This window comes from Podarcis liolepis, assembly GCF_965112155.1.
Source record: "Podarcis liolepis genome assembly, chromosome: 3".
In the NCBI taxonomy this organism is placed as follows: domain Eukaryota; kingdom Metazoa; phylum Chordata; class Lepidosauria; order Squamata; family Lacertidae; genus Podarcis; species Podarcis liolepis.
Window position 1 is genome coordinate 60,127,561 of NC_139557.1, and position 270,222 is coordinate 60,397,782.

Here is a 270,222-nt window from a genome sequence, read left to right on the forward strand (position 1 = left end):
GGTAATTATACAACATGTGCTATTTAATTCAAGGGACCACTTCACTGCAGACAAATGTGCCCTCCAAGTCACATACTGAAGACTAGGTTCATTGCTCTTTCTGCTTTCTGGGGGATGAGTTTTTACTAATTAAACTGGTGAACTCCACACCATCCTCTTATACTTTCAGTGATATATGGGTAAGACTTAATGCTGTCCTATAACTTTCTATTTGCATTAAGAACAGCTGTAATTTTGGACTTGGGTTCACTTCCACATTTTCTTGTGCATTAAACACACAAACATTATTATATTGCAATGGAAGCAGCTCTGTGGCTAAGACAAGTGGCTTTCTTGATCGTTAATAAAATAATAAATAAAATAAAATAAAATAAAATAATAAAATCAAGTCAATTTTTTATCCCAGTAGAAAATTTAGCATAGAAATTTTACCTTAATTGAACCAAATTTCAGAAATTTCTGACAAATCTTAAATTTCAGCAAGGCAATCCAACAAGGCTATGAGATTCTGGGTAGGAAGGGCCTTGGGGCACAAAGACCCAGAATGGGTTTCTCAAAAACAAGTCATGCCAGATGAATCTCATTTCTTTTTTTGGATAGAGTTACAAGGTTGGTAGATCAGGGGAATGCAGTGGACTTAAGTGCATCTTGATCTCTGTAAGAGTTTTGACCAAGTCCCGTGATATTCTTGCAGAGAAGTTGGTAAAATGTGGGCTGGACATGGTAACTATTAGGTGGATTTGTAGCTGGTTGACTGACCAAACCCAAAGAATGCTCACTAATGGTTCCTCATCACCCAGGAAAAAAGTGACAAGTGGGGTACCACATGGTTCTGTCCCAGGTCTGTTGTTGTTCAATGTCTTTATAAGTGACTTGGATGAAGGAATGCCACAGAAGATAGAGTTGGGATTCAAGATTACCTTAACAGATTGGAGAACTGGGCCCAAACAAAATTAATTTCAATAGGGACAAATGTAAGGTTCTGCACTTAGGCAGGAATATAAGATGGCTTGCCAGTAGTACATGCAAAAAGCATATAGGGGTCTTAATAGACCACAAGCTGAACGTGAGTCCACAGTGTGATACAGCAACAACAAAAAGCTAGTGCTATTCTAGGCTGCATCAACAGAAGTATAGTGTCTAGCTCAAGGTAAGTAATAGTACTGCCCTATTCTGGGCACCACAATTTAAGAAGGACACCGTATTGACAATCTGGAACATGTGCAGATGAGGGTGACCAAGATAATGAAGGGTCTGGTAACCAAGCCTTATGAGGAATGGTTGAGAGAGTTGGGTACATTTGGCCTGAAAAAAAGGAGACTGAGAGGAGATATGATAACCACCTTCAAAAATCCAAAGGGCTGTCACATGGAAGATGAATCAAGCTTGTTTTCTTCTCTTCTGGAGGGCAGCACCCGAACCAATGGATTCAAGTTACAACAAAGGAGAATCTGACTAAACATCAGAAAGAGCTTTTTGGTGATAAGAGCAGTTTTATTGACTAAAAATAGTTATTCCTATACAAAACAAGCAAACACCTGGGTTATGACAGTGTATAGAATTCTGATCTACTTAAAACTGCATGCTAGCGTTGGCCCACACATCCATGTGCATTTTCAAAAAGCAACATAGGCACTGAAAAAATGCATTTCAGAAATTATCTAGAACTGGATAAATAAAGTTGTCTTTGAACAGGTAGTAAGCCAAACTTTGTCCAACACAAACCATCAAAATTAGGCCTGAACCTGTAAATAATACAAGAATATGTTAGATTAGTATTAGGAGCAGCTAGCAAGAATTTTAAAATACCTGTTTTGCCATGGAAAACAGCGATGTTTTGAGAGGCATATATTTGGTTGGGCTGTGTTTCAGGGGTTTTTTGTTTACAGAGCAGACAAGTAAGGAGGGGGATATGATAGAGGGATACAGAATTATGCAGTGTGGATAAAGTGACCAGGGAAAATGTTTTCTCCCTCTTTCTCAATACTAGGACTTAGGGCAATCCAAAGAAGCTGAATGTTGGAAGGAAGTACTTTTTCACATAGTGATGACCACCGGCTTAGATGGCTTTCAAAGAAGATTGGACAAATTCATAAAGAATAAGGCTGTCCGTGGCTACCAGCCACATTAGCAATGTTCTGCCTCCACTGCTAGAGGCAGTATGTCTCTGAATACTGGCTGCTGGCTCTCACAGCTGGGGAGAATGTTCTGATTTTGCTTCAGGGGTTCCCATAAGCATCTGGTTAGTCACTGTGAGGACAGAGTGCTGAGTTAGATGGGCTTTTGGCCTGATCTGACAGGGTCTTTTTTATTTCCTATGCTTTATAAAGGTAAAAGGTAAAGGGACCCCTGACCATTAGGTCCAGTTGTGGCCGACTCTGGGGTTGCGGCACTCATCTCGCTTTACTGGCCGAGTGAGCCGGCACACAGCGTCCGGGTCATGTGGCCAGCATGACTAAGCCGCTTCTGGCAAACCAGAGCAGCACACGGAAACGCCGTTTACCTTCCTGCCGGAGCGGTACCTATTTCTCTACTTGCACTTTGAGGTGCTTTCGAACTGCTAGGTTGGCAGGAGCAGGGACCGAGCAACGGGAGCTCACCCCATCACGGGGATTCAAACCGCCGACCTTCTCATCAGCAAGTCCTAGGTTCTGTTGTTTAACCCACAGTTATAGCTGTGCTATTTTGGATAATTAAATCATAACCATTTAACTCATACCTAAAGCTGCCCACCAGTGCAATGTCAACGGGAATTCAGACATAACTGCAAAACAAAAAGTTACATTTTAGGATTAATGTCAACATGACAAAAATTACAATATTATATCAAACAACACCGTAAAACCAGTCACTCACACTCCAGTGCTAGAAACTGAGATATGAAAGCCAGGAGCTAAATGGCACCTTAAGCCTAGGTTATGGGCACAACAACGGAATGTCTAGGTCGCTTTTTTATAAGAATACAAAGCTGAAAATGAATGAACTGCAGCTAAAATATTATGTTCATTTTTCACATGGGGAAGCTGAAAAGGGTCCTCTTTTCCTTCCACTCTGAAGTTTTAATCTGAAATCTTAGGCACAATACTGCACCCAGAGCTCAGAAACTGCTCATGCTAGTGAAATTCCGTCGCAAAATGCACCTACAACAATGGGAGTTTTGAACACTGCCACACCCCACTAGACATATGTAACATCAGCTGTGCAGCAGGTAAAGGCACAAAGGAACAATCAGAAGGTTACAATGGGCTCCTGGTAGTTCATTTACAAGTGTGGGTCACTGCCCAGCAGTGCAAAATCAGCAGGAATTGGCTTGTTCACACTAGGAAGTTCCCATCAGGAATTTCCAAATGCAACAGAGGGGTCACATCATCAGAGTTGATCCGCTTATCAATGCTGTCAGTGTGAGCCTGTTGGAAGTCAATTTGCAGCGCTGTCTTGAATTCAAACTACATCTGAAAACAGAATTTTCCCTCTGCAGATAGCGCCAGGCTCAGGGTTGTTTGCAGTGAGCATCCCCAGAACAATCCTGCGAAGAAGGCTAAGCAGGGAGAACCTAATGGCTGACCAAGTGAAACTTCGGCAAGAGCTCAAGAGCTCAAGACACAGAAGCAAGGACAAGCTAATAATCCAAGTAGTCCTTGTAAAGCCAAAAGCATCACTTAAAAAAAACTGGGGTAGTTGTTGTTTTAAATCAACAATACTTCTTTTTCTGTGGATTTATTAACTAAACAGCATACGTACCAGCCGCAGTTATGGTGATGTGAATGACTGTAACAGTCACTGCATAATCCCAAACCCATTCTTCTACAACCAAGACAAAGAGCAGTCCAGAGACGAGATAGGTTATTTCCAGTGACACTAGAAGAACTAAACAAACAGAAAATGAGTTACAGTAGTGGATGGGAAGTTGTATCCTATGGCTGCTGCTAGTCCCAAGACTGCTAAATTATCCACTGCTTAGCAGTTGTATTTATCCTCAGCTCCAGGCTCAGTTTGCTAAGCATTCTTTGCAATTAAGGAGGCATACAGAGTTGCTATGGGAGACACGTATCTCTTTCATTCAGGGCCAGCTCTATCATTAGGGAGAAGTAAGCAGACGTTCCAGGCAGTAGACAGCAGAAGGCAGGGAAATGGAGCTGCATTTACCCTGTGGCCCCCTAAGCCAGGCTGCTGTCCTTGGTGGAAGATGCTGTTCCAGAACCAGTATTGAAGTAACATCTGGCTACCTGTCTTGACTTTTGTACATGGTCTAGGGGGAGATGCCATCTTGTCCTTTGCCTCAGGTAGAAAAATAGTCTTGCATTAGCCCTGCTTTAATTTATGTGTATGCTTTGACTGGGGAGTCTGAATTCTAGCCACATGCTAGCACAATGAAATAATTCCCATGTGCTGCCTATATCGATCTGGAAGTGGAAATCCATAGCAACATTTTAAAAGGGATTTTGGATTTCCTTTGGTGATCCTCTTAACACCTTACACACCATGCCACATGTCTGCAAGACTGCCTTTTCAGCCCCACCATCTAAGATAATAGCAAAGTAAATACTACCAGGAGGTCACCTTTACTTTCAATCCAAAAGTTTGGAAGATGATGCTTTTCAAGGAAGGAGGTATGGTACAAAACAAAACAATCCTGAGGCAGCAGGACATCTTGAATTGTCTATGGATGCTGTACCCCTCAAAGGGGAGCAGAAAGATACACTACACACCACATGACTTCTCAATAACTTAGGATGGCTGACAGTTTGCATATGAACAAATTTTTGCAGACAGATTTCATTGTGACATTTTAAACACCATTAATATGTTTTTAAAGTACTTATTGTTCTGAATGTGGCAGATTTTCATAATTGCCGCTGTAATTTCCCCCGCAAAAGTATTTACTGTAGTCTTCTGCCTGCCATGAACAAGATCCCATTATGCACTAAATTAAAGTAGTTTATGGGTACTTATTGTTGCTTAGACCAGCAGTAACCTCATGAAGGAAATGAACTTAAAAATTTACACAGTTAAATGTTGCCTTGAGCAGTTGGTTCTTTATCAAGACCGAAAGACAATCCACCTTATCCTTCAAGAAGCTGATCCTTCATCAGCCAAAATTAATAGTAAACATCCACTGACTTTAACAAAGACAAAGAGGTTTTTGAGTGATTAGAGAAGATCCATAGTCTTTTTATATCCATTCTCTTACTCTCTGCCATAACTGCAATAAGATCTATGAAAAGGTAAGCAATAATACTTTCCTGATATTAATTCAGAAGTGTCCCTCTAATTTATTACTCAGACCTTCAGCAGCTGCTGTGGTCATTACTGTAATTAATCTACTGCTCTCCCGGAGATATCCCTGGACTTAACTGGCTTCCTTTACCCGCACCAGCATTCAGGAAATCCTAGAGACTAGGAGAAGGGAAGGAATCGAGGGCTCAGTGCTTAGTTTCCCAATCCAGTCATTTCACCTCTCTTTCCTCCTCCTCGTTTAGTCTCTAGGATTTGGGGGAAGAAGGAGAAGCAAGGAAACCTGCCATCCCACCATCCCATCCAACTAATTCTACTGAAGCTGGCTCACGTGATTTGCATGAAGGATGAGACAACGCATGATCAGAAGAAAGAGCTCTTCTACAGTGGAACAGACTACCTCAAAAAGTAGTGGGCTGTCTGTCATCAGAGGTTTATAAGCAGAGGTTGAATGGCTGTATGTCAGGGATTTTTTAGCTGTGATTCCTGCATTGCAGAGAGTTGGGACCCTTGGGGTCTCTTCCAACGCTACAATTCTAGGATTAAGACAGGTAAGGCCACCAACTTGCTGAAGCTAAAGCACGTCAGGGTCTGGTCAGCATGTGGATAGGGAGCTTCTAGGGTTCCATTAGGAAACAAAGGAGGGATATAAATGTAAGACAATAAGTAGGAAGTGTCAAAGTCTCAAAAGTGGACTTGTGGTTTTGCTTCTGTGAATGGGAAAAGCCCTAGCTTCCAAGCCAGTAACATTTGCAGGCAATACCAGATGGCCCCACTCGAACTCCCTCCAGCTGAGTCGCTGCTACATGCTAAGATGGAGACAGGGAGGCTGGCGTGGCACAAATCCAATCCAGTGCTCCAGTGGAAACAATCCAGTTCATTCACCTCACTGTCCTCTCGCCCTTCCTCTTCTCTCTGCCGTGGCAAGCTGTAACAACTCAACTGGATAGAGGTCAGATAAGCAGTGCAGCCCCACCATGACATTCACTACTTTCTGCAGCGTACCAGCTCCCCTTTGTGTAATATATGTTGAATCAAGGACAGACTAGGCAGTATGAGGAATTCATGACTGCTGCTAGTAAACAAAGCCCTGACTGCCATCATGCACAAAGTCCCTCACTCGTTAGCTCAATTTCATTGGCTGCCATGTGGTGATGGTGGGGACCAGGACTCTGAGTTCAATGAAGGCACATGTTTACACCAGGTGTTACAAGGGACACACAATGTCATATCTCGACCTTGAGGTAAAAATAAACCCATTTAAATCAAACCATTTCCTCAAAAACCTTAAACTTTTTTTACTTTTTTTTAAAAAAATTAGGATATACTCATAAAAATCTTGAATGGCTTAAAATCATAAAAGGGATTTTTGTAAAAGCACTTTCTATTATATGCTTCTGCTCTGAGACATAGATAAAATTATATTATCTGGTTTTGGCTACACAACTATGAAAGGTAAAAAACAACAACCTGCTCTTCAAAAACAAGTTTATATCAAAGTGGAATTTGTCTATAATAATCACCATTTTCCTGAGTTGCACGTGGTCAACCCTATTTGCATTATGACTAGATTGGCAATGGTCATATTAGTACAGTATGTGAGCAACTAGCACACAGAGGTAAATGAAGAGAATGAAGCTGCACATTTGTGAGTTCTGTATTAACACAGAAGCTGACAAAAGACCTTAGGGCCACTGTTGATGCTGCACTGGTTAATTTTGCCATGAAGCACTAATTGGGGAGCTGACACGCCAATTAAGAGGGCTATGACTACTTTAACATTTATCTCTGTTCTGTGATCTGCCAAGACAGATGACTTGAGTACTAAAGCACAACATATGTAGATGCAAGCTCAGTTACTCCCCCATTAACTGCTGGCTTCATCATCTTCATAATGGGGTCCTGCTCCAATCCCCTGGCATCTTTTCTGTCTAGACACATTTCCCTCAGTGGAACACCCATTTGAAATGAGGCCCTGAGGGGCCAAGTAGGGCACAGTGTTTGCCCCAGTGACTCCATCTGAGGATAACCGCCTCAGAGAGAGGAGAAAGAGGGAGGGTGCTCTGAATTCCAAAGCCTCCTAGTACAGGAAAAAAAAACAATCTAACTGGTTCCAATATGCCTCAGAATATTTAAAAGGTACAGGACCATGACTTTTGGTTGGGAGGTAGAAAACCTAATTTAGGACCACAAAAACCACTTCCCCCACATTTTGAGGTGAGACCCATAAGAAGAGTCGTCTTGGGACTGCTCAATAGCTGTCGATCTGTCAGGTCTAAAAGAGCCAGAAATCTACAGCTCTCTGTTTTGCAGCCCTGTTTGGTGAGTTACAAGGGCTTTAGCAGGGTGGTGAAGTATTTCTACCTGACTGTTGGGACACTCTCCAGGCCAGCTACACACTCTCTTTCTAGGCTAAACCTCTCACGACTTGTGCTTCATATCCTCTTTGGGTGTTTTTGCCTGGCTGGAATGTGTCCTTGTTACAATTATTCTTGTTATCCGACCTCCGAGCTGTCTGAAGGCAGTCCTGTATAGGGAAGTTTTAAAAAAAGTTTCATGTTTTCTTTTGTTTTTATATATGTTGGAAGCTGGCCAGAGTGGCTGGGGCAACCCAATAAGATGTGTGGGGTATAAATATTAAAATTATCATTATGGAATGGGGCATCCCTATTTTCATCAGAGAAATGTTGGGGGGGTATAGTAGCCTACAGATGTTGCAGTCTTCCCTAGACACTACAAGCTGTGGTGCTCTTACGCTCCAGAGTAACTCTGCCAGCCAGGAGGGCCATTGGCACCCCCGACATGCAGGGATTGTAAAGGCTTCAGAATCAGATTGACAAAGTGCTGATTCTATTATCCAGCTACCAGCTTGTGATCTCCTGGCCTTGGACTCCTGGTTTCCAACTTTCCTCCAGTGCTATTTTCAGCTCCTTTTACCCAAGCCTATAAAAAAATGGTCTCAACAAGTGTTTGGAGGCAGGAGGGCCTCAGAAAAAGATGCTTGCCCAAAGCCATCATGCAAATTCATATTTAAATCTCTGTTATTGCTTGGCGGGGGCAGGGAGGACCCAGTGTATGCTAGAACATCATATCAATAAGACTGAGATGAGATTTGTATGCAATAAGTCACTTATTACAATTACACATGGCTTTGCTGCCAGCCCCCACCCCAAGTAACTAAATCACCTCCCTGAATGTTATTTTAATCTAAAAGCAAATCAGTAGCATATCTCCTCACATTTTCTGTTTCCGTAAGTGTTTGAGATGTTTCTCAAAACAATTTACATTTTAAAAGGTTTCATTCATAGCGATTTAGCTTTCGTTTAAGGAAAAAAGACCATAAAATAACTAAAATGTATGTATTTAATGTAAATCGCTCTCTTTTAGCCCAGAAGGGGAGCCATAACAGCTTTATAAAGAATCACAGCCAAGACGATTCACAGCTTATACAGCAACAGGAATCCACAACCAATCCTAGCTATTTGATTAGTATATCTGAATGATACATGTGCTTTCATATACCTGCTTTTCACATTCACGCTTAACATTTCATGCTTAACAAGTTCGGGTGTGAGGAACTTGTGGCCTTCCATATGTTGCTGCACTTCAACTCCCATCATGCCTGGCATTCGGCCATACTGGTTGGGGCTGACAGGACTTGGGAGTCCAGAAACATCTGGAGGACTGCTGGTTCCCCATCCCTGGTGTGCATGAATGAAATCTTGGGTGTATGCCTTCAGAAATGGGAACCTCCAGACCCACAATGTTCAGAACCCTATTTCCTTTATTCATCTTTTTGTGGGCCTGAACCCCTTGCTTTGGGATATGTTCTTTTGTTTTGCATGACAGGAATATTTCCATATGAACTAGGAATGCTGAGTAATTGTGAGATGTGTTAACAATATTATCAGGGCTAGCTCTGGGTGGGCATCTCAAGTAGGGTCTCAAATGTGAATGCCCCCAACTGAAAAGTCATACATACAGACCTCTGGAATCACATTGCTGGAGAAGGCATTGTAGGTCATCAAGAAATCTGCAGCTAAGGAATCCCCAACATGTGGCTTTGCAGCCTCTGCTTGAAGATCTCTCCATTCTCCACCTCAGTAACTGGTTCCACTGTCAAACTGCTATGTACTTTAGTCTTCACTATTTTTTTTTTAATGATTTCAACTGTTTTTAGTTGTTGTTTTGATGTTTTATTGTTGCTGCGTCTGCCACCCAGGGCTCCTTCAGGAGGGTGGGATATAAACTGAATAAATAAATAAATACCATTGACTTGAAATTAGTAATGCCATACAATATGAAATTATGAAACCATGAAGCAGATATGGGGAAACCTCAGGTTCAGGAGTCAAATTTAGGCCTGATGGTCTTACTGCGTGGCCCTCACCATTTCCCCCAGACTACACAATCCCAAGCCAAACCTCTCACGAGCCCTGCTTTACACCTTCCTTGAGTGTTTTTGCCAGGCTGAAATGTGCCCTTGAGCTCTCATAATGTCTCTTCCTTGCGTGTGTGAAGGATAGAGGGCTGTGTGTACAAACTACTCTACTGTACAGAGGTAAAATTCACTTTGTTTCTTTCCTCACTTTTGCCTATGGCCCACAGAAGGATTACCTGAAGGAAATTTGGCCCTCAGTCAGGCTGAAAAGGTTTCCCCAATCCTGCTAACCCTGCTATAAGATGATACGATCTGTATAATACTTAAACTTCATTTAAAAAATTCAAGTGTTTGAAGTATTTCAGTAGAGAAACCATCTAAGAATAAGACCATCTTAAGAATAAGGACTTCAAGGAAGAACATTTACCTAAATAATATGAGTGAATCCATGATGGGCTGGTCTTGAAGTCAAATGGTGCCAGTCCATCCAACATCTGCAGCCTGTGAAGAGTTGGACAATTTTAAAGTTTATCCCAGTACAAGAAGCTTATGATACTAAATCAGGCAAATCATTGTGCATGTGTGCTGATTTCCTAAATTATTTTAATGTCTTGCTAAAGCAATTTTAGCTAATTGTTCTACTTTTCACAGAAGATGTTTTAAAAGCCATTATGTATTTTACAGTGAATTCAAGAATCCACTCTGTATGCTTATATGGACACATTTAGCTACCATACTATCTTTTATTATGTTAAAGAATTCCACCCAAAGTATCTGAGGCCATGTTTGAGCAAAATGTTGTCAGCATTGCACTACATCTGTAGTCACATAGTCATTCATTCATTCATGATTATTGCCAAAGTATTCCTACCTGAACGCTGTGAAACAAAAGCATAGGACCACATAATACACAGAGTAGAATATGATCACACATAGTAGGAGATTGAGCAAAACAATCTGTAAAGGAAAAATGACATGAAGCTCACTTTCAAGTTACCCAGAAAACAATAACTCAGCAGTAAGACACCTTACCCTAAACTATTATTATTATTATTTATTATTATTACTTTAGTACATTTATGTCCCTCTTTTTTTCCTATAATGCAGCTCAAGGCCATCTGCATAGAATTTCTAAGCAACCTCATATCCAAGCACTGACCTAAACCTGCTTAGCTCTCAGATCATTCCCTAGATTCTATGATCTTGCAAGCAACACTATGAGGTAAATCCCCATTAGTGCCATTTTCCGTAAGAGTATTGAGGCTGTGAGAAATTGTGCGATTACAGATGTCAGTTTACTAAATGTCAATTTACTACAATAAACTCTTGATAAGCTTGTCCATTTTGAACATTTGAATATTACCTTCTCCTGCTTGCCTGGATTTCTGATGAAGCAAAAACATGTGCTGGATTTTCATCCCTGTTTGCTAGGGCAACATAAGCTGATGGGAAACCCTGTGCACAGCTTGTTAAGCTACCACTTTGTAGGACCCAATGACTCATTCTTGTGTTCATGGCTGAACAGAGTCTTGAGCCAAGGCCCAAATCCCACAACAACAATTTGTTCTCCATCCACCTCATCTCATGTTTGCAAACTTCATGCAGCAGACCAAATAAAACTCTAGTTGTCACCACACTAGAAACGTTACAGTTACTTGGAGAGAATCCTGTAAATGATAATAAAACGTATGTGAAAGATTCAAAGAATGAACTATCTATAACTGGATGCCAAAAGGCTATTTTAGCTTAAGGTTACCAGTTGTCCCCGGATTTACAAATCAGTCCCCTGACAAAACACATCTATTTAGTAGGAAGTTGAAAAGTGTCCCCGGATTCATTGGGAAAAATATCTGGTAACCTTATTTTAGCTGGTGGCCAAATGCTCTGGTCCTGATCCAAGACATCACTCAATCACAGAGTGACTAGTAAGCCTATATGTCAGGCACAGGCAAACTCAGCCCTCCAGATGTTTTGTGACTACAATTCCCATCATCCCTGACCACTGGTCCTGTTAGCTAGGGATCATGGGAGTTGTAGGCCAAAAACATCCGGAGCGCCGAGTTTGCCTATGCCTGCTATATGTCTTGGTATTCTACCTGCCTCCCATCCCTGCTGCCATATCTGGTGGATTTCAAAAACTTTGTTCTGTTTAGAAATAATAATAAAATAATCCAGCATACTTCAGTGATTTGTTAGTCACAATTTGGCTTGAAACCAATGCTTTTCTTCTGGGGGGTACACATACCCCTAAACATTTTTCAAATCTAAGTTTGACCTCATTGAAGGGCAGTATTTCAATATGAGTAGGAAAATGAGAGTACCCCTAAACCTACCTACCTACCTACCTATCTATCTATCTATCTATTTATCTATCTATCTATCTATCTATATTATAGAGAGAGAGAGAGAGAGAAAGCACTGTTTGAAGCTATTCTATTGAAACATTTAGAACTACACCAGATCATGAGGACTGGTGGCATTTATAACAGTTTCTGTACAAAGCAGCAATTAATTATGTTTCAGGAGCTCCAGACAATGTTAGAAAACACTTTCAAACTTTACATATTTTTTTTAAAATCCTCTTTATGTCCCAGCAGTTGTTATCAATGCTTTAAATTATTTCCCACCTGCATCACTAATTTTTTTAATGTTTTTTTTTCAAGAGTCAAAGAACGACAAAAGTATACAAGACAGCTTATTGGAGTAAAGGCAATGGTTCTTCCAAATACCTGCCATATGTCACATATAGCAAATTCTACGCAATGACCTTGAGTTCAATGCCAACTTGATTTTTGTTACCTTAGTCTCAGCAATTTTTATCTTGAGAGCCATGTACACATGATGAGCAAAAGAGCAGTGATGCAGTTACATTTCTCATACCAATATCAGCTGGAAGAAGCCTCAATTTTTCACTCACAAAGCACTACTGGGTGTGCAGTGTGAGACGGAGCAGAATAGCATTATTGGATTAAAGTGAACTGGGGCAAAAGCCATCTGTGAGCCAACTCTAAGCTGCTGAAGTCCAACCAGACAATCCTTAGCAGCTCATTAAAAGTCCAAACTGCTTTTCGACATGCTCAGCTAAAAAAAAAACCCACCACATCTTGCACACTTTGCTATTATGAAACTGCATGTAGCTAGTATTTTCATTTTTTCCATTTTCTCTCTATTGTGGGTCTTTGATATCAGTTCACAGAGGAGGCACGACTGTCCTGTTTTTGATTTCTTTTGCAAATCATAACATACATTTACTATCACCATTTACAATGAACATGTATGTGTATATATGTATGTGTATACACACACACACACACACACACTCACGAAGCTGCCTTGTGTTGAGGCCATTGATTGATCTCACCTGGTACTGTCTTATGCTGACTGGCAATGTAATTCTGAAAACCTCCTGATCTGATACAGGAGCTTATTTTCAAATGGGAAATAGCAGGGACTGAACACGGGACCATCTGCATATCAAGTATCATATTCTCTGAGCTATGGCCCCTCCCTGAGGCCATAACTGGAAGTAAACAATAATCAGCTGTAATTGAATTCTTTTTTATCTAAAAGCAAATACTTTTTTATCATATTTAGATCAGAAGTACTTAAATGTGTAAATATTGTTTTGCCAAGGTATTTTGACCCACTGTTGTTTTCTTTGGAAAGAATGGTACGTCCAGCCCCCGTCCCCCCGTCAACTGATGAAATATCACTTACCTGTGAAAGCTTATGCTACAATAAATTTGTTTAAAGGTGTTACAAGACACTGCTGATTTAGCTTAACAAAACTAACCTTCTAAATTTGGATTTGGTGTTATTTTTTTATTTACAAAAGAGGCCATAAATAACAACATAAACCAGCCAGCATGACTAAACCGCTTCTGGCGCAACGGAACACCGTGACAGAAACCAGAGTGCACGGAAACGCTGTTTACCTTCCTACCACAGCGGTACCTATTTATCTACTTGCACTTTGACGTGCTTTCGAACTGCTAGGTGGGCAAGAGCTGGGACAGAGTAACGGAAGTTCACCCCGTCGCGGGGATTCGAACCGTCGACCTTTTGATTGGCAAGCCCAAGAGACTCAGTGGTTTAGACTACAGCGTCACTCGCATTCCCAGTAAACATGACCAATGGCTAGGGATGATGGGAGTTGTAGTTCAGCAACATCAATGGGTCCAAAGGTTTCCAACAACTGCTCTATAGCCATTTGTCCTTTGAATTGTGCCAGTTAATTTATGCACAAAAATTTATGCCATTATAAATTGGTTGGTCTTTAAGGAGCCACTAGACTTGTTAATTAATTAATTGTTTCAATCAGTTCATATACCACTTAACAGCATTGTTTCTAAGCAGTGTACAATGAGGATACAAAAGAGATACAGTAGAAATAATATCAGAGGAGGAGGAGGAGGAAAAAGAAGGAAAAGGAGGAGGAGAAGGAGGAGGAGGAGGAGGAGGAGGAGGAGAAGAAGAAGAAGAAGAAGAAGAAGAAGAAGAAGAAGAAGAAGAACAACAACAACAACAACAACAACAACAACAGAAAGGTTTTCTTAACATGTCTGCTGAAGTAAAAACAACAACAACACAAAGCTGTTCACCAAGCACCTGAGTTTCCACGGGAGTGAGATGGGGGCTGTCTGATCTCAGCAGGAAAGAGATCCACAGAATTAGGCCCACAATACTGAACCCATGGCTCCTGGTGGATTTGAACTGTGTGCCTGAGCATTTATCCATACAGACACAGTAGCTTTGATCTTAAATGAGCATAATTTAGTTCACAGAAAGAACATTTACCACTTCTCTTCCCTAAGACCACCCATCGGCATCTCCAAGCCTCTCTGGAGTACTGGAGAGTCCTTCTGAACAGAGGGCTGCTGGAGAAGTCAATAATTTAAAATCAGGTGGGAGTCCACCTGAGTTTGGGCTCCCTTTCTGCACCCCACATGCTGTTTTCTTACTTGTGGGGGTGGGGGCTGATGCTCCCTCCCTGTTTGCATTTCACAAAATGTACCTTCTCCTGCCCACCGGCACTTCAAGCATGTGAAAATAATTCCGTTCCTTTTTGACCTTTGTCAGCTTTTGTTCATAGGTGCTGGGTTGGCTGCTGCCTGCTGTTTGCAATGCTTTCCATATTGATTGAAATCAATTGCCTTTTCAAGTCTTTGCTATTAATGATTACGGTACAAACTCCCGGGAAAGCTTAGACAGGCAGAACAGCTGTTTTAGGCTATAATCCAAAACTTGAGTATTTTGAAGTAACTCTATTGATTTTGGAGGAACAACTTCAAGAGTAAATGACGGAGGATTATGATCTTTCTGTTTCTGAATTTGAATGAAAGAGCCTGAGTGCTTATTGTTGCTGCTTTTTTGATAGCTTTTAAATCACTTTGAAATGCTTTGGGATGCATAGTGAAGTCTGCTGTACAAAAAAAAAACCCCTTGGTTTGTGATATTACAATCATATGAAGAATACCCATAGGCTGTTACTGTTAAGTTGTGGGTGAACATATCAGACGACACAGCAATTCTTCAAACAGCTCTTGTTTATTCGCAGGCCAGAACAGAACTGAACTGAAGGGTTCAGTCAGCCTGCTTATATAGAGCTCCAGTACAACGTAACTGTAACGATTTTCTAAAACTATCCAATCACTGAACGTCACTTTCGATCCCTTATTTGCATAACTATCTACAGTATCCCCTTGCTGGCCCAGGGTGGGAACTTCAGTACATAACAGTTACTAATATTAAAAGCTTAACATAATCTGCAGGTATGATGGGGGGGGGTGTCTGTGCATGGGGCTGTAGCTCAGCAGTAGAGCCTCTGCTTTGCATGCAGAGAGTCTCAGGTTCAATCCTTAGCATTTCCAAGTTGGATTCGAAATAACTTCAGCAAGCCTGAAACCCTGGAGAGCCACTGCCAGTCAGTGTAGACAGTACTGAGCAAGATAGGCCAATGGGTCTGACAAGATGGACCAATAAGACAGCTTCCTTTGTTCCAGCAAGAAGGTGTTCCTTCTCATAATGCTTAGGCTTTCTTTATATCCTGTCATCACTTGAGGGCACAAAGCAACCAATTTATTGTGTAGATATGCTGAGCCAGTGGTGCTTTTGCTTCTCAGAAACTTTCTGGATAATCGAGCAGAAGAAAAAGAGTATGAGCAAACCTTAGAAACATTTGTTTCGTAATTTGGTCTCTATTATTGGCATTAGTCAGCACACTATAGTTTGTAATAAACTATTTCCATTTTGTTATCCCGTAAGATCAATTGCTTTAGAAAACCCTTGACTAGACCAGAACTAACTCACTGCAGATGATATCAAAATAAAAGTCTAGGTTAGGTTGAATAAATGGTTTGAGTGGCATAGTATTAATTGAGATGGTGTTGAGGCATTGCCAGAAGCTGAACTCTAGGTCCATATTATTAAGAGTCTAGGACGGGCTTCCTCAACCTCGGCCCAACCGCCAGATGTTTTGAGACTACAATTCCCATCATCCCTGACCACTGGTCCTGCTAGCTAGGGATCTTGGGAGTTGTAGGCCAAAATATCTGGAGGGCTGAGTTTGAGGAAGCTTGGCCTAGGATTTGGAAGATGGAAGAGGAGACAATTTAAATCCAGGAAGTGTTGAAACTTTTAAGCAGGAAAACCCAGAAGAGTAGCCTACAGGAGTTTCTGAGTGATACCCAGCATCAGCCATACTAAGAGTAAACCCAATGGACTTAAGTGGATTGAAATTAATGGGTTTACTCTAAGTACAAGTAATTTTGGATATCATCAGGGCTGGCCCAATACCTTTTGGCACCTGAGGCGAACCACAAAATGGTGCCTTCCTTCCCGCCAGGGAAGAAGGAATGAGTGAAGATCTACATCAGGAACAAGAGGGAAATAAAGACTTACATTGGGCCCTGATGCCCCTATGGAAGTTGCCTCACAGGTGGGCTGGCCTTTGACCAGCAAGACTTCAGGCACTTATTATACCTAGCCAATCCGGAAGCAGTTTTCTGCTAACGTATTAATGTCAGCAATCCTGGAGGTGCCATACCAACATATTTTCTGTAGAAAATGGTTGCATTGAGTTATAGTCTATTCTCTCTCTCTAAGGTCTGGTGAAGTTATTAGCATAGTCTTTTAATAACAGTATATCGCAAAGGCAAAGCTGGGAGACTACAGAGCAAATATATTTGTAAAAGAACAGCATGATTAAGAAAAAAAGCCCTATAAGAATATAAGTTTATGAAGTGGGAAAGTTGTGTAGACAAATGAAGTTAAACCTAATGGGCAGTATTCAACTAAGTTTAACTCAGGATGGACCCACTGAAATTAATGATCATAAATGAAATCCATTAATATCAGTCTCCTCAGATTAAAACTTAGTAAAATACCACCCTTCTCTATGATGTCATGGAAATGCTAAGAATCAAATGGAAAGGTCTTTTGAATACGGTACGCTATTCCATACCATGATCGCAGCAGACCTGCAAGTCAAAATTGTCTTGCTTGTGTTCAAAAGAGCTACCACTAGAGGGCAAACATAACTGATCAGGTTAAATATCCAAGTGACTTAAGGCAGCAGTACTTCGCACAACTAGGCCACACTAGACATATTGCATCACCATTCCCCTAGGTGTATTTCCACAAAATGATGTCAAGGCCGGAAAGAATTTGTTCATTTAAAACAATCTTTCGCTGTCAGCGTATACATATGAAAAAACTGTTACGTTCATATATATGTTGTTGCTTCTCTCTCTGACCTCTTTATTGGAGTGACTTTGGTTGCATTCACACAAATATTTTAGGCCAGGACTAGGGAATCCATGCCTCTCCAGATGTTGGGCTACAGCTCCCATTATCCCTGACCATTCGCCATGCTGGCTAAGGCTGATGGGAGTTGAAGTCTGACACTATCTGGGGAGCCGCAGGTTCCCCGCGCCTGCTTTAGCCTGATATAGTACTGTTCTAAGTGATCTTATCATTTGTGAGCTAGTGTAATGTTGTAAGCACCTTTAGTCATGCTATTTTTTCTTTTCTCCTCTAAATTTATTCGAAGTGTCTCTGTGCTGAACTTGCAACTGCTCACCTTTCAAAAAGAAAATTTTATTATTGCAGTTTTGGAGAGGCTATATAAAGATTTGCATTGCTGAAGGAGGGAGAGCAATATCCAGAAATATTTTGTCAGTGATTCCTACCCCTAATAGTTTTGTATTTTGGGACTATTGCTCATATCTTCCTGAATATAATAAATTCTTAATGTGAGGTTCCATAGATTGCACGTGCTAGACCTTTAAAGCTCATTTTCCCTCTGAAAGAATTCTAGGCACTATAATTTACCCCTCACAGAGTCACAATTTCCAGCAACCTTTTATAAACTACAGTGCCCAGAATTCTTTGAGGGGGTGGGGGAATGTGCTTTGAATGTACTTTAAAGGCAAAGTGCACACACAGGCTTAAGGTAGCACTCTGAGCCTACTGCAGAGAAAAGCAACATTTCTGTATGGAACATTTAAGGCTAATATTGTGGTGATGGCTTGCCTTTTACAGATTAGTGATCTGGTCCATGAAAGTTTCTGCCACAATTCATTTGTTAGTCTTTAAGGTGCTACAGAATCTTTGCTGTTTGTTCTTATACGAAATGAATCACAAGATTATTGCTTAAAACTGCCAAAAGCTTTTTTGGAATTAGCTAGAACAAGGCAATCTTTGTAGGTTTTGCATGAATAATATGGTTATTTACTGACAACCGAAACAGGAAAAAGTGTTGCTGTTTTCAATAAAACTTACTCCTAGGAAAGTGTGCATAGGAATGCAGCCAGTGCAGTTTTAAATCACAAGATGTTTCGTCTTGCGAAGCAAGCCCATAGGGAAATTCGTCTTGCGGGACGACTCAAAAAACGGAAAACTCTTTTGTCTTGCGCATTTTTCATCTTGCGAGGCATTCGTCTTGCGAGGTACCACTGTAAACGGTGTTTCCGTGCGCTGCTCTGGTTTGCCAGAAGCGGCTTAGTCATGCTGGCCACATGACCCAGAAGCTGTATGCCAGCTCCCTCGGCCAATAAAGCAAGATGAGCACCGTAATCCCAGAGTCGGCCACGACTGGACCTAATGGTCAGGGGTCCCCTTACCTTTATGCTTGTCCTGACATTGTCCTGAATTGGCTTCAGTAGGTCACCAGCAGCCAATGCTGTCCTTTCTGGACTGGTAACATATGGTTCCATTGGGCTTCCTCACTTAACAACCTAGCAGTCGCATTCTGCACTAGTTGTAGCCTCCAAAAAGACACGAATGGTCTACCTCCCGTCTCCCATTACATACTTTCCTCTTCCCAATACCTTGGCAACAGGGACTCCCTGAACCTGTCCCACCTGCTTCCTCTGACCCAAGCGCATGGTGCTGTTGTGATTTAAAAATCACATCCACAAAATATCCAGAGCAAATTTTCTCCATGTCTCCTCCCAAAGTGAACTTCCTAACACATTGGTTGTCTGATGGTTGGTGAAGAACCATGGCAAATACTTCAAACTACAGATAAAGTATGCAAACAGGATCCTTAGAGCCATGGGCACCATCTCTAGGGGGCCCTGGGGGCCTGAGCACCCACAAAACATTTCACCGCAGGGCCCCCGATGCAACTTCTGATGCCTCACAAACCACCGGAAGTCATGAGACCTCAGAGATGCTGTCCAAGGCCACCGGAAGTCAGGTTCTGAGGCCATGGGACATGTGACATCATGACATCACGCTGCAATGTAATGTCATGACATCACATTGTGCATGCTGGGTACCCATAACCTGGGGCCGAAGTCGGCACCCCTGCTTAGAGTCCAGCGATTCTCATACTCTGGGCTTTTTTCAGCTGGAACTTGCTGGAATTCAGTTCTCAGGTGGGCACCATTGCCATTCTAAGAGAATGAGGGAGGTGTTTGTGGTGAGTTCCGGCACCCTTTTTTTAGGGTGGCCTAAACACTGAAGGAACCGCCACAATATTACACGAGTCTACTCACAGAGGGAAGTAAATCAAAGATGTACAGCTTAATTTGGTCCTACATCTTTTACGGAAAAAATAAAAGAAAGATTGTGAGGAAAGAACCATGTTGATAAGCCCTCTGCAATACAGAACAACACGAACTCAATGTGTCAGAGTGATATCAGGATAGGAGATAGGTTGGTCATGCTCTGTACAAGAACTGATGCTGTTTAAAACATTTAGATGGAATTTACTCACGGGGGGGGGGGGAGTTGGAGTAATATCTCAGTGTAGAAGAAAAACCTGAATAGGTTGTTTTTCTGGTATGTGGAGTTTGACTAAAAATTTATCAGAAAACAGAAATCTGCGTCTTTGGAAATGGCAGATGGAGCTAATTTGGCAGATGGAGCTAATTTTGTCACATTGCAAAACTGAGTGACCCTGAGTTGGTCAGCCTGACATACCTTCCAAGGTTGTTGTTATGAGGATAATAGGGGAAATGAGATTATTTATGTTACCTTGAGGAATAAAAAGATTGAATAATCTAACACAGAGCTAAGCTTTCTTGATTAGATGGTGATTTCTTTCTTTTAACCAATCAAAACCAAGGTTATGAAAACAGTTACATTATCACTATCAACTGAAGTCAATTCATGTTAATGATAAATAATTAATATTGAATAAAACAGGCTTCACTGTATGTACATGAAAAGCATGATGTACATACTAATATAATAAACTATCTCAGAAAGTATGGGGAAACTGCAAGATCAGCAGTTAAGTACTTGCAAGGAGTCCACACATTTATGCACACACTAATTAAAGTGCTTTGAGCCTTTCTTACACTATTTGTGTGCATGTGAGTACGAGCTTAATGAAATTTTTTGAATGCTCAGAAATCCTATTGTTAATGTAATGGAGGATGAAGCAAGATGGTAGATTACAAGCCTATTTTAACTTTCATATGCTGCTGTTGTCACTTGTGATGCTTTACCTAAAGCAGGTGACTGGCCCTCCATCAAATTTGAGCTGTATAGATTTAGTTCTAAGCAAGTAATAGAGCATTTCCCCTTTTTTAGCTGGAGGGGTCAAGAGAATCTTTACTACAGGAGAAATCTTTACTTATGGAGGAAGGGAATGTAATGAGCTAGAGCTGATAATTCAAGCAATTTTCAAACTATATGTGAAAAGGCCCTTAGGGTATATCTGCATTACAGACTTAAATTGGTTTTGAATAAGAATGGTTTCCTCTGTGGAATTATAAGAACTATAGGGGCTAAATTCCTATAGATTGGGGTAACCAATGCAGGGCTCTCCAAATGTCGTTGGACAGCTCCCATAATCCCTGACCATTGAGCATTACAGCTAATGGGAGTTGGAGTCCAACAACATTTGGAGGTTACCAGGTTGGCTATGCCTGCTTGACACCCTCACAGTGCAGGGAACAGCTGGTACTGCAGTGACATGGGGGGGGGGCATCTATCAGCTATGCTGCCTATAATCACAAAAGATTGCTCCAGATTATTAACTGTGTAGGGTTACACCAATATATTTGAGGTGGTCAAAAATACTTTAGAACAACACAGAGTAAACCTTAGCAACTGCTCCCCCCATTTCAGTAAAAATGCCACATAACCTTCTCTGTCCAATAATGAGCCAATGCTACTCTGCTTTATTTGTTTATTTGTTCATAGATGGCATTAACTTATAGCCCCATCATACAAAGTTCTCTAGAAGGCTTACAATAAATAAGGTGGCCTCAATATGTCTGGTACTAGTAGATGTTACTGGTGTGGCAAGAGCAACCCTAAGCCAGTATTAACATACAACCATCTTGCATTAGATTGGGACGCGGGTGGCGCTGTGGGTTAAACCACAGAGCCTAGGACTTGCCAATCAGAAGGTTGGCGGTTCAAATCCCCCAACGGGGTGAGCTCCTGTTGCTCGGTCCCTGCTCCTGCCAACCTAGCAGTTTGAAAGCACGTCAAAGTGCAAGTAGATAAATAGGTACCGCTCCGGCGGGAAGGTAAACGGCGTTTCTGTGCACTGCTCTGGTTTGCCAGAAGCGGCTTAGTCATGCTGGCCACATGACCCGGAAGCTGTACGCCGGCTCCCTCGGCCAATAAAGCGAGATGAGCGCCGCAACGCCAGAGTCGGTCACAACTGGACCTAATGGTCAGGGGTCCCTTTACCTTTATCTTGCATTAGGGTATTTCTGCTTCTGCACCAATTTCCTCCTGGAATTGCCACTCTTTGTTAACTCACTCTTATGGAGAATCCACATGTTGTCATTCTTGGCTTCCTGAATGTGTTCTCAAACTTTCTACCTGCAGGGCCCACTTGAGGCTGCTGAAAGTTACTAAGGCCCACCAGTCACAAAATAGTAGTGCAGGGGTAGAACAAGTCACAAAATGGTGACGGATGCAAGAAGACTTTGGTATAACTACAACTGGTAATTAGTGGTATCACCTTCTAACAATATCTAATCCATCTTTGGAAATTGCTAAATTATTAGCCATAGAGGCAGTTCCATAGGCTAGCTTTCCTCTAAGTACAGACATTTATCTGAGGTATTGTGGCTCAATCTATCTGTTTTTGTCAGCATTTGCTTATCCAGAGGCTCTGAGTGGAGAAGGCCTTTTCTTTCATATTTTTCACTTCTCACCCCCACATGCCCTTTACAGTATTGTTTAACTGTTTCCTGTAATTTCTTTACCCATTCTCCTTCTACACTAAACTTGTACCTTCTTGTACCTTCTCCTCCCTCCCCCCCCCCGCAATTTCATTCCTCCACCCTTTTACATCCGCATCTTCCTCCTATATAGCAATAATAACTTTCCTGTCTTGTCCCTTTTCTTCCTATTCCCAGTTTAAGTAATCAACGTCATCATCAGAAGCCACTTTTCCACTGTCCTTCAAGGCCTTCTCTGACTCTTTCCCTCAGGGGAAGGAAACTTCCTTCCTCACCCTCTGCTTGCCACTAAACCTCTAGGTCATGGGTAGGCAAACTAAGGCCCGGGGGCTGGATCCGGCCCAATCGCCTTCTAAATCTGGCCTGTGCATGGTCCAGGAATCAGCGTGTTTTTACATGAGTGTGTCCTTTTATTTAAAATGCATCTCTGGGTTATTTGTGGGGCATAGGAATTTGTTCATTTTTTTCTTAAAAATATAGTCTGGCCCCCCACATGGTCTGAGGTACGGTGGACCGGCCGCCTGCTGAAAAAGTTTGCTGATCCCTGCTCTAGGTCTCCTGGGCATCTTTACTCAGCATGCAAGGAGTTGCTGGTGCTGGTGCTGGCGCTTGTTAAATCCAAAGGCTATGAGATGACTAGAGGGTGGAATCAACAATTGAGGCGGCACAAGGCAGGCTGTGGCACTGAGACCCACTTGAAAGCAAAGCCCACAGGTCTGTCCTGGTCCACTGCTTGAGAAGCACTGCCCCACTGCATTCTAGAGCTTTCCCAGGAACTGTTCCCAGTGTTTCCCAGACATGTTTTGTGGTGATTATTTTAAGAGAAAACTTTATTGCAACGCTGATCTATGCAGTGTGGATAGCTAAAACGCTATTAAGGCTTTCCAGGGCTTCTGTGCCTTTAAATTGAACTCTTCCATTTTGCACGTTCACAACTTGCCTTATTGCTTCCTGTTGATCCAGGCTGAGCTGTTAGTGATGAACAGCTCCTGCTTTTCTCCTTTCTAAAGTGCTCCAAAGCCAGCGGTTATGGGGGTGGCAGCTTCAATTACTTATTGCTGCAGTATATGCTTTGTGCATATATGTTTATATTTTAATGTAACTTTTTTTTTTAAAAAAAAACTTAAGTCTATGCCTCAAACATTTGGGCATTTGGAGACCTTTTCGGCAACGAGCAACTAACAAATTTAGTAAACAAACAAACATTCCTTAAAAAGGGGGTAAAACAGTGCCATAAAAACCACTATTTCTCCATTAGTGAAAAGAATAAAAAGGGGAAAGGAGTAATAAGAGGAAATTAGTAATTAAATCATCTTTCCTGTCCCACCTCCAAAGGAAAACTGGGACTGGGGCAATTTAAAGATGCTATTAAAGGGGCAAAGGAGGCTATTAATCGTTAATTCTACTACCCTCAACAATAGGAAGAAACAAAAAGGGTTGGGGTTGCAAAATGGAAGCCTTTGTTTAAGAAAGACCTTTGCTGAATGGAACTTCCTTGTGACCAGACAGTACAAAACGGCATTGCTGCATAATACAGCAATAGATTTTAATTCCACTTCAAGGTAAAATTACTACTTCAAGGCAATTGAGGAAAAGCAGTGCTGCAGCTGTGCTGAAGTGCTCTAGTGTGGCTGAAGGACCTTAGTTTGTGCTGTTCAATCAGCATCACAGGTAGTCATGTTACACAGGTAACCTATTAAGGACCTAAAAAGATGGGCCACTGGTCTGCTTGACTAGGCCATTGACTCATCTAGTCCAGCATCTGAAACTCACAGTGGCCAACTAAATACCTGAGGGAAGCCTAAAAGCAGGGCTTGAGCTCAACAGCACCCTCCACACTTGTGATTACTAGCAACTGACACTGAGAGAGTGTAGAAGCAGAACATAGCCATTGTAGCTAGTAGACATTGATAACTAGTGACGTGATAGTTATTTCCTTTCCTAATGGCTTATTCTCTGGTGATGCAGCAGATAGGATAGGGATTCCCCCCAACCTTAGCTTTTAAGATGCACTGTTATGTGTTTAAACTGCTCTCCATGGGGACCTCAAACTGATGATGCTCAAGTTAAAACAAATGCTGAAATGTCCACTTACTCATTGCGTGCCTCGTGAGTTTAATTTTTAAGGAAGCAAAACTTACGGAGAAAAGTCATGACTATTCAAAATAGGAGCTGCCTTTCTCAAGACATTTTCCTGCCTGAGGCGCCCCCTCATGCAATTCCCTGTAAATAAGTTACAGAATCTGACTTCAACTGTGGCAATAGAAAAGTATTCTCCATGGAAAGCAAGCTTAGGGGGATGTAGGCCAGGAAGCACATGGCACACACAGCTATGTCCTCCCAACACTTTGGCACCTGCTGCCTGCCCCACAGCATCTGCTGCCTGAGGCAGTTGCCTCATTTTGCCTATATGGTGGGGCCAGCCATGGCTGAATCTAGCCAACTGTCCATTGATCTGTCTGTCAGTAGAATGCCAGATGCCTTTGTCTGGCTACGTTTGAAAACAGAAAGCAAGACCCTTCTGGAAAAGTGCAATTGTCCATAGTCTAATACATCCCTTCACCTGTTTTGCAGGAGCTACCATCAGGTATGCCCTGCCAGCTGCACATCTGTCATGGGATGCCTTTAGTAAATGTAAAGAGAAAGTTCTGCAGGTGCAACTCTAACTTCTCCCTTCATAGGTGCTGCAATGAGGAGATGATAGGCATATGCACATCTCCTGTCACTGCAGCACCATGAAAGGAGAAGTTCAAGGTGCACCTGCAGAACTTTCTCTTTACATTTGCATTCCTATTTATGAAGCTATGAAGAGCATGGACTCTGTTCCAGACTGGATCTGACAACACTGCTCTTTTCATTACCAACATGATGGTGAAGGCTTTATTGCTCCTTTAAATACCAATACTAAATAAAACTAGCAATGTAATTTTTAGTATATATGCATATTATAAATATCCTTTGCATTCTTACAAATAATGTAGAGAGCATGGTAAACTTTTGTCTCACTGTGATTTACTTGTGTCTCTGTTTTCCTGTAATTTTATTAGTGTCTAGTTGGTGGAATGCTTCTTGGAGTAAAAACTGAAAGAAGAAACATGCCTAAAAGAATAAGAATAAATCTGAATAACCTGCGTGCTTTTGCTCCATTCTCCTCATTTTCTATTCACTACAAATTTGTAATGTAAGTTTTTTTTTTAAATGTCACAATACACTTCTAATTACACATTGTCATCTTTGTCTGTTCAGTTTCTGGTTTCAGTTTTTTGCCTGCATTGATGACTCCCACTCTGTCAAATATTAGTCATTCATTATACTGAAAGCAGAATGTGCCTCACTGGTGTAACTAGGATTTTTAAAATGCATTCATGAGAATTACAATATTTAAAAACCCCTCAAATAAAATATAATCTATAATCAGGTAGATCAACTGGATTAGAGCTGGATTAGAGCAGTGGTTCATAAGATTAGTCACAGTGCAGGTTTGTAAAGTGAGGCAGGAGGAAGAATCTTCAAGCCTCCCTGTTAACAGCATCAAGACCAACCATGATCAGGGTTGTGTTTCCTGCTGTCAGTGAAAGCTGATGGCGAGCAGAGTGCTTTGGTTTGCAGAAGTGCCTCTGCCTTATTCTTCCCTTAACTTGCTGTTTTTAATGTTGTGTACCTAGGAAGCCTGGAATTCCTCAGAAGCTTGTCAGAAGTTTCCTGATGAGAGTTTCCCTATTGAGCTTTTCCACCACAGTTCTTTAAACCAAAAAAGCCACTTCCCCTCACCACACTTAAAAGTGTCTTTCCACACCCTGAAGTTTGAATTGCAGGTCACAAACCCACATTTTCCAAAGTAGCGTGAATGCATTATAGTGGCCAACTGTAAGGACAAATTGGGAGAACTGGATAGGGGGATGATTCTCCCCTGTAAATGTTCCCTATGGCGACTTTGTCCAGCAGCCTCAACTGAGTTCTGCTTTGGGGGCCTTGGTGAGTAAGGAGAATGAATACCACTCTGGGGACATTTGCAGGGAGAATGAATGAGCAGGGTAGGATCCAGCTTTTCCCTTTTGATCACTGATTCTTATAAGCAACCAGGGGTGCCAACTTGAATAAAATATTGGGGGGCCCAGGTAAGTCCCACCCCACATAATCACATGACACAGTGCACACACACCATTTGAATGGCAATGCCCACCAACTTTGGAGTGCAGGCCCCCTCAAATATTTTATAGGGGCAAACCCCCTTGGCCTACAGAAGTTGGCTCCTATGCCAACAACTGCCCACACAGCCCCGGCATTAGCACTGCAACATATGGCTATTGGTTATACAGTGGTACCTTTAGTTATGAACTTAATTCGTTCCGGAGGTCCGTTCTTAACCTGAAACTAGAGGTGCACTTTCGCTAATGGGGCCTCTTGCTGCTGCTGCACCGCAGGCACACGATTTCCATTCTCATCCTGGGGCAAAGTTCTCAACTCAAGGTAACTCTTCCAGGTTAGCGGAGTTTGTAACCTGAAGCATTTGTAACTTGAGGTACCACTATATAGGCCATTGCCTTATTCTGAGTTGAATCATTTGGTCTGTCTAGTTCAGTAGTGAGTGGCTCTCTGGAGTTTCATACAGTCTTTCTCAGACCTCTGCTTGAACATGGAACAGAGAAAAGCACAGGATAGAGGGGGGAAACCAGGCAGTAAAATTTTAGGTGTTTGCCAGTGTCCCACCAGGTATCTTTGGACTCCAGCTCCTATCAACACTGTCAACACTGAATGGTCTGAAAGGATGTAAGCTGGAGTCCAGCATCACCTGCAGGGTCACAGGTTCTCTTTTCCTGGCTTGAAAGTACCTTTCCCATCCATAAAACACAAACATTTTAATGTCCTAAAGTGAACAAGTTCTGTAAGTTCTAATATGCTGAGGCAGCTGACTGTTTACCACCAATCTTCTCCTCCCAATCTCCAGAAGAGTTTTGCACAAGTTTTTAAGGTATTCATGTCATTAGAGCTTATAAATCAAACAAAGGATATATATGTATTGTTAAAGATGCATGTATGCCATTAAGCTGCTTTAAAACAGACTGCTTGTCTGAAGCATGTGGTAAGCTGCAATATGAACATCTGATCCAGTGTTTTATTTACATGCATGTGTGTGTGAAATGCAATTTGTGAAGCTGAGTACAACAGCTCTCTCTTGCTCATGATCCCCAACAATTGCTGTTCAGAGATACACTGTCTTTGAAACTGCAGTTACGACTAGCCATTGACAGGCTTGTCCTCCATGAATTTCTCTGGTCCCCTTTTAAAGCCAGCCATTGGAGTCCATCACCACATATTGTTGAGCTACTTCCATAGTTGGCGCAAACCTTCATTTGCTTGTCCTCCAACATTCAGCTTCATGGAATAATATTAGGTTCTTGTATTAAGAGAGAAGAAATCCTTCTCTCTATAGACCTTTTCCACATCGTGCATCATTTTTTACTCTACTAGGCCCCCTGACTTCACAATTTTTGTAACAGCCCCAAACAGTCCCTTTCCACAAAAGGGAGTTGCCCCAGGCCCTTTATCATTTTGGTTGCCCTTTTCATAATGTCTGGGGAGAGAAAACGAAATGAAACAATCACAACAGAAAAGATGTGAATTGGCCCTAAGTGCTAGTACAGCAAAATTAAACTAGGCAAATGAGTCCTTGGAGGGCAAGTATGATTTTGTCTGACAAAATTAAGGGAATCTTTGAGATAGGTTTGAAGCACTTTGCATTTAGGATGTGTGTGTGTTTTTAACAAGTGATATTAAGAATGCTATGCAGCCCTGTCATTTGTGAATATCCATCATTAGAAAAAATGACTGTACTAATCTGGTTTCAGGGTCAATGTGCCTCAATAAAGCCATACAAATACAATACTTGATTAATGTTGTTTGCAAGTAAAACAACTTGTATTTCTTGAGATCTCCCTTTTTCAAATAACACAATATAGCTGCACAAAAGTAATCGGGGTCAATGATATCAACAATATAAGTTACAAAAACGGACACATATAGCATATGGCGTCTAACAGGCCCCAAAGTTTTTAAAAACATTGCCACCAGCAAAATAAATATTTATGTTTCAATTTATGCACATTTCTGTTGTTTTCTTACATTATCCATTTTGTCAGTACTTAACCGAAACATTGTTTTGTCAGTACTTAATGGAAAACCTCAGTAAACAAACAGTAAAATAAAGCATCATAATGTGCCATTAACATTCATATAACTTAATTATAACAGTCACACAAGTATAACAGTGCAATAATTACAAGTTGTGAATTACCACTAACAACAATAAATCTCACAGACCTTGCAGTCATATCACAAAGCACCTACGCAACCTAAATCACCACATTTCACAACTAGATGAGCAGAGCAGACAAAACAGTTACATGAAGCACCTCATTGCTGTGATCTTCTGCAATTGTGTCAACTGCAGAGACCACACCTCCTCCTTGCTGTCAGGAGTGGCAGGCCTGACCAGTTCCAAGGCTGTATTTCTTGAAAGTCCAGGGAAAGCTCAACCCATGGTTTCATAAACTCTAGGTCTACTAAACAAGAACAACTTGTGATGTTCATGCCACCGTGGGTTGTTCAGCTTTCAGACAATACAGTGGTACCTCTGGTTAAGTACTTAATTCGTTCCGGAGGTCTGTTCTTAACCTGAAACTGTTGTTAACCTGAAGTACCACTTTAACTAACGGGGCCTCCTGCTGCCGCTGTGCCGCCGGAGCCCGATTTCTGTTCTTATCCTGAAGCAAAGTTCTTAACCTGAAGCACTATTTCTGGGTTAGCGGAGTCTCTAACCTGAAGCGTATGTAACCCGAGGTACCACTGTACATTAGAAAAAACTCCACTGGCCACTGTTTGATCAGGTGTTTGGAAGTGTAGAATCATAGAATCATAGAGTTGGAAGAGACCACAAGGGCCATCGAGTCCAACCCCCTGCCAAGCAGGAAACACCATCAGAGCACTCCTGACATATGGTTGTCAAGCCTCTGCTTAAAGACCTCCAAAGAAGGAGACTCCATCACACTCCTTGGCAGCAAATTCCACTGTCAAACAGCTCTTACTGTCAGGAAGTTCTTCCTAATGTTTAGGTGGAATCTTCTTTCTTGTAGTTTGGATCCATTGCTCCGTGTCCGCTTCTCTGGAGCAGCAGAAAACAACCTTTCTCCCTCCTCTATGTGACATCCTTTTATATATTTGAACATGGCTATCATATCACCCCTTAACCTCCTCTTCTCCAGGCTAAACATGCCCAGCTCCCTTAGCCGTTCCTCATAAGGCATCGTTTCCAGGGCTTTGACCATTTTGGTTGCCCTCCTCTGGACACGTTCCAGTTTGTCAGTGTCCTTCTTGAACTGTGGTGCCCAGAACAGGACACAGTACTCCAGGTGTATGCATAGAGTGTCTGGCCACTGGTCCAGAGCAGCTCATCTGCCAGCCTGGGCCTTCAAATCTGTAGAAGAATCCTGCCTGTAGGCATCTCAGCATCCATGATTCATTGTGTGACAACACAGAGTGAGGCCTTACAGAGCTGGGCCTTATGGCTTCCTACTTGTGGGACTTCCTCTCATTGGAGATACAGCTGACTCCCATATTACCAGCTTTTCAACACTGTGTAGAGACGTATATTTTCCTTCAGGCCATTGGGACTGGCTGAGCTAATAAATTGTCTTTTTGTTGCAGCTTAGTTGTTTTTATGACAGGTATTGGCTTTATGTTATGTTGATACGCAGCACTATATCTTAATGTAATGTGATATGCTGCCCTGGGATTCTTCAGATTGAAGGGCTGGTTATTAAATTTACTTATTTATTTTGACAATGTATATACCACTTCATTACAGTTGTCTCTAAGTGGTGTACAGTGAACACAACAAATATAATATAGATAAAAAAATCAACAATAAAACAGCAAATTAAGAAATGCTTTGAATGCCTGCCTTTTTTTTTTTTTAGTCTTCAGTAAGTCCTGGTAGTTCAGCAGGGAGGGGACCTGTCTGATCTCAGCTAGAAGAGAGTTCTTCAAAATTGGGTTCACAATACAGAATGCACAACTTCTGCTGGATATGGCTGTGCATCCATTAATAGTGACTCCTCCAAAAACCACCATGATATAAGGGATATAAGGAACCAGGTAGTGCTTAAAGTATCTTGGACCCAACTTTGTAAATTAATATGAAAACCTTGAACCTGTATGTGCAGTGCAATAAATAAATAAAGAACAAATAAGTGGATGGAGACTACCTAGAGAACATAAGCGTTCCGGCAGACTGACACCAAGTTTTATTATTTTTTTCTCCGTGCCATTGACCCCACCTGTTGACAGAGGGTTAACATGGGGTATATAACACAGAAGAAAGCTATTTTTAAAAAATGAGCATACATTGTAGAAAATGCAGTTTTAATTTCACACTAGAGATATGGGAAGTGGAAAAAAAATCCTTCTGGAATCTTTTTGGCATATGTTTTAAAACACAGTTTATATTTATTTGCAGAAAATTCACCTTTAAAAAAATACCACCTTTGGGGCTATGTTTTAGTTCCCCCCTCCCAAACTCCTAATATGGACAGACTGTCCTGCTTTAATTTTCCTTGATGCCAAGCACCATAATTAATAACTGATTCTGCTACCTCTGGAATGAAAAGTAAAAAGAAAGAAAGAAAGAAAGAAAGAAAGAAAGAAAGAAAGAAAGAAAGAAGCCTAAAAATAGGGAGAGACTTCAGCTGCTCCTTCTTCCCCTTCACGTTGTCATTATGATGTGTGAGCGAGGAGATACCGATGCACCTCGGAGATGCTTCTTTTGTGGTTCGGAGGAGAAAGGGGGAGAGATGGGGGCGGCGGCGGCGGCAGACGCGATCCTCGCTGCTACCTTTCCCAGAGGCTGAGGCACAGCAGCGAAGGAAGAGCAGGCACCCCGGCGGTGGCGGCGGCAGCAGCAGCAGCAGCAGCAGCAGTTTCCCCTTTCCCCGGCCCTGACTCTACGGGCGCATGCTCACTTGTGCCCGCAGCCCTGGACCATATTTGTCAGGACTCCTCGAGAGACGGAGAAAAAAAATAGAGAGAGAGAGAGAGAGAGAGAATTTGGGGGGGTAAGGAAGCGCCTGGTTCCGACCTGATTGCTAACCCATTAACTGCAATGCACAACGCCGAGGGGTTGCCTTTCCATTGACTCCCTTTGGCTGAGGATGAAAGTTAAGAGAGAGAGATAAAGGGAAGCAAGCGCACCTCCTCTGCCTCCCTTATGAACCGGGAGGAGGAGCGCGCGCGCGGGGGGGGAGAGAAATAGAAGAGAATTTTCTCCATAAAGGTGCGGGGGGGGGCGGGCGCGCAAAGGGAAGAGTTCCAGCACAGCCTCTCGCCCAGGGGATGGGACCCGAGGTGGTGGGGGAAAGTGGCCCGGCGCCTGCGAAGTGGCCGGGGAGTGTGGGTCGGCCACGGGGGGTTCCTTCCCTAAAAAAGCCCCTAAGTGCGTGAGAGTGAAAGAGGAACAAAAGAGTGGGCGAGGGAGAGCGAGAGAGAGAGGTGCCTTCGGCGTCCGCGCCCCCCACCCCGCTCGCTTCTTCCCCAACATATGACGGGTAAATTGTGGGGAGAAAAGGGAGGAGGTGGAGGCTGGAGCGGCCGTGGAAATGAGGAGGGCATTTCTCAGCCCCGCACGTCTTGGCGGGCGGAGACCGGCGGGGAGGGAGGGGGGCGGCGGCGGCGGTTCTGCGGCGTCCTGCCGCCCCGCCGCTGGGGAGCCGGCCCGGGTTTTTTGACACTTCCCCGGGAGTGTCTAGGGAAGGGGGACGGCGCCGCCGCGACAGGGATTTGGGGGAGAGAGGGGTGCGGGTTGCGGAGGGGCCGCCGCAGCCGCTCGCTCGTTCCGTTTTTGTTTACGGGGTTCCCTCAGCCGAGGGAGGGATGGAGGCTGGAAGCGCGCGGGGAGGAGGAGGGACGGACTTTTCCCACCCAGATTTGGCTGCAGCGGGATATACCGGTTGCATGTGTAACGTGTGTCGTGTCTCCCCTCCTGGAGAAGGGAAGCGGGGGGGGGGAGGCCTGCTCGGATCAGCGCGCACGGGCAGCTTCTGAGGGTGTGTTCCCCCCCTTCTTTTTCGTCAAAGGATTATTTTTATTATTATTATTAATACTGTTTCTCCTCCTTCTTGTCTCCCCTTTTCAGCTTCTGGACTTTGTGGCGGGCGCGAGCGCGCGCGCGGCGGCGGCGTGTGCATGTGTGTGCCGATATATAGAAATATAATACTGAGCTCCCCAATTCCGCCATTTTGGGCAAACTTTGCACACGCACGCACACACCACACGCGCAGCAGAAACGCTCCTCGCAGTTAGGAGTGGGAGGGAGCGTGTGTGGAAGGGGTGGGGGGAACTCTTGCTCCCCGTGCACGTCTTCTCACTAAAGTGTAAACATAGCTAGGGATTGGGGGCAGCAAATAAACCCCCGCGGGAGATGCGGGGATTTTCTCTCTCTTTTGCGCGCGCGTGTGTGAGAGAGGGTGGGAGAGGTGTGTTTGCATCACATGAACGTGGCTCGTGTGAATTACGCCAAGCTAGCAGCACACCCGGGTTCCTAATACTCTGCAACAACGCCGCCCGCTTGCCTATATGTTCCCCGCTTCCCTTTACCCATGATGAGCTGCAAACTGACACACTTGTTCCAAGCTCTTCATGGGGGAGATGGGAAGGCGCTCGGCCCGAGCTCCCCATAACTGAGGGTCCGTAAGTGTGGGGGGGGGGCGGGGGACTCAAGCCTGCTCTGTGGTATGTTGCTGTGGAAGATAGCAGGAGGTGCGTGGGTGGGTGGGGGTGTTCTCCCGGAGCCCCCTCCCCTTTTATTCTCACACGCGCACAGCAGAAGGAGGAAGTGGGTGAGGAGAAAACTTTGAAAGGGCCGAGCCAACTCCAAAGGGGACCTTCTCAGAAGCGCCTGGCTAAGGGTGGGTGAAAGGGGGCCGGGCTGAGAGACCAGAAACAGAGAGAGAAAGGAGACGCCTTCTCCTCAAGGAGGGTGATTTCTCTCTTACGAGCTCGGGAAAGAGAACTAATCCAGAGAGGGAAAGAACCCAGAACCGTTTCTTCTCCCCTCGGAAGAGAGAACAGTCCCGGCCCTTCCTGAAAGTGGGGAGTACGGGAAGAGAAGGGTAAAAAACTAAAAATGACTCGAGTTTGTTTTAGGCAACCTCCCCTTCCCGGTTTCCGTCGCAGGCTCCGCAAGAAAAAAACGGGACCCGATTAACAAACAAGAGCAGTGCCTTTCTCTTATTATGCAACTTCCTCAGCCGGGGCAGCCGGTCTCTCTCTTTTTCTCTTTCTCTCTTTTCCTTCCCACACGCTTATATACCTTTTGCTCGCCGTGCAACGGCCTCGCCGCCCTCCCCTTGGGCATTTCCTTTCAGAGAAAGTGGAGGCGTCGAGGTTATTCCAGGAGCCCCCTCGGAAAGCTGGCTCGCGGTACTTTCTGCTCTTTTACCAAAGGAGGCGAACGGAGAACCTGGGCAGGGGGCTGGGGGGGGGAGCCCTGTTTTGTAGCCTGAAGCGTAGTTTGAATTTGGTAGTTTTTGTTACAGTGGCTTCGTTGCGCCGGGAAGTTGCATGTGAAGGACCTGCGCCTCTCTTCGACCCCTTCCGCCGCTCTTCTTAATTTTAGGAGGGCGGGGGGAGCGAGAGAATATGTAGTATCCTGAGTGATCACAGTGTTCTCCAGAAAAGTTTCAAGTGCAGCAAAATACGCTATTCCAAAACTGGCCAAGGAGGGACCCCTACTGGTGGAACGGAGGTATCCACCCTGGGGATGAAAGTTCAAATTCTGGCCTCCCAAGTTTTGCCGTGGTTGCACTTCAGAGTTCAGGAATTGGTGAGGTATATTCCAAAGGAATGGTTTGAAGATACGGTTTTTTTGCTGCTTTCCCCTTCCATACCATTTCTGTTATTACAGTGTTTTCTGATCTATATGAAATGTAGATATATAATGAAGAATGTTTATTAGGATTATTATGAGACTAAACTCTTTCATTTTGAATACTCAGCACCGAACATAATAAACACATCTGATAGTTGTGAAGATGAGTGTATTCATTTCTCCTCCCTCTTTTCACATCGGTTTCCTAAAAGTGTTAGATCAGTCAGTTTCACTTTCCTGTCTAGTGCATTTCTGTTGCTACAGGACAACTTCAGATCGCCTTTGGCTGTAAATAAAAATGAGTTTTTTTCAATGAATAGTTTTATGATAACTGTAGGATTTTCTTTGCAGGCATCTGCTATACTTCATTCAAGTTTCTTCTGATGGAGGAATTATTGGTTGCTAGAAGCATACCACTTAAGGTGATAGAAGGGCCTGCAGAAATGATAGTCTTAAAATTCATTTAGGAGGCTAGAATATACAGGGGTATGTTTCTTTTTTTTTAAAAAAAAATATTTATTAATTTTCCAACAATTTAAACACAACACTACAAAAAACAACAACAACAATATAATACAAAAACACTACAGAACACTAACACATAAAACTAACAAAACAAAAAACATTTTAAAACACATCAAACAATTTCAATATCTTTCATTCACTTATTTCCTCGACCTCCTCACACCTCCCTTTTTGTATTCCACTTCTGTTAATTGTTTCAGCAATTCCTTTCCATCTTCCTCTTTTCTATCCTATAATTATCTTAACACATTCTAACCTTATTTTTCCCTTTAATACTCTATTAATCTATTTATACTTAATTCCTTATAACATTTCTACTAAAGCCATATAACTTCATTCCAACATTTTTCTAACATTCATTAATTTTACAGTATTTCTGTAAATAGTCTTTGAATTTTTTCCAGTCTTCCACCGATTCTTCTCCCTGGTCTCGGATTCTGCCAGTCATTTACGCCATTTCCATATAGTCCATCAACTTCATCTGCCATTCTTCCTGGGTGGGTAAATCTTGTGTCTTCCAGTACTTCGCCATGAGTATTCTTGCTGCTGTTGTTGCATACATAAAAAAAGTTCTATCCTTCTTTGGCACCATTTGGCCGACCATGCCCAGGAGAAAGGCCTCTGGTTTCTTCAGAAAAGTGTATTTAAATATCTTCTTCATTTTGTTATAGATCATCTCCCAGAATGTCTTAATCCTTGGGCATGTCCACCAAAGGTGAAAGAATGTACCTTCAGTCATTACATTTCCAGCATTTATTGTCGGGCAAATGGTAAATTTTTGCAAGCTTGACTGGTGTCATGTACCACCTATAAATCATTTTCATTAAATTTTCTCTTAAGGCATTACATGCCATGAATTTCATACCTGTGGTCCATAACTGTTCCCAGTCAGCCATCATTATGTTATGTCCAACATCTTGTGCCCATTTAATCATAGATACAGGGGTATGTTTCAGATGTGTGGATATGGAAAGTTGGGAAGCCTCCCTCACACGTTGGATGGCTTGTAGAAAACAAACCACAAGCTTGCACTTGCTCCTAGACTAACCTAAGGCTAAGTTCATAGCTTTAAATAAGATTCACATATTTTTATGGCAAAGAGCCACACATCCAGGTACCCCTAAAGTTTTGGAACTTCCCACCCCAACAATATGTATGAGTGGCAGACAAGGAAAGTCTTTGAACACTTTTCTCATGTACAGCATTCAAAGATGCCCTGCATGCTGGCCAATTTTGATAAAAATACCTGTTTCCTTGACTCACGTCCTAAGTCCATCTTTGTTTTTCTGAGCTAACTATTTTAGTCAAAATTTTGTTTGTGATTGCATAAGGAGTACGATCTCTGCTTCTGTAAATATTTTGAGGGGTTGGGGGAAAGAGAAATGTATATGGAAAGGTGTGCATGCTTCATATGCTGTTAATGTTTGTGTAGCCAAATTCAAGGTGGAGTATCTCGTTTCAGTTTTTTCTGTATTCCTGGATAGTGATTAAAGGGAGTTTGCCACCTGAACTCTGTGGCACTGTTTCTTAAAAAAATAAATACCCCATATAGTAGATATAGTGGAGTTCTCTTTCCCTTGTCTTCTACTGGATACTAGTTCATTTTAGCTTTTGGTGGTGCTGGAAGTATTGGTTTTTCCTGGTAGGGGACTGCATGATTGTATCTTCACTTCCTTTCTGCAGTATACTGTTAAATGAATCAAACAAATTACATTAAGATAGCTTTTCACCTCTTGTGACATATCTCTTGGGAAGTTTAGAGCTGTACTTAGTTGGTGTTTATAGCACAGCTGTCATTTTGAAGTCAGCTTTATTTAATCACTTTTATAACTGTACATTTGACATTCCGATCATTTTTCGGAAAAGGGAATTGTTTGAGTACAGTTTGGTGTTTATTATGCTGTAAGGGTCTGGTACTTAAGCTGTTACTGAGTTTAATTGGGCAGGCTTCTCCTGATGTATGTTGACAAAACAAGTTTTCTGACTGATAGTATGAGTTTATTTCCATTAACACTTCACCTGTTTGAAATTATGAAGACAGGTTGTTAGAATAGAGAGAGTACAAAATATAGTGATTAATGAACAGGGAAAGCATAAGCAATACACTTTCTCATTTAATCCTTCAGGAACAAGGTAATCAGCTGAAGAGGAAGTCTGTGAGCAGTGCAAAAATTCAGGAAATGAGATGTTTCAAAACAAAACAATCTTGTTAAAATTATACAAAAATGTAAGTGCTTTCCATTGGGTAATCCATTGGATTTGGCAGGAAGAAAGAACAGGCTGGAACTGAATGCCGAGTGCAGAAACTAATCGCGATCCAGCGGCAAAGAATTGTTAAAACTTCCATTGACAACCCCCCCCCCCCATATATTGTTTCAGTCTTGATAAAGCTTGGTATAAAGTTAACTATTACAAGGTTGCAGTGACACACTACCTAGCTGAAGTAACTCCTTGAGGGCTTCTAGCCATCGCTTGAGGGACTGTCTGGTTTCCTGTGTTTTCAATGCTGAGTTGAAGTTGTTTGCATGTTAAGTTGGCCTGCACTGAAAAACTTTGCAGCAGCATTACTACAGTAGAAATCTATGTTCAACTTTTTCCTCAGAGTGGAAAACATTTCCTGTCACAACTGTAAGCATTAGAAAAATATGTTTTCTATAAATCTACTTCTGATTTAGTTATTGCATGAGTGAATCTGCCCTTCTTCCCCCCCCCTTTCTTTGCTCCAGGGGTATTTTGGCTTTACCAAAAGGTGGAAATTAAAGGGACCTTGAAGAAAGACTTCCTTGCACATCCTAGGGCAGCATCTTGCTTAGTTAATGTAAGCCTGAGGCATGTGGGCACCATGAAAAAAGAATGACATCCATGGTAGGGATGGGGGTGGGAGTTTCGTAAGTGTTAAGGCCAGAACAGCACCAAAATAAAGTGGGGCAACCTGCATTTTCCTTAGTTGAAACAGCTACCTCTCCTTGTTGGCTATGCATGCTCAAAACAGTTGGATATATGCGCAGCAGGACTCTCTGTATAGGATGCTACCTTGTATTGAGAGAGACCGTTGGTCCATTTAGCTCAGTATTGCCCATACAGATCGGCAGGGGTTTTCCAGTGTTTCAGGATGGGGTAATACCCTAGCTCTACTTAGGGATGCCAGCAATTGAACTTGGACCTTATGCATACAAAGCAACTGCTCTTAAACTGAGCTATGACATTTTCAGACTTACTTGAAAGTAATTTTCTGCTGAGCTTTAATGGATATTGTGGGCTTTCAGCAAATACTGAAAACCTCCCCTCCCCAGTCAGACTTGTGATTGTTGCTGATTTGTGTTCAACCAGCATTTTGAATATGTTTGCAATTTGTCTTCTTATACTTTTATGAGGTTTTATTATTGTATTTCTTTATGGTACAGTGATACCTCGGGTTATAGACGCTTCAGGTTACAGAGTCCGTTAACCCAGAAATAGTACCTCGGGTTAAGAACTTTGCTTCAGGATGAGAACAGAAATCGTGCTCTAGCGCGGCGGCAGCGGGAGGCCCCATTAGCTAAAGTGGTGCTTCAGGTTAAGAACAGTTTCAGGTTAAGAATGGACCTCCAGAATGAATTAAGTTCTTAACCAGAGGTACCACTGTATTGCTAAACATAGAAAACTTTAAAGTGAAAATTTTTGGGAAATTACCGTACTTTTCCGTGTATAAGAAAAGTTTTTTTTTTACTCTAAAATAAGCTTATAAATCAGGGAGGGGGCATGTTATACAAGGATAGTGCATATGTGGGACGGGCGATTGGTTGCAGCTGCGAGCAGGAGCTTGTCAGTGGCAATTGGGTGGTTGAAGGCGGCTGCTGCAAGGGCTGCCTAGGATTGGCTGCTGGTGCAAGAATTTTGTGACTGATTGGTGATTGCTCAACTACTTTGGCAATCCTCCCCCAAAAAGCTCAACATCCCTGGGCCATCTTCCCCCATTTACTTAATTTGGGGTCCCCAAAAGTAGGGGGTATCTTATACAAGGGGGCGTCTTATACACGGGAAAATACAGTATGTTAAGAAAGGCTCTGGCTTTAATGTGGATAATGTCATTACAGTCATACCTCGGGTTAAATAAACTTTGAGTTGAGCGCGTTCGAGTTGCACTCCTCGGCAACCGGAAGTTGCGCATTACTTCCAGGTTTCGCCGCTTGCGCAGACGTGGCGAAAAGTGACGTGCGTGTGCGCAGATGTGCCGTCGCTAGTTACGTTTACCTCTAGATGCGAATGGGGCTCCGGAACGGATCCCGTTTGTATCTAGAGGTACCACTGTATATAGTTTAGTCACTAGGTGGCACGTGGTATAGTGGTGGAATCAGGATCTACCAGTTGCTGTTCTGTTATTGTTTAACAGAGACAATAAAGTTCTTATCTAGCTTCCTAACTGGTATGTCATCTAAGCCTTAATAACAGTTTATTGCAAACTCACTGTGCAGATGCGGTCCTACATGAATACTGGGCCCAGCACACACATCTGAGTCTTAAGATTGCAGCTGCAGCGTACAGTTAAATCTCTAGTTTCTACAGTCTTTTTATAATTTTTATGATATTTGCTATTTATAGACACTTCTTTCATTAGTTAGTCTTACTACCTTTGCAGAAGAATGTTTAGATCTGAATCTCCAAGTTCTTTAATCTTTTCTGTATTCAAGTCCATTTAAAAATGAGGGTGGTTTTTTTTGGTCAAATATAATGGGCTCCAAGAGAAGATACACGTAAAGGCAATTATTTCTGTGACAATGGGTTAATTTTTAAAAAAAGGATCAGCTGTCATGTGCTTTGTCTGCGCCAAGTATCCTTCATTCTACCTCTAGCACATTTAAATAACCATATATTAGAAATGGATGCAGGGAGAAGTAGAGCCCTGTCTGTTACTTTCAGATAAGAATGTATATGGTTCAACTGTTTTCAGGTTACGTGCTGTGAAAAGGGAAAGTTATTACTTCTCCCAAAGTTTGAGGTGGCTTTAAAAAATTAAAAATAAGCAATACAAACTGTTAAAAGATTGCAGTGAAATGAGCACAAACAGTTTTTGATGATGTCTACATTAACCTGCATTAATTAGCAAATGACATTACTTAACATCAAGCCTGAACAAGACTTCTGGGGAGCACAAGAGTTTGCTCGCTATTTTCTGACACTTTTGATGGTTCTTATTGCTTAGCTCTTATTTTTGTTTTAACAAAAAGAGTAGCCATTGGTGTAGAAGAGGCCACCAGATACTGTAAGAAGAGAGTCGTAATTGCTTTTGGGACTCATCCACACAACTATTTGTCTCATGCCTAGAGAGTACGGATCTGAGTGCTTTTCTGCTTGACCTGCAGTTTTCAAGCATGGATTCGAGCGGTTTCCCCCTTGCTCCTCTCCTTTCCCAGGGAAACATTTTGATTTTTAAATTGGATATGCATATTGCGGGCCTTTTGACGTGGAAGTCTAATAATACAGTGGTACCTCAGGTTAAGAACTTAATTTGTTCTGGAGGTCCATTCTTAACCTGAAACTGTTCTTAACCTGAGGCACCACTTTAGCTAATGGGGCCTCCTGCTGCCGCTGTGCCGCCGTCGCTTGATTTCTGTTCTCAACCTGAAGCAAAGTTCTTAACCTGAAGCACTATTTCTGGGTTAGCGGAGTCTGTAACCTGAAGCGTATGTAACCTGAAGCGTATGTAACCCGAGGTACCACTGCATCTGGCTGTGTTTCTAGAATTTGTTATCTTCATTATAAACTCACATATTGAAAGGTAGCATTTGAGCTGATATCAACAGAGGTAGATTCTGTTTTCTATAAGAGAATGCTGTTTAGTTAAAGTTCTTCTTTTCAGAATTTGCCTCCTTCACTATGCAAGCAGGCTTCAATGGTTTCAAAGGTTATTTTGCCTGCTTATAGATACTTAAAGCATTTTATCTGGTTTTGGAAGCCTGGAATTTTCAGTTTATGTTAAAATTATTGTCAATTATATATAATGCATATGGCAGAAAAATATACTGTATTGCACTTTATAACGGCAAATACAGTTGAATAAAAGAGCATAATTGGGGATTGGATGTGTATCCAATATGTATTGAGCTTTGGTACATGCTTAATCAAAGTTAATATTCATTGTGAAAGAGGATGGTTCATTCTTCTGTCTTGTCTGTCAGAAAAACCTAGGCCCAGAATTTGAGAGTTCTAGGGCATATATAAAAAAGCAAAAATAAAGATAGAATAGTTTTTTCCCCCTCAGCAAATAGCTGCTAGATATTTTTCAGATCGACTTACTACACTGATCATGAGTCATAACTATAAGAGCTTGTCCAGGCAATCATTTCAAAGTGTTTTCTATGCCATTTTAGCCATTGTGGGATAGTCTTACAAGTTCTAATCACAGATATTTGGGCTGTGTGGTGGCGATAACTACTTGGGGAGTGTAAAAGCTTTGGTGCAACAGGTTAGCTATGTTGTTGTTTCTCTCCTGCCTTTCTAAAGAAAAGCTGGGTAAGTGGTACTGCGGTGCTGAAGATGGTGATTATTTAGCATAGGAACAAGTAGTCCTGAATAGCCCCTTTCCTTCAGCCATACAAAGTCTAAGAACTAACATAAATGTGAGTGTGTATGTGGAAGGGAGGAGAAAAAGAGAGAGAAGCAAACAAGCTGAGAACAAGAGAAAAGGCCATAAGGGTAACATCATTTCTACTATATTGAATGAAATTTGAAGACCAGTTGCATCTGTTGATAATAGGTATTTCTGCTTTTAACTGTTTTGAGAGACATAATTGCAGATCGTAAAGGGTTTTTCGTTTATTTGTTTTTTTGTCTAGCTCAAATTATTAGTGAGTAAGATCTACCAAAAGCAGTGAAACCATGTTGGCAGCCACCGAGCCTTTTGAGCTTGCTGAACATAAGGTTGGCAGTTTGAATCTGCATGATGGGGTGAGCTCCTGTTGCTTTGTCCCAGCCCCTACCAACATAGCAGTTCGAAAGCATATCAGTGTGAGTAGATAAATAGGTACTGCTGCGGTGGGAAGGTAAATGGTGTTTCCGTGGTCTCTTGCTTCCATTACGGTGTTCCATTGCACCAGAAGTGGTTTATTCATGTTGGCCACATGACCCGGAAAGCTGTCTGCAGACAAACACCACCTCCCTCAGCCTGAAAGCAAGATGAGCGCTGCACCCCATAGTTGAATTTGACTGGACTTAACCGTCCAGGGGTCCCTTACCTTTTTTACCTTTAGGCTTAAATAGGACCTAGTTCTATTGAACTTAGTCCTCTCGACTGTATCATCTGTTTTTGAGGATAAATAGATTATGTATCTTTATATTTTAACTTGGAAACAAGTCGTATTGCATCTACAGTGGTGCCTCGAGTTAAGTACTTAATTTGTTCTGGAGGTCCATTCTTAACCTGAAACTGTTCTTAACCTGAAGCACCACTTTAGCTAATGGGGCCTCCTGCTGCTGCCGCGCCGCCAGAGCACGATTTCTGTTCTCATCCTGAAGCAAAGCTCTTAACCTGAAGCACTATTTCTGGGTTAGCAGAGTCTGTAACTTGAAGCGTATGTAAGCTGAAGCGTATGTAACCCAAGGTACCACTGTACTGGGACTTACTTCCCAGAAAGCATGCATAGGATTTTAGCCTCAGCTTCACCACCGTGAAGCACACAGCATTCCATGATCTAGTATTTTTCCCCTAAAGGGAAAAAGTTCATGTAGTTTCAACTACAAGTGTGGGAAGAGTCCCTTCTGGTCCATTGTTTGGTGGGAGTTTATTTGCGTGGGGAGTTTACAGATCTTGGCTGTTGTAACTTCTGCAATTTAGAAATTGTTGTCACCAGGAGTTTCTGACTTTTACATTATGGTTGTTCAGGTGAAGGAACACTCGAGTATGACCTGGAGAGTTCATGTGAAGGAACAATATAATCTTCATCTACTCTAGGTTGGGTTTGGGATAATTCTTCTCTAATGCCCAACATTTCCCATGTGTTCTACTCTGTTACTGGTGCTTATTTTATAAGTCCACGAGCAACAGCATCTTAAAATTATTATTACAGTGGCAGTTGTTACTCTCTGTTGGAAGCTGCCCAGAGTGGCTGGGGAACAAATAATAAATTCTTATTATTATTATAAGTAGCACCATGGCTTTATCATAGGTGCTTTCTTGCTGCTTGAGGGTTGGGAAACTCTCTGAAACAGCATTAGAGAAAACCAGAAGAGGCTCATTTTTGGATGAACTGCTTTACATAGGACTTTTAACTTCCAGTCAACTATATAACCCAGTAGTTATACATATTTGTTTCCAGCTTTAAGCAAAACACACAGGTGGAGAATGCAGATAACTAGAAATGTGACAGTTTTGATATTAGCAAAGTTAGATATAGATTTTAAGTGTTATGCCAGATGTATTTCACTTAAGGCTAAAATCCAGGCAACTGCCGGATTTTATATTTTCAGAAATTGGAACCATTATTTCTTTCATTTTCCCAGCAGTCCTAGGTGCAACCTGAAACCTACACAGCACCTAGTAGAGCCTAATCCGATTAAATCTGCTATCTCTTCCTATCCTCCATCCTCTTATTTCTGGCTAAATTTAGACTTTGCGGCATCACCATCTAGTCCAGTTTTCTACTGTACCTCTCTCTTCCATCCACTCCCCTGCCCCCCCCCCAAAAAAACTTGCTTAATATCCAGCCTGATTAGGACCTTTGGTGAACTCAGAAACTATTTTGGTATTTTGTTATTTTTGGCTGGTTTTAATAAAAGTGTTGATTAGCTTTGAATTTTGACATTATTTACAATAGGTTATAAATATTGTGGGGCAGGTGAAACGATGATTGAAAATCATGTGATGTATGGTGTGAAAGTGGTTCAAACGTAACATTTTGCGGAAGTGGATCCGATTTTTTTATTAAAATGTTAGAATTTTTTTAAAAAGTATAATAAAGTACAAAGACACAAATAGAAAGACTGTCCCTCAGGATGGGGTTTGTGTGCTGTTTCCCTACCTACCCACCCACCCCATTCACAAAAGAAAAAGAAAAAAGCCACCACAATTTCATATTTCTGTTTATGTAGGCATACAGACAATTAAGGGTATGGTGGATCAGAGATATCATTTTCATATCGCCTGTCTTATTTATTTTACAGTATATGCACCATGAATGAACCAACTTCTAGTGGAAGTGGTCAAGACTTTGATGTATTTAGTGTAATGGACTGGAAGGACGGAATTGGTACCTTGCCTGGAAGTGATCTGAAGGTAACATTTTATAATCCTAAATAGGCTCTGAAAAACGTAATGTAACCATAGATGCAGAGACATACAACTTAGTGCTGTATAAAGGGCAAGTCTTGATGTTACCAGGGAATGGATAAGTGTGTCAAAACTCTCTCTCCAGGATATGCCACAGCTGGCATTCCAACCTTTACTGGTAAAAGGTGTTTCATATCATGAATGCACTTGACATCCAAATTATAGGCTATATTGAACAGCAATCACAAACTGTGGACTTGCTCCTTTAGTGGGAAGGCAACCCTGCCCAGAATAAGTTGAACAGCACCTCATACATTCATCAAACCATCCACCAACAGTTCCTATCTCCTGACTGGACTGAATTTGAGTTTATTTGGCCTCATTCAGTCCAAAATCTTCCTCTTGTGATATGTTTGTGTTAAATAGCAAACAGAGTATTTTTTTTTTTTATAAAATTTTTATTGGTTTTACAACGTTTTAAAAAGACAAACAAACAATGAAAATGACAAACAAACACGCATAGTTTCGTACATATTTTCTTATAAACCTCTTTTCTTGGACTTCCCCATACCCCCCCTCTCTGCATCCCAATGTCCATACTTCAACTAGCAACTCCCAATTATTGCTTTCAAGTCTCTGTCAACTTAGTCCTTTTCTATCTTCTAACCATATATCCCTGTACCCCCTTGTTTCTGAAAACCACGACATTTTTAACATTCATTAAGTTTATAATAGTCCTTCAAATAACTTTTAAATTTTCTCCAGTCTTCTTCTACCGTCTCTTTTCGTTGGTCACGGATTCTGCCTGTCATCTCGGCCAATGTCATATAGCCCATCACTTTCATCTGCCATTCTTCCAGAGTGGGTAAATCTTGTGTCTTCCAATACTTTGCGATGAGTATTCTTGCCGCTGTTGTAGCATACATAAAAAAAGTTCTATCCTTCTTTGTCACCAATTGGCCGACAATGCCCAGAAGAAAGGCCTCTGGCTTTTTGGGAAAGGTACATTTAAGTACCTTTTTCATTTCATTATAGATCATTTCCCAGAAGGCCTTAATCTTCGGGCAAGTCCACCAAAGGTGATAAAAGGTACCTTCAGTCTCTTTACACTTCCAACATTTATTATCAGGCAAATGATAGATTTTTGCCAGCTTGACTGGGGTCATGTACCACCTGTATACCATTTTCATAGCTCTTTTGCTAAAGAAAAATTCCATCCGGTTCAGGTGGGAGTTCCCACAAGGACTGTCATTTGACTACAAGTTAAAGAAGGTAAAAATAAAGACAATTCAAGATAAAGAAAAATTTTTGGCAAGATATCAGGAGGAGCTACAGAAGGGGATTGTGGACGTACTTGGAGAACAGAGGAGAGCACTGGAGATCCTGAATCTCTCGACTGGACAAAAACCACCACCATCAGAAGAAGAGCAACAACTTGGAGCTGTTGGAGGAGCCTTAGAAAAATAACAAGATGGCTCTGCAATTCCTTAGTTGGAATTGTAATGGACTTAATGTGCCTTTGAGGAGAAGACAAGTATTTCACATACTGAATAGAGAACAATTGGACTTGATATGTCTACAAGAAACTCACATAACCAGAGCCCACAGGAGACTACTTATAAATAAAAGGCTAGGACAAGAATTTATCTCATCAGACAAAGTCAAGAAGAGAGGAGTTGTAATATATGTTAAGGAAAAATGGGCTCCAAAAATGATATTTAAGGATGAACAAGGGAGATATCTGGCAGTGGAAATACAAATTCAAGGAGAAAAATTTTTAGTGGTTGGAATTTATGCGCCAAATGAAGGCAAATCTGACTTCTTTAAGAGACTTCATGAAACTCTTTCTGACTATTTGGATTACAATATGATAATCATGGGAGACATGAATGGTGTGGTCTCCACCAACATGGACAAGGCACAAAGACTAACAGTTAGTAAAGAAGGGAGACTCCCTAAGACTTTTTTTGAAATGACAGAAAATATGGACTTGATAGACATATGGAGAACAAGGAACCCTCTGGAGAGAGAGGGAACCTTCTTCTCCCAAGCAATGATGACCTGGACCAGAATTGATCAAATTTGGGTTACTAGTGGAATGGCTCCAAAGATTAAGAAAGTGGAAATCTGCCCAAAAACTTGCTCCGACCATAACGCTGTGAAGATGGAGATGAAACTTACAACAACTGGTCAATTCAGATGGAGAATGAATGACACCCTCTTTCGGGACAAGGAGATTCTTATGAAGGCCCAAAAGACTTTAAAAGATTATTTTGAAATAAATATGAGGACCGACGTGGAGAAAAGAGTGATCTGGGATGCAAGTAAAGCGGTCATGAGAGGATTCTTGATTCAACAAAATTCAATAAAGAGGAAAAAACAAAACGAGAAAAAAGAGAAGCTATTGGAAATGATAAAGGAAGGAGAGAGAAAATTAAGAACAAAACCAAAATCTCAGGACATCTTAAGAGAGATCAAGTTATATCAAACACAATATATGGAATTGATGAACCAAGAGATTGAATGGAAGATAAAGCAAATGAAGCAAAAGACTTTTGAATCAGCAAATAAATGTGGCAAACTCTTGGCATGGCAATTGAAGAAAAGGCAGAAACTAAATACAGTTACAAGCCTGGAGGTGGATGGAAAGAATATATCTAAACCTAATGAAATTAGAAACTGCTTCGTAAGTTATTTCAAAAAGCTTTACACTCAAGGCCCCCAAAATGAAGAAGATATAGACAAATTCCTGGGAAAATATGGATTACAAAACATCTCTCATCAAAGTAAGATGGACTTGAACCAGAGAATCTCAGAACAAGAGATAGAGGCTGCTATTCAGAACATGCAATTGGGCAAATCTCCGGGACCAGATGGATTGACTTCCAGATACTACAAATCGTTGAAGGAATGGCTAACTCAACCACTAAGAGAAGTGTGCAACGAGATCCTTGAGGGAAAAAGGGCCCCTGAATCGTGGCAAGAGGCATATATTTCACTCATACCAAAGTCAGAGACTGAAAAGACCCAACTTAAGAACTACCGCCCAATATCACTCCTCAATGTGGATTACAAAATTTTTGCAGACATTTTGGCAAAAAGATTTAAAAGAGTATTGATGGAGAAGATTCATAAGGACCAAGCAGGTTTTCTCCCCAAAAGACACCTGGCAGACAATGTAAGGAATGTAATAGACATTCTGGAAAAGCTAGAGGTGAATATAAACACTAAAGCAGTACTGATTTTTGTGGATGCGGAGAAGGCCTTTGACAACATTTCTTGGAGTTTTATGAGAAAGAATCTTCATGGGATGGGGGTAGGCCAGGGTTTTGAGAATGGTATGGCTGCAATATATTCTGAACAAAAAGCTAAACTGATTGTAAATAATGTTATGACGGAGGAACTTAAGATAGAAAAAGGAACACGACAGGGGTGCCCGATTTCCCCATTACTTTTTATTTCAGTTCTGGAGGTGTTGCTGAACATGATAAGAAATGACCAGCAGGTTAAAGGTGTGCAGGTCGGAGCTAAACATTACAAGTTAAGAGCGTTCGCAGATGACCTGGTATTGACTTTGCAAGAGCCAAACACTAGTACAAAAAAGGTTTTAGAAATAATACAACAGTTTGGCCAGGTAGCTGGATTTAAGTTGAACAAGCAAAAAACTAAAGTTTTAGGGAAAAACTTAACAGATATGGAAAAGGAGAAATTTCAAGAGGAAACAGGTTTGACTGTGGTAAAGAAGGTGAAATACCTAGGGGTTTATTTAACATCTAAAAATCTGAATTTGTATAAGGACAATTATGAAAAATGTTGGTCAGAAATTAAAAAAGATCTAGAAATATGGTCAAATTTGAAACTGTCAATGCTAGGCCGAATCGCTGTGATTAAAATGAATGTATTGCCTAGAATGCTTTTTCTGTTTCAGACCTTGCAGATTCTCGACAAGATGGAATGTTTCAAGAGGTGGCAGAAAGATATTTCGAAATTTGTCTGGCAGGGCAAAAAGCCCAGAATTAAATTCAAAATATTAACAGATGCCAAAGAAAGAGGGGGTTTTGCCCTGCCGGACTTAAAATTGTACTATGAGGCAGCAGCTTTCTGCTGGCTGAAAGAATGGATGCTCCTCGAGAACACTGATATCTTGGATCTGGAAGGTTTTAACAATGCTTTTGGTTGGCATGCATATCTTTGGTATGATAAAGTAAACAGCGCTTTTAAAAATCACATTGTTAGGAAAGCATTGATTAATGTTTGGATAAGATACAAAGATCTATTGGAAAATAAAACCCCTAGATGGGTGTCACCAGTGGAGGCCAAAGCAGTGAAGAGACTCAATACGGAGGCCGGATGGCCGAAGTATTGGGAAATCTTAGAACAGGATGGAGACAAGTTCAGACTACAAAGTCAGGAGAAATTGAAGCATAAAGTTGGAAACTGGTTTCAATATCGTCAAATAATGGAATTTTTTAAACAGGACAGGAAAATTGGTTTCCAGGTGGAAAAATCAAAATTAGAAACTGAACTGTTAGAACCCAATACTAAGATTTTATCTAGAATGTATAACTTGCTGTTGAAATGGAACACACAGGATGAAACAGTAAAATCTGCTATGATTAAGTGGGCTCAGGATGTTGGACATAACATCATGTCAGCTGACTGGGAATGGTTATGGAACACCGGTATTAAATTTACGGCATGTAATGCCTTAAAGGAAAACATTATGAAAATGGTATACAGGTGGTACATGACCCCAATAGCAAACAGAGTATTGTGGCAGTCCAGTGCTCAATTGCCATGGGACAAAATAACAGCCTCCAGCCTTGCTTTCTGAAACTGTTTGCTGAGGAGGAAGAGAATAATGAACAAAGCACAGGACTCCTAATTCTCAGCGCATATACTGAGTCCGAAAGGACATTGTAGTAGATTATTATTATTGTATTTATATAGATGATATTGTATGGTGTCGATGGCAGATACCCTCAGCAGGATGGACAGGTGCCCCATGGACAGTTTCTCAGTCCTTGCTAGCTCTCCAGTATATCTTTGATCTTTAATGTAATAATCCTGTGAACCTTTGTATGGCGTCTTCTCAGGGCAAGTGGTAGTAGGAAGAAACCCTAGCTTCCAGCCGTATGTACCTTATCATAATGAACCAGTGTCCACAAACAGCAGCAATGGGAGATAGCAACCACGTTCTGGGAAAAGCAAGTCAATTTTCAGTACAGTACTGTTCTATTCTCAAATGCCTCTTTCTGGCTCTCTGAAAGCCCTCTGAAGTCCTCATCTCACCTGAAAGAGATGGAGAGTGCAAACAGAGAATTCACAAATAACTGCTTCTGATGTTCTTGGGTTCTCCTTTCAAAGATTGGAGAGGGCATTGAGGACTGCAGGAAATGCCCATGTTGCCATGTTCTGGAGTCTGCCCTGGAAATATTTAGTAGAATCATAGAAGAGAGAGGCACCTGAAGAAACTCAAGATTTGAATCATAATTTGATTTGAATCATAATTGATCAGCAGTTTGATCTACAGCAGATTGCTTCTGATAACTCAAATAATTGAACTCAGGCACACACAGGGCAACTGAGAAGTCCTTACGGTCACATCACCAACCATTCTAGCCTTGCAGTTAGGTGTAAATATCTTCCTGGCTGCAATTGAAGAGTAATGAAGAGGAAAACCATTTTGCAAGAGAGATTTTCTTATCAGTAGGTAGATCTTTACACTGAATTGCAAGCCCTTTGAATGTTTTCTTCTAAAAAATTCGCACAAGACCAGAAATTTTTTAGTGCCGAGTGTTGTGTTATTTATAGTAAGCAATTTTATACTTTGCCTTGACCCATTTTTCCAGTTTGAAGATTGTTTGCAAGCAAATTGAAGTTTTGTGGGCTTGTTCAGATTTGTGTATAACATTCTACACTGTGATTTCTTTTCAAGTCTATAGTTTTAAATAAATGTACAAATGCGGGGGGGGGGGAGGAAAGGGATCTTCACATGTGAGACAATCATAGTCTAGTGCAGGATTTTGAGGTTTGGAACTTTTCCATTTGGCAGGCTAAGCAGCGTGTTCAAATCAGAAACACTTCAGTGCTTTACAATTGCTGTGTGCCGTGTAGAGGACTAGAAGAGTTGATATCTTCTAAGCTGAAGAGCATATATAAATGTGAAGTACTCTGCTTTTTTGAATCACTCTGATGAGTGCACACAATCACCATCACCTCTGGATTCAAGTGCTTCTATCAAATTGGACAAGCTGCAATAATTTAAAATTGCTTCCTGGTGGAGAGGCAGTATATGGAGTATTTTAGGCTTTTGTGCCTCTCAAGTGCCATATTTTCAAAGTGGAAATTACAAGTGTGCCCAGTATGTTAACATTGCATCCAAACAAGTGAATGGATTAATTTTTAAATCCTCCTGAAAATACATATACCCAGTTTTTTTTTTGCCCGGAAAGAGCAGATGGAGAACCTAATGGCCTTGCAGGTGAAGGAAGAGACAAAGGTCCACTAAAACCTGGTTTTATACCACCTGCAGTTATTCCGCTTCTTTTCTTGGAAAGCCTTATTAATATCAATTACTTATATTGCTGATGGTGATCTATTTAGCACTGCTTGAGTGCTGACCTTGAGAACACATACTGGCTTTCAGGATTAGCTCGAGAAAGGTGGATGAAGGAAATGTGTTAAAAGGAAAGAAATGCCTCCTTAGGGCCTTAATAGTAAATTATGAAATGAAAGCCTTTGGGATCCTTGAACACAACCCCTTTTTTGTTTTTTAAGGGATTGAAGAGTTTTTGTCTGATGAAATTGAGAGAGTTCTGAGGACAGTTGTTTGAAAAAAATCAGAGAAAAAAAGAGAAGTTAAGGCAATGAGAGGGAGGGAGGAGTAAAAACAACCAACCAGGGAAGACTCTGGGGGAGTGATCAACAGCTGCAACCTTCTGTCCTACAGCAAAGGGAGGGAATGAGCAAATATTCCCATTTGATGCTCTTTCCCTCAAACAAGCCTCCATCTGATTAGGAAAAGGAAGTCATTGTTTACCTGAGGTGACTACATTCAGGCAGCCCTTGCACATGCACACATGACAGCACATGCAGAGTTTGATGTGCTGGCACAAATTACATAATGGTCATTGGGTGAAGAGGTCCTCGTACCTCATTGGTGTAAACAGCAATGTGAAAAAGTGATTTGAAACAAAGCAGGTTTATTCTCACAGCACCCACCCCGCTTTTCAGGAAACGGGGATAGTAGTTGAAGTACCACACACTATTTTGAGGCCCTGGCATTTCCCCTTTCGCGCATCTGCTTGAGTGTGGGTCCCAGAGTTCCTTTTCCAACAAGGAGTTGCCGGGAGAGGAAAGAATAACTATAGAAATGATTGAGACACTATTTGAGGCGATAAATATGTAAGAAAAGGTTTTCCATTTTACCATTCATGAGCAAAAAGTGAAAAATAAATCTATGTATATATGTCCACTTTCCCCATTTCTTGCTCCTGTGATCTTAAATTGATGGTGGTAATGATGATGATGTCATCATCAGTGAGCATTGAGCTTTACCTAGTATAAGACAACAGGCTCCTCAGAGGAGCTTGCTGTCTAAAATTGAACATTGGCAAAACAAAAGTGGTAGATGGTTGACAAACTTTCAAAGCTGTCACTGCCTCTCTTCTCTTGTTTGCATGGAAGGAGTTAGGGTCCTCAAAGAAAGTTCATTCTCAGATATATATTTAATGGAATTATGATACATGTTTATAATGGCCACTAGATGGCACTAGTGGGCTGCATCCCCCCCCCCTTTGCACCTATTTTTCTTTTCTCTTTTTCTGTTTTCCTATCTGTATATAGTAGGAACTGGAAACGAAGAGACTGGCTGCTCAGTTGATCTCAAACGCCTCTCCTCTGATCCCCAGTGTATGTTACACTGTATGATGTACCTCAGCTATTTCCTGCTGCTGAGCCTGAGGATCACTTTCAGACTATCACTCTCTTTAGATGAGATAATATCACATACAAATTCAGTTTTCACAGTTTTTTGGCAGCAAACCTTCCTCGAAATACTGAACTTTTTGCTGTAAGGAAAGTGACAGGAAAACACACTGGAAAGTGAGATAACACCTGCTTTGACACATCATCATCTAACCTCCCCATAAACCAATAAAAATAATGCTCATTAAATAGCCAGCAGTGTTCCTAGAAACAAATTGATGAATGCTTAATAAACAGGTTGTGTGGACGGCACACACATAGAGTAAGCAACTGAAAAGGGTTGAGGTTTTGCCAGCAATCCAGCTCATGCAGAAGTGATTCTATAGTCTGAGCAAATACTGATGGCCCACCAGTGATATCTCAGGAAATAGCTTGGTTATAAATTAATTTCCAAAACGTAGAATAGAGCCGTAAGTTCTCCATATTTGATAGTGTTCACTGCTGTTCAATAGTTTTTTCTTTTGAAGGTCTGATTTGTGAAGTACTTCATATTTTAAAAGATTGTGATCAGGCATGTAAATAGCCACTTGCCTGTTTGCATGTGTCAGAGCTTTCCAAACTTTTCATGTTGGTTACACACTTTTTAGGCATGCATCATTTCGTGACACGGTAATTCAGTTTTACATCATTTTGCGACACAGTAATTCAGTTTTACTAGCAAACCGGAGGTTAAACTAACCCCTTTCCAGCCCTTGAAGGAGCGTGGGGAGCGTTTGCATGACACACCTACACACTGCAGCTGACACACTAACCTGTCATGACACACAGTTTGGAAAGCTCTGGCTTGTGTCAAAGACAGGGAGTTAGGCAGTGAATCTCGTGTAAACAAGAGAGAGTTCAATACTTTATTTCTTTTAGACTGTCACTGAGCCTGTAGATGATTAACAAACATGATTTTGTGGCAAACAAGCTAGTAAAAAAGATTTGTGGTGGACTATAACTTTTTAGGATTTGTTTGCTTGGCTGTGATCTGTGATTATGGATTATCCAAACTGTGAAAAATGTTCTCAACCTCCATTCATTGCTTCCCTGTTTCAAGATCATGTAATACTTCAGGATTTCACTTTCCCTAGAAAAGTTTCCCTTAGAAATGCCTCTTGGGAGCCTCATTTGGGCAACAGGCCTGACAAGCAGCGTGCAATTTAGGCTACTGTCTTGGTCCATGGGCACAGATATCATCCTATCCCCAGCTTTTCATGTGTCTGCTAATATACATTAACATGGATGTGAAGGAAGCTCCTGCAGAGGTGAAATGTAGAAATGTCTGTTTACTTTTCTCTCTTTTTTAAACAAGTGGTGTCAATAGGCATTATGGAGGCTGTCAACTATTAGGTGTCAAACCATTATAGATTAAACATCAATAGATCTTTACCTTTCTAGCAACATTCCCCCCCTCTAATTCTTACCTGTTTTTAAAATTAGTTTCGTGTGAATGAGTTTGGTGCCCTAGAAGTAATCACTGATGAAACAGAGATGGAAAGTGTTAAGAAGGCTACAGCTACCACAACCTGGATGGTGCCAACTGCTCAAGAAGGTCAGAATCATGATAAATCATGATAAGACAAATTTCTGTCTTCAGAACAAAATGGTGGTATTCTTAAAGTTTTACTATGACGCTGTTCCTGACATTTTCTTTAATATTAGCTTCTGCTCTGGAATATTGAAAGATAGCTAATATTGTAACAAATTAAATTCTGAAACCTGCAAACCACTTGGTAGAAATGATAGTTGTTACTATACTAGTTAGACTGCTGTTGGGGAAATGTTAGCACAGAGTTGTTTAAAAGCCTGAAGCACTTTTTCAAAGTAGCATGAACAAATGTGCCAATTTCATTCTTGGCAAGTCTTGGGTAAGTCATATCCTTCAGTGGCATCTTTTGCTTCGTGTGGTTTACAAATATGCCTGCTAGTTTTCACCATTTACAGCCTGAAACATTTGCTGTGCTTTCCATTGTATAGCCTTCTCAGAAAATACAGAAGTACCACAAAAACTGAAGGAAGCTAGCAAGGTTGATGGGCCTCATTTCTGTGAACGTTGTTTTCATTCTGGAACCACAGTGGACTTTGTAGCTGGAGAAAGATCTTGCAGCCAAAAATGTGCACATCAGATTAAAAACAAGTAAGAGTTGGCATGTGTGAATAATGTGATAACTAGTGTAAAGAGTGCTGCAGTTTAAAAGAACTTGCCTTATTGCAAATGGCTGCTTATTGTATGCTTGCATTAATTGTGGTGTTTATAAATACTTTTTTTTGCACTTGCAATTCCTCTTTTTTATAAAAAAAAAACTTTAAGAGATAGACAAACTTGGCTTTAGAAAATGTATTCTTCAAAATCACAATTAATATAGCTCCTGTTATTTTGTTTACATTCTAGAGAGCAAAGGGAGGACAACGATGTATCGGAAGTCAATGATGAGGACTGTTCCAAGGGCACTCAAAAAAGAAAAACCAAATCGCCCTCAAAAGGAGAATGTATGGAAGACAATGTCAAGAAGTATGAGGCAATGGTTAGTATGGTCCAGTTGACAAGTTTCTAGGTTAAACTGATCTGTGGTTGTAAATATAGTTTTGGCAATTTACAGTCATTCAAAAACTTTATGCATTTAAATGACTGTGCTTTTAAGGTTGGAGTGTTTGAAATGTTTAGCAAATGTAAATGGAATGCTTTTTTCTATTTAAATAGTCATTTAAATATGTGAGTGTCCTGGTGAGATTATGGCGGCTGTGCCTGATCCAACCTTATATTTTCGTGTCCTAAGGTTGGTCAAGTGTTGCCTGGGAGTTTTGAAAAGAAAGGCAAGTTTCCTTCCATAGACTCTAGGCATTTATTTGAGCTGCTGCACACTCCCAGAGCTTTTAGGAATGCTCAAAAGACTTTTACGGACACTGGTGTCTGACTGTTATCCTGTGGGGGATAACTAACCTTTCTGGTATAGCAGGTTGGTATTCAATATTAGCTCCACCAAGGTCAATAATTATGTTACCTTGTTTTATCATTGTTGTTCTTATGTTTAAAATAACAAAAAATGTATATTGAGTTATCATGCTGTTCCAAGCTTCTTTATTATAGTGATTCCAGGCAGTGGGATGAAAGCATTGCTAGTCACTATATCACCACTATATTATCAATTATTTCTAAGGTTGAGCAGAATGAATACAAATAGACAGGTTCTCTCCACTGGCACTCTGAGACAGAAATTCAACTTAAAAAAAGAAAAGAAAAAGTGGGCCAGTTGTGGATGGTGGAGACAGTTCTTTTTGCTGCACAAAATGGATGTGTCTTTCCTGGGTACGTCAGACAAAGACTGTATTCCATGCATGGGCCTCCCCAGCACACATTTCAGGACCTTATTAAAACCTTATTGTTCCATTTATTTCATAAGCTTCTAATATAACACACGTATTAGGAAGTCAGACCCATTGACCTGAATAGACTTGCTTGCAAATAAATGTTCACAGGATTGCCCTGTAATATCTTGGAGAACACATGACAAAACAGCAGTGAGCAACCTGAAAAAAATATTTCGAAAATCAGTGTCCTTCAAAGCTACTTCAGTGAAGTATACTTTAATTTTGCAATTTAGGAGGAGAAACCTGAAGGGAGGATACTAAGAGTCTCTCAGAGAGCCACACGGAAAAGGAAAAGAGAGATGGCAGTTCTAAAACAGAGTAAGTTGATATGCGAGTCCATATCAGTATAAGGTTTTCATCAGTTTCTGCCATCTAAAGGGCCTCTTCTGTGTTACGTTAGCAAACCCATGTTGGACACTGAGTGTGCACTCATAATGGAACCATAGGCAATTCCTGCTCACTGACAATTTGTCCTTGTATGATATGCATGTTTGTAAACTATGTATTTCAGTGTGCATGTAAACCTCTTAGATGCACACCTAAAAATTTGGGATGATGTGTCACGTGTTGGAAAAGACTGGCCCTTTACTATAACAATAATGCTGGTGTATTTCTAGTTTCTCTGTAAAAAGCTGGGTTGGTCCATTTTCAGTCACTAGTCTAAATCTTAATTCATTTGTGACGTTGTATGCAACAAATACTGTGCATTTTGTAAAGTAAGAGATTGAAGAGTACCATCCTTCCAAGTTACTTCCATTTTATTACTTGGCTGAGTAACTTCCTGCTCTGGCTTTGTTATACTGTTCCATGGGGGAGCTTTAAAGTGGAACTATAAATGAGATTAAGATAATTGAATTGCTTGAATACTGGCAAGGATTTCTGTGTCTCACATATGTGAAATTGTTCAAATAGTTCTTTAGAACACGCATTTTAAAACCAGAAGTGAGGCCCTGCTTGGTGTCTCCTGGGAGTAATTTCATATCTAAACCACATGCTGAAAGTTAAGATAGATTTATAGAAACCAGTAATAAATAAATCCTAGGAGATGCCTAAAGCAGTATAAATCAATTGCCACAGAGTCAGATTGTTAGCAAAGTGGATACATGTATTTGAGGAAAACAACAGGATTAGGAAGTACCGGTTAACTCCATAGCTTTCTACAGTGTGATCTGCAATTTTTGCTTTGGCAATAGCCATCCATCTTTGCTAGCTGCTGATCAGCGGTGTGAAAAATGTAGCTTTGGTCTTCTCCTTAATGGAGTAGCACTGAAATTAACCATAAATCTGAATCATATGGAATTATACTGTAAGAGAACTGTAATTCATACCGTTACAACCATAATGATAGTATAATACAACTGCTTATGCAGATAATTTGGTACAAAGCTGTGACTGTGCTTACATTAAGATTTTTATTTCTAGTTCCAGCTTTGATGTCAAAGGCAAAGAAAACATGGAGTTGGTCTTCGTATTTGGAAGAAGAAAAGGCTATAGCAGCACCACCTAAGATTTTTAAAGAGGTATGCTGAAACCTTAAAACACTGCTTCTTTGAGGCAGATGGGGCCTGTGTGTCGGGTAAAAAATAGGTGTCATGTACAAATATAGAAGAAGTTTGAAATGGCTGGCATGACCATTTTAGCTTGCTTGCTTGCTTATGAAACTTTAAAACAGTTCACATATAATATGACTGCATACTGGCTCCCACACCTTTTAACTTTTATATAAATTATATGGTGCCACAGCTAGCACAGGTGGAATCCCCCGCCCTATCAATTTGTAATAGGAAGATATCTTGCCTGCTGTATGCCAAAGATGTGGTGCTCCTATCACTCTCCCGATTAGGTCTTAACAGTTTGCTTACAGCTTTCAGCAGGTATTACAAGCGGGAAGAGCTTATCGTGAATTACTCCAAGACCAAAATTATGGTCTTTGGGAAGCGTAGTCCCAGATTCAAATGGAAAATGGATCAGCAGAACTTGGAGCAAATACGCTGCTTCAGATATCTGGGTATTCTTTTCACTGAGACACTATCATGGAAGGGGCACATTGAGGCTACGAAACTCAAAGCACAGAAAGCTTTTGGGGCGTTAATGAAATTCTGTTTTACCTCGGGTGGTCAGCTTTTGGAACCTGCGTTGAAAATCTTTGCCAGTAAAGTGGTCTCCCAGATGTTTCATGGAGTAGCAATATGGGGCAAGGACCCAAATGCCAACAAAGCCTTAGAAACAGTGCAGAACAAATTCCTCAGGAAAGTGCTCTTGCTCCCCAACGGGACTCCAGCTGCTCTTCTCTGCGTTGAAGCTGATGTGACAACAATACAGGCTGGAATTGATTACCTGTGCTTAAATTATATGAAAAGACTTCAGTTTCTTTCGGAGGAGATACTCCCCGCTATGTCACACACAGAACAGAAACAGACTAAATGTTGGAAGGACAGTATCCAGCGCCTTTTGTCCCAATATCAATTACAAGATTTTCAGGTGACTATGGAGATGAACAAGAGGCACTTAAGAGGTTGTCTCTTTAGGTCCGATGCAGAAAGGGATTGAACCATGATGGCTTCTACCAAGAGTTCGCCATGGTTCCCACTTATTAAAACAGAGCATACCCGGGCCAGTTACCTGTCAAATATCCCACTTGCCATGCTTAGAATCGCTTTCACAGAATTAGGATTCCAATTGATGCCCTCGGCGGTGTTGGATGGACGCTACGGCAAAGTACATTATGAAGAGAAACTTCGTCTGTGTGGGCAATCCTGTGTGGAGGACCTGTGCCACTATTTATTGCAGTATCCGTTATATATAGACCCAAGAGACAGATTCATAAAACCCCTGTTTCTGAATGGAACTCACTTGAATAGGGTGGAAAGGGTGAAATGGCTGCTGAATGATACTGATGACTTTGTAGCTTATAAAGTAGCACTGCGTTGGCAGCTAAGAAGATCAGGAGGGAAGAACTAGATACAGTGGTACCCCGCAAGACGAACGCCTCGCAAGACGAAAAACTCGCAAAATGAAAGGTTTTTTCGTTTTCGAGTTGCCTCGCAAGACGAATTTCCCTATGGGCTTGCTTCGCAAAACGAAGCTTGCCCCGGGGACAGCGGGTCTTTTCTTTTGAAGCAAGGGGTGGCGGGGAGAAGCGATCTTCTCCCCGCAGCCCCAGGTCCGGGGACAGCGGGAAGTGCTTCACGCTGCCCCCGGACCTCTTTTGAAGCAAGGGGCTGCGGGGAGATCGCGATCTCCCCGCAAACCCTTGCTTCAAAAGAGGTCCGGGGGCAGCGGGAAGCGCAGCGCTTCTTCCCTGCTGCCCCCGGACCTCTTTTGAAGCAAGGGGCTGCGGGGAGATCGTTTCTCCCCACCGCCCCTTGCTTCAAAAGAGGTCCGGAGACAGCGGGAAGCGCTTCGCGCTGCCCCAACCTCTTTTGAAGCAAGGGTTTGCGGGGAGAAGCGATCTCCCCGCAAACCCTTGCTTCAAAAGAGGTCCGGGGGCAGCGGGAAGCGCAGCGCTTCTTCCCCGCTGCCCCCGACCTCTTTTGAAGCAAGGGGCGGTGGGGAGATCTGCCCCAGCACCTGCCCCAGCCGCCCCGCTTCGGAACGCTGCTCCGAAGCGGGGCAGGGGGGCGGGAACACCTGCCCCAGCCGCCCCGCTTCGGAATGCTGCTCCGAAGCGGGGCAGGGGGGCGGGAACACCTGCCCCAGCCGCCTCGCTTCGGAACGCTGCTCCGAAGCGGGGCGGGGGGCGGGAACACCTTCTGAAGGCGGGCGGGGGGGCGAAAGTCTTTGTCCCCCCTGCCTGCCTTCCCAGGGGCTTTTAAATCGCCGCGGACAGCGGAGAAGTCCTCCACTGTCCCGGGGCGATTTTAAAATGCCGCCCGCCAGCATTTTAAGATCGCCCGGACAGCGGAGAAGTCCTCCGCTGTCCCGGGGTTTTTTAAAATGCTGGGGGTGGGAAGAAAAGCCCTTGTCCCCCCCCCCCCCAGCCTTCAGAAGAGGTCCGGGGACAGACTGTCCCCGGACCTGGTCTGAAGGCGGTTTCCCTAGGAACGCATTAATTGATTTTCAATGCATTCCTATGGGAAACCGTGCATCGCAAGACGAAAAACTCGCAAGACGAAGAGACTTGCGGAACGAATTAATTTCGTCTTGCGAGGCACCACTGTAAAATAGCAGTCAACTGCAAAGGGTATTCAGATATTTAATTTGGCACATTTTACTAGAGAATCTTCTATTTTATGCAACAAACAATCTTTGTAGTTGTGACCATGGTTTATATTGTATGTGTGGTGCCTGATGATTTTTATGGTTATTGCTGTTTTTCCTTTTGTTATTTTTCTGAATGATGCCATGGCCTATGGCTAGCACAATAAAAGTTGTTGTTGATGATGATATGATGTTTTATATGGTAAATATTCAATTGGTAATTGCATTAGTGTGTGTTTAATTTGTCTTGTAATGAGCTGAGATTAGGTCTTCTCAAAAAAATTCTCTCATGGATGGTTAAGAACTACTTTGCATGAGAGATATACCGTAACTTTTTCAGTGGTTACACTGAAACTCTGGAATGCCCTTGCAACTGAGGTGCATTTGGCCTTTTATTGTGTTCTTTTAGATATTGCTGAAAACCAATTTATTTCAGTAAGCTTGTAATGGTTGGTTGACTGATTGTATTGCTGACTCGGTTTCTAAACAGCTTTATGGAGTCCTCCACATTTCGAGGGAGTCTGTTCCATTGTCAAGCAGCTCTTACTATCAGAAAGTTCTTCCTGATGTTAAGTTGGAATCTCCTTTCTTATAACTTGAATCCATTGGTTTGGGTCCTGCCCTCCAGTTCAGGAGGAAAACAAGCTTTCTCCTTGGCTATCATATCTTCTCTCACTCACCTCTTATCCAGGCTAAAGATACCCAAATTCCTCAACTGTTCCTCTTAAGGATTGCTTTCTAGACCCTTGATCATCTTTGTTGCCTTCCTCTGCACACGTTCAAGCTTCTCAATATCCTTCTTAAACTGTGGCACCCAGAACTGGACACAGTACTCCCAAGTGTGGTCTGACTAAGGCAGAATAGAGCGGTACTGTTACTTCTCTTGATGTGCACAGTATACTTCTGTTGATGCAGCCTAGAATATTTGTCGCCTTTGTTACTTGTCGGGTACTTTGTTACATCTGTAGGGTACTTTGTTACATCTGTAAAGGGTAAAGGGACCCCTGACCATTAGGTCCAGTCATGACCAACTCTGGGGTTGTGGCGCTCATCTCGCTTTCTTGGTACAGCTTCTGGGTCATGTGGCCAGCATGACTAAGCCGTTTCTGGTGAACCAAAGCAGCGCACGGAAACGCCGTTTACCTTCCTGCCAGAGCGGTACCTGTTTATCTAACTATACTTTGACATGCTTTCAAACTGTTACATCTGTAGGGAAGCTTTAACTACAGTTCCATTTTTATTATTGCAGTGGTTTCTAATTCTGGTTAGTTGATTATCTCTAACAACAGCTAATATTGAGGCTGAGATAGCACTTGGCAGAAATTAAAACTGAAAGAGGAACAGTGGAGGGATTTTGGATTCTAGAGATGGGCAGGAAGACTGGGGGAATTCAGTGCATCATCTAGCGGCCTTCACACAACTTCTTAATGGAGGATAATAATATTTCTGCATCAGCCCAAAGGTTTTGCAGCGTTTCAGTCCATTTTTATTGCAGCAAACAACAATGAGAATGAGGCAGGATGCACATGGAAAAGTTATGTCAGATGTCATTAATTCTTGTACTTTTCCCAGAGATAAGCAGGAACCAGTGGGAATCTAAAATCCTGTTTTTGATATCATCCTTGGAAAAGTTACATAGATAATCTATTCAGCTTCAATTTATTTTGTTTAGTTCATGGGAACATTATCACTGCTTTGCACTTTAGTTATCTGTTTAGAAGTTTAAGGAGTCCAGAGGTAGAAGTTTGGTACAGGTTTCTCACACTGCCACCAGACTTCTTCCATATTTTCATTGGGCACAGCTCACTGTGGAAATAACTTAAATCAATCAACCACTTCTGTCTGACCCAGAGTTCCCTATATCAGTTGTACAGACAGGAAGGGAAACAACAAGATGAGTACAAGAGTGGCTTTTGTGGATGTTGCGTTCCCTTAATATCTGAACCCATGTGATTGCAAAAGGACTCCTATCAGCAACATACACGGCAGTTTTTAATATGGTCTTGGAATGTGAGAGAGAAACTACTACAGGGAACATCCATGGCAGACTGAGACCCATATTTATAATACAGTTTTTTATATTTATCAAAATTATAAAGCATTTTTTAACTTCTATGTAGGTTTGTTTTAAATAAGTAATAGTTTGATCTGTTCATTGGAAGGACTGAGAGCCACATCCCCTTAAAATCATTGGCTATCTTTTATAAATGTTCATGCTAAACTTAGAAAACTTGATATTTTTTTCTTCCAGTATCAATCCTTCCCATACAACAAAAATGGATTCAAAGTTGGAATGAAACTAGAAGGAGTGGACCCTGAGCACCAGTCAATGTACTGTGTGCTTACAGTAGCTGAGGTGAGTACCAGAAGTGACAAGCAGTTATTAATAGCTTTAAAATGGGATTAGAAATAACACCATAAAAGCTGGTGGCCATCACCTCACCTTTTGGTACCAAATTCCATAGTTTTAATTACGTGTTGTGTGAAAAAGTACTTCCTTTTATCTGTGCTGAATCTCCCATCAGTCAACTTCACTGCATTCTAGTATCAAGAGAGGTAGAAAATAGAAGTTAGTGTTTAGAAGGTAGTGTTGAAAAGCAATACCAGCATTCTCATTTATATACCATGTGTATGCCCAATATACCCTGATGCACATGTGGACTAGTGTGCCTATACTACCTTACTATCTGTTTTTCTATTGTGTCTATGTCTTCTGATTGCTTCCCTTTTCAGGATAATAAGTAAAGTTATCTCATAAAAAGCTACAACATTTTGTTTGAACAACACTTTGATTCTGACTGCACGTATACCAATTTTCTAATACTGACTTTTTGGTTTAAATGTAAACACATTTTTCCTTTGCTGTATTCTTTCTTCCTACTATGGATTTAGACTTGCGGTTACAGAATTAGACTTCACTTTGATGAATACCCAGAGTGTTACGATTTTTGGCGGAATGCTGATTCTTCTGATATTCACCCAGTTGGTTGGTGCGAGAAAACAGGACACAAACTTCATCCACCGAAAGGTATTAGATTACCAACAAAAAAAATCTGTATCCTATTAGACAATTGCTGAGATGTGCTTCTCACGCTGAGTACTAAAACTTCTGTGTATGGTGGCTCTCTGTCTATTGAGTGACATTGTATTCAGGATCACTACTGGTTACCCATGGAGTTACGAAGGCAGGTAAGCAGCCCCACCCCACCCTGCTTCTAGGATTGCTACTGTCCAATTGCTGTTCTCTTTGAGGGATAAATCTGGACAAGGAGATCTAATAGTATTTCTTATACTGCCCGTAGGTCTGAATGAGTAGATGTCGTTCAGATGGGTAAATTTATCATTTCCGTTGGATGCCTTTGAGCTGATTTCTGAACTTCATAGCTATCTATTCATGAGAACCTGTTAGGAACAATAAGCTCTGTTTTGTAAAGCAATAGGATTTATGGAGCATTATGCTGCAGTTCAAGCTAAAGTCCAAATGCGCTTGGGACTAAGCTTCATCGAACAGAGTGGGACATAAGAGTAAGCATCTAAAGGAATTTTTAAGACACACAGAAAAAACAGTGGCAAAAATGATGGTGGAAAAACAAAGTGTATCAGGCCACCCAAGTTAGAACCCAAATTCCTACAATCAGGAATTTGCTTCTGAAAGAATAATAATTTGTAAATCAGACTGGGTTTTTTTATATAGAGACTTATTTAAGAGTGTAGTCCTCCAGTTAAGCATATATGCAGTTTTGTTATAGGTCTAACAGAGTTGCTTTATAATGCATCAAAATAGGTGTCCACTCAGTTGATTTAATCCCAGGTTCAATGGGGTTTAACCCCGGCTAAGTGGGTATCAACAGTCTTAGACACAGTGGGTTGACCATATATAATGCTAAAACATGCTTTGGCATTATATTAATGAAACTTGTACGTAATGCGGCCTAACTGCACACTCTTGTTTTAATCTGTTACTTGCACTTTTCAAGGACATCACAGGATACCATTGAAATGAAACTATAAGTAAGGTTCCTCTGGACCAGAACTGCAAACCATACTTAACAAATAACCTAAGGGTTCCAACTTCCTTTTGTTCTTTGAGAAGATGATAAATCCCAGACATGTATCTTGTTCACTTATAAGAGCTGAACAGAATTCATAAGCGTGCATTGTCTGTAAATAGTATCTAGGTACTTCATCTCTTTACTAGAAAACGGATGACTGTGGCTTAGCTTTAATTTTTTTGTCTCAGTAGAGCTTTCAGTAGAAGCTTTTGCATTCCCAACTACAGGAAGAATTTTAAAGTTACATTTTGCCAGATTAGGCTGGAGGCTCATAAGGCCCTCCAGCTAACTGAGGAGAGAGAGCCCTTGGCATCTTCTGAGTCACACTCTAGGGCGGTGGGCACTCTAAAGGCTCTCACCACGTGTTTCGCCACCCCTCCCAGGGTCACTTTTTCACAATAGACCTGTACTACGTGGAAAGCAGAGTGGAACAAATTGGACAAGACTAAATTAGTGATTAAGATTGCAAAGCACATTATACCTTCGCAGGTGGCATGATGCAGCGATTGCATTTTCTGGTTGTAGATCCTCCTGTAAATGATCGCTGTGGCAGAAGGGTGGAAAGGGCCCTTCATAGGAGCTTTGAAGCAGATGCAGTGACATTCAAGTCAGCCACCACAGCTTCCCTTTTTTCCTCTGGATTTATTTATGTATGTGAGTGGAGGAGCTGAATGCCAGGGATGATATCCCCCAGGCAGTTAAGGATGGATTTAAGAAAATATACTACTACTACTCTGCCCTGGCAGCTGGCACCTCCTTTGATGTTTTTCAGTTTAGGGCCTCATATGGCTTCCACCACCATTGTGCATAGAAATGTGGGGTTGCAGCAGTGAGTTGTTAGTTCCAGTTTGCAGGCACATCGTGTCATCCTTGCCTCTCTCAAGGACCAAGGTGTTTGTCAAGGCACTTGAGGCTCATCTTACAGAGTTGTGGGACAAAACCAAGCAGCCCCACATTTTTCATCCTTCGGGGTAGTTTTCCCTCCCCAAGAGGTTACCAGCCCTACAGACTTAAATGGGGGATATTCTTCTGTGTTAGATTTTGCCACTGCTTGGTTCCAGAGGGCAGAAAGAAATCCTCAGTCTAACTACACCCGTTGTCAGGAGCTGTCTCCAGTGGAGGCCTAGCTCCTTCTTTTCCTTACCATTGGAATTACGTCAGCTCAGACAGGTGGGTGATTGAGATGGTGTTGAAGGGCTGTGCCCTGGAGTTTGAGCAATTGTCATGTGAATACTTCATTCGAACCCCTTGTTCTCAGCAGCCATGGAAATATTGCCCCCACCTTGACCCTACTGTTTCTTTTATTGTTTCCTCTTTGAATAGCTCTGGTTCCAGTTTTTTAGTTTTGCTTATTTGGGGATGAGAAGTTGTTTTCTGCTCTGCCAGTTGATCTGGAGGGTGGGATAATTCCTCCCTCTAGAAGGGGAGGATAGAGTCTACCTATCAAGTCCGGTAGGAGGCATCATCCTCAATACAGAATGCCCTCCAACCAGGTCAGCAACTTACAAGAAACAGTCTCTGTTTTCCACTTAATTCTGGGATTGAATGATTTGGCAGAGTGAAACTGAGGTACTGTGCTAACAGGTGTGACTGCAGTTGACACAAGTGCACCATAAGTTTAATAGATATGGCATTTTATCTTCTTCCTTTTCATGGGTTTCTTTAGGATATAAAGAAGATGAATTTAATTGGCCCTCGTATCTGAAGAAATGTAAGGCTCAAGCTGCTCCCAAATCCTTGTTTGAAAACCAAAACGCAGTGAGTTTTCTCTGATTATCCCTGCTTCTTTGCTGATAGTTGCTTTTTATATTATGATTACATTGTTTTTCTGTTAGTATTATGACTCAAACCCTTAGTCTAAAACAAGGGAAAAGGCCCAAGTAGATACAGAGTTGGGTTCACACGCATCAATTCCTGCCTGTTTTCCATGGTGAAATTCAAACTATTTCCTTATGTTGCGGGAGATAGTTCATCTTATATCCAAGACAATCTTATGTGAAGCTGTTGGTGCACAGTAACACAGTCCACAGATTGCACTCAAAACAATTAGATAGGTCCTGGGTGGATACAGATTACTATTTTCCCACAGGTTTGTATCAAATGTGTATGCAATACTTGGTGAGGTGAAATAGACAACTGGCTTACAAAGTGTGCAGAGATCAGGAGCAACTACTGTAAACAGTGGCTTGTATCCATCACCTGTTCAGGCAGCACAAAACCACAAATGGCCAGTAAATCTCTTTTGTTGTCATTCCAAAATGGACAGGGCGTAATAGTTAAGAATTTTTTTAAAAAGATTAATATATGATAAAGCATGATGCTGAAAATTGTTTTATTCTACCACTTTCATGTGAATTACTGGCTCATCCATACTGCTGGGACTCCTTTCTTTTTAGTAGCAAGATTGTGGATTGATGGTGGATAGTCAAGAGACTTTGGGATGCATGGTTTATTATTATTAATCTGCATTTCTTTATTTCTTTTATATAGTGCTTTAGGTACTTAAATAGACCAGTTCTCTGTTCACTGTTAATTTTAAACTTTTCCTTGATTAGACGGTGATTCCATCAGGGTTTCGAGTGGGGATGAAGCTTGAAGCAGTAGACAAAAAGAACCCTGCATTCATATGTGTTGCTACAGTAACTGACATTGTGGACAGTCGTTTTCTGGTTCATTTTGACAACTGGGATGAGAGTTATGACTACTGGTATGCCTTTTTAAATAGCTTGTTTGTTGGAATGATAAGCATCCCCCAAATTCTACCTTGTTAAATTGTTGTTTTCACTCTCTCCCCCCCCCCCCATGGTTGCTATGAACAGTAGTGCCTATATTTCATTAACATGTCCCTAGATTTTTGACAATACAGTGGTACCTCGGTTTACAAACTTAATCCGTTCCGGAAGTCCGTTCTTAAACCAAAGCCATTCTTAAACCGAGGTGTTCTTTCCCTAATGAGGCCTCCTGCTACCGGTGCCCTTCCACCATTCAGCTTCTGTTCGTAGACCAAGGTAAAGTTCGCTAACTGGAGCATTACTTCCGGTTTATCGGCGTCTGTATACCAAATAGTTTGTAAACAGGGCTGTTCTTAAACCAAGGTACCACTGTGGTTGAAAGATGCAAAGTATTATATGGTCTGATTAGTGTGTGCATTCCCCCCCCCCTTATAAAAGTTTGCAAGAGCTGTTAACGTTTGAATTTCTTAGTTCTTTGCTGTGGGTGGGGAACTGGATATGACCGCTGAGCCAGATCTTTATATCTCCTAGCCCCCAGTGGGCCATTAACATCATGCGAAGTGGTGCTTTGAAGCCTCAACAATCAGCTGTTTGTCAGGACTTCAAAATGCTGCACAGAACTCTCTTTGCAAGGGCCCAAATGGAAAAGCCATTCGAGAAGTTCTCTGCCAGGCGAAAGGTCACAGGTTCTCAAACCTTCCCTCCTTCCTAATCTTTCCAGCAACATTGCACTTGCATGTGATGGCACGGCTGCTCATGAGGAGAAGGAAAGATGCTAATATAGACAAGGCCAGCTGTGAAATATTACACAGAGAGCATTCCTTCTAGCATAGTGACAACACCAACAATATGGATGACAGTTGCGCATTAAGTGGCAAAAAGCTGTCTGCCAGAAAAATAGTTTGCTCTCACATACACCACTGATCAGTGAAATTAGCTGAGCTGGTTACTTAGGAAGAGCATCCTCTCAGGAACTAAGGATTTTAGCATAGTGTCAGCCAGAATTTTGGAACAATGTTCCTATTGAATTCAGAGAGACACCCACAATTCTGATGCTGAAAACATTCCACCAAGCATTTTTAGAGTTTTAATTTCATTCAGCGTTGGTCATTTGTCCTTTATTTTATTACCTAATTATCTAATTTTATGATGTTTTAATGATGTTATTGTACACTGTCACAATACTCTTTTTTATTAGTTGGCAGTGTATAAACATTCATATAAATAAATTAAATTTCCTCAAGATCTTATCAAAAGATCATCAAAAGAAATTGGATCTGCAAACCAATAAGCAGGTCAATGGTAGTTCCAATATACTTCGTCTGCAGAACTGTCTTTATGCTTTTATAAAGCTTTGGCTTAAACGTTTAATTAAAGGATACCATGTTGTAATGTAAAAAGCATAGGGAATGCTGTTGGTCCATCAGAAAAATGTCAAAATGCACAGCTGAACAATAACTTTACTAGAGGTAAAGACTCAGAAATCGTGAGCAAGAAATGTATCAAGCAAATAGAAAGAGAACCTACCCAGCTGACGCTGACACAAAACCCCACACATACACTATAGAAAAGAATATAATTCCCCCCCCCACTCTTTTTCCCTGACCTTATACTATACTCAACACAAACATCTCATAACAAATGTAACTGATCTGTAGAAAAGACGTAACAACATGAATGAAGAGACAATGCACGTACTTTTGTAAACCAAGAAAATCTTTAATAAAAATTATTTTTTAAAAAAAGAAATAGCAAACAAGCATTTGAGTTCTCCAGAAATCTTCCTTAGATTGGTTTTCAAATTGAGGCGATATTGTTTCTCTCATTGGCTGTGTTTGCACATGACACTAAGCCAAACCTTGGCTTCATGCAAATGTGCAGACTGCCAGGGAAAGTAATTTCAGCTGCTTTGCTCGTCTCCAAGCCTTTCAGCACAGTCACTAAGCCAAGGAGCAAAGTGGCTGTGAACACTTCTCAGGAGGCAGCACATTTGTACCATTCTAGAAAGCCCGAGGTACCACTGTAGTCTGATGTTTAGGCCATGAAACCTTCCATCTCCTTTTTCTAGTGTGAATGAATGCTGTCCCAATGCTTGGCCACAGAAACGGGTGACCATTGCTTTGCTTTTAACACGTTTTTCGGTACTCTTGAGCTAGTCATTCATGTTTAAGTGTAAGGCAGACTTGCTTAAGGAGGTGGGGTTGGTTGCTAGGAGAGCTTGAGAGCAAAGGCAGAATAAAACTGCAGAATGTCAAAGGGCAAAGAAACTGAAGATAAAGCAGAAAAAAGAAAATATACCCTGGAAGAGAAGAAAAAGAACCTTTTCTGAAGACACAGGGAGGTTGTTTAAAGCTGCTGCTTGATCCCTTCGGCATTAAACGTCGTGGACATGCTGCATTCAAGTTCTGTTGAAAGCGCTGGAATTTGACTTTGACTAGCTTGTCTCATTGATTTTAAATGGGATATGGGCACCTTTTAAACATTACAGCAGCATCACGTTTCCCAGGGGATCATCCCTTGGCAGGACTGCAACTTTTAAAGAGCTTGGAGCAATGCAGGGCCCAGTGGCACAGGCTCCCAAACATGAAGTTGTGATTGACCCAACAGCCACGGTTGCAGACCTTTTCACTCATTCCCCCCCCTAAAGTATTTATATTTAGTCTTTCAGAGCAGAGCCCTCTCAAGGCAGCTGGCAAAACACAATTTAAATGCCATAATACAGTTTTTAAAATACAAAGAGCCATTTCCCAAATTGAAATGTCAGCAGCTTAAAACGATAGGGCATTTTATGCTGTTTTTGTTTTGGGAGTGCTAAAGGCTCGGGGACACCACCAGAAGGCCCTGCGTATAGTGCCTGCCTGTCTGGTAGACTGTAATGGGCAGGCCAGCTAGCAAGGCCCCAAATACTAATCTTAGAGCTACCTCACATGGATGTAGGTAGACCTTCAAATAAATAATGTGGTCCTTTAAAAGGTTACAGCTACACTGGGATGAATCCACAGGAGAGTGGCCCCCACACCTGGAATCTGACAGCAGAACTTCATGTTTCATGGAATAATAGAATAATAGAGTTGGAAGGGGCCAGAAGGGTCCTTAGTCCAACGCCCTGCAAAACAGGAATCTTGCCCAACGTGGGGCTCGAACCCATGACCTTGATATTAAGCTGACTGAGCTACCTCAGCTGCCTTAAGCATGATATGCCTTCCCATCCCCCAAACTTTTGTCAAGAAAAACGAATGTAAACAAACTTTTGTCAGGGAAAAGTGTCTTCAGACTGAATGGAATACGGGTAGGTACGGCTGTTTATTCCTAAAGGTAAAATATATGAATCTTTTACTTATTGGAAATTAAAGCAGGTTGGCTATTGAGTGAGGGAAAGAATTGCAGATTTGTAACATGTAGTTCTTACCTCAACTTTTATGTTGCTCTCCTTTTGCTCACCGTCTATAAATATTTTTAAAATTGTTTGCTATTTTATTAAATGTGAGAGTTGAAAAATGTAAATGAGATGAATGGGTTTTCGTTTTAATTTTGTGGATGCTAGCAGCTTACTTTAGGTTAAAAAAATAAGTTGTTACTCTCAAAAGCCTTCAGGATACTCAGAAATGCTTAGCTGGGCTGTGAGAAGGGAAGAACCAGAGCAGAGCAACATATGATATTTCAGCATTTCCTTAAATTGACTTGACATATGTTCATAGTGAGTTTGACATCTGAACACTAGATGGTGCTATAAGATGACTTGTGTATTATTAGAGCGATTCCTCTAGCAAGACCAGTATTCAGAACAGAGTGTGTGTGTGTATGAATTTCTGTCTCTATACCCTTTCCATTTTGTTATAATTCAGCTATGAATCATTTTTTAAACTGTTGAAATACTATTATTAACTGTCAGGGGTTTAGGAGCAGAGGCAAGGGCAAGGGAGGAAACAGAGAGCGAAGGGGAGGAGGCAGAAGAAAAGATGAGTGATGACGACGACCCGAGATCTCCGAGTCTTTCCAGTGAATCAGAGGATTCACAGAAAGGAGCACCAGTGGCCAGGGCAAGGGGGGAGTCCAGGGGGGCACCCCAGGAAGATAGAGCCAGAGGGGACTCAGAGGAGAGCAGTTGGAAATCGGGACCAGCGTCACCGCCAGAGAGCAGGGAAGAGGAAAGGAGCCAGGGGGCAAGCGCTGGCAGCTCACCACAGGAGGGAGGGCACGAGTCAGGAGTGGCCACACCTCCATCGGGGAGCGAAGAAACGGTTAAGCGGAAAGTGGAAGGTTGGGCGCGCGCGCCAAGTTCAAATGCAGAGGAAGGTGACGCAGTAAGCAGCCCGGAAAGGGAGCCAGGTCCTAAAGCCCGGCGCAAGGAGACAGGAGGGTCCGGGGGGTCAGCGTCAGAAGAATCCCGGAAGGAAGAGACCCCGGGGGGTAGAGGGACCCAGAGGAGGACAGTCAGGCGGAAAAGGTGGAGCCGGGCTAGGATATTAAGTTGGTGCACACGGGGCGGAGACTCAGACGGAGCCTCGCCGATCTAGCTACTAGACGTAGAGTTGCGCGCAGCAGCGTGAGAATGGAAACTGTAACTCAATAAAGACTTTTACTTAATGATCGCTGGCTAGTGTGATCCTCTGTGAGCTAGGATCTTCAAGCAGTTCTGACAGTAGGCTCCGTCTCGTGATTGTGGGCATCTACAGCCTCGAGGAGGGGAGAGAAGCAGGTGCCTACTAGCGAGCTCACGAACGGCAGACGACATGACGGCTGAGCAGCAGATAGAGGAACTCAGAAAAGCAGTGTCACAACTGAATGCCGAGGCTCTCGCATCCAGGAAGAGAGAGGAGGAGGCAGCTGCCGCCTGCAGGGATCTCCAGGTCAGGTTAGACGTGCTGACAAAGCAGACACCCAGGCAGGAGGGAATTGGGTTGGCGAGACGAACAGGCGGTCTGGTCTCTCACTTCGATGGGAACCTGCAACAGTATCCCAACTTTAGAGCAGACGTACTGTGCGCACTGCAACTGCTGAATAAAGTCTTTAGAGATGAGCAAGAGAAAGTGGGATTCATCATGTCCCATTTGCATGGGGATGCCAAAGCATGGCTGCGCAATTTATGGAGAGATAAGGATCCGGCGCTCCAAAATGCGGATGCCTTTATTAAAGCGATGGATGGGTGTTTTTTATCAAGCATTGACGTGGATCTTGCCCGGAAGGAGGTGCATGGACTAAGGCAAGGGAGGGCCAGCGTGAGGCAGTACCATGCCCGCTTTTTCGCTTTGGTCAGTGCCCTGGAATGGGACAGAGATTCGGCCCCTGTAAGAGACCTCTTTTGGGAGGGGCTGCACAGCTCGATTAAAGATGAGATCGCGAGGGGGGAGAGACCCCGGACCACCCAGGAGGTCGTTCAGAGGGCACTGGCAGTGGGGGTGCGGCTGGAAGAACGTCCGTGGAGCAGGGACGAAGGGCGTGGAGGGCGCGAACCAGCCAGGGGCTCCTCCTTCCTTCCCAGAGAAGCAGCGCGTGCGCAATCCACGCCTCCGCCAGGAGGAGGAGTGGAACCTATGGAGGTTGGAGGTGCAAGGGCTCAGTCAGCAACCAGAGCCCTAGCACCGGCAGCAGTGAAAGCGAAGCCTCCTAGAGGGAACAGGAAGTGTTACGTCTGTGAGGAGCCAGGGCATATGGCGAAAGAGTGTCCCCAGAGGCTCCACAAGCTCACTGCAGCCTCAGCAATGGTGACTGCAGCAACGCAGCAAGGAGGACCACAGCAGGGAAACGACGCAGTCTGGCTGGAGGAAGAGGCCCTGGGGCCCAGCCAGACGTGTTAGTGACGCAGTCCCCAGAGATTTTACAGCCCGTGAACCCCCTCCCGCCCAAACCAGTAGTGAGGCTCACCGCATCTCTCCAGCTGCCCAATGGAATCACCATGGACGTGCCAATCACAGTTGACTCGGGCAGCAATGCGGACTTTATAGGGCAGGACTTTGTCGACAAACACGCTATACAGTTGCTACCGGCCACACTGCCCCTGCAGGTTGTCACGGTGGATGGCAGGGAGCTGCTAGGGGGGCAGGTGGTGAAGCAGACGCCACCGATGGCGATGCGACTTGGGAATCACAAAGAAATCATCAGCTTCAATGTCACTCAACTATCGGATACGCCCATTGTATTGGGAATGAGTTGGCTGGACAAGCACAGCCCAACGCTGGCTTGGTACCAGAGGCAGCTGATCTTCGGCTCTTCCTTTTGTGCTGAACACTGCATCGTGCCCCGGCAGGAAGGAGAGGAAGAGGAGTCACAGCTGCTGCTAGGCACGCTGCAAGCGATTCCCCACAAGTACGCAGAATTTTTGGAAGTTTTCTGCGAGAAGGAGGCAGACAGGCTACCCCCTCACAGACCATATGACTGCAAAATTGACCTGCTGCCGGGGGCGGCGCTGCCTAAAGGGAAACTGTATTCCATGTCAGAGGACGAACTGCAGGAACTCAAAGAGTTCATAGATCATAATTTGGAGCGCGGTTTCATCCGAGAGTCCAAGGCAGGGGGGGCAGTCCTGTATTCTTTGTTAAAAAGCGAGACACGCCCCAAAAAAGACTGGTAGTGGACTATCGCATTTTAAACAATGGGACCAAGCCATCGGACTTCCCCATGCCTCGAATCGACGACCTCCTCGCAAAGGTACGCAAGGGAAAAGTGTTCACCAAGTTAGACCTGCGAGGGGCGTACAACCTCATTCGCATGCGGGAGGGAGATGAGTGGAAGACGGCCATGTTCACGCCACTGGGTAACTACGAATATAGAGTTATGCCTTTTGGATTGCAAAATGGCTCCCACGTTTTTCAAGCTTTCATGCATCACGTGTTGGCGGGACTTCTCTACAAGACGTGCGTCTGTTTCTTAGATGACATCCTGATCTTTTCGGAATCGCAGCAGGAGCATGACGGACACGTCAAGGAAGTGCTGAGCAGGCTAAAGCAACATAGGCTCTACGCCAAGCTGGAGAAGTGCCAATTTGACGTGACGGAGGTGGATTTTCTGGGCTACAAGTTGTCTGACAAGGGGCTCGCCATGGACAGCGCCAAGGTTCGAGCGGTATTGGATTGGAAGAGTCCGCGCAACCGGAAGGAGGTCCAACGGTTTGTCGGCTTTGCGAACTTCTATCGCAAGTTTATCAAGGGCTTCGCTATGCAGACAGCGGCCATCACAGACACGCTTAGCTCCAAGAAAAAGAAGTTCGTTTGGACAGAGCAGGCGGAGCAGTCCTTTCAGGCACTCAAGCGTCTCTTCGCGTCGGAGGAGCAGCTGCTTCACGTCAACCCCAGCAGGCCGATGAGGGTGGAGACAGACGCCTCGGACAGAGCCGTGGGGGCGGTCCTGCTGCAAAAGGACCCGCAGGGGGTGTGGCGACCGGGAGCGTTTTACTCCAGGAAGCTCAGCAAGTCCGAGCAGAACTACACCATCTGGGACAGGGAGTTGCTGGCCATTCATGCAGCGTTCAAAGCGTGGAGGCACTTCCTGATCGGCGCCAAGCACACGGTGCAGGTTTGCACGGACCACAAGAATCTGGAGCACTGGCGCACGGCACAGTTCCTAAACCAGAGGCAGATACGTTGGGCTGAGTTCTTTGCGAACTTCGACTTCCGCATAGAGTATGTCCCGGGGGACACCAACATCATGGCGGACGCTCTCTCCCGTAAGCCGCAGTATCTGGAGGACGCAACGCCAGCAGCCGCCATGCACATCTTCGCACCAACAGTGTGGGCGTGCGCCGCGGCAACCGTGGACCTGGAGGCGGTGCGACGAGCATTGCAGGATGACTCCTTCGCGCAAACAAAGATGGCAGAGGTGCAAAGGGGCAAGGCAGCGGCCGACGGTTTCCAGCTACGAGATGGTTTGCTCATCCGTAAAGGGGCCATCTACGTGCCGGGAGACGACCTTCGCGCCAAGGTGCTGCAGCAGATGCCGACGCGCCCACTGCCGGGCACTTCGGCAAGGAGAAGACGGTGGAATTAGTAGCCAGGGATTTCTGGTGGCCTGGAATGAGAGGGGAGGTCACAGACTACGTGGCGAGGTGTGACACCTGCCAGAGGGCCAAGCCAGTGCACAGACCACCGGCCGGACTGTTGGAACCGCTGCAAACTCCGGTCGAACCTTGGGAAAGGGTGGCCCTGGACTTTGTCACGGATCTGCCCAGCTCGAGGGGCAAGACGGCAGTGCTGGTGGTGGTGGACCTGTTTTCCAAGATGGCACATTTCATTCCGTGTGCTAAGGTGGCCACGGCGGAGCAAACCGCCAAACTGTTCATAGACCACGTGTTCAAGGTTCACGGTCTGCCACGGTCTATTCTGTCCGACCGGGGGCGGCAGTTCATCTCGAATTTCTGGCAGAAACTGATGGGCTTCCTGAACGTCAAGATCAACCTGGCGTCGGCGAGACACCCGCAGACCAACGGGCAAGCGGAGCGGGTCAATGCCATCATGCAGCAGTACCTGAGATGTTATGCAAATCAACAGCCTGCGACGTGGGTGGATTACCTGCCGCTTGCCGAGTTCGCCTACAACAACACGAAGCACGTGTCCACGGGGGTCACGCCGTTCTTCGCCAACAACGGGAGGCACCCCAGAACCTTCCCGGGACTGGAAAGAATGGGGGAGGGGGAGCCGCAGACAGCAGATGCGTTCGCGTCGGAGCTGCAGGAAGTCCACGATCAGCTGAGGCGCCACCTGGAGCTGGCCAAGCACGCATACAAGGTACAAGCGGACAAACACAGAAGGGTTGGCGAAGAGCTCCACGTGGGAGACTGGGTCTGGTTAGCAGCCCACGCAGTGCCGGCCAGGTCGTTGGCCAAGAAGAAGCTAGGGCATAAACAACTGGGGCCCTACCAAGTCGAAGAGCAGGTCAACCCGGTAGCTTTCAGACTGGCACTTCCGGAGGGTTCCAGAATGCATCCGGTATTCCACAGATCGGTGCTCACTCCCTACAAGGCACCGCACAGGTTCCAGGAACCCGGAACGGCGCCGAGTCCGGTCAGAGACAGAACAGGGCACGCGGGAGTGGCACAGAAGGAGCGCATCAACGAAGTCACGGAGATTTTGGACTCCAGATGGGGGGAAGAGGGGGTAGAATACTTTCTCGCCAAGGAGGGCACCCCGGCCAGTGCGAACAGCTGGGTGCCGGGCTACGCCTTGGACGAACCTCTGCTCAAAGACGAGTTTCATGCCCTCTTCCCACATAGACCTATGCCAGCAGACTTTTTCGACGACTGGCTTTTCACGCCCACGCTTTCGGCCAGCACGTTCCGGGGGTTCGACTCGGACGAGGACCCGACACGAGACGTCCGTTCCCCGGAGGGGTCACCCTCGGGATCTGCATCAGAACCCTCGTATTGGTGGGACGATAGGCCAGAGGAGCAGTTCCGCAGAAAGTGGCTGGAATGCTCAGGACGAGCAACGCCGCCAGGAGGAAGTGAGGGAGAGACGGACATGGACATTTTCGGGGACGACCCTGGTTTCGAGCACGGCGGCACAGAGATGGAAGCGGAGGTGACCGTCGTCGACGAGAGCAGGGAGGAAGACCCGGGAGACTTCAGATGGAGACCCGCCACGGGAAGCGAACGATATCCGACGTTCGTCCCTTTGCAACAGCAGCACCCAGCTCCAGCACCGGAAGGAGGGGAGGGGGGAATGGGGGGCTTCGAGGGGGGGATGGATGTCAGGGGTTTAGGAGCAGAGGCAAGGGCAAGGGAGGAAACAGAGAGCGAAGGGGAGGAGGCAGAAGAAAAGATGAGTGATGACGACGACCCGAGATCTCCGAGTCTTTCCAGTGAATCAGAGGATTCACAGAAAGGAGCACCAGTGGCCAGGGCAAGGGGGGAGTCTAGGGGGGCACCCCAGGAAGATAGAGCCAGAGGGGACTCAGAGGAGAGCAGTTGGAAATCGGGACCAGCGTCACCGCCAGAGAGCAGGGAAGAGGAAAGGAGCCAGGGGGCAAGCGCTGGCAGCTCACCACAGGAGGGAGGGCACGAGTCAGGAGTGGCCACACCTCCATCGGGGAGCGAAGAAACGGTTAAGCGGAAAGTGGAAGGTTGGGCGCGCGCGCCAAGTTCAAATGCAGAGGAAGGTGACGCAGTAAGCAGCCCGGAAAGGGAGCCAGGTCCTAAAGCCCGGCGCAAGGAGACAGGAGGGTCCGGGGGGTCAGCGTCAGAAGAATCCCGGAAGGAAGAGACCCCGGGGGGTAGAGGGACCCAGAGGAGGACAGTCAGGCGGAAAAGGTGGAGCCGGGCTAGGATATTAAGTTGGTGCACACGGGGCGGAGACTCAGACGGAGCCTCGCCGATCTAGCTACTAGACGTAGAGTTGCGCGCAGCAGCGTGAGAATGGAAACTGTAACTCAATAAAGACTTTCACTTAATGATCGCTGGCTAGCGTGATCCTCTGTGAGCTAGGATCTTCAAGCAGCTCTGACATTAACTGATTACTTACAATTCAGGGGCTCATGGTAATACAAGTGCTTTACAAATGAGAGAGCTCTTTTTCAGAAAAGAAGAAAGGTTCATAAGCATATATACATTATGCCAGAGTCTTCAGACAGCATTCTGTAGAGTTGCCTAACAATCTTACTGAACTAGAGAGCTAATTCTACCACAATAGAACAATTTGCACAGTTTGTATTTTATTGGCTTAAATGTTTGCTTCTCCATATGCTCGCATATGCAACTCACAGCATCTAAAAACATCTTCAGACATACGAATTGGAAGAACAAAAAAGCTACAAAATGTAAGCTTGTAACTAGCCACTCAAATAGTTACCTATGGTGAATAAAATCAGTGCATTGCATTCTCTCCCCCCCCCCCCCATCCTTTTTGGGTTATATATTAGTGTCTTAGGCTTGTGTTCACAGGTAACCATTTTTTCTCTGGGTAATTTCTGAATGGTTTGTAAGGCAGGATCAGTTCTTTAGCTGAATTTTTTAGGCCAGAAATTAATGTGCTCAGACAAAATTCCTTTGAGGGGCTGTTTCTTGGAGCTCCGGAGCTTGTCTAGCATTTTTGTTTACAGGCAGCCCAGATCTCTGTTGACCATAAGCTGCTTTAGACAGACCCTAGGAAGCTGTTTAAGACATTTATAGAAATGAAATCTAACTAAATCAACATTTCTCCCGTAGGTGTGAAGCGGCTAGTCCACATATTCATCCAGTTGGCTGGTGTAAAGAGCACAGAAAGACCCTTGTAACCCCTCGAGGTCTGTATGAAAGAGCACGTCTGTGCACAACTTTATTTCACAAGACTAGAAATTGTAATGTGGGATTACTTAGAGTAAAAATCCTCTCACTTTAAAAGTGAGCTTGCAGGGACAATAATGGGAGAAGGGAGAGAATAAAAATGTATGCCAGAATATTATGTACGCTGGAAAAGGTGAAATCCTGATCATCCTTAAAGTACTTAAGATTTTAGAGGTACATCCAGAAGTGGCTTTGTTATGACAGATAGTGCTTCAACTCACACAAATCAGGACACCTGAGTCTTGCCTTTCTTCCAATAGCAACTTAGGGACATAGTGGGCAGCTTCCTTATATTGAGTAAGCGTATTGGTCCATCTAGCTCAGTACAGTCGTTCCTTGGAAGCCGAACGCCTTGGTACTTGTATGCTTTGGCTCCCGAATGCTGCAAACCCGGAAGTGACTTTTCTGGTTTGCAAATGTTCTTTGGAACCTGAATGTCCGGTACGGCTTCTGAACGTTTTGGAAGTCGAATGGACTTCCGGAACGGATGCCGTTCGACTCCTGAGGTACGACTGTATTGTTTAGACGTGACTGGCTGGAGAAGCTGGAGACTGAGGCCAGGACCTTCTGCATGCAAATCAGATGCTCTACTGCTGAGCTACCATTGACTACAACCCTTAACTGTGCTGAATTTTAACAGAATAGGGAGCTCATGTAAGCCATTATGTGAATAAAGTGAAAAGACTACCATGGAAAAGAGAAAATGTGTTACAGAAAACGGTAATAACTAGCAGATGAGAATCAATAAACTGTGGAAATCATGAATAATACCTTGGAGCTATGAAATTAGAGCATGAAAATCTTCTTAAATGTACTATAAATATTGAACCTGCAAGTGATGTAATTGTAGCTTGCTAGTAGAGAGTTTTGTAAAATAGCCCACACAGAGTGATGGTGTAATTCACTACCATATTATGAGTCACTTGGAAAAGTAATGCTTTGTAAGCTGTTACCTTTTAACAGTATGCATTTTATAAACAGAGAAAACTCAAATTGGCTTTCCCACAGTGACAATATTTTCCCTCATGATAGTAGCCAGTATGAAGCTATATTCTGCATTTACAGTGTTAGTGGAAATTTTGTCTAAAAAGCAGCTTTGCTAAGATATTACTGGTTAGGCAGGGGACTATCTGCATTTAAAGCTGATGTGTAACTCCTAAATGTTCAGATTAGTACTTGACTCAGTAAAACGTTAAGAGCTGGAATGCACAGGCCTTTTAGTTTTCGATGCTTAGATGCTCAGAGTCACAGCAGAATTTTCTCACTTTTGGTTCTTTATGTATTCTAATAATTCCAGTCTATTTTATACCTGAGATTCTAATAAGTGGAGTTCTCTTATTTTTAAATCTATAGTTGTAATGAAGCCACTGTCTTGACTGAACGAACTATTCTGATGTCACTGAAGTCCTTTTCGGGATGTACAATCACATGTAGAAGGAGTGGGGACCTGATGCTGGGCAGCCCTGACATGACAAAAGTTGAAGCCGGTCGACGCAGTGTGTTAGGTTTCAAACCGTTTTTGAAGCCTGTGTTTACAGTAACATGAGTACCGTATTTTTCGCTCTATAGGATGCACTTTTCCCCCTCTAAAAATGAAGGGGAAATGTGTGTGCGTCCTATGGGGCGAATGCAGGCTTTCGCTGAAGCCTGGAGAGCGAGAGGGGTCGGTGTGCACCGACCCCTCTCGCTCTCCAGGCTTCGGGCAGCTATCCGCAAGCCTTCGGAGCGCGGCAGGAGTTCCCACAGGCTCCGAAGGCTTGTGGATAGCAGCCTGCAGCCCGAAGCCTGGGGAGCGCAGTGTCAACTCCCACTGCGCTCCCTGGGCTTCAGGCAGCTGTCCACAAACCTTTGGAGCGCTCCCCCAGCCCACAAGCTCCGGGAGTGGTGGCAGGGTTGCGCAACCTTGCCTCCGCTCCCGGACCTGTTTCCGCTTCCCCCGCCCCAGCCCCGCGGCTAAAAACGAAGCCGCGCACAGCCTCTCCCGGCTGGAGAGGTTGTGCGTGGCTAAAGAGGAAGCCAAGACAGCCAGCGGGATTGATACCGCTGGCTGTCTTGGCTTCTTTGCTCTTTGGGGCTGGGGGGGGGGATAATTTTTTTTCTTTATTTCCCCTCCTAAAAACTAGGTGCGCCCTATGGTCCGGTGTGCCCTATTGAGCGAAAAATATGGTAACTGCCAAACAGCCACTTTAAGGGAGTGGTGACTCAAGAGATTCTTTGGCGTAATTACTTTTGTCCTGTCTCAAGCAATTGGAAGATGGCAACCACTTGGTGGTGTCCTAGTGCCCACTCAAGAAAAAGGGGCTCACCTCTGGAAGAGGAAGTGGCACGAAGCAGCAGAGGGCCGAGGAAAGAAGAAGGGGGTAGGGAAAGAAGAGGCAAGAAGGCAAATGAAGGCTGAAGGAAATAATGCAGAAAAGGAAGGGTATTGAAGGAAGTGAATGTGTAAACACTGGGAATGATGTAGTTGAAAAAGAACAGGGAAAATATGAAGAGATAGTCCCAATGAATATGGTGTGTGGGAGAAGCACACAGACAGGTAAATAGGTGGCCTTATGCATATAGTTGTTAGGAGAACAACCGAGGAACAAGCTAAAAGTAGGATTAGAAAATGTGCAGAGGAGAAAGGTGACTGGGATCGTGTGAGGATTAAATGTTCATTTATTTATTCATAACTGCAGGACTCTGATCTGCTCAGAATCCTTAAAATAATTGTTACTGAGGGCCGCCAGAGGCTTACTTCTACCATAACCTTTTAATCATTTTTAAAGTTCAGGAGCTTCTCTTTGATGATGTTGTGTTTTAACTGTATGACAACACACATTAGAGTAAAACATGCACATCCTCTGAAAACTAGTCAGAAGGAGTGAAATAATATGAAAAATAGATGTGGGTCTTCTCAAGGTGAGATATGAGAGAGGTGGCTTCGGGAGCTTGGGTCTCTGTCCACAGGGAGGCTGACAAGTCCCATTATTCATATTTTGCATTGCAGGATGGCAGAAGGAGTGCAAGCATATTTATTTATTCTTCTGTTGCTTCTTTAAACCTAACAAGTCCTGAAAAACATCCTAACTCTGTGTTGCGTGACATAATTACATCTTGTATCATCATTTATTTTCCAGACTATCCACATGCCAAGCATTTTTCTTGGGAGAAATATTTGGAAGAAACTAGTTCTTTACCAGCACCTGCCAGGGCTTTTAAAGTGGTAAGAAAAATGTGCAGCGTTCTCATATGCCTATCTCATGCTTCATGGCTGTTCCTATGCTTCGTGGCTTCTACTGGTAGAAGCTTCTCCTGGGAGGAGTTCTGCTCATGTGACAGTATAGGAAAGAAGAGAGGGGACTTTCAGTGATACTTCCTTTTCCCCTGCAGCTCCCTTGTGCCCCTTGAAAATCTGCTTTGGAGAACTGGCAGGGCAGGGGCTCCAGGAGAAAGGAGAATCATCAAATAGTAAATAAATAAATGCCTATAAATTAGTGACCACCACTACCTCGGGCCCAAACTCTACAAATGTGTGAGTGTTTTTTCCTCCATAAATTGCCAGAGTGGGGAGGGGAAATCCAGAGTGTGGCACCACTGCGCGGAATCCTAATCCATATTGTGAGCATGCATAGCTGTAGTTTCCGTTCGGGGAAAAGCTCATTTGCCCCAAAGCTTCCTTCCCCCTCTCAAACACAAATTGCAAGCGAGGGTCCCTAGTCCAGCCAGCTCCTGCATGCTGGCAGTTTAAGAAAGAAGAGATTGATTCTATAATTAGCCATAAATTCTGTTAATTCACTGTGCAGTATATGAATAATTCCTTCCTTTTTCTATTCAGATTCTGCTGGCAGTCAGTTTTGTTGGTGACCCTCACTTGTAGTTTTTTGAGAGATGAAGAAAACTTTCCTTCTATCCACACCATTCATTGTTTTATAAAATTATTTAGCTTAGGTGTTATATATAAACATATAACCTTAATGGTTTAAAAGCTACCAATGTTTCAGCTTTGGAGGCAAGTTTCAGTTCAGCAGGTACACAAAAACAACAGCTAAGTAAATCAGAGGGTTGAGAGTAACAGAGAGAGAAATTGGCATGATCATGAAGCCACAAAGTCTACCTTTTGGGACAGTCTTAAGATATTCTGCTGTTGTCTTGGCCAGTAAGTCATAGCAAAATATGAAAAAAATGAAAGAATAGTAAAGCAGGCAGCCACAGTAACAACAAAGCAGACGGCAAACACGTTTAAAACTGAGCTATAAACAAAGTAGCATATAATAGTATATTGGCTTTTCAGCTTGCAATCAACATGCATATCAAAATAATAATATTGCTATTTTGTAGCTGTCAAGGTAAAATACTCTGGCAAACGTTTATTGGGTATGTCTTTTCTTTCTCCACCCTACTGTATAATGAAGAAGCTAAATAATTTCTCCCACTAGAGGTAGATGTGGTAAGTGTAGATTGAAATCCCATCAAAGCATTTCAACAGTATTAAAAGGGCTGGACATAGGAAAAGGGAAATTTGCAACAACCATTTCCTCCCACTTCCCACTCACAGAAGTCTCAGCTGGACCAAAGAGCTTTTCAGCAGTGGAAGGACACAATTGCATACAACACAACGTCATTAACAAAGGTTTTTTTTAAAAGCTGTGAATGCCAGTTTAAGTAAGTGCATATGCTGTTTTAAATTTTTAGTTTAATTGACATCAATTATTCATTGTAAACTATGGGAGCAGCTGTAACAAATCTGATTAATGTTTTTTTTAAAAAAAATTCTTTTATATTTATTTTCTTTTGGTTATTTTTAATAGAAAAGAAGGATATAAATAATAAGCAGCTCAATCTCTTCTTTGTTGTAGAAACCTTCTCATGGATTCCAGAAGAATATGAAACTTGAAGTAGTTGACAAGAGAAATCCTGTACTAATCAGGGTCGCAACCGTGGTAGATACTGATGACCACAGAATTAAAGTAATTCATACTTTTAAATATATTTTATAATTACTGTATTGAACAATCCCTTCTGAGTGGCGGTATCATGTTACACACACTGTCCCACATGGCTTCTCCATTCACTCCCATAGAAGGGGGAACAAACATCCACAGGCGTAGAAATGATTTCCTTCAATTAAAGTGAATGAAGAAGCCTGCAAACCCAGCAGTTCCATAATCACACCTGAGGCTTTAGTTCCGGCTGAGTTGAGCACTAATCTCCAGTCATTTTACTGCAAATTCCACCTGAAATGTATTGCTTAGTACATTGTGTCCAAAAAGTATTGAAATAAAGGTATACGTTCAGTCATATCCTATTTCATCTTGTACGATGCTAGTCCTTCAGACCCCCATTCATTTCCTCTTAGATATGATATAAAAATGAAACTAGCAAGGAAAGAAAACATTTTAAACATTTTTACTACCGTACGTATTTTAAACTCCATGACGTTAACAGCGCTTTTATCTGCTGGTTGTTTTTCGGAACTACTTTCTTGCATATCTACAGTGTTTGGTATCACTTATGGCTTGCAGGATGAGGAATAATTTTAGAAAACCAGAACTAGATGCCTCAAATAATGCAAGCTTAAGTCCTCAAAACTTTCATCCTGTTCTAGATAGTACTTAACCTTTTTATCATCATCATCATCATCATTATTACTTACTGCATAGTAACAGTATAACTGGTGTGTTTGGGGCAGGGGAATTTCAGGGGGATGTGGGTGGGGCAAAAATTGTGGCGGTCCATCAGGGGCTCAGTGCCCTATTTTTATTGTATGCCTGTGACTGCAACAATAGGATCTGTCAAAAGCACTGGAGAAGCTTCACTGTATGGTCAGTGAGCTATGTTTAACTTGATGCATCACAAGTTATTCTGGCCTCACATAGACTCATACTGAGGACCATTCTGTACTAAAGAAATTGTTAAGCTCATGCATTAACACTTTAATAAACTAGTTGTCATTGTGGTCTATTACTTATCTCAGTAAATGCAAAAGCTGCTGTAATTTGTAAGACGAGAGCCTGGTAGATAATTCTGAATTATTTGACGAACTTTTTCTCCCACATACCCTTGTCCAATACATAATGCCTGAAATTTGAACAAATGGATTCTCTTAACCATTATGTTCTCTAATGAAAGCCAAGCACTCTTGGAGATTGCATGGGAATAGAACTTTGCTTAAGTTTGAAATGTAATATTCCTTTGTGTTCTAGGTCCACTTTGATGGCTGGGATAGTATTTATGATTATTGGATCGATGCAGATAGCCCTGATATCCATCCTGCTGGCTGGTGTGGGAAAACTGGACATCCTCTTCAGCCCCCACTTAGTGAGATGTTCTATAAGATATAGTAGAAGTTTAAAGAAAGGATATTGAATACCTGCCCTTTGTTTGATGCCACCTCTGTAATACTGAATAAGTCTAGTATGCATAACAAAGCCAGTATCTTTGAAGCAAATAACCTTGGTACTGGAGACTGGGAAATAGTGATATTCTTAATTTCTGACTTGATATTAAATATGAATTCACGTTACTCCAGATCATGGCAAAATTATAGTTCTTTATAAATTCACATTCTGAACAAAGGAGGAACAGTTTTTGTTTTTGTTTTTAAAAACCTTTGTTATGCCTTCATGTGCTTAATCAATTGATCTAACCCTTTTGTTGATTAAATGTTGCATCCCTATTATTTCACTGTAAAAAATAGAAACCAGTATATGAATGCTTTTAAAACATCCTCTAGATTCTGAAGAAATATTTCTAAAGTATGTGATTGACTTAGAAAAAGTGATGTGGCATATTAGAGCCAAGTCAGTTACTGCTGTAATAGTTTATAGAATCATACAATTGTAGTTAGAAGTGAATACTTGGAGGATCAGTTGAGAATAATGCTTGCTCTTGGAAACAATTGATAAATTAACCTCTTAAGTTGTAGTTTCCTTATTGACAAAAATTTTCTGGGCGGAAGAGGGTGTTCATTTTTTGCAGGAGGAGTTAAATTTTCAAAAACAAAATAGAAGAAATAAATTCTTAATAGCTTGTGAAAGAAATTGCATCTATATCCTGAATGCAGGAATATTTATGTGCAGAATAACATAAATCATTGTTTGATTCAATATTCATACAATCGAGTCATAATTTATTAAAGAACAAAATACTTGTCAGTTTTTGACTAACAAGATAATGAAATGGTTGCAAGAGATTTTAGTAAGGTTTAAATATTCTATCTTGGTAATTTGTACTTGTTGGTCTTCAGCATCTTAAACAGATATTCACTATAGTTTGCCTAAACATGAGACATAACTTCCATTCTTACAAATGCCTTGCATCTTACCTCCCATATTATTTGTATAGGTCCTTTGGAATTGGTAGAAGCTTTAGAACAAGGAGGATGTCCTACAGCGGGCTGCAAAGGAGTTGGACACATAAAAAGAGCCAGACATACGGGCCACCACAGGTATGTGTGAAATAGCTAAACTTGGATGTCCAATTAGAATCTGCACATACTTGATTTCTAACACAAGCTTATACACACATCTCCTCAGAAGAAAGTTCCATGAAGTTCAATAAAACTTACACCCAGGAAATGGGGTATAGAATTGCAGCCTTAATTGCTGTTTGTGAAAAAGAAGATGTGGACTAGAGGAAGAAAACAGGAATTCAGGTTACCTCTTTGGAATGAACATGGAAAGGTTTGGAACTTCATTGGTATGTTCTGGTTTAAAGCTCAGTTGCGTGATGTAATTCTTGCTGGGTTTTCTCTCTCTCTCTTTCTCTCTCTCTCTCTCTCTGTGTGTGTGTGTGTTTATATCTTTATACGCACACAAGCAATGTAGCCTATCTTTACAGAGTAGTTTTCACAGGTTTGTGCAATTGGTGAGCACATCAGTGTTTCGCCTTTGGGTATCTAAGTGCGCCTGATAGCCTCTATTGAAGTAAAAACATGTTGTTTTGTCACTACTGTCAGCTAGATAGACATAGTTAAATGCTAACTTGGTTAATAAACCCATCTGTGGAATGTACCCCTTACTTTGTGCCAATTACTACTCCTTCTGCTTAATCTAGAAATCAACACTCTTGTTCTTCGTTGTCACAGAGACTCACTCCTTGTAGTATGCTACTGGAAGGAATTTTTTTATTTTGTTTAGAAATGCGTGTTTCAGAATTTCTGATCTAAGCACCACTCAAAATAATTGGAAAACAGATAAAATATATTATTAGTTTCTCCCCCTGCCCTTTCTTCAGGCATTTGTCAATGTGTGTTCAATGAGTGAGATGGGAGAAGTGGAGACGGGGGGACTACCCCCTCCCCCTGCCTCTGCCCCATTGCTGTGCCCATTGCCCTCCATGAATTGGAGCAACTATTTGCAGTAGGGGGACTTGTTTGTACATGCGTACATATATACATAATATAGCATTCATACATAGATATCTGGTTGAAGATGAAAAGCATCAATATAAAGCAGGTCAGCACAAATATGTACTATATTTGTTACTACATAATGCTAAGGAGAAAGAAAACTAATTCAGTTATAACTTGTATTTGCTGCTACTGCAGTCTTACAATTCAGTTTAAGTACAAATTCAACTATATTAAAATTACTGGGACATTTAGTTCAATAAGCACTCAGGGAAAAAAATAGCAGGAGCCTACAGGTTTCTGAATCCAAGTCATCCTAGAATCCTCAGATTGTGTCCCACTGTCCACTTGAATTAAAAGGACAATATAAAATGGATATAATTATCTACGTCAGGCTTTATTCCGTGGGTTCTTTCATCTCAGCGCTGAAAATGTACTTTTGAATTTTTTATGACAAGGTGCATTTATGCTGTCAGAGCATGTGTCTGAGAGTAGGCAGATTGGCCATTTTCTGATAAGTGTTTTGCTTGAGCTGGATGAAACCTGCGGTGATTAATTATGGCAGGGTTAAAATGAGCACCTTTTAAAATGTAGATGTTAAAAAGGGCTTTGGGGGTTCTGCTTTGCAGAAAAGTGTTTGGGCTTGCATACAAATGGGAGTGTCTGGTGTGTTTATGTGAGGAATTGTGTATTGAATGTCTTACAAAGTATACCTTATAATACAAAGGTCAGCCAACGTAGAATTGATTTTAAGATTCCTGTATAACTCACCTGGTTGTGGAAGAGTGTGAAAATCTGCATAAACTCAGAAGCCCTAGGAGGGGGGGGGGGCAAGGAGCTGTCCTGCATAACTTCCCGCCACCCCAACACTATAATCCTACTTTCCCTTTCTTCACTCTCTTGTTTGTAAAAAAAACACACCCTCAAATTGTGTGACTATTTAGATTGACTATGTTCTGAGTATTTAAGCCCACATGCAAACACAGTCTCCCATCCACCCACTGGAAAGATTAATCACTATGTGATTCATTCTCTTATTTTTCTAGTGGAAATGTCACTTGTAGTCATTGATTGTGAAGATGTGGACTCCTTCTCTTGTCTATCAACAGAGTTCACAAAAACACTGTTGATTACAGAAATGCAATGTTTCTGTTGCTTTGCTATATCACTGGTTTCATTTCAATACAACGTGGGATTTACTATGCTGTTAGACATACTTCTGATCTGTCTAGTGCTTTTTAAAAATTAAAGCCTTCACAATTCCTCAGTAAAGAGGATGTCAAGTGAATCATATAATTTCTTTTTCTTCCAATTGTTTTTTAAGCTGTGTATTCATTTGAAGGGGATATTGTATACCATTTTGTTCTGGTGTCAACAACCCAATGTAGGGTATAACATGATTAATTTTTGATGATTTATGGTTGGCTTGTTAAATGGAGACCTGGAGGCTGTGCTGCTTGGGAGGATTTACGAATTGATTTAAAACACCAACACAGTGGTTTAGAGGATGGCGAAACATGCTGCAAGCTCATGTAGTCCCTCTTCCTCCTCCTTTCTTGTGTTTCCTCTTCCTCCATCTCCAAGTTACTGTTAGTTTTTAATGACATCTGAACTGAACAACTATGGTTAATGGCAACTTCCAAGCTTCAGTGTTGTAGTGGAAGGGAAACTTGGGCGAATGCAGCCCTTCTGCTCTTTCCAGAGCAGAAGTGATGACATTTGCTGGAGTACCAGGGTAATTGATGGTGTCTCCTGGCTCAGGTGAGTGACTGAAGAGACAAAGAGGCTTTAGCTGGCTGAATATCTTTTGTTGATGCTTAATGTGTTTTGCAAGTTTAACCTTGCAATTAACCTTTAATTCAGAAGTCAGCACCCCTAAGTTTAATGGACCTTACACTCAGGTAATTATATATAGGACTGGAGTCCTTCTTGAAAGACTAGACATTATTCCTTCATTTCTGTAGTAAACATTCCTTGCACAGCTATCTTTTTTGACATCAGTTTGGATTCTCCTTTGAGGGGCTATGGATTTAGGGTTTGGGGGTGTGGCTATGGGGGCTGTCATGATTAACTCCTGCATTCAGAGTTTACCAAGACACCTAGTTTGTGCTAAACCATAGTTTGTCATAGTTGAACATGGTTATGGCAACCCAGAAATGGAGAAGGGAATTTGTTTACAAAGGAAGAGAGAGAACAAGCCTACTTGTATATTTCTCAAACTGAGCTTGTACTGCTCATGTGAAAGTCTCTTTTTACTTTGCTTTATTAAAAAACCAAAATGGAAACCAAGACAAATCAACTTCATTTGGTGCTGAGTTCCAAAATAAGCCATCTGCATAATACAGTGCTAACGTAGTAGTCCTGTTTTAAGAACTGTAAATCTAAAGCATTCACTTATAAACGAAAGTTATTTCCTAAAATTGGATACAGAACCTGTCTTAAAAGACATGAGTTATGCCTCAGTTCCTCCTACAGTGTAATTTGGTTTTATATTTTTAGTTGTCTTTTGTTTGTTTTACAGATTAAAATCTCCATTAACCATGTGTGTTGTATAGGACTGAATCATCTCCATTTTTCTTTCAAATGCAATACTGAACTTCATTTGCATCTCTAAGTTTTTTAATCAGATTTTGACTCCGCGGTCATAGTCAATAAATTGATTATTGAAATTGAGCAATGTACAGATAAATTTACCGCTTCCTGAGAAAAAGCTTCATTTATTTGAATCCCTCCTGGTTTAAAGGCAGGAAGATTAGCTTGCTTGGTGTCTCCTGTGAATAAATTGTGTGCTTTTTAATTCATACATTTTTAGTTAAATGCTTTATTTGTTGTTTGTATAGTTCCTGTACAACTTGCTGGTTGTTTTAAAACATAGTGAGCAAAGAAGGACAAACTTGGGCAAAATGCTTTCATTGTAGTTGTGGATCGAATGACATCACAGCTCCCATTGATTTTTAAGGTGCTAAGGTTTTACTCCAAAATTATCTATTAGTTTCCCTATTTTCTAACATTGCAGTAGCAAGGAGATGGTTTTCCTTTCCTTTTATTTTTTGATTCTTTCATATTTTTTTACAAGTGTATATAATGGCAGAGATCTGAAGAATCTTGTGATTCATCCCATGTGCCAAAGAGCCCTCCATGCTATCTTTTGAAACTAAGTAGAGGATGATGGCCCCAGAGTTCAGTTGTGATCAAGGCGCACAGTTGGAGGCTGCAGTCAGTGGCTAAGGAGTCAGACCAGGTTGAGGACTCTGAACTTTCTTCTGCAGATCAGGAGATTACTGATCCTGAGGCTGACAAACAACCCATAGCACAACCTCCAGGGCCTGTAGAGCCAGAACCTGACTCACAGATGTCTTATTCTCACAGATGCCTTCCGCTGAGCCTGAAAAAACAAATGTCCCCCACAGTACCTCACTGGGCAGGAGGCTGTGTCTTCAGGCCAGAAGGCTGGCCCTTTAAGAATCTTAAGTTCTCACCAAAAGGGGTGGAGCCTGGGAGAGATGCAGGTGGAAGCTTTAAATGGCTTTCAGTCTTTGTCAGAGCAAGTTGTTCACTCGGAACTCTCCATGGTACTGCAATCCTGACCTGCCACACACTGCTTTACCAGGACAGAGTTTCAAAAGTAGTTTGAATCCCTTCTGTTTTTCAAGGAGAAATGTAAAAAAAATATTTCCGTGTATGCCCTAGCTCTCAGATTTGTTGAAAGTAGATATTTGGATCTTGGTTGTGATATTCAACAAAAACAACCCCAGCACCTACTTGAGCCCACCCTAGTCCACAGTTTTTTATAAGAACTAATAGAAGTGAATGAGAAAGAAAGGCAGTTCAGAGTGAAGTGAAAGAACAAGAGAAGAAAGGCTGGCAACCCAAATGGAAGTGCATGATTGAAACAAATAAATGCACTAAGGAAAAATGTCAGCAGTATTTCTTCTATTATAAGACACTCTTCGCATGCTGCGCTCTGGCATTCTTTCTGTCAATAGCAAAAGAGCTGCAAGGCCTACAGTACTGAAGAATTGATCTCTTTTCCATTCTGGAAAGCATCTGTAAGGATTGAATGTTTCCCAGAGCCAAATGCTTAAAGGAAAACAATGAAAGTTGATTAACACAACATATAGCTCCTTTGGTCCAAACCTGAAAAATACCTGGTGTTTTGGACTACCCAACAGAATAAGCTAAAGACTAAAAAGAGACTGGGATTGCTCTTTGTCTTTACATTTGCCATTTCAGAGTGGTTATATAGATTGCTAGGTTGCTGCTCTGAGGAAGATGCTTGTGATATCAAAAGCAATTATGTCACAATGAGGGATAAATGTGAAATGGTAATTGGGAGGATAGCTACTGTCTTGAAAAGAGAAGCCACAGGTAAATTGTGAGCTCATTTCCCCCCCTTATATTGCACAAAGGCAGTCCTTCCTAAAATAACAATAAAATGAAATGAAAAGAAAAGAAAAGAGTAATTCTTTTTCACAGTAGGTGTTCTAGTTTATTGACAAGTAAAGGAGAATCTCTTTCATATACTTTCTGTTGTGTCTGGCAAAGTGTCGAAGCTTCATTTTGTGCATTCAGTTAATAGTTACATATCTGTGTTACTGTCAAAAGTTAAGAGCAATTTTAGGCAATTTGTGTGGCACCTAGGACTTGTGGGGACTATGATGCCAATTTCAGTTCCTAATTAATTTTATTTCATTCTGTAATTTTCACCTTGCTTTAGAAGTGTGATTTCTTTAATTTATCCCCTTCCTTTTTAATGTATGCTATCAAATACTTCAGGAAATGTTTGTCTGCTTCTGGCAAAAAGCTCTGAAGCCAAGTGTCCTGTGAAAGCCAATGCTATATTCATACAGATGAAGCAGCTTACTTAACAAAAATTGCACTTGGACTTTCAATTCAGATTCTGAAGTTTTCCCAATTCCTCTTAGCATTTCATTTTGGGCTTCCAATATCATTGCCTACTATTACGCTTGAACAGAAGTTCTCAAACTATGGCCTGCGAGTCACTGAGGGAGAAAGGCAATGCCATGCTCTTCTGATGGTTATGTTGGCGCAAGCATTGTAGCTTGTGAAACAGAATAATCCCCCTCCTCCTCCTCCTCCTGCATGCTATTCTGGGGATTCTCCCAATTCTCCCTGAGCTAATGGGGGGTGGGGGGGAGAGAAGTCCTTGCATAGGGCTTTCATGGACAAGTCTAGAAGCTTCATCTAGGTGGTTTGAGAATAACATCAGTAATATCTTTACTTGGTCTTGCACTTGGTTAATTTTTTTCTAACAACAGAGATTGAGGCTGTTTTGAGTAGAGCTCAATTTATCAAGCAGGCTAATGGGATTTTGGCCTAGGGCCATTGGTTTTCATAGCCAGTTTTGGCAATTATGACTATGCCAAATGAAAAAAGTTTATAAGTGGTCTGCTGAGACGCCTAGTCATTTTGAAGTCATCCATGAGGGAAGAACTATGCCCATGGCAGTAACTCCTTCCCTCCGTTTCCAGCATAGACCTCCAACTGACATTGGAGCTGAACAGTTACTATCAAGAAAGGTGAGTCAGGCAGAAGGGAGCAGTATTTTGGGATGTCAGTAACATCTAAACACCTGAAAATACTACAAAAAAGGCACAGTTCCTTCCACTACATGACAGAAACAACTTATGATGCTTTGTATGCCAGAGAAGGAGGAAAACAAAGCTGGCTGCTTCTACCTGAACAAACTAAACTGAAGAGAAGAGGTATTGACATCTTGTGGCACAAGAAACCTACAAATGAATTTCTTTTATCAGTACATTTCCCTGATGAGGAACTTCCAAGTGTTGTGTGCTCAAGTTTAGTTGGCACTTTAGTTCTAAAGTAGGAGTCCTGCAAGACATTTTTACTTGTATAGGTTAATGGATTGAGACAGGTTCCACCTAACTTGTAATCTTTAGGGTGTTCAGTTCAGCTGGGAAGTCTTTTCAATGTCTAATCTCTTTTTACTGCTTCAATTTTTCAGTGCTCTCAGCTGCCCATATTCTGAGATAAATCTGAGCAAAGAACATATCCTTTCAGACCGCTTAAGTGGAGAGATGCCTCAGAGTATTCCGCCTCTGCATTGGAACCGGAAGCCAGAAGCAAATGAAAGATCTGCATCTCCTGTAATCAGGTAACTATGACAGAATTTCCCTTTATATGTAGCTTATAGTGCTTGCAGACTTAGATCAAATGCTAACCTTTCGGCACCTGCTAAAATCATTGTTTAGGCAAACCTACCCAGAATGCTTAGAAATGCTGATTTGAATTTTAATATTTTAATTTTCTGTATATTTTAAAGTATTGCAATTTTTCTTGATTTGAATCTTTTATCTTTTTAGAGGGTTTTTTCCTTACAATCAAATTATATATAATTTTTATGAACTAAATAATATACAGATTACTTTTTTCAATTAGAGCAAAATCAGATATCTGGTTAACATTTACATAATTTCAATTTTATTTATAATAACACAGAATAGTAAATAGATTTCAACCCCTATTTGAAATATTTGTATCATCTCCAGGTTCGGATCCTATTTTCTCCCTTTGAATGGAAGCTCCTGCCAATCATAGAAGGAAATGTGCTCATGGAGGGATCCCTTTCCACTTATGGAAAAACCTCTGTGAGCCCAACTGTCCTTCCATGAATGCAGGTTTGATTCTGGAGTTGGGGTGCAAATAAATCCCAAAAAGAGATTTCCATATTTGTGTGTAATTGTATTTTCTAAATAGGAATCCATCTCAAATTGTAAAGATCTGAATAGCAGATAAGGAAATTGTATATGGTATTTTCCTACTGTATGGTGTTCAGCTTGCTATTAATTATTCGGTTTTTTGATTAATTTTGACATGAATGTAGGATTTTGAAAGCTTGTCCATTTATTTTAAATCAGTAATAGAAAATGTCCCAGTCCCATTGTCCTAAAATCTTCAGCTCATCTCCATTCATCAAAGCAGGAAGACACAGAGGTGAAACCTCTTTGCAAAAAGCCTCTAATGTTTGATGTCAAAGAAAAGAACTACAGGTATCCTTTCAAATATGTTAAAAATAAAGAATACTCCAGCTCTGATGCTCATCATCCTAGTGCCAGTAATTGCTTTCCTGAATTAAGTGCTTTGTTCAGGTGTCCTACCTGTTAGATGCACCATGTCATATAAATGATGCACTCTGTTACTGGAAGTTAGGGGATTAGGAATGCTTACTTGTGCTTGGCAAATAAGTGGGTGATTATGATTCAGTGAAGAGAGTGTTCCATGCATCATAGCAGATCGACACTTCAAGATCTCTCCTTTTGGACAAAACAGTGGCAGCTGCCTCACAGTGGGTGGGTCTTTTGTACCAGGGGTCAAACTTGTAGTATCCTGCCCAGATAACACTAATGCTGTGCTGATCAACATGATCAGGCATGCACAAGAGCATTTCTGATGCAAATATTCAGGCTAAGAATAAGTATCTCAAGCATACTGTCTCAAGTGGTTTTTTGAGTGCTTGGTGAGTCAAGGTTGTCCTAGCTGTCAAGAGTTGAGTACTTTTGCTATTGAACAGGGGGAGCGAAAGGTATCTAGTTTAGATATAGGCCACATTGCTTTCTTCTGTGCAGTTTCTATAGAAACTAGAATGCCATAACTGAAACTAGCCCAGCAAAGCATTGCACTAAGAAAATATTAACTTTGGTGTATGTGCGACATACTTTTTGGAAGCATATTTTTAAAAACATTGTATTGGAATTGAGTACATGATTAGAAGTAGTAGGTTCTCATGGTACTAACTGATGTAATGAATTAAAAGTTTTATCCAGCTGTGTTCTTCCACTGTTTGGTTCAGCAGAAATTCAGGTTCAGCTGCAAGTGAAAAATGAGGCAGTTTTTGCTGATTTTTGTATACACACCCAAATGGGGGTGGGGGGGTAGGATTGCTGTACAGGGTTAGGGAACCCTTTGGAACAGTGTGGCAGGTGCCCCAGGGGGCTGCAGGAGAAAGGAAGAAGCTGCAGAAACCACCTCTTCCTCCTTCCTGCTCATGAAAGCCTCTGATTGATCTAATTGCCTTTTGTAAGCAGATCAATACAACCCCAGTTTTTGAAGAAGTCTGTACAAATTATCACTGCACTTATAGAGCACAATTATAACACAAGCACCAGCTGCTGTGCCTTTGCCTAGGGAAGAATTATAGCCATAGTTTGTGTAGTGTTGACACAAATTCTATATTGCCCACATGAATAACTCCCAGAAATATTACTGTCTATTTGCCTATCTATTTTTCTTTCCATTTTGTCCTGTTTACTATGCACCAGGCTATCACATTTTACCATCTTTAAGGCTGATATCTTTCTCTTGTTCCTGGGTTTAGGAAACTGACAGATCTTACAATGCCCACAAAATCAGTTTGCAGAAATATTGTTACTAGTCTTCTGTTTAGACTACTCTGTCATAAGGTTACCAGATTTTTTTCCAATGAATCTGGGGACACTTTTCAACTTCCTACTAAATAGGGGACTGATTTGTAAATCCGGGGACTGTCCCCAGGAAACGGGGACATCTGGTAACCTTAGTCTATCAGACATGTAGAGGCTGCTGTTTTTATTGATAATTGTATTGTGTATCATGTTGTTAAAATAAAAAACATGAAATAATCTCACTATAGCATTAACCAATAATGCCCAGTGCTTCTGACATATATAAAGCAGATAAGAGAAATCTTCCTTTCATGGAGATTGTATTCTCCATATTTAGAGATACACAAGTTTTTAATTTCCTTTTTAAAAGAAATGTTAACTAGTATTTTTTTTATCCGTAGAAATGCATTCACCACCTTTGCAGCAGATATAGATATTTATGGCTTTAATTAAAAACAGAGCTTATATAAAAAAGGAAGAAAACAGTACTGTTATGTTACACCACCAGATGCTTGTGGGGAAAGGATCTTTGCCTAAGGACCATAGTGTGGTGTCTGTTGTCTTGCTACAGTACAATGGGATACCCCAAATATAACACTTAACATATCATTTTCACAACAGCCCTATTATTAAGTGGCTGCTGATAACATGTGAACAGGGAATATGCACTCTGTTCAGAAAAGTTAATTACATGCAGTTGATATTTCACAGTAGTGTTTAGGTTACGGAAGCTTTCTATTTAATTAAGAATCAATTAAATCCCCAGAAACCTAGATCAAATTATTTTTCTGTAATTAGAATAGCCAAACACTTACTTTTCAATATGAACATCTCCATATCAAGAAGAACAAAACAAGCAGAAACAAACACACAGTTTCCCGTGATTATTAATGGAATTCTGTAAATCAGCGAGAGGAGCTGTTGCAGAAAAAAATCTGTTGATATGTTCATTTCCAAACATCATTATGTCATTTCAAGCTTCATTACATCACTCACTGCAGTTTCTTTATCACTTTTACTATTTACTCTCCTACTGTAATATTTTCTCTGGACAAAATGCATGTATTTGTGGCACTCTTCCCCCATCGCAACCAGGCAGTATACGTGTTGGACAGACCAGGCTCCTTCACCTACAGACTATTTTCATCAACATGTCTGTGTGACGTATTTTGTGTCAAATCTGTCTGCTTTTGTGAAATGCCCAGACCAGCAGCGAAACAGGAAAATCTTAGGCACAACCTCCCCCCCACCATAAAAATTTGTTTAATTGTTAAAAAAAGACACAACCCTCAAAGTGGTTTATAACCTTGCACACATTAAAAAGAATCCCATTTTAATCACGGGGTTCTTCAAGGGTTCTACTGCCCTATGGTGAGTTTTTCCATGCTAATGGCGAGTGTGTGTGAACCACTATTCCGTTTTGCATATTCTTTATTGTGGATTAATTCTTTCACCGCATCCTGTAGCACTGAATTAAATTGTAAGGATGGATGGGACAGTGCTTCACTGCTGATAAATGTAGTCGTACGCTATTCATGGCAGTTGTTTGTTGTTTTAATTGAATTGTGTTTTGTCCAGACCTTATTAGTTATTTTCTGTGGCTGCCTGCACTGCATCATGCTCAAGGATGTCCCCCTCCAGTAATGCACTTCTATATACCCCATTTACATTTCTGTGTTAAAATAGCAGGCAGGTGTTATTTGACAGATGACAAAGGAAATACTCATAAAAGTGACTTCCATTTCTGTCAACTTTCTATAAAATGTTAATCGCCTATGATAGCTACTGAAGATAATAGAGAATTGTCGGTTATTTTCTGTGTTTCAGCACAGTAATCCAGCAATTACACTCTGGTTGCTTCCTTCTGTAGTATTTCTTAAATTAAAGCTGAGGCAAAGATCTCCCTCCCTGGTACATTTTATGCTCCCAAGAACCCTGCCAGATGGTTGGTTGGCTTCAGTCTGTCTCAGGAGACAATGGAAACCCCTGTCAGAACATATATGGGTCTCCATTTCTTGTTGTAGAATATTCCATGCAAAGGTGGAATACTCTCAGTACTCTGTACTCTGTAGCATCTTGAAAATTAATTGATTTATTTATTTAATCAATTAATTAGGGGATGCCAGGCAACTAAGGATTTTGCAAAGAAAGATGGCTGCGCAGGCAGGAAGATGGAAAATGAAGAGTCATCTCTAAATGAATCCAAAGGTACTATCTCATGTTATACCTGCCAATGTACAGGATTTTTTGAATGCCACAAATTAATGGTTTAAGCTCACATTTATGGATTATGTCCCCGGTCGCCATGGCCAGTCAGATCTGAACCAAAATAATTCAGCCTGCAGTTTTAAAACTTGCTTGTATTTTTGTGTGTTTTTGTTTCCTTTTATTTACAGATACCAAGGAATCCAATAACAGGAGTTCCCATCCTCAGCCAGTTATTTTGACCTCGAAGTTGACAATCCCAGCCTTTCCATTGCGATGGGAACAGCAGAGTAAGCTCCTTCCTACTGTGGCTGGAATCCCTGCCAGTAAAGTTTCCAAGTGGAGCACAGATGAGGTGTGTTCCCAGTGCAATTCTTGCTAGACGTGAACTGAAGCAGACTTCACTTGATCATGTCGTCTTTGTGGGTTATAGCTCTATTTTGTACAGAACACAATATTGTACAGTCATACCTCGGGTTACAGATGCTTCAGGTTGCGTTTTTTCAGGTTACAGACCGCCAAAACCCGGAAGCTTTGCACATGCGCAGAAGCGTCCACTGTATAGTTTATTGCTTATTTGTTTATTGCTGATTATGTATTTATTTTTAATGTAACATGGTTCCTTTTAAGTTTAGTAAACTATTTGAGGGGGTTTTTTTAAGTAGGATAATAGTAAATAATAGGTGAATCCTTAAAAAAACCCTTTTCTGATGTAGCATATAATAGATCAATTCTAAAAACTATGCTCATGTAGCTCTGTTACATAAAATAAACCTTTCTGTCTTTATCAGAAAGTGGACTGTATCTAAACTCCTTTAAGAGGAATCATACTTTAAAGACAACTTGTTTTGCCTTACGGTAAAGGCAGATGGTTCTTATAACCAATGCAGATGGTGACTTTGTTCTGTCCTCCTGATTTTGTTCTTCTGGCTATACTGAGTTCCAATTTATTGTAGAGCTTCATTTTTCTAAAATACTCGCTTAGGGCAGTGTTAGAACAGATCATAGGGAAAACAGTAAGTGTCGTCTTAGGGCACAGATGGGAAACCTGCAGCCCTCCAGATATTGTTGGATTCTTTAACTTCCCATCATTGCTCAGCACCACCTGATTCTACCCCACCCTCTTCTAAGCTACAGACCTCGATTACATAAACAGAGGCTATACAGGCAAAATTGGAAAGAGTGAAGGCCACCTCCTGTGGTGGGGAGCTTCATTATATTAAAATCAGCTGGAATAAAGACATGCAGTGATGAGATCCAGTTTTTTTGCGAGGAAGCCACTGGGAGGACTCCCCAATCTCTCAGTTATCTATGGCCATTGTAGCATCTTTTTCTCTTCCTCCATACAAATGAGTGAATGTCATGCTAATGGAGCTCTTGTGTGAGGGTGGGGAAAAGGGGGTCAATGTTTCTAAACCCCAGGGCCATTTTTTTTAAAAAAATATCCAAGTTTTTCTAATATTTTTCAGAACTGTGTTAATTTCCAAGCTAATGGGGCTGGGGCCTTCAAAGAATGTGCTTGTTGTTAATTGCTAGACAAGATCACAGTATTTTTTTGCACCCTCCTGTGGATAAACATCCATTGATTTTATGTGTTGTTAAAATTCAGGTGTCAGAATTCATACGGAGTTTGCCAGGCTGTGAGGAACATGGCAAGGTGTTCAAAGACGAAGTGAGTATAACAAATCTGTTGTTTCTCTGATCAAGAATTATTATTTAAATGCATAAAGGAGGCCAAATACTGGTTTAGGGCATATTCCTGAAGACATTATTTGATCCTGGTTTCAACTGAAATCAGATTTGTTTTCTGAGAGCCAGCTAAAGCCATTGTAACACTGGTACCTTGGTTTTCAAACGTAATCTGTTCCGGAAGACCGTTCGAGTTCGGAAATGTTCGAAAACCAAGGTGCAAAGTGTGGTCTGCAAATTTAATAGAGAAAATTGAGAAAAACACAGTGGTACCTCAGTGGAAGCCGTTCGACTTCTGAGGTGCGTTCAAAAACAGAAGCATTTACTTGCGGTTTACGGCGTTCAAAAACCAAGGTACCACTGTATCTTAAATTATTATTAAAATTTAGAGTTCTTCCTAAATGTCTAAAGTTACTAATAATGGAAATTTTCTCCTTTTTTCCCAAGCAAATTGATGGAGAAGCTTTCCTTCTAATGACCCAAACAGATATAGTAAAAATAATGAGCATTAAGCTAGGACCAGCCCTAAAGATCTTCAACTCAATCCTGATGTTCAAGGCTGCCGATAAGAACTCGCACAATGAACTCTGATGGAAAAGTGACTACAGGGCAGCTCTCTCCATTGCAGCTCATGTTTTATTCAAAGCACAAAGACTCCAAAGGATCATCAAGGAGGAACTCTCCAAGGCGAAAAGTCAGAGTGGATGGAGTGTTGATTTTCTCCAAGAGCCTGAGCAAACTAACACTTCTGGGAAGTGCTTAAGCTTTTTAGTAAGATGCTCTTACAAAAGAGTGGGTACTTAATGTTTACTGGCTGATGGCTCTAATTTTCCCACAACTAGCCATCCTTAATTTTATCGGGGATCCATTAACTAAGTTAACATATTAAAATTATGGAAATATTATCCTTTTCCAAGGAGACACAAAATACACACTTCATGAATTTACTTCTTCACCAATGAATTCCTTTGTATCGTTTCATCATTTTCATTAAAAAAAAAATTGTTCGCAGTTTAAAATAAGTGGACTACAGTTAATGAAGACTGTTAACAAGTCGTCTTAGTTTCACACAGCAGCTCAAATTTAATACTTTGCTGTGTACAATGAAGCTGATTGATTTATTCTGTTGTATGAAAACATTGCTGGAGACCAATGCTATGTTTTTTTGTTTTTGTTTTTTTGCATGATTAAAGAAGTTTAATGAATATTTCCACCAGCATATTTAGTATTAAGTTATTAAAACAAGAACTAACCAACAAAAGTAAAATTCGGGATTTATATAATTGTTTTATGCTGCATTATAATATTTAGTCCACAAATCTAAGACGAAAGATAGAAATTAAATTCTACAACTAAAATCTCCAATTCCTTGGGGAATTTAAAAATCTATTTGAGCAGGAATAATGTATTACCCTCAGTAATTTAAAGATAGCAAGAGATAGGACAAGAGATAGGGAAAAGCCCAAGCAGACAGTCAAGTAAAATTTATGTTACAGCTAAAAGGAATTTTTCACTTGTAAAAGTCCAGTTGTCTTGTGACTTGCTCTTGCGGCACAAGAGAAAAGAAACACGAAGCAGGGGTGTTATGAATTAGATTGCATTGTTCCAACAAGCCACAATACGTACTCAAGGTTTGTTGTTGGCTTACTGACTGATTTATTGGAGCATAAGAAACCATTGGATGTAATGCTAAGTCAGGGGTCATGGCTCTCTTCTTTTCTGTGCTAGCACACAGACTAGATACAGACTAGAAAGGCCCCTTCGTGATAAACCAGAGTAATAGTTTACTCTGATGTGCAAATGAGACTACTGAGTGTGCTTTAGAAGTGTAGAATTTGGTACTGGAGCCCGTTAATATCTGTTAACAGAGTGTTAATAGAGAGAGAGTATTTCTAACCTCCACGCTTCAACATGTGAGCAGTGTGGTATTCTCACAAGCTAAGAGAGTGGAAAGAGAAGCTTTGCTATGGTTCAGTCCTCTGGTAACATCTGTAAACAACTAGATGATGGGGTTACTTACATTGCCACATGGCTGGCTAAATTAGTGTGGGAAGTAAGTATGTCATTTTTCACACATGGTATATATTTTCATGTTAGCTAGATAGGCAAGGGATCACCTCACGTTGTACATGCGCTATCGTTGTCTTACTTTTATACTTCCCTTACTTCTATACTATACTTCTAGAAATAAAAGTGGTTCCAATGGCTTGGGCAACATGAACCTCCCATTCTTGCCCCATTATGATTATTTTTAATGGCTCTCCTGAGGAATGTTTCTTTTAAGTCAAGGTAGAACTGCACAATCATCTAGCATGGATGCATTAGATACAGAGTCAACACGTTTAAAATTAAAATGCATTTGTCACAGGACCATAGGTAGTTATTTAAAATCAAGTTGCATTACATTTTTATGAACACTGTTAGGAAATAACAAAGTTATGAAACTAGAGGGACAGGATATTCATGGAAACATTAAAAACAACCCACATCCCATTCGAGTTGGGTGTTAAGAATATGAGTATTTGGCAGAAGATAGTTGCTATAAAAGCAAATGTTCATAAAACATCTACGGTAACTTTTGTACTTTTTTTTTGAAGGAGCAAGATTATACTAAAAAGTGTACTTAAATCAATCAAAATGGCAAATGATAAAACCAGGAATTACTTGCAAGTGGATTCTGCCCCAAAGTCACATTAAGTAATATTCAGTATTGGTTGTTGTTGTTTAGTCGTTTAGTCGTGTCCGACTCTTCGTGACCCCATGGACCAGAGCATGCCAGGCAGTATTGGTATATTCAGTACTGGTATATTCACATTTTTCCCAGTTTACTTGATTTTTGCTGAAAGGAACTGTGGAAACTTGACTTCAAAGATGAGGGACTCCAAAAAGTGAAGTGTATTGTACAGTCTTTTGGGGTATGGAATGCCAAAGACATGGTAGGAAGCCAGCAGAGCAGCGAGGGCCATTGTACAATCATCCAGCTGGGCCAATTTCTCCTTCTCCACGTATAGGGAACACTCACACACGTTTACATCAAATGGGTATTTTACTTCTAGTACTGGTGTTGACACTTTCACCTGGTTTTAAAAAATAGAAGTCTACGCATAAAATTCATGGGATTTCTTGTATTAACTCAAAAGAAAGTAACAGGAGGATCATCCTTCTCTCAAAACTGTCTTTTAAACCAGTAATGAGAGTTCAGGTTGACCGAAAACAGACAATATAAGATCATTAGTAAATAAGAATTGAAGCTGCTGACCCCAGTTTGGTTCTTACTACCTGGGCTACTTTCCTTCCAGGAAAGCACTCCAATGCCTGACAAAATCAAGACATAAAAGAAAAACCGTTTTGCATGTTATCAACCATTATCAATGGTATCTCCAAATATATTGTTGCAATGTTGCATAAAGACAAACGAGTACATGTGGATTTTTTAAAAAAATTGTTGTCCGGCCTCCCACCATATAATTCGTTATCTACATACCTCCTCATTCACAGCAGCAAGCAAAGAGGAATCCTCTCCAAAAACATCTGGCAGAAGTAAACATGTGGCAGTAATCTTCATATCTATCAAAAGTGAAGAACAATTACAGGGCAGTAGGATTAACAGCCAGAAGAAGCAAGTGTTTTAATAGGCAGTTGCGTTCAAAGCAGAATGCTCTATATTTGGATGTTTTTTCCACTCTTGACAATAATTTATTAGGGTTTCTTCACACACACATTAGTTACCTTTCCAAGAAACATTCAGCATCTCAAGCATGAGTAATTAATCTTCCTTTTTCAGTTAATAAGCCATTTATATTCGATGTAGGATCTGTCCCATAGTGCATTGAAAGCAAACAGCCATTTCTCAGTGCACTTAAGGAAAATGTTTGCTTAGCTTCTATTATACAAAGTATCTTGCCCATTAACTGCTTTAAAACCAGACACAACAGGCTATACCAACATGTCCGAATGTCATCTTCCATGTACTGCTTCAGATTCTTCTGCAGAGCAACAATAACTGGGCTATTCTTCACCACATTCGACGTCAGTATGTCCTCTGAATACGCTTCCAAAATCTCAGCTGTTTTCTTGTAAATGTCTTTGTGTGTTAAAAGATGATATTCTTTAAAAAGCTAGAGGGGGAAAGGAAAGCAATTTAGATAATCCAACTGAGAAAATGTGTTAAATTACAGTTTAAAGAGCACACAAGTGGAAGTATGCACTGATGCAGGACCCGATCACGAGCACACTCTCCTTTGCAGCGTTACTGGGGCTTCAGAATCATAGAAGCATGGCTGCTTCCAACTGTGGAGGCAGAGCAATAGCCATCATGACTAGCAGTCATATTTTTCTTGGATCACAAGATACAGGGTGTGATTTGCTGTCAAAACCTCCGAATAAGTTACAGAAGTGCCTTCTTTGCCACGAACATAGAAATGCCTATGCGCACTCGTGTTCTGCCATGAAATATAAGGTTGTTACTAAGAAAACACCCATTACCTGGTAAGGACACTTCAAAAAGGGGAATAGCATGAGAATTTCTTTGAAAGGCTTCCTCTCTCGATTGATCATCTTCCTTCTTATTTCTAAAGTCTTGGTCATCCTGTTGTCCACTTCTACCCAATTTCTCTCAGTTTTCATATATTCTTCCTTAAACCAGCTGATATGTTCATTTATCTCGACATCAAGGTCTTCGTTGTAAATGTTTTTAACCTGTTAAAATTGTCATTAGTTATTTTGTAGAGTGCATTTTTACAAAAGAGAAAAGGAATAGTCTTGGTTAATAATAGTGCAATTTATCAAGAAAAACTAATCCTATACACATATGGGAGTACCTCACATTGAACTCAGTGGGGCTTGCTGCTGAGTAGAGGTGTACAGGCTTGCACTGTTAATGAAGTATTTTATTTACAAGTATGATCTTTCTCAGGGTTCTCATACTTTTTTAAAAAAACAAAACCCTGCATTCTTTACAAAAAAAACCCCAACATAATGTAAGTATCTTATTTCCAGCAGTATTTGATGGCAACAACATTTAGACTTATTTCAGAAGATAAAGGCATTCTTTGTAAGCACAATTCTTATCTATAATTATAACTGAGTTTCCCTTCAAAATTAGAACCCATAAGTACATTCCAGTCAAGTAGACACAGTACTCCTTGTTTATCAGTACCTTCCAGACTAAAAACACATTATTTGTGCCAGTTTTCAAGTGTTTTATTATGTATTTAAATTTAAAAATCTGGGGAAAGAAACCTTTCCCAAGCTTCTTATAGTCACCACAATTAAGTAATTCAAATGCTGAGCTTCTAAAAGAGTTCTTAATTCTAAGATGGTAAAATAATTATTGTGTTACTAAGTATAATCTCACCAGTAATTTATAGGACACTAAAACTGGCAATTACCAGGCATAGCTGATAATCAGAACTAGCATAATGGTTGGGGCAGGGGGAAGAGTGGGGATACTGTTCCCTTCCCTTCCCCAGACCTAAGTGAGTGGAGAAAGTGAAGCAAAAACAGATAAGCAAAAGCATTATAATATTTATTCAGGGTGACATGTTACCCAAAGGTAAATTCACATCTAGCAGTTTCGCTATAGCCATAATGATATAAATCAGTCTTTAGTAATACCAAGCCTAAGTGGGCACATAGCATGAATGCCTTGGCAAAGTCTACACCTCTTTTGTCCCCAAGCACCACGATTTCCAATCCAAACACTTAGGTTCCAGTTCTTCCCCCAGCTTGGCTGCAATATATTCAGCCAACATTTAGGTTGTTTGCATGCACAGAAATGGTGGGCAGGAAATTCTCTGCATACAAAATGGATGTCTTCCATTCTCTGCAAGGTTTGATAAGGTCTAGGAATGTTGACAGAGTTGCAGTCAGAACCTAGTCATATTGCCTTGGATTATATGGGAAAGGAAGTTAGCTTAAGGAAGTGCAGAGAGGAAATGCTACCCATCCTCTCCCTCCTTCAAGCCCCCATCTCACGTTGCAGCAGAAAGGGGCAGACAGGGATTTTTTTTCCAAATTACCTTAAGATCTAAGGTATTATTGACAGGCAAGTCTCACTGAAATCTATGGGACTTTTTAAGCATTGGCGCATTAGACTCCTTAATGGAAATATGGCACTCATATTCTTCAAGAATCAAAATGGTTGGAAAGAAGCCATATAAGGAATGCTCAATTTTTGCACACCTTCCTATTTTCCTCTTTCAGGAGTAGCTGGAAAGAGCAGGCAAAGCTCATATTCATATCCTCTTGCTATTCCATCCACAGAATCTGAATACAGTGGTACCTCGGGTTAAGTACTTAATTCGTTCCGGAGGTCCGTTCTTAACCTGAAACTGTTCTTAACCTGAAGCACCACTTTAGCTAATGGGGCATCCTGCTGCTGCCGTGCCACCGGAGCATGATTTCTGTTTTCATCCTGAAGCAAAATTCTTAACCTGAAGCACTATTTCTGGGTTAGCGGAGTCTGTAACCTGAAGCGTACGTAACCTGAAGCGTATGTAACCTGAGGTACCACTATACTTACTTTTGTTTGCACTCCTTGGACCTTCTCACACCTGGTTTCAGAAGATTTTCTGGTCTGCCCTCGCCTGTGTCCAAACTTGCATTTATTTCTCACTACCTGTTCATCATCATCTATCGGTCTCCGCACATACTTGAAACGGTCTTTAAGGGCTCGTTTCCATAGAAACTGCATATTTAAAAAAGTTGTTAGTGTCTTCCAGGAGCCTTATCTATTCTTTCAGCGCAAGTTATCTACTGTTCCTGAATTGCTAAAAGAAAAAGAACCTTTAGAATATCATTTCCAGCAGATTTTTTGTAAAGAAAATGCAACTACTGTATACTTTGCAGAAGCTAATTGCATCCCAACCCTATTGAGGAAACAGAGTAACTAGCTTTGAAAGGCAGAAGGCAATAGCTTTGCTTAAAAGTAGTTTGACAAATGATAACATTGTAAATGCAAGACAATGGCTGTCTGCTTTTAACAGCGTAGCAAACAGCATAGTTGGTAAGTCAAAACTCAGGGGTGTTGTTTTCACACATCCACGCAATCGCTTGAAGTTTCAGTCACTGAGAAACAAACAGGGTGTGTGAACTTATTGTACATTAAAATTCTGTTTAAGAACACTGTTCTACGTGTTCTGGCTGAGTAACAGAATATTAATTGAAAATCAGAGTGTAAACCAACTTATTGATAACCCACCGTTTCTCATATAGCTCTCAGCATCTTAGTGTCATGGGATAATAATATAAGAATAGCGCCTGCTGTTTCAGGCCACGGGTCCATCTAATTCAACCACCACACAGTGGCCAACCAGACTTGTTTGTTTGTTTGTTTATTATTTCATAACATTTATATACTGCTTGATTGTAAAGAAAGCAAAACAAAACCTGAAAGTGGTTTACAAAAAGATGCCGATGAGAATCCTACAAATGAGATATGTTGGCAACAGTGTTCCCCTCCCTCTTGTGAACTGGTAGTCAGTAGGAAACGGTTTCTGACTGTGATGGCAGCACATAGCCATTGTGGCTTGCAGCCATTGATTGCTTTATCCTTCATAATATATGGAGGATACTATCCAGATTGACATTTCCTAGTTGCTATGAGATTATCACCTTAGCCCAGTCGACCTATGAAGTAATAAGCATCCAAAAACTGAATTCAAAGGCGTGCAGGAGTCATGATATAGTCGGTTTCACCCAATACCGCTCACATCTGTAACCAATAAAGTTGTGGCCTTATTTATCCCATTAACTCAACATCTTTGTGTCTGTGTGTTTATTATCCAAGGGGAACTTTGGGCCCTGGGGCCTTGCAACACAAGGTTTCTTCTGTGGAGACAGGAACCTTGGTAAGCTTATACAAATCACACCTTTGGACCACGACCTGGGGATAGATAGTATTCTCCTAAGGAACACAACACTCATCTATGAAGTCTTTGCTAACATACTGAGGACAACACACGGCAAATCTCCAGAAAGCCCTGCATGGAGTGTAAGATCAACCTCTGTGGAATGAAGTATTGAAGGCTCCACAGGGTCCAGCAGCATCCCCTAAGCACCACTCTCTCAAATAAGACTATAACCACTGGAAAGCCCAGTCCCAATTCAGACAGCTGCTCCAGCAGGATACTAATGGTGGAGGGTATAGAAAGCTGCTGAGAGATCAAGGAGAATCCACAGCATCCCATTACCCTTGTCTGTCTCCAGGCAGAAGTCGTCATACCTGGCAAACAGGGCTGTTTCCCTGACATAAGCAGGCCTAAACCCCAATAGAAATGTATATAATCAAATAAAAGCAATTGCATGTTTAATTCAAGAAAAACAACAGTACAGAATTGCATTTGTTTGGGTACTTACAAAGCCATTCCCATCCTCATCAAGAAAAGGGTATGCCTGGAGCAATTCATTGACAACATCATTATATTGCTGAGTGGTTGGATATCTGCCCACGCAATATAAAATGTATACAAATATTATTATTTAAAGTGCCCTGCTGCTTCAACTGGAAAATCTTCAGCTCCTTTTACATTAATGCCTGCCTCTATCATACAAAAAAAAAGTACACTCTTGGCAATCTCACACACTGGCCCAGTCATTCCTATCACTGCTGCCACCATATCAGGCTGCAAAACCCTGTGCCGAGGGTGCCTAAGATGGAAGGAGATTTGATTTCTTTTTTAGCACCATGGAAGCACTTGTGCAGTGGATATCTGTGGTTGGGCTCCTACATCTGTGTGTGAGATGTTGCACGTCTGCATTGTGGTGGCGGGCACTCACAATCCTGAGGGCGAGATTGCACCCCTGCACGTAAGTGAGACATTCCTGCTTCTTTACCAAGCTACCTGTGGTTTGGTGAAAAGCACTGAGAGATGACAGCTCGGAAGACAGTTCACTGGTCCAAACAAGACCATGGACCACTGTCTGCAGGGTTTATTAAGTGACTAGGTAGCAAGAGAGTAGAAGTAACTGGGCTCTGGCTACCCTCCAGGCCTCCCAACACTCATACAAGTTATGGGCAGCCACAAATATATTCATTCTGCCTTTCTACCTACGCACTCTTCAAATCAAAGTTCACAGCATGCAGAGATCAATTTATCATCCTTATGGAAATTCACCCCATGCCATATTGCTCCCATGAGGCAGAATGCTGAAGACTGCCTTACTTACAGTGATCCTTCAAGATACTTTGTCATGTCAGCTTGCAAGAATTCAATTATCCTTATTCTCACACTGTGGTCAGGGCATTTTCTTTCTGCTAATATGCATTTGACATCATAAGGGAACTCAGGCAGAATATATGAATTTGTCCATTGCAATGCTTTGCATCTTGCTAAAACATGCCTCATGTTTTTCCTGACAAAGGAAGCAAAAATGACCATTCATTAGCAGTTTAAATTCTCACATACTTCATTGTGCTAGCTCCTTCAATTGATTTATTATCAGTGAAAGACAAGCCATCCTCTTGTTATAATATATTTACTATGCTTTACACTCCAGGAACATGGGCTACCCCTAGTGTTATTTCCACATAATCTATTATATTTTTAAATGCATTACAAATTATGATATGATCCAAATTATATTTTTCTTTACATTATTTTTTAGAAAACGTGCTCTAGTTTATTTTGCTTTAGAACCCCCAGTCCATCCTTATCTCTCCCTGTCTCTCCTCCCCTCCCCACAGTAGTTATCTGCATCCAAATAATTTGTTCCTCCGAGAATCATACCATCTTTGTGTAAGACTTAAAAAAACTAATGCAAGCATATGATATTGTAATCCTTTGTTATTGTCAATATATCTTCGTAGTTTAGGAGGTTCTATATGAAGATAGCTATATCTTTGGAATTAGAAGGATAACCAAAAACTCACTTTTGTTTGAGAACTCTTTGATCAATGGATCCATCATCACGGCTTTCATTAGGAGAGAAACAGTTCGCCTGTCCAACAGTTAGCTGAATGCCATGGGTTCTATAAGGAAGGAAACATGTTGCCCAGTTGATTATGACCTACAACAGATAGCAATTCCCTTCTTGATCCAAGTATAAGGGTCTACTTTTTAAATCCCTTAAATCTCCTTTTAACTCTTCTCTTTATATTCCTGCCTGAATGAGGGCTATGTGGAATTTGGAAGGATGGATGGCCAGGCTGCGTTCAGCCAGTCCCCCAAACAATTTTGTCTGGCCCCTGTGACTCTACCATATTTTAATCACAGTCTGGTACAAAGCCTGCCTACTAATTCACTTGCAAGAAAAATAAACAAATGTGATCAAGTTGTGAAAAAGAGAGATCCACAGTGGATTTTATATATTGTTTATTGCTGTGTACACACAATCTTTTTAAATAACCTCCCTCCCCCTCAAATAATTATGGACACTGTAGTTTGCTGAAGGTTGCTGGGAATCGTAACTTTGTGAGGGGCAAACTACAGTGCGCAGAATTATTTGAGGGGGGAAATGTGCTTTAAAGGTGTAGTGTGTATTCAGCCCATGTGTCAGTTGGAAACATATATATCTGGCCCTTGGAGAACCTACAGACATATAAGTTGGTCATCTCAACTTATGTCAACTGCTTCATGGATGCTATTCTGCTTTAGTGGATGTAGTTCAAGAGAATTGGGAGACTTGTCCCTTTCTTCCTTTGAGAACAAAATGGTGAATATCATTTTCCTTACAAGTTAAGCTATTATAGCCTTGTGGTTCTCCACCTTTAGCAAATATATTGTTGTAGCTTTCTGATCTGATTTTGGTGACTAGGGTTATCATTTTGGGTGCTCCTGAGCTCATATCTGATCCTGAATCTCCTTTCAAGCGCCCCCTTTATATTCTCTAAAGCATGGGAGATATTGGAAGGAGCACTGGTAGACCATGAGGTTCTGGGGTCATGCCTCCATAGAAGCTAAAAATACTGGGCAATGGTCAGAAGAGGTGACTCATTTGGATTCTCCCACCATGAGGGGGGAGGGGCAATGGTGTTTGTGTGTTAAAAATAATAATAAAAGTTTTAGCTTGGGCCAGAGTCCAAAAGGCACAGAAATACTGAGATTTTGGACTCCATAAACTAGGACCATTTTAGAGGGGTGGTTATCTCTCTGAAGATCTGGTGTGGGGGCTGTCATTTGGAGTATTTAAGCTGTGCCACCACCTCTGTTTAACTTGTTTATTTGTAAATAAAATGCAACTATGACAAAATGCCAATAATCCTCGGTTTACCTTGTTGGAAAGAAAATAAAGCTTGGTTACACACTGTGCCCCTGGCAGTTCTCACTGCCAAAGAAAAAGGGGAAAGTGTAACATTATTATTCCTGATCTATAGATAAAAGTTGAACTATAGATTAAGGATGAACCTTTACAAGTGGAAAGATTTGCTCGTTCTGCCTCTGGGTGCAATTTTCAAGCAGGCTTGAAAGCCCAAGCATCTTTCTTTTTAGAAACGAGGCACAAAACTAGTTCGAGCTGAATATTACAACAGTGCCTTAGAAAAACAGGACAGACTGTTATTTTTCCATATTCAGGGGTAACAAGCAATAAACATTCGTTGCCATATTCTGCTGAGCTTCCAAATTCACATTACTGTAGTAGCAAAATTCAGTGACTGTAAAAATTAATGAGCATTAGCATTAAAACAGAGAACCACTCTGACTGGAATATAAGTGGGATGCTTTTGTTTCTTCCTTTATTTTTCTTTGCAGAGCCTTACCCACTGGATTCTCCTGGTGACTCAGAGAAGGGCTCTTTGCAGGTAAAAACTGGTCCTTCTGTCTGCTGCTTGCATTTTTTAATCAGATCCATTAACACTGCCTGGTGCCCAATTTTCTTGACCAGCTGCTGGACCATCCTGTCGTTAAGAGCCAACAGAGCAGCGCCACCCACTTCTTCCTCTAAAAGAAGAGCCAAAGAATCATTACACATGGATCGCCTCTGGCTGCAAGCAGGCAGATGTTTCAAAGGCAATTGGTCATACCAAAAGAATGGCAGTCTTTCTTTTTTTGCACATTGGAAGGAAAAGTTCTATATAAACTGTAACAAGCAATCAATCTATATTGCACACTATCCATTTTCAATTGAGTTCGAGTACAGATGTTCTTAGGCACAATATTAGCTTTGTGGGTTTAGCTTTGTGCTGGGTGCTGAATTGCTACAGAGCGCAGGAGTCCGGCTGAAGTCTTCTATCCTAAGGACTTTTCTCCCTACCTTCAGCACCAGCCAATAGGTTGTGGTTGCCTAATGGGGGTTAAAAGGTACTCTCCACATCCACTGTGCTGTTTTGATTGCTTCAAAATGTTCTGAGGATAAGCATGTTTATTTTAGTGCTGAGACCTGGTGCATATTTAGTTCTGTGCTTATCTCACAATCCTGATCTGGAAATTAATGAAAGCTTTTCCCTGGTTAAAAACTTACAAACTGCATTGCTATATTATTATGTAACTAGGAAGCAAACACTATCAAAACAATTAATTTCACATAGAAACATGCTACCAGAATGCACATAAAGCTTTTAAGGATTTAGTATCCAACAATTTATTCTGCATTTCTCCCCCACTCCCTGCAACAAATACTTAGAAACATCAATGAAAACCTCATTTGATTTAATAAATCTCTGTAAATTACACAGATATTTGACACATACAGTGATACACAGAGAACAGTCTTACCACGAAATTTAGGAACCAGGTCTCCTAAGTTTTTCAGTAGCAACCAGTTGCAGACTTGATCAACTGACCAACTTTCCATCTCCATTTGTTGTGATGGGAAATTCCACTACTGTACAGAGTTTGGAAAAACAAGAACAAGAAGATGATTCTATTTTAAATCTTTGAGTCAATGTTCAGTTCTCCCCTACCCCCAAAACCTGCTATTTTGCAAAATAGGTACACATAGTTCCAGGCTGATAATAATTTGTTTCCATATTTTGCACACTATATATTCATGCCTGGTGTAAGGAGGCAGTTTTATGATTCCTGTTACACCTGGTCTTAGAATCCCAGTCTTGCTTTCCTCTGTTCTGAACAAGCAGCTTCATTCTTTATACTGTAATACTGAACACACCCTGAGCCCACACCATTAACACCCAAGTTTCCACACAGATACGATAAAGGTGTGAAATTCACCACCACTATGCTCATCAGGAAATGGCTGACATTTTTTTACAGAAAGCTGGGATGGGGGAGAAAACTACATATTAGCCTCTCGCATACACATTTAGAGCAAACTGAATGCATTAACCCACACTGCTCCATTGAGAAACTAGTCAAGTGAACACGTACACCAATGGGAGCAATATGAACAAAGGTAGAAAATGCACAGAATTGCAAGCCAGTTTTGTGAAGTCACCTTCACTAACACCTTATAATTCAAGCTATTTCTAGGAAATGCAAGAAACTGATGTGTTTGCAGGTAGAATTTCAAAGGGTCTGGTCCGATTGAGCAGTAGAAGAAGAAGAGGGGGAGGAGGAGGAGGAGGAGTTTGTATTTGATATTCCGCTTTATCACTACCCGAAGGAGTCTCAAAGCGGCTAACATTCTCCTTTCCCTTTCTCTCCCACAACAAACACTCTGTGAGGTGAGTGGGGCTGAGAAACTTCAGAGAAGTGTGACTGGCCCAAGGTCACCCAACAGCTGCATGTGGAGGAGCGGAGACGAGAACCCGGTTCCCCAGATTATGAGACTACCGCTCTTAACCACTACACCACACTGGCTCTATCATGACATTCTCTCTTTTTTTTTTTTATAAAATTTTTATTGGTTTTACAGATTTTTTTAAAAAACAAACAAACACTTAAAAAGACAAACATACACGTATAGTTTCAAACATATTTTCATAAACCTCTTTTCTTGGACTTCCCCATACCCCCCCTTTCTGCATCCCAATGTCCATAATCTCGTAGCAACTCCCAATTGTTACTTTCCAACCTCTGTCATCTTAGTCCTCTTTGTGTTCTGACCTTATATCCCTGTACCCCTTTGTTTCTGCAAACCACAACATTTTAACATTCATTAAGTTTATAGTAGTCCTTAAGATAACTTTTAAATTTTCTCCATTCTTCTTCCACCGTCTCTTTTCGTTGGTCACGGATTCTGCCTGTCATCTCGGCCAATGTCATATAGTCCATCACTTTCATCTGCCATTCTTCCAGAGTGGGTAGATCTTGTGTCTTCCAATACTTTGCGATGAGTATTCTTGCTGCTGTTGTAGCGTACATGAAAAAAGTTCTATCCTTCTTTGTCACCAATTGGCCGACAATGCCCAAGAGAAAGGCCTCTGGTTTTTTAGGAAAAGTACATTTAAGTACCTTTTTCATTTCATTATAGATCGTTTCCCAGAAGGCCTTAATCTTCGGGCATGTCCACCAAAGGTGGTAGAAGGTACCTTCAGTCTCTTTACACTTCCAACATTTGTTATCGGGCAAATGATAGATTTTTGCCAGCTTGACTGGGGTCATGTACCACCTATAAACCATTTTCATAATGTTTTCCTTTAAGGCATTACATGCCGTAAATTTAATGCCGGTGTTCCATAACCATTCCCAGTCAGCTGACATAATGTTATGTCCAACATCCTGTGCCCACTTAATCATAACCGATTTAACTGTTTCATCCTGTGTACTCCATTTCAGCAACAAGTTATACATTCTAGATAAATTCTTAGTATTGGGTTCTAACAGTTCGGTTTCTAGTTTTGATTTTTCCACCTGGAAACCAATTTTCCTGTCCTGTTTGTAAAATTCCATTATTTGACGATATTGAAACCAATTTTGTACTTTATGTTTCAATTTCTCATGACTTTGTAGTTTGAACTTATCTCCATCCTGTTCTAAAATTTCCCAATACTTCGGCCATCCGACCTCCATATTGAGTTTCTTCACTGCTTTAGCCTCCACTGGTGACACCCATCTAGGGGTTTTATTTTCCAATAGATCTTTATATCTTATCCAAACATTAAACAATGCTTTTCTGACAATGTGATTTTTAAAGGCACTGTTAACTTTGTCATACCATAGATATGCATGCCAACCAAAAGCATTATTAAAACCTTCCAGATCCAAAATGTCCGTGTTCTCGAGGAGCATCCATTCTTTCAGCCAGCAGAAAGCTGCTGCCTCATAGTACAATTTTAAGTCCGGCAGGGCAAAACCCCCTCTTTCTTTAGCATCTGTCAATATTTTAAATTTAATTCTGGGCTTTTTGCCCTGCCAGACAAATTTCGAAATGTCTTTCTGCCACCTCTTGAAGCATTCCATCTTGTCAAGAATCTGCAAGGTCTGAAACAGAAATAGCATTCTAGGCAGTACATTCATTTTAATCACTGCGATTCGGCCTAACATTGACAATTTCAAATTTGACCATATTTCTAGATCTTTTTTAATTTCTGACCAACATTTTTCATAATTGTCCTTATACAAATTCACATTTTTAGATGTTAAGTAAACCCCTAGGTATTTCACCTTCTTGACCACTGTCAAACCTGTCTCCTCTTGGAATGTCTCCTTTTCCATATCTGTTAAGTTTTTCCCTAAAACTTTGGTTTTTTGTTTATTCAACTTAAATCCAGCTACCTGGCCAAACTGTTGTATTATTTCTAAAACCTTTTTCGTACTAGTGTTTGGCTCTTGCAAAGTCAATACTAGGTCATCTGCAAACGCTCTTAACTTGTAATGTTTAGCTCCGACCTGCACTCCTTTAACCTGCTGGTCATTTCTTATCATGTTCAGCAACACCTCCAGAACTGAAATAAAAAGTAATGGGGAAATTGGGCACCCCTGTCGTGTTCCTTTTTCTATCTTAAGTTCCTCAGTCACTACATTGTTTACAATCAGTTTAGCTTTTTGTTCGGAATATATTGCAGCCATACCATTCTCAAAACCTTGGCCTACCCCCATCCCATGAAGATTCTTCATCATAAAACTCCAAGAAATATTATCAAAGGCTTTCTCCGCGTCCACAAAGATCAGTACTGCTTTAGTGTTTATATTCACCTCTAACTTTTCCAAAATGTCTATTACATTCCTTACATTGTCTGCTAGGTGTCTTTTAGGGAGAAAGCCTGCTTGGTCCTTATGAATCTTCTCCATCAACACTCTTTTAAATCTTTTTGCCAAAATGTCTGCAAAAATTTTGTAATCCACATTAAGCAATGATATTGGGCGGTAGTTCTTAAGTTGGGTCTTTTCAGTCTCTGACTTTGGTATGAGTGAAATATATGCTTCTTTCCACGATTCAGGTGCCCTTTTTCCCTCGAGGATCTCGTTACAAACTTCTCTTAGTGGTTGAGTCAGCCATTCCTTCAGCGATTTGTAATATCTGGAAGTCAGTCCATCTGGTCCTGGAGATTTGCCCAATTGCATATTCTGAATGGCAGCCTCTATCTCTTGTTCTGAAATTCTCTGGTTCAGATCCATCTTACTTTGATGAGAGATGTTTTGTAGTCCATATTTTCCAAGGAATTTGTCTATATCTTCTTCATTTTGCGGGCCTTGAGTGTAAAGTTTTTTGAAGTAACTCAAAAAGCAATTTCTAATTTCATTGGGTTTAGATATATTTTTTCCATCCACCTCTAGGCTTGTAACTGTATTTAATTTCTGCCTTTTCTTCAATTGCCATGCCAAAAGTTTGCCACATTTATTTGCTGATTCAAAGGTCTTTTGCTTCATTTGCTTTATCTTCCATTCAATCTCTTGGTTCATCAATTCCATATATTGTGTTTGATATAGCTTGATCTCTCTTAAAATCTCCTGAGACTTTGGTTTTATTCTTAATTTTCTCTCTCCTTCCTTTATCATTTCCAAAATCTTTTCTTTTTTCTCATTTTGTTTTTTCCTCTTTATTGAATTTTGTTGAATCAAGAATCCTCTCATCACCGCCTTACTTGCGTCCCAGATCACTCTTTTCTCCACGTCGGCCCTCAGATTTATTTCAAAATAGTCTTTTAGAGTCTTTTGGGCCTTCGTGAGGATCTCCTTATCTCGAAAGAGGGTGTCATTCATTCTCCATCTAAATTGACCAGTTATTGTAAGTTTCATCTCCATCCTCACGGCATTATGGTCGGAGCAAGTTTTTGGGCAGATTTCCACTTTCTTAATCTTTGGGGCCATACCACTAGTAATCCAAATTTGATCAATTCTGGTCCAGGTCATCATTGCTTGAGAGAAAAAGGTTCCCTCTCTCTCCAGAGGGTTCCTTGTTCTCCATATGTCTATCAAGTCCATATTTTCCGTCATTTCAAAAAAAGTCTTAGGAAGTCTCCCTTCCTTACTAACTGTTAGTCTTTGTGCCTTGTCCATATTAGTGGAGACCACGCCATTCATGTCTCCCATAATTATCATATTGTAATCCAAATAGTCCGTCAGGGTTTCATGAAGTCTCTTAAAGAAGTCAGATTTGCCTTCATTTGGTGCGTAGATTCCAACCACTAAAAATTTTTCTCCTTGTACTTGTATCTCCACTGCCAGGTATCTCCCTTGTTCGTCTTTGAATATCATTTTTGGGGCCCATTTCTCTTTCACATATATTACAACTCCTCTTTTCTTAACTTTATCTGATGAAATAAATTCTTGTCCTAGCCTTTTATTTATGAGTAGTCTCCTGTGGGCTCTAGTTATGTGAGTTTCTTGTAGGCATATCAAGTCCAATTGTTCTCTGTTCAATATATGAAATACTTGTCTTCTCTTCAAAGGCCCATTGAGCCCATTACAATTCCAACTAAGGAATTGCAGAGCCATCTTATTATTTTTCTAAAACTCCTCCAACAGCTCCAAGTTGTTGCTCTTCTTCTGATGGTGGTGGTTTTTGTCCAATCGAGAGATTCAAAATCTCTAGTGCTCTCCTCTGTTCTGCAAGTACGTCCACAGTCCCCTTCTGCAGGTCCTCCTGATTTCTTGCCAAAAATTTGTCCTTGTCTTGAATTGTCTTTATTTTCACCTTCTTTGCCTTATAGTCAAATGACAGTCCTTGTGGAAATTCCCACCTGAAGCGGATGGAATTTTTCTTTAACAAAAGAGCCAAGTCCTTGTAGAAGTTTCTTAGATCCAAAATATATTTTGGAATGTCTTTAAAAATCTGTATAGCTGAGTTTCCAATTTGCAAGGCCTTTTCAAAGTGTAGTCCTAGTATTTTGTCTCTTTCCTCCTTGGATCTGAATGTAATCAAGCAATCTCTCGGGGTCTTTCTGTCTTGCTTTTTACCCAATCTAAAAGCTGTTGTAATTTTAAACTCGTCTTCCTCGAGGTCCCAACAGTCCACAAACTCCCGTGTCAGGTATTCCGCAAGGTTGTCTCTTTCATTCTCCGGAATCGATCTTAATTTCAAATTTCTCTCTTTTCTCTGTAACTCCCACAAGGCCAAAGTTGCATCGTGCTCATAAACCTTCTTAGCAATCGGCTCTAATTTCTCTTGTGTCTCTCCAGCAGTAGCTTTAGCATCTTCGGCAATTTGACGCGTGGTAGCGTTTTCCTCCACCAATTTATTTATAGATTCTGTATTCTGGTTTAGTCTTACTGATATTTCTGTTAATTTTTGTGTATTTTCTGAAGTCTGTTTTGTCAAAGACTCCAGAGTTTGATTTATCTTAAGCAGAGCATCTGTCACAGCTTCCATAGAGGCAGCTGCTCCTTTTTCTTGTCCTGTTGTTCCTGCTGATCCGGCAGTTACGCCTGAAATTGAGCCTCTTTTCTTTGTCTGTTGCTGCTGCAGCTGTTGTTGTTGTTGTTGCTTGGTCTTGGCTCTTGTGACTATCTCTTCTTGTGAGCCACTCATGTCAAGGTCGTTTCCCACGGGATCTATTCCCCGTTGGAAAATTCCACTGTCCTAGGCCGTGCCGGACTTTACTTTACCCTCTAGGGGGAGCAAATCAAAATGGCCATAAAGTAAAATATCCAAATACGAAGACAAAGGAGAGTGTCCAAAGATATAAAAAAGAGATTAACACAGTCAAAGTCAATGTTGCTAGAAGCTTGTAACTACAAATTGCCACAGTTTCCCAGTTTATACTGTTTCTTCTTGTAATGTACTGTAGCCAGGCACTGTATAAACTTTGTATCACAGTATCACTTTTGCAGGAAAAAGTCAGTTCAGTGTCCTATTGTTCTAAAAAGGCAGACCGTTTCATGCTTTCAATAGATGAGACAGCGGAGGATTTTTACTTCAGGTAGATCATGCAGTTATTAAAATCTCATTCACCTCCCCTCTGCCCTGCTAGCTAGAGGGGAGATCTAAAGTCTAAATGTCCGGTTTAACTGATTAAAGAGCGGGTTTCAACGGATGCAAGTTTAAAGTTCCGTTGCTTTCACTTTCATGCAGTCGGGGGAAGGCAGACTTCCTTGATTTAAATCTCCCCGTTTTTAGCCCAATTTTCAGAATTTAAAGGGTCCCGATTGTTTTCCAGCTCTTACTCACGGGAATTCAGTCCAAATTTTCTTTTCAGGAAGGAATCGGCGCTCTCCGCTTATGGCGACGCGGCTTCACTTCGCAGGCTGGGTAGCGACTCTCAGCACCGCGCTCACTCCCGATGTCGATCCGTAGCCTTTAAAAAGGCTCTTTCACGGTACCGGGGGGCGCAAAGGTGCCCACCGAGTCTCCTTGTTCTCAGGCTTCAGCGCCTGGGATTTTAGGGGTCCCCCGCTCGCCGTAGCGGGTAAGACCCGAACTTGCGAAGCAGTCCTTCTCCGGAGCTCGGAGGTAGGACCGCCATTAAGCGCTGGCACCGACCGGAAGTCCTCCTATCATGACATTCTCTGTCCTTGAGGCATAGGAGCCAATGTCCCTTTGCCCCCCAATAAAATACTTGAGGAGGCTGCCCCCCCCAATATTGATGGGCCTTGCCATTCAAATGGGGTGTGTGTGTGTGTGCGTGCGCTGTGTCTTGTGATTGATGATGCGGAGCAGGGCTTACCTGCCCCCCTAAATATTTTATTCAAGTTGGCACCCCTGCCTTGAGGTCGCACAGGGATCCACATTTCAGTGCTTTTGTAGAGAGGGTGAACTAACCTGGCCCTAAGGGGTTATCTTCCTTCTTCCCTTCCAGTTTCCTGAGGTCTCTCTGAATGGAAATGCCCACTTCCTTTCACGAGACAGGTTTTTGAAAGTTCTGTGTTTAGCACAGATTTAAAATCCTTGAATCAAGCAGCAGCAATTCCATGATTCAGACTTATCTGTCAAATACAATTAACCCAGAACCATGGATTCAGAAGAGGATTGTGGAATTCATCTAAGCCAATCCCTGTTCCATCTTTTCTGTGGCAGCCCATTAGATATTTGGAGGCAGCATTCGTGTCTCCCATTGATTTTCTCTTGCTGGGCTAGCCATATGCTTTCAGCCATTTCGTATGATTTTCAAACCCATCACCATAAGAAAGGGGCCATGGCTCAGTGGTATAGCAGAAGGTCCCAGGTTCAATCCCTGGTTAGGAAAGACTCCTGTGTGAAAGATGGAGAGCCACTGCCAGCTGGAGAACATCAGGCACAGGGTCAAAAGCCCCTCCAGGCTTATCTCTCTGGCTCTCAGGACTATCCCAGGCTATGTAAAACACCTGGATTTTGCATGGCTAGAAGGTAGACCACAGTACAAAGGTAAGAGTCACATCCATTGCCACACCCATGTTTGCCTCTAGTGCTGGAAGTTTGTTTATGAGGAATTGCAGCTCTTGGGCTAAAAAAGATCCCCTATTCCTGGAGTAGACAATACTGAGCTCTAACTTAGTATAATATGGTACTAAGGAGCTTTCTAAGTTCCTGGTTGTTCTCCTCTAAGCACTCCAGCAAGGCAACAAAATGGAGAAGAAAAATGGAGAGGCGGTGATGGAGAGGAAAAGCATTCTTGGGTTTCCCCGCTGCTTTTCCTCTCCTCCCTCCACCACTGTTTTCCTTCTCCATTTCAACCCCCTTGCTTTTACCACAGCATTTTGCCTTCCCATTCCCTGACCTCTGCCTGTCCCTTCCTTTTTGCACCTCTATCAAACCACAACCCCACAGAGCCCTGTTCAAGTACCAGGCTGCATACGCAGCTGCCTCCTAATGGGCAGAATCCCGGCTTTGCAAGAGAGTAGCTTCAGTCTCCAGCTAAGTAGGCCTTGGTGCAGAGGTGAGAGAGGTCGATCTAATATGGAATGGAAAGAGGGGGCATTTGGGATGGGGGGGCAGGACAGGGAGGTGAGATTAGTATTCTTCCACCACGACTATCTGTCCTCTCCATCCAAAGACACATTACAGTCAGTCAAAAACACACAAGGATGGTGCAAAGCAGAACTGGAGATGGGGTGGCCTGAGCCCTGAAGAACTGCATTTTATCCCTGAGCTTGATATTCCCTTTCCATGCTCTAACCCAGCACCTTTAACAAACTACAATTCCCAAGTTTCTCAAGGGGCACACCATTTTCTGGTTCAAAGTGTCTTAAGCTGGCCCTGAATCCACCTTTACAATCATCATGGGTTTAATTTTAACTAATATCTATTCATAGCAATATGCTGTTATAATAATACTACAGTGGTACCTCTGGTTACGTACTTAATTCATTCCAGAGGTCTGTTCTTAACCTGAAACTGTTCTTAACTTGAAGCACCACTTTAGCTAATGGGGCCTCCTGCTGCTGCCACTGCACGATTTCTGTTCTCACCCTGAAGCAAAGTTCTTAACCCGAGGTACTATTTCTGGGTTAGTGGAGTCTGTAACCTGAAGCGTATGTAACCTGAGAAGAATAAATAATGCAACACAAAGTTGCAAAAACATTTTGCATTCTGAATAGAAAGCATAACTGAGCTGGTTCCTATCCCCAAATTCTTATCTATTATAAAGCTTATTTTCTCTGCATTTTGCCCTCTGGCATTTTTTCTAGTTCTCCCATAGCATAATACATTTAAAATTATTTCAAGAATTATAGCAGTTGGCTTCATTTAGTAGCCATGGAGCTCCCCCCCCTCTAAGGAGCAATAACAGGGTGTGAAAAATCATTATTTGCTGAGAACTCTGGTGTAAATTAAAAAGATCACACCTTCCTGTCACACTTCTTGTTTCCTTGAGAAGGCTATGATAAGATGAGCAAAATCCTCAACGATGAAATGGAATTCAGCACAGAATACATTTTACTGGACAGATAATTCATATTCCAAGTTAAAAAGAATTCCAAGTTAAAAGCTAGACAGAAAGAGAACAGTGCTGTAAGTTTGCCATTGTAAAAGGAGAGCTTTAGTCACCAGGTTATATCAAGAGAAGTGGATGAAGCATACTAAATACAACTGCAGAAATAAGTCTATGTACTATTTGAATGATGTCTACTACACCACCACTAGAATGGGGTGGCATCTTGACCATGCCATGCTACCTGCCCACTCAGAAGCATAAATGCACGACCATTCGCCCCATATGCAGCTAGGGGATTGGGCCACAGAGGAATAAACTAAGGCCCAGCACTATGTGTGTCCCACACTGCCAGAAGGAAATGCTAGCCTAGCTATGGTTCACATTTATTGGGAGGAGGTCTGTCTTCTTTTCACTAGGCTAGATGGTATTTCGTATAACACTGTCCCAATGGACGTTTTCCATCCAAGTAACAAAATAACAGCTGGGAAGTGGGGGTGATTTTCACTGGGAGCAGCAGCAGCAATACCTGTGCCAAATTCTTTGTGCTCTGGGTACAAGCTACCCCCTCAAATGAAAAACTTTTACATTGATTTCAATGTAATGGTTAATATATTTGTATATTTTATTGCTGCACCCCGCCCTGGGACCCTCCCCCCTCAGATCTGTAGGGGTGGGGGCACTGGTAGGACCCCAAGAGCAGCACATGGGGAAGGACAGGAGACGTTGTTCCGTTGGGCAAGAGGAAATGCTTCTATTGGCAGAACGTTTGTTTAACTGTGATGTTGAATTCCTTCCCTAACAAATAACTAAATGAACAATGGGTAGCATTCAACTCAGTTTTACTCAAATTAGATTCATTAATGAATAGGTAAAAGGTAAAGTTAAAGGACCCCTGGACAGTTAAGTCCAGTCAAAGACGACTATGGAGTGCGATGCTCACCTCGCTTCAGGCCAAGGGCATTTGTCCACAGACAGCTTTCCGGGTCATGTGGCCAGCATGACTAAACTGCTTCTGCCGCAATGGGACACTATGACAGAAGCCAGAGGGCACAGAAATACTGCTTACCTTCCTGCCACAGCAGTACCTATTAATCCTCTTGCACTGATATGCTTTCAAACTGCTAGGTTGGCAGAAGCTGGAACAGAGCGATGGGAGCTCACCACCGTCGAGTAGATTCGAACTCCCAACCTTCTGATCGGCAAGCCCCAGAGGCTCAGTAGTTTAGACGACAGCAGCTAAATTAACCCAATTAATTTCATTGGGTCTACTCTGAGTAAAGTTTAGTTGAATAACACCCAGTGACTTTTATTATTTCCATGGAGTAATTGTTCAAAAGGCTTAGTTTTGGCTTGACAGATCATACCTCCAGTCTTTACTGGGATTTATAAGTTCTTGGCTTCTTTTTTCAATATTACATTCACACTTTCCTTTCCTTTTAGTTATCAAATAAATAATTTCTTTTCCTTTTTATTTATTAAATTTAGATGTACACCATACCCTAGTATATGCACCCGCCCTGTGGAATGCCCTCCCATCAATGAAACACCCTCCCATGTCAAGGAAATAAACAACTACTGTATCTGACTTTTAGAAGGCAGCCCTGTTTAGGGAAGATTTTAATGTATGATGTTTTGTCACATTATTATTATTATTATTATTATTATTATTATTATTATTATTATTATTTTCCTGTTGGGAAACCCAGTCAGATGGGCAGGGTATAAATAATAAATTATTATTTTTACTGTCTCGTTCAGTTTCTGTTGTCTCATTCTGTTGGTAGACGCAGATCCAGTCATAATCTGCATCATTGAATAGAGCAATTTAACAATTGTTAAAATTGAGGCTTTAATCTCAAGTGGCTTTTATTCAAATTTATTTAAGAAAGGGATAAAGGTTGGAATCTATATATGAAAAATTCAACTTGGAACCTAGGTTGGGCATTTAGTATATTATTCTGCCAGAGCATTAATCTGCAACCACTAATGAAGTACTACACATTGAATGTGAATAATAGAACCTGGATTACTTCAAATAAGTGTTTCTGCTCTGGGTGTAAATTTATTTAAATTTATTTAAAGTTGTGATTTTTCACATTAGCAGCTCCTTTTAAAAGAGTTCAAGGGAAGTTAACACTCGGTGCTGATTTCCTTCAGTGTGTTTTTGCTGTACAAATAAGATGATGTAGAAAGATAAGACAGCATAAAAGCCAGGCCAAAAAATAAAAACGTGAAGAGATTTCTTTTCTTCTTATGGATCAGCTGAATGATTCAAAGGTGTCTGTGATTTCAGGGAGACGTTATTAGGAGCCAGAATCATTTTTCTAGCAGGGAGAGCAGTCCAGACCAAAACCTGTCATCCTCCTATCCAGAGTTAATAAAGGTAAAGGTACCCCTGCCCGTACGGGCCAGTCGCGTCCGACTCTAGGGTTGCGCGCTTGTCTCGCTCAAGAGGCCGGGAGCTGGCGCCGTCCGAAGACACTTCCGGGTCACGTGGCCAGCGTGACGAAGCTGCAGCTGGCGAGCCTGCACCAGCGCCGCACACAGAAACGTCGTTTACCTTCCCGCTATAACGCAGTACCTATTTATCTACTTGCACTTAGGGGTGCTTTCGAACTGCTAGGTGGGCAGGAGCTGGGACCGAATGATGGGAGCTCACCCCGCCGCGGGGATTCAAACCGCCGACCTTACGATCAGCAAGTCCTAGGCACTGAGGTTTTACCCACAGCGACACCCGCGTCCCTACAGAGCTAATACTTAACATAATTTCATACTCATAATGGGCTTTCTATTCTGTTGTGCCCTGAGTGTTGGTAACACATTTATTTTTCATGAGCTATAAGGGTTTATTTCCTTATACAGTACTCAGCTAAAGAGGCAAAACCTTTCCAGAAATATAATTACACGTTTCTTTAAAGCAGCCTCTTCCAAATTGTTCAAACGCAGTAAAGCTAGAAAACCCAACATTCTGGAAACATTAGCAGGATTGCAATAACACTTGTAATATAGCAAGTACTATGGAGACAATGATGTTACTGTATATAAAATATAGATTATTGGAAAAGTTGCAGTAGAAAAGGTTTATAATAGGGCCCGTGGAGGGGAGCTGGGAAGTCCAGAGATTCGGAGGAATCTGTAAATGTGAATGGTTGTATTGTTATATACTTGTAAAATGAAATAAAAAATATTTCAAAAAGAAGAAGAAAGAATACCCAACGTTCTAGGGTTCGGTAACAAGTTCAACAGTCTTGCACTCTTTTAAAACTGGGTCTCCAGGTCTCCTTGTGCAAGCAGCTATCTTTTTACTATGCCAGATCTTCCCAACTCAACTCAAGAGTAGCTGTGCCATGCTAATCCTAGCTCCCAAATCAGGAGAGGATGGGTGTGATGCCAGCAGCCCCTTATATAAGATTATAAGTTTGCTAAAGAAGCCTTGGATTTCCTGTATGTGGCGAGGCCACTGGGCTTGCTGGAAAGTGAGAGGCCTTGCTTAGGGTCTCTCTCCAGGAGCACAAATCTCCGTGACATTGTAGCTGAAAGTGGTCCCTTAAGATGCCGTAACTTGAGATAAGATCAACATTTATGAGGTAGGGTTGGAAACTCAGGCCAAGCGATCCCACTCTGTTATCACCAATTGCTTTAATTATACCATTAATCTTGGTCAGTTGCAGGACAGAGAAAGGAAACCGATTATAGTAAGCTATTGAGGGCTTTGAATAAAGGCTCTTGGGTATTTTATAGACCAGAATAAATTACCAGCCTTCAGTCAATAAAATAATAGGTCAGCATTATCAACTGTGGCCTTTTAACGCAATGATGATCTCCTGAAAAGCTAGGCTGATTCTTTTCATTATGACATGAAAACACCCAGATTCTTTCCCTAGTAGTCAATATCTCCCCCATGGTGGACCTGTAACCACTACTTTTAGCTATGCACCACCACCCAGCTCTGATTAAAGTCAAGCCTAATGCTGACATTTCTTTCTCTTCTGTTTTACAGAAAAGCACAGTGTTAGTTTGTTTAATTCTCACTAAGAAATGATTAATGATTTTAACAGTAAAAATAATAAGGAATCAATATTATATAATAACTATAAAATTAAATTATTAAATTAAATAATGCTTCCCAGTGCTATTTTGCTAGAAAAAGAGGTGCTGGAACTCACCATGAATGCTTCCCTTGATCTCTTATACAGTGGTACCTCAGGTTAAGTACTTAATTCGTTCCGGAGGTCCGTACTTAACCTGAAGCTGTTCTTAACCTGAAGCACCACTAGCTAAAGGGACCTCCTGCTGCTGCTGCGCTGCCGGAGCACAATTTCTGTTCTCATCCTGAAGCAAAGTTCTTAACCCGAGGTAATATTTCTGGGTTAGCGGAGTCTGTAACCTGAAGCGTATGTAACCTGAAGCATATGTAACCTGAAGGGTATGTAACCCGAGGTACCACTGTAATGACAATAGCATCCACCTGAGAGGTGCCTGAACTGAGTTCCAGCAAGTTCTGGCTGAAAAAGAAGCCCTGATGCTTACTCTCTCTCTCTCTCTCTCTCTCTCTCTCTCTATATATATATATATATATATATATATTCAATATAGATATTCAAATTAAAAAGGTAAAAAATGGCACTGAAAGCATGACTTAATCAAAAATATAGATTAAAGCAGAGCAGCAGAGAAAATTCAATGCTAGGAAGCCCAAGTCCTACTTCCTTCCTGGACAGTCAAGATTTTAGATAAAGATGGTGGCCAATTGTGTGTGTAAGAGAGAGCACACACACATTTGTTGGTTTTATTGTATTAGTTTGTGTAATTCACCTGGGAATTTCTAAATGACAGGCAATATGCAAATATGTAAATAAAATAAATGAATAATAAGTGAGGCTTAGCTGTATCAAAGAAGGAGAAGCTCCTTGAAAACAAGCCTTTGTATGTCCTAATTTTGACTTTCCCCCCTCAGGTTGTAGACAGTGGTAATTTATGGTTTGCTTTGTAGCATTTACCCTAAGTAAGGTACAACTATGATGTGATATACACTTTTAATAAGATACTTGCTTGTTGTTAATTTATTAATTCCCTTCTAAACTACTGTTTCCAAGCGATTTACACATAAATATATTAAAGGTTGATGGTGCTAAAGCTACAAGAATCTTTTTTAGGAAAAGAGTGAAGTATGCCTTATTTATTAGTTGTAGAAGACAGCACACTTGCTTGCCTGACATTTTTTGTGTGTGTGCTATTTATTGTTTAGTAGTCAGGGAAAAGGTTCTCTTTTTTGGTTTGATTTATCCTAAGTAAACAAAGCTAAACCCAAAAGAATCGAAATGGATGAACAGCAGTCCAAATGATATCAGAAATATCATTTGGACCTCTCGTCCAGCATTCAGAGATATGTCTCTGTGTGAGAGAGAATGAAAGAGAGAGAGAGAGAGAGAGAGAGATTGCCAAATCTGGACGTGATATAAAGCTGACAGGAAAATGGGTTGCGAAAATTAGGGATTCCATTAAACATTAGCTCTCAACTCCTCAGTTTTTGCCACACTGCTTCACTTTTAAGCTTCTTTCCCACTTAACCCCCCCTGCCCCTGCAGGCTCCATCATTCTTGGAAGTCCTGCATCACCTCAGTTGTCAAATGTGTGCTAAAAGTAGCTGCTTTCTCTTTTGCCCTCACCCTGTCAGCACCCGGGTTTTGCCATACACACTGCTTATTTTCTGCAGTCACAGTACTGCCACTTCGCAACAGGCAGTGTAAGATAAATGAGGTAACTTGTTAATTTTTAATTGATTTTTCACACTGGGGAAATTTGGGTGTGAAAATCTAGAAGCAGAGCTTGATTGTTCGAAAAGATGTGGAAGAATTCTCCATTCAAAAATCCTAAACATTTGCCTTTTAAAAAGCTAACCCTCCCCCCTCCCCCCCAGGAAACAGGTTCTTTTCAAGACTCTGAGAGGCCCAGAGGTGGGATGTGTGTCATTGCCCCTAAGCAAGCATATAATTCTTTCAAAAACCATCTATATTTGACATTATCAGTGTGTTACGTTCCTGTACCTTTAAAACGGGGTAAATTAAAAATACTGTTTTGGATTCACTTCCAGTGTACAGTATAGCTCTCATTCAGTCCTTCGTCTTGTGAGATTCTCTTTTCATGTTTCATCAAAGCATTTCATAGACTAGGGGAGGCATGATCACCACAGAAGCACATCTAGTCTCTACTGTCACATCCTCTGAGCTTAAATTCAAGCAAGTCACTGCCAACAGGAACAAATAGCAGCTGCTGTGTGGTGGGGTTTCCTCCCCACCCCAGCAGACAAATTAGCTAGGTGGGAAAGGGTTAAACCTTCCTCACCGCATGCTGCAGTTCCAGTGTGGCCTTGCACAGTCACTTCTTTTCTCAAAAAATAAAGTAGCCCATGCTGAATGGTTGTTTGGAAATCATGTTTCACATAACTTGTTGTGTGACCCTGATGCCCCCAATGGACATAAATGGCAATCTGTTCTAACCAGAGCAAGCTGACCCTGTTCAATGTTCACCATCTGAGTAAGCTGCGGGAGGTAGCTTGCTTCTGATTTTAGTGGGACTGTCTTATCTTTGTAAAGAAGCGCACATAGGAATGCATGCTGACCCCTTTTGTAATCTGTGTGCCCTATTCATGTGTTTTGTGGAAGGCGTTAAGAGCTTAAACTGGGAAGGGGAGGGGGACACTCACAAGGCCTTCCCCTGTATTTTCTCTGTGCACGTTGACTCCATTTCTGGCATGCAAGGGTTTGAAGCAAGATCCTAAGCACAACCCACTGAACATACTTGGAATCTCCTGTCAGACTTCCACATGTTGAGTGCAAAGATCTGACTCTCCCATTTGTAAAAGGATGGGAACATCAGGGGTGGGGGTAATGTGCATGGCTCTGCTTCCCTTGAATTAGTTAATTTTGAATGCCTGAAGGGTTTTTATTTTATTATATTTTATTTTTAGTGTTGTGTGCTGATGGTTGGTGGGAAGGGGAGAAGACTCGCAGTTTTTTGGAAAGCTGGCAAGAAAAAATGTGTTGCCATTTAAGCTGACTGCCAATTAGAATGCAATTCCTGAAAACAAAACAATTGCTGCTTATTTAAACTTTGTGATAGACTAATTCTGTCCAAAAATTGCACACTCTAAATGTGTTTGTTCTGTTCTCTGTCAGCTGTAACATTTATTTATTTCTGCAAATAATTAAACCAACAGCCTCAGTCAACACAATGTGTTACTATTACTTCTTGTTTTTAGCTTAAACGCTCATTTTCTTTTAGGGTTCTCATTTGTTCTGGGTTTTATGAAGTTTGACAAGTTTTAATTGGTCTTTTAGCCCACCAAGATACATTTTTAACCACCCTCACCCACATAAATCCTTGGTAACAAATAAGGATTGGCTTTGTCCCTTTTGCCCACACGCAGAGTTTCTCTAATAGTTTCTCTAATAGATTCCACATTATGCTGGAGACAAGCTTTCCTTCCACTGACAGCCAAATTTTCCAGCTCCTGCTCCCAGTCTGGGAACATGCCATGGGCACACAGTCCAATATGTGCGGTTGGAATATGTGTGGTTGGAGGAAGGTGTGGTGAGACTGCTTGGGTCACTCTTTCCACCTGTCAAAATACAGATTCGGTTGTGCTTTATTTTTATATCTTATTTGGGGTGCACCATTAGGTACTGACCATTCAAGAGAACCCACAAAAACCTCTCCTGCTCTGAAAACACATGAGATGGTGTTGAAGACTTGCCCTGGGCAGGCCTGTTATAGCGATGGTATGTGTGCCACTCACTGATGACAGGCATAGCCAGCCATGGTCAGCCTTGTGGCCACGACACATTGCTGTGGGCATAAGGACACTTTGCAGCTGCCAAGAACTTGTGGCCAGTGGGGTGTGTAGTCATCTCCTTTGGAAGAGCACATTGGCACCAACAACACAGGCAGATGTAACTGTGCAGTTGTGGAAGAGAAATTTAGGTTCCTAGGCAGGAGGTTGAAAGCCAGAAACTTCAAAGTAGCTTTCTCCTCCACATGCAGGATCAGTTTGAATAGCACAGTTGCATAATTTCAACTTGTGGATGAGACATCTATGTTAGTAGGTGAGGTTGGCTTTGTTAGGCACTGAAGAATGTTTGGTCACAAGCCAGGCCTGTACAAAAGGAACGGGGATCCACTCAGTGGCGTAGCGTGGGGGGTGCAGGGGGGGCCGGCCGCAGCGGGCGCAACATCTGGGGTTAGGGTTAGGGGGTGCAAATCCATGGGTTAGGGGGCGCAAATCCACGGGTTAGGGGGCGCAAATTACTTGCCTTGCCCCGGGTGCTGACAACCCATGCTACGCCACTGGATCCACTTGAATCAGAGCGGAACCAGACTGTTGGTGCTTAAAATTTTTAAAAAACCTGGCAGATGGGGGGGGGAGAGAGAGACAACAGGAGCTGTGAAGCAAGTGGTTCAAAACAAATCATATTCCAAGTATGAGGGTGCTAATGTCCGTGATTGTTTAATGAGGGAAGGGTAAAACTAGGTACTAAGAGTGCTGGTGTCAGAGCCTAGGCAGAGGAAGAATGGTGGAGACCACCTCCCCAGCCTGACCCTTCCAGAGAGGAGGAAGGCAGTATAGATTTACAACAGTGGTTTGCGGGAGGTCATAGCTCAGAGGTAGATGAAGGGGAAAGTTGGGAAATAATGAGAGAGGAGGAGGAGGCAGAGCCAGAGCAGCTGGCTGGCACGTTATCGCTAGAAAGCATTCCAGACCCACCATCTCCCAGAACCCAGCAAGCCTTCAAAGTAGGAGAGCAAAGGGCTCGGAGACAGATGGCCCTAAGCAGCAACTGTAAGGTGGGTGGTGCTGTTGACGATTGAGGAAGTAGGAGAAAAGGGGGGTGGAGCCTCTCTCTGTGAATATTGAATAAACAGTGTTGGTAAGAACTTTCCTTGTCTTATCCATTCCTGGCAAACTACCATGGGGGTTGGATCCTCTGACGCCTGACAGCTGGGGTACATGAGCAATTCAGAGAGATGAAAATATTATAGGGCGAAACACATGTGCCAAAGACGTCTGGAGACAGGCATCATGTGCCAACAAAGGTAGGCTGGAATGCATGGTTATGGAGACAAGCCTAGATGGAGAGGGCATAACAGAAACCTGGCAGAATGGAAATAACTAGTGGGACACCAGGGGTGCCATCTTCTTAACAGGATTGAGGGAGCCTATGCTCTGTGAGGGAGCCATGCGATTTCGCGATGTCACATGTGTGATGCCATGTGACACCCTGATGCCACACAATGCCACAGGGTACCAGGGATGGACCAGAATGCCTCCTGAGTACTGAGGGGGCTCGGCTCAGCCCCCTCAAAAAATACATTGGGGGTGGCGAAACAGCCTCGGCCCCTAGGAGTTGGTGCACCTGTGGGACACAGTTTTCTGGGGATACAAGCTCTCTGAAAAGGACAGGGAAGTGTGCACTCTGGGTTACACATCTTTGAAATAGTTTTTCAAACATCCTTCAGGTTTTTCTCTTGGTCCACCACCAATATATTTGCTAGAAATATAAACAGACTAATAGAATAATAGAATTGCTGGGGGGAAAGGTTTGCAGTAAATATCAACATTTACAAATTTTAAAAAACAAGTACCAAAAATGCTGTCATAGAAAATATACAGGCCTAGTGTACTGAAGACTGAACTGTATGGAAATGAGCTACTGACATAAGCAAAAAATCTCTGGCAAATTATTTTTTGGATTTGTATGCTGGAATCAAGCTTTTCATCATTCCCCAGAAGCAGGGTGTCAATAAATTGAAATACTGAGAATCACTTCAGTATTTCTACAGTATCTCAAGTTCAGACTAGCACATGTTCCTATAACATATGCAACATTTGGCTTACTGTTTCTTCTGCTGCATTCAAATGTGCATTGCTCTATCCACTACTGGCCTGCAGCCAAAGATCCTTTTGTGAGGTACATCAGATCTGCTGCGGTACCGTGATAACCTTTTCAAAGTACAGTGGTACCTCGGGTTAAGTACTTAATTCGTTCTGGAGGTCCATTCTTAACCTGAAACTGTTCTTAACCTGAAGCACCACTTTAGCTAATGGGGCCTCCTGCTGCCTCCACGCCGCCAGAGCACAATTTCTGTTCTCATCCTGAAGCAAAGTTCTTAACCCGAGGTACTATTTCTGGGTTAGCGGAGTCTGTAACCTGAAGCGTATGTAACCTGAAGCGTATGTAACCCAAGGTACCACTGTATTCCATCAGCACTGGCAGCACCGGCTGTGTCAAATGCTCCTTAAAATTAAACTTTCTTAAGTCTCTCAAAGAAAATGATGCTGATGCAAGTAACAAACAACTAAAAAACCCTGCAATAGAGGCATAATTCCACGTGGTGGCACCGTAGATAGCAATTGCATTTCAAACACAATGGTAAAGGATACATTCGGGGTGGGTCTTTCCCAGTGATTTTAAAAAGTTGGACAACTCCCCCTCCCCCAAGTATTTTAGTGAGATAGATAGATAGATAGATAGATAGATAGATCAATAGATAGATAGATGATAGATAGATAGATAGATAGATAGATAGATAGATAGATAGATTGCACTACTAGTGTCAGGAGTGAAATTCTAGAGGAAAGCTTGCTGCTAGTGGAATAGTCTTGCTGCATGAGATGACCACATCCTTGTCCATTGTTAAAAATACCCCAATGTATGGGGTGAGAGAGGGGAAATAAAAGGCATCTGTGTGCTTCTGCAGTGGAAAGGCAGGGCTCACAACCTTTAAAGGACTGGCAGACTCTCAGTGTAATCCTATCCCCATAATATGTGACTTTAGCACTAAATCCCTTTAAAAAAAAGAGTAGTAAAAAAATCACAGATTCCATGCCATCACTGTGACTATTTTTGCCACTTCTGAAAATGAATGAGCATGCCATTGCCAGGCATGTGAGCGCTAAAGAATGTTTGTAAAGTAATGAATGTGAAATAAAGCTTGATGGGGCAGGCATTGATGAAGTTTTGTGGCTCTCACTTTGCCATGTTCAATATAACACCTTTGCAATGGATGTCCTCGGTGTGGAGGGAAGAACAGGGTCCAGCGGTTCTCAACCTGTGGGTCCACAAATGTTGTTGGACTACAACTCCGATCATCCCTGAGCTCTGGCCTTGCCAGCTAGGGATGATGGGAGTTGTAGTTCAACAACATCTGGGGACCCAAGGTTGAGAAAGGCTGGATAGACTGTATTGCCCAAGTATATATATAGTAGCACCATTTCAGTGACGGGGAAAACACCGTATCCCTGCAAGAGAAGTGCCAACATACAAAAAAAGGAAAGAAAAGATCTTTGGATTCTAGACCTCAGTGAACTAATAACTGTTCAGTTATTCTGCTTAAAAGCCAGAATCAGGAGGCATATGTGTATTATAAAGCCAACTGGAGAGAAACCCTGAATGGAAGTCTAGAAAAAATGAATCTGAGACAAATCCCTTTGGCCATAGCTGTTGAATGAAAGTAAATCATATCAAAGGGCATAAGCAAGAAATCACATCCCTGAGTGAAAGATTCAGAATAATGTTTTACACCCTGAAGATGAAATATTATGAGTCAAATGTGGGAGAAAGGTAGAGACAATGAAATGGCGAGAGATTAATGTGCACACACATACTCCTGTCTGAGATGGAACAGCAGCCAACCATGGCCTGTTCAAAACTCAGAAAGCTTATAGACAGATTGCATGTTAAGTAATCCTTGACCCCGATATTCAAGAAGCAGCTTCAAGGAGAGTTTATGGTTCATAAAAAATCCTCACTCTGCATCTTTTGAGCTGTGTTATAAATCTGACTTCATATGGAATGCAAAAAAAGGAAGCAGGAGAACAGTGCTCCTTTTTATTCCAAAATCAGTCTAGTAGAGTCAAGATTATTGTCCTGCCATGGTTTGGAATTTGCCCCCATCAATTGCAAAAAGACATCTACATCAGCCACCATGACATTCATTCACAGAGAGAAACTCTCCTCTGTTCAGAATGGAAGAGAGGTTTGGTGTTCAACCATAGCATGCAGTGAAATGTGGGGTTGTCTGCAGGAGCAGGTTCAGAGAGGCTGAGCCAATGCAAACTGGGATTGAGCAGGAAGAGCAAACAGTCTCACATGAATCGTGGGTTTTTGAGGGGATATTTACTAAGGCCTTTTGTGGGAATCAGAGGAGGCATGACCGACTCACCTATAAGGCGGACTGAATCAGATGCCTTGGGTGGTGGAATATCGTGGGGCAGCAGCCCCGTGGGTTCCCTGCTCACCACTACCAACGCTAGCAGGTTGGTGTAAAATCCAGTAAAGCAGATCTTAAGAGTTAAAGTCCTGATCCAAATTACAAGAAATTGTATAATTCATCAACACTCTAACATTATGTTGTGGCCAGACAGGTGCAATTAGTTGCTATTCGTGCGCTATTGATCACAGTGCTGTAATTTAGCATGGCAAATACATATCCAGTGACAGACATTATGGAGAACTGTTAACTAAAACATATAAGCAAATCCAACTCTGGCTTCACCAAACTCTCTGCCATGGCAAACTTCACTCAGATAACATCTGGACTGACCCTTATCCATCTGTAACCAGATGTTCTGACCATGCCTATATTCTTACCATATGAACACACATGGAGTCTGTGTGCAGACTTAGCTTCCCTGTAAATTGCAGTTTACGGGAATGCTCTACTCACATGTATAAAACAAATCCATAAAAACATATTGCACAGAATTGTATTGAGCTGGTTGTATGGAGTATATGTATATGTATGTATATGTATATCCCAGAAACAGTAAACTGGAGCTTTTGTCATTAACCTTCCTGAATCTTAAATTATTAAGAGCTTCTTACAATTCTACTTGCTTTAAAATAATATCTTTAAAACCCAATGACACAATTGGAACACCCTTCCTTCAGATGTCAAGGAAATAAACAACTATCTGACTTTTAGAAGACATCTGAAGGCAACCCTGTTTAGGGAAGTTTTTAAGGATTGATGTTTTTATATATGTTGTAAGCCACCTGTCTCCAGAAGTGGACAAACGCCACCTCCCTCGGCCTTTAAAGCGAGATGAGCGCCGCAACCCCAGAGTTGTCCGTGACTGGACTTAATGGTCAGGGGTCCCTTTACCTTTACCTTTAAGCCACCGAGAGTGGCTTACACCCGAAATGGGTGGGATAATAATAATAATAATAATAATAATAATAATAATAATAATATGATGATGATGATGATGATGATGATGATGATGATGATTTATTACCCAGCCAATAAACTCTGCTTACTCTTTCTGCATATTCTGCCATGCTTTTACTGGGCAAATGGTTATGTTTTTTATTGATCAGCCCTTTCAGTTATCCCATCCATAAGAAGCTCTCAGCACTAAAAACCAAGAATGGTCAAGATTTTCTTATTTCCATGGAAGCCAGTGGTGCTTCTTGCCTCTAATTTCACTTACAGCATGCACAAGTCCTCAATGCACTCTGTTGGCATTTATTGCCTTCCTCACTTGCTCTTCCTTCCATTATTAAAGAAACATTTTTTGTGTGTGGCTTGAACATCGTTCCCAAGTGTATTCTAGTCCTGATATTTAATCACAGGGATTGGCTGCCAGTCACAGACTGCTTGAGCTCTGCTCTTGCTGAATGTGATTTCAGCCGCATCCCCTGATTAAATTATACCATTGCTTAATCAAGGATGATGTATTCCTTTTATATTGCAGGCAAGCAGGGGTACTGGATAACAGAAAGGGTCTGTAATAGTGCTTTGTAAATGGTTCTGCTCATAATCTCAAGGGATAAGATTGTTATTTGTTTATATAATATGTTAATTTTGATTCTGCATGTAGGACAGAAGACTATGCATTTGAGGGGCATGTCCAGAATCCATTTACCAATAAATGGACAAAAAGGTACTTATGCACCTACTGCTTTCAATTGATATGCTGCCAGATGTGCCTTATTTTCATTTAATAACCTTTGGATGACCGACTTCTTCCAGAAATGGTTTTGTAGTGATTCAAAAACATAATAGTAATCCTGAGGTCATGGGCAGAATGTACATTGCAAACTGAAGCTAGGTCCTGCTTCTTTTCCACCTCAGCTCATCTGAGTTGATTTTCTTGTAATAGGAATGAATCACTTCATGAGTTTGCTATCTAGGGGATTCAGGTTAAGCCCAGGGATAGTGTTTCTCTCTGCACAGGTATGAAAGGGGATGCACTGTAGCAACAGCTTGACCCACTCATCTGCTTCCTCCACCTCCTGGGGGCCAATATAATAGCTCTGTTTGTTGAGAAAGCTATGACTATATCTTCTTTAATAACTACTGGTAGATAACAGGTAGATTTCTGGTTTTCAAACTTTCTGGTTTTCTGGATTTCTGGTTATCAAACTTGCAAGTCTAGTAGTATTCTTGACAAAGGCTGGACAAGGAAGCAGCAAAGAAAGGTATAATTAGTAATTTCATTTAAATACTAGGTATAAACCAGTCCCACCATAGCTACAACATGCAATGCGCTCTATGTGGGGCTACCTTTGAAGGTGACCCGGAAACTACAACTAATCCAGAATGTGGCAGCCAGGCTGGTGACTGGGAGTGGCTGCAGAGACCATATAACAGTGGTCTTAAAGACCTACATTGGCTCCCAGTTCATTTCCAACCAAGCACAATTCAAAGTGTTGGTGCTGACCTTTAAAGCCCTAAACAGCCTTGGCCCAGTATAACTGAAGGAGTGTCTCCACCACCATCATTTAGCCCAGACACTGAGATCCAGCGCCGAGGGCCTTCTAGCTGTTCCCTCACTGCGAGAAGTGAGATTACAGGGAACTAGGCAGAGGGCCTTCTCGGTAGTGGCGCCTGCCCTGTGGAACGGCCTCCCATCGGATGTCAAGGAAATAAACAACTATCTGACTTTTAGAAAACACCTGAAGGCAGCCCTGTTTAGGGAAGTTTTTAATGTTTGAAGTTTCATTCTGTTTTTAGTCCTCTGTTGGGTGCCGCCCAGAGTGGCTGAGGAAACCCAGCCAGATGGGCGGGGTATTATTATTATTATTATTATTATTATTATTATTATTAACCTAATATAACCTGTTTCCTGGCAGGCTTCAGCTCTTACTTTGTGAATACTGTAATGCCAAAAGTCTAGAAATAACTGTTGGTTTGGAAAGATCTAAGTGGCATTCCACCACTGCATTATACATAATCTACATAAAACTGCTTTTTTTTTTTAAAAAAAAGACATAGATATCTCTGTCTGACAATAATCAAATAAAAATTTAAAAAATACACATGTTTGATGGGTGTAAAGATTGTGGAAAATTACTGAACTCATTCTTGCCCAACCCGCAGCAACATAGGTTAAAAAAAATAAAAGCTGCAGTGAAGTGTTTGGGTTACTTTGCTCCTTCAAAGCCACAAGCCTGCAAAACCTTAATCTGAGGTCTTCTCTACTTGCCGGCTCATTTGCCAGATACCCTTCATATATATTGGCATAGCCCACCTACTTCAAAGAGGTCTGGAGATGGCTTGGGCTGCCTTGGTTTCTAGTTTTTCCTCCTTCCTGATAGCTCCAGTAGGGTTTAAACTGAGGCTGCATACATGCTACATATTTAAGGCACATTTTCACTCCCAAAACAAACCTTGGGAGCTACAATTCCCAGTGTGCATAACAAAATACAGTTCCCACAACCTTAGTCCCAGCCAGGTACAGAGGTTACCTTGCACTTGTCTGAAAAGATTATGGGGACCTATATCTCAGGCAAAGTACATTTCTGTACAAAATTATGGTTACGTATTGCTATAGAATTTCATGATTCTGCTTTCATTTTAATGTTAGTCTATACATGCTATTCAAAACTCAATTTTAAAGAAGACAGAAGACGGAAGTCAGACATATTAGGCAGAAAAGCTTCTAGAACATAATTTGGCATCCTGAATACATTATGTTTTATTAATTTCCAAAAATATGTTTTCACTAGCCCTCATAGTTTTCCCAAGCCACCTCCCGAGTTTCTATATATTGCTTGCTGTATGTTATCTTGTATTCTTGCAAATCAGAACATTAAAAATAAAATAAATGAAAAAGTATGATTACAGATTGTATATTTCCTTAATTATTAAATAATAATTATAACAGTAATTTAGCACAGGTTTAAGGGTATCTCAGAGAACGCCATTATCATTGGTTTTTCCAACAATGGTATGACTAAGAAAGTTGAATACCACCCAATGTAGAATTTACATTTCTTCAGAGTATATCCACTGAAATTAATGAACATACTCTTGTAATATTCATTGTTCTTTATTCTATGCTGTGTAAAGCTTAGCTGAAAACCACCCATTGCCACTAAAACAGATGTAGTCTATCAGGCCCAAGATTCGTAGCATGTTATCCAGGGAAGGCATTAGATAATAGGCCTCTGCTTGAAATATTTACGGGAAAGGGTTTAGTGATGAAAATATCAGAATTTGGTACTCTAGTTTTATCATAATAAAGGGGCAATACATTTGTCTAGGCTTCCTACACAACCTGCGGAATGCAAATTGATATCTATTTAAAACCACAGAGTTTTTTATGCAATATTGTAGGGTGATGAGCAAAAGTGATGGGGCTAACAAATTGAAACGGATGACGTAATCTTGGTGAGCAAGATGTCATTAGTCAAAGGAGAATTTAACTAGCAATCCAGGGCCAACATCACTATGGCATGGCAAGGTGAGAGTGAAATGCCAGGTAAAAAAAAGTCACTTGTCATTCTATCTACAGGAATAATTTTTCTCCAATAGTTAACAGTTGAAATTGAATGCCTTTTGGAGCCTGCCCTTGCCATCTTTTTGCGTGTGTTAAATTGACATGAATGTCAGCTGGAATGGCAATTCTGGCTGACAGATGAATTGGTCGGGGTGTCCATTTGAGAAGTTTATGTGAGCTAAAATAATGAAATGCTGACCCTTAGCAGCAATATATACGTTCATTAAAAGATATTGTTATGTGCCATCCCCAATCTCCGCTGAGCTATAGCAAGATTCCAGGGAGTTCCAGGCACTTAAATCAGGGTTGTGTTTCCATTGGAAAATCAAGGCACAACAGAGGCTGCAGTGTCTTTGTGAAATATGGTTCATTTACACATATTTATACTTGAGCCTTGATGGAGTGAAGAACACGTTACACCTCAATAGCATTTCTTCTTGCTTCTCCCATGCTCCTAGGTCTTTGTGCACAGCCACTCCCAGCCAGCACCGCGTGGAGTTCTGTCCCCACTTCCTTCTTGCCCTTTCCAGAAAATTCCTGCAAAAGGATGCTTTTTTTCCTGTGGTGACATCACAACCCCTGTAACCCTGGCAACCTGCCCCTCCCAATTCTTCTGTCTGTGTCCATTACTCAGAGCCAGGGAAAGGACAGCCTTTGTGCTGTCATTTGGTCTTAATGGCCCAGTACTCTTCTCTCTTGGCTTCTTAATGACACCTCTATCTACCTTTTTCACACTTCTCCACAGATAATAGAAGCGTAGAGTTGGAAGGGACCATAAAGGTCATGTTGCCCAACCCCTGCAATGTAGGAATCTTTAGCTCAATATGGGCCTTGAACCCACAACCCGGAGCTATCCCAGACTTCCCATGAAAACATCATAGAAGTCTCCTGTACCCTAGATTGTGCCGTGCTTTGTTCCACTCCACAGTCTTAATTCACATTTCTTTTTGGCCAATTTGTGTCCCTCTTTTCTTCAATCAATGTGAATGAGCCCTTTGGACACAAAGCCCTAAGTGTTCCTTGCTTAATTTAAGGGATGTTTGATCTTGCAAGGTGATACACCGCGGCTGATGAGCCAACCCTGTATCAAGTGTGGGTGTGGGGAAGCCTGATATGTTACACCTCTCTTTCTTGTATCACAAAGAGAGAAAGTCATAACATATGGAATGGGCTTAGTCTTTAAATACCAGTCAAAATTAAATGTAGATTTTGGTTCAGGATTCAACATATCTGTCTGTCTTGGGAGACAAGTAGCACTGTTCAGGAGCACAAAATATGCAATACATCTAGATTGTGTATGAACTATGCAGTGTGTGTGTGTGTGTGTGTGTGTGTGTGTGTGTTGTGCACACACACACACCCCCCGAGTTCTCAGCTTCCATTAATTCTAGAAAAAAAATGTCATGCTAATCTTTCTTATAGCAAGTGCTAGCTACCTGATGTAGTCTGCTAGACTGTCACACTTGGACAGCTTTCTTGATAAATTACACTCCCATTTTAATGACCGTGTCTGACATGCAGGCAATGAAATGACAAGGCATTCATATGTTGTTAATATAACTCAAGACTATGGCTGACCTTTCAAAAATTTTATTCATAAGAGTTTTGCATTTCATTTTGTTTGGTTAATTAAACTAATTGCATTGCTCTAGCTAGAGACCTGAGCAAAGACTTTACAAGAGGGACCTTTAAAACAACTCAGCATAAGTAAGCTCTTATGGTGTGCTGCTTCCTGCTACTTGTATGGTGTCACTGCAGAAGGACTTCCGTATAATTTCTTTGGCAGCTTTCTGAAGTAAAACTTCTTATATTTAGGGCTGTCAATCAATAAAACACTTAAAAATACCTAACCTAAGTAGTGTGATTTCAGGGTAGATGCTCATGATAAATAAACCTCTTAGATTATTTCTTTTGAATGAAGGCTTATTAACTAACTTTCACCAGTTCTAGCAAAACATATCATGCAAGCCAGCGCCTTTGTGCCACAGGAATTTATTTGGGTGAGGAAGGAGTGCTTGGCCCTGACACTCTTGCTGCCTGAACGAAACAAAGTTTATGAATCCTGGAATGATCATCCGAAAATGTCTAGTGAACAGGACTGTGCAATCTGAAAGATTAGAAATATTGCATAAGCAAGCAGCTGGTTCAAAGAAAGATATTATCCTACCTAATTTTGCAAGGTAAGGTGATGGTCACATGAGTCAGTGTTATGAGTTGTGGTCATGAATGGATTAGAGGTCAAACACCAGGTTGAATAGATAAGGTAGAGGAGGAAGGGGAGGGCAGGGTGCCAACTTGAATAAAATATTGGGGGGGGGGCAAGTAAGCACTGCCTGCATAACTGATCACATGATGTAGTGCAATGACACCATTTGAATGGCAATGCCCATCAATTTTTTTTTGGGGGGGGGGTTCCAGCCCCCTGAAATATTTTATTGGGAGGTCTGAAGACCCCTTGCCCCCTAGGAGTTGATTAAACAGTGTTGTATTGTCAACCAGGGTGACAGGTTTCTCAAACAGCTGGACTAGCTTCGAAGGATGTCACCGCCACCATTTAAAAAAAGAAAAGAAAAAACACCAACCAGTTTAAGGTCAGGTGTGAAGCATGGAATGCCTGTGACCAACAAAGCTGTCGCACATTATGCTGCTCCTCAGTTACCTTACAGCACATCTGAACCTTACTGTATCACTAGAGGAATCCTCCTGTGAGTTGACCTAATTTTGTCAATTTTCGGCACTTTTTAACTTGCTGTATCTGTGCCAATTTTTACCAGATAAGTTTATACTTTCATATATCCCACCAGGTAGATTCTGTATGCTAAGTTTACTCTCGTGCACCTATAATTTGAATGACAACTTGAACAGTAGCATTTTGTTGTGGCGATATCCCTGCATGCATTTACTTCTGCCGCTGCACATTTTGAAACCAGCATATTTTTTCTCACTCTTTTTAAAACCAATGAAAAAATCCAGTTTCCCCAGTTTATGTAAATGACGCAGGTAATTTGATGTTCTGTACCCAGAGTGAGTTAATATGAAATAATTTCACAAGATGGCATGATTCAGGCGTAGAAAGCAGAAGATAATGGTAATTTATCTGCTTCTTGAATTCAGGACACCCTACTTATTCCCAGCGAGAATTACGCTTTGCTTCTTCCTTGTTTTGTTAGTTCATCTAGAGGTCCCTGGTGGAATTTTTAAGAGAGACGGTATTAGTAATGCTCATGGCATCATCCACCTGTAAGGAGTCTGTTGTTATGGAATCAGATAGTAAAATCGCACAATACATTTCTTTTCCTTCCAGGAAGCAGAAGGTGACAATTTCTTGTGCCATTCATTTCACTGACACTGTCAGCTCCTTCAAATATTTTGATGACACACATCAGCTTAAGGCACTTGCTGAAATTTCCTATGTTAAAGGAATAGCAAAATGCACACTGAAGGCACATCCTAATATATCGTATGTGTGGGCAATTCCCATAGTTCAGAGCTTTCCAAACTGTGTGTTGCAACATGTTAGTGTGTCGGCTGCAGTGTGTAGGTGTGTCATGCTCCCCACTCTCCTCCTGGAACTAGAAAGTGGTTAGGTTAACCTCTGGTTTGCTAGTAAAACTGAATTACTGTGTCACGAAATGATGCATGTCTAAAAAATGTGCCGCCAACATGAAATGTTCAGAAAGCTCTGCCACAGTTCATTGCCTCAGCAATGTCCACATAGCTGACAGGAAGAACTGTGGCACCAGCAGGTGGTGTACATTGTATATAGCTAGCTCCTCACCCTGGGACAAGTGGAACAACTCCCCTACTTTAGGCTGTGTGCCTCAGCCACCCCATCAGGTAAACAATAAGTCATCATCTTGTCAACAGCTCCTTGCTGTTGTACACACTGCATATTTCTTAACGGTTAAAATTATTCAGAGAGAATTTCATCACACCCACTCAACATTATACAGCTAGGTTGAAACTGAAAAACTGAAAACAGCACCCAAGCATTCACTCAGAAACATGTTGTAATGATGATGGCCCACAGCTTGACAGCCATGGAAGATACCCTACAGGCAGGAACACAACCAGTGTCTCATCAATGTCTCACCATGGCCTCAACCTCAACCCCAGAAGGCTGACTTGTAAAATACAATGGTTGCTGGCCCCCAAAGCCACTGAGAGAGCAAGGAGACCTAACAGAGTCACCCACCCATATCTCCACGACCTTCTTTCTCAGCTCTGGCAGGGAGGTTGTTGCATGGTGGGGTGGGTGGGACTTCAACAGGATCTCAATGACCCAACACTATGTGCAGATCCTTAACCCAATCCTACTGGCTTCCTGATGAAAGATGAAATCGTGGAAACAGCAGAGGTTCTGTCAGTGTCTTGGTTCATTCACCAAAGGGGAGATCTCTGAGAGGCCCTAGTCTGCTGTTCTCACCACAGAAGAGAAACAGGCTAAATAGCCGCTTTGCCCATTCCACATGCATAGGTGGAAGAAGCTGTGGTGCCTATTAAGGTGAGAGATTTTGGAATCTGGATGTGCTAGGTCAAACAGAAAGCTTCTATGAGCCAGGCTGACCCTTGTGGAGGCTCCCTGCCCAGTTCAGGACCCTGAAAGACCATACAGAAGACCTGTATGGTACAGGAAGTACTTAAGTACAGGAAACTCCACACTTCAAATGTTTGCCTTCCAAATGATGGAAGGTGATGGGAACAGGGACAGCAGAGTTAGCATGCTCATCCCCACTGTCTCTTGCATGTTAAATAAACACAGAAGTAGAATGTCTGCTCCTTCTACCCTCTTCATTGTCCTTTTCATATTTATGAGAGAATGGTGTTCATCAGTGCAAAATAGTTGTTCAGTAACAGGTAAAAGTAAAGGACCCCTGACAGTTAAGTCCAGTCGCGAACGACTCTGGGGTTGCAGCACTCATCTTGCTTTACTGGCCGAGGGAGCAGATGTTTGTCCGCAGACAGTTTTTCTGGGTCATGTGGCCAGCATGACTAAGCTGCTTCTGGAGAAACCAGAGCAGCACACGGAAACGCCGTTTACCTTCCTGGCGGAGCGGTTCCTATTTATCTACTTGCACTTTGACGTGCTTTCGAACTGCTAGGTTGGCAGGAGCTGGGACCGAGCAACGGGGGCTCACCCCGTCGCAGGGATTTGAACCACCGACCTGATCGGCAAGCCCTAGGCTCTGTGGTTTAGACCACAGCACCACCTACGTCCCCTAAATTGTTCAGTAGAAATCAATAAATAGCAACATGGATGGAAAAGAACAGAAGGCGGAAATGATGGTTAATCACATGGGTAAACACACAGAGGCTGTAATCTGTGCTCTCTGCCCCCATGGTAAACCTAGTATTACCACGAGACTGGCTTCTCTAGGTTGCCAAAGTATTTGTGGAAGGGGCGTAACAAAGGTCCCAAGGTGTTGCAGGAAGCTCCAGGTGGCAGTCCGCTTGTCCATGCAATTACAACCACCACATGGGACATTTTTAAACAAATGACTGTGTTGCAACCAATATCCCGTGTTGTCAGCAATAACTTGTATCCACCTTGATTTTATAGCACCAGTGTATTATCAGTGTAAATATCTCCACTTTTGTTGCTGGGGGGGGGGGGAGATTGGTATACCCTCTAGTTACAGGTATCCATTTCTCCTTTTGAGATATGAACATGGTCATTTGTTTCCTGCGTCAATGGAATGATTTGCTTCCTGAGTCAACAAGTGATATGTTCTGGGCTTTTATTACCACAGTAGGGAAGGATTATGTACCCAGAGCAGCTGTTGGGCAGCAACATGATCACTACGGATTGTTTGTTTGCTTACTAAAGAAAGATGCAGTAGCAGAGGCCACTCATCTTCTCTCTCTTGTCCGCAAGTTTCTAGGGATAATTATGCTTTTAGAAGAGTGTAAAATGTAGAACACAAGTGCATAAAACAGTTGGAGCATGTGTGCTTGAAATTCATTCTGATCTGAAGTAAAACTTAATCAACTACAATTGCCTTTTTAAAAAGAACTTCAAGAATGTGTGTGAGAGACAGGAAGACAGAGGCTACAGAGTTAAATTCCCCATGTTAAAAAGTTACAATTTCTGGCCATGTTCCTGACCGTACATAAATCTGTTTGTTGGAAATAAGCATTCCTCCAAAGTCTCAACAACAATAAATCTGGCTGATGTGTTTTAAAGGATGTGTCACTTTATTAGTTAGATGGCTTGCTAATTTCTCCAAACTGCTCCGAACACTTTACGCCATCAGCACCAGGCCTCTTACAGTTCCTTGAGCAATTTTCAGGAATGGGGTGAAGAAGCCATCAAAGGCTTTCTGCATAAAACCAAATGCAAAAGAAAAACTCTGCTCATCTTCAAGCACATTCCTCTCTTTTATTATAATTCACAGACTCTAATGAAAACAAATCCCAATATTAAGCACAGGCTGAAATCACACCCTAGCAAAGTTGTCCTAAATTCGGAAATGTTTTGCTCTGGACACCTCACACTTACAAGAAACTTAAACTTTATCCACCCAGCCCAGAAGGTTGTGTCTGGGAAACTGCCTCTCCTGAGCTGGGAAACGGTTCAGATGTCATTCCAGCTGGAAGCGCCGCCGCAAACTTTCCCGCTGTCTTGCTAATTCCAAAGTTGCTGCCGGCAGTTCTCTCCACACTGACCCCTTCCTGAGCTTCTTTGATCTTCTGCGAGTTCTCGCTCAAAGCAGCAGCGCACCGAGAGGGGGAGCAAAGGAAAGAGAAACGAGTGAAGTCCCGTTAGGAACTGCTCCAGATTTATTATATTTTGGGGGTGGGCAGACAGCAGAGTCTTGTGTCAAGTTAAAGGCGGCTGCAGCTTCATCATGGCATAAGCTTTCGTGGACCATCATCAGATCAGTTGCAAGAAGTGGTACCCCCCCCCCATGTTGGCAGTAATACGGTAAGTTGTGGGTGGTAGTAAGTTGCGATCTTCGAGGGCAATGCAAAAGGGACGTCTCCCCTCCCCCCCCCCCCCCCCGCCAAGCACAACATGTCGAAACCTAAGTTCTCCAGGCACTTTTTCTGCCGCGGTTTCCTACGCCTACCGCCAAGAGTAGTTGGCCGATGATCCGCGCGATTTGAAAAGGCAAAAAGAAATCCGATTTTCTTCCTGGCCCCTTTCAGCTGCGATTCCCAGTCACGCAAATGCCCCCGTGTTATCGCCCTCTCCCGATCATAAACACAGGATCTTGGATTATATAATTAGGATGGAAATTAAGAGTTCCGACTGGCGTTCGTTTATTATCTCTCGCCCCGCGGCTCTCACCATCGCCACGCAAATGAGTGCGGCATCAAAGCGGGTCTTCCCACCACTCCGCCCTTCCAGGCACGCTTGGGAACAGGCGGGTGAGAAGTCTGCGCCTCCCCGCGGGTGTTGCTGGGACTCCACCTCCCATCAACCGCAGCCAGCATGGGATGATGGAAGTTGGAGTACCAGCAACAGCTGAAGAGCCGCAGCGATTGATCGCAGAGCCAGCAGCTGCCCCGGATTAATTCGCAGAAAGATGTTCATCTTTCCAAAAATCCCCGCTGAGCTTTCTTTGCGCGTCGCTGCTAGTGGGGAAGACGCGCTTGGATATTGGCAGCGCCCCCCCGCGCGGCTGCCTGGACTCATTTGGGACAAAGAGCGGGATATAAATTTAAGAAATAATTAGCACACGCACCCCTCTGTGAGAGAGAGAGAGAGCGAGAGAGAGGGGGGGGGAAGAAGAAGAACCTATTTATATGTCCCAAATATAGAGGCTGGTTGGAGTGGGCGCTCTTCTCCTTTCAGCCCTAAGCGCGGGAACGGGTGGAATTGAAAGGAGCAGCGGGAGACGTTTCACGCCTTTCTTCAGCGTCACCCCTGGAAGCAAGGCGCCGATGGTTTGTGCCCTCGGCGACTCGCCTTACGACTCCGGCTCGGGAGAGTTCATATCTAGGGAGGAGGGGTGTGTGTGAAGAGGGAACCAGGTCACGCGACCTCTTGAATCAACGGAGAGCTGCAAACTTTTCGAGCTTGCCTGTCTCCTCCTCTCTTCCCTCAGAGAGAGAGAAAGAGACACGCCTCCCATTGGCCGCCGCCGAGGAGGGGCCCTGTGTCCCCGCCCCCCAGAAGAGAAACTCCCACCAAGGGCACCTCTGCTTTTCCCACGGATGAGCCGGGGGGCTGCAACATCTGGCTGGCTGCGCAGCAGTGGAGGTGAGAGGGAACGGCTAGCTCGAGTCCGCGCGCCACGGCGGGACTTTGGCTGGAGCCCGAAATAAATGCCCCCCCTCCGCTGCAGCCCACCCCCCTCCCCGGCCCCTTCTGCCCCCGCCTCCCACTCCCGCGCCCCCTTCATGGCTTTGTCTGCCTGAGCCCCTGTGAGGAGGAGGCTGCGGGGAGCATGGAGAGACGCGCTCGCGGTCTGGCTCGCGCGGAGCCTCCCCTGGTGTGAAGGCACCCGAGAGGCGGAGAAGCCCGCCGGGAAGAGCACGGCAGCCGCCGGACCCTCGGAGACCCCGCGCACTTGCTGCAGGTAATTCGCGGCAGCGGCGGAGCGGGAGGGACCTGAAACCCTTTCGGCGTCTTTCTTTCCGTAAAGGAGATGCCCGACCGTCTTCGTAGGAGGGCGAACGGGATTCGCAGCGATCCTTAGGATTCCCAGCTGACGGAAGGAGCAACTCTTTGTTCTTCGCGTTGTTCCTCGCCCGCCTCCCATATGTATATTTTAACATGCACTTGTCGGAGCTGGGGGGGGGGGTCTGTTGCAATAGATTTCAATTGGATAGGGGGCAGAGTGATAAAATGGGGGAGGCAGCGTTGCCTTAAATGGGGCACCCTTGCCCAAAAAAGGGCCACGGCACGTGAAGAGTCTCCCCGCTGCTCTGTGCAGCTGCTACACCCTCTTTTGTTTGGCTCTGAAATTCTTCAGCAACAATTCCTTACCAGCTTCAAGACGCAAGAAATGGACGGGGAAAACGCTGGCATTCGTCCAAGGGTAGTTTCTTGTCTATTTTTAAAGGAACTTGGCATTTTCTATTTAAATTTTTGTGCTGGTTTACACACACAACACACAATCACACTTGCTTTGCCGAATATTTACAGGGATGAGAGGGACAGATGGAAACTATCAAGGGGAGTGTACTTTTCCCATGACAGAAATGAAAAGAAACACATGCTGTTCTTCCCTTAAATCAGGTTAGGGTTTCAGTCTGGATTGTTAATTGACCAGACAGATGGTTGTAAGAAGCATGTCATGCTCAGATGACCTGTTAATGAAGAATTTAAATAGCCCATGTTTAAAATTAACAAGGTCTTGGTCACATTACATAGAATTCAGGCCATCTGCTCCTTTACGGTAGTACATAAAAAGTGTAGAGATTTTCTTAGTTTAAAATTTTCAGGAATGGAAGAACTGTTAGTTTGTGTCCATTTAAACAGCAGTAGAGAAACTACGCTTGAAAAGTGGGATCCCAAGTAAAACCGAAAATGAAAGCTCAGATAACAAATTCTGGATAAATTGAAGTTCTCAGAAGTTGTGCATGAGAGGGTTGTGCATTTGGTACATATTCTTCAACGGACATTTTTCTGTAGTATCAGCTTTACTTTTGACTCCCACTACCAAATATAGCATTCAGTAAGTGTGCTTTTATCATATAAGTTGCAATCTTGCACACAGTGTGTCTGCTTAAAGCTCATTGACGTCACAGTTAATTGACCGCAAATTGTGTTCAGGATTGCAACCAGGTATTTAGATATGGAATTATCCTGCTCAGTAAAACTACACCTCAAAAAAAATTCCATATTTTGGGACTTGGTTCTGTAACTTGGTGTTGTCTGATATCATGCAAATAAAGCACACACCAAATTTCTATTTGCATATAATGGACCTCATGAGAGAAACATTTCTCCCTTTTGAGTTTTTGAAAAGGGTCTACTAAGAAGAAGCTATATTCTTAGTAGATTGAAGTATGAATAGTTGAATGATTTGGCAATAGTGCTTCATCTTGTTTCTAAACGGGAACATTTTAGTGTCTACATCATGTTGCCAGTAACATTTCTTTTCTAGCAAAACACTTGTTAGAGTATAATTAAGAGGCAATTTCAGTAATTTAGTGCATGGATAACAATTAGTCTTTTGTCCTGAGCAGAAAGCAGTGTTCATGCAGAGAAAAGCTCAAGTGCAGATATATAGCAATTTGGAGAAGAAATCATATGTAATTTGTATTGTGTTGGCATAGGAACATATTTTACTTGTTGCTCTTTCATTGACATCAGTGTGATTCAGATGGAAGTGCACTGCAAGGAGAGCGAAAAAACAAAACCGACCTGAAGTCACAGTCCATGTTCACCCTTCACAATAGAGGTGCTGGCTTATCATGGTTTATTGCAGGGGTCAGCAAACTTTTTCTGCAGGGGGCTGGTCCACTGTCCCTGAGATCTTGGGGGGGCGGACTATATTTTTGGGGGGGAAATCCCCTCCACTGAAACACCCCTCCCTTCTCCACAGCACTGGATGAGCCCCAGTGGCTGCTTACCTGTGCCTTGCGAGCGGCAGGGGCTGATGGCGGCAGTGGCGGAGGGACGATGAGCAGCGTGAAAGGGCTGGCTCCGGAGAGGGGCTGCTTAAAATGGCACTCAGCCAACTGTGGCTCAACAAAGCCCAGCCCCCTTTGTCCTCTAGGCAGGGCGGGGTGAAGCCAGGAGGAGAGAGGGAGGAGGTGCCGCAGTGGTGTGTGTGAGGTGGGGGGGGGGAATGGCGCAGCCCAAACAATCAAAATCCTCACGCCAATCCACACGGCAATTTCCGGATCATCGGCGGGCCGGATCCATAAGGCAATTGGGCCAGATTTGGCCCCCGGGCCTTAGTTTGCCAACCCATGTTTTATTGGGTATGTGCAGCCTGATGGTGCACACTGCCCAATCACTTCCGCCTCTCCCTGGCATGAGTGAGAGAAACAAACTACGGTAAACTTGACATCCAAACCCTGGTTCCTAGTTTGTTTTCTCCTAACAAGCCAGGATCACTAGCCAGCCTTAAAACATGGTTTGTAGTTGGCTTACAAACAGTGGGTTGTTAGGGAGCAGCAAACCAAGACACTTAATTACCGTTGCTTGATTTGTTTCTTCCCACTTGTGCCAGGAAAGAAGTGGAGTAGGGGCCACCAGGTAGTCTGCCTCAGTATGCTGCTCATTCACAACAGACTATGGCAAGCCAGCAACCCTGCCATATGGTGACATGCAAATGTGGCCACTCCTTCCTTCACATGTGGAAAGTTTGGGTCAAATTAAGACTGCCTGTCCTCGTATGCAGATCTTGGACTTATTGAGTGGCCCTGAAATGAGCATGCAGCTTCAGGTCTTGAGGGAACATGCATATGCATAATGCTTCACACAAATAAAGCTTTTCATACCTGCAGGTCTTCTGTGAGACTTCATATACACCAGGGATGGGAAGTCTGTGACTCTTCAGATGCTGTTGGACTCCAGATCCTGTCAGCCCAGCTAATGGTCAGGGATGGTGGGAAGGCTACAGTTTCCCCATCCCTGATGTACACACTGACACCTTCCTCCTCAATACTTGCACATTTCCTCACACACTGCTGCTTAAATGCACTTTACCTTTGCCTCTTGTCTCTTTCTCTCTTATCCAAGCTCTCCTCATCGCTACTAATGGAGAAGAGAGATCTGAAAGAAAGCCTTCATCAAGGACATACAAGGCTTCACAAATGTTTTCAGATGTATCTGGATAACCTTGCACCCTGTATTGTGTGAATAGTGTCTCTGTGTGCATTAATGGGGGGAAAGTGTGTCATTATGAATACACCCCCCTTTTTATGGATGGAGGATTTTATGGATGCAGGATGGAGATTGAATTCCATGTCAGGGAAACATAGGAAGGAAGATTCCTTATACTGAATCATACCACTGATTAATCTAGTTTTGTATTGCATGCACTGACTGGCAGGAGGTCTAGGATTTCAGACACAAGTCTTTTGTAGTTCCACCTGCAGTTGCTGGGAACTGAACATGGAAAACTTCTCTTTGCAGTACCAGTGGCGTAGCGTGGGTTGTCAGCACCCGGGGCAAGGCAAGTAATTTGCGCCCCCTAACCCATGGATTTGTGCCCCCTAACCCGTGGATTTGCGCCCCCTAACCCGTGGATTTGCGCCCCCTAACCCATGGATTTGCGCCCCCTAACCCTAACCCCCAGATGTTGCGCCCGGTGCGGCCGGCCCCCCCTGCACCCCCCACGCTACGCCACTGTGCAGTACATACATTCTACCAGCTAGCTATGCTCCTCATGATGACAGTGTGGGAAGCAGTACTATATCCTGGCTGGTTTTTCCTAGTGGCTGAAAAATATGCCTAATTTGGCCGTGGCGCCTCCTTCTACTTTCTTACCGAATATTCTTAGCACAGACATACACAAGCCTAGTGCAGGGACCTTTGTTGTGATAACCTGAAAAGTCTGGCTGCATTCAGGTAGCAACCTTCTTATAGCACTGATTATGACTGCATTCACACGGCCTTTATTCTGTTTTTCTGACATTTCCCTAACTGTTGATTTCTGCATTGTATTTGAGCCGTAACATGACATAAAAGCCACTTCCACAAATATAGGGGATTATAGTGCAAGCTATTTCCATGTTACTTGCTTCTAGAAAAAAAACCATCTGCAAATAACACAGAAATGAGCACTAAACTTGTGCTATATACCACTAAATTTGTGGAAGTGGCCTTTAAATAATAATAATAATAATAATAATAATAATAATAATAATAATAATAATAATAATTTATTTATACCCCGCCCATCTGGCTGGGTTTCCCCAGCCACTCTGGGCGGCTTCCACAGAAACCAAAAAACACTAAAATATCATACATTAAAAGCTTCCCTGAATAGGGCCGCCTTAAGATAATGCAGAAATTGTAAGGAAAATGTTGGGGAAACTGGCATAAACTGCCATGTGAATGCTGACTATGTGACTTAGTGAATGGCATCCTATTTGGGTGGGAAAATTTAGGGAACTGATCAGGACATCCTTTGTTTAGACCAGTTGGAACAAACTGGCCTCCAGGTGTTAGACTGCATCTCCCATCATGATCCTTTGAAGGAGGGGGGAATTTAGCACTCAGATAAAGAAAGATGTTTTGACTAAGTTTATAGAACTAATATTAAGTGGGCATTCCTCTGATGTTGGCACCATTGTCATGGTTTGTAGCATTGGCACAACATTATGGTTTATAATGTGTCTTTGGTGACGATGCATCTTTGGATGTCCTTTGTCCTTAATGCAAGAGGGAAAATCATATAATCCAGATGATGATGATGATGCCATCAGTTGTGGAAGAGTCATTAACAACCCCTCACTATGTGCATGAACTTGAAACATACATTAGATATATGCAAAGGAATAGGGCAGGTGAAACATTAATACAGTGGTACCTCGGGTTACATACGTTTCAGGTTACATACGCTTCAGGTTACACACTCTGCTAACCTAGAAATAGTGCTTCAGGTTAAGAACTTTGCTTCAGGATAAGAACAGAAATCAGGCTCCGGTGGCGCAGCACAGCAGGAGGCCCCATTAGCTAAAGCGGTGCTTTAGGTTAAGAACAGTTTCAGGTTAAAAACGGACCTCCAGAACGAATTAAGTACTTAACCCGAGGTACCACTGTAGCACCCTTTAATTATGCTTGGTTTTATAACAGAATTAATTTAGCAAAGATAACATTACATGATATGAAGTGTGATAATTTTTCAATATGGTCCAGAACCTTCCCAATTAAGGTTTGCGGCATCTTTAAAGAAATTACTGTAATTGAAAATGATATGTGTAGGAAAATAACAAGCACCCCATAGATAAATTAAATCTGGCATAGATTGATGAGTTTGTAGAGAGGACTGCTGACCCTTGATGCTTGGTGAAGAATCTCAGTGTAAAAAAGTTGTACTTGAGTATATTCAATTTAAAGCCACTGTCTTGGCTGATGACAGCAGGGTTGAATGTGAGATGAAACCCTTTGTACAGTGGCATGGGATTAATTTCTCACTGTTACCAATGCCAAACGTATGTGTCACTGGACCCTATCACAAGCAGCAGCCCTTTCCTAACACATTCATACTGGCACGAAACCCCTTCGTTGTTAGCATAATCTGTACTTACCAACTTTTTTACTGGCTGTGCTCCTTTGTCTTTGTCAACTTGTTGACTGGCGAAAATGAAAAGCTAAGTCTGCTTCATTTCTGCTTGTTGAATGGCTTCTAAAAGCACAAAGCAGTTTAAGCAGAAAAGGTAGCAATTCTACTCTTAATTTATGTCCTTGAGGATATCAGGTTGGTTGGATGGCTATGCATAAATATGTGCTTTGTGGCATTAACTCCAATCCTAAGCATTTATATGAAAGGACAAGAAGTCTAGGAGCAAGTCAATAAGAATAATTTGACTAGGGATTAAGGGTGGCACATTTGATGTTGCCAGGCCCAGCCCTATAGGCAGAGTGAGTGGGCACTTTAAATGGCAGGTGAGTGCAGAGCAGCAATGAGCAGGTGGAAAACAGAGTTGTATGTCTGTCTACACTTCCTAAGATAGCCTGCTGCTTTCAGGCATCATAGATGGCGCTGTCCTGTTACCTGTACATAGAATAATAGAAGCATAGAATTGTAACGTTGGAAGCGACCCCAAGGGCCATCTAGTCCAACCTCCTGCAATGCATTGAAGTAAGAATCAACAGTCAGTCCGGTTGATCTCTATACATGGAAAGGGTGAATTTTGTCCTTTGGCTCAGACAGCAAAATGTATTGGGTCATCTCTGAATGTAGCTGCCACACAGCATCCACTTCCAGCCTGATTCAAACCAATTATGCCCATTCGTGTGTCCACATCAGCGTGCTTTATGTAATTTAAATTGCTTCCTGTTGTGGCTGTCTCTACAAAGGCTGTCCTGTGTGTCCTGTGTGTGTACTGATTTGCCAAAGATCAGATGATTTCTTTGTGCAGGATCTTCCACGTGGGGTAAAGCAAATATTCGTTATTTTCTCATTTACTGGCGTGCAGCCATTTTATGTTGCAGCCATGCTTATGGTGAGCTAAGCTAAAGAAGGATTTCCCTTTCTCACTCACTCAGCACTTCACTTTATAAAAGCAGCAATTATTGGCAACTATGTGAATGCAATGAATGTCACTCTTTAGGGGGCGGTTTAACTTTTCTTGTGTTTGATCTGATTGGAAAGAAATGTAGGAAGCGCACAGAACTTTGTACGTTTTGATGAGTAACAAGCTGGGGAATGGAGTTTGTTGGTTTTCTGCAGCCAGGGATCCTGCAAGGAAAACACACTTACGGATTTCTTCAGAGAAGTAAATATTTCAGACCCCAGAGCAACTGGTATAGCCAGAATGTTCCTTGGCCACATGATGAGCAACTGAAAAGCAATCTCAGCCACTCATGCACAAGTGAAACAAAACTATATAACATAGTATCCCTTTTCTTTCCTCCTAACATCTCCAAAATCCTACACACTGATCTTCTTCAGGGCTTCACTAAAAGAACCGTTCAAGATTTCAGCGAGACTCATGATTGTACAAAGGCTTTGGGAACCAGATGACTCATCCAGTACTCTCTAAATCAGTTATATTTTGTTGGTGGAGATTTAAAATGTGATCTCCCAGTTCACAGTCAAGCTATCCTCAATACCTACCATGCTGGTCCTTGTATTAACACTCTCTGCCCCTGTACTGTTTATTCAATTTCTATCGGAAGTAAAAACAATAACAAACATATGTATCTGTCAATCCCAGGATGTGGTCTGAGGGCACCTTGCTTTAGCTATGGGGGTTTCCATTGCTACCACTTTCTTGGCCCTGTTGCTATCTTGATGGCAGGGCATCAAGCTGACATGACCTCCTCAATCAATTGGTTTAGTTTTCCAGTTACACTCACATTTTTGAGGTACAGTGCTTTAACTGCCTCCTCCTTGGTTCAAAGCAGATTCCTTCCTTCCCTAATTTGAACAGGGGTGTATGTCAAGCATGTGGCACACCACAATACATGGTTAGTGGGATGTGCTTGACTTTATGGGTCACAAGTTCCAGACCTACACTGCAGTACTTGGAAAGATCAGTTTAAAAAGGAACTTGTTCATCCTGTCCAAAAATAAACTAGTATTGGTCAAAGATCTTACTTTAAGAAAATGAGCTCTGGTTCCAGTGGCGGAGCATATGCCCACGCTGCCCAGGGTGGGCACTCTCTCGAGGGGGGTGGGACATGGAGGGTGCCCTCCCTTGTGCCACATTTCAGGGTAGGAGAGGAGCAGGGAAGCTGCTGCTCACTCTCCTGCTCTCTGCAGCTAGGTCAGACATGACCTGGCAACAGAGCTGTTGCGGCCAGGTGTGCCTCGCCACAGCTGAGGAGGGCTGCTGTCTGCCGCCAAGTCAGAAGAGCTGCCACCGCGCATGAGGTATGCCATCCACTCGCCTGCCATTTTGTCACCCACCTCTCATGACACCCGGGGCGGTCTGCACTCACCGCACCCCCCTTCCTATGCCTCTGTCTGGTTCATCGCTTCAGGTTACAGACTCCGCTAACCCAGAAGTAGTACCTCGGGTTAAGAAATTTGCTTCAGGATGAGAACAGAAATTGTGCGGCGGCGGCATGGGGCAGCGGGAGGCCCCACTACCTAAAGTGGTACCTTAGGTTAAGAACAGTTTCAGGTTAAAAAAGGACCTCCAGAATGAATTAAGTTCTTAACCCGAGGTATCACTGTAAACTCCTGCCAATTGCATGCCTTGGAGTATATATCCAACAATCCAGTCCAGAGATCATCAGTTCAGTTTATTAGAGGTGTGTCCTCAGTGTGGCACATTTTTGGCTTGATCTACTTGACTGGATCTTCACAGATCTCGGGGATCACAGTATTAGGAGGTTTTAATAACAGCAGCAGCAGCAGTAGTACTGTGCATTTAAGAGTGGTGTTAGTGGCATAAATTCAAATGCTGAGTCTGTCTTCAGCAATGTATCACCAGGGGCGGACTTTGGTAATATGGTGCCCTGGGTATCTCACCTCAGAATCCCAACAGTGTGTGAGTTCACTACTCTCCCTGTCCATTTCTGACAACAAATCCCAAGCTCCCAAGTGAAAAATTATCAATAAATAATAAGCAACAGGTATATAAGTAGAAAGTCAGCATGGTTGTGGGGGTATCCAGTGTATTTTTGCGTATATCACATATATAGCTATCTGCCTGCCGAACAGAAGTCTTGGGTGTGTGCTTGGTGCAATTAATTCCTGAACCTCAGGAAGCAAGTTTGTTCCAACCAATGTATCCAACCTGGACAAGTTGGTGGTCAGAGAGGTGGGTGGGTGGATGATACCTTCAGGAACATTTTAGAGGCAACAAACATCAGGGTGCTTCTGCTGTCACAGAGAATGAGTCCTGGGAGAGGAGGTCACCACTCTAAGGAAGAGAGAAATTACATTTTAGAAGGGACCCATCCCTCAAAGGATAAACAGATACCCTCTTGTGCCAAAGATTCTCTTCTAGGGGACAGAGGTCCTAACAGCGATCATTTATCATTAGGGAAAAATACATCTGCATTTGTAGTAGGTGTGAAGTATTCAGTGATTTGTTTGCATGGTGTGAAGTTTGTAGATATTACCTGTTATCATGTGACAGATAATGCTGAGGAGAAGTCAGTGGTCATGATGCATTGGCAGCAATGATGTGGGCAAATGTGATTGTGTGACCTAGAAGCAAATTTAGGTTTCTTGGCAGGAGATTGAAAGCCAGGCGCTTTGCGGTAGCTTTCTCTGAAATGCTACCCATTCGACCACCAGAGTTAGCTTTGCAGGTAGGTCTGAAGAGTTTCAATGCATGGATGAGAAGGTGGTGCCAGGATTTGGATTTGTTAGGCACCTTTTGTGACAAGCTAGACCTGTACAAAAGAGACAGGCTCTACTCGTAATAGAACCAGACTTTTTGCACTTAAAATGAACAAGGTAGCAGAACAGCTTTTTAACTGAGCACTGGGGGATAGCCAACAGAAGATGAAGAACATTGGGTTTAGGGTGAATCAACCCTAAGGGATGAGAATGTGTTGAACTAGGCAATGAAAGTGCAGGAGTAAATCATTTATTTTGCTTTTGCTTTATTATGTATTTTGAGTTTTAAAGGAGAGCACAGATGCAATAGGCATATCTGAAACATGATGGAGAGAACCAGTGGGTCAGTTATTTCTGAACACAAACTCTTTGGAGAGGACAGGGAAGGGCATTCTAAGGGTGTTGTTCTGTACATCAAATAGGACATAGAATCCAACAAGCTAGAAAGCCCAGACAGTTCAGACTCCTCAACAATATCAACATTGGTGGTGGTGCTATTGCCTAAGAGCAATTTAGTACTGGGGATATACTCTTAACTCCCTGACTAGGCCTGGGGTGATGTATAGATACATTGCCCAGGACTGGTTTGAGCGCCAGAGCATGATGGCACCTTCACCTAGCAGTATATCGTGGGTGAACCTGCCGCCGCTCCTGCTGAGTGTGATAGAACACAAGATGTACAGATCTGAGATAATAGTCTAATCTGTAGCACTGTCAAGCAAAAACTCTGCGTGAGTATTCTTCATATACTTTCCTAAACAATGTTCCATTATATTGGCCTTGATTAGTATTATTGGGACGCAGGTGGCGCTGTGGGTTAAACCACAGAGCCTAGGACTTGCTGATCAGAAGGTCCGCGGTTCGAATCCCCGCGATGGAGTGAGCTCCCGTTGCTCGGTCCCTGCTCCTGCCAACCTAGCAGTTTGAAAGCACGTCAAAGTGCAAGTAGATAAATAGGAACCGCTCCGGCGGGAAGGTAAATGGCGTTTCCGTGCACTGCTCTGGTTCACCAGAAGTGGCTTAGTCATGCTGGCCACATGACCCGGAAGCTGTCTGCAAACAAATGCCGGCTCCCTCAGCCCATAGAGCGAGATGAGTGCCGCAACCCCAGAGTCGGTCACGACTGGACCTAATGGTCAGGGGTACCTTTACCTTTACCTTAGTACTATTAAGTATTATTGAAATGGCATACTTTGCATTTTAGTCTGGAAAGCCACCCTTACCTATTAGGTCATAACTTGGAATTATTGTGTGGTGCAAACTTTTATTGATATCATTTCAAGCACAAGTTGCTCTGACCTTAATTCCATATCAATAGGAAATCAGATGATGTTACTGTTGTTTTGATCCATCAGACTTATCATAACATTTGACATGGAGGCTCAGAACAAGTTGTTGTTTATGAGACAACATCAAGACTGTTACATTCTTTCTCCGGACAGTTTGTACTATTCAGCTAATTGGTGCATGTTGTTGTCTCTAATGGGCTATAGAGAGAAAGCATATTACAGTGTTGATGTATTCTGAATTTAAATAAATCTTAAGACCAATCTTTTAAGCCCAATGTGGGGCTTAAAATCCCAAGGGGTACTCTTAAGATTCATTCTGGGCTTAAAGCAGGGATGCGAAACCTATAGCCCTTCAGATGTTGTTGGACTCCAGTTCCCAGCAGCCCCAGCAGGCAGTGTCAAGAGTCAGAAATGATGGAAATGTAACTTTCTTTTGGTGTCAGGTGAGGAGTAATGGTTAGCTTGGTGTATAGTAGTCCATAAAATAATCTACATTTGAACATTTGCCATCACAGAGTTCTCTTTTGCAGATTACTCAAACCCCACTGATTGTGTAACCCCAGGATCTTCTTCAGACAATAACGGTATTGTTTTAGGCAAGCTGCATTTATTATATTATTGCATGCACACCAGTCTTGAAGTGGCAAGAGACTCCAGGGATTCCAATGCTTACCCAGGGTTCAGTTTTCTTGGAAAGAAGTTCACTGGAGACTGTCATGTCTTTAGGATATATGTTTTTATTCACACATATAAACAACCTGAGCATTGGGTGCAAGGGCTCACAACATTAACACTCCCAACACACCTTGCTTCCCCCATAGGTTTCCAGGATCCATAGCTTTGGATCCAGCACAGAACAAGACAAACCTCTGTCTTCAGCCTCTTGCCCAGACAAAAAACTCACCCCCAGACTAGCCCCTAGATCAGGGGTCAGCAAACTTTTTCAGCAGGGGGCTGGTCCACTTTCCCTCAAACCTTGTGAGGGGCTGGACTATTTTTTTTTTGGGGGGGGGGAGGAAGTAACGAATTCCTATGCCCCACAAATAACCCAGAGATGCATTTTAAATAAAAGGACACATTATACTCATGCTGATTCCTGGAGTGTCCACGTGCCAGATTTAAAAGGGCCTTAGTTTGCCTACCCATGCCCTAGATCTCCTGTCACCCAGGCAGCTGAGGTGGGAAGAGGCCCACTCCTCCTTCTCCTCCTGTAGAAAACCAACACTTAGTTGTCCTTATGGCAATATAAAGGTAAAGGGTAAAGGGACCCCTGACGATTAGGTCCAGTCGTGACCGACTCTGGGGTTGCGGCGCTCATCTCGCTTTATTGGCTGAGGGAGCCGGCGTACAGCTTCCGGGTCATGTGGCCAGCATGACTAAGGCACTTCTGGCGAACCAGAGCAGCGCACGGAAACGCTGTTTACCTTCCCATCGGAGCGGTACCTATTTATCTACTTGCACTTTGACGTGCTTTCGAACTGCTAGGTTGGCAAGAGCTGGGACAGAGCAACGGGAGCTCACCCCGTTGCGGGGATTCGAACCGCCAACCTTCTGATCGGCAAGTCCTAGGCTCTGTGGTTTAACCCACAGCGCCACCCACATCCGCTTAAAATGCTGATGAGAGTACTTAAATGGCCGGCAACTTGACAAAGAAACTGGTTTGATCAGTTAAGCAGTTCCTTCTATTACCAGCCCCCTCCCCACAATCCCATAACAATGCATTGCAATATTTTGTTTGTGGTGAAATGCAGAGTGGGTAGATCATGTTCTTTACATTAGCTGGCATCGGGTTCAGTTGTTTTCCCCTCTTCCATAGCTGCAGAATTGGTGCTTGTCTATTCTACTTGCACAATGAATGCAGCTTTCCTTTCTTCTCTCAGATTATTGTGCAGATTGTATATATATATAAATTTTCTGCAAAGTTGATTACCCCCTTTCACATATTGACAGTGTGCTTCAAAACCATTAACTTGTATAGGATGCTTTTCAAACAAACACCAGGGGGAAATAACAGTGAGTAATTCTTACAGAAGAAGGCACTAACTGATCAGATCACCAAAGTGGGTATTTAATTAAATTTTAATCAGAGCTCTAAAAATGAGTGTCAGTGCTGATGAAGCTGTTTTAAATAACATTGTGTATTTCCCAGTGAAGCATTCCAGTTTCCCAACCAATAAATATTCTGCATGTGTCAAGATAAACTGTTGTCTTCGTTGAATAATCCTGTACTAATATTTATTATATAGATTTATTTATTTATTGCAGACTAATTTTGCATATTCCAACTAAGCAACTTGGTTCAGTGCGATTAATTCCAAGTAGCAGTGTATAGGATTTGACCCAACTTTTTCTGAACCTGTACTACTTATTCTCCAATACTAAGACAACGTAGATGGTGTGTGCCTGTCATATCATAGAATCATATGTTTGCAGCGTTGGAAGGGATCACAAGAGTCATCTAGTCCAACTCCTAACTATGCAGGACACTTTTGCCCAATGTGGGGCTCGAGCCCCATTGCCACCATGAAGACTCACAGTTGCCGCCACTGCTGTCACTTCCTGCCACCACTGCAAGGCCTTGCAGGCCACTGCTACTGCTGCCACATCCTATCACTGCTGTGAGTCCTTGCAGGCCACTGCTGCTAGTGTCATAACTAGAACCACCGTAAGTTCTTGCAGGTTGTCACCGCTATGGCCGACATGTACCGCGGTCATGGCAAGCTGTTTCTGCCACTGTTGCTTCTGCCTGACAGTCAGGCAGCCCCAGGTGATTTGTATTCACTATGACTCATCACCATACTTTGGATGTCCTGAATAACACCATTTGGTAACCAAGCCCAAAACCAAAAGTCCTGCTGGGATGCATTTTGGCTTGCCTGCTGCTGAGGTGGTTGATAACACCATCATTTAACAGTTTTAGACCCTTAAGTAGTAGCAGTTGCTAGGACATTGTCCTGCTTGCCTCTGTGTAGTTCCTTCCTTATTTCAGGTATCACGATACGTTGATATACTGCGATGTTTAACCGGTGATATATCGTGATATTGAAAGTGGGTTTTTGCCCAGCTCTACTTGCCGGATGTGAGAGACAGAAAGTAAAATGGAAGCAAGACCATGAATTAAGAATGGGAAATATCTCAGGAAAAAATATTTTAAAAGTCTCAGTAGGAAGCATTTAAACTTGGGAAGAGAATGACATATTATGATAACCATTGCCTTCATTATGCCATACATGAAAGTGCAAGGTGCATGCTGCCTGACTTTCTTTTAGGAACTGCTGGGGATTTCATTTCTTTTCACTCTGTCATGTTCAAACTGTGCAGAAGGTCCCTAAGTGGAGCACATCTCTCTTTCTGGCAGAATGTTAACAATGGTAATATTATCTTTAAATGCTTAAGGCAGAATAGCTGCAGTTTTTATGAGGCAGGATACTAGGTAGTCCTGTTCTTACCTTTTCCAGAAGTTTCAACAAGTTTTTTTTTAAAAAAAATACGTTATTTTAGAGCTCTGTTTTTAAGTTGCTTTTTTAATAGTGTTATTTGACTTGTCTATACTTTAGAGTTGTGTACAGGGGTACCTGGGAACCCAGCATTTCAGCGCGGAAGTGTATAGCCTAAGGCTGGAGGCCCAAATGTTCCCCACTCAGTTACCTAGGGAATCGAAGGGAATGGGCAATTCTAGACACAATCATCTTAGATAAGTCTATGGGTAGCCAACACAATGCTGTCCGGAGATGTTGAACTACAACTCCCATCATCCCTGGCTATTGGCCATGCTGTCTGGGGATGAGGGGAGGTGTTGTCTACATCATCTGATATGCACCATGCTGGCCACCTCTAAAGAGTAATAGAATCAGCCAAAGACAGGTGGTGACCTTGGACTTAAGCCTAACGTGGAGGTGTTGTTTAACTGCTTGGAGATTTAATAGTAAGGATGTTGCACAGAAAGTCCAGTGTGGTCAAATGAACTTTCTTTCTTTCTTTTTTAAAAAAGTCTATATGATGAGAAGTGACATTGGTTAAAATACCTAGGCTTTTCAGAACAAGCTGAATATGCTCACTAGTTCCTTTGTAAAATAAAGACACACCTTTTAGAGGAGAGCAGACACCAACGAAACATTCCACCCGTTTCGTCTAGCGCATCTTTTCTGGCCAAGTTACAAGGTGATTGTCCTAGGAGCCCTGGTTGTCTACTCTTTAAGTTTTGTTAAAGTGATGGCTGTGTACGAGCTGAAGCTGTAATAATTAAGATTAATGTGCCCTCCATGTAGAGATGTGGTGTGGGTAGGTATGGAATGTTCTGTGGGTACATGTATTGTAGGCTCTATATCCATTTAGGTAAAGGTGATGCATAGGTAAAGGTAAAGGGACCCCTGACCATTAGGTCCAGTCATGACCGACTCTGGGGTTGCAGCACTCATCTCGCTTTACTGGCCGAGGGAGCCGGCGTACAGCTTCCGGGTCATGTGGCCAGCATGACTAAGCCGCTTCTGGCGAACCACAGCAGTGCACGGAAACGCCGTTCATCTTCCTGCTGGAGCGGTACCTATTTATCTACTTGCACTCTGATGTGCTTTCGAACTGCTAGGTTGGCAGGAGCAGGGACTGAGCAACGGGAGCTCACCCCATCGCGGGGATTCGAACCACTGACCTTCTGATTGGCAAGTTCTAGGCTCTGTGGTTTAACCCACAGCGCCACCCGCATCCCCTAAAAGGTGATGCTTAGCATGTGACTATTGCTGTTTCTCATATACATTTCTCTCCTGGTCACAGCCACTTATTTTGCCTTCCCTTTGGAGCTATGCTAAGTTAGTGAGAGCAAGTACTGCTTGTACCTGTGCATGTGTATATCCGTGTGCTCCCATATCTCATTCCAGTAAGAGTTCATGATCTATTCCTGCAATATAGAAGGTCAATATAGCAGAAGCAAACGAAATGAATGTTAAAAAAATAGCATGTATTTAAGAATAAAACCACCTGAGCTTTCCCACCATACCATCTTGCAGCAAACAAACTGATAGTTTTCACAGTGGAGGGAAGTAAGCAGCACTAGAGGTTGAAACACTTGTGTCGGAGACTTGTGGAATTCACTGTCGCAAGATAGGGTAATAATTCCTGGTGGAGATAACGTTGAAAGAGGATTTGACAAGCCCTTTGAGCCATGATTGCGAAGTGGAATCTCCAGCTTCAGCAGACGCAACTATACTTCATGCTCTACTTGGGGGCGTTTATGAAGCATCACACTGGCTATTTTTGGAAACAGGATTTCAGAATTCAGGCCTGGGAGCTAAACATGGCCTCCCAGTCTGACCCTCAGGAGTCTTCCCCAGGCTACAAACCCAGTCCTCTTTCCATAGGCCAAACTGCTCACTAGCCCTGCTTTGCAGCTTCCTTGGGTATGTTTTGCCTGGATCAACTACAGCATCGAATTCTGGTTATGCTTTATAATCCACATTTTCTCCTCTTTCCACTTTTGCCTTTGGCCCCATCCACCACTGGTTTGTGATCCCTGGAAGGAAATGTGGTCCTCATGCTAAATGGTTTCCAGTCTGTTGAATTAAATGGATAATCCATCTGATTCAGTAGGACTTTTATTACGATCTAAACACTGGACTTTGGAAGCAGAATGTAGCCTCTGAACTGGCCATTCATACACTGACTAAACATCATGTCTAGTTTAGCCAGTTTTGCGGAGGGGAGGTCACATGCATGTTGAATTAGAGAGAAATTTTGTGTGTTACGTCTTCGGCATATGCAAGATTGCTACAGGCTGATTCTCTGTTCTTTGGAAGCACTTGCCCATTAAACCCAGGCTAGTTGTTTGTTCAGCTCTGGCAGAGGCTCTGGAAAAACACTGCTGTTAATTTTGGCTATTTTTCCAGGGTGACTAAAAGTTCTCTTTGTGTTTCTATTCAATGCAAACCAGAGTGTGCCACAAGCAGAGAGCAGGTTCTTTTCTGAAGGTGTCTGCAAAGCATCGGAGCAGAGATGTCAATTTCTCAGGCTTGCTGCTGTGTTTTCTAGTTTTGCAAAGAATAAATCCATTACATTGTAGCATTTTAACAAGCACGTTTGGGGTAAATAAATTTTGAATTCCAAAATATATCAAATACACAGCCAAAGTAAAACAATAAGAAACATCCATAAGTAGAGAAATGGTTTGGAAGCTTTTTAAAAAAACGAATCAAACATTCTCAGTGGTGGCACCCTGTCTGTTGAACTCTTCAAAGGGAACATATTTAAATGAAGGCTAAATACCTTGGAGGGTGGTTGGTTCTGCAGATGTTAAACACTTCTCTTCTATTGCAACACTATGTTTGAAATGTTGCTTTATTTGTTTGTATGAGTTTGACCAAACTGTGGGAGGCAGTGGAAGACAGGAGTGCCTGGCGTGCTCTGGTCCATGGAGTCACGAAGAGTTGGACACGACTAAACAATTAAACAACAACAACTGAAATGGTGGTTTTAGAGTTTTATTACATTAAGCCAACATTAAGTAAGGTTAATGAGAGAAAAGAGTTGTGGCATCTGGTGCCTGCCAAAAATGGAAGTAGTACAGTTCCCAGACACCTTGTCAAACCACTCCCATCTGGCCTCCCCTTGGCTCCACCAGGTAAGGGTGTTCCTAGTTGCTCCACCCCAACCTTACCTATGGAAGTCACACCTGCCAGGCATGAAGACTCATTAGAAATAGAACTTTAGGTTGCATAGCAGATGCTGGGGATTCCTGACCTGTGTTAGGCCATGTTTTCAATAGCATGCTGTTCTTCTCCCCATCCCTAGGGGTTTTGGTATTATTTATTTATTAAATTTATATATTGCCCTTCATCTGAAGATCACAGGGCAATTTAATTAGTCATGATTGATATACCATGTAGATATGCATGTACACCATGTAGAACAATATTTCAAATTGCTTCACAAAAGTCTATAGCCAATAGATTTGTTTATTTAGTATGCTGCCTTTGGTAGGAGGTGGCTGTTTAATCTTTCAGACTGTCAAGGGTGCTTCCCAGCCCAGCGTCTAGGCAGCTATTCCCATGTCTCTGCTCTATGGAGCAGTTGCAGCAACTGGGGAGCACCCCCTCCTCCACCAGTTTATGTACCTTCCCCTGATGGGCTGCACACATGTAGCCGGAGACTGCGCCTGCATGGAAGCTGCCTCTGCTCTTCCCACTTCAGTTCTCTCCTCTCTGGGAGACAGTGGTGCAGGAGAGGGTTGTGAAGCATCTTGCCCTTCACTTGCCTGACCTGCCTCCAGCTCTGAAGCTTCCCCGCCTCTGATTCTTGCCTCCTGTCTGGTACAGGTCCCCACCAACCACTGCCCCCCTCTTACAAGTCAGGTTCCAGCCACCCCTTCCCCTGGTGCACCTTGTCATCGTCCTGCCAGTACCTTGCATAGACCTTAGAAAACACTTTAAGAAGTACAGTGGACACTCAGGTTGCAAACGTGATCCGTGCGGGAGGCATGTTCACAACCTGCAGCGCTGTGTCTGTGCACGCGCGGGTCGCGATTCGGTGTTTCGGTGCATGCGTGACCGCCGAAACCCGGAAGTAACCTGTTCTGGTACTTCCAGGTTCGGCGGTGTGCAACCCGAAAACATGCAACCTGAAGCGTCTGTAACCCAAGGTATGACTGTACAGCTGTTTTTGTGTTACAGAATTTAAAGAAGAAAAGCAGGATGAAACACATTCAGAATAATAAAATACTTGGATGGAGTTTCAATGGAGTACAAAAAAAAAAGAAAAACATAGGAAAGGAAAATATGGCCACAGTTGCATAAAAGCCTTTAATTGCTGGTTCAGTTTCACAGACTCAGCTGACTAATGACATAACAAAAAATCTGGTTGCCGAAACTGGCCCGTTATTTATAACAAAACTACTGGGCTTCAGCAGCTGTATCTCCTTTCTCATCCCCTCCCCCTTTAATTTGACCCAGAGTTTGTTAGAGCTCAGTCTGAGGCCACAAGCATGTTGAGTCATAATGGTCTGTGAGTATTATGTTAAGTGCCTTTTTATTCAAGAAATAACCACATGTTGCCTTTCATAGCCCTCTGTTAAACTCAATACACAAGCAGTTTCCAGGCTATTTTCTCTTAAGGCAGGTGCAGTAAAGCAAACAGCTAATTAGTGTTCACTTCACTCTAATTACTTTCTCCAGATAGCCTCAAGGCAAGGATAAGGTAACCTGAAAGATATAGTCAGCCCTCCCAAATAAATCCCACATAAAAAACACAGACAAACTGCTTACTTTAGCCATTATCTTAATTTCCTGGGTCTTGATCCATTAAGCAGAAGAAAATGACAACTAGCAGAGCTCTTTGCAGAACAGATGATTGACAAGAGTTCAAAAGGCACTGAACTTAATCATCATCATCATCATCATCATCATCATCATCATGTTTTAAAAAGATGGAGAACCTGGTAGCTTGAGGGCAAGTTCTACTCACCAGTGATAGTCAGGTAATCTAGTTGGTTAGAGCATGATGCTGTCAAGGTTGCAGGTTCAGTCCCCATATAGGACACCTACATATTCCTGCACTGCAAAGGGTTAAACTAGATGATCCTCAGGGTCCCTTCCAACTTTGCAGTTCTATGAGTCTAAAGATAACTCTGTGCTAAGGACAAACAAGAACAAGAACACACCTTCAAGCCCTACCTGTGGCATTCCAAAAGCATCTGCCTGTTAAGATGCAAAATGAACTTTTGGTTTGAGTAGAATGAATCTTCTTGTGTTCCTTGCAGGAACACAAGACAGTCATCTGTTGGGATGTCCTAGCTCTGGATTTCCTGTTACCATGCAGAAATTGGACTAAATAAAATTATAGTGTGCAGGCTGGTGTTGGATGTTTCACAGTTCTGCTGCCTCCCAGCAGGAGATCCAAGAAGTTACATATTTAAAAAATGGATGTCTATTGTCCAGTCAGCAGCTATCCATCAGTATGAGCTAGCCTACCTCCATTAATCCATTCCCTGCTCTACAATCTACGCCACACTGTTGGTGGTGCAGTGCTGAGGAATCACAGGTAGATGTAGGCACAGAGTGAATTTGTTATTGTACCCCAGTAACCTCAACTGAGGCTTTGGCACCTAAAACCTTTGAGGCTAGGCACCTAGAAATTAAAATGTGCTCCATGCACGTGCAGTTTGAATCTGATTTAATTCAATGCTGGTTTTAAAATTTGTATTGTTGCTGTTCAACAAACTGCAGTCTGAAAGAAGGTGCCACTGCCCGCCAGTAAGAAATTCTGGTTTGCTGCATTGTAAAAGACCAGTGTTAGTGGTTGTTCACCAGCTTATTTATGAGGAAGCAATTAATGGGCATGGACAACAGCCGTGCTCTGATGGACAGTGTATGTTCTGGGTGGGATGGAAAGCCCACTGAACAAATTAATGACTAGATTTGGTGGCTTGTCGTTCTGCACATCTTCCCAAGCAAAAATTGCCTGTCCGTGTCCATAAGATTGCCTACAGCAAAATAGATGCTGTCCGATTTAATAAAGGGTTGTGCAAGACTGACATTTCAGAGAAGCAAAAGACAGAGGCCCTGATCCCTAAAAACAGTGGGTGACAGAGAAAGTATATTTTCTTTTCCTGTCTGCTTTCACATGAATGTAAAGCACACCATTTCCTTAAAAGGTTAAGGAGCTGATTTGATGTTTCTTGCTCATTCCTGATATTTCTATAGGGCACTAGAGTTAATGGAATTATTCACATTCAAAGGAGCTTTTGAAATGCCAAAATATATTGGGGGGGGCATCATGTGCCATAGGATAGTATTTGTTTTACAGAGTATAGCATGTAGTGCAGGGCAATAGTAACAGAACTTTAATCACTGCATAACTATGATGCACTTTATATGGGGCTACCCACAATGACACCTGGGTCATTTCTGTTGATACAGAGTACTGTGCCGCGCCTTCTGATGGAGTGGATTGCCAGAGTGTATTTCAACAGCAACAATCTATACTGGTTCCCTCTTGGTTTCAAAGCATGCTAGCGAGGACCTATAAAGTCCCATACCAGGGTGGCCCAACTTTTCTTACCAAGTGGGAAGCAAGAGTACTTTGACATGGAACCATCACACTGTTTTCCCAAGGCCAGGTAAGTGAGGCACTGGGCTTTAGGAAGGGGGTTCAAGGCTCTGGCAGGGTCCTAGAATCCTTACACCTCCTTCACAAAGTGACAACTAGGCCTTGGAAGGGAGGTTGAAGGACTTTAGGACCTTGTCAGAGCCCTCATGCCTCCTTCCCAAAGCCCAGCGCCTTGCTTACCCAGCTTTGGGAAGGCAGCGCAAGGGCTGGTGGGATGGGGAGAGGGGCTGCCAAAAGTTGCTGAGGGCCACCAAAAAATGGCCTCATGTTGGACCACTGTGTCCTATACAGTATTTCCCAGTCTGTTCGACTCCCAGAACTGTTCAAAAACCAAGGCGCGGCTTCCAATTGGCTGCAGGAGCTTCCTGCACTCAATCGGAAACTGCAGTGGAAGTTTGGCTTCCAAAAAGCGTTCGCAAACTGGAACACTCACGTTCAGAAGCCAAAACATCCAAGTACCAAGGCCTTCAACAACCAAGGTACGATTGTACACAAATTACAGGTGGCAACTATTTTAGGTATGTCCAATTGACCCGTGATCACCAACACATGGGTCCTTTTGGACCTGGAAGATGGCAGAATGGTGGTGGAACGAGGGCAGGGAGTAATGGGGCAGGCATGCTTATATGTGTTCTACCGACGCGTGTGGGGTCTCGGAATGGAACCCCTGCCCAAAATGGTTGCTGACTGTATGCACCAAGTTAGGACCACAAAGGTACCAAAGACACATTCTTATTATACTTTCTCCCTCAGCTTATCTTTTGGAAATCCATGGCTTTGCATCTTCCAGAAGTGGTTTACTATGATGCCTTTACTCAAACCAGTTTCAGTGGGCAGGGATAGGGAATAATAGAATGAACTTAGCATATTTTGCTCACCCTTTGGATGGCAGGAGGCCACAGCCCCAACCACATGAAAGAATGAACAAGAATAGTTTTGGGCTGAACACAAGTTTGAGGAGCTAGGCAATAAAGAGCTTAGGGCCTCTGATTCTAAACAGCCATTGAAATGTGTCTCCCCTGCCTTCATGAAGGGAAAGGGCAGACTTAATTCTTGGTACAGGCGGATGTTAAAACATTTCCTGCAAACACGATGACAATTGTTCTTTGACAATTGTTGCAAAAAAACCCCTTTGCAGCTGCACATATTATTAATGTCTTATCTTTTATTAAAAATCTTGATTATGCCAAATGCTTTACAAGAGAGTGTTTGGTTCCTTATTTGGTGTCTATTCTTTCCTCCATTAGAACAGATGTTCAAACAGAATGGTTATGGCCTGTAACGAAGCAGCATATATCTTGTCAAATGTTTTGCAGATGTATTCAATTTGAATCCATTCTTGAATGCTACCACTTTGATGATGATAAATAACATTCAGAGGTTTGGGAAGTGGGGGTTAACCTTCTATGTTAATGCTGTTTCCCCCCTCCCCCCAGCAGTCGATGTTTTGCTGAAAACCTGCCTTGACTTTTTAGAACTTATTGAAACTAATAAATGAGTTATGATGTCGTAATCACCAACACAAATAGAGCTGATTTATACATGGCAAGCATTAACCTTTGCCCAATGGAAAAACTCTATCAATCAGTTGACAGTTCGAAAGCATAAAATGTTCCATAACGGCTGAATAAGGGCCTGTAATTGCAATGACTATTAAAAGATTTATGTCATGTTAGTCTAGTTGTTTATCTGTTAAGAGTGTAGGACAAAGCTAGACTCTGTCTTGCTGTTATATACCAGTAATATATACCAGTATAATTTGAGCTTTTAAGGAGTCACTTTAAAGTTTTTCCTTGCACAGTAGATCTGTTCACTCTTTTCAGAGCTCTGTGCTGCACTCCTGTTGAAAGGGATGTTTACATGTACAGTCCCTGCCCCATATTAACTTCACTATGGACCACAGACACAATATACCATTAGTAGAAAGCAATGCGCTGTGGCAGGTGCCTAAAGAAGCACTAGGGGTGACCCAAGCAAAGAAACAAGCCAACCCAACCCCAAAGGCTTCAGAGAAAGCCTAAACACAATCACCAGCTAAAATTGGCCAGAGTCGGGTAACCCTTCAGTGACAATACACAACACCACTGGGTGCTTCAAGATTCATTAACAATACTCTTAATACATTTTCAAGAATAACCATCAAAGTGCAAAAGACAGAAAATGTCCTGATATGCTTTTTTTCATCCAAACTGCCTTGCATTGACTAAGAGTGTTTTAGGCAAGACTTTCAGATTTAAATCACTGTGGGCCTCAAGTGACTTCTGGAGTTCATGAATTTCACTGTAGGTGAGTTTCGTGGTGCCCATTTCAGACATTACTACAGAAACAGAGAAAGAAGATGCACAAGTTGTCCATGCTACTACTTTTCTGGATTTTGAATTGTGAACTGGCTTGACTCAGATCAATCCAATGACTTTAAGAGTAGAGAAGTAACACAGAGATCTGTGCTGTATCTTTAAATTCCTTGATGCAAGTACAAGACAAAACAGCCACAGCTGCTGATTCTCTTGGTCCTTCCACCTACCCGCCATTATCCCACCTGCCATAATGGGCAGATGACAGAGAAATGATGCAGAAGAGAGAAATCACCTATAGCGACTGCAGCTGAATCTTATTCTCAACAATGACCACTTACCTGTCATCTGCCCCAGCCCACCTTTCCCAGTGTGATGGTTGGCTTGTTTATGCTGAAACTGCGAAGACAGTAAAATCCCAAAGACCACTGGGAGAAAAATGATGACTAATGTGACAGTAGGCATCAGCACAGAGGAGTTAAAGTATAATAAATGAGTGCAGGCTCTACATATAACCAAGCCCTCACAGTATCCCTCCCAATGTGTCTACGTTTGGGTTTGGGGATCACAAGAGATGAGTTTGGGTTGGTTCAGACATAAGCTGGCTCTTCCCAAATTTTGATGAAGTTTATTTCTGAGTCAACTTTACATGAGAGCGGAGATTGCCTGCTACTAAAGGTGGTTTATAGGCATGTGTAACAGCCCTATTTAAATAGAAAAGCTACATCTGGGCAGCAGGGGCACTAGGGGTCAAAAAGGCAAGAGTGTGTGCATGTGTGCTTAACTCTTTCCCCACTTTCCTTTTCCAAACGTTTCAAAACAGAAGGTTCTTTGGGGAAGGCACAGTTTGGAAAAGGAAGACAGTGGCAGGGAAAGGGTTAAGCAAAGCACCCCATGCTGCTGCTTGTCCAGTCTCCAATCCTCCCTCCAGAAGCAGACATTACTGTTTAAAAGGGGCCATCAGGGTACTACTAGCATGCATCTGCTGTGCATAATGTCTAATTTGGCCCATAGCATTTATTCTGAGCAGATCTTGGCAATATCTCTTCACAACTGTGAAATCAGCCAAACTAACAATTGTAAACATGACATTTATGTTAATGAAAATATTGCCTCAGAAAAGTGCCTTGAAAAGGGGGAAGTGACAGATTTGTGTTTTATAGTGTCTACTCGGAATTAAGCCCTGCTGAGTTCAGTGGGGCTTACTCCCAAGTAAGGAAGCCTAGGGCTGTATGCTTAGCCAGACACAAGACTTCTCTGGGCAGAAATCCTTTTCTTGTTGCATCTTTTACTTTTTGACGTTTTAAGCTTAACCTCTGAGCTGATGGTTTGCAGGGCAAGAGATGTTTACTGTTGAAAAATGTTGTCTTAATCTCCCTTCCCAGAACAGGAACAAACTTAACTTGATTCATTATCTGTTTTATGACAGGATGCTGTCATAGAGCCAGCGGAAACTGTTACATGATGTGAGCAACTTAAAACAAAATGAGTTTTTCAGCCCTGCACTCTGTGTGTTTTCTCCCACTGAGCTGAATGGGCCCTACTCCCAAGTCAGTGTGCAGAGCACTGCATCCCTAGTCCTTAATACAGTACTGTCGTACCTCAGAAGTCTAACAGAATCTGTTCCGGAAGTCCGTTCGACTTCCAAAGCATGGCTTCTGATTGGCTGTAGGAAGCTCCTGCAGCCAATCAGAAGCTGTGGAAGCCCCGTTGGATGTTCAGCTTCCAAAAGAACATTTGAAAACCGGAACACTCACTTCCGGTTTTTGATCGTTCTGGAGCCAGAACGTTCGACTCCTAAGTATGGGAGCCGAGCTATGACTGTACTGTGTGTCTCCATTTTCTTTCTTTCTTTCTTTCTTTTTTTTTTTTTAAAAAATGATATTTATTAAAGGTTTAATGGTTACAGAAAAAAAAAAGAAACAATAAAAAGTTAAACAGAACAAAACAATACCTTACAATACATCAAAAATAATAAGAAAAACAAAAAACAAAACAACAAAACAACAAGAAAAACAAAAACATTTAAAAACACATCCAATATTTCCGTATCTTTACCTTTCATTTACTTGTTTCATCAACCTCCTTACACCTCCCTTTTTTGTATTCTAGTTCAGTTATCTATTTCAGCAAATCCTTTCCAGCTTTCTCAATTTTTGTTCTATAATTTATCTTAACACAATCTAACCTTAAATTTTCCACTTTGGCCCATTAACAATCTATTTTTGCTTAATTCTTTATAACATTTCTGCTAAAGCCATATAACTTCATTCCAGCATCCTTCTAACATTCATTAATTTTACAATATTTCTGTAAATATACTTTGAATTTTTTCCAATCTTCTTCCACCGACTCTTCTCCCTGGTCTCGGATTCTGCCAGTCATTTCCGCCAATTCCATGTAGTCCATCAGCTTCATCTACCATTCTTCCCGGGTGGGTAGATCTTGTGTCTTGTGTGTCTCCATTTTCAAGGCTGATCTACAAGTCAGGGTTCCAACTCTGGCTGCCTTTGCTGAAGTGTAGCAAAGAGAGAAACCGCAGGTCAATGGTGGAGGAAGGAGCAGGAAGCAAAGGGGCAAAGGGAAAAAAAGTCCAAGTCATCAGGGAGTTTGAAATACAGAAGTTCAATCTTTTGCTAGACTATCTCTTTCTTTCCTTCTACAGCAGAGGAAAGAGGAGATAGTATAACAAAAGATTGAACTTCTCTATTTCAAACTCCCTGATGAAGGGTATTAGAGGTCTGCAACATATTGAATATCATCCCCCCTCCTTTTGCTTCCTATTCTCCACCCTGCTTGTGTTGAGAAGGCATTGGCTAAATCCCATTTTAGTCATGGCCTTGCTGAGTGCCCTTGGGTAGGTTGCTGTCTGTCAGCCTTGGGCCTCTAGCTGCAAAATATGAATAACAGAGACCTTTCTCAAAAGGATTCTTCAAAGGAACATTCAGACTACAGTGGTACCTTGGGTTACATACGCTTCAGGTTACACACTCCGCTAACCCAGAAATAGTGCTTCAGGTTAAGAACTTTGCTTCAGGATAAGAACAGAAATCGGGCTCCGGCAGCGCAGCAGCAGCGGGAGGCCCCGTTAGCTAAAGTGGTGCTTCAGGTTAAGAACAGTTTCAGGTTAAGAACGCACCTCCGGAACGAATTAAGTACTTAACCCAAGGTACCACTGTATAGGAAGTGAAGAAATATACCGTATTTTTCGCCCTATAGGACGCACTTTTTCCCCTCCAAAAATGAAGGGGAAATGTGTGTGCATCCTATGGGGTGAAAGCAGGCTATCGCTGAAGCCTGAGAGCGAGAGGGGTTGGTGCGCACCGACCCCTCTTGCTCTCCAGGCTTCAGGAAGCTCTGCGCAGCCCTCTGGATCCTGGCGCGAAGTCGGGCTCCGGACTTCGCTCCCGACGGCTGGGCTCCCGACGGCTGCGCGGAGCTGCCTGCATTCCGAAGCCTGGGACGTGAAGAGCACGCCTGGGCTTCACACACCTCTCCACAAGCCTAGGGAGACCGGCGTGACTTCGTGCCGGGCTCCCCAGGCTTGCGGATAGCGGGCTGTTCTGGGGGCTGGGGTCGGGGGAAGCTCGGGCCTGGTGGGGAAATAATTTTTTTTTCTTTATTTCCCCCCCCCCAAAAAAAACCCAGGGGGCATCCTATGGGGCAGTGCACCCTATGGGGCGAAAAATACAGTAACTCACCTTGAACCCTGGGAAGAAGTAGGTCTATATAGCTTTTAAAAATGAATAATTTGCAGTAATATTAGATAGGATATTATCACCAAACATAATACAAAAGATTTCATCATTTTATTTATGGTAGAATCCTGTCCTTGGGTTACTGTGGCCAGACAGCATGTCCTCCCATCATTCATAACCATTGGCCATGTTAGATGAGGTTGATGGCAGCTGGAGCCCAGCAGCTTAATGTAACTTATGGATCGGTGGAACCACTAATAAAGTTATGGGGACTAGATATTGGTGCACAGATTCTTCCCAAGGACTGGAATATACTTTGGGAATCCCGACCCTTAAAATCTGTTTCCAGTTTTCTTATGGAAAACTGCTTAACATTATTACACAGATGATATTGAACTCCTTCGCAAAGGTAAAAAAATGTTTTCTTCTTCATCACCTAATTGTTGGAGGGGTTGCAATAAAGTTGGTACATATTATCATTTATGGTGGGAATGTCAGTTTGTGCAAGATTTTTGTAATTTAATTTTGACATAAATGATAAAACTAAATATAGTTTCTTGTCCTAAATTAATCTTACTGAATATTTTTAATTATACCCATGTAATACATTGTCAAAAGAATTGGTCTTTGGCAGCACAAATATTAATTTCAACTCAATGGAAAACAGCCCCAAATCTTGCAATGGACGCTTCGTACCACTCACTCTAGAATAAAGCTATAATGGAGAAAATCATGCATAATTTGAGATTTCGACAAGGACTGGAACCTTCAGACACCTTTTATATGATTTGGCATTCCTTTGTGGCATTTACATCTGAACTGTCATTTTCAAGATGAGCCTGTTAAATCTGGAACTATTGATGATCTGATAAAGTTGATAGCCTTTACTTGGACTTTGTTATTTTAACTCAGGTGCACCTACTCATTCTGCAAGCCTATTTTATAGTTTGTGTTTTTCATCTTTTAATTTTTTTGTCTGTTGTTATAATTGTTCTCTTTGTTTTATATACATTATAAAATGAAATAACAAAAAGGACTTTACAAAAATAAAATAACTGGAGGGCATCATGTGGCTTATACTCTTGGCCTCCATGGTGCACTTATAGGTCTTTTAAGTAATCATGCAGAAATGGAACTCATACTGTATAAGGAGCCTAACTGCTGGGCCCATGGCCAGCTCTAACCCTAAGCCAGCCACTCTGCCACCAGCAGGTTTCAAGGCACTGAACCTGAGGCTAGCAGTCAGTTGATTCTGAACTGAACTGAACTTTCTCACAAGGCCGATTTACCTGAGGAGTCAAGTACCTCTGATTCCAACAGCGTAGGGGCACATCATGCAGGAGACCAGAGAAAGGAGGAAAATCCAGTTTGCATAATTTGGCCTTAAAATGTAAAACAGATGTCAGTTGGCATGTAATCTAGTTAATGTACAACTGTGTTCCATTTTCCCAGAGTTTTCTTCTACTCAGCTGTAGAGACAGGATATTGGTGTAGCTGGTCAGATAGCTCAGTGCAATTTTCATGTAAAGAATTAAAGAAGCTCAGACTCAAGACTCAAGATTACTTAACCAGATTTCAGCTACATCTATCATCATCCCTTATCACTGGGTTTATCAGCTGGGCCTGATGGGAATTGTAGTCCAGGGTCTGGAGTGTCTTCTAGTAGCGGCAACTCCTTTCCTTTCTTTGTATTTTCTCTGGCCTGGACCAGACTTGGTTGAACTTGGGTCCAATTGAAGCCAGTAGGGCCAATTAATTAGGCTGCCACACTGAAAACAATGGGACATAAATGTAGTTGATTAACTTACAACAAAATCCTATAATGTATTCTCATAAAAGGCTGATTAAATTCAGCGGGGCTTAGTAAGTGTGTATAAAGTTGCAACCTTGGTGTGGATCTAACCCTCGGTTTTACTTTATCTGGAGTTTGTGTGCAGTTGTCTCCATTAAGGTAGAACGTTTAGCAAGTATCATAGAGTCATAGAATTGTAGAGTTGGAAGGGACCACGAGGGTCATCTAGTCCAACCACCTGCAATGCAGGAATCTTTTGCCCAATGTGGACCTTGAACCCACAACCCTGAGATTAGGAGTCTCATGCTCTACCATTTTTCCTTTAGGCTTTTTTTCCCTTGTCAAACATCTTGGACTTGCAGAGCTTTAAAAATCAATTCAGAAACAGGTGAGAAAATATTTAAGGAAAACAAACACAATACAGGAAATGGAAAGGGGGGGCATTGGAGGAGTGTGAGCACTCTTGATTGTTCTATGCAGTGGAACTGTGGCGCATTATGCAAAAAAGAGCCATTTGTTTTTTTCAAACATATCTGCAAAGGAAATTATCCAAGATGTAACTAAGCTGCAACTTAGGTTTTTTTAAAGAAAGATTTGTTTAGGTTTCTTTTTTAAAAAACCAAAAACTTCCTGACATTTAAACTCTGTGCATTAAAATCCTGTTTAAAAAAGAATGGATTAGAATTAGTGATTTCTCAAGACGGCACCTGTCATTCAACGAATCTTTTACAGAATGTTGTTTTTCATAAAAATTTACCTGCTGATCTTATAGCTCACAGATAATGCTCTCAGCATTTAAAAACACTTGAGGAATGCATTGCTATATCATAGGCAGGCAAGTTGAAAGAAGGTAATAAGAGAGATTCTTTGCTGTCTGTGAAAGACCCTTCTGGGCTTGAGGTTTTACAGTGATTTGAGTGATATGATATATAGCAGAAACATCTGAGGCTCAACATAGAAGTGTGTTGGGGTATGTAATCAAAGGTTAGAGGGATTTTGCTTGATTCTTACTCTAATACTGCACAGTTCTCAATTTGGGGACTGAACCCTGGAATATTACTAATATTTGCCATTGGCTATATTTTTATTCCACCTTTCCTCCAAGGAAATCAGGGCAGTATATCATTGGACCCCTTCTCCATGCACAGAATGTGCCTTCTTTTTGCCCCACCAAATACTAAATAGCAAGCACCCACATATTTTAAATTAAGAGGCAAGTTTACAGAGCACAGCTTCCTACCAGAACTTCTGGCACTTCTCTTTTTAGAAATTAATCCCTGGGCACAACAATTCTCTATGTGGAAGAGTGCTGGGAGGATGAGGGAAATCTCAGATACCCTGGACACCATCTTGGAAAGGGCTGAGACATTTCTTCAAAAGCTATTGGAATATGTAAACCTTCTTACGAGGTGTGGTCTCAGGCACAGGTATATATCCTATCTATGGAATGCTTTCAGGTGACAATCAAGGAGAAAAGGAATTGGCAATAATGGCTTGTGTCAAGGACATGGAAAGAATCTTCTCTTTCATCTTTCCTTGTAAACTAATAATAGCTTTTCTGCCAGGGAAGTGTGAACTGACAGGTTTTTATGCAACTTGCTTACATGTCCAAAATGAAGGTTCCCCTGGGCAACAGATAAGAGAATCCAAGTTAGGCAGATGCAGAAAGCTGCTGGAGGGAGTCCATTCTTCAGTTCTATTTCCCTTATCTTGGGCAGCAGGCTTCTGCAGAGAAATCTAGCTGTCAATTTGAATTTCAGTAGGTCCAGATGTGCATCAAGTCATCAAATGCTCTCAAATCCTCCCTTTAGGAAGCTGTGCATTTCATTTGTAGCCACAACACCACCTGCCAATTTTGAATTTTGAGGCTGTGCAAGAGGTCCCCTCACATATGTGGCATGCTGATAACAACAAAAAATTGCGTGGCACTAGAAGGTGACATTATTGGGGCAATGAAGATCATTTGAGGAATAAAGTTTTAAAAATCAACAAAGCTGCAAGTTATTTTGCACATATGTAATACCCTTTATGTAAGCATGACAAGTAAATGGATCTGTCAAAAGTACTATGGGTTTTTGGAAGGCCAACAATAATTTTCGGATCAGAATTTCAGGTTTCATTTTCAGAGTTGAATTGCAAAATAGTGCATAGCAATCCTTGCATAAGGTGCACTGATGTGTAGTTTTACTTTCTCTCAGTACTTGCAGTTGATTCCCTTGCTGTATAATAATATAATAATAATAATTTATTATTTATACCCCGCCCATCTGGCTGGGTTTCCCCAGCCACTCTGGGCGGCTTCCAACTGAATATTAAAAACAATACAGCTTCAAACATTAAAAACTTCCCTAAAGAGGGCTGCCTTCAGATGACTTTTAAAAGTAAAATAGTTGTTTATTGCTTTGACATCTGCTGGGAGGGCGTTCCACAGGGCAGGCGCCACTACCGAGAAGGCCCTCTGCCTGGTTCTCTGTAACCTCACTTCTCGCAATGAAGGAACCGCCAGAAGGCCCTCGGTGCTGGATCTCAGTGTCCGGGCTGAATGATGGGGATGGAGACGCTCCTTCAGGTATACTGGACCGAGGCCATTTAGGGCTTTAAAGGTCAGCACCAACACTTTGAATTGTGCTCGGAAACGTACTGGGAGCCAATGCAGATCTCTCAGAACCGTATCTTAAAGTCTGCTTATTCATAACTGTATAAAGTTGTGATTGCTTTCTAGATTCATGACTACCTTGCCTTTGCAGTTTAGGTATGTGGAATATATGTGCCATTTTTTAAAAGCCAGTCTGGTGTAGTGTTTAAGGTTGCCACCCTAAGCTCACTTTCCTGTAAGTCACATTGCATTCAACAGGACGTATAGTTGAGTAATCATAGTTAGGATTGCATTGTAAGAGCATCAGTCTAGGACTGGGGAGGCCCCAATTCAAATCTTCACTCAGCTGTGAAACCCACTAGGTAACCTCGAGCCAATCACCATCTCTCAATCTTTCCTATTTCATCTTCGTCATGGTTGAGGATGAAATTGGAGGTGAGGAACTATGTATGATATATTGAGTTTATAGACAAGGTGGGGTTTAAATCCAATAGACAATGCCAACTCTCTTCTTTCTACCTTCATGTTTCCCCTATGTATTTTGATTTTGGTGCCTTTGCAAACCTGAATATCATGCAAATGCTAATATTGGCTATGGCTCCCCCTGTCAAATGTAAACTCAGTGGCAATGTATTTCCTATTGTACAATTAAGTGGTAGAAGCATTTGCTACAACGGTGGTGCAAAAAATCAAGTTAATAGAAAGAGGTTCTGAAAATAAAAAAGGAATAAAGGACTGGTCAGTGAACATGACAATGTACAGCTTTTAAATCCAGATCTTTGATCCAGGTATACAAATTTTTATGAGGAAACCACCACCACAGTAATGAGTTAATTAGCGGCAGATCATGGAATATGATGCAGGCTGCTGCACCTTCTTGCACAACCCTCAGTAGCAGACCATGTGAAAGTACTCTACCAGATTATATCACCTGGATTTTTTGCTCCATCCTTACTTTTGCTCCTCTTCCTCCTGTGGAAGGGCTGCGATTCAGTGGCAGAACATCTGCTTTGCATTCAGAGGTTTCCTGGCTTAGTCCCTGACATATCCAGGCAGGACTGGGAGAAACCCCTTCCTGAAACTCTGGAGGCCATGTCTTAACTGCAGCCATTAGTTAAAAAAGGTAAAGGGCCCCTGGACGGTTAATTCCAGTCAAAGGTGACTATGGGGTTGCTGCGTGCATCTTGCTTTAGGCCAAGGGAGCTGGCATTTGTCCACAGACAGCTTTCTGGGTCACGTGGCCAGCATGACTAAACCGGTTCTGGCGCAACAGAACACTGTGATGAAAGCCAGAGTGCACGGAAATGCCGTTTACCTTCCACAGTGGTACCTATTAATCCGCTTCCACTGGTGTGCTTTCAAACTGCTAGGTTGGCAACCATTAAAACCTTCTTGTCTAGCCACCGAAACCCTGCACCTGTCTCTTAGGCCTTGTTGAATGTAGATTAGAATTCAGGCAACCACATAAACATCTCCAACTGTTTGTATATTTCTGTAACTCTGTAATTCCTGTAGTAGATAGGTAGCCGTGTTGGTCTGCCATAGTCAAAATAAAAAAAATCCTTCACGTGTGTATCTGAAGAAGTGTGCATGCACACGAAAGCTCATACCAAGAACTAACTTAGTTGGTCTTTAAGGTGCTACTGGAAGGATTTTTTTTATTCTGTAATTCCTGGTGGAATTGCTGCTTTCCTTACCTTTACAAATGTGCTGTTGAAATGAAATGGCAAGAGGCAAATCCAGGGGCGGCATCAAATAGCAGACAAATGGAGAGATGCTGGACGGTTCCTGTCAGGGAACTGCCATCGGAACCAGAGGGAGAGGGAGGGCTCCAGAGGGGTTCCGGAGAGCGTCCCGGGAGGGAGAGAAGCAGCACATCTTCTGGGGAAGGAAATCAGCATAGCACCAGTGGAGAAGGGGGGCAGATGGGGGAATTGGCGAGGTGGCTCCATGGCTCCTCACCGGGGACCAGCGGGGAGAGCACGGGTCCTCTGCTGCCCACACCCTCCCTGCGCAGAGGGCTTCCGCGCAGGGAGAGTAGGCGGGGACTAGGCGTCAAAGAGCTTCTTTGCTGGAAGAAGTTTAAGAAACGCCCACTGACGGATTCTGCCAGCGATTGAGACAGCCACGGGCGAGTGGCTGTCCAGACAGAAAGGGTTCACTCAGGCAACCCAGCCAGGTGTGGCGCCGATTTATGCACGAGCAACCTGTAGAACCATTACAGTTCCCAAAGGATGTTCTTTAGTCAACCACCCAGTTCTGTTTGTTCTGTCACAGTAATATTGCTATCTGCATTACTACTGTGTTAGTAAGAAAGATAATGATGCACAAAAAATTGTCTTCTGGAACTGCCACCTGCTTAGAAAGAGCTATTATTATTGCCCTTTATGTCATTGTATTGTGCTGTCATTTTCTTTGCCTCTCTGCTCCTCCTCTGCTCATTTGCTGTGAGTATAGTTTTGAGATTTGAAGTGCATTCCCATTTTTAGAGTAAGATTAAAGGATTTCTCTAATAGTAATTGCACTCTTGGCAAAAAAAGGCAAATGCATCTCCAGTTAACAGTTTTTCCTAACCTTTCTTTTTCAAACACTCCTTACATAAGTAGGAGAAATGTCCCCCCACCCTTATTAATCTAATTATCCTATAAATATATTGTGGATAAAAGAAGATTTTTAGATTAATTTCTAAACAATTTTTGTTGGGGGTTTTGGAAGGCAAAAACATACCCAAAGCAGATTGGGATGTGAAAATCAGGGTTGAAAACCCAAAGATTATTTCCCAAAATAGAAGTGTCACAGTTTAAAGAGCTTAGGACAGTCCACAGCAGAGCTTGTGCCTCTTATGAAATGGATTTCCTATTTGTTTTTGTTCTGTTCCATTTACATAAACGGCTAGATAGTAAAAAGTGGCATTCTACAGACTACGAGATATAATTGCAGCTACAGATGGGGCTGAAGACAAATGTTACTTGAGAGGACAGTCTTTTAATAGTTGCTGTGTGGGGGCAGGTGAGGGAAGAAAGTGTTACAAGGTAGAAGGGGAATGACAACATTTTTTAAAAGGCTTTTAAAGAGAGAACATGCTACATAAATTTGCTCAAGTCCTAGGGTCCTGAAGAATTGTCCCTTGCATGTGAATCTTCCTGAGTTTTAACATACACATCAGAGACCTCTCTCTGTGTTGCCATCAGGTGGAAGGTAATCAGGGAAATTGTCTTTTCAGTGGTGGCACCCTGGTTATAGAATGCCCTCTTGATGATCACTCAGTTAGTCTGATTAGGTTTTATACAAGGCCAATATTTATTTGCTTGACTTTCAGTTGCAAAGAGACAAATAATTATTCCCTCCCCAGCAAGTACAGTGGACCATCTGGATACGTAACGTTCGGGTTACGAACGTGGCAAACCCGGAACTGTACACTTCCGGGTTTCACCGTGAGTACACAGAAGCAGTGCCTCTTCCTACGGACTTTTTGGGTTGTGGACGGACCCCCGGAACGAATTTAATTTATATCCAGAGGGTCCACTGTACTTGCAAAAGTTCTTCAGTTTTCAAAAGCACTCAGTGAGGGTGGGGGGATAGGAATATGTCATTCCTGAGCTGAAGATGAGAATGTTCATGCATCACTATGTTTCCCGGTCGTCTTGCAGAGATCATAGTCCCAAGAGCGCAGTCAGAATACTTACATCCTATTACAAAAGCCATCTAGACACCTTTCAAAAAGTTGTGGCATCTCCAAAACGTCTAGTTTTACGGGCAACTCCAGATGCACTTAACAGGTGTCAGCTTCTCCAAATTTCTCTAAACTGTAACTGTATCATAACGTACAACAGGAGTAGAGAACTTCTTGCATTAAGGCAAAATTGGCCCAGCATGGGTACCAGTTTGGCTCGGGAGGCCATTCCCCATGAACCACTTCCTCAAAAGATGACACTTTGACATCAGGTGAGGGGCAGGTGGAGGCGTGGCTTCCAATGCACAGTCCGGGGCCTTAAAGTGCTATCCTGGTTGTGCTTTAGCAAAAGAGGCTTGGTGTCACTGCCAGTCCCATGATTCAACACTAAAAACCATCCACTCACAACAAAGGGGGTCGTAAATTGTTTCCATGTATGCTTAACATCACTTTCTCTCCCCACCCCACCAACTATCCCTTTCATCTTCTTTGCAATTGGGATGGTTGAAAAGATAAGGAAGGGAAAAGGAACAATAAAACTGTAAAAAAAGAAGTTTAAAATATCAGTATTGATTTTTAAAGTTGCCATTCCTCCCCACCCACCATGGGGAGGAATGTGCAACACTTTGCAGTCCTCTGGTGGACAAGCACCCTAAAAATATTAATTCAAATAAATACAAAGACAGGGAGGAATACTTAATTCGTAAGTATATGAAGAAGCATTAGACAGCCCAGCTTGTGATCCTAGAGGTTGCTTAGCATCCAGTTCTCTTTGTGGCAGAAGAAAGAAGTAAAATAATATTGAAAGGGAAATTGGTACTAAAGAATCCTTTCTAGGTCATGATTCTTTTTACCCTGCATGAAAATAAAAAATGCAGGTTTGGATCCTGAGCTCCATGAAGAAACAGAAATGCTTAAGAGGGGCAAAAAGGAGGCGGAGGCAGGAAAGTCCCTTTCTGTCACTGCCTTTCATTCCTAGAACTCAGGTTCCAGGCCACTGTTTCCTTTCCACCTGCACTTGTCCTTGTCTGCTTTTCTCCTGGTTGATTGTGAAGAACCACTTGAGGGAAAGTGGTTTGTGAAGTACCTTTAAAGTGTTTACAATTGCTATCTAAAGGGCCTGATCCTGATCCTTAGAATTTCTGTAATAAATTATCTAGCAGTGTAGGCTGGTTCACTTCACAGAAGCACCTTGGGGTGGTGATGCCAAGCTTCACTTAGGGTGGCTGAGTGCCCTACTTTACAAAGGACAGTCCTCCATTTGAAGAGCTGCCCGGTTCAAGTCCAGTTTTAAGACAAAGAACCATCAGAAGGAGGAAAAGTGGCCTATCAGCAATACCTGAACAGCAATAGTGAGATAATTATGCTTTGTTTAAATTATAATAATAATTCTTTCTAAATGTTTACCTACAGATATGCAGATCTTATGTAAACCCCTTGCTCTCTCTCTCTATTTGGTGATACGTGTAAGTGGCCACTCTATCTCCACTCATTCAGGGACACTGTTTGTGAAAGCCAGCAACTCTGTGTGGGAACTTCACATTTAATGAGATTTTATAAAATTGCAGAGGGCTGAAAAGAGGCTGATGGAATCTTGCAAATCGTTGGGGCTGCAAATACATCCTCCTCATGGAGGTTACCCACTGGTGGTCGCAGTATGCTCCCCAAATGCTTGCATGGCCATTACTCCTTCCACAAGTGTCAGCAGGGCCCATGGCATCATACCAGAGCTGGTGGCAATTCTCCTCCAGAGTCTTAAAAGTAGTATGGTCACTTTAGGAGCTGTAATTCTGGGGAAAAGCTTACCTCCATAGTTTGATGCTGTATATCACATCGTAGGCCTTAGCAAAACCGAATATGCTATGTATAGTTTTCTCTGCTGCATCTAAAGCAGCTTGATCAAATACCATGGCAGATTGGACGCATGATGTGTTTAATTGAAGCATGCTTCAAGGACCAGACTATGTATGAAGATCCCCACAAACCAAGTAGATTAAGAACTGACTCGCCATATATGTGACACCGAGTATTTGCCACAGTACATGCATAAGCTACAAAGGGGATATTTCCAAACACACTGCATTATTTGCACAGCACCAGCAGTACACATGGCATTTTAGAATAATAAAAACAAAGGGTAGGTTCCTACCTCAAGGAACTTACAAACGAATTTTAGCTGAGAAAGGGGTTGCAGAAGATGACAACAGTGGAAGGGGAGGAGAGAATAAGAGATGAATTTCAGCAAATGCAGTTACATGTATTAGGGGCTTTGTTTCAGATAGGCATGAGGATTAATGCTGGACTTAGACAATACAAGAGATGGGGACCTCCAGCAGAACAATACCTTATCCTCTTCTGTTTGGTAGCATGGTTAAGTGTTACCCCCAAAAGTGTGGCATGACAAAATTGTGTTCTTAGTGCTCTTGCCCCTGCTCTACTTCATTGGTGGCTGCTTGTGTGAGGAATGGAAAACTCAGCTTGGTGATAGTTCATTATAAGATTTGTGTTACTAAACCTTACAGTGGGAGAGAAGAGGCAACAGACTTCTGTTTTCAGTGGGCAGCTGTATATCGCCTGCAGCATCTCATTCTGACCTAAGGATTTAAGTCAAAGTACGAGGAAGTTGCATCCCTGCTGTGGTTCATGTCCACTACATACTCCTGAAAGTTGATAGACACTTGGCATTGTACTTTGTTATTGTAGCCAACACTAGTTAAAGCACTGATGTGCCATGGAGTCACAGGAAGTGTGAATGGGTCCTAACAAATGTAGTGCTAGGTGCGTTTTTGCTCTATTTTAAGCCCCTCAGTAAATATGCAACAGATACACCAAGTTTTAATTCTGTGCCCCTGCTGTGAAGCTGGCCAGCAGCAGTGCGCTTGTTCTTGTGCTACTGCTGTCATGGCAACATGCTCTATCACCACTCCTACTGAGAGGTCTGTAGGCTCAGCATTGGTGCTTTCCTGTTGCTAAGCATCTGCAATGCTTGCTCCAGGCAGGATTCACTGTTCCTTAAGAGTAAGTACAGAGCAGCAACATGTTATTTACCTCATGGAAACCAGTCCCTGTTACAAACACAAACACACTGCTGCTCTGTACATACATACATACATACATACGTACATGTATGAAAGAGAGAAAGAAAGCACAATATGTTCCGTACTGTTGTTTGGCAGTAGGTACCTATAAGTTATACAAAAGTTGTTTCCACAAAGAATATTCCTTTGCTTGAGAATCTAAAACAAGCAGAGTAGAGATCCTCTCCCCTGACACTCACTTTTCTTCCCCTCTTCCTACTTTGCAAACTGGGTTGCTTCCATTTTAATTTTTCAGTGATTTCAGTATGAATAATGGGAGCATAATTTCCTTGAATCTATTATGTCAACCCCACCTCATCTGTCATAAGGTTTTATATCTAAATCTCTGCTGTTCTGGGTGCTGAATTTGGTTATAGTGCAGGACAAAAGGCTAGTTTCCATGCTAAACAGGTTTTCCAACATAAAGATAGGAACCCCGAGTGACCAAGTTCCCAGCTCTGTGTTGGAGCACCTATGTATGAGTAAGGCAGCACTCTTCAGACTAACTAATATAAATTATCTGTTTATTATTAATTAAAATTGTATACAACCCTTCATCTGAAGATCCCAGGGCACAGTTCGTGACAGAATAATACAAAATGAGAAAACAAAATCCATTAAAAAGCAAAAAAACAACAACAAACCAATAACACCCCTTCCTGCAAACACATTTTAAAAGCCACAGGATGTTAATCAGTGGAATGGCTGTTTGAAGAGAATTTTTTTTGCCTGGCACCTGAAGATATGTAATGAAGGCTCTCCCTGGGGAGAGCATTCAACTAATGGGGAGCCACTGCAGAAAAGGCTTGTTCTCATGTTGCTACCCTCCAGAACTCTTGTGGAGGAGGCATGCCTTCACTGCCACTAGGAAGTCTAAATGATGAGCCTCACCAGTGTTCGACTGCATTCAACCAGAGACGCCCCCCCCCCTGCCACTCACATTCAAGCCGTCTGCTAGCTTGTTTGCTTGCCCTAAGCTCTGTAGTACAGTAGGGAGCCAAGCGGGCTACATGAAGTGTAGTGTAATACAATATACGTTTTTAAGCTAAATAACTAATAACTGACTACTACCACCCTGCACAGACACCTTTTCCAGCTAAAGTAAGTTTATTGTGATCCAGCAAAGTTCATTTTCATGCTCAATATACATTATGGGATGGAACAACGTTAGGAGAAGCAGTGGCCTACATCAAGCATTTGGTGTGAGTTCCTGGTGAGCGGATTATTCTGTTGGCCCTGACTGCATTGGTCATATGTTTGGGGATGCAATTAATGTTTTGTTTTTTTAAAAAAAAATATTGAAATTCAAGAATAACATAAATAATACACACACTTAATTCGACAAAAAAGAAAGTGTCCATGTACAAATATTCTTCTATGAATTTACAAAAAATAAGCTTAGGTTAAATTTGTACAGTCTCCCTTTTCCTGTCTTTTTACTAACGTAAAGTAGACTTCCTATCATTACCCGATGTAAAGTTCCTTTCTAGTGTTGAATGTACTTCATTGTTACCTTATTCTTTCTGTATTTTCTAATACATTCTTACAACAGTTTGTACCCTTTACCTTATTTCTACACTGTCACTTTAAAAAGGGTCATTTGAATGCTGCCATAGTTATTATACTACTATTATATTTCTGTAAGTAACTCTTATACAGTGATTACTGAATCTAGGTGTCCGTCCCCCCCACACGTTTGTTGAGCTGACAGTTCCAACCATCTGTTACGCACAAGAGATCCTTATAGAGAGCAGTGGGTGAGGAATGTACGTCTGCATATGAGGATCTCTAGAGCAGGGTGTGTGGTTGCTGCAACCTGGTAAACAATTGGTAGCAGTTCTGTAGAAATTGGTGTCAAGATACAAATTTGTTTCAGTTGCTGTTTTCTCTTAACCAGATATCTTACTTCTGACGAAGTATTTCTATAGTCTGTATAACTCCTGTTGCCTGTTTTACTATATTGCAACACCATTTATTGTTTTACAACTGGGATTTCCAGTTCAAAGGAAATTTCATGATGGCATTATGTGATTAAGAAATTACAATGTTATGAAGAACATTGAATGGTAATTTTTGGACTTTAATTCTTGTGGTTTGTAGATCTTGGTGGGCTAAGAGACAGGTTGCAAATATACAGACTTTTTTAAAAAAAGAAATGCTTCCTATTTTATTAATGAAGTACATTTGTTGTTGTTTCTTGTATTCACATCTAGATCAAAATAAAAAATTATGATAGCAACAGGAGGCGTCATAACAGGACTGGCTGCCTTAAAGCGGCAAGACTCTGCCAGATCCCAGCATCATCTAAATCTTGCGACATCAGCAGCTACCGAAGAACAAAAGCCAGTAAAACGCCGACCCAGAGCAGATGTAGTCGTGGTCCGAGGCAAGATTCGACTTTACTCCCCATCAGGATTCTTCCTTGTTCTGGGAGTGCTTATCTCATTTCTGGGGATTGCTATGGCAATCCTTGGCTATTGGCCTGAAAAGGAGCCTTTTCCGGAGTCCGAATACAGCTTGCCCCTAAATGATACCCAAGTCATAGAAAAAGAAGATGGAATTATAATTCGTTTCTTTGAACAGCACTTGCATTCTGATAAGATGAAAATGTTGGGGCCTTTCACTATGGGGATTGGAATCTTTATATTTATTTGTGCAAATGCTATGCTCCACGAAAACCGTGACAAGGAGACAAAAATCATACACATGAGAGACATCTATTCCACTGTCATTGACATACATACTCTGAGGATCAGTGAACAGAAGCAGCTAACTGCGGCCTACACAGGCTTAGCGGGGGAGAATGAAGTCAAGCACAACGGAAGCTCTTACGCATCACGGCTGGCTGCAAATACAATTGCACCCTTCTCAGGCTACGCAAGCAACTTTCGAATAGACAGCAGTGCTGAGGAGGATGAAATTGCGGCGAGTGATGGCAAAAACGCTACTCATCTTCTGCCACCTTTGCTTACTGAGCGCTCTGGTTCAGTCTTCGGCCTTTACCCTCACTCTGGAAAGTCAAAGGAGGATAGGAGTAGCAGCTCTTTAAAGTGTGAAACGAAGTCAATTGTGTCATCCTCCATCAACGCTTTCACTTTACCTGTAATTAAACTAAATAACTGTGTTATTGATGAGCCCAGTATAGACAACATTACTGAGGATTCTGTTAGCACTAGAGGCAGGCCTAGAAATTTATCCATGGACTCTCTACCCATACCATCAACTCATACCAACGACATGTACAAACATTCCAGCACATTGATACCAAGAAACAGTTTATATGGAGACTCCTCATCCAAATCTTCTATGAATCTTGGGCCCAGTACAGGAAAGCTTCTGTCACCTGGTGCAGCCAGAAAACAGTTTGGGTCTAACACCTCTTTGCATCTTTTGTCTGTGCACTCAAAATCCCTAGACTTAGATAGGGGCCCTTCTACTCTGACTGTCCAAGTTGAACAAAGAAAACACCCAAGTTGGCCAAGACTGGACCGGAGCAACAGTAAAGGTTATATGAAACTTGAAAACAAAGAAGATCCAATGGACAGGCTGCTTGTGCCATCAGCAACAGTCAAGAAGGACTTTACTAACAAAGAAAAACTTCAAATGATTTCCAGATCGCATAATAATTTGAGTTTTGAACATGATGAGTTTTTGAGTAACAATCTAAAACGTGGAACTTCTGAGACAACGTTTTGACAGGGGACTAAAATTAATGTGTCAGTATTTTTTAGCAAAACAAAACATTTTGACACGTGATTCTTTTTTGGTTTAGTTTTCCAGTGAAACTGCCACAAGCCTGTTTTTACCAAATGTTTCTACCCGATTAAAATGGCCTTGTGTTGGCAAAGGTGTTATTTTTCACCTCTGCAGTGCCAAGTGTTTAATGTCAAGCAGCTTGTTCATCAAAACACTGCACTGGCATAGTGATGATTGGATGGTGTTCGTGCTTGGATGGTAATTGGATGGTGGTTTGAGAATTGATATCTTCTTAATTTACAATTGCAATACTGTATATTATCACTGCTCAACATATCTCAGATCCTTTTCCTCCCAGTCATTACTCTTTTTGTTTCTATGTAAGCATGCTATCTTTCATTACTGTGAGTCAACAATACGAGCTGACTGAATAAGCTTCAATGTTCAGAGCCATCAATGATGGCAACATCTTAACAATGGTGCTTTTAACTGGAGATGGATGGAAGGTTTGCTGTGGTGGAGCCAAATTTAGCCCATCAGTATATCCAGTGGAAAAATTGACTGTTTTCCTTTTAAAAGAAAGAATTCTATATCAGCAGGATTCTATTCAAAGGAATAATAGGATTCTATTTTATATAGATTCTATTCTGTATCAAAACCTGTGTTCAAAGCTTTCAAAAGAGGTGTGCCATGTGGGTATTAGTGTTTTGAGCAACATGAATGAGTCCAACTTTCCCTTGGGCATGTGAAACTAGTTCATGGTTTTTCTTGGAATCCAAAGTGTAAAGTAGATAATGAGTATGATCTGCAAGGATATTTCTGCTGTGCAATAAACACATAGCATATTATCTGTGTAGTAACAGCTCATCCCCGCTCCAAGCAGGGAATGCACAAAGAAATTCTCTGTAGGTTGCACACCAAGCAGGGAGTGCGCAAAGAAATTCTCTTACATATGCTAGTAATAATGCATTGTCTAATATTTGTAAAAACTGCTACCATATTGATTTGCGAGAAAGACTATGCTGATTGAAAACAATTTTTGTGAACTTGCTATAATCAACTGAATACCAGTGTTGTCTGTAGTTCTGTTATGATGACAAGGGGATGGATTAAGCTAGAAAGATGAGATGGTTTCTGATCTAGGATGCTAAGACAGCTGGTTGTTCTAAATGTGGGACTTTGGGGCTAGGGGTTGAATAAGGCTCAGTGCTAGGGGGATGCGGGTAGCACTGTGGTCTAAACCACTGAGCCTCTTGGGCTTGCCGATCAGAAGGTTAGCAGTTCGAATCCCCACAACAGAGTGCTCTGTCCCAGCTCCTGTTAATCTAGCAGTTTGAAAGCACGCCAGTGCAAGTAAATAAATAGGTACCACTGCGGCGGGAAGGTAAATGGGGTTTCCATGCGCTCTGGCTTCTGTCACAGTGTTCCATTGCACCAGAAGTGGTTTAGTCATGCTGGCCACATGACCTAGAAAGCATTTTTAGGTGTTTCTTTAGAAGTATGAGGTATGGTATAGCTATATCTGGCACTTCAGAGATATAAATTTCAATATGTATGTACCCTACCTGTCAAAGAGTGGGATGACAGTGAATTCAAGTAGTTATGGCATTTAAATAAATGATGTGTGGAGAATGGTTGTTATGTTGTACAACAAAGCTTTTTTCTGGTTATAGCGTGAACTCAAATAACAAATATAGTGGTACCTCTGGTTACGTACTTAATTCGTTCCGGAGGTCCGTTCTTAACCTGAAACACCACTTTAGCTAATGGGGCCTCCCGCTGCTGCCACACCGCCGCTGCACAATTTCTGTTCTCATCCTGAAACAAAGTTCTTAACCCGAGGTAATATTTCTGGGTTAGCGGAGTTTGTAACCTGAAGCGTATGTAACCTGAAGCATATGTAACCCGAGGTACCACTGTACTGCAATTCATTAATGATGCTGAGATTAAATATGAACCTGCTGTTGACCACAGTTTTCAAGAACTAAAACATTACTTGTTGCAGGGATGCACTGCATTGTGAACTGCCGCAAAGATGATGATACTGATAGCAGACATTTTTTTCTCCTCCAGTTGGGTCACTGTTGAAGTTGAAAGTTATTGCTAAAGAAATTAGCAGTGTGAATAGGTCTACCAGAAAACTTCCTTACATTGCCTTAAGGCAGTTAGACCCTAATCTTGCTAACTAGTCTATTCTAACCCATTCCACCCCTTGTGGTTTGGCCAATAGGATCACTGTTAATTGGTCATTTTAGCAGATGTTTCATATTTTCACTTAACCTAAATAACTCAGGAATTATTTGAATAGCTTCTCCCTAAACAATCAGAAATGTAAAAATGTTGTACACCAGTTGACTGTGAAAGACAAATGACAGATTCCCACCCCCCCTTAGTGTCCAGCTCCATATTCTAACAATGTGGTGTTTCTTTGTCAAAAGCATTACTTGCCCAGTGAATTGAGGCATAGTGTTAACCTGTTAGAATCTCAAGCCTATATATTGTAACAGAGTTGGCTACATATTTTGCTATGAAGCTTTTAATAACTTTCTGGTCAGTGTTCTTAATATATTTGCTATTTTTTTAAAATAAAAACCAAATGTTAAACTACACGAGTATCATAAATGTGTCTTTGGCGTTCATTAGTTCTGCTGTTAAAATGAAAAGGGAAGGACAAACTAATCATTCTTTGGTGTGAGTCCTTTTCCTCCCCTACATAACAATTAGCAGTGTCGGTGCTTCTTACTGTTTTACAAAGGAGCAAAATCTTTTCCTAAAGATATTTCTCATTAACAAGAACGACAGAACTATACATTCAAAACAACAGAGGGCCCAAAATTAATTACTGAGTGCATCCCAACTTCAGTCAAATAGAATTAATTACTTGTGTGGGCCTTGAGCACTTAACCAAGATTTTTGACAATACTGCATTTAGATTGCATCCCTGGATAGCAACATCCCACATTGACTATGGCACTACACAGGGTTTCTGCATCATTCATGCATGTCTTGGGGAGCTGTTCATTCAGTTGTTTAATGTATACCCAACACTAGCAAAATCTGTCTAGCTCTGAAGAAGAAGAAGAAGAAGAAGAAGAAGAAGAAGAAGAAGAAGAAGAAGAAGAAGAAGAAGAAGAGGAGGAGGAGGAGAAGTAGTAGTAGTAGTAGTTTGGATTTGATATCCCACTTTATCACTACCCGAAGGAGTCTCAAAGCGGCTAACATTCTCCTTCCCCTTCCTTCCCCACAACAAACACTCTGTGAGGTGAGTGGGGCTGAGAGACTTCAAAGAAGTCTGACTAGCCCAAGGTCACCCAGCAGCTGCATGTGGAGGAGCGGAGACGCGAACCCGGTTCCCCAGATTACGAGTCCACCGCTCTTAACCACTTCACCACACTGGATCTGGAAGTCTCCTTTGTGTTTCTTTATGTGTAAAGGTTTATTTATGTGTAAAGTATTTCTATACTGCCATATAATAAAGAAGGCCTAATACAGGTAGCATCTAGAAGAGGAACCCTGAGCCATGGGATTTTGTTTCGCTGGTGACACGCCATCAAAACTTAGTACTACATAACACTGATGAATATGACCAAAGTGGGTTTTTGTCTTTTTTACCCAGATTACTTTGAGCTCCAGTCTTGCTGAGTTTTTGAAATACAACTAGTAAGACTATCACAGACAAAAAAGTAGTTATCCACAGGGAAAATGCCAGCATTACTAAAATCAGAATAATAAGCAGCATTTCCTTAAAAGAAACCCTTTGAAAAGATCCACAGCATTCCCCAAGATTCCCATTAAAAAGCCTTCCTCTTTCCCAGATGCACAACTAAATGGATGCAAGCCAAGGTTTACATTTAGTATCAGTCAAAGACGCATAAAGAAGTATTTGCATCTAGAAAAGGACTTCCTTGAACGATCCATATCTTTGCCAAGAGCACTCCAGGAACTGGAGCTAAATACCATGAAAGATATGTAGCTCCAGCTCTTCTAATGTAAGAATTTGTCTGTTTTGCATTATTCACCCTCTACTGAGTAAGAGTTATGTTGGGTCTGATAGTACTGGATATGGAATGCAGCCAAATGTTGCATTTTATTTGCGGGAACAATTTCCTGCATTTTGCTAACAACAATTTTGTTACCCTAAGGGCAGTCAGCGCTGGTTCCCGTGGCATCGACACTGGTAGGGCAGAATGATAGGAGCCCAAAGAGTAGGCGGAGCCCAAGCCAATGATGGGCAGATCTAATTCTAGTTTCCCCCCCATCTTCCTCTCTGCCGAGTTCTACAAGGTCAACACTGAGGCTAAGTAACAGTCATACGAGAAATATGTAAAATAACCAAGCAAGTATTAGAAATCACCCCAGAAATGGCCCTACTAAACATCTTCCAAGACAACAAAGCCCACTTACACCACAAAGAACTCATACCCCACCTACTCTCAGCAGCCAGAAACATCATAACCAGACACTGGAGAGACCTGGCAGGAGTAAGCATGGACCAATGGTACCAAATAGTAATGGGAAACGGCCTTACTAGAAAAATTAACCAATAAACTGAAACTGACACGGGGACAAATAGAAGAAGACACCTTCACCCCAGTATGGCTCCCCTTTATCACATACACAGCCCAACAAGACAAGGACAAAAATCCACCAACAGCATACAAATCAATATGGCTAACCTGATCCAAAACACCCACCCACTCACACACGAAAACAAAGATCACCACAGCCAACCACAAATGAACAGCCACACCCTAGGCCAACCCCAACCTCTCTCACCACCAAAGGAACACAAGTGAACAGCAGAGAACCCGTACAAGCAAAAACAAAAAACCCACTGAGGCTAAGCAAGAGGAAGCTAACTGGAAGTGCCACGGCACCCTAGACTGGTTGTAAGAAAGAGGCAGGAGGGTGGAGACTGGGGGAGGGCAGACTGAGGGTGCCCCACTTGTCCTAAAGGACCAGACCCCACTACCTAAGGGGGAGCAAAGCCTGATCCCTCTGGCAAAGCCAATCACAACTGAATTACTATGGCTCCTGCCTTTCCTTTCTGATTTTTTGTTGAAAGAATATTAAACCTTTTCAGGATAACACTGTGTGGTGTGTAGCATCACTTTTAACAACAGCGGGACAGGGAGCAGGAAAGGCAAACCACTCCAACATCCCACAAGGCTTACCCCCCCCCCAATGTATTAGTTCATAGAATTAAATTGACAGTCTTATGAAAAGAATCCAGTTGCATCTGTAAGGCTAATGAAGAAGATTTTAAAGACCATAAGCTTTTCTGGGGAATTATTTACCTATGTTATTGATGGCAAGAACAGAACTGGAGCATGCAAGTCAAAGTTGTTGCTTGTTTGGTGAACATCTTTGGGTGGTTCACCACACAGTTATCTCTGCTAACTATACTGTGAACTCACCTACACAAGCCCATTCTTAAAGGTGTAGTTTGATTCCATTAATCAGAAAAAGAATAATGACACTGCTGCCCTTCTGTTACTTTGATCAGTATTTCACCTTTTCTTTCATTTGCCTTTGCCTGAAGAAAGGTACAAGTTCACACTTCCAACATTTTGAAAATTAGCTCGTGTCTTACCCACTAGGCATATTTTATGTCCTCTGGAACCTATATACTTACAAAGATTTTGGCCTTGGGCAAGCTTATTTCCACTATCTTTAACAGAATGCAGTTTCAGGTATTAAATTGACATATTTCTAACCATTCAACATGAGAATGGTACATATCTCTGTCTTGGATTTTCAGTTGCCCTTCTGCAAAAGGAAGAGCTCCTTGCATTTGTGGAAAGGTCTCTGATCCAGCAGTGGTTCCCACTGGCAGAAATTGTGGGAGGGGGAGAGATTTTTGCCAAATCCCCCTTTCCAAGTCTCCAGAACAAGGACTTCAGTGTGGAGAAGGAATCAGCAAGTTTGACTTACAGATGCAACTGGATTCTGAATAAGAATTTTAATTTAATGAGTTGAACAAATAATATGAACCAGTACTTTGGGATCTTGCTTCTGCCAACGGGTGCATCCTGTGAGTGGAATTTCATTCAAGGGATCTCAGGACATTTATTTTAGAAGCCATTTATTTTAGAAGCCATTGTCCTTTTCTGAAACTAAAGCTGATCCATTTAGCTCTGCACTTTGCTACTGATCCAAACCATAATTATGTCCACCAGCCACAAAGGCTGCTGTCTATTTTTCCTTTAGTTAATCAACTTAAGATAAGAATTCTTGCATCCCAAACAGTCTAACACTTTATAATTAATACTGTGCTTTAATCAATTGTGTCTTTGCCTAAAGTTCTACAGGTTACCTGTTAAATGTGTGCCCTTTAATCAGTTTTAAATGAGTTGCTTTTTAAATTTCATTGCACAGTCTATTAATTCTTCTAATACAAGAAATCATGATAGAGGCAACTGATTTACATAACATTAATTATGCTGCGTCTTTGACAGAACCTTCCTCATTAATTCCCCCCTTAAAAGTTATAATCTTTAGAGTCTCTCTCCAATAGATAGCCTTTCTAAATTTCTATTCCTTTTCTTACATGCAGCAAAGTAAAGCATGGATATATAGGCTGTAAAATCTTAAAATGTGCCTTTTAGAATGAATTCACTGATGTCCACCTCAAAGTCACTGAACACATGGAGGAAAAGTGGGATGCTCCCTCTGAGTCTACTTGATGGTTCCACCCACTGACCTGTTTGAATTCAGTAGAAGGCTGTATATTGTCTCACTGCTTATTTAACTTATATGCAAAATATGGTCTGAAGCTCAACATCAAAAAAACGAAGATCATGGCCACTGGTCCCATCACCTCCTGGGAAATAGAAGGGGAAGAAATGGAGGCAGTGAGAGATTTTACTTTCTTGGGCTCCATGATCACTGCAGATGGTGACAGCAATCATGAAATTAAAAGACGCCTGCTTCGTGGGAGAAAAGCAATGACAAACCTAGACAGCATCATAAAAAGCAGAGACATCACCTTGCCGACAAAGGTCCATATAGTTAAAGCTACGGTTTTCCCAGTAGTGATGTATGGAAGTGAGAGCTGGACCATAAAGAAGGCTGATCGCCAAAGAATTGATGCTTTTGAATTATGGTACTGGAGGAGACTCTTGAGAGTCCCATGGACTGCAAGAAGATCAAACGCATCCATTCTTAAGGAGATCAGCCCTGAGTGCTCACTGGAAGGACAGATCGTTAAGCTGAGGCTCCAATACTTTGGCCACCTCATGAGAAGAGAAGACTCCCTGGAAATGACCCTGATGTTGGGAATTATGGAGGGCACAAGGAGAAGGGGACGACAGAGGACAAGATAGTTGGACAGTGTTCTCAAAGCTACCAGCATGAGTTTGCCCAAACTGCGGGAGGCAGTGGAAGATAGGAGTGCCTGGCATGCTCTGGTTATGGGTTCACGAAGAGTCGGACACGACTAAACAACAACAACACCACCACACATGTGCACCTGTAAATGCATAGGCTCCTCCTCCTCCACATGACAACATGGAGGAGCATGCGTGCATTCAGCTATAGATGTGTAGGCTCAGACTTTGTACTGGGCATGTGGTGAGTACAACAGTGTGGTCTGTAAGGGCAATGGGCACAGCCCCACTTCCCCTACCCATGCATCCAGTGAATGTCTGGAGGCTGGAGGGCACCTGTGAACTGGCTCTCTAACAGAATAAGGCTAATTCCCTTGATTCTTACACTTCATTCTCCTTTCCTCCCCCCCCTTTTTTTGGCTGTTGCCCTTCTCTGCCAATACAATAATATTTTGCATTGTTTTTAGCCATCTTCTGCACGGTGAGCAGATGGTACGTTTGCACAGTATCTGAAAACATGGATATCACTTTTCTGAATTACAGTTGGGTCAAAAATCTGTTACTCAAAGGCAAGGAATTTCAAGCATGCTTCAGAAATAATAGATGTTCATAATGTATTTGGGGGCTTCTTCTGGTAGATTATATTGCCCATGTCACAAGCTTTTTAAAGGATTTCAATCACCAGTGTGGAGTGCTTTTTGGATATAGGTTGACCCTGCTAGTGGGATATAATGAAACAATACCTGTTCCTGCTGAGTCTTCATTATCATTTTAATAGAGAGATCATACTGATATGCTATGAGAGAATTATATCCTTACCAGTCATGTAGCTTCTCCATCAGAATATGAAAGGGTCTTAGATACGGAGCTCCAGTAATGAATGCGTAGATGCTGCTATGAAATTTGGGGGGGGGGGGTAAGGTAAAGAAGCATATTGTTCCAAGGGAGATTATCATGGATCAAAGGGTACAAATGAAACTGCTCACATTCAGCCTCTGTTAAAAGGAAGGGGCTTTGTCTGGAAGCAGAGCCTGGTGAATAGCTGAAGAGGGACACATTTCCTAGTTTCAGAAAATAAAGATCTGCAAGTTGAGTGCTAATTTGAAAGAGTCAATGGACAGTAATTTAGATTCAAATTAGTATAACTAAAGAACAGACTATAAATTGGGATGGGGAATGTGTGGCCCTCCTTGTGATGTTGGACTATAACTTTCATCACCCCTGACCTTTGGCCACGCTGGTTGAGGCTGGTGGAGTCCAACATCACATTCCCCATTCCAGCTATATGCGGACATTACTACATTGTAAATGCACATTGGTTGGAGAAAAGAAAATGCATTTAAGTTATAGGTTAGGGTATGTAACCCAGTCGGGAAAATGAAACCCAGTATAATGAAATAGACTGATCACAACCCAAATCTGAGTTAGAGCATCTAAGCCTGTTGATTTATTTACTTTTGTTTGAAACCATCCTACTTTTTAAATGAGCTCCCTCATTTGACCTCTCTAGCCCTTTGTAGGAATTTGCAAGCATGTTTAATTGACACACAAAGGGGTGAGCACACTAGCTCTGAAAAATTAGGGTTCTAAAATGCACAGGGAGTTCTTCCTAAGTACAGAAGGCTCCTCACTTTAAGAGGTTGTCTTCCACAGGTTGGAAGGTAACCCAACCAACAATAGGGTGTGGTCTGGTCCCTGCAGCCCCACCCTGGCATGTTAAGTAAATGTATTTTCATGTTCCTGTGTAAGTCTTCTACACTAGGTCTTCTACACCTTTAGCCTCTCAGATGTTGCTAAACTGTAAGTCCCATCACCCTTGACCATTGGTCATGCTTGCTTGGGCTGATAGGGCTTGGCAACATCTGGAGGCCTGCACATTGCCCACGCCTGTTCTACACCATATTTCCACCTTCCTGTCTTAATTATTGTCCATGTGCCAAATGCCAGCATAACAGCTACCCTCTTTTGTTCTGGAAATTCCACATGAGTTCCCCAAGGGCACTGCAAAACTTGCTAAAAATAACAGGCTGCTGAGCCACAATGAATTTGTTTCTTGTTACACATTTTCAATGAACGGTTTGTGTTTATATGTAAAAAGAGGTGGGCAATCTACATCAGGAGTGGGGAACTTGTGGTTCTCAAGATGTTGTTGAGCTCCAAATCCTTTCAACCCTGACTGTTGACCATGCTGCTGGGAGTTGAAGTCCAACAACATCGGAGGGAGGGGCACAGGTTCTCCACCCTTGGTCTACAAGATCCAGTAAAACCCAAGAAAACATTGTAAGCAGAGGAAGAAAAGATGCCCACTCACTGGGGCTCCTTCATACCACTCATTACTTCCACAGTGGTACCTCGGGTTACAGACACTTCAGGTTACATACGCTTAAGGTTACAGACTCCGCTAACCCAGAAATAGTACCTCAGGTTAAGAACTTTGCTTCAGGATGAGAACAGAAATCGCACTGCTGCAGTGCAGCAGCAACGGGAGGCCCCATTAGCTAAAGTGGTACCTCAGGTTAAGAACAGTTTCAGGTTAAGAATGGACCTCTGGAATGAATTAAGTTCTTAAACCGAGGTACCACTGTATTTTTACCAGTGTCTTGGACTACAACTGAGCTCTTGTACAATGTACAGCATCCAAGGCTTTTTTATCCTTCCCTTCATCCTGTGCTAAGATTCTGTTAATGAGATACAGAATTATTCAGCCTTAGCATTTCCAATCCTAACAACTCAGGACACACACCAGAAAATCAGCTGGGTAATTCAAATAAATGAATAATTATTCCCTCACTGAATGCATAAAAAGCAGAAAACCTTTTACTCCAGATCCAGGTTTATTGGCATCCTTTTGCTTTATTTTTCCCTGTGTGCAAAACCCATCTGTTGCTGAATAACCTTTTCTCCCTTCACCAAGATAAAAATCAAGTTCCTTCCTTGAGAACAAAATTTTCACAAGGTTTATTCATTTTATTGCAAGTCCCTTATTAATCAGCAAACCAGAAGATACTTTGTGTGATCATCATCACACTGTTGATGCTTGAAATTGTGTCAATATGCTAAGTACTAAGCTAAATTCGAAGGCAATACGTGGGATTGTCATCCTGTTTTTCCAATATGGGGGCTTGGGTCTCTAGAACTGAACCTGTGATATTTAAAAGCAGAAAATACAAAGCAAAACATTGATCAGATAGTGAGTGGAAGACCCCTTGACTTCCCCCAACCCACAAGCATACTGCACATCACAGAAATAGGTCTGTACACTTCTGAACTGGTCTAGAAGTCCAGGAGAAATAAAATGTTATGGAGACTTGCCCATATCCTTGTTGTATCATCACTGCATGAGTTTTTAATTCTTCCATCTATCAGAGAAGCCTTGTCTGCTGCAATAAATCAGGTACTGCTCCAGGAGATTCAGTTGCCTCCACCACCAGCCTGTGAGGAAGAACACAACACTTTGACCTCAAGACACAGTTAAGTTGCCCTAGATTTTATGAAAGGCAAAGGGAATTGAGAGGTTGGTTTATTCAGCTGTGCCATCATGTTTAATGCAATATGTAGTTCCAGCCAATAAAATTCTTACCCTTAAACAAGCCATAACAATTTCCCAGTGGATACCAGTGTATAAAATATAATGAAGCACTTTGAACAGATCAGTTTAGTTCACTTTAAAACTATCCATGCTGTTGGTGACTGGGCAGGGCGAAGCTGGTATAGGTTGTTGAAGTTTTTCATTAATTCACTTTTGGCTTTTCATGCATTGCAGTGTTTGCAAACGCTACAGTTATTCTAAATTCTCCATTTAATATTTTGCATTCTTTTAACTTTGAACAATGGAATAAACATCTTCTGTTGCATTCTACCACCACTGCTTTTGTGACACCACTGGGACTATAGTCTGTGCGACCTCAAGTACACTCAAAAGGTGATCATTTTGCATTTTTTTGCCCGTACACGTCTTAAAGCATTCCACGTAAAATGCCCAAACCTAGTGCTGTGCTTATGCCAGGAGCAAAATGAACAGCAGATTTTGTGCCAGAGAATAATGCACAATAAGCTGTGCACAAGAGTTTGCAAGATGGATATACAAAACTGGAGCTGTGAAAATGCCTTGGTAAAATAATGCTGAAGGACCTCTCCCTGAATTGTGGCCAGAACTGATTATACATGTAACTACGGCACTCATAATCCATAAAACAATATTAACAACATTAACTAACTAGGTTGCCCATCACTGGTGTGAATGATTGAGGGAATAAGAAATTAAAATATTGGAGATCAGTATGGGCGACATACGACACAGTATATACCAGATCGTCCTATCCACATGGTTGACAATGAGGTAAGATGCTGCTCTAATGACCTTTACATAAATGAGTGGATGTTTCACCGAATTGCTGACTGGTAGAAAGAATAGCTTCCATTAAGCAGCAGGGATTATTTCTTGCTGTTTTAGGCTGAAAAGAGTTTGTGTAATTAGAACTGTAATTAAATGTGCCAACCCTAATTACCTGCAACCTTTCTTCTGTTTTGAGGGCACCGGGGGAGGGCGATCACTTGTGACACTTTTATCTACCCCTTTAATTACAATTAAAAAGGTTCAGACAGAATATCAGGCCTAGGTTTTAAAAACAGTCTCAAACTACAAACCATTGCGTAAGTATTTTGGTGCTGGGAGGATACATCTAGGTCAGCTGACTTGGTAAAATGTTATCTTTGTCCTACAGTTGGAATCACCAGTGTGGCACAAGCACATACCACACTGCCTTCAGATTCCCTGCTTGATGCCTTGCAAGGCACCCTGCCCCTACCATGGATTGTGAAGAGGTTGCAAGTTCTTTTTATCCTCACATGAAAGGCAGTACAGAAAACAAACAAAGGCTAAATATCTTTAATTTACTCTGTGAGCCAGAGTCAGAGAACCGTAAGATTAGCTGGTGCCAAAAACCTAGCTATTTGAACTATTATTCCAACCCTTTTTCCCATCTAAAAATTGGTTATAATAATGATATCCAGAATTCAATACTTTTAGGAAAGTATGTTTACAATCAGACTTCTTTGTATTCCTTAAAAATATGTACCTGAAAAGAAAAAATCTTAGCAATTTTCTTATATCTTCTTTTTCTCTCTTCCTCCTCTGAAAAGTGTGGGGGAAAGAAAGAAATGTAATTTCATGGTATTCCTCAGGCTAGATAACTTTCTAATATGTTCTAGCTTAAAATATTATTGATTCATCTATAGCTGTGCTGTGTGAACTGAACTAGCGACTTCCTTGACTCTCTATTATGACACAGTAACTGCCTATCCAGGGTATACTGTACCATTAAAGTTTAAGTCCTCATTAGAATATCCTAGTGTAGACATTTCACAAAGCTGTTAAAACCAATGCACACTAAAGATGAGTGCACTAAAGTCTGACTTTTTCTATCCACAGACTTAGAGGAAACACACCCAACCATTGCCTTCAGTTGCCCAAAAGCCCCTGATCTTCCCTGCTCTTTAAATAACCCCTTCCATTCTCTCTTACTTGGATGTCCCCCCTCAAAACATCTACATGGGATCACTTCCCTCTTCAAGTATTCAACTTCACACAACAAAGGGAAGACCACCCTCTTGGCTGCGGCTTCAGTGCCTTCCACATGTAGGGACGAGAACCTCTGCAGTGGGAAACTTTCCTTACTTGTGTGCGCTCCCAACATGATTCAGAAGCTTAGAAGATCGGGGTTCTAAATTGCACAGGGAGCCTACATGAGCTTTTGTTTTTAAATGTAAGTCACTTGGAGATCTTCTTAGCAAGGGACTAATCAAATAAATAAAGAATGACAACAAGAAGATACTATAAGAGTACAGCAAGGGTCCCCATTGCACTAGATGCCTTCCCAACATATGGAAGACAATGAAATTTGTGTATGGAGGAGACAGGGACAATGAGTTCATCAGTTCAACAGTAGAACAGATTCCTTTGGTGGACTCTTCTTCATTGAGGGCTTTTAAGCAGAGCTTGGATGGTTATCTGCCATGGATGCTTTAGCTGAGATTCCTGCATCGCAGGGGATTGGACTAGATGACTCTTGGGGTCCCTTCCAACTCAACAATTTTATGATTCTATGATCCCTTCTCTTCTCCCCTCCCTTACACAATGGTCATTGATGCGGGGAAGGAAGGAAAGGTTGGGTGTAATCAGATGGTGGCTTAGTCCACCCTCCCCCCTTTTTTGTATTTTCCAGGTGTTTGTTTGTTTGTTTTTGCTAGTTTTCTGGTTTGGGGTCTCACAGAGAAAATCTATTTGGATTTTTCACCATGCCAATTCAGAACTTATTTTCTGGATAAATCTCACTGCATCTCCTTCTCTTACCACCTTACCTGTAATTCTTGCAGTGGGTGTGATCTGCTGGCACTTCCACACTACCCAGACTTCCACACCGCTGGACTTCCATACTACCCAGATTCCTCCTCAGCTTCTATTCTGAGATTGCCCTCCCCCTTTCATAAAAACTTGTGTTACCTTGGAGATTGGGGAGAAGGGAGGGGTGGGGGAAAGTGATCCAAAAGTGAGAGAGAGGCATGCGGGTGAAATATATCTGCCAGGCACACATTGGAAAGAAAATATTGGGTTATTCCAAGGCCACTGAGACATGCAAAGCCATGTCTGCTTAAAGGCCATGCAAGCAACCTTCCTTCTCACTCAAGGCTGTGATCCTAACATCACTTGCCTGAGAGTAAGTTCCACTGAATTCCACAAATCTTTCTAACTCTTTCTGAGTTAGACATCATTAGGATTTCACTACAAGTGCCTTTCATTCAACTGCAGAAGTCTGTGTGCCTTTGCAGGATGGGCTGGGGGGGTAGAGGGGGTGAGGTGTGGCCAAGAAGGGGAGGAGAAAACAGATACAAAACCCTTAAGCCATTTCAATTGGTGTGATTGTCTTGAAACATGATTTCTATGCAATACTGCAATGGAAAATCGCAAAGGTGTGAATACCTGCTAACAGTAAAACCTGGAAACCTCACATGAAAAAGCTCTTGTCTGATTATAACCCTTGTCTCATTCTTCAAACTCCTCCAGAGGCAGACCACACTCAGGTTCTGAAAAGGTTCAAAATGGGAACTATGGAAATTTCCTCCTAAATTGTACAGATTGTGTGCACCTCCAGGGAACAGAAGCTGATTCAACTTCCATCATTATGTGCGGCTCCTCTTCATTATTGATGAGAAAGGGCATACCTCTTAAATGAGTCCTGAAAAATCTCTGCCAATCTTCTTGAATACTGGCTATATATAATTCGTGGTTATGTGATTAGGGAGTAACCCAAATTTCTCCTCCTTAGCGTGTGACATTTTTGTACAACACTCTGATAATGAGTTTTCCCCCCTTTTGAATTTTTTACTTTGATTTATGGCATGCTCAGTGTGACAAAGAATGGTAATTAAGGCTGACTTGATCACATCTACGCAAGTCGCACACATGCACACAGAGCACTTACATTTAACACTGTTCCAATCCCATTGTGAGAGTGAGGTTGGAGCTACATTGATGCAAACATTTGCCATTTCTTTGATTCGTGCAATCACAGCTTAACCGAACCAAGACCGAAAAGTTCATTTGATATTTCTGAACATGCCATATGGAACTAAATTAAACATTTTGAAAAGCTTAATTCACAATACACATGTCTTGACTCACATATTGCACTCAGGAAATTAAAACTGTTTTTAAAGGAACACAAAAAAAACAAGGCTTTGTCCTGCTGTGCCTGCATTGTAATGCTGTTTGAAAATCTTGTTAATCTGCATGATTGCAAATTGCATATTAAGGTAACAAAAGCCCAGACCTCCACTTTGAGTAGCAACAGCACAGAGAACCTTTAAATTAAGTTCCAAACTACTGCACTGTTGTTATTTTTTTAAGTATTCTTAAGCTGGTACTTTTATTTCAAATAAAAATAAGCTGTGTGACCTGTCTGCTGATCCAAAATGTTTCCCTGATTGTGACGTTAGTTTCCTGCTGAAAATCTCCCCTCTGTCTATTTACCCCCAGAGGTGGTGTTTACTGAGAACAGCAAATTCAGAAGAAAATAACAGATAGGGGCCAGCACTACACAACCATTTGAGGGGAGTCCATTTATGTACAACAGCAAATCAGCAAGAGCAAAATATAAGATACAGTATTTGGGTTGTTTTTTGGGAGGACAGACAGCGGCTGTCATCACGAGTGACCTGTCAATGGGAAGATCTGTGTTTGCATTAAATGAAGATGAGTATATATAGGGGAGTTACTAGAGAAGCATTCCTGCCTAGAACTCTGTTGCCATTTACTGACATGCAGATAGGATGACAAGCAATTAGCTTAACTATGAGCACTGGCCCCAGGCAAACTTAGATGAGCTAATGGACAGGATTGGGTTGGCTATAGTGAACATCACATCACAGAATGAAATGAAGTTAGAAGCTCTTGACCAAGTTGTGTGGTTATTCAAGTAAATCCTGTCTCTTCTCTCCACCTCCATTCCTGGACACTACTTTCTGGCCCCGAGGGCTGGCATATCACTATGCACTAGATGCAACACAGATCTGCCTCAGACTTTAGATGCTGGAAAATTTCTTCAGAGGCTTCTCTCTCATAGCCTTACCTCAGTTCTTTGCCTTGTCTGTTTTTCCTTCTCTTTTCATTCCTTCTCTTTCACTTATCCTTCCATCAGGTTCTTTCTCAATCCCTTACACCCCTTCCTATCACCTTGTCTCTGAGGTTTGTTTTTCGGTGCCTCTTAGGATCTCTGCTCAGTCCTCAGTCTGTTTTGCAAAGCTATTCCTGCCTGGGGTTTTAAGCCCAGTCAAACTGATAATCTTGCTTTCCTTTGCAGAAGAACTCTTAGACCACCCAGTCAGTGCCAGAGGCTTCACTGCCTGAAGTGGAAGAAAATATGGAAGAAACACTGAGAACCTAGGCTGTGATTGATACTTAGCACCTGTATTTGATGGTCTGTAGCAAAGAATAGGACATATCGTTTACTATTCTTATCAATGATAGACTCAGCCTGACAGCTGCAAAGATAGGCTCATGCTAGAGAAATAACATTTTTAATCAGCTGGATTACTTTCTGAAAGGTTCCAAACTTTGAAGACCAGATAAAATACAGAATACAAACATACTATTACCATGGTTACATAGATCACTTTGGAGATGATTAATACCAGTATGACTTACGTTGTATGTGTGGTTGTGGAGGGGGGTATGTGTGTGTGAATAATTTTGATTTTATCATGAGTCAGTGTAATATAACTTAACATATTGATGCAAGTAACATTAGAATAGATTCCAGAAAACGGGTACACTCTCTGGTTTTATATTAGTTTTCATGAGTGGAAAAAATGCAGTTGGCTACAAATGTGCCATAATCCAAATCGTGTAAACAAATGCAGACTTATAGGGTTGGAAGGGACCAATGGATTCATCGAGTCCAATTCTCTGCAATGCAGGAATCTCAACTAAAGCATCTATGACTGAAGACTAAAACAATACATAAATATTGATGGAGAGTGGGGGAATACAACTAATCTTCGCTGAAAACAACTTAGTATGACTCAGATAACTAGTGTGGCAGTATGGCAAGAGTTCCAGACTTGGATTAGGGAGAAACCTGGATTCAAATAACAACTCAGCCATGAAGGGCACTGGATAGGGTTGGCATATTTTGAAGAGCAAAAAAGAGGACATATTTGCAGACTTCTGCATTTAACCATGGATCGCTATGATGACTACCCATGAAAAAGAGGATGCGTACTGGAAAAAGAGGACATATGGCAACCCAAGGATGACTGGATGAAGGGTCTGGTTAATATCACTAACCCAACCTGCCTCACAGGTTTGTTGTGAGAATAAAACAAGAGAGAAGCATTTGCACCATCTTGAGCTCTTTGGAGGGAAGTACAGAAATGAATAAATGACTGTGGGTTTTAAAAACATTGTTCCAAATCAAACCCACATATACTAACACTATATATTCTGTTCAAACTTTTATTTTTCATATACCTGTCATGGAAAATTGAAGTATTGGAGTTTCTACCATTGATATAAAGGCTGACATATTTTCTTCAGCAGGATGTTCTGTCGTCTTCTTAGGGGTTAATTATGTTAAGGTATCTGAAATAGAAAAGAAGAGAAATTCAATTGTAGGTTTCTGAACCTTCTGAACATTAGTTCTTGCAGGCTAATGAGGTAGCAATATACCAACAGTAATCCATATTATTGTATAAATGGGAAACACATACTTTAGGGAAAAACTCAGAGTTTCTTACCTCAACAAATGATTATGTTTTAAGCTTAATCTGCTTTAGAACTCAGACCTTTGGCAAATTGCATGGAGCAACAATTATCTTGAGTTTTATTAAGCTGCTTTAGAATTGAAATCATTGGTAAATTTTGATCAAAAGACTTGTGATACTGAAAAAACCAAGGAAGGAGGCAAGGCCATGGAAGGTTGAGCATATAGTCAGGAAAATACACTTTATTGTGTTTTTTAATCAAGAACAGAAGAGCAACAAGAAACTGACTGTGAGTAAGTCCATTGCTACCTAGTGACTTAAGCATGGTTGAGGGACCTTCTTTAGTCTTAGGGCAAGTAATTAATTATTATTATTATTATTATTATTATTATTATTATTATTATTATTATTATTATTATTGGTATTCTTAGCACAAAACAGATGATAACTGGTCCAGCAGAAGGCACTTTAGATTGACAGATAGTGTGGCACAGGGATGACATGGGAATGGTGTCATGTGTACAGCACCCCTGAAATATGCATTAACATGCAGTGTGTACACACCCTAAGTCTGAAAAACAGTCTTGCACAAGACCTCAGTATTAAATTGAAAAACAAAACAAAACAAATGGAAATATATATTCTGCACCCACCCACCAAAAAGCACAAGACTCAATTTTGCTCATTTTGAGACATAGTAACTCAGGCAGGGGTGGAGGATTGGGGTGCGGTGGGGGCGGGCATCCTGGGTGTCACCACTGAGGGTGGTGACAAAATGCCGGGCAGCACTCACTGCGGGGTCTGCAGCGTCCCTGAGCCACACGTCTCTCCTGGGAGTGACACGGTGGCTTGGGCGCCTGCAGGCTCTGTGCTGCCCCAAACGGCCTTCCCACTACCTCCCCCTCAGCTGTAGGGCGGCTGAGAGGGAGGAGGCAGGCAGACTCCTTGGAGGCCCCACAAAACATCCTCCGCGGGCTGCTGGCCCTGCCACTGGTCGCAGGGCATGCGCGCCACCCCAGGCACCCAATTGGCTTGCTCCGCCTCTGAACTCAGGCAGGTAGCATTTGCTCATACACTAATGTGGTGGAAGCCTCTGTGCATGTGTACGGGTACAAAAATACCTGCACACATCTTCAGAACAAAAGAAGGCAGTGGAGGTAGAGGGAGTGATCAAAGTGGTTCGCAACACAGCAGTTGTTGTATGTGCAATTTATTTTATATTTAAAAGTCAATTATTATTATTTTTTTAAAAAGGTATTCTTGGAAATACACCCTGCATTTTCAAAGCATAGATATGTTGCAGACTGCTATTGACTAGCCTCTCCACAATTCACAATTCCTATATGGAGCTGCTGTTCATATGTAAGTCTGCACCAAAATGTGTTTATTGTATTTCTTTTGCTGCGAAGTACAAACTAAATTATTTTTCAGTTGTTTCTGCTATTTCTTTGAAGTCCTTAAATTACACCAAACCTAATTTATAAGTATGAAATGTTTTAGGTTTCCTGCTCATTAATATTGATAGATGCAGCTGCCTTTGATATTTTGACAGAGAGAATAAAAAACACTGCACAACACCATGGCAGTGAGAGTCTAATGAGATCTCTGAAATGTAATATAGTCAGTGCTGTTGCACATTCAACAACACAAATGATACTTACCCACTGAGTGTTTTATACAAAAATGTAGGAAATCGTATACAGCATATACATTATTTCTATGAGGAAAGCTGATCACCAGCCTTTTGCTGTTTTATGAAAATGTAAGCTAATAATCATTATGTTGGCATCTCCTTCTGCACCCAGTTGAGTTCTGTTGTTACATTTTTCTGATCTAGGATTTATTTCCTAAGCTAGTAACATTTAATTTAGTGAAAGAAAAGAAGCATGTTTGTTGTAACAACAATGAAACAAAGGGTGTTGTCAGGCTGCTTAGCATGCAACACTTTATTATCAAATCAATGGACACGGCATATTTGTTTTTTCTATGCAGTCCACACACTCACTAGATCTATTGCACACTTTTTGTCCCTGGAAAGAGCTTCTTGAGAAACTGGTTTCATTCCAAAAATAACCCTAACCCAAAAATAAAAGCTCATTGAAGATTGATTCTCCATTACCCTGCAGTATGTCCATTTGAAAATGAATGTAGGTGGTCCTGGCAATGGGGGGTGTTTTTACACCTGCCCAATGATGTTGTGGCTGGGCATATACCAAGACTGCAACCACCACTTCCTTCTTCATTGACCTGGGATGTGTGCAGGGAAGAAAAAGTGTGGATAACCTGATGAAGGGGAGGGTTTACAAATGTGCATCAAATAACTACAGTGGTACCTCGGGTTACAGACGCTTCAGGTTACAGACTCCACTAACCCAGAAATAGTACCTCGGGTTAAGAACTTTGCTTCAGGATGAGAACAGAAATCGTGCAGTGGTGGCGCGGTGGCAGCAGGAGGCCCCATTAGCTAAAGTGGTGCTTCTGGTTAAGAACAGTTTCAGGTTAAGAACGGACCTCCAGAATGAATTAAGTTCTTAACCTGAGGTACCACTGTACACCCACCCTTGTGGATGGCAGGATCTAGAATTAATCTGGATTGAAAGTAGCATGTTGAGGATGAATAATACTGGATTAAGAAAAAGTTAAAAAAAATTGCCGCTTTCTTCAGTGAATAACCTTGATTGGGGAAGGGGCTTTGATCAGTTCCAGATGACCTGAAATTTGTGCGAGGTTAGAAGCTGTTTGCTATTTGTTGAACATTAGTTTCTCTTTGTTTGCAAAGAAGTTAGATGATGCATTTAGCAAGTGTTAACCCACACTTTCCAAACTCTTTCCTTATTACAGAAAGTTTGATCTTTTGAAGAAGTAAAGGTAAAGGGACCCCTGACCATTAAGTCCAGTCGCGGACGACTCTGGGGTTGTGGCGCTCATCTCGCTCTATAGGCCGAGGGAGCCGGCGTTTGTTCGCAGACAGCTTCCAGGTCATGTGGCCAGGTCATGTGGTGTACCAGAGCAGCGCATGGAAATGCTGTTTACCTTCCTGCTGGAGCAGTATCTATTTATCTACTTGCACTTTGACGTGCTTTCGAACTGCTAGGGTGGCAGGAGCAAGGACCGAGCAATGGGAGCTCACCCTCTCGTGGGATTCAAGCTGCCGACTTTCTGATCGGCAAGCCCTAGGCTCTGCGGTTTAGACCACAGCGCCACATTCCTCCAAATCAACTTTAATTTGGCAAGGTGGATTTGCTGCTTTGTGATAGAGTCCTACTCCAAAATAGGGATAGCTTGGTTGTGCCTTTAGCCAGCACATTACATCAGCTCATGAAAAAGCTATGGCCCTGCCCTCTGCTTGTATATTACAGTTTCAGCTACTATCAGCAACAACAAACTTTGTGATCTACCGAACACATTATTTAAATAAAACAATAGTGATCAAAAGTTATTAAAATTCAGTTGATCTGAATGGTTGCTGGACTGGCTTCTTCAGCGAATGAGTGGCGGGAGTTTATTCCCGGCTGAGCCAAGGTGTGGAAGTTACACCAGTGTAGCCCCTGCTGAGCCCAAGACCTGCCTATTCCAAACTCACTCATACCAACAGATCTTGTCTTTAGATCACAAGGCTCTTAGCAAGGGTCATCTTTAGGTCAACTTTGCATCCCTTGCCTTTGTTTCCTGCACATAATGCCTCTTACAATTCTAGGTTACTGCTAACAAGCACACGCAGCTGTGGAAGACGCCCCAGTCTCTGTTTTTCATTAATATCATACCCAAGAGAAGTAGTCAGCTTCTTCACAAAGGACCTGAGAACCACCATGGGTTCGATGACGGCTAACAAAGCCTGACAGTTGTTAGTAGATCTGAAATGTGGGGTTGGTCCTTGTGGGAAACAAGTTGTAGCTTGACAAGATAGACTTTTGGTCTAATCTAGTGAGGTGTTACCCCTCTCGATATGTTTTCACTCGTGCTAATTCACAAAGCACCAGGAGTGTGTTAGTTTCTGATTTGCACTCCCAACTCTCCCATGCAGCGTGGAGTCTCAGGAGAAAGTACTGAGAAATGGTGTTATTTCTGTGATACCTCTTGTTTCCACATGTACAGCAAAGGTAAGCAAGTGTGTGTGTAGGTGCGTGCACACGCAAATGCAAATTCTGAAGGTCAGTTACAAAAATCCCACGTGCTTCTCTTCTTCTAACCAATTGTAACAGTTTGTTTCAGCTCCCATACAGAGAGGTCATATGTGACACAGATTCCAGTTGATTGTTGCCTTTACTGAATTTTCATACCCTATACTTGGTTGCTAATTTTTGCTCCACAGCTTGTTGTGCAAGAGAATGTTCCTGCACTCACTGAAGGCCTCTGGTTTGGCTATCAAATTTGAAAGCTGTTATAGATGGAAAGTATAATATCATGCATAGTACTGCTGGGCTGTGGAATAGAGGGGAAATTAATTCCCCAGGGTGATGTGAACGTTACAGAATGACAAACTATAAATAAGACCACAACAAATAGCAACGAGTGGCCGATTCATTCTAATGCCTTAATGCAAAATCACCATGGCCAGTGTAAAGACTAGTATGAATTATAAATCTGTTTTAAATGCCAAAAGGAGCCTGAATGAATCTCTGCCAGGTAAGAGTTCTGCATAATTCCAAAACCTCCACATTTCTTTCTTTCTTGCTAGCAGAAACTTGAAATCTGGAACATAGGAAGCTGCCTTATACCGAGTCAGACCTTTTGTCCATCTAACTCAGCACTGCCTACACTGACTGGTAGCTGCTCTCCAGGATTTCACACAGGAGTCTCCCCCAGTCCTACCTGCAGATGCCAGGACTTGAACCAGGGACCTCAGTGTTCTCCCACTGAGCTATGGTCCTTCCCTATAGAGATGAAATAGAAAGAACCAGTGGAATCTGTGACAAGCATGGAGCACTCCTGTTCAGGTTGCCAGCCCTCTTGCTTTTCAGCTTCCATTATAGGGATAAAAAAGGTAAAGGGACCCCTGACCATTAGATCCAGTCGTGGCCGACTCTGGGGTTGTGGCGCTCATCTCGCTTTATTGGCCGAGGGAGCCGGCGTACAGCTTCCGGGCATTGTGGCCAGCATGACTAAGCCGCTTCTAGTGAACCAGAGCAGTGCACGGAAACGCTGTTTACCTTCCCGCCAGAGCGGTACCTATTTATCTACTTGCACTTTGAGGTGCTTTCAAACTGCTAGGTTGACAGGAGCAGGGACCGAGCAACGGGAGCTCACCCCGTCGCGGGGATTCAAACCACCGACCTTCTGATTGGCAGGCCCTAGGCTCTGTGGTTTAGACCACAGCACCACCCATGTCCCACATGGGTATTATATATTATAGGGATATTGTGTTCTAAATTGCAATTGGAAGCTATCTGCGGTTTCTTTACTAAAGAAAGGCAGGACACACATGCAAGCACACACACACACACACACACACAGAGAGAGAGAGAGAGAGAGAGAGAGAGAGAGAGAGAGAGAGAGAGAGAGAGAAATTATCACTGAAAAAGCTTTTTCTGCAGACCAAATGAAAGGCAGGGGGGAGACATTGGGCTGTATCTAATGCTGCTGCTTTGCTGGGCCAACTGACTTCCAGGAGAGCAACACAGCTTCCTCTTTTTCTCCTCTCCTCTCCACCCCCCCCCCCCCAAAATCAGCTCTGGAGGCTTGGGGGACTCTCTAGAGCATTTGGGGGGCATACAGGAGGATGAGAGGAAAGAAAGCTCTGTTGCACCAGCAGAACCCTTGTTGGTAAAGCACTGGATATCAGCCTTTTGGTACAGAGACACCTTTACATAAGCTTAAAGGACAAACAAGGATATTGTACACTGGTGATTTTACCAGTGGTTTTACTATTGCATAGTCTTTCAATTTAATATACTTAAGGAGCTATATTGGGTTATCATTCATATTTTACCCAATGTAAGTTTTGTTTGCTATATATAAATATTTAGAGCCCAAATATAAAAGTGATATTAAAGGCAAACCTACCAAAGTCACACTTTCCAAAACAATAAGCAAATCCAAACACAGCCATCCTTTAGAATTCTTCTTTCTCCGACTTTGCAATCCAATTCTGCCACCACGTAATGTGTACAAAATTACATAAAGTGCATAAAATGCCTATATTAGTGAAAATACCATACAAAATGTATTATATTAGGGGATTATTTTTTTGCAAAAATGTATATATTGGGCAAAATTGCATACAAATATGTTTATTAGGAGAAATTTGCACTAACATGCTGATGAATTTTCAGGAGGATTTCTTTTTCAAAATTGCGACATGCTGTAAAAATGTGGAGAACTGAATTTGAGATTGGAAAACAAAACAAACAGAGAACCCAAACTGACAGATTCATCTCTATCTAGGACAGAAGTGTATCACAGCTAAAAATATTCAAAGTGTATAGCAAAAATAATGAGTGGGCAAGTTGTCCTATTTGTTGAATCATACTAGAGGATTTTGGAACTGAAACATATAATTATTACAGAATCATGAAAAATAAAATAGTACACAACAAATGGCATCGCAGAGACAAAAACAAATAAACAAATGATAACTAGCAAAGCAGTAGCTGAAATAAAATTCCAGAAACAACACGAGCCAGAAACTGAAGCTTTTCAGGAATGCCATGTTTTCGCCTGACACCTGAAAGCATATGGCAGTGAGGCTAGGCAGACCTCCCTTGTAAAGGCATTCCACAGCATTCGTGGCACCATTCAAAGTGGGCCTGCTCCTGATAAACTCCTTGGTACATTTAGACCAGGGGTCTGCAACCCGCGGCTCCAGAGCCGCATGTGGCTCTTTTACATCTTTGCTGCGGCTCCGGGGCAGATACTAGAGAGGGGAGGAGGTGCATTGTGCGCCCCGACACTCCTCACTGTGGCGGGTGCTATACTGGCTGTGACGTCGCATGGGGGCGGTGCGTGCGTTAGTCACGCACCCTCCCGACGTCACCTTCCCACCCGCTGTCAGATCGTGGCTCCGGAGATATATTTGTTTTAAATGTCGCAATGGTTTTGCGGCTCCCAGTTGTTGTTTTTCTTCGGAAATGGGTCCAAGTGGCTCTTTTTGTCTTAAAGGTTGCAGACCCCTGATTTAGACCAAGGGTGGAGAATTAGATCTGGCTGGTGGACCGGATGGAGACATCCCCCAAACCCTTTGACAGATGGGTATGGGTATGGGTGATGGGTAACAGCACCCTGACATCAGGTGAGGCATTCTCCTTTGTGCTTGCAGTTTGATTTCATACCATGCAGGCTAAGGAAGTGTTTCCCTTGAGATTTTCTTTGCCCATGAAGTTTTAAATCATACCACGAATGCAAATGAAGCAGGGATTGTAGCTGCCCCGCTTTCAGTAGGAATTGGCTCCATTAAGGAGCATCCAGGTAGAACCAATCCCAGCAGGGTTTGCATTTTGCCCTAAATTTGCAAGGTGCCACATAGAAGCCCTGGAACAACCAGGAGTCTATCTTAAGGCTTCTTCTTGTTTCTTTGCATCCACACCTTTACCTGCTCCGCACCTGATGTCATATGTGACATCATATGTGGCATAAGGTCTGGTGCAGGTGGGCATGGCTTGGGGAAAATGTATGGAGAGCAAATTAAGACCTTGCTGGAGGTTCCCCAATACTGCTTTATGGCTTAGCATTATATGTGAACACAGCCATTTTCTCTGCCCTGCACAGTGCAACCCACTTATCTCATTTACTCAGCAGAAGTGATAGTGCTGTCATTAAAAGTTGTACGTTATGCTTTGCTGCATTAATATGATTTTAAATTCATCTGGCACAGCAGTGGTGGAAAGCCTAGGTGGGATAAGCCTAGAAGCTGTTTTACCACCCCGCCAAAAATATAAAATTCACTTCATGACAGAAATACAATTTCTTAGTCAAAGGAAGGAAACTGCTCTTCTGGAGGCTGGTCCACAAAACACAAAGCCCTTATCACAACTGGAACTAATTGGCAGCCTGGCTGGAAGCTGCAGTGGGAGGCCAAGAACGAAGCTGACAATTGAAGCACCCACTTGTCCCCAGAGGGGGGCCTTCTGCAGGGCGGAACCGACACAATTTGTCACAGCAAGCGGGGGGTGTTTGCAGTATAGCACAGTGGCTAATTCGAAAATGTCAAGTCTCCAGAATGATTATTCCGAAAACATCTATAGATTCGTAAGTCAATTCTGAAAAGAAAAGAAAATGGGAAGAACTATATAATGGTTTTTGAAGTTTAATTAGGGCAGACTAGCATGATCCCAAGGGATTGAAGCTAACTATTCTAGGCGTGCATCATTTCTTTTGCAATTATTTTTGTGTGTTTTTTGTACCCTGAAAAAAATGCCATTAGACATTCCAAAATGGATTCAGGGCCTTGGACATTTTTGAATGAATCAGTGCCCAGAATATGACAATAATAATAATAATAATAATAATAATAATAATAATAATAATAATAATAAGGCTGACTGTAGGCTGGCTCAGCTAAGATGAGGCAGCTGACTCATGCAGCAGATGCTGGACAGCTGGGTGGGCAGGGAGCTGTGTTATTGTGTTAAGAGGACAGAACTGTATATGCCACATGGCCTACCTCAGGTCCCCTAATCTAGCTGGGTGTTCTCAGTTGTGGTGGAAGACACTGTCTATGTTTCAGTGTCCAGTTTAACTGACTTTTGTATGTGGGAAGATGCCATCTTCTCCTTTACCCCAGTCAGCAAAATGCCCCTGGTTGTTTCTTGAAATGTTCCGTTCTGTTCTGTTAACAAACAAATACACACACACACACACACACACACACACACACACGGACACAAGAAGAGCTCTGCTGGATCAGACCAATGGCTAATCTAGTTCTCATAACGGCCACCCTGATGTTTGTGAGAATCCTGAATATTGCATAATTTAATTGAAAAGGCAAACAGACCAATGGATGAAATAGACCAGTGAACAAGAAGTATCCTGAAAGTACCACCTATATAAGGGCTAAGAGAAAAAGCAACACAAATCTTCACCTCACTACTTTTGCAACATCCCATGATCATACAACTGTGATATTCTGTGATTATATAGTTCTTAGAGTAGCTCCTACTGTTCTACATGTGTTAATCACCACACAGTGGGGTCTGTTAATGAGCTGTTTATTGATTTAGGATTGTAGCAAAGAGCTTTAGTGGTGAGATGTTTGGGTTCGCTCTCCCCAATGCTTGGACCAACTGAGTTAAGGCCTAGCACATCCTCTAGCTAAGATGAAATAGGTCTCACCTTATATGCTCCAAGAGGAAAGGTTTGGTTGGCCTTAACAGATCTTTATCAAAGACTGAGCCTTTAGTGTGGCAAATCCTGTCCTGTGGAACTCCCTGCCAATAGAAGTCTTCCCTGTTCCCCTCCCACCCAAGTACTAACCTGACCTTCATTAGCTTCTGAAATCAGGTGAGATTGGGCATGTTCGGAGCAGTATGGCTGTAGACCTTCCCTGCTTTTTTGTTGTTGTTGCTTTTTTATTTTTTACATCTTTTAAATACTACACTAGTGTGTTTTTTTAAAAAAATCAACAAGAACAACCAGTCTTTACTGATGTTTTGATTTATATTATTGTAATTTAATATTTCTATGTTGTACACCACCTTGCTATATTTTTATGAGAGTGTGATAAATAGTGAATAGTTAAATTAAATTAATAATAAAGGGAGTGGCAAAATATCTGTTTTGATGTTCGAGGCATCTCCTTCCATCTGTAAATGCTAATCACTTATTTATAAACGCAACATTACAGTGCCTCCATTCCTCTCATCAGAGTAGAATTATGTGGGGCTTAACTATTTCTCCAGAAGATACAGTCAACTGCCTCTTCAAATGGACACCAGTGCCAAGTGCTAAGTTTTGGAGCAACTACTACACAGATTCCAGAATGTGGACTGTGAATCAGACGTGCTAAGAGATCAGAGAAATGGGCAAATCTGGCAACAAATTTCCTTCCTCTCCAGCCTCAGTTCCTTTCATGCCTTTGCTTATTTCCTTTGATCAACGCAGGAACTGTTTGGGCAGCAAACAGCAAGCTGTGACTAATGCCCATGTGTAGAAAGAGAAAACAAGTCATTTGACTGACTGCTAAAAGTGTGTTGAAAAACATACCTCAGGATGATGGTTTAGAAAGGGACAACCAAAATGAGCAAGGGGGTGGAGCAACTCCTATATGAGGAAAGGTTGCAGTATTTGAGACTTCTTAATCTAGAGAATAGGTGAATAAGAGGCTAGTGTGTAAAACTAGGCATGGCTTAGAGAAAGCCAACAGAGTAAAGGTTTTCATCCAATGAAGCTGAATGTTGGAAGATTCAGGACAGAGAAAAGAAAGGACTTCTTCATATAGTGCGTAATTAAACTATGGAACATGCTCCCACAGGAGGCCACCATCACCACCAAGTTGGATGGCTTTAAAGGAGGATTAGATAAATTCATGGAGGACAAGGCTATCAGTAGCTGCTAGCCATGATGGCTATGCTCTGCCTCCACTGTCAAAGGCATTATTTATCTGAACAAATTGTTGAATAAATTGAATAATAATTGTTGAATAAATTGAATAATAATTGTTGAATAAATTGTTGAATAAATTGTTGCTGAGACTTGGGGATGGGCAGAGTGCTATTGTGCTCATGCCAGTTTTCAGACTTCCCAGAGGCATCTGGCTGGCGTGAGAACAGGATGCTAGACTAGATGGGCCATTGGCCTGATCCAGGATGCTCATCTTATGTTCTTATCTGATTTTTAAAAATGTATTTTTATTAAAGATTTTCTTGATTTACAAAAGTATGTGCAATGTCTCTCTCTCGTATTTTTTTTTCATGTAACATTTTTACAAATCATTTTCATTTGTTGAGACATTAGGAAGAAAAGGGCAAAAGAGGTGGAGGGGGTGAAAGATGGGTGGGGTTGGGGTTGGGTGGCAATGTTTCTATTTTACTTAATATACGTAGGGTTTGGTGTCAGCGTTGCTTGTGCAGGTTCTCTGCTGTTCACTTTTGTTCCTTTGGTGGTGAGAGAGGTTGGGGTTGGCCTAGGGTGTGGTTGTTCATTTGTGGTTGACTGTGGTGGTCTTTGTTTTGATATGGGGGTGGGTGGGTGTTTTGGATCAGGTTAGCCATATTGATTTGTATGCTGTTGGTGGGTTTTTGTCGTTGTCTTGTTGGGTTGGGTGTGTGATAAAGGGGAGCCATACAGGGATGAAGGCGTCTTCTTCTATTTGTCCCCATGTCAGTTTCAGTTTATTGGTTAATTTTTCTAGTAAGGCTGTTTCCCATACTATTTGGTACCATTCTTATGTGATTTCAAAGGGATTCTAGGAAACGCAGCAGAGACCCAAGCATAGCTTCACGCAAAGATTCAGAAATGGAAGGGGAAGTGACAGGAACATGATGTATTCATGAAGCTTTAGTAACAGTGTTCATGGCAGACCTGAGCCTCCTACTAGACTGTCACCCAACAGCTCCTGATTGATGCACAATTTGTCATATTCACACTTTGCTTTTTAGAGAGACTTACAGTGGAAACAACTATACACGTACACCTAAAAATGCAAAGCGTAAGGTGGCATTGGGTCAGTCACCCATTAATACTAGTAACTAGATCTATACAATTCAGTAACAGGGCATTTTGTTGCCCTGTTCTGTTTTGTTTTATTCAAAATACTTACATTGTGTTCTTTCTTTTTCCAGAAAGTGAATTCAAGGCAGCTTACACAAAAGCATAACAAAAAGAATGTAACAAATAAGAAATACAATATTGCCGTAACAATAGAAAACAGCATTAAAGAAAGCATTTAACATTGAGCTAAATATTACTAAAATGACAAAGCCTCGTGAACATACAATTAAAAGCCTCCTTGAATGTCTTTGCAAGGCACCAAAAAGAATAATGTGTTGTGACTTGGCAAGGTTCCCTCACATTCCACAAGATAAGTTGCCATGATCGAAAAGGTCTTGCTCCTAGTAGCTGCCTGCCCTATCTCATTCCACAGTGGTAGCTGGAATAAGATGTCAAGCACAGCAGGTGAGGGGGAATGTGTGGAAGAAGTTGCTCCTGGAGGTATACAGGTGCTTTAAAATACTTCCATCTAGCCTGGATTTTGTTTCAGCTGGTTCTGCCCCATCAAGTCCATTTAGAGCTTTAAAGGTCAAAACCAACCCTGTGAATTGAGCTGAGAAAAGGACCAGCAAGCAGTGCAAGTCAAACAAAACAGCTGTAATACGTTCTGAACTCCCCAAAGTCTGGTGGGAACATTTTGCACCATTTGAAGTTTTCAAGGGAATAATAGTAATGATGATGAAAAAATTACTAAGGACTGTACAGGAATTATTGTTCACAGCCTCACAATCTAATAGGCATGATGGAGAACAGGAAGGGAAGAGGGAAGAGTGTGTTACAGTAGCCTCTCCATAAGACAACTAAGGTATGGGTGGCTGTGTTAAGGTTTGCTTTTGTCAGAAAGGGTTGGAGCAGGCATATCAGTTCAACCTGGAGAAATGTGACCCTAGCAACCAACACCATTTGTACATTCAAAAAAATGGACTAAGTGAAGCATCCCCTAAGCTATGGAGCTGGTATTTTAGGGGAAGTGCAACCCCCTATCAAGGAGTTTTTCCAACTTTTCTGGATTAAGTTTCCACTTGTTCTGGCCAATCCAGTCCTTTCCGACTGAGAAATAACAGGTCAGGGTTCCCCCCTCCCGCCTTCCTTGGATCAGATGTTCGTGAGAAATAGAGCTGGGTATCATCTGCGTACAGATGACTCTGCAGTCCAAATTGCTGGATGGCTTTTCATTTTTATAATGACTTATCAAATTGGTCTGCTGCTCTCTTTGCCTCGATCAACATATACATGAAATAAAATGTCTAATAAGATCAGTTTGAGTTTCTCTGATTCCCCCCACTGGCTTTTTTTTCTGAAAGCTTTCTGCAATTCTAGACAGATGGAAGTAACCCATTTCTTCATGGTTCCATCCTGAATCATGCACTTGAGTCACACATTTATGTGCCTAGTAGAAAGGCTTTTGCCACTGTTACATTTTTAATGACTCTTTTTGAAAGTCCGCTAATTGTATTCCCATGCTTGCTTATCTCTTGGGGCTGAGAAATTCACTTACTGAAGAGCACTTTTGTACAAATAATGAACAACAATCCCCGGGGACCTTCTTAGATTTCAGTAAGATCCCATTTGCATTAGCCTCTGTGTAGATTCATTTCTGAAGTGCTGGACTTCAAATGGCTCTGTTTTAACTGGGATCACTAGTTAAGTGATACCTGCATTCTCTTTTAATATAGTTAGAAAACTTGAATGGATTGACAAACTAACTATTCGGCCTATCACATTTGGGAATGAAATTGGTTGCAATGCCAATTGGTGAGATCAAGCCAGTGTCAGGACCGAGATAGTCCAGGAGCTGTATCAGGGGATCATTGTTAAGGCACAAAGCCATTGCAAGGGGTGAAGAGCAATGAGACATCACTGAAGAACAAGCAAAGAATACAGGAATGACAAAAGGCTCAGAAAGAAATTTTCGCATAGCCACGGGTTAATTGGGTCAGAAAGTCCTGTTTACACTACCAAGGGAGGCATGCATAGTACCATTGCCAACTACTTTCAGATGCCCACCAAAAATGTTTCTTTTTAACCATGTTTTTGGCCTTTAATTGGGAGATTGTAGATATTGTGACCTCCTTTAGTGGATGAGATGTGTTAGACCACCTTTTGTGTATATGAATGTTTTAGCTTTTGTTTTTCTTTAGTTTTGGTTTTAATATTTGTATTATAGTATAAATAACTTTCAGTTTCCTTTCTGTGAAAAAAAATGACTAAGATGTGATGATGATGATGATGATGATGTTTTCTTTGGTTCTCTCAGCAGAATTGCCAGATCACTAACTCTGCAAGATTCCAGTATGAAGAGATTAGGCCCATCAAAGAGGCCTGGATTCCTAGGAAGATGATCAAACGTTTCTGGTCTGGGAAATACAGTCATACCTCAAGTTGAATGTGCTTCGGGTTGAGCACGTTTGAGTTGCGCTCCGTGCCAACCCATAAGTAACGGAGCGCGTTACTTCTGGGTTTTGCCACTCACGCATGCGCAGACGCTCAAAATGACATCATGCGCATACGCAGAAACGTCAAAACGCGACCCGCGCACGCGCAGACACACCGCTGCGTCTTGCATTCCGTTCGGGATGCGAATGGGGCTCCGGAACGGATCCCGTTCGCATCCCGAGGTACCACTGTACTAATTAAACACTTACATAGTGAGCACTTTTTAGTGCAAGGCTCTTGTGTATGTGTGGATACATTTTGTACACACTAGTCACATTCTGTAGCTCTGAGGATGCTCTGATGCACACATAGAACTCTTTCCAAAGCAGCCTTTCCCATTCACTTCACCAAGACAATTCTGCACTAGCCTATGGAGCTACTTCCTCTCACTTCAGTTTTCAAATTACAGTCCTCAGACCCAAAAGAAATTATAAGACATGAATGTCCATGTTCAGCCTATATCAAGATAACCTGTAAATTATCTTAACAAGCGTTCCATGCAGAACACCTGCTGCTAGTTTTGAATCCATATTTTGGTACCTGCATAAAAGATCAGTTAAATAATTTGCATATGAAAGATGCGGCAGCCATGTCTGAACATTTTGCTTTTGCATCCAACTGTGGGCATTGAATGACCTTTTAAGGACACCGTGTAATGTGTTCTTTATACCATTGAAGTTCTGACAGGATTAGAAGAATGAGGAGAAAAGAAACCATCACATGAATCAAACATTTACAATTCTAAAGAAAGTGTAAGAAAAACATTCTTTGTGAGGCAGATCTTTTAAACTGGATTCCATGGGGTGCTTGTTCCTTTATAGAAGGTTTTTAACCTTTTTGTTTATGAGTGAAGTCAAATGTTAGCAAGCTCCTGTTGAATTCCATATTATTTTGCTTTGAAAGGGGCCATTTATGCTCCTGTGATGGTGAACAATCATTTCATTCCTCTAACCCCTAAGGGTACTAAATAAAACAAAGCCTTACAGCGTATATTAGCAGGAAAAAATAAGCTTCTTAAAAATCATTTCGAGAACAATTCCTTTGTATCCTACATTAACCAATAACCCACAGAGTACAGCTCCATAAAATCACAAGGATACATTGTGCATTTAAATAAATGTCATCAGATGAAATCTACAGTTCTAGAGAGAATCACAATTAATGGTTGACAGGCACTTTATGTCCTGACACATTCTTCGAATGCCTGATCAAAAATTAAAGTTTAAAAATTGTGCATAATAAGGTAGTCTGCTTTCTCCCCACCATCTTTTCTGCAGTCACTGTTTTTCAACCCTAATGTATATCACATATTCATTAAAAAAACCAAAAAACATTTTATTTAATTGTAGATACCCAAGGAAGGTTCTTAGCAGTTTGCTAGTAACAACGATACCTATGAAACTCCCACCACTGAGCAATCAGACATCTAGTTCCCTAGGAGTCACCAATGAGGTACCAGCCAAATGTTGTTGGATTACAACTCTCATCATCCCTGACTATTAGCCATGCTGGCTGGGGTTGACAGGAGTTGTAGACCAATACCATCTGGAAGGTAGGTGGTAGATGACTTTTTGCCACGTCACAATATGGGGCAGAAGTCCATGTTTCCCCACCAATTGCTTGCTACCAACAGCCAATTATATCAAATGACACCGGGAAACACAGAAAGGTGTGGCTTCATGACACAAGGTACAGTCTACCTAGTTTAGTTCTCAGTTCTGTTAGTTTTGTGGCACCATTTAAATAATTTGTTGGCAAATGTTAGATTCCTGATCCAAGTGAAATTCAATGCTATCCGTCCAACAATGGAACAGACACAGTTAACAGAACCAATTCCACCTCCCCTGTAGCTTCCTGCATGCACCCCAGATTAACTGAGGGTGGGTTTGGGGGGGGCTGCGGAAGGCAGTGGAGCAGGGGGAAATGCTGTTGCATGAGCATAAATCCGCTTGGATGACTTTGGATATCACTCTCCATGTCCATGTTTTAAAGTTCTTGAGGGTTTGGGTTGTTATCACACATACAGTCACCAAATTTATTTTTCTGAGATTTTAAACCGAACTCCACTGATCACTTATACATGTCTAGTCAGAATTAATCCCTGTTGAGTTCAGTGAAGTTTCTCCCAGATACGTAAGTACAGTGGTACCTCGGGTTAAGTACTTAATTCATTCCGGAGGTCCGTTCTTAACCTGAAACTGTTCTTAACCTGAAGCACCACTTTAGCTAATGGGGCCTCCCGCTGCTGCCGTGCCACCGGAGCATGGTTTCTGTTCTTATCCTGAGGCAAAGTTCTTAACCCGAGGTACTATTTCTGGGTTAGCGGAGTCTGTAACCTGAAGCGTATGTAACCTGAATCGTATGTAACCCGAGGTACCACTGTATAGGATCACAGCCTTGTTAAGACAGGGTATTAAATGATCCATAGGCATATATGTAACTGTAGCTGTTGAAACCCTGGCTCTTAGCATCTTGCAATTGTTAAGTTGCAATTTATGCCATTCCAAAACATGATGCTGTAAATTATTCAGGATCCCCCCCCCCAAAAAAAATGGTACAGAAGATCAGATAACACTCAGATATGCATAACTTAAAATAGACATACCAATTATGATTTTCAACCACAAAGTTCCTGTATTGGAAACATCATGAATCTCCCAGCCACAACCACAGGACAGTAATATACTGACACTTTGTGGGATCATTAACCTACAATAACTTCTTAATCTCTCATAACCAGTAATTTTCAAGCATAGCTGACAGGCAGGTTTTGTTTCTTTTGTAGGGGGAGATTAATAATTGCCTGTGTCCAAAACTGGGCAGCTGCTCTCAGTTTTCGAGGCAATGTTAACAGCGCGCAATCTATTTTAATAAGGGCCGAATCCATGTCTTGCAAGCAACAAACAAGATGTGCTGTTTCCATAGAAACAGAAGGTGGTACTATTAAAAAGGACTACGCCATTCAGTAGTTGCTTCTCTTTAGGGAGCCTCATTTGCAGCCAGTTTCAGACAAACTGTACATGTGGATTCTACCACCTACTGATAAAGATCATTAGATATGCCTGTTTAAGACTTTGCTAACTGAGGCTCATAAAGCACCACCGAGAGAGTGGAATGGCGTGGTGTGGGGAGCAGTGTGGGAATCAGCAACTCCCCTCTTAAGACACATTTGGGCACCTAAGTAAACTGGAAATTAAAAGCAACTCCTGTTCCCAACTCATTTGCTTTCTAGAACAACACCCTCCCACCCAGAGGATTCTTTCTTGGGGCGAATTCACACATGCCTCTTCATCACAGCTGAGTATGTGAACTGACTCATTTGAAACAGATAGGGCTGGAGGCAAAGTGAGGCAAGATGACAGTTGTGTTTGGGTTGTTTGATTTGCAGTGTGTCATTCACACTGGCAAGGTGCCACCTGATACATCAATGGGTGACCACTTCTAGGAGAGAACTATGAGAAGCCGAGAGATGTTCAGCAGCCATCTAATCCATGATCTCATCCCCTGTTTTTTCCTATAGCCAGCTTTTCTATTGAAAACCTTCACTGATGGAGATCCCACGATTTCTCATGAAATGTATTTCATTGCTTATCATATTCCCAGACATGAAGTGTTTTCTTACACCCACACAATGTTTAATCAGTTCTCCTGAATCTTCCTGCTAGCTATTCATTTCCTTGACTCAGCCCCATCCCCAGCCATTACCAGGATTTAATTTGCATCGTTCTTACAATCAGGCTGTCCAGAGTTGAAATTCAAGGAAGGACATCCCAAAAGTTCGGCTGCATTTGAGGGCCCAGTCACAGTGCTGCCCGACCCCGGGTCAGTGTCCACATGCAAAATGTGATTAATAATGCAGGCAAACAACAATCTGGAATAAAAATGGCCACAACTATTTTTGATTACACGTGTAGGTGGAATTTTGGCTCAGGCATTCCTGCTGGAGGGCTGGAACCGCTGCAGGGTTGTCCCAGGATAGTGGCTTCCCCAAGACGTCAATCTACTGAGTTGTCTGTCCTCAGGCCACCATCTGCCCTACACTTGGCTTCTGGACAGGGACATCCACTGAGACCCCTTGAATGGGCGCTGAGGTATGAAGGCACTGCTGGTTTTTATGCCCCACTGGCTGCCAGGGCATGCATACAACCAATGCCTTTTCAGTCAGTGAAACACACCCCACAGAGGAGGCCATTAAATGGCCCAGACAGCCAAGGGGAATTCCCTCAATGGCCACCTGACCATGTGTATTCTGTTTTCATTTTACTGTCTTGGGATGGTGACCAAGCCTGAGGATCTGCAACAGCTGCCCACCTGGTAGAAGGGGTATGCGTCCATTCTATAAACACTTACCTGGAGTTAAGTCCCATTGAACTCAGTGGGGCTTACTTCTGAGTAGACATGCATAAGATTGTACTGTAACAGAATTTATGGATGACAATAAATTGTTATTAGAGTACAATCGTGAGCCTATTTACTCAGAGGTAAGCTCCACGGAGCTCAATAGGTCCTACTGTTAAGCTTTCACCCTAAATACATCTATTAGCAAGTAAGCCCCATTGAATATAGTGGAACTTACCCCTGAGTAACCAGGGGCTCATTGTGTGTTATTTATGGCTTATCTATCAGTTTGCCCAAACGTTAGGACTGGTAGTTTATATTTTAAAATGTGTGTCAGTTCTTCATATTTGTTACCCAACAAAATATATGCCTAAGGAAAACTGGGTCATAGCTATGAATTTTCTACAAGCTTGAGCTGAACTGTGCATCATTCCTGGTGTTATTTTTATATTTATATGAAGCCATATGGCAAACCCACTTTAATTTCTATTTTGGTTGCTCTGGCAGAGACTCCATTACACAGCCACTATTAATAGTGGTTAACACCTTTAAATTGAGCCCTAATCAAATTACTTAGTGATCAATAATGCTCCTGCCAACTCCAGCTCCTGTATAACACACACACACACACACACACACACACACACACACACCAGTTCCTACAGTTGCTTTGATAGAAGCAGAAACTTCTCAACTGCTTTGTGAACTTCCACTCAGCTGAAGTCCAGTCCCCAGAACATCTAGACTAGGGACTGGGAACCTGTGTTGCTCTCCATAAGTTGCTGGACTCCCATCAGCCCCAGCTGATATGGCCAATGGCCTTTGATCACAGTTGCAGTCTAACCACATCTGAAGGGCCACAGGATTCTCACCCTTGATCAAGACCATAGTCAAAAGGGTCCAATGGTGAAAACAGCTCTTGCATGACTCTGCAAGGCAGAGCTTTCCAAACTGTGTGTCGTGACATGTTAGTATGTCAGCTGCAGTGTGTAGGCATGTCCCACGAACGCTCCCCAGGCTCCTTCCAGGGCTGGAAAGGGGTTAGTTTAACCTCCGGTTTGCTAGTAAAACTGAATTACTGTGTCACGAAATGATGCATGTCTAAAAACTGTGTCACCAACATGAAAAGTTTGGAAAGCTCTACTGCAAGGTGTTCATGAAACCTGATGGAAGTTCAGGGGTGGCCAAACTCAGACATCAGTGTGACTACAGAAACATGCATATACAGTGGTATCTTGGTTGTCAAATGGCTTGGCTCCCAGACAAATCAGCTCCCGAATGCCACAAACCTGGAAGTGAGTGTTCCGTATGCAAACTTTTTTTGGAAGCCGAACGTCCAATGTGGCTTCCAATTTAGTGCAGGAAGCTCCTGCAGCCAATCGGAAACTGCCCCCCGGTTTTCAAACAGTTCCAGAACTCCTGGAACAAATTAAATTCTGTATTATGATGTTAACTGTCATAATGTCCTCCAAAGAACCCTGGAAACTGTATTTTGTTATGAGTGTTGGGAAGTGTAGCCCAGTTTGGGGTCTCCTAACAACTCTCAGCATCTTTAACAAACTACCACCAACGTGCCCACCAAAGTTGGCTCTTGGGGGATTAGGAGAACCCCCAGAACAAGCCTGCAGGTTGAGGAGAGTGTTATGAGAGCTTGCAGCTTGGGGGAATTAGACTGAAACAATCATTTACAGTTTCTGCAGTTTCAAAGACTTTATTCATGCAGGAACAGATTTATTTTGGCAGGAACTACCGGTATTTACAGGATCGATAGAGATGATAAGAGTGAAATAGCAGACTCTTGTCTCAATAAGTTGGGAGAGAACAACAAAATGGCTCACCTTTTGGGGGCAGAATTAATTTACACAGAGGCTACAAACAAGGGATGGCTAGATTGCTAAACAAACAGTGCCCTTGTGTGATTTAATGTAACCACAAGCTCAAGAGAAGGAATTGTATTTGATTTTCTTCAACAGAGAGGGGGAGGTCATTCTGTCTGGCAAGCTGAAGTGCCTGCCCTGTTGGAATTATCACCTTAGCATGGTGTCAGATTCCTCCCTAACCACAAACATTACAGTGCCAATAATACAATATCAAATATAATTTACAAAGAACACCAACCTACCAAGAAGACAGAAAGCTGTAACTGGAATTAGTCAAACTTAATAGGTGACGCTTTGGGAGGAAGGTTGGGTTACAAATCTAAGCCAGGGGATCCCAGAATGTTAGCTTAATTCAGATGGTCAGCAACATGTCTTTCGATTTGTGGTTGAAGATGATAGATGGCACATTTATTGCATTAAATAGTCACATGCATTTTAACTGTACTTTTATTGCTTCTTTTATTGTATATTAGGAAGCAATAAAAAATACAATAAAAAACCATACTGGGTGGTATTCACTGTAACTCCAATTCAGAGTAGACCCATTGAAAGTGATAAATATTCATTTCAGTGGGTCTGCTTTGAATCAAACTTAGTCAAAATTCTATAATCAACAATCCAAATAATATTCTAAAAACCAACAGCTACCTTAATAAAATCCTGTTAATGAGAAGCCAACCGGAATAGGTGAGTCTTCAGAGCCATAAAAGAAACAAAAAAGATGTCTTATTATCTCAGCCATTTTGAAAGCTGTCTGTGCTCATTAATAAGCAAGTTTTGCGTCTACCATTTTAGGGCCAGGACATAACATAATCAGAGTTCTTTTGACTGTGTTCTTGCAGGCTGCACATATTGGCAGAGTCCTACTGGCACACTGGTTTTGTTGGACTGGTTTCTGTTTTCCTATGAAGCTTCAGAAATGTTTTCCGGGTGTGATGAAATATTTTGAACGCAAAGCATCTGCTGCCTGTGAACTTTTTTTTTAAAGAAGAACTTCTATGCACTTTTTCAATGCACTTTTTAAACACAACTTTTTAAATTTGTGATGTAAACCCTCTGTGACTTTAATATAATTTCCTACTAGCCTTGGAGGAAACACAGACTGCCAGCAGCTTTCTTGTGGCATAGGGCTCTTCCTAGTAGATTTATAAATGTTGCAGTAGTCAGCTTTGTATAGAACTTGTGGGGCAACTAGGTTTAAGCCACTGGTTGGATTTATACCTGGAGTTTGCAAAATTAAATTTGGCCCATGTTCTATAATAGCCACACTTGCATGCAGTGCTGCAACTCATCTAGCTAATGGTGTGACCAATCATGGTAGTTTTTCATTCCTCTTTAAAAGTCCTTTATGAAACCCAGGCTTTTCTTCTATAGCAGCCTAAAAACATTCTTCTCCAAACTGTGTTGTGCCATTTAACACCTTGCCAGAATGGATGAGTCACAAGCATCAGATTGCAGCCAAATCCTAACCCTCACACTTTCCTGTTCACATCAGACATGAGTATATACTTTAAATATGTACATAGTTAGATGGTTATTAATGCTGCTATAGGATCTTTATAGTGTTGACTACAATCATGTATGAATGCCCGCCTTGGACAGAGCACTCTGGATATTATTTGAACCTGCACCAGTGACTGAGTATATTATTGATCAACCAAATTTAATGCTGTGTAGTGATGTTCTCTAAGAAGAAGATAACCAAATCTGCTGCTCCACAATTCACCAGCCTAGGAGATGAGTGATCAGGCAGTCAGCAAGTGACTCAGCTTCATTTATCCACACCTGAAGAGCTGGCTCACCTTTCTCCTGCACAACAAAATAGAATTGTGTTGTTGGAAGGGACCCTGAGGATCATCTAGTCCAACCCCCTGCAAGGCAGGAATATGCAGCTGTCCCATACAGGGATCGAACCTGCAACCTTGGCGTTATGAGCACCATGCTCTCACCAACTGAGCTATCTAGCCTTGTGCTGACTAAAAAGTTGGCAAGGGTGGGCGAGCACCTGTTGATAGAATACATGACACAGGTCACATTCAACCTACCTGTTGCTGTTGTTTTAGCTATTCTTTGGCATATAATTGCAGGCACATCTGACATGGTATGCTTTCCTTGCACGTGATTTTTAATATGCAAGTCCTATATAACTCTTATGCCTGAATATGAAATGTAAACACAAATAAATGGCCTTGGCCCAATATACCTGAAGGAGCTTCTCCACCAACAGTGTTCAGTCCGGACACTGAGGTCCAGCGCTGCGGGCCTTCTGGCGGTTCCCTCACTGTGAGGAGTGAGGTTACAGGGAACCAGACAGAGGGCCTTCTCGGTAGTGGCTCCCGCCCTGTGGAACACCCTTCCATCAGATGTCAAGGAAATAAACAACTATCTGACTTTTAGAAGACATCTGAAGGCAACCCTGTATCGGGAAATGTTTAATGTCTAATGTTTTACAATTTTTTAATGTGTTGTAAGCTGCCTAGAGTGGCTGGGGAAACCCAGCCAGATGGGTGGTGTATAAATAAAATAATAATAATAATAATAATAATAATAATAATAATAATAATAATAGGACACTGGGTGAGGGGTGAATTTCAGACCCATCCCATCACACACACCCCTTCCTCTGCTTGCACAATCTGGAACAGAGCCTTGCCTTGTTGCTCAGAGAATTCTATGTGTGCTCAGTCAAACATAGGTGGTTTCTGGCAAGAGATGGCCATGGGCCATACTTTCTTATACCATCTTATACCACCTACCCAATGCAAATTTTGAGTTTTTAAATAACCAAATAAACATGAAAATTATATTTGAATATGTGTAATCCATGCTGTTATAATTATTTTAAGCTAGACTCCACTGGCAGCAATCAATATTTGTGAGGCGCCCACCCCAGAACTTGTGCCTGTGTTGGGACACCACCGGCACCTCCCTAGTTACCACTTATAATATAATTTTTGCAAGTGTCTCTTACCCAACAGATTACCCTGAGGGGATGTAGCCCTTAAGAGAGAGAGAAATCCCCAACCTTGGTTTACTGAGAATTTCTCGGTGTACACCAATTGTAATCTGAGCCAAATCTGCCCTCTAAAGGGTCAGTCCTTCTTCACAGCAAATTGTGCCTTTCCATCATCAGTTTGCAATAGAAAATCACCATTCTTTTTCTGTTTCAGTCTCTGAAGACAAATAGTGTAGGTAGAATGTGTAATTCCATTCAAATGTCATTGCTGCTATTCTCATCCTCAACATTAAGCTATGCACCTCAGTTTCCCAGTACAGTGTACGCTCGGGTTGCGAACGTGATCTGTGCGGGATGCATGTTTGCAACCCGCAGCACCTGCAACCCGCAAGGTGTGTCTGCGCACGTGCGGGTCACGAGTTAGCGCTTCTGTGCATGCGAGACCGCCGAAACCCGGAATTAACTCGTTCGGGTACTTCCAGCTTTCTGCGGTCCGTAACCCAAAACAAAAAACCAAAAAACGCAGCCTGAAGCGTCTGTAACCCGAGGTATGACTGTAATGCCAATGGACTTCAGCACAGTGCTACATTGTATGTAACTGCAATTGTGTAGTGGTACCTCGGTTTAAGAACAGCCCTGTTTATGAACTCTTCGGTAGACGAACTCTGCAAAACCAGAAGTAGTGTTCCAGTTAGTGAACTTTACCTCAGTCTAAGAATGGAATCTGAATGGTGGAAGGGCACCGGTGGCAGGAGGCCTCATTAGGGAAAGTATGCCTTGGTTTAAGAATAGCTTTGGTTTAGGAACGGACTTCTGGAACGGATTAAGTTCATAAACCAAGGCACCACTGTATTGGTGGATGCAACTGATATAAGAAAGCACAATTTTCTGATAGGTCAATTTCTTCTCAAGGCAATCAATTTTATGAGTTTTCTTCTTACTTGTTTAGTTGTTTGTTTTCAAAAAACCTTTCAGCACCCGTTTCTTGAATTTCTGCACTGCATCGCTGGATTAATCTCTCACACAAAGTCACCCAATATTAACAGCGACATGACGTGCTAGAAAGAGAATCGTGTTGACCTTTTCGAAGCATTAATCAGCTCTGCTTTGGAACAATGGATGTTGAAAGATGCTGTTTTAAAAATGTGACTTCTGGAAGAGCTTTTGAACAGAAAGGAAATTGTACAAGATAATTTAACTGGTCAATAAACCTAGCGATGCGCTTGCTTTGCTCTTGAGGGATATCCATCTAAATGCTTTTGGAGTGGAAATGGTGTCAGGGGACACTTTTGTAGCTGTCTATGTGAAAAAGTGCCCTGCGATGCTTCATGCTTTATTCATCAGCTGAGACTTAACACCTCAGGATTCTATAAATTAAATATTAATTGTTTTTATAGGATCCCTAAAAACATGGTGTATTCATTAAGTCAGCTTGCACGTATCTAGTCTCCAAGGGGGAAACAATCTATCCCAATTCAGGATACTTTTGGGCCAGTTTAATCAGGACAATCGCTTTCGAATGGTAAGGCTAAAACCAATTAATGACAGAGATGGAGTCATGGGGAAAACACAGATACTCTAGTTAGTATAACAGGAGAAAACTTTTACAATTGGTGCTTAAGGTGGCTGTGTGTACTTTGTTTTGGAGGGCAGTGCTATAGTTAAAGGGCTGTCTGGTCCATGTCCTGTTTAAAGACATTGGGTGGCATCCAGTCTTAGTCATACTTAATTTCAATGGGCCTACTCTAACATTTCATTGGGTTTATTCTTGGCTTGACTAAGACTGGATCAAACCCAAGGAACCATAATGGCATAGTTCTGACTGGACAAGCTTTGTTAACTTCTGTTCTGTTTTCAAGCCCTGTTGAAAGTATTAATAGCATCAATCAGTAAAAGCCTAAAGAGCATCAATCAATTAATAGCATCAATCAGTAAAAGCCTAAGAGATGAGGAAAAATAACTTCTATCTAGATGAACTTCCAGGCATAAATCTGATGCTAAAGAGAGAGACAGAGCAGTGTCTTGTGAGGTGTGTCTGTCTCTTTGGCTCTGTGTGTGGTCAGAGAATTGTGGATAGTCATCTCTATCCCTTACAAACCGGTTTGTAAGAGTGAGAATTTCCCACCTACAGTATGTGCTCTAAAAAGCTATTTTTTCCTCTCTTGACTAGTGTCAGGGAACACAAACCATTCTCTTTTAAGTTTATCCCAAGGTTGGCTGAGAAACCTCTGTGGTAGTTTCATGCGGGTCCACTATGGAAGGGCACACTGAGCTCTAGTTCCAGAAATCTCTTTCAAGATGGAAAGGTCACTATGCATTTCTTTGAAATCTGGGGTGGGGGGTGGGGGTGGGACCATATACCAATACAAGACTGCTCAGGGCCAAACTAGGAAAATTGCATTGGCTCTGAAAGAATCTGTGTGAATGAGGGCAGAATCATGCTCACTGTAACATGCAACTGCTTTTTATTCTTCTGTCTGGAGTTTGGATTATAGCTCATCCAATTTCATTTTGAAAGGGCACTATGTTCTTTCCCTCTCACAAAAAAATTAATACTAGATAAGCCTGCTCATATTGAAAAACTGGTAATGCTTAAAAATAATAAAACAGAAGAAGAAAATGTTAAGTTCATGTCTCAGGGCAGGAGTAGGTATTTGAAACTTGTGGCTGTGGTTGATAAATGTACTCAGCATTTGCCAGCAGGGATGCTGAAAAAGAAGGGCTGTAGCTCAGTGGTAGAGCATCTGATGATGATGATGATGATGATGATTATCCCACCCATCTGACTGGGTAGCTTCCAACAGCTATAAAAGCATAATAAAACATCTATCATTAAATGCTTCCCTGTACAGGGCTGCCTTCTGATGTCTTCTAAAAGTTGTTGCTCTTTATCTTGTTGACATCTCATCGCAGGGTGTTCCACAGGATGGGTGCCACTACTGAGAAGGCCCTCTGCCTGTTTCTCTGTAACTCACTTCTAGCAGTGAGAGAACAACCAGAAGGTCCTCAGAGGTGGACCTCAGTGTCCGGGTTGAACAATGGGGGTGGAGACGCTCCTTCAAGTATACAGGGCCGAGGCATGCAGAAGATTCCCAGTTCAGGTATGGCTGGGAAAGACTGCACTGACTCCACTGAGCAAGATGGATAAATAAGATTTTGTAAGATCGTTTTGTAAGTTCAAGCTCTTTGTGTTCTTTGTCTCTGTGGCAAGCCAGCAAGCGACTGGACAAAGTAATGTGGGTGAAAGAAGAGAGAATCAAGACAAGAGTGGAAATTCTGGTTCAAAATGTCATGATCAATCACACTGACCAAAACATTACTCAAGAAATAGAACTGGCCCTTGTCAATCCCAGGACACCTTTCAAATATTCTGAAGAAAGAGTGTGTTCTAAATAAATGAGAGTGCCAATCAATAGAAAAGCAAAAAAAGACACTTCTTGAAAGGCAGGGGTTGAATGTGCAAAGAGAGAACATACATTTCAAACAGGGTAGAATCAGATGGAGGGCAAGATCTGACCTTTGGAAAAGGTTTTTCTGCTGTTTGTTGGGAAGTAAATTAAATTTCCTTTGCTCTCCTGTACAACAGAACAAGATGGTCCAGCAGCAAAGATGCACAAATATTTATTGCCATTGGTAGACCTTTCCGGTGGCAATTTGCTTTGTTTACCAAAAATTAGAAGAGCATGAGAAAACAGCTTATCAGACTACCCTTCGTACTTGCAAAGGTTACTGATTCCGGGGGGAGATGAAAATAAAACTGGAATTCACATAGAAAGAAAGAAAATTGTTTATCTCAAAAATGTTTCTGGAGAAAATATATTTATGCTTGTTGAACCTGGAACACATCTGTAAAATGAAAGGTGTGGATTGATATTTGGGGGGAAGTTGATATAAAGCCAGAGTATTCTGTGCCATGTCATTGTTGCAATAATAGTGTGTTACTGGTGAATACATACTGGATCATGCCCACATCATTCCACCTTAATGGTTGTTCTGTGATGTTTCCTCAATGTTTCCACATTACTGCCATCTGGAGAGCTACTCTTGCACTATAGCACAACAACAGCAGGACAAAAATAATCTGGAACAAAATAAAAGTTACTGGGGTGGTGGAGTTTAACTGGAGATCCCAGTGCCAGCCATAGACTGAAAGAGTGGGGGGATATGCTCCTGTTCTGGAAGAGCTTTACAGCAACTGAAAGGACCACAAGATCTCTGCTTTTTATGCTATCCTTGTACTCTAGTCTAGCAAAGAAACCCTGTTAAAATATCAACTTGGAATTTATTTTATTGCCTACATGAATAATTATAATAATAATACCCTTGACAAGAAAGATGATGCTGTGGTTTACAATCCCATACTATACCGAATGTATTTGGGAGGGTGTTTTTAAGTTGTAGGAATACGATCATGTATCCCAATGTTTCGCTTTTCTTGCAGCCACTGCCTTCCTTTGAGCAAGCTTAGAAGAACACAGTCCTGTATTACGTCTTCCCCACTGTCTTTACATTATACTGGTTATGGGGGGGGGGGGGCTCGGGCTGTTGTTGAACTATAACTCCCATCATCCCTAGCCATTGGCCATGCTTGCTGGGGTTTATGGGAGTTGTAGCTCAGCAAAATTCGGCAGGCCCACTGTTTCCCCACACCTGCATTAAATTATGCTACCTGTCTGCTTCTTGTTCTTGTTATGCGCAAATACATTGGGGATAGTGTTTGTTTATAACCACAGGCAACTTGTTTACTAGCCCAGATGCAGCCTTAACTGAGATGAAAAGAAATTAAGATGATCTGGAGAAAGATACAGCAGAGGAGGAACGGTGGGGAATCATCAGACTGAATCAGATCCTTCATTACAGGCTTCTCTAAAATAGTTTTGGAACATAATGCTGTGCTAATCTTCTCCCTACAATCATATTTAAATTGCTTTTGATGTGACCAGAAAACATAATCAAAAGATTCCCTTTTCCTGTTCTTTTGACAAGTGCAGTAAAAAAATACAGCCTAGAAGCCTAGAAGCACATGACGTACCATTAGCAAACAAGAAGTAATAAAAGCAATCAGCAATGTAGTCCTACAAAAGTCTACTCAGAAGTAAGTCCCACTGAGCTCAATGGGGCTTACATCCCATTGCAGGCTAAATGAACCCTCTTTATAAATGAAAAGCCTGATTCTGCATTGTCCAATAGACAATTTCCTATGTTAGTCATATGAGAGGAGACACACCAAAATCAATGGACCTAAATGACAAGCTACGAAATAGTGAACAAGCTTTTCAGTCCACCAGAATGCTTCATCAGGAAGGATGTTAACCAAAACAAGGGTTTTAAGACAGAAAAAACCCCAAAGAATTCTAGGCCCTGTAGTTTACCTTTCACAGATTTACAATTCCCAGTAACCCTTAACAAACTGCAGTGTCCATATCTATTGTGTGTTAAGTTTGCTCACGCAGTGTTGGACAGAAGCCTATGTCTTTTACATATTGTATTTCCTGTGTGCATTTAAAGCACACAAACCCAAAGAGAATCATTGGAACTGTAGTTTTCTCCTCACAGAGATACAGTTCCCATGATTCGTCTGTGTGTGTGTGTGTGTGTGTGTGCGCGCGCGCTTGCGCTCTAAATGTATGGTGTGTACAGAGCCACTGTGAAAGTGTTGCATGGAATAGATATGTCACACTTACCATTCAGTTTTCTTGAACTGGGCAAGCCCCGTGTCCCAGAACCACTGTTTGCTGTTTGGAATCACCTTCCAGTTTGTGTCAGTGTGCATTCACAGCAGTCCAGCTGATCTGTATTTCAGCCTAATATTGTGACTGCAATGAAGCTGCTCAGTCAGCACTACCCAGTCTGCCACTTTATTAATTTCTATCAGTTGAACTGATTCATTTGGATTGTTTCCAGGTCAGCTGGAGAACTCAAAACAACCAACAAGATTATCTGTGGCTTGCAGGGATGAAAAAATGGATGAGCTGCCGTTTAAAGGATCCCCACACAGTAGAGTCATCATCTTCTGCAGGGAGCATATGGAAGTGTTTCTAAAAAGACTGTTGTGCATTCCACGTGTTAATAGTAACTTCAGGGGACAATTTCCATGGGCACTACAGCAGTATAAAGCCCCTATCCTGTGTTTCTGAGTCCTGATCCTGATCTTATTGGTGGTGGTGCTTTTTATGAAGCAGAATCCTTGACTCATTAAACTGGTTTGTGCATTTAAAATCACATCTAGTCTCAGCCCCACAGCTACATCTTGTGACTGCAACATTCTCATTTGTAACTATTTAAAGGCTGAAAGATCTACGAGCTTCGTGGCTGAAAAGGAATTGGGTCTCACGGCCCAGCACCATCACTTGTATCTGTTGCTCAAAGCTGGATCCCAATTGGAAATAATATCTTAGATTATCCAATAACTCAGTAAATGTACAGGGGCTGTTCACTCCATCAAACCAACTAAAACGAAGACAGAGAAAGTGGAAGGCCAAGGTAGGGCACATGAGACAGTCTGTGTACACATTACTATTTACTCTGACTCCAGTACACTCCCACTGCTGCTGTTTGCAGCAGTGGGAGTGTACTGGCATTGGTCACAACCCATATGTATTTCAATACACAACAAACATGGCATTGGTCACAACCCATATGTATCTTGTAGTTTATTGAGAAATACTGTGATTTGATGCCTTTCCCCTCAAACCAGCTTCCAATCAATTTGAAAAGCGACCCATGAGGAAGCAGAAGTGCGTACATTTCAAATATATATAGTTTTGTGCAACGCCCTGATAGGTTATGAACCGCCCTGAGATCTGTGGATGAAGGATGGTATACTACTACTACTACTACTACTACTACTAATAGAAGGCTTTACTGAACAGGAGTTTGGAGGGTTGTAGGTCCAGGAAAACAACTCAGGTAATTGGGTAGTGGCATGTACAGCAATGTAAAACACTACAGTACTTGAAATGTACAGTGGCGGGGGGGGGGGCAACCTTGCTGATATCAGTTTTCAGTGATGATCTGGTTTATGTGGCAGTGTAAAACACTGTGTGTGTGTGTGTGTGAGAGAGAGAGAGAGAGAGAGAGAGAAAGAGAGAGAGAGAGAGAGAGAGAGAATATATCTGTGGTACTAAAGGAACAAAAACATTAATAATGCCCTTTTGGTTGAGCTTTAAAAACCAGTTATTTCAAACCTCTGATGTTTTCTAGATCTCAGCGGGCTAATCATGCTTAGTTTCTAGCAGGATGAAGGCTCCCCTAGGATCAGGGCATGTGTTTCAGTTTGTTGGAGTTTGTAAAATAGAAATTGTGTAAATTTCTGATTTGAGTCCCCTGTGGGTTTCAGGGAATAGCAAGCTCTGATATCCCTAGTCTGCACTTACACATCAAATACCGTATTTTTTGCTCTATAAGACTCACTTTTTCCCTCCTAAAAAGTAAGCGGAAATGTGTGTGCGTCTTATGGAGCGAATGCAGTCTGCACAGCTATCCCAGAAGCCAGAACAGCAAGAGGGATTGCTGCTTTCACTGTGCAGCGATCCCTCTTGCTGTTCTGGCTTCTGAGATTCAGAATATTTTTTCCTTGTTTTCCTCCTCCAAAAACCAGGTGCGTCTTGTGGTCTGGTACGTCTTATAGAGTGAAAAATACGGTACCTGTGAGTTAGAAGTCAGGTGCAGTGATGGTGCAGCTAATTTTAGACCCTGGATTCTGTGGTCAGGGGCGGGGCTTTAGACAGCTATCCCTATTAATTCTGTTGCAAAGAGCAAGAAAACGGCTTGCCAGTTCTATTGCATCTCAGTACCTTCCCACTTATTGGCCAGGACACTGAAAGGTAGGAACATAGGAAGCTGCTTTATACTGAGTCAGAATCTTTGGTCCTGTGGATGTTGCCGTATAACAACTTCCATGAGCTCCAGCAAACAATGTCAATTACCAGGGGTGATGTAGTTCAATAACATCCAGAGGGCCAAATATTTCCCACATCTAGTCTACAGTGCCTGGCAGCAGATCTCCAGAGTTTCAGACAGGGGGCATTCCCAGTCCTAGCGGGAGATGATGGGGACTACATTGGGTACCTTTGCATGACAAAAATATGCTCTGTGGCTTAGCTCTGCCACTGTCACCCTGAACTGGTCAGGCCAGCCTAGCCTCCCTTGTAGCTACAGCTCTGGGTGGAATATTTGATCACAGTTGCTGTCCTGCATACACAAAAACAAGGGAGTTCTAAAGCATACAACATGCCAACCGTTTCTACAGTATTATATGCTTAGCAGCTGCAGGTCATTCAAGAATAAAAACATTAGAGGAGAATTTTTTTTAAAAAAAATGTTTTTGATTTCCCATCTCATCTGACAGTGGAAATGTGTTCACCAACGCAAGATATTTCTGTTAAGTCTTTCCAAAACACCCTCCCCCTTCTATAAGGACTTAGGTGTCACCCAACTTAATTATTCCCTCCAAGCTTGGTTTCCACTGTAGGGCAAAGGGATAAAATGCATTTAATTTAATTTAATTTAATTTAATGCATTTAATTTCGATGCATTTAATGACATTCCCAGTCATAGCAATTTAACACTTTCAGCTTATCAAGGTAGGATTATGATGAAAGATACAAATTAACTGCAAACAGTTCTATTGCAATATGTGTTTATACTTTCAATATTTCTCCCCCCCCCCTTGAAGATCTCAGAAAAGCATTATGTTTTCCATGAATCTAGAGGTGGGGAGGCTTAAAAAGCACGGTCACCATTCCAAATCACTGTGGTTCACCACAAAAGCTCAGCTCCCTGCAGCCCAATCTATTTTTCCACGTGAGCAAAGATGACCAAGGAAACCCAAATCCCGTGCAAAAAGAAGTTGGCCTGGGAAGTTAGACACATTTGCATGTCCTTTTGTATTTTGCTATTTTTATTCCTTTGGACCAACCTTAGGCACATAGCCTGTGAGACCAAGCCTGACTCTACCTTTAGTTCAAGGATAGCTAACCTTTTTTGGGCCAAAGGGCTTATATGTCACTGGTGGATGTGGCCAAAAGTGGGTATGGATGTGTACACACAGATACACAGCACTCTCCTTAATTGATCCATGCAGAGCAGCTGAGGAAGGAGATTATTGCCCCCTCTCCACTCCACTCATCAATGGTTAATATGATTATCAGGGGTCCCTCCCCCATTTCACTTGCATCCCACCCCTAAAACTCTCGCTACCTCCTTCCTTCCCTCCTTCTTGCTATATACATATAGCCATTCCACCCAAATCAGTGGAGTCTTGGGGGGCAGATCAGGCCCCATAACTGGTGGTTGGCCCCACCTTTTTAGTCAATAGGTAAAATAAATCTATCACCCAATGCTTTAAAAATATTTCTGGCTATTTATTCTTTGAATCTAAGAGTTGGTCTCGGACCTTGTTTAATGTCTCTCCCCCCCCCTTCCCAAAATAATTTATGCCCCTGTTTGTTTGGAGAGAGGGAGAAAAATCCATATATGGCAGATTAACCACCACCACTGTGTTTACTCTGGAAAGACATTTAGGAGTTGCAGATCTCATTAGCATTTTCATTTGTTGTGGATCTGATCTGATCTTATTATCTCTGTCTCATATAATACTTGCAGCTTTTCCTTTAGAGAAAACTGTGGGGGTGTTAACCGAGTTTTGCCTTTTTAATACTTCCAAGGCATAATTGCCACAAGCTTTTCAGAGATCTGTGTGTCTGACTATTTAAAAAACATCAACACTAATATTCTGTTCATACTGGCCCTCATGTGTGAGAATCACATTGATCAGAAAGGAAAGTCTTTTGGTCTAAGCCTTCGTACACAGCTTGCTACAGCTTCCTTAGCAACAGAGTTCTGGTGCAGAATGGGGCCAGGATAAAATTTATAATGCTCAAATCCTCCCTGACATTTTGAAATGTTGTCCGCCTCATTGTGCACCGTACGACCTATGCGCTGGCACCAAGGGATGCTGTTTTGTGCTTTCGCAGAACTCAATGTGAATTTTGCCATTGAAGTTTAATGGCACCACTGAAGCTTTGATTGGAAACAAGGTGAAAATACATGCTCCCACTGGTTTTCTATAGGGATAGGAAGGCTTGTTCTCCTTTTAAAGGTTCCCCCATTGTATCCTTTGTGAACTAACTATCCCTTTTATACCAGCTGAACCTTTTCCCGTGAAGTTTAGCACAATGCACTCACTGGCCTGACAATTAATGTTACACATTTAGAAGCACTCAAGTGGTTTTTCTCCTGCCATTTTGATAATGAACTATGGATGTTTCTGTATGTTGCCTTCCTTGGTTAGCTGTAAATAGCTAGCATGCTGAGCCACATCTCCTGGAGTCTCAGGTGGAAGTGGCTATAGTGACCTTCTAGTATGTCGGTTGTTCCCAGTTGTCACAGCAAATGGAGCAGGGGCTTGCCAATCAGAAGGTCAGCGGTTTGAATCCCCGCAACGGGGTGAGCTCCCGTTGCTCTGTCCCAGGTCCTGCCCACCTAGCAGTTCGAAAGCACACCAGTGCAAGTAGATAAATAGGTACTGCTGTGGTGGGAAGGTAAACAGCATTTCCGTGCACTCTGGTTTTTGTCACGGTGCACCAGAAGCAGTTTCATCATGCTGGCCACATGACCCAGAAAGCTGTCTGTGGACAAACGCCGGCTCCCTCGGCCTGAAAAGCAAGATGAGAGCTGCAACCCCGTAGTCACCTTTGACTGGACTTAACCGTCCAGGGGTCCTTTACCTTTTTTTTTTACCCTGCCTTTGTTGTTGTTTAGTCATTTAGTCGTGTCCGACTCTTTGTGTATTATACCCTGCCTTAAAGGTAAAGGTAAAGGGACCCCTGACCATTGGGTCCAGTCGTGGCCGACTCTGGGGTTGCGGCACTCATCTCGCTTTATTGCCCAAGGGAGCCGGCATACAGCTTCCAGTTCATGTGGCCAGCATTCCTAAGCCACTTCTGGAGAACCAGAGTAGCGCACGGAAACGCCGTTTACCTTCCCGCCGGTATTTCCCTACGGTATTTATCTACTTGCACTTTGACGTGCTTTTGAACTGCTAGGTGGGCAGGAGCAGGGACCGAGTAACGGGAGCTCACACTGTCACGGGGATTCGAACAGCTGACCTTCTGATCGGCAAGTCCTAGGCTCTGTGGTTTAACCCACAATGCCACCCGCGTCCCTATACCCTGCCTTAGGTACACTTAGGTATACTCAAATACAGCGAGGTTCTCCACTGCATGTATACTAAATAGTTCTGGGTATGGATGAGTACCAATTTGCCTTCTTGGACTTTTTCACACTTGCCATTTATAGTGGAATAGTTGCTATTTTTTCTGGATGTTTCTGCATGTTGCCACTCCAAAAATTGCTTTTTATTCTACTACTACAAAAAAGGAAAACAACCAGCCACCAGCATTTTCATTTGCGTGGCACGTGTACAAGCACTGTCTTGGTTCCTGTGTGGAGGAGGTAGGAGTTGGTGGGCACACCATGGGAGACATGCTTTTTTTGCACCACTTCCCTCCTCTGACCAGCGTAAGCTGCCAGTGTGCAAGTTTAGTTCAGAGGAAAGAATATGGCAGATAGAGATCATGACATTGAGTCAAGGTACTGCCTATGACAGCAATCATTTGCTGCAGACAACATTTCATCACAATAACCAGGATCACCATAGTTCAGGCAGACATGCAATTCCTCTGGTAATCTCGTATACTCCCATGAGTTCAGATATCTGGAATAATAGGCATTAAATGGGGGGGCAGCCAATAAAGGGCTATCCCCATGCACATGCTCATAACTCTGACATTTACGGTACTTGTTTAAGGAACACAAGGGTACATAAGGGTGGCGAACTTTTCTCAGTTAAGGCACAACTTGCCACCAGTGTGGAAAGGAAAACCCCACATTCACTCTCAGATAACAATGCCATGTGGCCAAACAACGACAAATGCATGCATAAGAATGTCAGCTCAAATAGAAACTATATCGATATAAATTGTAAGTGCAAAACAATTTGTAGCATTTATTCATAGTTTAGGGAAGCTGAGAAAGGCTGAGGGTCACAAATATCTCTCGGGGAGAAGGGACACTAAATTATTTTTGGTTAAAATAGTTTTTGCACATTTAGTATTCTTGGAGTTGCAGGTTTAAAAGGAAAGAAATTTGACAACGAATGTGATGTTCCCAGACAGGGACTGAAGTATCGAGCGTTGCTGATTCACCAACTGGACAGTATGCTAATGCAATTAAAAATAATTTGAATAGCTTCTAAATCACAACCTCAATAAGTCCTTAACTAATCTTAATTCAAGGGTACTTCCAGGCAAGTCTTCTGTTATCTGGCTATATTAAGCTGGAACGAAATCCTGGTCTAAAGAATGTTTCACAATGTGATATATAGATTCCTAATTAAAGGATCCTCTTGAAGATCATCTATATATATGATTTAAAGTCTCATAGATGTAGGCACTCCAGAGATGGTGAGCAGTAGAGGGTTTACTCTCTCTGTTACTTCACCAGCTACCTATATTCTCCTGCATTTTTCAGAGAGAAGGAGACAGATAACCTGTTACAAATATTGCAGTAAATCCCCAGTCCCTTCCAGGATTCATCTCTGTGTACAGCACTCCAGGGAATGGGGTTCCCCTGATCCCACTGATACTTATTACAAGCTGTTAGAGGCTTAAAGAAGACCATTTCCTCCTACTCCTGTTTTTCTGCCAGCTGTCATACTTCAACATTCCAAGCAACCTCAGAGTTGACAGACTGTTTACAAAAGTCAAAATAAAAAAATTCCTTCCAGTAGCACCTTAAAGACCAACTAAGTTAGTTCTTGGTATGAGCTTTCGTGTGCATGCACACTTCTTCAGATACACTGAAACAGAAGTTGCCAGATCCTTCTATATAGTGAGAAGGTGGGGAGGGGTGTTACTCAGAAGGGTGGTGGGAATGGGAGATAGGCAGATAGCTGAGAGAGCCTCTTGACGACTCTTAACGACTGTAATAGGTCTTACAGGAAAAGGCAAGGGGTGGGAAGGTGAGAAATGGTTTAGTTATGTATAGTGAGATAAGAATCCAATGTCTTTGTTCAGCCCAGGTCTTTTCATGGTTTTAAGTTTGGTAATGAGTTGCAATTCAGCAGCTTCTCTTTCCAGTCTATTTCTGAAATTCCTTTGTAGTAAAACAGCTACTTTGAGATACTACTGTTTACAAAAGCCTTTTCCATTTAATTTGCATACTTCTATCTTTCTTTATATCTAAGGTTTATTCTCAGTATGTGGGGGGGGGACGACTACCTTATCTACTACTGTATAATATATTTGCTTAAGGCTGTCGTCATGCAGCAGTTTGTTTGGCTGTCAACAATTGATGCTATGAACAGAACACTGCAGCAGCATCAGACTGCGTTGGCGGGTGGCTCACATGAGCCATGGAGGAACAAACCAGAGAAGCTCCTCAGCAACCAAGGAGGGAAGCAGCAGGCAGCAGGAGAGCAGGAAATAGCTCCCTCAGCTTGTCGTGCTTATTCCTCCACAGCTTGCCTTGGCTGACTGCCACCAAGTGCCATAATGTCTTCTTTCTTGTGGGAGAAGTTAAGAGAGGAAGGGATAGGAGGCCTCGTAAGCTCTAAGGGGAGGGGTGGGCGACTTGACAAGGTCTGAGAAAACTGCAAGGAGCGGGATCTCAAAAGGTTGAAAGAATCAACCCTTCTCACATTTCCCCCTTTGAATCTCTGATGTTGAGATTTGGACTGGTGGACCGGGTGACCCATTGCCAATCTGGTGGTTGACCAGTGGGCTATCCTGCACATCTATCAAAAGCTGATCCAGAATGTGGGCAACAAAAAGTTCTCCACCTCTAGTCTAATGGGTTATTAGGGAGGGCCAGTGAGGTCAAGGGCAGGGGGTCAGGGATTGTAGGTGGGGTTGGTAAGCAATGCAAGCAGGGGTGGAGCCCCTTGTAAGAGCATCACAGGAGCCTGCTGGATCAAACCAGTGGTCAGTCTAGCCCAGCATTATGTTCTCACAGTGGCCAGCTGGATATCCATAGGAAATCCACAAGCAGGATTTAAGTATTTGGAGGACTCCCAATAGTCAGAGTTTTCCATGGGCAACACCTGGAAAAGTCAGCCTGCATAGAGGTTGCATTGCTCAGTGGTAGAACTCAAGCTTTGCCTCCAAAAAGTCCCAAATTCAAACCCTGGCATCTCTAGGAAGAGTTGGGAAATATCTCTGTCTGAAATCCTGGGCAGCCTCTGCCATTCAGGGTGTGGGCAACACTCAGCTGGGTGGACCAAAAGTCTGAGTCTGTATAAGGCAGCTTTCTGTGTTACATTTTCCAGCTCCCTGCTGCTTTCCACTTTCTTGAGGCTCCCCTGCCCTTAATGAAGAGTTTCTCTGTGGTATTCCTGTCTCTCTTTCTGACCATAGTCCTGTCCATTCTGGAAAAAGGTGCCAATATTACATTCACCCCAGTGATATAATGGGACATGACATCTCTTCCAGGTGTCTCTTTACCAGACTCACGCTAGCCATGCCAGGCCTGATATATACCTATGTGAGGCTACAAAGACATTGAGCTGAAAGTGAAAATCCAGGCAAGGCGACTCACTCAGATTATCTGTTTTTCTTAAACATACAGGCAGGCACACACACACACACACACACAGCAGCTCTTTAGGTCAGTCCATTTTCCTGTGGCATCATCTGTTCTGCCTGGTCAGTGTATTTCCTTATAATTACATTTGGCAGAGTTGCCTCAGATTGTGGAAGGCCTGAATATTAGGCAGGTCACGATTTCTCCAGGTTCCTAACATTAAATGGCTGAATACAGGTAATTTAGATGAACAGTTCTCAACTGATTTCAGTTTTGAATTCAATTCCTGCAAAAAACTAAAGTGAACAAGCAGAGAAAGCTTCCATTCCAAGGAACATAATGTCCTCTCTTAAAAGCCCATTGTTTCTCTACCACTGATGTGAAACGATCAAACTTGGCAGTGCGGCACCTTTAAACAAACAGAAAATGAAGCATTGGTATCCATTTAATATTTTTTGCTATTTACAGCTTCAACAACAGCATAGCATCAGTAGTTCGCAGACTATGCTATAGGCTATTTATAGCTATTTATTCCTATCTATTTTTGATCCTATTGAGAACCATTCAAAAATCAAGCATGAGCAGAATTCAGTAGTCTACATCACAAATGTGTGTACACACACACACATACATTGTTGGCAGAGCTGCTAGATGCTGGCAGCACTGGCAACAATTCATATATCGTTGAATAAAGGCTTAAAATAGATCTAGGAGCTTACATGTCAAGAGAATAAGAATTCTCTAAAATCGGAACCTGTGTAATCAGCAGGTCGCTTACCTGGAACATGTCTTTAGAAGCTGGATGTACCCTAATGGCGTGAATGGCAATGACTGCTGCTTAATTAAGGCAGTTATTGGCATTAGCACTACTTAAAGGGAATACATTCAAATGGCGAGGCTATTAAGTGATGCTTCTCCAGGTGTACAGTTCTGAACTCTGATCTTTTCCGTTAGTCAATTGCTAAAGTCTAAAGCTTAAAGAAAGTCAGAGGCATGAGCAGTGAATCCCATGTAACATCTTCATTGTGCAGGAGTTACTGATTCTGAGAAACCTGCTCAGTCTGTACCGTTGAGTACAGTGTTCACAGCCAGCCTGTATGAAGTCTTTAAAATGCCCGTTCTGAATCACAGAATCTCAGGCACACATTCTCACACTCCCTTAGAATGAAAAGTGTGAAATTTCCTCTGAAAAGGAAACATGGCCACCATTTGCCATATATATGAGTGAAACTGGCACCATAAGTTCATGGTTCTGAACTTTAGCAGTATCTTTAGGAGTGCCCAGAAGTAGATGCTAATTTATTTCTTATGATGTAATATGTGTATTCTAAAATAATAACAAAAATCCACATATTTTCTGAAGTGAAAGGTTAAAAAAAAACCTGTTTAAATTAAGCATATTAATTATTTCAGCGGCATGGAATTTTAACAGAACTCCATTTCTACAAACCTTTCTTAGAGAAGTAGTATGACATGGCCCTGCTAATATTAACTTAAAGTAAGTGTTGCTACAGGACACAGGTGGTGCTGTGCTCTAAACCACAGAGCCTAGGGTTTGCTGATCAGAAGGTCGGCGGTTCATATCGCCACCACAGGGTGAGCTCCCGTTGCTCGGTCCCTGCTCCTGCCCACCTAGCAGTTCAAAAGCACGTCAAAGTGCAAGTAGATAAATAGGTACTGCTCTGGCGGGAAGGTAAATGGCATTTCTGTGCGCTGCTCTGGTTCACCAGAAGCGGCTTAGTCATGCTGGCCACATGACCCTGAAGCTGTACGCCGGCTCCCTCGGCCAATAAAGCAAGATGAGCGCTGCAACCCCAGAGTCGGTCACGACTGGACCTAATGGTCAGGGGTCCCTTTACCCTTTACCTTTAAGTGATGCTACACTCAATGGGATTTGAGCCTTAGAAAGTGTGCTTCGGATTGCTGTCTTTGCTTGGAATTTATCCTCCCTGTTCCTCATTCATTCTCTCCCCCCCCCCCTCCTTCTCTAGGGCTCATAAAAACATATTTACACACTGGAACATTTATTATGGAGACATGCCATTCCCCCCTCTAACTATTACACAAACTGACTCCAGTGTATCTTTATAGCTGCACCATGTTTTGACATTTTCAGAGCTTTCTGTGCCATTCTGCATATTATCTGATTCCCCGGGTTACTGCCTGTCAAGTGTGATGGACGGCATAATTAAAAATCCAAAGGCAGATATAAACTGACAAGACTTTCCTGCCGATATCTATTCTATCATTTATATTAAATCTGTATCTTGCAGCGTCATATGCAACAAGGAACCTTTTGCTTCAAATGTAGTACAAGGTGAAACTCTACAAAAAGGCTGATGCAAAGGAATTGCTTCGTGACAGAAGCCTGTCACTTGCTCCTGCTTCTACACCATCTTAATCAGCTTGTCTGTCATGACAGGCTATGGATGTTGCAATAAAGTGAGGGTGGTGACTTTCTGCTGTTCAGACATTGCCTGGAAAAGTTATATTGCGGCCCTGATCTAGAAATGTTTGCAGCAGTAAACTATGTGCACATATTTCACACACTTACCTGCCAGACAAACAGTTATTGTGGTCAGGTGTTTTTTTTCCTATGAAACCAGTTCACCAGGGGTGGAAGGAGATATAGATTGTGTTTCCTTACTCCCCAAAGCCATTGATCAGTGCATAGGTATTTTGGAGGGAGACACAAGGGGTATTTGCCCACCCTAGAGAGGGCTGGTGCTATCATTAGGCCAACAAGGCAGCAGTTGCCTAGGGCGCAGACATATAAAAAATGCATATATGTATGTATGAATCCCAACTCACATAGTGAGTTACACAGTGTTACCTTAGCACTGCTGCTAAATGAAAACCAACGCTGCACTGTGGGATGAGGAAGGAAGGAGCATGTGGTTAGCTAGAAATATGTATCTTATTAAAAATTGGCTCATGCCTTTTGCCTGCCACGTTGCAATACTTGTGGAATTGATAAAATGAGCATCCATCTCATCAGAATGCATGCTATTCCAGACACGCAGGCAGTGCTCCTTTGGTCCAGTCAGTTTAAGCTAGAATAAAATAACAATAAAAAAATAATAGTAATAATAGCAATTTATTATTTATACCCCACCCATCTGGCTGGGTTTCCCCAGCTACTCTGGGCTGCTTCCAACAAAATATTAAAAATACAATAAAACATCCGACACTCCCTGTTTAGGGAAGCTTTTAATGTTTGACGGACTATTGTTTTTTAATATTTTGCTGGAAGCCGCCCAGAGTGGCTGGGGAAACCCAGCCAGATGGGCGGGGTATAAATAAATTGTTGTTGTTGTTGTTGTTGTTGTTGTTGTTGTTGTTGTTGTTGTTGTTGTTATTTCCCTAAGCAGCGCTGCTTTCAGATGTCTGATGGGAGAGCGTTCCACAGGGTAGTAGCAGCATTGCTGCAACCCACCTGGTGTGATCTTGTGACTCAGCTGTGGGTCCATATCCACTGGGTGAAGACCTATGCATTAGCCCGCTGAAATCCACAAGCTCAAATATGCCTAGCTCAGGGCTGCATAGTTCAGGTATTACACAGTATATAATGTCTCTTATTAAAGGAAAAGGTCTAGACCTATTCTTTAATTCATGGAAATATTAATGAAATTATTTTTCAGTCAAAACTAATCAATATCTCAAACATCCAGTGTCACGGGAGAGAGCTGCTTTATCCCCCTTATGAAATTGTAACTCGTGTATCTAATGAATGCATTTCAAACTAGGAAAGGAAAGAGGTACTTCATAATTACATGAATGCTAAATTACATTTCTAGGAAAAATAATAATTCACTATTCAGAACTGGAACCATAAGCAAGGCATTATCATGGATGGCATAATTATTGTACTAGTCCTATGATCCTTCCACATTATTAAATTCAAAAAGTGAAAGAAATCCTAGACATTAGCAAATGCCACAAAATATGCATGATTAACTAGATACAAAGAATGAGATGTCTCTGTTTTAATTAACAAGAGGTGATTGAGTGAAAGATGTGTCATAAGAGACATTTGTTATTTACAGGATGGGAGAAACTGGTGTAAAGAAGGTTTATCTACAGGTAGCAACTCTCAGTTGATGGAATGGCTCAGCAACGTGTTTTTAGGAAATGCACTGGTAACTATCTGGGGTTTCTTATTAAATAACCAGACCACATTTTTCCCATCAGACCACTTAGCTCAGGGGTAGGGAATTTTGCCTGGTCAGAGGGTCATCTTAATCTCCCTGACCCTGGCAGGCCAAATTTGACAAGTGGGCATGCCAGTCACCTGATGCCTTAGTGATATCAGATGATGCTGTGTTTTAAAGCCTCCAGATCTGGAGGTTTAAAAAGCCTCATGGGGATGCTTGGGAAAGGACTTTCAAACAAGCCTGTGCTCCTTTTGAAACTCTGGTTTATGGAAGCTCAAAGAGCTGCACTAAGAAGGCAAAGTGGTTTCCTTTGAATTTAACTCTGCTCTCCCCACCTTGACCAAAGAACACTCCCACTGCCCACCAGCTGACAGGCGGGTCAGCATGCATCTTGCTCCAGCAAAGGAACAATCTGGACCTCTTGATGGTTCCTCAAATGGCCTTGAGGGCCAAATGGGCTGATTTCTATTTATAGATGCACATATGGAAAAATTACTATAACTTAATCAGAGACACAGTACAATAGAGGGGAACAGTGTGATCAGTTGACTTGTGTATTTGCTGAGCCTGGCGTCAAGGTACCATCACTGGGCAACTTCAGGGCTCCTGATTTCCCTTCCTAGGAGTGTGCATCTTCCAGACTCTGTCTTTCAAACAGAAGACGCCTTCAAGTAAAGGTCTCTCCTCTATAATGCAGGACGCATGGCGATGCTAGCTCCCAGAAGTCACAAGTATGAAGATGACAGCCAACTCCAGTTTTCCTATTACACCGTTTCTGTTACTTGAAAGTATATGGTTTTTCTGCATGCATTTCTCCATGTGTTCACCCTATGGTCCTAGCATAACTTCTAAGACTTGCAACCATGTGGTTGCATCTGATCTTATGGTTCTTTCTTGGTTGAATTAGCACCCTTACCCAGAAGGACAGTGCAGATTTTGTGTGAAAGGTCCTAGGCAGCTGTGCTTGTCCATATGGTTTGGGGCCTCTAAAAGTTATACTACCACCTTGCCTTGAGCCCATGGAAAATGGTCTCTTCTTATAGGACTAAGGTAATAGTTGAAGGATCTCCTATCACATTTAACACAACTAATGCAATATGCCCGTTTTCTTTTATTCCAGAAGATAAAACAGGGTATAAAGTGGGGGAAATGGATGAGGAAATTCATTTACAGTGTTTATAATGTTGTTATTCTGTCAATGGGGGGGGGGGTGAGGGAACAAATAACTAGGATAAGCATTAAAGAAAGGCATTAGGTAACATCAGACCTACAGAACATTTTTGCAGTCCCAGGCAGGCATAACAAAGCTAGAGGTTCAGTGCTTGGTGGGTGTCAAATCTGTCCCCCTTTCAAAAACATGCATGTTCCAGTTTAAATCAGTGTCCCTTGGCAGTACTTTGTAGTTTAAAGAAAGACAGTTGGGAGATCCCTTTTGGCTCTCCTGCCACAATTAATAGCTCAGCTCCAAGCATTAGAGTAACAAGGGAGAGGAAACCTAAAACCTTTTAGCGCTATTCCTTACATTGTGAATAAATCACACTTGCCATCCCACTGCCCTACAAAGCGACCCACATTTTCGCAAGTAATGATATACCACACCTCCATTAAACTAGGCTGTTCTGATTTATTCCAGCTGACTCTCAGTTTCTACATTTGAACTGTGGGTAGGTTTTGTTTTGTTTTTTGTTTTGTTTTGTTTGTTATAGTTTGGATTTAACTTCAGTCTCAAAGGATTTTGCCACAAAGGATTTCTAGTCTTACACCAGTTTTGATTTGCACAGTCTGTGAATTATTTCACATTTCTCCTCTCTGATATATCACTAGATAATTATGAAAGTAAAAAGGAAATTATGCCAAGCATGACAGGTGTTTTCAAATACAAAATGAAACATTTATTATAAAGCTTTTTCAGGCTAAGCTATTCGATTACCCATGTTTCTGATTTTAGAGAGGTTTAAGTGTGATGAACTTCTGGTGTTTACATGGGTAACACCAGTGGAGACCAACTACCACATAAAACGTGAAGCCAGCAAATCTATGTAACTTTTCAGGGATTTAATAGAACATATGTGGCTTAAGAACAGTAACATTATTTCAGGTTTTCCTTCTATGCTCACTGCAAAAAAAGGGGGGGCTGAAATCCAAGAAGTAGTGAGTTCTGATCTTATGCAGACCTGGAAAAAAAGTCTGTGTCTCAACATACCGTAGTTCAGTCTCAGATTATTGACCTCCACTGCATTCAGGCACTTGTTCAGGACAGTAATGACCTTTCCTGATTCAGATGTAACAACAGAGAAATATAGCTTGATGTCATCAACATACTGCTGACAGTGCATGGCAGATCTTCAAATGGCTTCTCCCAAAATCTTCATGTAGATTTTGAATAGCAGTGGAGGCAAAATTTTAGGGGCCACAGGTGAGAGCTGAGTGCAGGCTGGGGACCAAAGGTGGACACATTACCCCAGAGCCCCCCACCAGAGGTACGGCTTCTCCTCTAACACCAGATAGGGCTCATCAACCTGAGAAGGTAGCCTATCTAGGAGACGTGCTAATGCACTCCATTTCTCAGGACAGATGTCTCACCACTCATAAGAGCTCTGTTGAACAGCTACTTGAACATGCCACAGAGGCCACAAAGTAAACCTTCTTTATCACCATGCAGTAGATGTGACTGTGCACTCTAAGCACATGTCTGGCTGGCTTCGCATTAAGTCTTATGGCAGTTGTATTTTAGCCACCATCTAACCTGTTTCATAGCTCCATTCCTGGAGAACCAGGAAGCATCCTGTGCTTCACAGTGTCAGAGAGGATACTTAGGAGCTATCATGCCAATGTGATTGTAGTTCCATAGTGAGATTGTATTTATTTGGAAGATTCCTTTCTCATACCATCTCCAAAATAAATTCTAGATAAGTTCGCCTGTGACTTGAATTTTGGATCAAGTAATTTATGCAACAAATCTCTGACCAGAAACAAATCATTCTAAGGCAACTGAGGCTGCAGTCCTGTACATATCTTCCTGGGAGTAAGCCCCACAGAACCCAATGCGACTCACTTTCAATGAACCATGGGTATGATTCACTCTTAATCACTAATATTTCTCCAGCTCAGAAAAGTATTGTTGCATTTTTCCAGTACCAAATGTCAAGGTGCTTAATCTAGGTAAAAATAAAAGAGCTTTTCAAAAGGCAGCAGATTTATATTAATGTTGATTTAGTGACATTTCTAGTTCAGAATTTCATTACTCCTCTTTCATCTCAAGTTTTAAAATTGCCTTTCCAACTTTTTGGCGAGACACAATGTACATTCCAATCTCTGGGGAAAAAAAATCTTTCAGATAAAACACTTCACTTTAAATGTACATTTTACTTTGGAGCATTATCCATTCTAGACATTCCATTTGAAAGAGATCAGTATGATTGCTTTCTGCGTAATATAAATTCAGCCTATCCTTCTTAAAACAGGAAAATACTAAATCTAGGAACCAATGATAAATCAACCATTATTCTAAGGATGGGGAAGAAATCTTATTCAGTTCAGTATTTAAAGCCGAATCTTATCAAATTCGCACTTTCTGAAACAATACAAGAACTGAAACACAGCCATCCTTTGAAATTCACACTTATTTGAATTTGTGATTCCCAACCCAACAATGCTTACAACTGCATAAAAATGCATAAAAACGAATGCATTACGGATCATACAGAAATGCATTCTATTAGGAGGAGAAATTGCGTGCAAAAATGTGAACGTTGCATTCAAAAATTGTATTTGTTAGGAGAAATTTGCACTAAAAGGTTAAATAATTTTCATGAGGACTTAAAAAAAATATAAATTCACACATTGCTGCAGGAATGTGGAGAACTGGGAAAATGAGAAAGTGACAGAACTGAGATTGGCAGTTCCTTCCATCCTCCTCAGGTACAGACCTTAGTTGCAAACTAAGATACACTGCAGGAGCACTGCCTGTGGCTCTACTAATGGCAAAAGCAGCAGAAATATGAAGTATTCTAGAACAAAAATAAGGAGTCTGGCTAAGACAGAATCAGGCTATTCCTCTAGACCTGCCTCTGTCACACTGTGCTTCTGCCTGCTTCCTGGCTCTGCAGACCATAGGGTGAGAATGCCCCATCAGAGTAGGAATAAGCCCACACTATGCTTGGCTCCTGAAATGCTTACAAAACATGGTTGGCCACATAGGAGTGCCCCTCCAGTGAAGGTGAATAGCAGAGAAAGGTTCCCAGCATTCTACAGCTAATCATTCTGCAGCTTATAAAAATAGCACCTGTTGAGCTAATAATTTGAAATTTGGCATATGAGAGCTACCTGCTGAGGTCTACAAATGTGCACATGTAAAAATGTTTTTATATATTTTTATCATGAGTTGAATAGGTGCCTTTTTGGGGGGGACGGACTGAAGAACATAACACTTGCCACGGCAATGCAATTTGCATTAAGTGAATGTGTTCAAGAGGACTTTCAGAAGAGGAGGGCACACCTAAGACTTTTGTCAAGAGACTTTCAAATAAGACTTGACTAACACAGTTAAAATAAAATTCCCCAGTTTATGAAATAGCTGTATGAAATACAAACAGATGATATTTATAGTATTTTCAGAGGAAAGAGGCTCGGATTTTTGAAAGAATAACAAATTAGGGTTTTTCCCAAGGAAAATCTCCCCTCTGGCCCTGGGGGTGGGGGAAGTACCAATGGATAGCTGTCCTGTCTGGAGCATTAGGGGAGAGTTTGTTTCATCATTACCTCTACTAGGCAAGTCTGGTGGCTGCTGCTGTTTCTCCTTAGTTCCCTCCATTTTCTGGGAACTGAAACCAATTCATTATATGTGGCTCAAGTGTTTGCGACATGTGCCTTGTTAAAATTACCAAATTAAAATGCTCAGCAATTGGGAGATGCCTATCTCTTTCCATCAAAGTAATCCCTTTTAAGTGGAAGTGCAATTTGTGCAGAGCATAAGGTCTCAAACTGTATTTTAGTGAACCTCTCAGACTATTTTGACCTTAGGCATTTTCAGACCAGGAAAAAAAAATATTCCAGGCAGTGCTCCTGTTATGGACCTTATTGTCTCCTCTTTTTTTAAAAATGAGTCACAGAAACGGAGGTGAACACCTGGGAAATTAAATCCTTTCTAGAACCTTCTCATCATGGTTGAAGTAGCCAAAGCTCAAATGGCCCCAAGGTTACCCATTTCTAATGTCTGAAAGCAAGGGAATCTAGGATATCTAGCAACAGAAGGGAATCGGTTCTTTTTTTCAAAAGATCTGATGAAATTATGTCTGGAGTGTTAATAAAGATATATAAAGAGAATCAAAATTATATAAAGAGAATTCAAAGTTAATTTTGGTACAGGAACACTCTTCTTTACGTTACTTCCAATGTTTATCTTTGAAATCTTATTTTTTATTTTAGAATTTATATCTTGCCCATCACCATTATATGGTGCCAGGACAGTTCGCAATGTATGCATTACATAAAGACCAATTTATCACATTTAAATACATTTAACATTCCGATTTAAAAGCTAATGTGCATGCTCCTGTACCTGTCACAATCCTAATAAATTAAAGCTTATCTTGCAGAAAATAAGTGTTGTCAATGGGAAGTAAAACCTATCTGCATTTATGTCAGTCTAATCTTGGGGGAGGGGGGGTGTTTTGCAATCTGAGTGCCACCACAAAAGTTGCCCTGTTCCAAATCCTGTTCATCCAGACTCTGTGAGGTATTATTATTATAACACAAGAGTCTCCCTAGCAAATCACTAACGCAAGGCAAGACAGCACAGATCTGGGCACTGAGGAGGAAAGGTGTTCAGTACAGAAATAAAACAAAAACAAACATTTACAAAACTAACAGAAGTATTTCATGTGCTGTGTCAAGAGCTGCAGTGCTTTTGACCCGAGTGCTCCAATATTACAAAATCTCATGTCTTTAGCCATTTTCTTTCCAATTCCCAGTCCTGAATAAATTAAAGTGAGAAAGTAATAGCAGATAGGTCCTTGGGCAAGGAGAAAAGAAAACTGTTTGAGTATGCATGAAAGTAGCTGACATTTTAAAGACTATGTTGGTTGTGACGTGATTGCAACAGGTTCGGTTTCCAAGATTAAAGTTAAACGTAAGCTGCGAGGGCTCCAACTATCACTTGGAAGCTACTTAATGTATAATTTAGCACCCACCATAATGCAAGCGGCATTCCTTCAGGAAGCTGCAAGAAGCCATTTATTCTCTTCCAAGTCTAGGGAAACACATTTTCCTGAAGAGTGTCTAGTGGAATGGGGAGATGTGATGCAGTTTCATGTCTGAAGGTCAGGAGTTTCAGACAGGTGCTCTGCCAGCAGCCCCCACCCACTGCCTCCTTCACTTGTCTGAAAGATAAAACTATGTTTGACAACACTGAAACTGTAATGGATACAAAGCACCATCTCCCACACCAGTTCCTTAGCAACCCCAACTGCCGACTTCAAAGATCTGCAAGCCTAGTACTTGATAAGCGGTAGTTGTTTTCTATCTAATGGGAGATACTAGTATGATCTAATGCGGTCCCTCAGACGCTGTACAGATTTATCCCTAGCAACTTTGTGGAGGTGCAAATTTGCGATCTCATCCGCCTACCTGCGCACCAGCATATTTAAGTACAGTGAATTAACTGTTCACTGTCCCTTCAGTATGCTGGCAGACTTTCTCCCCTTGGACTACTAGAATAAATCATATAGCAGCAAGCCTGTGTTAAGAGAGCCCCTACCAGTAAGTTGTATATAACCCCTCTTTAATAAATCTCTGCAAAGCCTGAATGAGTAATCCAAGTTCAGCTGACAATACTATGAAGGCTTCAGCTACATTGCCCTGAAAATTTAGGATAGCTGACTTTTTAGTTACAAGTCTCTTGAGAAAGCCTCCTTTTAGAAATAAGGCTGTTCTTGTTCTATATTTGAGACAGGGGGATTCTCTCTACCAAGCTATCTCCAGTGCTGTAAGGAAGCGGCATTACTTTTCTTGCGGGTAAGCAAGTTGTGAAAGTGCATTTCTGTGCTTGAAGGGTTTTCAGAAAGGGAAATGATCCTGCTTTTTAATTAACATCTGCCTCCCTAGATAGTTGTGCTTTCTCCGTCAATGTCTTTTTAATGTGCCTTGGAGTTAGCATTTGTAAGATGCACGAAGCAATCGCACATCTCTTTTGCTGAGCTAAAGGCTCAGTATTGCTATAGGGCTTATTTGAGCTGTGAAATAACTGAAATTAATTATAGGGGAAGTAGTATCGTTCTTGTTAACTTAAACCAATCAAATTTGAAGACAAATCTGGCAGATTTAATGAATGCATATAATGATGATGACCAGAAAAGACTAGGAAAGGGGGGGGGGGATAGCTGGTAGGTTATTCACCCAATGGTGTCTGCCTGACCCAAGCTTGACTTCACAAGCCTTGCAAAGACACATTGCATTAACTGCCTGTCTTGCCTCCTCCCTATGATTGAAGTGGGCTGGCAAGCTTTTTATTTACGGTACACATGCATCTTTATCCATATATATCCATACAATATTTTTTCTTTGGTAAATGTGTGGGCCGGGGTGAAAAGAAGCAAACCACAGTAGTCCATTCTGGAGTGCCTGTATTTAGAAATCCTCTACCTTCACACTCAAAAACACAAAAGGCTTCAGAGGAACTTGCACACTTAGGGATGCTAATACACTGTGTATGCATGTCCCTGCTTCCATCTTCCATCTTCCATCTTGTACATCCAAGTAAATCCCTGAACAGGGCTCTTGCTGAACCAGAATCTATTAGCTTCACAAGACATGGTAAAATGAAGGCGGTTTCTCTGTGCAAATCTCCAGTGGTTTTGGTTTAACGATTGCTCAATTAAACGTTTCATAGCTATAAACCATCTTGTGTTGAAATCAATTCTCTGGTTTCTACAATCAAGCAGCAAGTCTCATTTCTGGTGGCAAATGCTTGATAAAAAAGCAGCATGCTGTGGAAGCCATTCGTATCTCTAAGTGAGCAGATTATTATTTTTTTAAGTGAATATCAAGTGCTCCAAAGGTTTCCAGTGGAAAATATTTTGACATGCAGGATGCCATGAAACATCTGTTTAAATAACTAGCTGCCTCTGTTTAAAGTGTGCCTGCTGTTTAACTGGTTCTGATTATTTAGCACAGTTTGGGTGAGGACCATAATATTTGGAGATGTGCCGTCCATTTTTATTTGTACTAAGGAGGGTTGCAGCTGTCTATTAATTGTTCTCACATTTCCTGGTGCATAAATTTCCAACTTATTTTTCAAAACAAAATTAACTGTGGAAGAGGAACTGTGGCCTAGTTTGGGCTATAATTCAGTTCCAGTGACGTACATTGGATATGCCAAGATTTGAAACACGGTTGCCTTTAAACGTTTGGCTTTTTCAACCTGATGCTTATTGCTGATTGTAATTTAAAGTGACAGCGGTTCAAAATCTGGTCCCCTTAACATTTTATGAAGCCAGACATACTGAGACAGCATCAGAAGCTCAAGGTTTTTTTCCCCATCTATGGAGTTCACATATCAAAATAATTCCTTACTTTGCTGAACCTTTATTTTCTAATGACTAATGTTCAATATTCACCAATTAATACTTTCATAACACAATACTTTTTCCATGTTAGGTTCAAGGAGAGTCTGCTACCCAGCTGATGCTGCACATAAAGTTAATTCTCATTGTTCCACATTCAAGTTCAGGAGCAGCTTATGGTACAATGTTATATACAACGGAGGAGAAACCACACTTTTGTGTTCACCCCTATTGAAAATACTTATTATGTTGTTTCCTGCAGCAAGCCTTCTTTGTTGTACTCTGTTTTACTACAGATGAACCCAATGAAACTTTTTAACAGCTGTCACAAAGGACTATTCACCCTGTGCAAATGCAATTTCAGTTGGACTTTTACTTGCTTTGCACACCTATATACCAACAATTCATCAGTTTCCATTTTCAAAGGCACATAGATCTTACAGGGGCGGTGGGCAGCACTTGTGATATGACTGACCCAGGTGACCCCCATTCAAATATACACTCCCCCCAACTATAGGACTGTTGTTGCTGCTGTTGTTTCCCCGAAAAGCTTGGCAGGGGACAGAAATGGGATTGAATGTGGTGAGGGCACCCACTGTTCTACAAATGCTACAGCCAACTCCAACCACAGATCTTCTTCTGAACTATAATGTATCTGGACTTGGGCATTTTTCCTCTTTGCAAGTTTTCCTTTGGATGTTGCAGTGGAAACACAAGTCATGCACAGACTGAGGGGAGATCCTTGAGCCACAACTTTCCTAGGGATACAGAAGCCCTGTGAAAAAATAGAAGGACTATAACACGGTTTGTTGTGGAGAAGCTGGAGAAGTTGTTGTTTGTGCAGAGGTCTTTACAGAGTAATTTGCATAACATGTACAATTAAAAAAAAATGTACACAAATGCAAAAGAAAGATTCAAGAGCCCACTGTTTGGGACTGTGATAAGATTACTATACATTATATACACTGCAAAAAAAAAACCCAAAGGTGGAATAAGAACTGCCGGAAAGAGAAAATGATGATAGTTGGAGCTTTCAGACTGTATATTTATTGAGAATTCATCCTAATACAGTGGTACCTTGGGTTACATATGCTTCAGGTTACATATGCTTCAGGTTACAGACTCCGCTAACCCAAAAATAGTGCTTCAGGTTAAGTACTTTGCTTCAGAATGAGAACAGAAATTGTGTGGCGCAGCAGCAGCGGGAGGCCCCATTAGCTAAAGTGGTGCTTCAGGTTAAGAACAGTTTCAGGTTAAGTACGGACCTCTGGAACGAATTAAGTACTTAACCCCAGGTACCACTGTACATCTGTATGGAGGTTATATGACATTCCCAACTGTTGGGTTGCTATCCTGCACTTATCACTGAAATTTCCCATCACTTTTCTTAGATAAACAAGGTGATAATTGCACTAGAAAGTGCAGGATGACAACCAAGTTTTGTGCAAATAAACAGACTGCCTGGAAGTGCCCAGAATTTACTGAAAAAGCATTGCACTGGTTTTAAATGTAAGCTATCTGTATTTTTATAGGCTGCTGCATTTTTTTTAGCAAAAGCAGCAGATATGCGCAATATAGCTCAATTTCCGAGGAGAATTATATCCTTGTGGGTTTCCTGAAAAGACAAATCAATGTATGTGAGCATTGAACAGATGGCAGAGCAGATGCATAAGGGTTTGTCTTCCAGCCTTTGGCTGAATTGGGAACAATTAACAACAAAACATTCTTGGAGTTTCTTCATCCATTGAAGGACAGAATGATCAGAAAAAATACAATCCATTCATCCTGGGAATTGTTTCCTTCTCTGAAGGGATAAGGGAGAAATATATCTCACTCTGCATTTTAATATGAACCTACTTCATTCACTTTTCCCAAAACAATATTTGAAACAAAACAGGGTTACCGTATCCTTCCAAATTCAAATTTCTCCAAATTTTGCAGTGCAATTCTCCAAGCCCCCAAGTAGCATTTAGAATGTATATTTTAGGGGGAAGTGTTTGTAAGAATGCCAATATTGCCTATATTAGTGAAAATAACTTGGCAAAATGCATGTCCAGGAAATTGCTTGAACAAATGTCTATATTAGTAGAAATGCAAACAAAAATGCTGATAAAATTTCAGGAAAACTTGTTTTTTTTAAAAAAAATGCAGACTGGTGCAAAAATGCGACAGGAGTGAAAGCATGAGAAATGAGAAAAACGGAAATTGACAGATTCATCCTCTCTGTTTATCACTGTCAGTGTACCCAGTGAGTGAGTGTGTGCGTCTAATTTCCTTAATAAGACGCAGCATCCTAACAGACACTCTCTGAGGTTGAAACTGTCATTTTAAAATTGTGCAGGCAGTTAGCTGAAGCAGCTGAAAGTGTACAGGCAGAGGCAAGAATACAGCCATAAACAGGAAAATGTGCTATCAATCTTCATTCTCAGCGTTAGGAGGAAAATAAGCTAGGCTGAACTGATCAACACTGATTGTCTACACTACTTGTCTCAATGTAGTTTGTGTAACTCTTAGTGCCACCAAGTGGCAAACACAAACAACAGTAATTTAAATAATATTTTGAGTGCCAATGTAGAATACATTGAAGAGGGAAAAGCAGGTCCCTCTTGCAGTGTAATGCTGTAAACCCCTCCATTATACGCTCAGATTGTATAATTGTGTAAATAAACCATATATCTTAAAGACACTGCAGTTTCCACTCTCCCTCATTCCAAGCAAACCAAACCCTGAGCAAGTGCCTGGAACCCCTGGAATCTCGCAGACTGGGATGGGGTGCAACAATATTATCAGAACACTTTCCCACATTACTTTGCCAATTTATGATTTAAGAAAATTGCCAGCTTAAGCTCTTTTAATAATCATTCCCTTCACCCAAGGATCCTGGGAACTGTAGCTTTAAGGACTATGGAACTGTAACAAAAATGGCCTTGGCCCAGTATACCTGAAGAAGCATCTCCACCCCAATCATTCTGCCTGGACACTGAGGTCCTCCTCCGAGGGTCTTCTGGCGGTTCCCTCCCTGCCAGAAGTGAGGTTACATGGAACCAGGCAGAGGACCTTCTCGGTAGTGGTGCCTGCCCTGTGGAACGCCCTCCCATCAGATGTCAAGGAAATAAACAACTATCTGACTTTTAGAAGACATCTGAAGGCAGCCCTGTTCAGGGAAGTTTGACTGATGTTTTATCGTGCTTTTAGTTCTGTTTGGATCCACCCAGAGTGGCTGGGGAAACCCAGCCAGATGGACAGGCTATAAAAATTAATAATAATAATAATAATAATAATAATAATAATAATAATAATAATAATAATTTTAACAGAAGCGCTGCTAAACTAGAATTCCCTGGATTCCTCCAGGACACCGTGACAATTAGACTGCAACCACATAGACACCCACATTTTGGGGAAGAACTGTAGTACAGTGGCCTTGCATTCAGACGTTCCCAGGTTCAATACAGTGGTACCTCTGGTTACAAACTAAATTCGTTCCAGAGGTCCGTTCTTAACCTGAAACCGTTCTTTACCTGAAGCACCACTTTAGCTAATAGGGCCTCCCACTGCCACCGTGTGATTTCTGTTCTCATCCTGAGGTAAAGTTCTTAACCTGAGGTACTACTTCCGGGTTAGCGGAGTCTGTAACCCGAAGTGTTTGTAACCCGAAGTACCACTGTATCTGGTATCAGCAGGTAGGGCTAGGAATGGCCCCCATCTGAAACCCTGAGAGCTGCTGTTAGTCAGTGTAGACAATACTGAGCTAGATGGACCCAACAGTCTGACTCAGGATAAGGCAGCTTCCTATGTACCTGTAAATCCCATGGAGCATGGTTGGACTTCTTGTTAGACTAAGATTAGTATAAGCTTGTAGTGTTAAAAACATGCATAAGACAATGTGGATGTGTAGTGAATATCAGAGTTAGAGACGTGAATAAAAATTGGGGGAAAGTGAATGGGGGGAGTGTTCTTAAATTTTTCCATTTTCACACACACACACCCAATATAAATCTGGATCTTCAGAATGTCTAGTAAAATGAGTCCAAATCAGCCTTCTCCAACCCAACACCCTCCAGTTGTTTTGGGTGAAAATGAATTTAATATAGCAAGGGGGAAAACAGCTATGGCTGAGAAAAGTTTGACTGTTTCCATGGAAACATATATAAGGTAACTAACACACACACACGTCACATCACAGTCTCTTCTGCAGTGTAACCACAAGACTGAAGAGAACGATGTTTTATAATTGTCAGAACTGGGAGCCTCTACCAGAAACTTTGTTGTTTATAAGGATTGATCATGCTGCTTTTGATTAAGTGTGGTGAAGTAGGAAGTGCTGCTTTGAAACAGAGCCTTTCTTCTTCTTGGATTCAAACAATAAAAGCCAAATCCTTGGGGAAATTGTGTTTTCCCTCTGCCTGGGAGCCTGATTATCTTGCAGTTTCTCCAAGGCCTTTCATATGCTGGTTGTTCAGGTTTGTCACGATGCCCACACATTATTTAGACACTAAATTTGCTGGTTGGAAGAGAGAACCTCAGCAGCAGGAAAACACTTAAAACCAGGATGAGGCTTCTTTTTGCCCTTTTTTGGGTTGCCACACATGTGAAATTTCCCAGACATATATGGAGCACAGCAGTCGGCAGCTGTGCTCTGGCAGAAATCAGGAAAAGATGTCCAGCGAAAATCCGGACATATGTCAGCTCATGTCGCAGTGTCATTGTTTTTCCTTAAAAAAAAAAGCTCAAAAATGGCAATTATGTTTGTGATTTCACCAAAAAACTCAACGTTTCTGTCCGGATTTTCACTGTTTGAAATACAACAACCTAAACTAAATGCAGATGTAGGACACACAGGTGCTTAACATAATTTTGGTATATTTTTATAAAACGCACTGAACATACAGCATCTCCCCCTCTGTTCTCCTGCTGTGTGCCCCCTAAATGTGCTCTAAAGGTAAAGGTAAAGGTACCCCTGCCCGTACGGGCCAGTCGTGTCCGACTCTAGGGTTGCGTGCTCATCTCACTTAAGAGGCCGGGAGCCAGCGCTGTCCGAAGACACTTCCAGGTCATGTGGCCAGCGTGACGAAGCTGCTCTGGCGAGCCAGCACCAGCACAGCGCACGGAAATGCCATTTACCTTCCCGCTATAAAGTGGTACCTATTTATCTACTTGCACTTAGGGGTGCTTTCGAACTGCTAGATGGGCAGGAGCTGGGACCGAAAGACGGGAGCTCTCCCCACTGTGGGGATTCAAACCGCCGACCATACGATCGGCAAGTCCTAGGCACTGAGGTTTTACGCACAGTGCCACCCGCGTCCCGGGTGTGTTCTAGGAGTTCCCCAAACCCTATGGAGCAGCTTTGGAGGAGGTTTGGGGTGGGGAGGGGAGGAAAGGGGGAAAGCCCCATTGCGCAAGTGGAAATCCTTGCACCAACAGGACTTGTTACTGGAATACTGCACAACATCTGCTGAAGTGGGCCAAGGAGAGGTTTGGTTCTTTAGAGAGCCCAGCCACACCTTGGCGACTTATCCATAGTCTAGGAAGTTGTGCTTTATTGTGCTGCTTTTGATATAGACTCCTGTTTATGATCAGCTTATTAGTTAAACAAAGTGTTGCACATTTTAAAGAAAAGAAACAAAACATCTACGGTCTTTTAGTAGTTTTGGGGAAAGACTAAGGTTTATCTAGATGTTTCTGTTTAAACATTCTTTTCTGGAATGCTTTGGCTCCCAGAAATCTAATTTTGAAGCTGTGGCTCTCCAGGTCTTGTTGGACTCCACGGCCCATCATCCTTGACTCTTGGCTATCCTGGCTGGTACTGATGGGCACTGGAGTGCTACAACATCTGGTGGGCCACAGGTTCCTTATGCCTGTTGCAAATGCATGGCCATGGAGGGTGGCAGTATGTGTTTATTTTGTAAGTTGGAGCTTTGCTTTCCTAATTGTATTCTTTTGAAAAACTCAACACTAACAAAGAAGAGGGCAAATGATGCTTGCAACTGCGCATTGGGAAAACAGCACTGAGCAAATATTTAATTATAGTACCCTATTGATTATTGTGATGGTACATTGTGCTCCCCTGTGCAAGCCACGTACATACTAATCTCAACTTTTCCTTATTACTGAAAGAAAAGGATAGGGGCATGGCTCTAATTCTCCAAAGATCCTAAGCTAGCCACAGCATCTGTCTGCAATGACTTCTGTTGTATTATCTCCCAGTAAATGGCTATGTCTGCTGAAGCTCATGGGAAAAGTGTTCTTAACAAGGAAGAGATAATTTGCAGAATCTGTGAGAATTATAAAAAAGTACAGTGGTACCTCAGGTTACAGATGCTTCAGGTTACAGATGCTTCAGGTTACAGACTCCACTAACCCAGAAATAGTACCTCAGGTTAAGAACTTTGATTCAGGATGAGAACAGAAATCACGTGGCGGTGGCACGGCAGCAGGGGGAGACCCCCATTAGCTAAAGTGGTACCTCGGGTTAAGAACGGTTTCAGGTTCAGAACGGACCTCTGGAACGAATTAAGCTCTTAACCGAGGTACCACTGTACTTTGTATAAATGCTGCTTTGCTTGTGTGGGAGGGTCTTTGAGGGAGAGGAATTGAAGTAAAACTTGTTCAGATAATTTCTGGATGACCAGAAGGTATTACTAATCTCTCTTATTCCCATGTCTTTGTTAATTGATCTGCTTGTGGTGCAAGGGAGAACTATGTTGGATCATTAGGAAAAATGAAGCCATTATTACAATAATGCAGTAGTCATCTCAACTCAAATTGCCCAGCTCCTATCAGGGTATTAACAAGTAGCGTGTTCGCAGTCCATGATTGGTGTGTGACTCATCTGCTCTGATGTCTTAGTGGGGCTTGGAAGTTGGAGGCTCATCCTTCCTCTGGCTGCTATTGATTTAGTAGTCTGATTCAGCAATGAGTCTGGGTCAATGGACTCCAGTGCTCTAAATGCCTGGAGAGTCCTTGTTCCAGGGATAGCCCTCCAGATGTTGTTGGACTCCAGCTCCCATCAACCTATGCATGAACATAAAAGAGTCTGCTGGATCTGGCCAATGGCCCCTCCAATGCAGTATCCTGCTCACACACTGGTCATGCAGATGCTCATGGGAAGTCCTCAAACCATAAGGGTACTCTTTCCTCCTCTGATTTCCAGCAACTGGTGTTCAGAAATATCACTGCCTCCAACCATGCAGGCAGGGAATAGCCATCATAGCTAGCAGCCATTAACAGCAGGCATGCCATCGGGGGGGGGGGCAGGGGGCAAGGTCCCCCAAATTTTCAATGAGGGGGCCAGGCCTTCTCAATATTCCACAGCTGGGTGGGCCCTGCCAAGCGCTCCCGTGGCGGTGACTAGGCCCTCATCATAAAATGAGTTTTATTAGGAGAAATTTACACTAAAATGCTGGTGAATTTTCGTGAAGTTTTGTTGTTGTTGTAAAATGTGGAGAACTGAATTTAAGATTAGAAAAATGAGAAACTGAGAGAACCCAAACTGACACAACCTGAGAGAACTCCTAACTGACAATGCTTCTTCCTGCCTCATATACATGCCTCATATTTTACTAGGTGTTTTGGAACAAGGTTTCATCCAAAGAATGATGGGGGTTACACCATATTTGCCCCATCAGCAATGTGATGACTATACTGAGACTGGGCCCTACACATGTCAGGTGTTGGTGTTGTTGCTCGAGAGCAAACAGGCAAGACTCCGACCTGTCTTTTCCAGGCTTTATTCTTAGTGCAAACTATTTACAGCGAAGAGCGTCGCAAGTTCATGTCTGGCTCAATCACTAGCAGAATCAGGGAGTGGTCGGTCCTTGTACCTCCCCCAGCATAACAGTCACATGACCCCCAGCCTTCTCTGCCCCTCCCTGCGCTGAAACCTTCTGTGCAGAGTGGGTGCTGGCAAAGGCGTACTTCCCTCCCCTCCAGTTTGCTCAGGCTCAGTGTTGGGGCTCTCCCTAGCATCCCCTGGTCCCACCACCTCCTCTCCACTGGAGGTGGGGCTTTCCTCCTCGCCAGAGGAGGAGCTGCTTTGCAAGATCTTCGGAGGTTCCCTATAACACAACTGCCGTTCCACCTCTCACCTCTGAGCTGATGGCAGTTCCCTGACAACATGTAATGCTCCTCCATGGGATGGAATCCTGCTGCCTCATGTGAAGGAGCCCTGTCCCTTCACACCTGTACGCATGTAGGCCACCTTCTCATTATGGCTAAATTGTGTGGCCAGCAGAGGCATAGCTGTACTTAATGGTAAAGGGAGAGACAGCATTGGATGAATGTCCCTAACTACTATGGCTACATTTGGGAGGGAAAGAGACAGAGTGAAAGACCTTCTGTGAAGGAATAGGAAAGCAAATTATAGAAATATGCATTTATGGCCAAAATATTATAGTGTGTAAGAATTAAATGAAGAACATGTTTTTGTTTTGATCAACACTGGTTCGTTCATTCATCCATTCATTAATGACTGAGCATAAGTCTTACTATGTTCAGTTATGCTTGCTCCTAGATATGTGTGCACAGGACTGCACTTTAATGGATTAAAACTCAGGACCACACAAAGTTGTGTGTGTGTGTGTGTGTGTGTGTGTGTGTGTGTTGATTGCATCTCTTGTTATATGCCACCCCAATCTTCACAGCAGTATAAGATTCCAGGTCTTTACCCAAGGTTTGTGTTTCCTTTGCAAATGAGACACAGCGAAAACTGTGGTATCTTTAGGCTATCTAGGTTATTTACACACATACACAGCATATATGCACATATATTACAGCAAAACTGTAATCCTAGACCTCTTCTACCACTGGCCCTTGTCTCTGCTAACTAATGCGGAGCTCAGGGAGGAAGGGTCCTACCCCTCTGCCATCTTTGCTAGTGGCACATCGGCCTGCCTTTGTTCCAGCAGAGACTCTGGTGTCTTTTGGATATATGGCTTAATTTACCAAACAAATTGTTCTCTGGCACAAAGCCACTTCCTTGGTTACCCCAACAACCCATATTTATGGGGCCATTAACTCACCAAAAAGCTGGCCTGGCTTTTCCAACAATTGAATCCTTGTTGTATCCAGGAATCAGAAGGGACTCAAGCAAACTGGTTAATGCCACTCCGAAACTCACAAAATACTACATTGCCTTAATCGTGCCTATCTGATGAAAATCTTAGTTCAGGAATAGCTAATGCGGCACCCTCCAGATACTGCTCTGGACTACAGTTCCCATCATTCCTGACTATTGGCCATGCTAACTGACACTGGTGGGAATTGTCCAACATCATCTGACTGGTACTACTTTGCCTACCCTTGTATTAGCTACTTAAAAAGTCTGACCCCGGAGTTTTGGCTTTTGTCCAAATAGGTCCAAAGTCTGCCAGAAAGGTTTGCTTCTACTTGGCCATTACTTGAGAGAGACAGGAAGTGTTTTTGTGCACATCAGATGAAGTTGCTATTTTCAGAACATGAGGCAACAACAAAACAAGATTCCCCTTTCTTCACCTCCAGGGCACAACACAAGATTCACCTCTTCATTGGAGCACTACTGCTAATGGATTGGGGAGGTCATTCTGACACCTCTTAATAGACTTACTCTGGAAGAGCAAGGTTCTGGAAAGGGAGAGGAAACTATTTGCCTGGGCTCAGTAGCCATACCCAAGGTCCTAGAGATATTACCAAATGGGCTTCCTAAAACACCAAGGAAATACGATTCATAGCTGCTGCCTTACATTATCCAGCATGTTGGAAACTAACATCACAGGTCTAATGAACACAGGGATCTAAAACAGTGAGGATTAAAACTACCTGTGATGCTCAGCCTCATGAATGTTTCCCAAAGTTGTTTTTTTGCCAACTGTTTTGTTTGTTTGTTTGTTTGTTTGTTTGTTTGTTTGTTTGTTTACCCTGTGCAAGCTAGATGAAGTGCAGTCTGGATTAGAGGTTTGAGCCATGATAGGGAAAGAATTTTCATTATCTCTTTCCTTAGAGCACGTTTTTCTGATTAAAACTTTCCTTCTGAGCTGCTTTCTTCCCCCATGATGGAAGAAGATGTAAATACAGTTTCTTTTTTTCCCCTTTAGGGGTCAGTTGACAATCTCTCTGAGACCATGGTCATATTCATAAACCAGAGCTGCCATAGGGATCTCTCTCTCTCTCTCTCACACACACACACACACAGCACACATTTCAACCTAATATATTGGCTACAATAGAATGCTTATTTGAAATCCAATTTCTGGGCAGGGGGCATGCAAAAGGGACAATGTGGGGCCAAGGAAGGTCCGTGCTGGTGCTTGCTTCTACGACAAAAAAAGGCAGCTGGAGGAGGACTTGATTTTCAAATCAAATCCCACAGGAAAGGAGAAAACACCCTATATGCGAGTTTTTAGATTTTAGTTTCTTTGTGGGAACGCAATCATGGGGGAAATGTTTTTTGTGACTGGATTCATATAATGATGGACCCTCCATATAGGAGAATATTTATCTGTGCAATGTTAAGTTCTAATCATCAGTTTCTGTGCTGTCCCTCACCTAACCCCTCATTTTAAAATAAGACCTCAGATCAAAGAACAGAGGGATTTGCCTTTTGGGTGTTCAGGTAGAACTCCCTGAAGGACCGACATGCTAATTTCTGTCCTTTTAGTAGAACAGATCTCTGCAAACCTCAGTTGATCGGCTTAAGCATTAAATAGCCTCCGGGAAATCAAAGGGAATATTTAGCATAAAGCTGCTGCCTTATCAAAACTTATTAACCACCTGAAATCCCTTTGTAAAGCTAACTTTAGCCCTTGTCTACTTAATTGTGTGTGAACAACCTTGCTTGATCCAAAGTATGTGCTAGGAAGTAAGATACGCTATAAGAACAAATCCCAACAGCCTCATTTAAAGAAGTTCTATTAAGTGATTTTTGAAAAGAAACTTGAAGAAACATTTCTGTGGGTACTAGTCTAAACCTTGTTAAATCAAGAAGTGCACATTGGGGGTTGTTTCTTGATGATCCAGTTAGGTCTGTTAAGCCCACAAAGAAAGCAGCTTTTCCCCAATGAAATCAAAAGAGAGAGCCTCATAACACATTTCTGAATCTTAACCTAAGTTGTGTTTTAAAAAGCAGGGATACAAACTGCATCACAAGAATAAAAAACGCCTTTGCTACACCACTACAGACTTAAACATCAAGCACAAAGCATTTTCTACCTTCAGATCTACTACCATGTCTTCACCTGGGTGCAAACAATAAATATATATTTTATTATATTCCCCCCCCATCTGTGTTCAGACATGCACTGGTTTTGATCCCAGCACACAACTACTTATGGCTCTTCAAATGATGCCTGCCTCTACCTCCTCAGTATCTGTTTAGCTCGTCCATTTTGGCTCTTCCCTCATGTGAGTGGGCTGCCAGCCTTGAGTTTATTCATTTAAGTCCCATTTGTACAATTATGTAAAAATAAAAATAAACAAAAACAATAGTTTAAAACAAGCAGCAGGAGAAGGTGCTATGTTAATAAAACATCGCCATGACCTCATGAATATGATTTCTATTTAAGAATGAAGTTAAGGAGGGAGGTTCAGAGGGAGAAGGAATTGACAAATGAATGTAAAAGAGTGTGTTTTATGCCAGTTTCACAGAGTGCCTCGGACCATCTAACTTACATTCTTATATGAGTAAGAATTACCGTATTTTTCGCTCTATAACACGCACCTGACCATAACACGCACGTAGTTTTTAGAGGAGGAAAACAAGAAAAAAATATTCTAAACAAAACAGTGGATGTATGATTTTTGTGGTTCATGCTGTGGCCACAGACATGTGATCTGACGGTGAGTTTGGGGTAGCCCAATGCAAAAATCCTGAGGATCCATGTGGGTCCATGCTTTGTAACCACGTTTTTGCCCCATTGCGGCCCCATGAAACAGTGGGTGCGTGTGTGTTTTTTGTGCAGGCTGTAGCCATGGACATGCTATGTGATCTGATGGTGAATTTGGGGTGACCCAGTGCAAAAATCCTGAGGATCCATGTGGATCCGTGCTTTGTAACCACGTTTTAAGTGGGGAGGGAAGGAAAAGCACTCAAGGGACAAGGAGCACACGTGGGGGGGTGTGGAGAAGGGTGCTGCTAATAATGCAGGAGAGGCTCCTCTCCGGCTTTGCTCCTTTAGAACAAGCAGGCTCTGCATCTCTCCCTCCTCCCCAGCAAGGAAACCACGATAGTAACCACTCTGAGACAAATCAAGAAAAAGTGCGACCAACACTCTCCCCCAACAAGCACAGTGAGGTCAACACACACACACAGAGAGAGAGAGAGAGAGAGAGAGAGAGAGAGAGAGAGAGAGAGAACTGGCCCTAAAGTTGCAGGGCGCTGGAAGTCGAAGGGGCGCTGGGGGAGTGAATGGGAAGCAAGAGGAAAAGGAGCCCTCACACACAGAGAGACACACAGTGTGGATTCTAAAATCGCAGGAAGAGTGAATGGGAAGCAAATCACACACAGAGAGACACACAGAGTGTGGATTCTAACGTGGGGAGAGTGAAGGGGAAGCAAGAGGAGAAGCAGCCCTCACGCACACACAGACACACAGAGTGTGGATTCTAACGTGGGGAGAGTGAAGGGGAAGCAAGAGGAGAAGCAGCCCTCACGCACACACAGACACACAGAGTGTGGATTCTAACGTCGGGAGACACGCTGCCGTCAGCTGTTTTGCGGGCTTCCCAGCGAGGGAGGAGAAGAGGACAGGCTGCTGGAAAGCCTAGAGGGGCAAGCAGGCTGCCCTCAGATGTTTTGCTGGCTTCCCAGCGAGGGAGGAGAGGAGAACAGGCTGCTGGAAAGCCTAGAGGGGCAAGCAGGCAGACACGCTGCCCTCAGATGTTTTGCTGGCTTCCCAGCGAGGGAGGAGAGGAGAACAGGCTGCTGGAAAGCCATAGAGGGGCAAGCAGGCAGACACGCTGCCCTCAGCTGTTTTGCTGGCTTCCCAGCGAGGGAGGAGAGGAGAACAGGCTGCTGGAAAGCCTAGAGGGGCAAGCAGGCAGACACGCTGCCATCAGCTGTTTTGCGGGCTTCCCAGCGAGGGAGGAGAGGAGAACAGGCTGCTGGAAAGCCTAGAGGGGCAAGCAGGCAGACACGCTGCGCTCCTCTGCCTGCATTCGCTCCATAACACGCACACACATTTCCCTTTGTCTTTTAGGGGAAAGAAACTGCGTGTTATGGTCCGAAAAATACGGTAGTTTGGTGTCACCATAACAAATGGGGTGCCAAAGATCTAGCACTATTTATATATACACCAGATTGAAAAGCTGTTTACTCACAAGGCCTATTTCTATCTTCATCTCTACTTCCATCAGCATGCATGGTATGAAAGTGAGAAACAGAAAGTCCATGGAATACGACATTTGGAGGATGTGTTCTCTCCCCCCCCCCCTTTGTGGCAGGATTCTGTAAATGTGGTGCTCATGGGTGAAACAGAGTGGTTGGAGGATGAGCTGCCATCTATCTAAATGCATGAAGCCTTGACCTGAGAGGTCTCAGCACAATTCTTACCAGAAAGCCAGGCAGAACCCCAGTTTCATTTTACAGTACAGCAGCTGGCTGAGCCTTACAGCTCTTGATTAGATGAAAAATGGGGAACTGTGAAGATGCACCTAAGTTTTCGGGAAACAGAAACTGAATGAATATCAGAGGTGCTCACTCACGGCTACATACATATTTCATTCTCATCTCCTGATGTTCATGGCTTTTTTCATGGCTTCCCCATGTCTAACTCTGCAGGGTAGAGCACATTATAACACAAAACAAATTGCCTGCAAAGCCTCCGACAATCACGTCCTGGAGGGTTTTCGTTTTCTCCAATGTTTCCATTTCTCTAAAGAGTGATAGCCCTGAAATTTATCTAACGGATAATAAGTTGCAGCAGTCACAAGGCACGGAATCTACCAAGCCGATGCGAAGCTGGTATAAAAACCCGCAAGCCCACAGCTGCTTAGCTTCCAGCACAAAGCCCTAGAGCTGCAGCTCAATGTTGGTGCATAAAAAGAGCCCTTTGGATCAGGCCAATCTAGTCCAGCAACCCTCTTCTCACAGTGGCCAACCAAATCCCTATGAGAAGCCCCAAAGCACAAAAGCACTCTGCCCACCTGCAATTCCCTGCAACTGGTCTTCTGAGGCATTCTGCCTCAGGCTGTGGAGGAAGAACCAAGCCATCACAGCTAGTGGCTGTTGACAGCCTTATCTTCCATGGACTTGTCTAATCCTCTTCGAAAGCCATCAGGTCTGGCTTTTCATGTAAACAGGATGTACAAATAAAACATTGCAGGAGTCTGCAGCAACAGCCACCATCATCACAGGGACAGAGGTTCTCTCATTAGGGAACAACACCTCTCTACTAAGCACACTATTTGTCAGGAATGACACTAGACAAAGAGTGGATACAAAGGGCATCATGATGGGCAATGTTATGAATTTTATCACTGAAACTCTAAACTTCTGGCATGTGTGCTTTAAAAAGTTGGGGCTACAAATTGATAGTTTTGGGTGGTACTGGCATCAACCATTTGAGCTAGCACAACAGGGAGGGAAGATAATTCTATCAGTTTTATCTATATCGGTCTATACTGGTACCAGGGACGTCCAACCAGTCGACCGCAATCAACAGGTCAATCCCCGGATGATTGTAATAGATCATGGTGGATCACTGGCTCATTTTCCTCCATGGTGGAAAAAGAGCATCCGCATGTGTGCCATCCTGACCTGGTGTTGAGTCGGTCGTTGCTGGGCCGCTGACACCCTGGTACACTGGTGTTTAGGAAGCCCTGCTGGCAGGCTGTGGCAAGTTCACTTCATCATGGGGCTTCTTGGATCCCCAACCGTGCCGGTCTACCCATGGTATCGGCCATCATTAGACTGTTCTTGGAGTCCATCCTTTGCTTCCCTGCAACGGCCCCAGTGGAGCTGATCACGTAGTGGGAGTCTCGTTGGGGACAAAGCCGCGTCGTAGGTGAGA

The 270,222-nt window shown here is 42.1% G+C and overlaps 4 protein-coding genes across 24 annotated transcripts; 2 read left to right on the forward strand and 2 right to left on the reverse strand.

The window, feature by feature from the left end:
- Positions 1-1,541: 1,541 nt before the first annotated feature.
- On the reverse strand, positions 1,542-22,728 carry TMEM244 (transmembrane protein 244). Its single transcript, XM_083498223.1, has 6 exons — positions 21,846-22,728; positions 10,488-10,573; positions 10,044-10,117; positions 3,742-3,867; positions 2,720-2,764; positions 1,542-1,745 (listed from the first exon to the last, which is right to left on the reverse strand). Exons 1-6 carry the CDS (start codon positions 21,870-21,872, stop codon positions 1,651-1,653), a joined length of 453 nt encoding a protein of 150 aa, XP_083354349.1. The 5' UTR covers positions 21,873-22,728; the 3' UTR covers positions 1,542-1,650.
- Positions 22,729-31,181: 8,453 nt separating this feature from the next.
- Positions 31,182-99,383, forward strand: L3MBTL3 (L3MBTL histone methyl-lysine binding protein 3). Of its 15 annotated transcripts, none has more exons than XM_083498106.1 (23): positions 32,483-33,008; positions 37,444-37,535; positions 43,856-43,967; positions 53,373-53,484; positions 53,910-54,069; positions 54,325-54,457; positions 55,535-55,619; positions 56,730-56,821; positions 61,753-61,857; positions 62,394-62,529; positions 65,220-65,311; positions 66,109-66,260; positions 77,420-77,496; positions 80,656-80,741; positions 82,375-82,485; positions 83,722-83,836; positions 84,863-84,965; positions 91,855-92,004; positions 92,768-92,899; positions 96,387-96,478; positions 96,667-96,830; positions 98,085-98,147; positions 98,612-99,383. In XM_083498106.1, the coding sequence occupies exons 3-23, from the start codon at positions 43,866-43,868 to the stop codon at positions 98,753-98,755; spliced, it is 2,406 nt and encodes an 801-aa protein (XP_083354232.1). In that variant the 5' UTR covers positions 32,483-33,008; positions 37,444-37,535; positions 43,856-43,865; the 3' UTR covers positions 98,756-99,383. The 15 variants fall into 15 exon arrangements, with proteins under 15 accessions (XP_083354219.1, XP_083354226.1, XP_083354224.1 ...); XM_083498094.1 differs by lacking the exon at positions 32,483-33,008 and adding an exon at positions 34,549-34,614; XM_083498093.1 differs by lacking the exons at positions 32,483-33,008; positions 37,444-37,535 and adding an exon at positions 31,182-31,382.
- On the reverse strand, positions 96,794-146,225 carry SAMD3 (sterile alpha motif domain containing 3). 4 transcript variants are annotated; one of them, XM_083498168.1, is made up of 11 exons: positions 145,955-146,225; positions 110,818-110,926; positions 109,863-110,043; positions 108,036-108,134; positions 107,333-107,518; positions 106,523-106,607; positions 104,688-104,852; positions 102,650-102,862; positions 102,111-102,282; positions 101,649-101,731; positions 96,794-96,910 (listed from the first exon to the last, which is right to left on the reverse strand). In XM_083498168.1, the coding sequence occupies exons 2-11, from the start codon at positions 110,900-110,902 to the stop codon at positions 96,854-96,856; spliced, it is 1,326 nt and encodes a 441-aa protein (XP_083354294.1). In that variant the 5' UTR covers positions 110,903-110,926; positions 145,955-146,225; the 3' UTR covers positions 96,794-96,853. The 4 variants fall into 4 exon arrangements, with proteins under 4 accessions (XP_083354294.1, XP_083354291.1, XP_083354292.1 ...); XM_083498165.1 differs by lacking the exon at positions 96,794-96,910 and adding an exon at positions 99,522-101,241; XM_083498166.1 differs by lacking the exons at positions 96,794-96,910; positions 145,955-146,225 and adding exons at positions 99,522-101,241; positions 111,133-111,193.
- On the forward strand, positions 144,448-189,706 carry TMEM200A (transmembrane protein 200A). Of its 4 annotated transcripts, XM_083498178.1 has the most exons (5): positions 154,781-155,679; positions 156,056-157,432; positions 157,772-164,888; positions 164,959-166,283; positions 185,617-189,706. In XM_083498178.1, the coding sequence occupies exon 5, from the start codon at positions 185,633-185,635 to the stop codon at positions 187,097-187,099; it is 1,467 nt and encodes a 488-aa protein (XP_083354304.1). In that variant the 5' UTR covers positions 154,781-155,679; positions 156,056-157,432; positions 157,772-164,888; positions 164,959-166,283; positions 185,617-185,632; the 3' UTR covers positions 187,100-189,706. The 4 variants fall into 4 exon arrangements, 3 of the variants coding, with proteins under 3 accessions (XP_083354303.1, XP_083354305.1, XP_083354304.1); XM_083498179.1 differs by lacking the exons at positions 154,781-155,679; positions 156,056-157,432; positions 157,772-164,888 and adding an exon at positions 144,930-145,544 and having other exon boundaries at positions 166,084-166,283; XR_014524878.1 differs by lacking the exons at positions 154,781-155,679; positions 156,056-157,432; positions 157,772-164,888; positions 164,959-166,283 and adding an exon at positions 144,933-145,544 and having other exon boundaries at positions 185,617-188,178; positions 188,243-189,706.
- Positions 189,707-270,222: the final 80,516 nt, after the last annotated feature.

Excerpts from the sequence above, each read along its gene's own strand:
- TMEM244 (XM_083498223.1), bottom strand. The coding sequence starts at position 21,872 with ATGACAACATGTGGATTCTCCATAAGA. Across the intron at positions 10,118-10,487 it reads TTTTGTTTCACAGCGTTCAG|GCTGCAGATGTTGGATGGAC; the intron begins GTAGGAATACTT and ends AACTCTTCACAG. Across the intron at positions 1,746-2,719 it reads GCACTGGTGGGCAGCTTTAG|GTTCAGGCCTAATTTTGATG; the intron begins GTATGAGTTAAA and ends TATTATTTACAG.
- L3MBTL3 (XM_083498093.1), top strand. The coding sequence starts at position 31,282 with ATGCTCACTTGTGCCCGCAGCCCTGGACCATATTTGTCAGGACTCCTC. Across the intron at positions 54,070-54,324 it reads GCACATCAGATTAAAAACAA|AGAGCAAAGGGAGGACAACG; the intron begins GTAAGAGTTGGC and ends TTTACATTCTAG. Across the intron at positions 96,479-96,666 it reads ATCTCTAAATGAATCCAAAG|ATACCAAGGAATCCAATAAC; the intron begins GTACTATCTCAT and ends TTTTATTTACAG.
- SAMD3 (XM_083498165.1), bottom strand. The coding sequence starts at position 110,902 with ATGGAGATGGAAAGTTGGTCAGTTGATCAAGTCTGCAACTGGTTGCTA. Across the intron at positions 108,135-109,862 it reads TCACCAGGAGAATCCAGTGG|AACCCATGGCATTCAGCTAA; the intron begins GTAAGGCTCTGC and ends CCTTCCTTATAG. Across the intron at positions 107,519-108,035 it reads CAAAGAGTTCTCAAACAAAA|GAAAAACATGAGGCATGTTT; the intron begins GTGAGTTTTTGG and ends TTCCTTTGTCAG.
- TMEM200A (XM_083498177.1), top strand. The coding sequence starts at position 185,633 with ATGATAGCAACAGGAGGCGTCATAACAGGACTGGCTGCCTTAAAGCGG.